Source organism: Maniola jurtina, chromosome 19 (genome assembly GCF_905333055.1).
Source record: "Maniola jurtina chromosome 19, ilManJurt1.1, whole genome shotgun sequence".
Classification (NCBI taxonomy): domain Eukaryota; kingdom Metazoa; phylum Arthropoda; class Insecta; order Lepidoptera; family Nymphalidae; genus Maniola; species Maniola jurtina.
In genome coordinates, this window is record NC_060047.1 from 3,839,291 (window position 1) to 4,078,664 (window position 239,374).

The 239,374-nt window shown below is 36.2% G+C and overlaps 8 protein-coding genes and 1 long non-coding RNA gene across 12 annotated transcripts; 5 read left to right on the plus strand and 4 right to left on the minus strand.

Moving 5' to 3' along the window:
* Window positions 1-276: 276 nt before the first annotated feature.
* On the minus strand, window positions 277-7,971 carry LOC123875051 (dynein axonemal assembly factor 10). Its single transcript, XM_045920703.1, has 6 exons — window positions 7,614-7,971; window positions 7,204-7,331; window positions 6,841-7,058; window positions 6,291-6,413; window positions 5,915-6,027; window positions 277-5,206 (listed from the first exon to the last, which is right to left on the minus strand). Exons 1-6 carry the CDS (start codon window positions 7,898-7,900, stop codon window positions 4,999-5,001), a joined length of 1,077 nt encoding a protein of 358 aa, XP_045776659.1. The 5' UTR covers window positions 7,901-7,971; the 3' UTR covers window positions 277-4,998.
* A 605-nt stretch (window positions 7,972-8,576) lies between these two features.
* Window positions 8,577-15,304, plus strand: LOC123875032 (CXXC-type zinc finger protein 1-like). 4 transcript variants are annotated; one of them, XM_045920677.1, is made up of 11 exons: window positions 8,577-8,734; window positions 8,807-8,928; window positions 9,108-9,271; window positions 9,643-9,772; window positions 10,276-10,383; window positions 10,707-10,893; window positions 12,337-12,534; window positions 13,165-13,266; window positions 13,431-13,535; window positions 14,083-14,330; window positions 14,854-15,304. In XM_045920677.1, exons 1-11 carry the CDS (start codon window positions 8,696-8,698, stop codon window positions 14,954-14,956), a joined length of 1,506 nt encoding a protein of 501 aa, XP_045776633.1. In that variant the 5' UTR covers window positions 8,577-8,695; the 3' UTR covers window positions 14,957-15,304. The 4 variants fall into 4 exon arrangements, with proteins under 4 accessions (XP_045776633.1, XP_045776632.1, XP_045776634.1 ...); XM_045920676.1 differs by lacking the exon at window positions 13,431-13,535 and having other exon boundaries at window positions 13,165-13,371; XM_045920678.1 differs by lacking the exon at window positions 13,431-13,535 and having other exon boundaries at window positions 10,710-10,893; window positions 13,165-13,371.
* Window positions 15,305-19,190: 3,886 nt separating this feature from the next.
* Window positions 19,191-21,955, plus strand: LOC123875075 (protein Fer3-like). The gene is made up of 4 exons (XM_045920734.1): window positions 19,191-19,320; window positions 20,474-20,567; window positions 20,973-21,136; window positions 21,533-21,955. Exons 1-4 carry the CDS (start codon window positions 19,276-19,278, stop codon window positions 21,710-21,712), a joined length of 483 nt encoding a protein of 160 aa, XP_045776690.1. The 5' UTR covers window positions 19,191-19,275; the 3' UTR covers window positions 21,713-21,955.
* A 1,848-nt stretch (window positions 21,956-23,803) lies between these two features.
* Window positions 23,804-27,126, plus strand: LOC123875297. Its single transcript, XM_045921047.1, has 2 exons — window positions 23,804-23,942; window positions 25,891-27,126. Exons 1-2 carry the CDS (start codon window positions 23,922-23,924, stop codon window positions 27,124-27,126), a joined length of 1,257 nt encoding a protein of 418 aa, XP_045777003.1. The 5' UTR covers window positions 23,804-23,921.
* A 1,280-nt stretch (window positions 27,127-28,406) lies between these two features.
* LOC123875040 (CLIP domain-containing serine protease 2-like) lies at window positions 28,407-34,211 on the plus strand. The gene is made up of 7 exons (XM_045920690.1): window positions 28,407-28,642; window positions 29,652-29,803; window positions 30,200-30,470; window positions 31,529-31,722; window positions 32,045-32,150; window positions 32,652-32,829; window positions 33,718-34,211. The coding sequence occupies exons 1-7, from the start codon at window positions 28,567-28,569 to the stop codon at window positions 33,950-33,952; spliced, it is 1,212 nt and encodes a 403-aa protein (XP_045776646.1). The 5' UTR covers window positions 28,407-28,566; the 3' UTR covers window positions 33,953-34,211.
* A 775-nt stretch (window positions 34,212-34,986) lies between these two features.
* Window positions 34,987-39,581, plus strand: LOC123875046 (CLIP domain-containing serine protease 14D-like). Its single transcript, XM_045920698.1, has 7 exons — window positions 34,987-35,237; window positions 35,699-35,850; window positions 36,640-36,859; window positions 37,210-37,403; window positions 37,512-37,620; window positions 38,096-38,273; window positions 38,741-39,581. The coding sequence occupies exons 1-7, from the start codon at window positions 35,168-35,170 to the stop codon at window positions 38,982-38,984; spliced, it is 1,167 nt and encodes a 388-aa protein (XP_045776654.1). The 5' UTR covers window positions 34,987-35,167; the 3' UTR covers window positions 38,985-39,581.
* Window positions 39,582-40,050: 469 nt separating this feature from the next.
* Window positions 40,051-46,278, minus strand: LOC123875049 (CLIP domain-containing serine protease 2-like). Its single transcript, XM_045920702.1, has 7 exons — window positions 46,079-46,278; window positions 44,743-44,873; window positions 44,351-44,519; window positions 43,123-43,304; window positions 42,288-42,396; window positions 41,128-41,305; window positions 40,051-40,570 (listed from the first exon to the last, which is right to left on the minus strand). Exons 1-7 carry the CDS (start codon window positions 46,140-46,142, stop codon window positions 40,327-40,329), a joined length of 1,077 nt encoding a protein of 358 aa, XP_045776658.1. The 5' UTR covers window positions 46,143-46,278; the 3' UTR covers window positions 40,051-40,326.
* On the minus strand, window positions 42,829-43,114 carry LOC123875102. Its single transcript, XR_006798079.1, has 2 exons — window positions 42,945-43,114; window positions 42,829-42,890 (listed from the first exon to the last, which is right to left on the minus strand). It is a non-coding gene; the product is annotated as an uncharacterized LOC123875102 (long non-coding RNA).
* A 1,798-nt stretch (window positions 46,279-48,076) lies between the features above and the next one.
* LOC123875018 (hemicentin-2-like) lies at window positions 48,077-230,879 on the minus strand. Its single transcript, XM_045920651.1, has 14 exons — window positions 230,565-230,879; window positions 62,001-62,208; window positions 60,645-60,771; window positions 59,075-59,271; window positions 55,797-55,907; window positions 55,012-55,212; window positions 53,889-54,052; window positions 53,492-53,645; window positions 52,913-53,043; window positions 52,220-52,379; window positions 51,565-51,903; window positions 51,039-51,314; window positions 50,323-50,499; window positions 48,077-49,861 (listed from the first exon to the last, which is right to left on the minus strand). Exons 2-14 carry the CDS (start codon window positions 62,089-62,091, stop codon window positions 49,692-49,694), a joined length of 2,298 nt encoding a protein of 765 aa, XP_045776607.1. The 5' UTR covers window positions 62,092-62,208; window positions 230,565-230,879; the 3' UTR covers window positions 48,077-49,691.
* Between the last annotated feature and the right edge of the window lie 8,495 nt (window positions 230,880-239,374).

The following is a 239,374-nucleotide window of genomic DNA, read 5'->3' on the forward strand; positions in this document are numbered from 1 at the left end:
CACTTGGGCTTGCCACACGCCGCCGCCCTTATGGTTAAGTAACTAAACCATAATTAGAGTTGTTATTAAGAAAGACGGTGCGGGTGTGCGCTGCACCCTAGAAACCGGTTTAGAAACTCCGCCTTAAGTCAGTGACGGTTTTCAGACATGGTGGTTTTGTACAAAAAACCTAGCCTCCCCTGCACTGATATGTTTTGACTTTTGATTGTGATAAATCATTCTAACACATATATACCGCATACAAGTTCAATGTTGAACAAAATATTGTTATTTTTCGCGCGTTGAAGTAGTGTGATATATGAAACTCGGACTTAGCGACATTTAAAAATCAATGTACGGAATATAATAACAAATGAAATTGATCTTTAGATACTATAGACTTAGGGACTTGAAGCAAGCACCTCGGGCAAGTGGAAGGGGTGAATATATGTCGCTCTATGGAACGAAATACAACAAGCGCCAGCCGCGCGCTTCTTTCGTTCCATAGATCGCTATACATTTTGTCTTCACAGCGTCTCGTCGACGCGCTCCATCAAATCCCTAACCTCCTAAGAGCAAGTTAAAAACGTAACAGCAGAGTTACCTTTTTAACTTTGCTTAATTTGAAAATTTTCACTAAGCAACGCATACTTTGTCTTTGCTCAGACTATACTAATTTATATCGGCGATATAACGTTCGTTGTTCGGTTAACATATACATAAGGTATACATTGTAACAGTGTCTTAAGTCTGAGCAAACTCAAAGTTAGCTCTATAGGTCTCAACCTAAATCCTCAGAGATCGAAGTGTAACTTTTCAACTAAACTATTCATTTAGCTAACTTGAAAAAAAATTAAGGCCTATGCAGTAACTTTTCAAGTAAACTAACGTGACGTCTTGGACGTTCATGCAAATCTTTCATTTATATAACGTGATTTCACAACTCCGATTGCCGATTTTTACGAAACTCCGACGTCACATTTTTTTAACTTGAGCAGTTACATCAAAGCGATGCTCATACTCCTAGATCATCTTGGACTTTTAGTTTAAAATATTCGTCAGCGATCATAAATTATAATACATAATTAATATAATGATGCTAAATCGGTTGTGCGAAATTTCTATACTAACTTGACAGATCTAAAATAGTGTTTGCAGTCTTAACTTAGGTTGCAATTTATAGCATTTGACTTTGCTTATACTTAAGTTTCAGTTAAAACGAGAGAGATATATGCCAGCGATATAACGCTGTCTCGTCTTAATAGTGTCTTAAGTCTGAGCAAAATCAAAGTGCGCTCTATAGATCTCAGCCTAAGACCTGTCAATTTAGTCTACAGATTTTGTACAAACGAATTAACACCATTGAGAAGTTTTTTTCAACTGATATGTTGTCATTATAAAGTAGAATTGAGCATAGAGGTTGTTTCAGCACAATCCATTCGCTTCGGTCTCACTGTAGTTTCATTAATAGTCTTTGATCAATAATATACTAGATTTGCTTTCATATACAATTTAAATTTGTAAAATGTGATTTTTTTGTAGCAGAACTATTTATTAATTGTAAGTGACCAAAAATACATTACCTTTTAACTTTAAACATACTTGTGTTTATTTTGATAACTTTTAATAGCACACTGGCATCGTGAGACGCGTCTAAAACTTTACTTTGGTTTGGTTGGCTGTTTCACTACGACAGATTGTGAGGTAAGGCACGGGTTGCAGCAGTTGACATAAAATCAAGGAATCTCCCACAACCCGCACCTCACCCCACGAGCTAATAACGAAAATAAGTTTTCCATTTTGGCTGACTAATTTTTTTACAGATAGTTTGTTACTGTAAGCATATTTAGTACATTATTGATCGAACATGTAAGCATACTTTGCACGAGCGACTCGCGCGCTCCGAACCTTTCATCGGGTTCGGACGACTTGTATAAATATATGTAAGTTTTATAGACTCTAGTGAATTTAGCTTACGAAAATTGGAGAAATTTAGTTTTTGTACAATTTGAATCCACTAGTTAGTGATTACACGACATTATTGTCTTCGAATCAAGATATTGCAAGATATGTTATTCGACTGTTATTGTAATGGCGCGCGCGTTTAGGCGGGGTGGGTCTATAAGCGTAAAATACTATCTCATAATGTTTCCATACATTTTGGATGGGTTAGAGCAAGATAGCAACATCGTTTGACCATTGCTTTTATCGTGTAATTCAAGACTGTATTTTCTTCACTGACTTATAAGGTTACCAAGTCATTTCTAGCAGAAACTCGTAAGCGATGCCCTGTGCAGGGTCTTACCGTGAACCAACGTCATCTGCAGACTGGTAAATTGCCGCACTTTTTTAAGGTGTTTTACCCAAAAGTGCGTAAATGCGCCAGTATCTATGTAGTAGACGAGCCTAGACCACTGTTAAAATAAGATGCCATTACGCTTATTCGTGTCATACACACAAGCGTACAGTGCCCGGCAAACAACTTGAGCATTGACGCGTTGACGGCGAATGACGGGTGCACGCGATTGGTTAACTAGTCGGCGCGGGTGCACGCGATTGGTCGATACGTCGACTATCGCTTCCCGGATTCACCAACTTTCTCCCACTACACAGCCTCAGGTCCAAGTTTTTGCTGGGCACTTTACGATTTTTCTTCACTTTTTAAATTATTGTATGAGCTATGCCTATATGGAGTTTTATATGTTTGCTGTAAATTCACAATATGATACAAGAGATAAATCAAACTTTAGAACTTCTAAGCGCAATGTAAAGCGTGACGCTTTCGGGTTTCTCCGTGTTTTCTGTGATTTGTTTACCTTTTAGTCAGCTCAGGAAAAATATGTTATAAAAGCACTGCCCCGAGTAAATGTGCGCTTGTTTTAAGAGTTCATATTGATCATCATTGTACGCAGAAATACATTGTTTTAGAATCGAAGAGTTTGAATGGAATTAAAAATAATGATATATAACTTATATATAAAGAAAAATTAAATATAAAAGTTTGACTCAGCCGTTAGCATTTTTATGATATAATAATATATATTTGGATTAAATTAACGTTGCTTGTAAATACTATTGTTTTGTTAATGACCGATATCATAAGCACGTCGCCTCATATTGCGAGTGATTGACGGTTTTGACCGAAATCTTTTATTCTAGAGTGATTTTGATTATAGGCCATAGAATACGTAAGCGATACGCAATATCTAACACCCGTTAAATAGTGGTTGTTAGTTGACACTATAAAACTTAGGGTGCCTCCAGATCGTTAGAATTTGAAGAATCAAACAATTTTGCTTTTGGCTATCGCTTACAAAAATGATGAACTATAATTGGAATCCATTCCACTCTAATCATAAAAAATAGGTTTTTTTCTCTAGTGTTCCTTCATAAAAAAGACAAAATTATGCTTATTTGATCCGATAAAATAGAGAATGCATATAAAATAATGAAAAATAAAAAAGCCATCGTAGCTTAATATCTGTCTATATTTATATGCTTCATTACTGTGTTGTAAATTGCGTTGCGTTGAGTACGTGTTTCGATATAATTAGCATTATTTCATTTAGTATGTGGTTTTTAAAAGTACGTTTTTCGGGGATATATTGCATCAATCGTGATTTTCCATCGATTTTCACGTAAACGAAGCGAGCTAATTTTCTTAAGGTGCAAATAGATCACTGGGAGTCGTGACTCGTGACATCGCAATGCACTTTAGAGTAGCTGTTATCGACCAATCAAAGCGCGCTTTGAGCACTGTGATAGACTGATGTGCACGTCTTCATATAAAATGTATGACAGATGCGTCCACTCCAAGTAGTATTTCTGCGTCATTTTGTCACTTAACATCGACACTACGTATTGTCGTCTCCAGGCTTATCAAAATACAAAATGTTATAAACTTTTTTGTATACATAAATATTGAGATGGGTCCGAAGAGGATATTTAAAAATGTAAGCAAATTACGATGTGGCATGTCCTGAAGCGAGAGAGGCGCTAGAAATCATATATTTTATACAATGAAGACACTAGTCTTTCATGACGCGCTCCGAGTAGTTTAATGCAGTAATTTGTTTATACCTTTAGTAATGTTTTCCCCTTTATTAATCTGTGGTATGATGCAATACAACCGTGGAAAACGTACCAGGAGTGTAGCGGCGTTTAGTCGATGGTCGGAAGCTCAATTCAAACTAAATTCGCAATGAATTTCGACGAAAATGGACTTAGGTATACAAATTCGATCGAATTTAGTTTGGTGAGTGTACGCATCAAATGTTCTAACGTTAGTCTAAATAAGAACTGAATGCTAGCCTTAATTTTATTTATAATAAGTGCTAGGTTAATAAAAATGCTCTTTTGAGTTAGAAAATTGATGGGTTGTTTTATTTCTGACATCGCTAATTCATTATTAAGACGCAGAAAAAGATTTGAATCATACACGTGATGCATAACCGAAGGTGTAGTTACCCTGAACCGGCTTGCAGATGTAACTCTTCCCTTGTAGATTTGTAGGTACATAGTTTTATAATAATAATGTGCAGCAATTTTTATTTGTGGTTTAAGGCTTAGACCGATCCGTTAAGTTTGGCTCGACTTATCTTCTTCCTATCATAATAGGTTAGGTTTAAAGATATTTATTCTCATAAAGTCAAGAAAGTCATTCACATGAGAACTTAATTCTAAAATATACTATTCGCTATTTTATTTCATAAATAGTACTTCAATATTGTTAATTACTTATACCAATTAATAACCAATTAACTATATACCAACATAGTTTGTTGCATAGCATTGGTGCAAATTTTATTATTCTAAATCATGCGCCTAGGAAGTTTATCGGCCATTTTAAATATGGACGGAGTTGCGTGTTATTTAAGAAAATGATCTGGGATATTCAAGTGTCGCTTAAAGAAGTTTTTTTTACTTCATTGTAAATGAAGTTTCTACCTACGGCGTTTGCAAGTCCTTACAAGAGATCGATGTGGACGTCTATCGGTTGGTGATGATGATGGAATTAAGTCATTGCAAGTTAAGTTTAGTGGTGACAAGCACGCGGACGTATTGGTCGTAGGATGTGGCCACGGCCAGGCCGAGGTGATCGCGGTTCCACTCCAGCGCGTTGATGGGCTGAGAGCTGATCACCATTCTCTGCAGTCGGTTCAGCTTGCCCGGTACGCCCACTGCGACACCTTTTGAGTCTACATGGAACCTTTGCTCCGGATACTCGCTAAAATAAAATGGAATTATGTAAAGTAAATGATAAAAGAGCGTTGATTTGACCTGTATCCAGCGATGCGCGGGACTTCAATTACTTTTATACATAGCATAACATTGTACTTATATCTAATCTTCGAAAAGAGCAACCGCCGTGTTTCTTAATGGTTCTTCTCGGTAGGAAAGGCATTCCGAAGCAGTGGCAGATGCATTTGACGATTGAAAAGTAGGCACATGTAGTTTCAATTCAATTAAAATATTGAATTAAAATATTTTGAATTTTAGAAGCCAAACAGGTCTTTTATGCTCAGAATAAAATAGGGGTGGCACTTCCAAAATCAATGCTTTTATATGATTGTTAGTTTTGTTTTTCTTTAGGGAACTAGTTAAAAATAGTTCATAACTATATATATTCAATAGTAAATAGTCATAACTATCTATAAATCCAACTAGTTATTGTATATTTTGTTTTAAATTTTTTTGTCTATTAAAAATATGATTGGCGAGTAGATGGGATGAATGATCAGATCTACACATTGTGGCTAATTTCGATGTACACAATCTCTAAACTAAAATAAATTGACCTAAATTCTAATTAAATTTAGTGCTATCCTTTTCCACGCAGAGCATTATGAAAGAGAAAGCGATATATTTAGATGTGTCATTCTCATTTAGTTTAGAAACTGTATAGTTACAATAAAAGCGACCATATCAAACTTACTATTTCCATAGCGACACATGCCCATTGCCGGCGCATGTAATAAATATGTCTCTATTCTGAGGGAGATGTCGCGCCACCCATATTGTACCACTTTTTGAAGAATTGTCTAGAACCTACAAGTGTAAATTAAAAATTTATAACACCCCCGACAAGTGAAGGTTACAGTAACTAGAAAAGAGCTGATAACTTTCAAACGGCTGAACCGATTTTCTTGGATTATAGCTAAGAACACTCTTGATCAAGCCACCTTTCAAACAAAAAAAAAACTAAATTAAAATCGGCTCATTAGCTTAGGAGCTACAATGCCACAGACAGATACACAGATACACATTAGATTAGAATAAAAATTTCAAAATGTAGAACGTTATTTTACTACCTGAGCAAATCCTTTAGAAGGATTTTGTGTCCTCACATCAAACACATGGAATTTGCCTTCTAGTGTTGTTGCTACCAATTTATTCATTGGAATATCTTTACGATCGAATTCAGCAAAGCAAACCTAGAAACAGAAGGTACTTAGGTAGGTATCTACCTACCTATTATATGATTACCTACTATACTTAATACTTGTAGATTAGTTAAATATAGGCCAACAGGTACCTATCCAATTATAAGTCCCAATTCCGAGCTGAGTCAGTTTGGGGATTTATAATTTCTTATTAAGTCTAATCTGGTAGGCTTTTGGCCGCGGCAAGTTACTTTTCTGCTGATTTCTTCCTTATCACGCGCCAATCTCAATCGCTGTGATTGGCTGAATTTATTGTGTACAGTACATTTAAGCCAATAGCAAAAGAGTGTCAGCCAGTGATGTTTGTATATAATCACACTATAGGCTCTATCAAACTAGAGCAATCAATCCAGAGATCAGAGAGTCAAGTGTAAACTTATAAGCAGGTAAGTATACATTTTGATAAAAATTGAACTACCCCATTTTTCAAATTACACTCCCATCTAAGCGACATAGTTCGTAGATCAAACATTTTCAGATCCCCGTTATCATAGCCAGCCACGACGATTCTCTCCGCATCATTGAACGAGTTACCGAAGCCCACGGCCCAGCAGTCGCGTCGTGTTTCACCTTGCGCTGGTTGCATGTTAGCCACTGGTTTCCCTCTTTGCCGTGGGTCCCAAACTTTTACTGTACCTGTAACATAATATTTTTTGAGGCGAAACTTCATCAAACTTTTGGAAATTGGATGGAGCCAATATTCGCAAGAAGTTGTCTACAAAATCCAAGAAAACATTTAACAAAGAGTTTTGGTTTTATGGTAGTATTTTAATATCCTCACCATCTCTACTCCCAGTGACAATTTCTGGGGCTCCACAATTAACAATGTTCCCACCCATTCCGTCAATTGAGTTAATAATATCAGTATGCTCTTTAGTAATGTACACCTGGCAACTTTTCTCTAAATCCCTGAAAACAAAGTTTCATCAATACTATGGTGATTTGAGGAAAAACTTACCACTTCCCCGTTCCCCTTAAATAAAAAGAGTTCAGCTCAAATTTTCGTAAAACTATCTAGGAATTTCAAAATTGAATATCTCGTAAACTATCATGAATTGCTGAGTTTGGCTTGCACAGGGGTACACCCCCTACCCAACCTCCTTTCCACCGCGCTCCGCCGTGGGCGCAATACTAAACCTGAGCCAAAAAATACCAAATACAAAACATACCAAAAACATACCATATACATACCAAATTTCTAAGGTACCCTTAAAATCGCCCGTTGCAAGACGCCTTTCCACATCGCTGCTTGCCCCGAATGTGCCGCATTTGAACGAAACAGGCCTCTCGATTTCCTTCACTTTCCTAAGTTCCCCGGAAGTAATTTCAAATATTTCCAAAGTGCCGGTCCCTTTGGGCAACGAACCAATAACAACAAACTTTGCCGAGCACGGAACCCATTTGCAATCAAATAAACAGTGGTTTAGGTTGTGCTCTATATGGGTTATTATTTGAGGCGTATCTTCGTTATCCATCATTGTTAAATAAAATAATAACTACTTTTCAGGATACTAAACTTTAGCATTAGCACTAATAAACAAGTTGTTGCTATGGTAACCAGCTAACAGATATGTCAGTGTCAGGATTGTCAGAGTACAGACAAAGCAAAAACTACCACAGATGCAGAAAAACTTATTATTACTCTGAGATGCGCATTTAAAATACCTACCTCAAAAATACGAAAATAATGGTGCTCAAAATGGCTCAAATAGATAAAATCTTTAAAAGATCTAAGGAAACCAGAGCTGAGTAGAAATCTTAAAGAAGGATAAAGATTATTGTTCCTTGTGATGGTGGTTCTTCTTTCTTTTTTTTTCTCTCTCGTCTGGCTTTACACTGATTAGCCAATGTCAAGTTTGTAGCTGTTATTAACAAGTTAGGGAAACTATATGTATAAGTATGGACTTCGTCTGTGCCGGCTCCCGCCAACATACACGCGGCGCCTCTTTAGAGCGCTTCCCAGTCAGTTCACCACCAATAAAAACCAGCATAACACAAAAACCGGCCACTTCTCACAAAAAAACTCTCCAAAAACGCACCGCACGCGCGCCAACAAACGCCACCACAGACGAAGTCCTGGTTCTTCTTTGCATGTTCCTTGCATTTGACAATGACATGACATGTCTCATTTCTAATTCTTCTATGTTTTGTTTATGGTTCGCTTACTGAGAAAATTGTTGTGTTTTCGCAATTCCCAATTTTAATTATTTTAATAAAACAAGCGTATATTCCCTTCAAGAAGCCGAATTATTAAGCTATCTATTCATTAAACAATGTCTTATAAAATGGGAGAGAAGAAATCTAAGCAAAGTGTAAGTAAAATAGAAAAAAGTACTGCTGTTCTTAGGACAACAATGATCAATTAAAATGATTTTATATTGTAGAAAGCAGATATCGCTAAGCAGTTCGACCTGCCTGAGAGGCAGTCGAAGATCACATCGTTGTTGAATCAAGCTGGGCAGGCTTACTGCATTTGCCGTTCATCCGACAGCTCACGGTTTATGATGTAAGTAAAAGGATTCTTTAGAACTCTATATTAGTTATCCATAGGTTTTTGAAACAAAGTACTTATTATCTTGGTCCTACTCCTAAACAAATTCTATTCATGTGAAATTCACTTAAGTATCTCTTTACACTTACTTAAAACATGTCCTTATATAAGTATTTATTGTATTATTCTTTCAGAGCTTGTGATTCATGTGAAGAGTGGTACCATGGGGATTGTATAAATATATCGGAGAGGGAAGCTAAATACATTAAAAACTACTTCTGCGATCGCTGTAGAGAAGAAGATCCTAGCCTTAAGACAAGGTTTAGACCACAGAAGAGAGAAAATGATGTGGACTCAGGTTAATAAATATATTCTATCCTCTTTTTTTTTAGAAAAAAGCACTATCCATCACTAAGGCTGAGAGCATACTTTGACTTTGTTTAGATTTATGTCAAGAGTCATATGTTTCGATCTACAGTAAACAAATTCTTGACTTGTAACTACCCCTACAAAGGCAAGCATGTGAATTATTTGTTTGTCTGCTACCTTTTCAGAGCCCATCTTTTTAACCAATTTTGACAAAATTTGGTACTGAGTTAGACTTTGCTTGCATTGATCAGGTTTTTTTACACATAAAATTGAAGAGTTTCCACAGGATATTTAAAAAACCTGAGTGCACATGGACAAATTTGCTTCTAGTAATAGAAATAAAAATAGGCAGTTATTTGTTTTTAGGAAAAGATGATAGAAAGAAGAAACGTAAGGAAAAGGATCATTCGGAGAATAAATCTTCTAGAAGACCTGCCAAGGATGGCTGTGGGGATTGTGCTGGATGCTTGCAGATTCATGATTGTGGGCAGTAAGTTGTTTCAAATAACACAGTAACCCGATTAAATAATGAAGTTTTTTGAATGAAGAAAATGATGCTGATTTGGCTATTTTTAGGGTTCCTTAACCAAAGTGTGCCACAGAACCCTATTACTAAGCCTCTGCTGTCCATACTACCATCTGTCTGTCTGTCAGGAGGCTGTATCTCGTGAACTGTAATAGGTAGAGAGTTGAAATTTTCACAGAATGTATACATCTATTGCCGCTATAACAACAAATAATAAAAATTTCAAATTGGCTGCCACAAAAATTTTAAAAAGATTATTTCTTGTATGACGGTACAGAACTCTTCATGTGAGAGTTCAACTTGCACTTGACGGATTTTATTGAATTTGTGTCACTAAAACTTATTATATATAGCCTAATCAAATCATGCCACATGGAAAGGTACCAAGAATACTTGTTGCATTTCTATATAAATATAGTGTGCCTGTTAGCATTTAGTGTATTGAGTCATAAAAAAATGTTTTTTAGCTGTGATGCATGTGAAGATATGTTTAAATATGGTGGCAGCAATAAGCTAAAGCAGAGATGTCGTCAGAGATTATGCATCAAGAGCAAGAAGGCATCTAGGATATCCAGGTATAAACCTTTTACAAATATTGTGTACCTACATTTTGGGTAAAAATATTATTAACATTTATTTAAGAAAAAATTAATTTCAATGTTTCTCATTATTTAGTTTGGCCGTTTCGAAACCTTCAGATAAAGTTAAAACAAGCACTTAATAAGACATTCTCGAGAACCCACCTTTGAGAACTAAACTCAAAATCAAGTTCCATCAAGTTTGTTGTACAAAATGTTATTGAAACTCACAAAATTTTTATAAAGTGAGATGAGAAGTGTTGGGTTCAACTTTAATGCATTGTGTTGCTTCTATATAGCTGTTCTATTTCTATTGCCAGTAGCAACCGCATAAAGAAGAAGCACCACGAGCGCGAAGTCTACGAACCGGAGGAGTCCATATCTCACTTGCAAACGGTTGAGCCGCGGCAGTGCTACGGACCGCAGTGCGTCCGCGCGGCGCAGTATGGCTCTAAGTATTGCTCCGCCCAGTGCGGGATGAGGCTGGCCACTGCGAGGATATATCAAGTGATTTTTTTAATCCTAATATAATCCTAATCCTAACCCTAATATCTTAATAATATTATGAATGTGAAAGTGTGGATGTTTGGATGTTTGTTACTCAATCACGCAAAAACAGCTGAACGGATTTGGATGAAAAGAGAATGACCAGCACTCTATGGAGTTTGGGCCACTTACAAATATTTTTGTGTCTCAATGAAAGTTTACATATAATAAAGTTTGATATCCCTACTTTCATATAAAAAAAGAATTTTTAATTTATTCCTCCCAGTTTCTGAGAAAAACAGTTTTATGTAAAAGGTTAGGTTAGGTTTGGTAAGTAGGTTTTATTAGGTAAAGTAAAGTAGGTAGTAGTTTCCACATATCACCAGGACGATTTTAGTGCTGCCTATATGGTGCAAGTACATAGTTATTCCCAATGAATCACTATTTGAAGATGTACAAGGTGCCATTGCATTTACCTATACCTATATTTTTATGATGAAGTTATAGCATATACGGAGCTTAATATGAAGGAAATATAGTTCTCAACTCGACGTACAAGACAACGCGCAACGGTCAACGATATGGGATTAAAATATCTAAATTCGAACCACCCTGAAAACTGCAATCAAAGAGTATGTGAACACTACGACTGCAATTATCGAAATTGACAGAAAGCAAAAACCATAGACCTGCAACTAGCACTTATCGAGTTGATTCGATTCGATCAAGATGGTTTGTAAAAAAAATCGATTTTTTTAAATATTACTATGAAAATAATAGTCTTTAATCGATTATAACTCGACCACCACCGATTTTGATCATCGATGTCGTAAAATAACATCACTATGGTATGTTTACTGATAAAAATGGAGACTGGATTTCTGTATAGTAACAATTGAAGTACTTTTAAAATGAGGAAAAAATCTCGGGATAGTCAGCACTTTATTTTTTATGCCAAACTGAATTATAAAATAAAACATAAATTATGAAAATAATTATCTTCTGACACAAGCTTGGCCCGTGTATGATCATTCTCCTTTGGAATGAAGATGGATTATACCCTGGATTAATCAATATAAAAACCTTTAAAAATTAGGCTACACCTGAAGTTTCACTTCGTGACCTTTGACTCAACTTTATCTGCTCGACCTTGGTTCAGCTATAGATTTCGCTGGGTTGCATTGTTTGCCACCTCCCACCTTCCCTCCACTCGGCATTGTAGGCTCACCCCTAGCTAGAATGTTATGAATCATCATGAAAAAGGGAACTTATCAAATTTTAAAGTTGACGCCATTTTGAAAATGTTCGCTATCAAATTCATCCAAAAGGGGGTCTATATCATAAAAAAGAATGTCAGAGTTAAAAAAAATGTCGGCTGAGTAATGACTATAAATCAAAGAAGTTTCATTCCTTCTGCATATCCGGATCGAACCTACGTAACCATTTATTGTTGTTGTCTCACAGGTCCTCCCTCAAAGGATCCAAGAGTGGTCGCTATCAAGTTGTGTAGCGGAACAACACAATCGCAAGGCTTTGGAGGTGGTCCGCAGCGGCCTGGCTCGTGCACAGGCAGCTTTACGAGCCTTGGACAAGCAACATGTGGATTTAGACAACTTGATCGCGAAAGCCAAACATGCAACTATAGTGCATACTGATGAAAAGGTAAACAAAGGTGTTTGTGTGAAAATATGTTGTAAATAATAAATGTAATATAAAAAAATCCGGTGCGAGATAGCGCGGGTGACGTGCGGGGCGTCCCCCCGCCTCATACTCCGATTGCCATCTCGGCATGTCGCGTATTATACCTACGGTACAGGATTTAGGTATAGAAATCTAATTTCGTCTCTTGAACCTTTTCTTTTTGTGTTATCAAGTTAAAAAAAGTGATTGCATGCATTCTGTATACTTACACTCTACACGTGAAAGAAGTGAAATTTCTTCAGATAACAAATATCAGTCACAGCTTAGTTTAAATATGGGTGACATTTTCGCAATCAGCACTCCAAACCATATTTTAAAAATAAGTGTATGGTTTCAGGTCTGCCATTTGGAACTTTATTTTTTCAAAAAAAAAATGTATATCCATCATCTTATTAAAAAATTGTGTGACTTTTTGTAATCAGCTTTCTGCGAAACCTCAAAAATAGACATCCATATTCTTTTTTTAGATATGTCCACTCTCTTCTTCATTTTTTTACTCTCCACTTATCGCTTGCTGTCGGATGTGACACAAATTACAATTGAGTTGTTGGCGTATAACTTAAGAAGTTTTACTGTATTTTTCCTTTGCAGGAAGCAGATGATGAAACCTCAATGTACTGTATCACTTGTGGCCACGAGATCCACTCGCGCACGGCCGTCAAACATATGGAGAAGTGTTTTGTAAAATACGAGGCCCAGGCGTCCTTCGGCAGTCGACACCGGACGCGCATCGACGGACAGAGCATGTTCTGTGACTACTACAACCCTATCAACGGCACTTATTGCAAGAGGCTGCGGGTAAGTTGACACTCGCGCACGCCGTCAAACATATGGAGAAGTGCTTTGTAAAGTATGAGGCCCAGGCGTCCTTCGGCAGTCGACACCGGACGCGCATCGACGGACAGAGCATGTTCTGTGACTACTACAATCCTATCAACGGCACTTATTGCAAGAGGCTGCGGGTAAGTTGACACAAACATATGGAGAAGTGCATCAACTGTGTGTGTAACTGGTGTGGAAACCTGTCATTTAGATTGGGCGGGAAAGGGACTATTGTATCTACCAGTTACTCGTCGAGAGTCGAGACAAAGCAAAAAGTATAAAACTGGTGGACCTACGTTTAATAGGGTTGAGTATATTCGTTTAAGCGCTAGAATGCTACAGACATAGACCGACAGAGCTTTTACACTGGGATTAGTACTGTTTAGAGGATGATATAGGGGCTCCTTTAGAGGTCGATACGACCTTTATGAAATGCATAAGGATGTGTCATACATGTCGTCTGAATCGTTCACTAAAGAAACCCCTATCTACATAAAATTGATTATATATGTATGTTTGTAATTCTTTATCGGCATGCATTAATTATGCAACTTAATAATATAACAACAACGCAACGTAATATAGGGATATTACGTTGACCGTCGCCGATCTAATTTGTGGGTATGTCCATATTAGAAGCAAGTTTCTTAAATAGCGAGTTCGAAATCTGGATTTTCTTTGCCCTAGGTGATGTGTCCAGAACACTTCAAAGATCCCAAAGTGAGCGATACAGACGTGTGCGGTTGTCCGCTCGTCCGGAACGTGTTCGAGCCTACGGGGGAGTTCTGTCGCGCGCCCAAGAAGGCCTGCCTCAAACACTACCAGTGGGAGAAGCTGAGGCGCGCTGAGATTGATATGGAGCGGGTTCGCCAGTGGCTGAGACTGGACGAGTTGGTTGAGCAGGAGAGAAATATCAGACTTGCTATGGCTTCCAGGTAAAGTGTGTTTTTGTTTTATTTTGTCAAATAAATCTTTGAAAAAATTTAGGCTCGCTGCACTTGCAATTAATTTGTTTGACATTTTTAGAAAAATATGCGATGACTGTTTCGTGACTAATATATACGAAAAGATAATACAACCAAAATGGCTGCCATGCAAATCCATATCCATACTAATATTATGTATTATAAATGCGAAAGTGTGTCTGTCTGTTGGTCTGTCTGTCTGTCTGTCTATCACGGCCCAACCGCTGAACCGATTTTAATGAAATTTGGTACAGACATGGGATACATCCCGGGGAAGGACATAGGCTACTTTTTATCCCGGAAAATCAAATAATTCCTACGGGATTTAAAAAAAACGAAATCCACGCGGGCGAGGTCGCGGGCATCCTCTAGTTAAAAATGAAATAAAAAGTACAAAGTGTTACATCTTGTACCATAGTCGGAACCCTTTGTGTGCGAATCCGACTCGCACTTGACTGGTTTCTAATAATAATCCGCTTTTTGTCTTCTACAGGGCGGGAGTACTGGGTCTGATGTTACACTCCACATACAACCACGAGGTGATGGAGCGCATCACCAAGGCCAACGAGAACGGGAAACTCAAGGAGGGCTCATGACACAGGCACCGACCCAAGCCGACCTTCAAGGCTCCCATACCGAAAAAATAAACACGATTTCCCAACTTAAATCGTACAGATTAATTAAAGTTATAAGAAAATGTATTTAAATTAAAATACATAAATCTAGAAATTAAATGTTTCATAATTCGGGCTACAAAAATTGCAACTTGCTGTAAATCTTGTTAATAGTAGTAGCCATCCCTGCAATAAAGATTTTTCTATTGCTGGGCATTCTTCGATGTTAGAAGTAAGGAATAAAGTTGTCTTCCTGACGATATTATTTTGTAATTGTGTGTAAATAAGTATATTTTTTGTCTGTAATATTGAGATTTGGAATAAATTCACTTATAATAATTTTTTTTCTTTTTTTACCTTCGTTCTACACTTCATCTATGTACCTTATAGTTATAAATAAAGCGGAATTTATATTACGAAATTAGTTTCACGACTTTAATTTCACTATCAATTGCACGTGTAAACGTCTAATTTCGTAAGGCATGCATCACGAAATTAGATGTTTATTAAATGAATTATAAATTAATTAATATGGTGAAACTAATTTCGTGCCACTAATTTTGCAATGGAAATTCCGAGTCTTTTCTATATCCTACTTTGACGGTACTCAGCAGAATTGAACTTTAGAAAGAGATGGTAATCGGCAGCTTCAATTTCGTAGAGCGGCGTTTTTGTCATTGAGACTGATTTGTGCTGATTTCAATGAGCGACACCCACTAATATGTGAGTTACAGAGATGATACTCTACGAAGCCTTACTGTTGATTATCTCTTTCTAAAGCTAAATGAGTAATATTTCCGCCGGGTACTAGCTGTCTTTTTTTGCCTCGTAGTCGGTTAAATAGATCGAAGTCTGCTATTAGCAACGGTGACACAGTTGTTCTGGATATTGGACTATTAAGGGTGTCCATAAGTTAGTGAAAGTCAAAGGGAACCTGTGTACAAAATTTTAGCTTTCTATCTCCAAAGACTTGAGCTAGGCGTTCATGAGCCGCCAGGTAGTGAGAATCAGGTCTTTTACCTATCACTACCCATATAATTAATGCGAAAGTGTGTTTGTTTGTTTGTTGGTTTGTCCTTCAATCACACCGAAAAGGAGTAATGGATTAACGTGCTTTTTGCATGGATATAGGGAGAGGGACATAGGCTATTATTTATCCCGACAAATAAAATAAAAAGAATAAAGAAAGTAAAATATAATATAGAGTTCCCACGGAATTTTTAAAAACCTAAAACCACGCGGACGAAGTCGGGGGCATCAGTAAGTTTTTTTTAATAAATTGATAACTTTTGGTCACCCTAGCCTAAGTCTAAATAGGGTGATTCTGCAAAGCGCATCATACGCATCAGCTTCGGTTCCGTTTAATTAAAATTATATTATCGCGTTAGCTTCGCGAATGCGGAAAATCGCTCGTGAAGCCATAGACAATTTGATGTATGTGCGTACGTGCCTGCGTTGCACCAATTTCTTAGCTTCTTGATTGCATTTGGAAAGAATACGGTGCAATAAGGTACTTAGGTAGGTACGTAGGGAACTTTGGAGGTAGAAAATATTTAGCTATCTATCTATACTAATAACTAAGTATAAAGAGGTAAAGTTTGTAAGTTTGTTTGTAGGAAGTAATCTCTGGAACTACTGCACCGATTTTGAAAATTCTTTCACCAGTAGAAAGCTACATTATTCTGATACTACTTCACTACTATATGAGTGACACAGGCTATATATTTTATTTTCAAAAAAAATTAGAGATTCCTACGAAAATTGTGCGAAGCTGGGGCGGGTCTCTAGTCATCACACTAATATTATAAAGGTGTGTGTGTGTGTGTGTGTGTGTGTGTGTGTGTGTGTATGTTTGTTACTCCTTCACGCAAAAACTACTGGACGGATTGGGCTGAAATTTAAAATGGAGATAGATTATACCCTGGATTAGCACATAGGCTACTTTTTATTCCGGAAAATCAAAGAGTTCCCACGGGAATTTTAAAAAACCTACATCCACGCGAACGAAGTCGCGGGCATCAGCTAGTCAGATATAAAGCTGGTCCTTGGCCAGTCTTCCAGACGTGTCGGTCGGTCTTGGGATAAGCGTGGACTAAACAAAGGTGATGTTCACTTCAATCAATACGCTATCCCGATACCGATGATTGCCGAAAATATTGTTGGCATCGAATTTGTTTCACACGATTACCTTGGACAAATAATTCAGGTAGAAATAATTTCGCCACAGAAGCCAGCAGAAGAATTCAGTTTGGCTAAGCTGCTTTTGGAAAATTGAGAAGTCTTCTTATCGTCAAATGCCTGAAGGCTAAAATTTTTAACACGTGTTTTCCCGCGTTTTCATTCACTTAAGTATTTATTATAACACACACCTTGATTATGGTGAATGATCACACCAGGTGGAAAATAATGACGAGGCCTAATATGGAACGCGAATTTATTTTTTGTCAGAAACTCGAAGCTATTATTTTGTATAAAAATGTAGACACAAAGCATTTCGTGCCTGTATAGGTCTAGATTGGGATATCAACGACATAATTATACTTATCACTGGTAATACTTTAGAATGGATGGATCATGGAGTACCTATCTTCAATTTGTGAACGGTGACCTTCAACATGCCTTCAACGATGTGCCTAGATAGGCAGGTAGGTATTTTCTTTTGTCGAAACAAAACAACCGATTCACACTTGCCGCATTTTTACAATCACTTGTTCCTACGTCCGCCGCATCGTATCTGAAGCCAATTAGAGAACAATAGCATTCTGCGCAGTTAGTTATCATATCAAAACATATTTTGCGCGTCCCTCCTTGACTGCAACACGTGCAGCGCACCCCTACGAACCTCGTCTAATATCAGCCCCATTTGTAATTGAAGCGTGTAATTCCGATGACATGTTTTGCTAAATCTCATAATTTGACACAGATTAAGAACGTTGAGATTAAATTAAATGTTGTTTTATTTTTATTGCCGATATTAAGTTATGATTAGAGATTTTCAATAAAAGTTTTAATAATAATTATACATTTTTAGGATTCCGTACCTCAAAAGAAAAAACGGCGGAACCCTTATAGGATCACTTTGTTGTCCGTCTGTCGTGTCTGTAAAGAAAACCTATAGGGTACTTTCCGTTGACCTAGAATCATGAAATTTGGTAGGTAGGTCTTATAGCACAAGTAAAGGAAAAAATCCGAAAACCGTGAATTTGTGGTTACATCACGAAAAAAATATTAAAAAAAAAGTTCATGAACAAATAATTAGTAGGTATTTTCAATTTTCAAAGCAAGATAACTATACCAAGTGGTGTATGGGCTTTACCTGTACATTCTAAAACCGATTTTTGTATTCGAGCTTATATTTTGGAATCGAGATATTAGTTGGAATCATATTCCCTTCTTGTTAGGGAAACCCTATGCAGCGCGTAACTAATATCGGATTTACTCCATATGCCCTTAATTTGCGACATGAGTGACAAATATCGCTAAAATGTCCAATTTCTTTTGTGCCCCAACTATAATTCTGATTTGGTTGTCCATATCGATCATGACAATGTGACAAACTGAATTTATATTGCGTATACATATACTTAAATTTTATTGACAGCTAATACTTATTGTGCTACTTCCAAAATATGTTTGAAAGTTTTGTAGTAACTATTTTATTTATGTAAGCCGTAGACACGTAGGTCCCATACGTTTCCACGGGATTTTTAATAATCCACGCGGATGACGTCGCGGGCCTCAGTTATTAAAGATGACAGTAAGAAACATGATAATTTCTGACCATACCTAGATTATTACCCACCTACAGCCTAGTATGTTATGTATATCAACGTTTTGAGTCAGATTTCAGGATAATTTCAGGGTATCTTCTGAGATGCAAGGTCGATACTGCCCGCCCCTGCACCTGCTGCAGCCAATCAGAGCTCACACCCCTAAACCACCCTTATTTCAGCAAATCGCAGGCGAGAAATCTGGCGGAACCATATCGAAGGGTGATTTTGCTACGCAGAACATAAAAATGTGCTCAGTGACAGACGAATAGAGTTGTATTTGGTTTGGCAGAAAATATTAATAAAATCCGCATTCATATTTTGGATTAACATGGAACCTTAAAATTTTGATTTAGTACATTTCCGTTCTCAGCCTTGGCTAGAACTTGATAGCATTGAATTAACTAAAGCAGCACAAAAGCTAACGAAAGTGAAGCAGTGAAGTGACAAGCATAAGGTGGCGAGGCAGAAGTGAAGTGCAAATTTTTCTTGGAAGTGTAAACGCCAGGTTTCAAGATTCATTTCCCGCTGATGTCCTACAGTAGCGATACGCCGCATATTTGGAGTAGCTCGTCTGTATGTTGACTCATTTTCAGAGTTCCGTACCTCAAAAGGAAAAATGAACCCTTATATAGGATCACTTTGTTCTCTATTTGTCTGTCGTGTCTGTCAAGAAACCTATAGGGTACTTCCTGTGGACCTAGAATCATGAAATTTAGCAACATACGTAAGAGGACATATTCACAAAAAAAATTAGTATTTTCAACTTTCAAAGTAAGATTAATAATTAATATACAAATATGGAGTATCATACGAAAGGGCTTTACTTGTACATTCTAAAACAGATTTTAATTTATTTTTTGGTTTATCGTGCAAAATGTCGAAAAAATACCTGAGTACAGAACCTTCGGTGCGAGAGTCTGACTCGCACTTGGCCGGTTTTTCTTTCTCGGATAAGAATTTTCCTAATCCGCCTATTCACATCTGCAGCAATGGAATCGCCAATACGTTGCAGCGGGCTCCTCATAGTATTTGAACCACACACCTATGAAAAATTGCCTTGAATTGTAGTTTTTTTAGAAAACAGCAGTTTGAATCTGGTTCCACAATTTTCCAATAAGTCATGATCTGTTGAACTATGCTTTTTATCTTGGAACCGGATTAGGCTATTCTGCCTAATGCCTAGGTACATAATTTCGTCTAAACCTTTTCTGGGTGAAAGTAGGTAGTTACCTACTTAACTACTTAGTTATTATTGCTAGGCTTTCCAACAAAAACAAATAAGTACCTACTTAGCTACATTAGGTTTTCCAAATGCCTCATTTCAAAAACCTAATGTAAGTTTGTAAAACCTATGTACGAATAATTACTTGTGCTTAATCTTAAACCTATAATACTCCTACCTACAATCATTTTTATTGACCTCTATATCCAAGAGAAATTACCGTTTAGTTTGGTTTAATTTAGGTAACGATATTTTCTTATATATTGGTTATGTATTCGGCTTCTGGTGACGAGAATCATTTATTTATATAAACGCCTTTACTGCTTTAACACTTCTTAAAAAATATAACAGGGCGACCATATCATTACAGTGATCTCTTACAAGCAACCCATACTTAATGGCTATGAACTGTGACGGGGAAACGCCATCCCACTATATATAGGACTATAGACTGTATATACATAGAGTACATAAACATTTATAATTTTAAAAGAATTTTAACAGGGTGGAGAGGTATCTCCGTACGGACCTTTGTGGGACGGCCCGCCCGCGCCGGTGCCTTACCCCGACATCCTGGCCTTTCCACCCGCCGATCTGGGTAAGTAAAGTCAAATATGTCTACCTAGTAGAAAACCTAATACCTAAAGCTTAAATAGTAATAGTCTAGTGGTTACGAAGTCGGTCTCCTAATCGAGGAGTCAGGAGCTTGACCCTCGACATGCATCTCTAACTTTTGGAAGTTAAGTAGATATGAGGGTTTTAATCAATTAAATGACTATGGCTTTAATAAATCTGCTAAACCCCTTCCAAGTTTGCCCACTTCCATCTTAGACTGAACCATCACTCTTACCATCAGGTGAGATTGCAGTCAAGGGCGAACTTGTATCTAAACCTAAAAAAAGTATTAGAGCCAAACCATTCTCATTCTGAGAGGAGACCCGTTCTCAATAGTGAGCCGGTGATATGTTGGTGATGGTGATGATTATAAAGTAATTAATTTTAGTGTGGTCGGCTGCGGGATGCGGCCGTTCATCAGCTCGCTCGACGCCGGGGGGTAAGAAGCCGCGACGTCGCGTCGCGTCCGTCGCACAGCGTCGCGCCGCCAACATCCGCGAACGACGACGCATGTTCAACCTCAATGAAGCCTTTGACAAGTTGCGACGAAAGGTGAGATATTATAAATGTAGTGAGGTCGGCACCGAGAGTAAGAAGTTGTGACACCGCGTCGCATTTGTCGCACAACATCGCGCCGCCAACATCCGCGAACGACGACGCATGTTTTTACCCTCAATGAAGCCTTCGACAAGTTGCTGCTACCTGCGTCAAAAATGTACTAACATTTGACGCTTGCCAGCGACGTCGAAGCCTCGAAGTTTTGTTAGAAACTCCCTAACTGTCGTGAACGGTGCCCATAGCCTAATATTTGACATATCGTCGATTCAGGATCCAACAGAGAGTTCCCTCACTCTATTTCACTCTGTCCATAGGAATTTGAACCAGGCACACCCTGCACGCTTCTCATATCATGCCCCTAACTAATTGTTCGTCTCCGTTTCCCCTCAGGTACCAACATTCGCATATGAGAAGCGCCTCTCTCGCATCGAGACGCTGCGGCTGGCGATCACGTACATAAGCTTCATGTGTGAACTGCTGCACGGCTCCCCGCAGCCGCACCACCCCTCCCACCCCGCGCTGCACCCCCCACGGCATGTCTTCGACGCTGAAGTGCCATGGTGTGCTTAAGAAATTAAAACCTAGATACCTAAGTACCTACTTACTAGGTATAAGCCTTTGCATGTTTCATTTTTGAGATCCGCAGATATATTTTAAGTCTTTTCCTAATGTTTTATCTGTTAAATTGAACAATACTATTTAAAAATATGCAAACTAACTTTATTCTAAGCTATTGTTTATTGTTAAGTTGTATTGTACGGTATCGCAGCTCATTTAAGTTACTCGGCGTGGAAAAGCCTTGTGGGCAATGATTCAAGATCCCTAATTGATTTAAGGTGCCCACGCTTTCGAACTGAACTGCAGCTGAACTGCGCGTCGCGTCAGCGCCCCGCGCGATATTCTCTCCAGCCGCGACGCGCGGCAGCTGCAGTTCAGTTCGAGTGCGTGGGCACCTTTATGGCTGCGGCTATTTACGCACGAATTAAGGCTTTTAAAAAATGCTTTACTTTCTCTGATTGGAGGTATGAACCTCCCCGTCTCCCATCCCCGTCGAATGTACCGACGGGGATGTTCTACTTTTTAGAAGATTAACCGTAACAAACAGACACTCATACAGACAGACTGACAGACTGTTAACTTGTGGTTTCGATAGCTTCTAAATTCGAAATCTCAGAGTACTTATATGTAATATTATCTAGACTGGTATCTTAAGATTTTGCATTTTTCTAAGTTTTCTTCCTCTTCTTTTTGACTTCGTTATTTTTGTCTTGGAAATTTATTAATAAGTTAATTTATTTTCTAATAGGAAATTAGATGTCTTTTTAGTACAAAACACACGTTATTTAAAATCAAGTCTTCCATTAGCTATATGTAAGTATTTTATAGGTAAATAAGTATGTAGTATGTACCTAGTATCTAAACAGATTCTTGTAACTCTACAAAGATCCGTAATTTAGTAATAAATAAATAAAAAATTAGTAACCTATGTACCTATTTAAGTATGTATCTAGTCATAATAAAATAAGTTAGTATATTATATTGCGAAATTAACGATTGTTTCACTTTGCCCTAATTCATTTAAGTACCTATAATAAATCTTTTCCTTCCATCAACCAACCTAATCCTAACTTACGAACAATGGATTACTTTCAAGGATTATAGTATTACTAGCTGATACCCGCGACTTCGTTCGCGTGGATGTAGTTTTTTAAAAATCCCGTGGGAACTCTTTGATTTCCGGGATAAAAAGTAGCCTATGTGCTAATCCAGAGTATAACCTATCTCCATTCTAAATTTCAGCCCAATCCGTCCAGTAGTTTTTGCGTGAAGGAGTAACAAACATACACACACACACACACACACACACATACAAACTTTCGGCTTTATAATATTAGTGTGATAGTGTGAAGTGTGATTTTGGCAATTGAAAATGAGCCATACTTATGATAATAGGTGTGGTAACGTTGCACAAAATAAAAAATATTTAGGTAGGTACTACTTACCTAGGTAGATCCCGCGATTATATCCATGTGGATTTACGTTTTTTAAAAAACCTATGGAGTCTCCTTGATTTTTAAAAAGTAGCCTATTTCCTTCCAATTTTAACCAAACGTTAAAATCGGTTAAACGTGCCAAAAGCCGTGCCACTTTCGCAAATGTAATATTTTAGTATGGATGATATGGATCATTTACCTACCTATTTTTAACCCCCGACCCAAAAAGAGGGGTGTCATAAGATTGACGTGTAGTATCTGTGTATCTGTCTGTGGCATCGTAGCTCCTAAACTAATGAACCGATTTTAATTTAGTTTTTTGTTTGAAAGGTGGCTTGATCGAGAGTGTTCTTAGCTATAATCCAAGAAAATCGGTTCAGCCGTTTGAAAGTTATCAGCTCTTTTCTAGTTACTGTAACCTTCACTTGTCGGGGATGTTATAAATTTTTAATTTACACTTGTTAGAATTAATCACCATCTAGTTAAGTACCTAATTAATAAATGAAGGTATACCTACTTACTTAATGCACCTTAATGGATGTATGTACCCAGCACCTAATTGTTCAAGTATCAGTCATTATTAACTTAAATTAAGCTATTCTTGAAATACCTAGCTAACTACTTTAAAGTGGTGATCAACTGTTTCACTTTGGTTTTGACTATTGTTAACTAATTTAGTACCCAGTCTTTATAAGAATATACTTTAATGCATTCCAGTTTATTTAGTCTAATTTAAGTCTTGAGTGCAGAAGTGTCGTGAATAAAATTAAGTATTACAAATTAAGATGCAGTCAAATTTTATTTGGGTAAGTAGGTAAATAATTGTAATTCTCATAACTTAAGCCGGCCTAAGCAATGGCGTGTGGTGTGACCGACAGTATAAATTCGATTCTTCACCAATTTTAAGTGAAGCCACTGCCATTATTTATTTGATAATATACGAGTAAGATACTCGTACCTATATCTACTTCACACTAATATTATAAAGGCGAAAGTTTGTATGTGTGTGTGTGTGTGTGTGTGTGTGTGTGTGTGTGTGTGTGTGTGTGTGTGTGTGTGTTTGTTTCTCCTTCACGCAAAAACTACTGGACGGATTTGGCTGAAATTCGGAATGGAGATAGATAATAGCCTGGATTAGCACATAGGCTACTTTTTATCCCGGAAAACCAAAGAGTTCCCAGGGGATTTCGAAAAACCTAAATCCACGCGGACGAAGTCGCGGGCGTCAGCTATTAGTTTATATCCCGTGAGTAAAGTTTCACGGGATTTAAAAAGTTTTTGAAGAAACCGCGGACGAAGTCGCGGGCATCATTTATAGTATAAAATAAGTACATTTTAAGTTTTGTCTGATAGCCTAGTGGTTATTACGTCCGCCTCGGGAGGTCGGGGGTTCGATCCCGGGCTTGCATCTCTAGCTTTTCGGAGTTGTTATGTGTGTCTTAAGAAAACATTAAATATCACTCGCTTAAACGGTGAAGGAAAACATCGTGAGGAAACCTGCATACCTGAGAGTTCTCCATAATTATTTCAAAGTTGTGTGAAGTCTGCCAATCCGCACTCGGCCAGCATGGTGGGCTATGAGCAAACCCTTCTGATACTGAGAGGACCCCCGTGCTCTGTAGTGAGCCGGCGATGGGTTGATCATATTCATGATGAATTTTTTTCTGTATATTCTAAGCAGACGCAAACCGTTGTGACGTGTGCAATGCAATAATACTCCTCCTTCTTCTTCTTCCAGCCCTTATCCCATGCTACGTGGGGTCGGCACAACATGTCTTCCTCTTCCACTCTCTTCTGTCATCCATCAACTTATCATCTACCCCTTTTATACGCATATCCTCTTTCACGCAATCCATCCACCTTTTCTTTGGTCGTCCTCTTCTCTTTTCTCCATCCACATGCATATTTAACATTCTTCTGGTGATATGACTCTCTTCCCTCCGCATTATATGCCCATACCATGCCAACCTATTACTCCTCATTTTTTCTACCACTGGTGCTACTTTTAAACTTCCCCTTATATATATGCAATGCAATAATAATACTATCTACACAATATTGCAAATAATACCTCCTACCTAGAATTATTAATGTTAAATTATTATTTTTCTTTAGATAAAAGTGACTTTACTGACTCTTAGTACGAATGGGATTTCCTAAAGTCAAAGTTTTATTGAAGAGAGTCAATAAGTTATCACTTATTATTAAATTAATTACGAATTTATGTAGGTATTGTGTTTATCTAACCACCATAATAGCCTATGATAAAATATGTACAAAATAGCTTGTTGTTTAGGCAGAACTGTTCTTGTAGGTACCTATAAAGACTACAAGATATCAGGTTACCCTATTTTCGAAAATTTTTGAGCTCGTGAAACTAGATACAGGTTTTACGGAAATCAGACAAAGCATAAACCACATACACAGATTATTTATTTATTATTTATTGCCACAAGATTTCATTGAGTTTTCGTTTGTATCGGGCGCGTTCGAAGCACACTCCTGAATTCAAATTCAAACTATTTTTATCCAATTAGACTTTTACAAGTAAGTATGTACTTTTGAATCGTCAAGAGTATCTACCACTGGTTCGGAATGCCTTTCCTACCGAGAAGAACGGTTGTTCTTTTCAAAGATTTGATATACAACATTATACCACATTATACTATGTAATAAAACTAATTGAAGTCCCGCGCACTGTTAACTAAAATTGTAGTAGATTCTTTATTAAAATAATGTTATTCTTTTTTTCAGTTATTTATCATCTTCTACTTATTGGCTGTCACGTCTGCAGACCACATAAGGCCTAAACGCGATTTGGCACGAATACAGAAAATTATCAGATGGCTATTAGGCATAAATGAAGGAAAACAGACAGTTCCTTTGATTGAAAACCAGCAGCAGAGAATTTACACCATACCAGCCTATCAAAAACTCCTTGTTAGAACTATACCACGAACAGAAATGAATGGAAACGTGAGGCACCTTCTTACAGACGGGTTATATCCTGAAGAAACATTTAGACCAGTTCAAACCATTCGGAATAATTATCCAATTGTTTATAGCAAATATCCTCCTGCAATGCAAGATTATATAAACGATAGAGCTTATGAGCAATATGGGTATGACAGACCTATGTATCCTTATATCAACCAAGTACCGAGTTGTGATGAATTAGTACCACCTTTATGTCCAGTTCGTGGCACCAAGCTAACAGGTGAATATGAAACTCGACGTGCTATTGTAACCGAATCGAGGCAGCCCATGCCACAACCTCCAATGTACATACAGGATAGATTGCGTGAGGCAATACTAAATCGTCCAATCCCAACAGTTCAGGTTAAAGAAGAAATTGTTGTACCTCCCCCGAGTCAAAGAAAAGTAAATGTATACGAATATTCAGTACTTGATGATAGAATGATAAAAAATAAAGCAACTCCAGCTAAACCCAATTTAACGTTACAACCTGAAACTGAGGTGGAAAGTCAATTCAAAACAAATGACAATGATATCAAGAAAAAAGTATCATTTACCACTCCTGTGCAAACAAAGTTTAGGTACAAAATGATCTATAATAATCGGCCAGATAGAAATACTGTTGTGGAAACTGATAGTAGCCAAACACAAACCACTAAATCTAACGAAGAAACATCTACGGTACCCGTTAGTGAAAGTACAGATCAGAAGAGTAAGCCTCCGCCTATGACGGAATCATTAGACAAAATCCCTGATGACTATGTTTATATTCCACCTGTCAGCACTGAAACGCCTCCACCTGGTATACCAAAGGTTTATTCTAATATGAAACAAGCAAATTCTGATAACTATAGCGCAGATGCAAGCGAAAACAGACCGATAGTTTCAATTGATGAATCACCTGGCACAAATGCTGGTAACAAAGAAAAACCAACCAGAGTAGTAATAAGGCGGCGAAAACTTAAGTCTCGACCAGAAAACAGCCGTGGAGATATTCCAGAACATTCTTCATGATTATTAAAACCATAGTGTAATTTTTTTTAAACGAATGTATGCACATAGCGAGACGTAATATGCGTACAGAGTATATTGTGCACTCTAACTTCTTTCCGTGGATAAATTATAGTAATTTATGACTGTGACAACATCTTCACGTACGACCACTGCCTTTTTGCCGATCTGTATTGCGGTCCGTCTGTAGGTAGGTAAAGATACAGACTGTATGTAGAATGTAAGCACTAGTTTATTAGCAAGGAAGCTTTATTCTAGATTTATTATTTGATTACATTTATACTTATAATTAAATAGTTTTTAAGTAACAATTGTTATATTTTAAGAAAAATAAATTGTGTTTTAATAACAACGTTTATATTATTGAGCCAACGTATCGATAGTTGATAAATACCCATGTTTATTTTATAGTAAGGGTCTCCACTCAGACTGAGAAGTCTACCACCATCACATACTAATCGGATTTAAATTACGGTATAATTAAATGTATGATATTAAACGAATTCCAGGGAGCCGCTAAAAGCCGGCTCAAAACCTGGCGATAGAAAGTTGCCACAAGAAACATGTCCAGCTGTGGGCAACTATTGGTCGATGACGACGATTCTTGAATTCTAGGAGCCTAGTTTGACACAGCCGTCGTGCGTTGTTTCAGCATTTAAGGATGTTCTAGTCTAAAACTGAATCATGAGATCGTATTCAATAAAAAAAACCAAAAGATTTTAATGTGGTTTTCATCAATAGGTAGAGTGATTCAAGAGGAAGGTTATAATTATGTATGTATAGTTAAATATTGTTTGTTGAAATATGACGATAATTGTTCCAGGTCATGTCGGGAGAAATCACGCGGACTGAGACTTTCATAGAAAATTAACTAATATCATAAGAGAAAAGTAGGATAAAACTACTCATCCGATTTTAAAAACTCTTTCCCCTGTAGAAAGCTACATTATCAGCAGTAACATGGGCTATATATTATTTTCAAAAAATTAAGATTATTAACTCAGAGACCTTTTTGATTCGACTCTCAGTGTCTGACAATACATGACGTGATTTCTTCACCATTCCGAAGAATAAAAAATCACACTTTATACTTTGGCGTATGATTTTTTATACCATTTTATCAAGCTACTATGATACAAACTTCATAGTCGCTGATCGTGCCTCCCTGTGTTGGGGACAATACGCAGAGAAATTTTCAGCTTTTATAAAATAACGAAGGTCTGGCACGCGCTGGCTCTTAGTCCATTAGCTTTTTTATCGGAAAGGCTATAAAATAACGACTATAAAATTATCTTCGTCAGTACCCAAACTACATCTCATCCTCGCAAGAGCACTTTCTGGCTTAAATAAAGAATTATAATTGTATTAATTTTATTATATTATACTATAGGTGAAATTTTCACTTAATAAATTACTAAAATATTTAATTTATTTTTTTAAATAATGTTTAATAATATGTTGAAAGTTTTATTTTGTGTGCTAGTGCTATTGGATAGTGGAAATTATTTGACTTTTGCACGTAAGTAATTTTGTTATTTTTCACAATATAGCTTCGTTATTATACTAATAATAATCTTTAAATAGCAGTATACTTGGCTGCGGATTGCGGTTCGAGTTCTGGTTGGTACCTGGGCTCTGGAGTTGTACCTGTGTCTGTGGCATCAAAGCACTCAAGCGGGTGGACCGATTTAAATGCGGTTTCTTTTATTCCAAAGCTTGTTTAATCGAAAAGTACTGTACCTATAGAAGCAAGCGTTAATTTGCAGAAGTCCATGATATGAAAGAATCAAAAGCTTAATTTGCTGTAATCCGCTAAAAAAGGCAAAAGGTAGGTACAACATGCAGTATGCGACATGCACCACCCGCCCGCCTACTACTAAGCATGCAGGAAAAGCCAGCCACCAAGCAAGCCCCAAGTACCCACCACGCAGCACCACACAAAACCACCAGAACACACTCGGCGCACGTTTCGCTCCGGAGCATCCTCAGGAGATGTAGACCTTACAATGCAGAATCGCTTGCGCCTTATTTCCCATATTAGATGGCCGTCTCATAGGATTATGAGAGTGAGGGAATAGAGAATGCATCAGCTGTGTTTGCGCATACATTTGTATCGTCTCCTGTGTAGTTGCCTAGTTAACGTTGTAATTGGAGGCCTGGCTGATATATATTCGGTCATCGTCATCATCACGATCAACTTGTCACTGGCTCACTACAGAGTACGGGTCTCCTCTCAGAATGGGAAGGGTTAGTCTACCACGCTGGCCAACGGCGGATTGGCAGACTTCACAGTTCACACAGCTTTTTGAGAACGTTTTGGAGAACTCTCTACTCTCAGGCATGCAGGTTTCCTCACCATGTTTTCACCGCTAAACCAAGTGGTATATTTTATAAGTTCAGAACACTCATAATTTCGAAACGTTAGAGGCTCGGGGTCGAACCCTTGACTTCCCGAATAGGAGGCGGACTTCATTACCGCTTGAACGATTGATTCGGCTACCATAAAATAATGATTTTTTGTTTTATAGGACTTTGTTTCGACTGCGTCTCAATTACATCGTGTCAGTCAGGGCTACATGTCGCTGCATTAATTGCACAGAATTTACTACCACTTGAAAGCAGACAAACATTTTTTAATGCCATTTGTGGTACCGATGCATATGACCCTAATATACCAAAGGTAGGCAACTCGTTCATTCTTTTAATCTATCGTTATGATAAAGAAACTTTTTTTAGACTGCGGTATCACCTGATGGTAAGTAATGGTGCAGTCTAAGATGGAAGCGGCCACACCTTTGATTTCTATGCGGTATTTCACCAGAACGCTAAATCGCTTGGCGCGGCACGGCTTTGTGGCCAAACGATTTGAATTTGATTTTGATTGAGCAAGAAAATACTAGGACCGGGTGTGGTTGCGCTCTGTAGGCAAGGCCTATGTCCAACAGTGGACGTCCAGTAAGCTGATGAAAATGCAATTTAAAATTAAGTTAATAATTAAATTAAGTTAATAATTAATTAAGGTAATAAAAAATCTAACTAACTTGGTACCTACTTAAAAACTGTTTCAATTACACAGGTGTGCTGCTCTGACTTCCCTAGAGCAGATGCACGTTTCAATTTAAATGACTTGATAGGCATAACCACTGAAATAGCGTCCAAGGAAGAGATCGAAGTAGCAACCAAAATACCGACTGAAGAGTTCGGAATACATCGAAATTTAAGGCTGCTGCCAACGTACGGCGACGGTAACAATGCGTGCGGCGAAATCGACGGCAGCCGCATATTCGGCGGCAAGGTCTCCAAGCTGTATGAGTTCCCATGGATGACGCTCATTGCTTTTAGAGAAAGTATGTGTAGTGTATAGTCTTTTTTTTTCCTCTCTCGTCTGGCTTTACAAAAATTAGCCAATATCAAGTTTGTAGTTATTTGTAAGAAGTTAGAGTATGGACCCCGTCTATGCCGGCGCTCGCCGACATACGCACGGCACCCCCTTAGAGCGCTCCAGTCTGTTTTAACAAAAAAAAAAAAATACACTCCAAAAACGCCCGCCAGCTGACACCAACACAGACGAAGTCCAACGGAACCCTTATAGGATCACTTTGTTATCTGTATGTCATGTTTGTAAACCTATTAGGTACTTCCCGATGACCTAGAATCATGAAATTTGGCAGGTAGGTAGCTCTTATAGCACAAGTAAAGAAATAAATCCGAAAACAGTCAATTTGTGGTTACATCACAAAAAAATTATTAAAATGTGTTTCAGTTTTCAAAGTATGATAACTATACCAAGTGGGGTATGGGCTTTACCTGTACATTCTAAAACAGATTTTTATTTATTTTTATGGATAAAAGTTTTTGATTTATCGTGCAATATGTCGGAAAAAATACCCGAGTACGGAACCCTCGGTGCGCGAGTCTGACTCGCACTTGATCGGTTTTTTATTCATTTTATAGACAAGAAAGATGGATTGCAAACTGTGACTTTGCTCAGACTTACAACAGAGTTAAGACGCGATAGCATTTGCTCGGAAATTAGTGGAGTAAACGAAGCATTTTCGTCGGAAGTCCTCAGAAACAGCTCCGATTTTGATGATTTTTTTTTTAATTCTTGTTTTTTATACATTATTTAAAATCAGAAACGTTTTGAAGCGGGGAAATAATTTTTAGTATTTTTTTTACTCGCCACTTCGCCTCTTCCTTCCAACATTACTAGACCCTAAATTGGTTTATTTCCCGCCTGAACACCTAATGTATTATGAGGAGGATAGGTTGGTTGGGCCTATTCAAGTGCCAGATAAGCATTGGTAGATCTGATGCTGCAGATGTCCGATTTTTCACAAATCAGGTTGTCAGAGTCACATTTGCTCGTTTGCTCACTCGGAATATAAAAAAAAATCTCTTTCAGGGGAAGGGCAGAGGTTCTCTTGCGGAGGGAGTATTATAAACTCTCGATACATTTTAACAGCTGCCCATTGTGTCATCACTGGTGGTGTATTGAAGAATAATATCGGTAACGTGCGCATTGGAGATTTTGATTATAGTACGGCCGTCGACTGCCAAGGAGATTATCAAAATCAGATTTGCGAGACTATGTTTCAGGTAGGTACTTACAATGATTTTAGATCATCTCGTAGTATGAAGTCGAAGTTGAGTTGGCTAACCTATTATCTTTATCAATACAAATACATAGGTAAAAAAAAAATTAAGCTTGTACGGGAGCAGTGATATAAGGCGTAGCCTAATGGACTAATGGACCGTTTCGGTCTAAAACATAGTCTAAATTGCTTTTTGCCATTTGATCTTTCTGAGCCTGAGTCTGAACCTGACTTCCAAGCTTGAACCGAATTCCCCTCTGGTGAAGCCTAGGGCAAGTGACAATATTTATTGATATTTTATTTTACGAGTACCTACTTCTTTCTAGGATGTAGATATAGCTGAAGTTATACCCCATGAGGATTTCACTGGACGTGCACCAATGCAGGCTGATATTGCGCTCCTCCGCCTCAACGAACCTATTAATTTTCGCAGTAAGTTTTGTATATGGTTCCAGAAATCTGTCATTGTATACATAGGGCATGTAATGTTACACTCAAAGAGCGAATATGCTCATTGAGCGAACAAACAGCTTACAACGCGTTTGTATCTCATCTATCATATCTCAGTAGCTCTTATGAAAACGCTCACGACGCGACGCTTAGTGACAATGTAGCAAAGCCACGACTCACGACGCGTTCTGAGCACTAAACCAGAACGAAATCTGAGGAGCCCGATTCCAGACAGTCTTGTGTTTTTATAAAGCGCTAAGCTTCGCGAAGGAGGCCTTGAATGAAGCGAGCCTACTTAAGGCTGAGTGGAGCGCAGGGGTTTGGAAGTAGGTAGGGTTTTGAAAATATTTTTAGAGCCTTCTAAAAAATGTATGTAAAGTTACATAAAACACTTCATATTTTATCAAACAACGACTAGAACTAGATACTTACATTATTGTTCATGTCGGTATTATGTGATTATATGATGGTTGTATTTTTCAGATAACGTCGCTCCAATATGCCTGCCAGTGTACAGCGCGCTCCGTAGCAATGATCTCAGCGGCAAGAACGCGACAGTAGCTGGCTGGGGTGCTACGGAAACTGATAATAAGTCTACTAAATTATTGAAGGTTGACGTCCCGATCCTGACGGACGATGTCTGCGGTTCATATTATAGACGGTAAGATTAAAAAAAACCCAACGACTCGAGCGCCTTTTGGTGGTATATATAAGCGTAGCTCTGAGGTAACCCTCGATTGTCACAATCCTCCCGATAAAATCCGGCTTAAACACGTCCTTAACGACCCCGAAGATTAAATCATGACCGACAATGCACCCTATCTTATAAGACAGGATGCATCGCTGTAAAGAGTTTGAATTTGTGTGTTGCCCTATAGGGAGTATAGGGCACCGACGAGACGAGGCAAAGACGAGGCCCCCGATTGCTAACGTCACCCGGACGTGGATTTACACCACGGCTACAGGGGTGCCTTCAAACTAATCAAGTAAAGCCAATCCATCCATTCCATCGTCATTCCACGCCGTGATCTCAGCCTCACAAGAGGAGCTCTTAGGAGGACGTTGTTCCCCGATCTCTTCAATTATTTCTTTGAGCCCTATGGTTCACTGCCAGATGAAGCTCCTCGGCAATAGGGCCTACATAGCATTAGCAGCGTACTCAATCCGAAACTAAAAAAAAAATGCTCTGTGAATTTTCCTCGCTAATACCGATATTGGTACCTTCGAAAAAAATTGAATAGGCACCTCCTAAGCAGGCGCGCTCTACGACATAGGCTGCATCATCACCTACTGTTTGGTGTGATTGCAGTCAAGCGCATGCCAATATGTATACTTAGTAAAAAAAATATTGGTGTAACTCAACCGTTAAAATTGGTCCAGTATCAGTAAATTATACAACTTTGTACTAAGCTTGTGCGGGGACATAGGACATAATATATCTTCATAAAGATACAGGGAAAATTAATCTAAATGTGAAATTCAACCAACTAGATTTTATATCGATAATTATGTATTTTAAGTAGGTATTATTTATTTGTTATAATTTCAGGTATGATGAAAACATGATAAAAAACTCATTTTGCGCCGGTGAGCTGATGAAGGACTCCTGCGGAGGTGATTCTGGAGGCCCCCTAATGATGGAAAGTGAATTCGGTAAATCAATACGATTGGTTCAATTCGGCATCGTTTCGTTTGGGCCCACTCAATGTGGCTCAAAGTTTCCAGGAGTTTATACTGACGTGAGGAAGTACATGGACTGGATATTAGATAACATACGGGAATAAATTATATCGAAAACGTGAAAACGTGTACGCGATTATTTCTTAATATTAGTAAAATGTATTCGTCAGCTAGAAACTGATATTAAAACTACGTGGCCTAGTAAATAAAATGATGTAAAAATTCTTTAAATATTTGTATACTGTTGTTTGCTTATAATAATTTGTGTATTTGTAGTCGTTTGTAATATGATTGTTATATAATGTTTTAATTATATTCCAATTTTGTGATTTCAACGTTTTATCGTATCAAAATAAAAATTCAAATTAAGAAGTTGCAGATTTTTTTTCCTTTACTTTGGTTCTGGACAAAGGTCCTGAAAATATTACCTAATATTTATTGACAGTTAACAACGTCGCTGTAACTTATCGACTGATTACGGATATAGATTGATTTTATTAAATAAAACCGGCCAAGTGCGAGTCGGACTCGCGCACCGAGGGTTCCGTACTCGGGTATTTTTTTTCGACATTTTGCACGATAAATCCAAAACTATTATGCACAAAAATAAATAAAAATCTGTTTCAGAATGTACAGGTTAAGCCTTTTCATAATTATGTTACCTCACTTGATATAGTTATCTTACTTTAAAAATTTAAACACATTTTAATTTTTTTAAATCATGTAACCACAAATTCACGGTTTTCAGATTTATTCCTTTACTTGTGCTATAAAACTTACCTACCTGCCAAACATGATTCTAGGTCAACGGGAAGTACCCTATAGGTTTTCTTGACAGACGCGACGGACGGACAGACAGACAGACAACAAAGTGATCCTATAAGGATTCCGTTTTTCCTTTTGAGGTACGGAACCCTAATAAGTAGTTGGTCGTTAAAGCGCTGGCTTTGGATGTATAGACGAATTTGAACATTAAAACAAGATCATTAAAATCCACATTACTTTGACGCATTTATACGCAGTAGGTATTTCATCCACGATTTTTATCTAATATATCAATATTTTTGCTCGTGGAGTCGTGTATGATAACCTTAATTGACCTCCGTATTATTCAAATCCAATGAATAAGCCACTCTGTTAATACCTACATGTTTATGCATTGGTCAGAGTAATCTCTTCTGTAACACAAACAGCTTTTGTTTAAGAATATAATACTTAATCATAATTTTAGCATTCATTTAAGTTATATATCTATCAAGTCTAACTGGATTTTTATGTATTTTAAGAATTATAACGCTGATTAAGTAATTAAGTGAATCATGATTATGTTCAAGATATTTTTTTGTGTGATTTTGATCTCTGGTTGTGAGAACAATGCGTTAGCTGCACGTAAGTACCTACAAATTACATAATTTAATAAAAGCATCAATAATATTATAGCACAATCAAGTAACCGTAGCTACTTGATACAAAATGATAAAAATACATAAGTACTCGTGGGTAGTACCTTCTTCAATTAGTTGAAAATCTATAAATCTACGTAAGTACTTAATGGTAAAGCTATTAAATTAGTTGCGTGTTGAAGAATTGATAGGCACAAGACTCCTAGTAAAGGCATAAAGTTACAAATTAAATCTAAGTTATACATATAGTTATACTAAGAAATATTATACAGTTTTGGTGGGGATAACCTTCTAGGCATGCACAGCAAATTTTAATGATATAACTAAAATGCCTAGTTAATAAAAACAATAGTTTAACTTTTTCTTATCTATGGTCACGTAATCTAAGTGCCATAGACATTCCTCCCTTGAAAAAATCGATTTAAAAAATAATATTGATATTTTTAGGACGATGCTTTGACTGCGTTTCAATAAGATCGTGTGAGTCAGCCCTCGATTACGCTGACAGGGTCTTTGGCTCGAAACGCGGCTCGAGTCCAGGTTTCAAAAGGGAGACATTTTTGAAAGCTGTATGTGGTTTTGAGGGACGCGATCCAAAGGTAGACCTAGCGATAGGTACCTATACATTTTTAATATTCTACTTAAATGTAACAATGACAAGAATATTTTAATCTTGAATGTTGACGACTGTAGACAGTTGACCATTGATCGACAATGTGTTAATTATTTTTTCTTATCATACAATTCTTTTTTTTTTCATCTTAACAATTCTTTGTATCTCTTTTACTATCGGTTATACAAAAAAATACAAAATACAAAAATATTTATTTCGGTAAAAAACAAGTTTACATAATATAGAAATTGGGACCGTCCCAGTAAGTGACTAGTATTAAACTAGTACTTGTGGCGGGCGGCCCCGCTCTTCCATAACATATTCTGTTACAATTGAAATAAATAAGTAGTTTCTAATAGTAATTTAAGCAAATAATTATTAAATAAATGAGAGTAAAAAATAAGCAATATTAGGTAATTTTAGAGTTACAGTTAAAAAAAAAAATTGTCTTCATCTTCATGATTGTGTCATCATGATCCAGCCAACACCGGCTCACTACTGCAGATCACAGGTCTCTTCCCAGAGTGAGATGGCCGTAGTCTACCACGCTGATCAAGTTCGGATGGGTAGACTGCACACGCCTATGAGAACTTTACGAAAATGTCTCAGGCATGCAGGTTTCTTCACGATGTCGTCCTTTATCATAATAATATTTAGACATAAATGTCATCTTTTACCTATTAAATCACCGTTTATAAGCTAAGCCTTACCTTATACCTTTTATATTAAGCTATCAGCGTTTATCGGTTATTATTGCAAGGTTTCAAATAATTAGGTGTGCTGCTCAGACTTTCCAAGGAACTCATGGGCTGGGATAACATTATCTGTATCAGCGCCTCTACAAGCGTTGCGTACTGTGGATGCCATCGAATTGCATCAAAATGTAGAACTGCTCCCAGACTCCTGTGGAGACATTGATGGATCACGCATCGTCGGCGGCGGGGTTGCCAAGTTGTACGAGCTTCCGTGGATGACACTCATTGCTTATAACACAAGTAAGCTATATTTTATTAAATCACAAATAATATTATGAAAATTATTTTTAGAGGATTGTATTTTATTCAAATTATCCAAAAAAAAAATGATATCCATTCATATATGCACTTATAAATGTAACCGTGCCTATTCCGACATGAAATATAAGTATAATAACATTGACGCGTTTCATCTCTCGTCGCGATATAGGATCTGATAGGTATATTTTCTGATAATGGAAGTAACTTGCTTTGATGTTTAAAATTCTAAATTTAACTTTATTCTTGTAATTATGTATCAAAATATATACCTTCTATTCATATAATCTTTCAACATTTCAAAACTTGCATTTAATTATTATGTTATTCAGGAGACGGGAGGCAGTTCAATTGTGCAGGAAGCATTATCAACTCGAGATATGTTCTCACAGCTGCCCACTGCGTGATATCTCGCACTGAAGGTCTCAAGAAAATTATTGGTGTGCGTATCGGAGACGTTGACTTAGACAAAGATATTGACTGCCAAGGAGATTATCAGAATATGTTTTGCGAGAGTGCGACTCAGGTATGACCTATGACAATCTTTCTCTTACTGAGTTTCAGTTTAACCATTATAATCTATATTTTTATACATTTTCGTTGTTCCTTACTTCCTTATTATTTTCTATTTTAGAATATAGGCGTAGAAGAAGTTATAGTACATGAAGTTTTCGTCCAAAACTCATCGAAAGATACAGACATTGCACTTCTTCGCCTCAGTGAATCCGTAAATTTCACATACAGTAAGTAAAAGTACCTATTGTACTTATTTCTTCATATATTATTATTCCACTTTGATGTACCATTGATATGGTATTTTCATAGGTATACCCAATACCATTGATATACTAGACAAATTAAGGTTACCATTAAAGTTAATTGTGATTACAAAAGAAAAGCAAATTGGGTTTCACCAGACAATATTTTTATCACCCACGGTAAATTACTTGTCACATATACAAAAATTACTATGGCTGCTAAGATACGAGATAGACCTACCTACAGGATTCTGTTGCGGCTAGACTTACCTCTTGAAGCATCAGGAATTAAAGAGGAGTTTATTCGAAGCACCCTACAGATAAACGTAAAAGTTTTAAGAACATGTCTACAAACTTACATCGAGTTTGATTTGTTAATATTCAAATTAAGAGCCCAACAACGTTTGTATGGAGCGATTGACATGGAATCCCCTATCAAGGTATTATTGTTTACTCCCAGAGAATGCAGGCCCAATATGTCTACCAGTATCAAGCGAGCTTCGGGACACTCGTCTCGCCGGCAAGAATGCAACAGTCGCAGGTTGGGGCGCTACAGAATACGATTCGGACTCTCGTATTCTACTCAAAGTTGAAATACCAATTTGGTCGGATGAAAACTGCCACCCTACGTGCAAGAGGTTTGTGTAATAAACTAATTATGTCCTGTACATTATTTGCCGGAGATACAACAATTTTATAACAAGATTGGTATTTGGTGACCAAACTTTCAAGGTCGTGCTTTGAACATGAAAAACTATATTTGGAATCTTTTCTTCCTTTAACCTTCCCAAAACTTTTTAACTTTAATGAAACTCAAACTCAAAAGGTTCAAACTAATTCTCTAAAAACGGGGTTTTAAATTTCAACTGTCTTATTCTGGAGGAATGGTCCCTATACTTGATGTCATCTTAATACTTGAGGTATTCTTAACTTTCCAGTAGCTATGCCCATATGCCCAGTTTTCATGAAAAATAGCAAAAGGGTATATATTACATTTAGGTTCTGCAGGATATTTATAGGTTCTGCATTAGGGTTAGCATATTGTCTTCATAATGTTACAAATAGAAACAAGCATCTGTTTTCTCAATTGTTATTTTTTTTTTAGGGATGGTGACTGCAAGACAAGAAATTTTAAGACTCTATGCGCCGGGGAATACTTGAAAGACTCTTGCAGCGGCGATTCTGGAGGCCCTCTGATTGTGGAGAGCGAGTACTATGGGGTCCACCGATATGTTCAATATGGTATTGTATCCCACGGACCCAGTAGATGCGGTACACAGGGAGAGCCAGGCGTTTACACCGATGTGTCTAAATATATGCAATGGATATTAGACAAAATTAGGAGGTAGTAAAAATGTAACAAGTTAAATCGCTCTTCTTAACACAGGGTGTAACCAGAACGCTAGCAAAAACTTAGCGATATTATTGTACTACATATAACACAATCCAATGTCAATAACCATTTGCCTTATCTTGTAGTTTTAGTCAGTAAATTTTTCAAGCCCGCGTTGCATAGCGTGCAAAACTCGGGTCAATGCCCCACCTACGAAGCGACATTGACTTCGACCCATTTACGGACCGTTCGTTGACCTCTAGCATCAGTCAATGTTTTATCTGCAATATATTGTGAAATTTTAAAAATACAGGATTTAAAAAAAAAATCGTATTTTTTTATAATATCTTATCAGTACTGCCTGTCTTCGTTTTTGCTAACGTTCTTGCTACACCCCAACTGCTTTCTCCCTATATTATATACAATTATACATATCAATGTATTTTAATCATAGTCCGATAGTTAGCCAACTTTTGAGTTACTTTGGAATTTTTCATTGGCTTAGTTTTTTTTAATAGAAATAAGCTTAACCAAAAGGTACTTATTTTAAAATAATTCAGGACAGAATTATCTGCTAGAACTGACTACCAAAGAACAGTATGCTTATTTTCGATTTGGTGTTTTTATTTTCCGTCTTGTGTTTCCCTTCCAGGCAGTCTTTATGTATCAGCGACGTTATGGGATTGATAAATTGTACTTATTGTAAGCACCTACTCATGGATATATACCTACTAAACGAACACAAAACATTCGTACTAACACATTGTCTCAACTTGACGTAAGTATTATGCTGAGATGCCAGGGTTAGTGGCTTAACGAATGGTGCCAGCATTACGCGGATTTGTATTAACTACGCCTCAGGGTTTAAGGTTGTACAGAACCCATTTGATGAACTTAGTGACATCAGTGTAGAGTCCGGGTTGCATGGAGCTACACTGCCTGGGCCCGTAGGAGACGGTGCCGTATTTAATCCAATGGAACACCCAGTCATACTCGTTCTTGATCATGATCGACCCTTTAGATCAGTGCAAAGGGTTATGTTATTTATGGACATATTATGTTAAGAATTCAAAAACAATTTATTTCGGCTTAAAAATGTAATAATTTTATTTAAAAGTACTCATAAAATTAAAAGCACACACACAAACACGTACAGTACATTATTTGTCACCACATCGCTCAAATTGACGCATTTGCTGGTCTTTACACATGTCATGCCGGTGCTGTTAGCTGAGCCATTTTTCGAGACGTTAGCCAAGCCTAGCAGATCCAGGCAAGTAGAGAAAGACGACTCGCACCCTGGCTTTAGCGGCTTAATGAATGGCGCCAGCATTACGGGGGTTTCTACTAAGTCCACCTCAGGGCTTAAGGTTGTCCAGAATCCATTTGACGAACTTAGTGACATCAGTGTAGACCCCGGGGTACGTGGAACCGCACTGCCTTGGTCCGTAGGAGACGATGCCATACTGGATCAGTCGGAACACCCCATCATACTCGTCCTCGATCATCATCGGGCCGCCAGAGTCGCCGCTGCAGGAGTCCTTCTTGTATTCACCGGCACAGAGGGTTTTGTCAGTCCTATCTGTGCCCGGTCCTGAGTTCCTGAAACAAGAGTATGATAGATTAGAACTTATATCACTTAGCGGGTAGTGGAAAAAGCTATGCTTGGAAAAGTAACATACGTATAGTACGCGACAGGTCGAGATAAGCTTAAAGTTATTAGAAATACATATTTAGCACTAGCGACCCGCCCGGATTCGCCCGGGTAGCTTATACAATTTCTGCAGGATCTCTAATTTTTTTGAAAATAAAATATGGCCTATGTCACTCAGGAATAATGTAGCTTTCTACTGGTGAAAGAATTTGTTCAGTATTCTAGAGATTACTTCTTACAAAATATCTCACAAACTTTACCTCCTTAAAATATTAGTATAGACTAGAAATCCGGGCCGACTTCGCACGGGTAGCTTATACAATTTCTGCAAGGATCTTTAATTTTTTGAAAATAAAATATAGTCTGTCACTCAGGAATAATATACCTTCCTACTGGCGAAAGTATTTTAAAAACCGTTTCAGTAGTTCCAGAGTTTCCTCTTTATAATATTAGCATAGACTAGCATTTCACATTTTCGCTTATAGTCTGAAGATTGATAACATACTTGTTGTAGTATTTCCGGCAAGATTCCCCCGTCCTTATGGGGACGTCAACCTTCAGCAGCAACGATGAGTCGGTGCCTGCTTCAGTAGACCCCCAGCCGGCGACGGTGGCGTTCTTGCCCCCAAGGTCCACATCACGGAGCTTCTTTGGAACTGGCAAACAGATTGGTCCTGCGTTTTCTGCAAAAGAAATATATGTAAATAATTAAGATTAAGATAAGATAAGGAGTAAATAAAGACTTTCAAATTGAAATTGAAATTTTTCAAAGTATAACTAGTACCTAGGTACTGAAAGTATGGATTGCCTAGTGGTTAAAATGTCGGTAACTTGCTGTTCAGGGGGTTGGGGGGCTCCATCCCGGGCTAACTTGTCGGAGCTATGTGCGTTTTAAGCAATTAAACATTGTTGTCAACCGATTGAGCTCCATGGCTGGACATGTCTCTTGTAGAGACCACTAGTCCACTTGCCACGGTCTAGTGCCGCCTGAACGAGCTATGTCGGTTACTTTGGTTCTCCTAGAAATCTCCTTATTTCCGATTTGAACACTTAGAGAAACTCCAAACATATGTAGTGAATCATGCGATGCGCTCGTGTCTGCGCCGGCGACAGGTTTGAATAAAAATGCATCGCCAGTCCGTGAGGCGGCGTAAAACGCGCAAGGCGTATGTCTCGCAATCCGACATTAAATTTATAATATATAATAACTGTGTGTGCATAAATAAAAAGTACAAAGTAAACAGTGGTGTTTCTTATATCGGCGGAGTACCTACTTGCACACCTAAACATAGTTCTCTCCATCGCCCACTGAGTAACTCTGAGCATTCATATGAGGTCCAGAGTTAGCGACCATGTCTTGGATTCATAATTATGTCATTCAGTCATCACTGGCAACACGCACTGTACTCCTTTCTTCTCTCTGGGCTGGTTTCCGCACTTAAACGTTTCCATCAGTTAGTTGTACGTGCATTGCTCCTCCCCGTCGAAGTTTTCACTTCAGCCACCCAAGCTCGCTCCAGAAGCCGAGACCGCCCAGGTTGCCAAAGGCTTCCATGGAGTGAGGTTGGGTATCTCGTTGTTCTAGACCACGGCCGTCTACTCTAGAAGCACGACGCACTGGACTTATTGTACCTACTGTTTACCGTACTGCTTTATCGTACTTACTATATGAGAAATCGATTGGTGTTTGAAGACGAATAAGCGCGATGTCGTATTGCACTGGTGGTTCGCCTATATATTGCGGATGAATAATTACATCATCAATTAATATGTCCTGAAATAAAAACAATTCTAAATTAGTGGCACTGTAACTTCTAAAAGAAGTATTTTAAAACAAATCTTGGAATATTCACAACTTGAAACGGATGGAAATGATGGAAGACGCAAAGCTCATTGATTGAGTGGAGTGACGCTGAAGCGGACTTCTTTTTTATCAACTTAAAATCAGCTTATTTATTTTGGTGTAAGGTTGAAATTGTTATAATAAAAAAAAAAGATTCCGACGAATTGAGAACCTCCTCTTTTTTTGGAAGTCGGTTAAAAATGAAGCCGCCATAGCGGCGACGAGCCAACCTTGATTGATTGAAGGACAAACCAGCGAACAAATACACTTTTGCATTCATAATGGGTAGTGATGCCGTTTCTATACCATAAAAAAGTAGGTACTTTAGTATTTGGCGTTGATACAAAGCGCTTTATGGTCTCACATGTCGTTGTGTCTCGGTTTCACTTTGCTCTGCAGGTGTGCGTTGCACCTTAGGGTACTATCTCACCAGAAAACGTCAAGTGAAAGCACAATCTGTATTGTAACAAAATGTATACAATATCTATGGTGGGTACCTCACCTGGTGTTCGGTTGGTTGCGCAACCAAAACACCAGATGAGACACCTTCGATAGAGCTGTATCTACTAATAGGTACTTTTTATTGGTAGCGCGACCTGGTTGCGTCACCACTTGTGTCCCATTGAGATAGGAGCACTAACAGTAAATAGAAGTTACCTGGAGGTTAGATTCGCAGATAGAATTAAACTGATCCCCCTGGCAGTCGTTCCTGCTAAGGATATCGAATTCTCCGATCCGCACACCCGCGATCTTCTTGGTAGGCACGACGCAGTGTGCGGCCGTCAAAATGTATTTAGAGCTGATCACGCTGCCTCCACATTGGAATTGGAGTCCATCGCCTGTGGATATATTTAAGTTCACGTTAAAGGTTTTTTTTAACCCCCGACCCAAAAACAGGGCTGTTATAAGTTTGACGTGTGTATCTGTCTGTGACGTCGTAGCTCCTAAACTAATGAACTGATAGTTTTTTTGTTTGAAAGGTGGCTTGATCGAGAGTGTTCTTAGCTATAATCCAAGAAAATCGGTTCAGCCGTTTGAAAGTTATCAGCTCTTTTCCAGTTACTGTAACCTTCACGAGTCGGGGGTGTGATAAATTTTTAATTTACACTTGTGTTAGGTATGTTAGGTACTTGTGTAAAGATGGCAGGCTGACCTGACTGTAATACCATCTGATGCTAATAACTATAGAAAGTCCATTAACCTGGAGGGTTTTGAAGAAAGCAAGTGTAATAAGAAAGCTCAAAATCACTCAGTGGGCGATGGAGAGAGTTATGCTTGATTACGCGATTAAATTAGAAATGAGGAGATCCTTAGGAGAACCTTTGTTCTTCTACCGACCGTGTATAGTTCAACGGGTTTCGGGTGGCAACGGGTAGGGTAGGGTACCTAAACGATATACTTTGGGGATCCAAGTTGCTGAAAAGCGACCTCTCACTCGAGCATCAAACGATTCGTAGGAAGCCGCTGAATCCAGGCGGCGTAATACCGTAGAGTCTAGAATTCTCCACAAGAGACCTATATTCAACAGTGGACGTCTATCGATTGACGATGATAATGATGATGAGTTTTAATAAACCTTAACCTTTAGCAAATGATAGTAGCGGATCAGACTACTTATCACACCAATATTATAAAGGTGAATGTTTGTGTGTAAATATGTGTGTAGGTTTATTACTCTTTCACGCAAAAACTACTGGACGGATTTGATTGAAATTTGGAATAGAGATAGGTTATACCCTGGATTAACACATCTACTTTTTGACCCGAAACATCGATGAGTTCCCACGAGATTTTCAAAACTCCACACGAACGAAGTCGCGAGCATCAGCTAGTAATAGATAGGGCAATCACTGTGCCAGAAAGGTTCTCATAAAAAGGTACTTACGTGTGTTGTAAGAGATGAGTGCCATCCAGGGAAACTCGTACAGTTTGGCAACTCTGCCACCGACGATACGGCTGCCGTCGATGTCTCCACAGTCCTTTGGCAAGAGTGGTAAGTTCGGATGGTTTTCGATTTCAGCGTCACTGTCCACGGGGAAATCTGAACAGCATACCTGTTTAACGGAAGCTAAATTAATGGATTGAGCAGTTATTTACAGGCAGCTCAAAGCAGTCGTGAGTAGCGACGGGCATGATTACTAATTTTAAATCATTATTATTTGGTGAAATTATTATTTTTCTTCAGTAACCACGAGTCACGGCCCATCAAAAAGAACCCTGGATGGGTTTGAAACTAGTCGGGCATACTGCGACTAAAACAGGAATTTTCAAAAGTACCTTAGGTTCATTGTTTTCGTATCCACAGAAGGCATTTCTGAATTGTCGTCTGGATTCATCGTTCTTTTTCACGACTGCAAGATCCAGGGCCGCCTGGCACGAACGCAATGGTAGGCAGTCGTTGCATTCTTCTGTGAAATTATTATAGGATTTACCTAATGTTGTATGAATGATGATGATGAATGTAATGGTTTAGGTTGTGTGTAAACTTTTTAGGGTTCCGTAAGTTCCGTAAACAAGGAGGTCCTGAAGCCGTCTCTTCATCTGGCTGTTTATATGTCACTGCCATTTGAAAAAGAAATATGGTACATGCTATACCTACCTACTACATAATTATATCGACTACTGATATTCCAAGTTACTATATAACTTAGTAGTTATGTATTTTGAAGTGTCTTTGATAAGTATAAACAATAAGTTATCACAATACATTACCCAGTTTAGTGAGTAAAATACATCAAAATACCTATGTCTTGTAATTATAATATCTTTTTTTATTGTAGCTTAATATTCGCTACACACGAGAGCCTTAAGGAAAATCTCAGATGAGATAAATGGTCGGATTAACCAAAATGTGATTGAAGACATTAATTTTTACTCATAATATACCAAAGCTGAACTTATGGAGCTGTTTTCCTTGTACAGTCATCGAATAAAAAAATTATAATTGCGAAATAATAAGCGAAACATAGAGCTATGAATCTAACCTGTAATTGACAGCTATAATAACAATGGACTGCTAAGATAAGGAAATCTGAACACAGTTTTACTCTTGATCTATGATCAAGATCTCTGGACCGCCAGACTTACTTATTTTCTGAGAAACAAAATGTGTGGGATAGAGTAGTGGTAGTTACGCATATCTGCTAATTTGTGCCGTGGGCCAATTTACAAAAATTTTAAATTCAAAATTCAAAATATTTTTATTCAATTAGACTTTAGGTATACCACTATAGGTACCTATTACTATAGGTAGGAAATAGGAATATAGGTATTAGCGGTTTCATTGCTCAATCAAACGAGATTGAATGGTTTTAAAAACAAAACCACGCGGAACAAATCGCGGGTCTTTTTTTATACGTAAAGTTCGGCCAGTTAATTTAAACTTTAAACACACAACAACTATCATACAAAAACTGAACCCATAAAATGGAAATAATGTAAGTATTAATATGCTAGTTTTATTAGATTGTAGTTATAATCTGTATGTGGCAAACGGGTTTTGGATCAGACATGCTGATTGTATGTGTAGATGTTTATCAATCGTGCATTTCCTTTGTAAATAATATCTGTAGCCTTAGAAAAATAAATGCATAAAATAAGTTTAAAAACTTACTTGCATGAGCTGCTCCGCAACTATACAACACAAGGACACATATCAAAATATTTGATAGAAACATTATTTCGTAAAGTAATGTTTTATATATCGTGTAGTAAATAATAACATATAATTATTATATAGCAGGTTCTTCTGCCTCGGCGTGTATACACAAACTGACCGGAGATTGTCCTGTGGTCTCGCCTTTAGACCCATGAGGTCACTTTACACGTTTATAAACTATCTTGAGTGGGAAAATCCATGCAAGCATAACAATTTGAATGAATTTAGTTGCATGTCATACATTAATTTGCTTATAATTATATCAACTTGTTTTGTGTAAAGAGCTTAGCAATGGTGTCATCCATACTAATATTATAAAATGCGAAAGTGTATCTGTCTATCTATTTGTCTTAATAGATAGACAGATTAGACTTAGATAGCCATAGGTTACTTTTTATCCCAGAAAATCAAAATTAGGTATAAATCCTAGTAGTACATAACCCGATATCTTTCCCAGGACGTCGAAGATATCCCTCCAGTTAACAAAAAACCGACCAAGTGCGAGACAGACTCGCGCACCGAGGGTTCCGTACTCGGGTAGTTTTTCCTACTACAAACTACTACAAAAGGTATGCATAAAAATAAATAAAAATGAACACACATAAATAAAAATGAATACAGAATGTACCCTTTCATATGATACTCCACTTGGTATAGTTATCTTACCTACTTTGAGAGTTGAAATACTAATTATGATTATTGTTTGTACACATTTAATTTTTTTTTGTGATGTAACCACAAATTCATGGACCTACCTACCTGCCAAATTTCATAATTCTAGGTCAACGGGAAGTACCCTATAGGTTTTCATGTCAAACACGTCAGACGGACAGGACAGACGGACAGACAGACAGACAGACCACAAAATGACCCTATAAGTGTTCAGTTTTTTCATTTGAGGTACGGAACCCTACACAAAAACAAAAAGGTACACTAGGGGTAAAGGTGCACTAAGGATTTTAGGAAATTCCAACGGAAACTTTACAAAACGTAAATCCACAAAGTTTCGGGAATAAGGTACCTACTTAATTTAACAATAAAAAGGAAAATCATCTCTTATTAATTTATTTGGTGTCTCAGTTTAGTGGCTATCAGGTACCTACTGGGTTTCCTCACATAATTTTAAAATATGTCTTATATTATTTTCCTGGTAGGTAGTCAGTAATAATATAATTAATTAAATCATTTTTATTTCTAAATAATTATGAATACAATTTATTACCTAACTTGCTTACTTATTTTTCCCTAATAGTTTTGAAGCCCAAGAAGCTCTTTGCAGCTTTACTGTACATCCTACATCGCGCTAACGAAGTTTTCAAGCACGATGAAAGGAGATGACTATAATCTTATCGTATTAAAGTAAAACAAACAAGTCGAGAACTTATAGGTATTTTTTCTTTTTACATTGGTACCTGTTGAATATAACTAACCAGTTTAGTGAGCTGGGTTTTTATCGAGCAGTTTTTGTAGCAACATTAAAGATTTATCATGTCAAGCTGTAGGTAGGTACCTACTACGAGACGACCAATATATTGGTTTTGATTTATTGCGAGCGTCAAAATATGCGGCGTAAATGGCTGTAAGTAGGTATATTTTTGATTGTGTTGACTTATAGGCTTGATTTTTAGGGTTCCGTACCTCAAAAGGAAAAACGGAACCCATAAAGGATCACTTTGTTGTCTGTCTATCCATCCGTCCGTCCGTCGTGTCTGTCAAGAAAACCCCGTACTTCCCGTCGACCTAGAATCATGAAATTTGGCAGGTAGGTAGGTCTTATAGCACAAGTAAAGCAAAAAATTCGAAAACCGTGATTTTTGACATTCAATAAAGTGCTTTTTTAACTTTACTTTCATTTCAACGAACTTATATTTATAGGAAAATAAATGAAAAAAATAGCGTAGTTCCATAATTTATATTTAACTTATTAAATTACATCGTTTTAAGTATTTTTAAATTTAACATCATATTTCAAAAGTTTTTAATATATACCTACATAAATTATCTTGTTCTGCACAGATAAAAACCTTTCAACATATAATTTTTTAAATTTTTTACTAAAAGGAGGTACAATTTTATGGAGGTCTTCCTAATTATTAATAAATGTTCTCAATTTTAGAGACCAAATATTATTCTATGATGATCATATTTCAAACAGTTTTTTCTTAGGCCAGTTATATAGGTACATAAAGGCAAGTACAGATTGTAGATATAAATTTTTCTATGACCCCTACCTACCTAATAATAAATTTGGCGGAATTGAGGACAGAATTTGGCGTTTTGACAGTTTCTACATTGAAAATCTGTCAAAAATCTGCGATAAATTTTACGCCCAATTCTAAAAGCATAAATTTCTTTACTGGCCTTTGGAGCCTCAGATGAAACTTACCTATAATATTTTTCTATGGCCTCAGATGAAAATTATACTATTTTTTTTATATTCACAACATTATAATGAATTCAACATGACCTATTTCGATGACATTGTAAAATTAACTTATAGTTATTAATGTGATAATCTTCCAAAGATGTAAACTTTTAAATATTAGTATAACTCTTATGGGTAACGTGGCAGTCTCTTATTTATTGTGTCAATTATTCACTTTTAAACGTCCACCGAACTCCAATTATGGTTCTAAAGTCCTTAAGCTTGTAACAATAGCTTAAAATCCAAATACGTACTCAATAAATAAGTATAGGTTGTGTCGACTATACTCACGTATTTGGTCCTTATGAAAAAGGACCCTTGGTGCATTCGAATTTCGAAATTAATCGCACTTACATCAGACTAAATAAGCGGGTATTGCCGTAACAACCTATACTTATAATGGAAATCACTCACGATAGTTTAAAACTCAATAAATAAATATTTTACACATAATTTTATGCTTTTTATGTAATTGACTCTATTTTCGATAGTCACTGCAGTAAAAATATCCTAATTTGATTGGTTAGGGGGGTCCATGACTATCACCTAATCAATGAAATATCCTGGAGTATCAAACTCATTAGGATCATTAGGTCAAAGTAGTCACATTTTCCTTATTCACACTCATTTGTCATTATTATATGTTTTATATCCCTTCAGCAAATATTTCATATTATCTGATCAAACTGTCTGCCAGATCTTCTATCTGCAGTTAGGTAGTCCAAAGCACTATCACACGAGTAGAATGTTTACAGGTTCGTCAGTCGCCTCCATATCTATAGTTCCAAATTTTGTTTAAACACATCGTAAGTGTGATGTTATGCCATGTAGTTCCATCTAGTGATCTTTCTATGAGCATATAGAGAGTTCTAAGACAGTAACGACGATTTCCATAAAGCGTATGGACAGGAATGCTTAGCATTGGTTAGTTGGGTCTCCACATTCACATAATTGAGCAGCCATTCTCACTCAAGTATTTGAACCTAGTGATGCTACAGTCTATAATGGAGAGTGCCGTTGTCTTTAAACCTGAATCAAATGATTCAGTTATCCAAGTCATCCGTAAGTCTAGATAAGAAGTCCTCAAGATCCTCAAGATTTCAGAGAGTCTTCGACACGAGAAGCATCCTTCACCGTTGTAGTTCATACAGCACTTTCTCTGTGTAAAGTGAGAGTCACATCGGGAGGTGGTGGGTCCCATTCCCATAGACGCGGCTTGCGACGTCGGTCGATAGTTGGCGCAGTTTCTCCGGAGCCATCAGAGTAGCCGCTGCTGCATGAGCGCAGGCTGCACGACGCGTGGACTTTATGCTCTGTGAACATAAGGATCAATTTTAAAGCCACCGGTTGCTGATTGAAATTGTACCTTCTCCCAAACTTGCTCTATTAATGCAGTTCTGCACCTTTTACGTTGTGTGGTGTACAAGGTGTATTCATTCCTCAGACACTACACTCGCAGTCAATGCATGCGTTTCCAGGACTGAAAATGCTTGGGTTTTTGAAGATTTTGATGTACATACAGATTTACTAGATTGTATAATACAATCTTTGATAAAAAGGGGTGAATAGAAATGTGTAAAGTCCTACGTTTGACAGCTAATCTTATGGTTATTTCTAGCAAAAAAGTTTCCTTAGTAAATCGACCCCCGATTTGCATCAGGGCAACATCAGGGGTAAAAATATTTAATAAATGGATCTTACTTGGTAAATGCGGAGATGATCCAGTGGTTAAAATGCATGTAATTAGAAGAACACACATGCAGTGCTTACCTACCTCCTATGTTATCAAGATATTCTCGCGCGACTTCGTCAAGCTGCAGCACTTGTATGACGGGCGCAGGTTTGGACCGGACGCGTCGAGCAACTCGTACGACCAGTATTGAGGATAGTATGAACACTGCCAAAAGCACCACTGCCCCGATTGATATGCCCACATCTTTGCCGAGAAGAACTGGAAATAGATAACGTCCAAAACGTAAACTCGACGAGTTACTCCTCTTAAACTATCTTTACGGACAAATTGTGCATATTTTTATACATAAGTATTATCGGAATAAATAAAATGGAAAAATATATCGGAATCTACACAATCTACATTCATATTTTCGTACCCAAACTCAAACTCAATAGGTTTATTTCAACTTATTCTGTTTTCTTGACGAATTTATTGCTTCGCCATATTCGATTCGTCGCATATAATACGACAAGTGATAGGAAATACCTAGATGGAACCCTAGACAAAGATCTCTAATAGGTGTAAGAACTATTCATGCCAGGCCTGTGCCTCATCCAGATATATTTTTAACAGTTCCCCGTCTAAGGTACGGTCCAACCCCATCTTGATGTAACATGAATCTGTGTAATTCACAGTGTGATGCACAATGGTTCAAAATTTGCTGTTTTAGGAGCGATATTTTTGAAAAAAATTGAAGAGAATGGACATTGGATTCTTATGAAAAATCCGTGAGAATTTTATTTGAACACACTTACAATTCCACCAAGGCACAGATGCTGAATTCAACAATAGCTCAGTCGGTCGTAATAGCAATGATCCCGAACAGCCATATCTGTTACATGCAGAAGCACCAACTTCATCCTCTACTCTCAAGTTCCCTAGAGGACCTCTTACGAGCCACGGGACGCCTTCGCCCTGGGCCAAAGCCTGGCTCATCCCATATCCCATGGACCCTCTTCGTTCCAGCATCAATGAAGCGTTGGACGTTGACATTCGCCAAACTGAGACTTCGTAGTATGTTGCGTTTTCAACTGTAAAAGTAGAAACATTGCTATAAGAGATATATAATCTCGATTTTAAGGCTATCATAGTCGGACAAAAGTCGTTGATATCATAGTCTATCTAGTTTAATATGCAACGCGTATACGATATAATTAACATAAGCACAATCAAAGCATCTTCTAGGCAAACGCCCTTCAATCTACATCTCAACGCTTTCCATGTGGTATAGTAGTAGCTAAGAATTGATTTAGTTCAGCAAAAGTACAAAGGGGAATTTACCTGGAATACACCTCATTTGAAATTCTTCGTATTCATACGCCAGATCGCATTGCTGTGGTTGGGGTGGTCTCAGCAACTCAAAACTGAATGTTCTTTTACAGGGTTTCTCTTGAGATGCGATACCATTTCCTGCTTCACAGCTCGCTTCCAGGTTCCTTGAAAGTGATCCCGTAATTTGTGTAAGTGGAAGGATTGCTGATCCAGTGGTAAGATGCTGTACATCTTCGTCCGTTGGTTGGATGTGCCAGAAAAATGTGTCTGGCGCTGGTAGCGCTTTGACGTTGCATTTCAACGTTTCTTTCACTAGTGTTATGCCGTGTTCTATACATTCTGGTGGGTCTGTAAGGACATCAAATGATTAGGCTTAAAACGGGATTGGTTTGTGGATTTACGTTGTAAATGTTTCGAGTTCGTGTTTTGTTAGAGCAGTTTTTGTTACACTCTTAATAAATTTTCTTCTGTACCATAAAGTCTATGATCTCTAACACCAGTCTTTAAAATTTTTGTTGCAAAAACTCTGAAAAATGTGTCAACTAGCGCTGGTCGTAGACAGACTTTAAGCTGCAATGCTTAAAATGTTTGCTACCTATGTAATACTGGACTTTCAGCTAAGATTTTACTGAAACCATAATTTGGCAGGTATAAGTTTACTCACAAAATACACTAATATTGATAGATTCAGCTCTCGTTTCTCCAACGCTGTTTCGAGCTGCGCAGGAGTATCGACCAGCGTGTCTCCGCGTCGCTTCCTCTACCAACAGGGATTGGGAAAACACTTGGCTGCCCCATAAACTGTGCGGCCTTATTTCTATATCCTGTAATAAAATTGTGAAGAACAATATGAAACTAGCTAGCTAGAGCACTTATTTAAGTGAACCACTTTTAAGGCCACTGAACTCACAAGCACCATTGATTTTAAAAGGGCCAGAGCATCGATCATTAATTTGGATAAAAATGATTCTTTTATTTAGAGCACATAGAAAGTTGCCCATTCGGCGGGCCGATAAAATTTTGCAGATGCTAAACCATCTTAGTATTTCTCTCTAGTTCCTGACTTATCTATCGGCAGATATTGGGCAAAACAAAAAAAAAAATATATCTTGGAAAACATATCACTCAAGCGGCCTCAAAAACATATAATGATTGCCATAATGAAATCCATATCGAACATTGGTAGTACGAAAAAGGAGATCGAAGATTTAAAACTAATGTTTTGTGAAGTCGGCAACGCAGTCTTTGGCACTGCAGATGTTCTTGATCGACATTATTTGATAATAAATAATCTTAATAGTTCTTTTGCTTGATATTCAGGTTAAGATAAAATTCTTATAACTAATTTTGTACTTACATTAAAATACCATGTAAAGTTTTCAACTGGCGGGTTGGCTCTCACTTCGCACTCCAGGTGCAAGCTGTCCAGCTCCACCACTTCGTTCAGTCTTCCATCTCCTAATTTGGATAATTCTACTATTGGACTATCTGTAACAATAAAATTAGATATATGAATTAAGACAATTGTTTCAATTTTAACTATTCAATCACTTAAATGTATCGCACCTACGATAGTATCAACGAAGTTCCTGGCACAATGCTGAGCACTGTGATCTTGGATGGGATTCCCAGAAAGGACGATAAGGTAGATTAGCAATATCTAAACACATCTCTGATATAAACACATTCTAAGGTATCCCGTTCCATAGACTGCATCATCACTTATCACGAGGTCAGATCGCAGTTAAGGACTAGCTTGTTATTGAATAAAAAAACCACGAGGGAAGAGCGCCAGTTCACGAACCTATTCGTTAAATCACTTGATGCAAATTGCTGGTCAGTAAATTTTATAGAATAACTTCTTCTTCTACTTTTGTATGGCATTTCCTATTGGAATTCAAAAAATAAATTGGATTTAGTTTCGGGAAAGACTTACAGGTAACATTAAGAATGATGACGTCAGCCTTGGAGTCCCGTCCAGGTTCCATGGCAGTATTAGTTGCGACGCACGCCAGTGTCGCGCCATTGTCGCTCACGGCCGGCGTCAGCTCCAGGAACGACTGCGCTTTGCGGGTGGCATTGTTCCAGCTCTGAAAGGTAGCGTTGTATCTGTATCATTAAATCCTGTATTTTTAAACGTTCACAATATATTGCAAATAAAACATCTGACTGATGCTAGAGGTCGTAGGTGGGGCATTGACCCGAGTTTTGCACTAAATCACTAAAACTACAAAATAAGGCAAATGGTTAATTGGGTTGTGTTAAGTTAGTATAATAATAACGCTAAGTTTTTGCTAGCGTTCTGGTTATACCCTGTATGGGTTGTTCTGTACCTGATTGCTGTGCTGTGTGAGGTGCCGGTGGTCCAGCCACCAGGTCAGCTCGGGTTGCGGGTAGGAGCCGTGCGCGACACACTGCACAATGGCCGGCCGACCAGCGCTCAGTGCATCTTCCACCGTCCCTCGTACCCAGTTGATAGTTACGTTGTAGGCGGATACTGCAAATTTAAATAGCATGGATCGACTCTAGATCATCATGATCTAAGGTAAACATGGAACTAGTGGATTCTCAATAACTGCATTTGGAAATCTAATTCTGGAAGAGGATATCAAATGAAATATTTATTTCATGTAGGATAACTTGTGAGTAATTTGTGCTACTTATTATTGTGGTCAAGACTGTACCAACAGTTCGGAAAGCAGATTCTACTGGAGCTGGCAAGAAACTCAGCAGTTGCTCTTTTTTTCTAACATCAGAGGTAATAAAAGCTATGGGTATATGGCGCATATTAGTGAACCTCGTGATATCTGTATAGTAATCGGCTAAGTCGTTTTAAGATAATTTATAACAAGATATCATCGCATAGGTAAATAAAATTTACTGTGATACAAGATTTCACGTGGGCGAAACCTGCCCACGTAAAATTTATGTAGGATCAAACTTAGCGCAATAGGTAGGTATGTATCACATCCTGTCTAAATTAATATAGCACCTAAGCACCTGTTTATCATCATCATCATCATCATGATGAACCCATCATCAACCCACTACTGAGCACGGGCTTGCGAATGAAAAGGATTAGACCATATTCCATCACGCTGTTAAAGTGCGGATTGGCACACTTCACATACCATTAAGAACAATATGAAGAACAACGGTCGGGCATGCAAGTTTCCTCACGATGTTTTCTTTCAGCATGCAAGTGATGTTTAAAAACGCATAGCTCCAAAAAGTTAGCTGTATGCCCGGAATCGCACCGTCAACTGTGAGGGTACGTAAATAAAATTAACGTGCTTAACGCTTGACTTCAAATTACCTATCTTTACATGGCGCAGCCGGTAGGATAGGTAGGTAGCCCCGAATAAGAGGCAGACGAGGCAAGTGGTCACACTTGGCTTTCACGGCTTTTGTGTGGCTTTAATAATATATAATTACATCATTTTAATTTACACTTACAAAACAGCTCAATTTTCAAAGTAGCAACCACAGGCGGAGTGAGCGGAGTGTTGGAGGCTCTACAAGACAATGATTCAGCGTTGGCGCGAGTGAGAGGTAGATACAGCTCGTTCTCTTTCACGTCGGGGATGTCACTGGCGCCATCTGAAGCGTCAACCAGGTCCTCGCCAGAGTACCAGCTGATTCGAGGTGGAGGTCGACCTGGAAATAGTAACGAATTAATTTATTTCAGACTTAAAGTTTACGATTTTTAACCCCTGACCCAAAAAGAGGGGTGTTATAAGTTTGACGTGTGTATCTTTGTATCTCTGTATCTGTCTGTGGCATCGTAGCTCCTAAAGTGATGAACCGATTTTAATTTAGTTTTTTTGTTTGAAAGGTGGCTTGATCGGGTGTGTTCTTAGATTTATTCCAAGAAAATCAGTTCAGCCGTTTGAAAGTTATCAGCTCTTTTCTAGTTACTGTAACCTTCACTTGTCGGGGGTGTTATAAATTTTTAATTTACACTTGTAATAGTGTTATGTTTTGCAAGCACCGAAAACAACATGGTTTGATTTTGACAAGGCTATGTCCTAATAAAAATCATTGTATTGAAAAACGATCTTAAAGAACATCTACATGCAAAATTTCAAGTTTATAATATACTATCTTTATATTCGTTACTATTTTTATACTCGTACATTAGACATACGTATTACGTCGTATTTTCTCAAGTCTGGACAACGACACAAGTTCTTATTAGTTTATAGGTTTACATAAGTAGTGGTGTATGTATTGTACATTACCTCCAATAACTAAGCAACTAAGGACCAAAGTGTCTCCCTCGTGGTATGGCCCGATTTTTCCTTCAACTTTGTTCCCAACTTCATCCAAAAAGAAAGGTTGGCTTGGCAGAACTGGAATCAAGTACGAAAATGATTAGATAATGAACTTATTTACCCTGACTTCATTCAGAAACTTATTAAAAAAATATTTATTAGATAATATTTCAGTTTTTTTTAAGTCTACTAATGATCCAAATTAAAATTATGTTTCATACCTAGACAGAACCTGGAGTGCCACACATTTTAGTATGCTTAGTTAGCTAGCCCAGAGTGGAAAACCTATATTTGTCTTCAGAATATAATTTATCTCTGTACCAAATTGATGCCCGCGACATTATCCACGTGGATTTAGGCCTTATCCCAGGGATGAAAGCTATCTCTGTGTTAAACGTACATAAAAACCGGTTAAACAGATGGACCGTAAAAAGATAGCAAACAGATAGACAATTTAAAAAATATTCCTATCCTTATTTCTTCCCAAGTTAAGATAAATATTCAGTTATAAAACAGAAAATATAAAACAAATATCCAGAAGCCTGAACCTCCTTTTAAATCATTTTACTATATGTATTTCACATTCAAGTTAGTCAATAAAAATATGTGAACACTCTATTAAAATTCTGATACCATTACTAAGAATGGTAAAATGGTCTATAATTGTTCGAACTGGTATGCAAATATTGAGAACCAGTAAAAGCTTTTGGATAAAAAATCTTTGATATGCAAGATAGAAATAGCATACTGGATGCAATGCGACAATATTTTTACTTTTTGCATAATGCCTGGCAATGCTTCTTTTTAAAAGCTTTTTATTAGTTTGACTTGTTAATAGACACATCTGCCGTACCATCGAAATTAGAAACTGATTTTTCTTCCGATTCTGCGATTAAGCTGAAATTTTGTAGACACGTTTGGTTCGAATAATAGACGATTTTTTTTTAAACGAATATCAGCCATGTTAATTAATCATAACTAATACTCCCCATTTGCCCTCCAATTAAGCGTAAAGCTTGTGCCAGGAGTGGGTACGACAATAATAGTGCAACGGGTGGGGTTTGAACCGCCGACCTTTCGGAATTCAGCCCGCTCCTCAACCGTTGAGCTATTGAGGCTCTACATTTATTGTATCTACCAGAGGAATATGGTACCTACCATCGAGTGTCTAGAGTAGAAGTATAGAGAGTTCTAGAGAGAGAGTTTTGAACCGACCCTGCCGCTATATCGTTATTTCGTCGGTTGGCTAATCACTATAATCGTCCGACTAATCACAAATCCGATAAGAACTAACACTTTTGAAAAGTACCACATACTCGTCTTGGTGTCGCCAGGGCCCACTGGTTGGGCCACTCCACACTGCGCGTTGACAATGGAAGAAAGCAAACTCGATCATCTGATCCATTTCATTTTCCGCCTAGCTCATTCCACTAAACCAGGTGGCAATGGAAGACAAAAATCAGTTTTCTCTGAAACTATTTCTTGGTGGAAGACAAGACTATATTTTACTCCATTCCGTTCATTACCCTTTCGCAGTGAAAGGCGGGTATATTACCCTTAATATTAGGTACACGTAAGCCTACTTAATTTGATTGCCATTTCAACGAAATACGTTTCATGGGAAATGTCTGAGTACTTCAACTTTAATTATAAAACAGCCATGGACTGAAATAATCTAAAATAGTTCAGATAATTACACGTTAGATTGAGTTTGCATTCTGTAATTGCACAATGTTATTGCATTTGAAATGTAAAATGCAAATCGTAGTTTGAATTTTTGAATTTGTACGTAATTTGTAAGTTATTTTACTAAATGTACCTACAATTTTATTAAATTCAATAGGTAAAGAGTATTGGATAAGTTCAGGAAATTATCAATTGAAATGCAAAAGAATAGCGAAATCTTAGCTTCAGTGCTTTCTTTTCAATGAAATTCACAATATAAGGCTTTTAAGTACAAGCTCTTTCGAATGTCTTTTCATACTAGTGAAGTCCCTTAACGTGAAATAGTCAAAGGACTTACAAGTTTACTGATTATATTGTTTGTGTCTATCAGGCTATTAATATCATCAGGTTATTATTTTTCTACTGTTGGACAAAAGGTTTCAAAAAAAGTGGACAAAGGTAAAGGTATCCCTACCTCAAAGAAAAGAGAGATTTATGGTCTACGAAGTTTAGTATCCTAAATTTTTTCTCAAGATAAGTTTTTCACGGTTATTTTACAGTAAATAGGTAATGTGATAGGTATTCGCATCGTGGAATACATAAGTACCTACCAAAGTTTTCGAACAATGCGTGCCATACTCATTACGGATACGAGACATGGTTTCTAACTAAGGTCTCATAAGCTCAGAGATATTCAGCGGGCGATTGGAGAGAGCTATGCTCCAAGTTTTTCTACGTGATCAAATCACTAACGAGGGAATCCGTATTAGAACCAAAGTAACCGATATACCTCAAAGGGTTGTGAAGCTGAAGTGGTAATGAGCGGAGCATATAAGTCGAAGTACCTATAGTAGAGCACATAGTTCGAGTTACCTATAGTACGCGACAGGTTGAATTGGCGATCGGGGTATGAGGCGGGAGGACGCCCCGCACGCCCGCACGTCAACCGCGCTCACCCGCAGCGGGTTAGAGTGGGGTTTGCGCGGGTGTGCAGGGTGTCCCCACCCAGGTAGCCATCTCAACCTATATTACCAAGGTGTTGGAACTTGGAATGATGATGAGTCGTGGAGCTAGATGGATAGACGACATGAAACGAGTCACAGGGCGCCCGTTGGATTCAGACCGCAAAAATGCGTGGCGTATGAAAGTCTATACTAAAGACCTATGTACAGCAGTGGATCGGTTGTTGACGATAATGACCACGAAAAACGTTAAGTTGCTTACCAAAGAAGTATGTAAGTTTCACTTTAAAAGACAGGAAGAGAGTAATACCACTAAAGTGCAAGACATAACTTGAGACAATCAAAAAGTTAAAATGGCGGTGGACAGGACATAATATAACAAGGGAGAGCAACGAAAAACGGACACAGAAAATAACTGAATGGCTGTTCAATATGGACAAAGAAAAGAAGCAAACAATACAGGCAATGGGAAGACGACATAAGAAAAGTAGGAGGAGCAACACGGAAAAGGATAGCGCGTGACAGGCAAAGGTGGAAGTTGCTGGAAGAGTCGACAGGACACGCTGATAGTTGAAAATATTCAACTATCTGCAATAAAGGCTATAATAATAAGCTTACCAATAACAGTCAAATTGACTCCAACATTCCTGGTAGGTGCGAGAAGATAGTCCACCCGACAGTGGTACAAGGCTTGGTCGTCACCCCTCAGGTTTGTGATGATGACAAGAGTCGGTTGTCTCCGCAGATCTGCTAGCAGTCTGCCACTTGTGTTGAAGGACAGGCTCGACCACTCGCTGGCTATCCGGGCGTCGTAACTGAAAAATTTAGGGCTTCAGTTTAGAGTTTATTATTTATGTACCAAAAATTGTAAATAAGTATCTACATAGTAGTAAACAGATAAAGTGGACATTGGAACAGCTTATCACTACCTGTGTTATAAAGGCGAAAGTGTGTTGGTTTGTTTGTTTGTTGGTTTGTCTTTAATCGCGTCACAAGTCACAACGAAGCAACGGATCGTAATTTTTTATATGGGTATAGTCAAAGACCTGGAGAGTGACATAGGCTACTTTTTATACCGGAAAATCAAAGAAATCCCACGGGATTTTTGAAAACCTAAATCCATGCGTACGAAGTCGTGGGCATCAGCTTGTTTCTAATAAAGATTTCTTCCAGTTCTCCAAGATTGTGAGTAAGCTGTGGTTACAAGCGGTGTTCGATAGGTGGACTTATAAACAAATACTATAAATGAGTTTACACAAAGATCAAAAACGGAGGAAGGATAAGAACCAAGACCGAACTAAAAAGTAACAGTCAAAGAAATAAAAAGCGAGAACGATAAAAAGGAAAATAGAGTCACACGGAGCGCAATTTCACCCCAACACATCCTTTTCAAAATTTTTGCATATTTTGTTGATTACAAAAAAAGCGGCGAGAAAGCATTGATTGTGTTTCGCCTGCTGGTTTTTAGCCCCCGACCCAAAAAGAGGGGCCTTATAAGTTTGACGTGTGTATCTGTGTATCTGTCTGTGGCATCGTAGCTCCTAAACTAATGAACCGATTTTAATTTAGTTTTTTCTGTTTGAAAGGTGGCTTGATCGAGAGTGTTTTTAGCTATAATCCAAGAAAACACGTTCAGCCGTTTGAATGTTATCAGCTCTTTTCTAGTTACTGTAACCTTCACTTGTCGGGGGTGTTATAAATTTTTAATTTACACTTGTTGGTATACACTACGCGATGTTAGTTCTTTCAGATAATTTTATAATCACTCAAAAGGTAAAGGCTTTCAAAAATAAGTTCCTTCTAAGTATCTTCTTTCTTCTTGAACTCAAATCGGCTCTTGTATATGTTTTGGTGATCAGATAAGAGAGTACCGATATAACGTCTTTGCAAGGGGCAGCTTAAGGGATCAGATAAAATGCATACAGCATCCATTACTTATCGTTTATTTTTAGAAACTCGATTTTTATTTGATTTTATTAAAAGGTAAGCAAAACAGGTTTCAACTAAAAAGCAGTAAACGTATCTCAAACATCAGAACATGATCAAAGTAACAACCCCTACTGTGTGTATTATTACAATACAATATGCATTATTCTTTATAAAATGTTACACTTTTCGCTAATCAGTAACTTGGAGTAAAGTCAATAATATTATGGGGTTATTAGATTTTTAAAAATCATTGACTCACCTATAAATTGGTACATCGTCTTTGTACCAGACTAGGAGCATCAGCTCATCGTTGAGAATGTCCGTAGAGGAATCACAGTACAGAGTAGCATTTCCGCCCTCCAAAGCGTCCTGTGCTATAACTGGCCCTGAAAATTTCACCATCCGTTATTTCACACAACTGGGATGAATGAGGAATGTGTGGCCTAGTTTCGCCGAGTTTCTTGCTGGTTCTTCTCGGTGGGAACGGCATTCCGAACCAGTGGTAATTTATTTGACGATTCATAAGTACTTGTAAAAGTTTATATGAATAAAATCTATTCATTCTATTCTGAGATAACACACATCAACCGATTGCGATTGTTAAACAACGTTGACCTAGGTTGGTAACTGGATGGATTTGGAGATCCAAATTAGGCTTTTTCGTTTCCTCCGTCCCTCGGAGAGCACGTTTTGAGTCATCGAACCCGGTTATTAACAGGGCTCTCTCCGTCACTCGTTTCATACAATCGTAGTTCCAATTTCATTTGAATATTAATCAACCAAAGTCCATGAAATTTTGCAGACATATTCTAGAAACTAATATCTGTGTCTGTGGTGTTTTAAATTTTTCTAAAAATATGTAGATTTGAAATTAAAGGGGCTCAAATATTTGTATGTGAATTTTTATAACCGAGTAACTTTGAAACCGAATATTTTAACAGAAATCTGGAAAACCATAGGGATAGATATTAGTTTCTAAAATATGTCTGCAATATTTAATGGACTTTGGTTGCTTAATATTCAAATGAAATTGGAACTACGTTTGTATGGAGCGAGTGACGGAGAGACCCCTCTTAATATCTGTTAATAACTGTAAAAACCTCAGAGTCAAAAGTCGTGGCCGATTTAGGGACATAAAACTCCTACCGTTATGTGATTAATGAAAAGAGGCCTCGACTCGCAGCAATGAGGTAGGTATACGACGCAGAGACAGAGAGATTTCATGAACTAATCTTAGTTCTGTTTCATTAAATTGTGCTGGAAGCTGGAACTCTATATTTAAAAAAAATGCCTTGATTTTATAATTATTTTTTTAATTAAAAGTTTGTACCTCATGATCCCATCAAAACGTTATAATAAACCCAAGATATTGCAGTAAGGCCTATTCTACTGCCTAAAAGAGGAATACAGAGCTATATAATTTTTACGTGAATTTTTGCTGAATTTCGTGACCAACAATGATTATAATATCATGCCTGTTAATTTAAAATATAATAATATAAATTCTTCATTAAATAAATGAAGATTAAATGCAGTTGAGAAATTAAAAAAAAATCTAGTCAACTTGAGAACCTCTCCCTTTTTGGAAATCGTTGTAAAAACTAGGTCCACTTACCATCCGCTCCAGGTATAAAAGCGTAGATAGGTGATGAAATGACCATGAAATAATATATAAGCGCCGCGATGACGCGCATTCTATGGTCCATCCATGCTCCTGCGCAGGTCTCTCAATGGCCAAAGAAATCTTTCATTTGGACTAATGAGACATCCCTTTTTGTCTTACAACTATCACATGTTGAGGCTGTCTTCCTTTATATGGATTTCTGAAACAAAGAGAAAAAAGGTATTTTAAATGGAGATGCTATATGGGAAATATATCCCTATGTATAATGCTATATCGAGACAGTACGAGAGGCTGGATGGAACAAGTGAAAGAAGTATTAACTCTGGCATCTATTGTGCTTAGCACACAGTGAAGAACTAGTTGCGTTGGAAGAACATCATATAAGGTGGATATTATTGGAAAGGAACCACGATCCTCGGTTATGAGAGAGCGAAGATAAGACACCATTATTTCTTCGAGCAGTCGTTTTCAACCATTTGAGCAGTTAATAGTTCAACTGCTTAGTTAGTTAGTTAGTTAGTTTAACTTAGTTTAAATGATTTAACATAGTTGAGCATGATAGAAAAACCAATGTATTTATTATAGTTATTAAGTTTATGTTAAATCGCTAGTAAACCTTTAAATAAAAATAAAAATAAAATAAAATAAAACTGCGGTTGCGTAGAGGGGGACTCCAGAGAAGTGGACTGCTCGGGAAGTCGAGTGCAGTCTGTGTAGTATGTCTTCAAACTGTTCGACCGCGCGACGGAATTTAGTCACGCTATTTTGAAGCTGTTAGGTATTTCAAACTACTCGTATATGGCGGCACTAAGTTGTAAGACAAGTATTCAAATCGATGCCCATAGAGGTCAGCAAAATTATTGAGAAACAAAAAGTATTAAAGTCTACAAGATGAACTCATATTTGAATGTAACTTTTTATACCTAAAATTAATGGCATCCTTCTCAAATATTAATCTCAAGAGGAATCTAGGTTTTTTTGGCAAATTCGTAACTGTCAGTTACCAAATAGACTGTGATCATTATTTACAGCTATAAAACCGGCTAGCTAAATTCGGTTTAGTCATCGGTTGAATGCTAGGTGTCGGTAAATGACCTTCTCCACTTATAGATGGATACTAAAAAAAATCTACGTGCCCATATTATGTTAAAACTTTTGGAGAGCTTTTAACCTACGACTATTATTTTAATTCGTCGTCATCGTATGTATCGCTACATAATATCCCAATGGGTGATGTTCCTTAGTTGATCGATAATTGTAAGTGTCGTATCACACTGACACAAAGTCGAAGCGAATCGAAGTGGTAGAGAGGGGATGAAATTTTGTACGAAAATCCGTCATTTTTCAAGTTGTATCCAGAAAATTTATGTTTCAGGATTTTCGAGGATTCCAAACTCAAAGGATTTTCAAAAATTCACCCGATAGCAGAGGCGGCTAGCTAGTGTATAATCACACTTCACATTATCACACTTCACACTAATATAATAAAGGAGAAAGTTTGTGTATATGTATGTGTATAAATGTGTAGGTATGTGTGTGTGTGTGTGTGTGTGTGTATGTTTGTTACTCTTTCACGCAAAAACTACTAGACCGTTTTGGCTGAAATTTAGAGTGTAGATAGACTATACCCTGTATCAACACATAGGCTACTTTTTATCCCGTAAAAATTCCTGGTTCCCGCGGGATTTCAAAAACCTATATCCACGCGAACCAAGTCGCGGGCATCAGCTATTCAGCTATTTATTTATAAAATAGCCATTGAGATTTAAAATAGCCCTAGTGAAGGTTGTTTATTGCTTTCTCTTGACAGTCGAGCGAACCCAAGTGACCCTAGTGGTCACAAATCAATTTAAAGATCGCAATTCGGATTGCGAAACGCGAAATTATCCCGACCCAGTCACGATTTCCCATTGTTTGTAAAACATTACTTAAACCATAGTCATCGATCTGATGATCTCAAACCATCTTTGTACAAAAGAAGCTTTTTAATCGCGTTTACAACAATACGGTAGCTATCTGATGAAACGAGATATGTAGGACATCGTACTTTGACAAATTGCTTTTTAGAAACTATGTTTTGACGAGGATGTTAACGAGGAATATTATGTTTATCAAATTATGTCTTTTTATCTGTACTAATATTATAAATGCGAAAGTGTGTCTTTCTGTCTGCTAGCTTTTCACTGTTCATTCGTTCAATTGATTTGAGGAAACATACAGAGATTTGCTAGGTAGGCAAATACCTACCTTACAGGTAAATTCCATCTCTCTCTATCTATATATTATGCTTTTAGTTGTGTGTATTCTTATGTTGTTAATTGTGTGTATTCTGCTAAAAGGAGAACCTACCTTATGATGTATTATCAACATACCTACAGCTTAAACTTCTAGGTCTGGAAACGATAAGCATGATCTATACCTAGACTCTACAAATTACTGAAAATTCCACTCAAGCGAATCGTCAGCCCCTCAATTGTGTAAGAAAAACGCATTTATCGTAATCGATAGCAAATACTGCCCCTTGATTGGTTGAATTCGCTGTTCACATTTTCACTACAGATTACGATTACGATGATTATGATTACGATGGTTTTTCTTACACAATCGGGAGGCAGTGCCACAGCTAGTTGTATGGTGTGTAAACCATCTAAATATTGTTTTATGAGGAAACGATCAAACGGTTTGGCACGTAGACACTTCGACAGTTTGGTTAACATCAAGGTTAACCACTTTGAACTATTCCAACAAAAACACATTTCAAAATATTATATTCTCGTCTAGCTTTCATTAATAACACCTGTTGAATGATGCAAATAATATTATAAGCAGATATACATAATGTATAGGTAAAATATACACATGGTAGTTATATTATACATAATACTCAATCATATACCCGTGACTTCGTCCGCGTGGGTTTAGGTTTTTCAAAATCCCATGGAAACTCTTTGATTTACCGGAATAAAAAGTAGCCTATGTCGCTCTATAGGTCTTCTACATATCTACTTATGGTCTTCAACAATACCCATGAGAAAAATCGGTTGCTCCGTTGCGACGTGATTGAAGGAAGAACCAACAAACATAACATTAGTAACAAGAAAGTTTACCCAAACTTTGACTTAATACTTCTTATCGGTGGTTTGGGGTTTAAACTTCCTTAATGAGAGAGTCAATCACGTTTTTGTCTATTAGTAGATACTCAGTTCACAAAGTAGGTGTGTCTAGGGTGGTAATTCACTGCGACCGCTCATCAATCACTTGTCACGAAAATGGAACGTAAACTATTTGTTAATTAAGTGGTCTGTTGAACCAGTAATCGTAAACCATTTATGGGCAGGTATAAAGTTAATTTTATGGTAATAGACCAACGATCGTTTAATACAAATTGTATGCGTTAAATCCAATTAAGTTATGGTTAAGACAATTTTCATAAATCTAAGAAAACTTGTATGAAACTGGTTGTGACACATACATAAGCAAAAGTAGTTACCTAAGTATAGTCCGTTTTTCCTTAGTTTTCTTAAGTTACAAAAATCGTAGAAACCTCGGAAAAACGCGTAATCGAAGCGTTTTGCCCGGTGGCGATTCAGACCTTCTGGAGTAGGTTTTTCACTCGTATCAAAAATCATTGAAAATCTCTATAATTTTAAGGAAGCTTACACATTACATCCGTCACTTCAGATGAATAGATACAGATTTCATATTTGAATGTCTTTTTAAAACATTACTAACACTAGGTAGGTACCTACCATAATTTATCTTAGACAAGCTTTAGTGAGACTAAGTTGAAGCGAATTCTGCTGCTGGAATAACATCAGACTGCGAGTATTATTTAGATTAAGTATTATGCTAACTCATTCAGTCAAATTAACTATTAAAGCCACAGCAGACACGATATCTTTAGCATCAGCGATCAGCGATTTTGCAAGTGCATCGCGTTTTGACAGCTTTCTGCATTCGTTTAGAGCATTCGGACGCGGCATCGAGCTTCCAAAAATCGACTTGATCGCTGCGATTGGAGATTCATTGTATGTGTGCGGAGTGTGGGTAATTCATCATTTTACTTTCTTTTAAAATTCTATAAGAGGTACGTGCATACTTTACGGACCTCCTTCCAAAAATAAGAAAATACTCTAACATAGTGTTTCCCAAAAGCAAAACTAAATCATCGATCGCCGATGCTGAAAGCATTGTGTGATGTGTCTATTAATAGACCTTAACCAATCTACCATTATATTATTTACACAATGTAATAATACATATAATGTGCTAATCATTGTTTAAAATTGCTAAACTATCATGTGCGTGCTAACAATGCTTTTATAATATAAAACATTACAATAATTACGTGTGGCTTTATTTTAAAACCTCACAAATATGGGCAATTTTTCACATGATTGTATTGATTAGTATTTAGCATACCAATACTAACAAGTGTTTTCTTAATTAATTTTAAATGTTGCCAATGTAAAATGTAAAGTTTAAATGTCTATAATAATTATTATTAGTTAAATTCTCTAAGGAATTATCTAGTTTTTAGACGATAATTTGTTAGGGAATCAACATTTTCATTGAATAGAATAGAATATATTTTTATTCAAATAACCTTTTACAAGTGCTTTTGAATCGTCAAAACAATTTACCACTGGTTTGGAATGCCGTTCATACGAGAAGAACCAGCAAGAAACTCGGTGGTTGCTCTTTTCAACTGTTCAATTTACATAATATGCTTTTTCCAGGATTTTTGAAACTTTTGTAAAAATATTTTGTCATATCTAAGGTGAGAAGCGGTGATAGTTTAGAGGTAGTAGTTGGAGACCCCCACTTTTTTTCATGTAACATCCGTTATGTCAATTTTTTTCGTATAAAATGTAGCCTAGTCACCCGGACCTTTACAACAAATCGATTGATACCTCATTCATCAAAATCGGCCCAGTATTTTAGGCGTTACGGTGGAACACACAGAATCTGGATACAAACACACACATTACACACACATACATACACTCATATCTACATACATAGACTGCTAAAATCATAACCCTTCTTTTTGGCTTTGCCGCAGTCAGGTAAAAAGAAAAACATGAATTGTAAAAGTATGAAGTAAATATTTATTTTATATTATATAACTATAAATCTAGATGTTCTTAGTTCTTCCTAGTGTTTGACCTATTTTCTTGCCATTTTACTATCAGAGCGCGAGGCATCGAATCGTACAGATCTGCACCCCTAAGATAGATAGTCGAAATTCCATGCAATAAGTGCATGGAATTTCTAATATCGCTGAGATTCAAGTCCTCACTTCTAATACCTACGCACTCCCAGAATATGAAATACCTTTCGGAAGACGGAATTCATATTAATTAATTGTTACATACTTCAAAGTCCGAATAACCATAAAATTATGTATGCTAGACCGATTCACCTCGATCTACTCAAGTAAATTAGTAAATTCAAGTACTTCTGGGTAGTTATAAGCCCTCGAATAAAACACTCATAAATTGCTATTTATATGAACGTTTATTCCACCATCAAAATTAATAGAATAGAAAGTTAAAAATATTTCCAGCTAATCATATCGCCGATAATAAAATGCAAGAGAGCAGTTCGAACTTCTGAAGCAGGTGCTAATTGTGAATGCATTTAAAATGCAAATAAAGCCTTGTTTACCGTTCCGCTTATAAACGAGAACTTTTTACAGGTCAATTAGTCACACAGAATTCTAAATAAACTAGGTACTTAATAGAAATAGTACCCATTAGTTCTTTAGCAGATAGACCTACTATTTTTAATAATACTCAGGGACAGGTGTCGCCAATTTTCAGCAATTTATACAAGAAACTTCATCCGCGTGGACCCCACAAATTTCAAACCCCTATTTTACCCTCGTAGGGGTATAATTATCAAAAATCCTTTCTTAGCGGTTGGCTATGTTATAAAAGCTATCTGCATGCCAAATTTCAGCCCGATCCGTCCAGTGGCTTGAGCTGTGTGTTGATAGATCAGTCAGTCAGTCACCTTTTCCTTTTATAGGTATATCGAGACGCACGGAGTGCGTCAGGCAGTTCCGGCCTAAGCGCGCAGTAAGTATATTTACACGAAACATTTCGCGCTGTTTTGACCCCCCTCATAACTCTGGTTCGCGTGATGATAATCTTACGAAATTTGAAATATAAGCTAAGCTCGTGGATTTAACGATAAATTGTAAGTTTCAAATTTTTACGTTTAACCATTTCTTAGATACAGAGGTCTGAAAATTGCAAAAATTAAGACCTAGACCTACTCACTGACTGACCAAAATTATGACGCACTTCCCGTGTACGTAGAAAGTTGAAATTTGATACAATCATGAGTCTTAGTATGTAAACAAAGGAAAAAATCGAAAAATGTCGAAAAGTTGGATAAAACACCGACCAATTCAAAGATATGTGAAAATTTGTCTGTGCCTACATAACACAAATTATACGTAACAGATTCTAATTTTGTCTTAAAAATCGTATTTCACTTTATTTGAAACTGTATTTAGTTTTTGTTACATCGAAATCGGTGCACTATTTAGGAAGATAGGCGTTTTAAGATTTCTCGTAAGGGGTCAATCTTAACTGGTCTTTGGTTCTAATAAAATTAAAGTAGGTAAGTAATAATACGCCTATGGTCCTAGATAGAGGTAGGCGCTATTACATATTAACATTATTTATTGTTAGGCTTCTAAGCAGAGGTGTCAAACTTCATAAGCGTGTGTGTGTGTTTGTATGTTTGTCTATGAATTTCTCCGAAACTGTGCATCGAATTGCAATAATCTATACTAATAAATAAAATTGGAGTGTCTGTCTGTAATTTCGAAATAACTACCTCAGATTAAGCTCATATGGTTATTTGAACGATACCAACACTGAATCACACGTTTTTAAAATTTTTGTCTGTCTGTCTGTCTGTCTGTCTGTCTGTCTGTCTGTCTGTTTGAAAAGGCTAATCTTTGGAACGGCTGAACCGATTTTGACGGGATTTTCACAGACAAGTAGAGGATTGATCAGGGTGTAAAATAGGCTACTTTTTTAACCGACTTTCAAAAAGGTAGTTGTGTTTTTCTACCTATGTACACCGAAAACTCCGAGATTTCTAAACCGATTTGCGTCGTTTCTTTTTTAATCGATAGAGGAACTTTGCGACATTGTTTTATAAAAAATTTGGATTCCAACTCCTCAATCCTGATGCTGCAGGGGATCTGACCAATCCACGCGGGCGAAGCTGCGGGCATCAGCTAGTTCTTTAATAATAATTGTATTAAGTATCTTTCAACTTATGGAACTGTGAAAGTATCATCAAAACCGTATCAGTAGTATAAGAGATATGGACCAAAATAGTCAGTTTAAATTGTAAGTTTTAGATCAATTTGTTACACTATGTAGGTACATACTAGCTTATCCCGCGACTTCATCCAATTTTCAAAAACTTTCTCTGTGGATGTAGCTATTTTTATTATTTATAGATAAGCAACCTTGACCCAACTCAGAAAATGGATGGGTGGCCGAGTTTGGAGGTTTCAATCAACCTTGCTAATCTCGGTCAAATATAGTTTGGACTAGCTGTGCCCGCGACTTCGTTCGCGTGGAATAGTGACTTTTCGCGCTTTATATAGCCACGGACGCTCAGGCGCGAGGCGCCGTGATTCTTTAAATTGACATAACTTTTTTATTTATGAACCGATTGACATGAAATAAACACTAAATCCTAAGTGAAGCTTACTACAATATATTAGTGAAAACCGTATCTAAATCGAATAAGCCGTTTCTGAGATTAGCGTGCACAAACACACAGACAAACAGACAAACAGACAAACAGACAAACAGACAAAAAAAAATTAATTACAATTTCGGGTTCGGCATCGATATAATAACAACCCCTGCTACTTTTTTTTATATATTTCCATTGTACGGACACCACTTTTCTACAATTTTATTATATGTATAGATTATTCAAAATTGTAACAAATTTACAAAAGTTAGTTCTATTATGTATCACTAGATGGCGTTAAGAACGATTGAGGACGCGATAAAATTTGTTGCAATTTGTATTACATATAATACGTTCATGCCTATAACACGGTCTTATGACGTCATTGAACACAACCCATCGCCGGCCTACTACTGAACACAGGTCTCCTCTCAGAATGAGAAGGGTTTAGGCCGTAGTCTGCCACGCTGGCCCAGTGCGGATTATACTTATTGCATTAATTGAAAATCAATACTTAGAAAAAAGAAGTGAGATCCCAAACAAAAACATTTCATGTGAAAAATAAGAGTCAGTTCCTATCAAAAAGTTTCGGCCATTAAAAGTAGTGATATCAAAAATTATGGCCAGTTCTTTGCTAGGCTCGGTAAATGGAACCATACAGTTTTATATGGTGTGTCTTCTTCGACCACCTTCAAGCTGTCATCGCATTCATAGGGATCCTGTTAAAATGTGTTTAAATAATTTATATCTTAATATTAATACCACAATTTGAAGCTCATTTGGAACTGGCAATGGTTTTCTTGGCAAAATTGAAAGGAGTACAAAAATGTTGTCAAGCTGAAAACAAGAAGACCATTGCCAATCCAAATGAGCTTCAATTTGTGGTATTAATATTAAGACATAAATTATTTAAACACATTTTAACAGGATCCCTATGAATGCGATGACAGCTTGAAGGTGGTCGAAGAAGACACACCATATAAAACTGTATGGTTCCATTTACCGAGCCTAGCAAAGAACTGGCCATAATTTTTGATATCACTACTTTTAATGGCCGAAACTTTTTGATAGGAACTGACTCTTATTTTTCACATGAAATGTTTTTGTTTGGGATTTAGATAACTTGCAAGATCACAAACCTTTAGCAACCAAAGCAAAGCGACGTAAATTTACGCTTGCAAAATAAATAGGCCGGTTTTAACATGGTAAAAAATCCATACTTAATTTTATAAATGTGAAAATCTCATATTATAAAATATGTATGTGTAAGTGTGTGTGTCTGTCTGTTAGCTTTTTTACGGCCCATCTGTTTAACCGATTTTGATGTGGTACAGACGTGGTGGGATAACTTGCATCCCGGCGAAGGACATAGATTACTTTTTATCCCTGAAAGTCAACGAGTTCCAACGGATTTTTTTAGAATCTAAATTCCGTAAATCTAAGTCGTGGAGATTTGAATTCAGTGATCACACATTTTTCCGTAATAAAAGATTTTATGCCCGATAAAATGCATATAATATTTATGCTAATCTTACAGCTACTTGTAAAATTGATTTTTTCAATGTTTTCAATTATTTCCCCTCACCAAATAACGATAAATTCTGAAAACATAATACAAAATAACTTACCACGGGCGGTCTGTGTATTCACTTCTAAATTCTAAACTTCTAAATGGATTTCAATGCGGTTTTTACCATCATTTAGAATATTTCGACACCTCCTACGTAAGTTGTTGTAAGCCACAAAATTGCCATTTTGCGTTTTTTACATAACAATGTCTATTTTTATGTATTTTATATGTTCAATTAAAAAAAATCCTAAAAATGTTGTTTTTTAAAGTACTTATGAGGCGTATAATGTTGTATGTTTCAAACGAGGACGACGTAAAATATCATATTGACCTTTACAACGTTTTATGTGGGGTGAAGTCGCACGTTTGCGCCTCGTATGTAACAGATACAACAGATCACGCCGGACTTCAGATGAAATGTTTGTAACTCAAGACACTGATATGTCACGGTTGTGTTTACATTTTTTTATTTCATTATCGTATTTTAGTAATTTAATAGTGATGCCAAGCAAAACTATTGTATAGATTACATACAACAATTTACGTCGTTGAGGACACCCAAAAACAGTATTGTATGATGACATACAACCGTTTACGTTGCAGAATTATAATAAATTTTGTGTTAAGTGATACATACAACATTTTACTTCGGCATTTATTTCTCAAAATTTTGTTGTATGATTACATGCTATATTTTACGTGGCTATGACATTGTTTTTTTTCTTACATACGACATTGTATACAATAAAACTATGTTAAAATTTAGTTTGATGGCGACGTAAACTCATGATAGTCAATAAAATAACTAATCGGCTCATCATACCACTAGGTTACCATATAATTAACAAAAAAATCACTACTACAATATATAATTTCAAAGCCTACCTTTCCAATAAATAGGTTGGTAGAACCTGCCAGGTGGTGGAGTCTAATTTCTTTATGGCCTATCGTCCAAAAATAACAAATATTTTTTATGATTTTAAAGCTCATGGCCAGAAAAAGGCCAGAAATGATACTGTAGTCTTCAGCAGATGCACCTTCCTACTGGCAGATCTCTATTGTACAAACACGTGACTTATGGATCTTTAATTTCGTTTTAAAGATACCATAGAGCGGAAGAGGAACTCAAAAATATTCACGAAAGATCTGTCTGCTAAACAGGGCATGCTGATACGACAAAAAACTGACAACACCTCATTTCAGCTAAACTTGAGCTCTTGAAATAAGTGGAGAAGTTCTATGGACAGTTATACACCACAATACAAAGACTTGTTGAAGATTTGGCTAAAGATCCCAGAGCTAAATTGACGGGACACTATACCCAAGATATCCCAGATGCCAGTTTATACGAGATAAGTATGGCTCTCAAACAACTCAAGGATAAAAATTCGCTCGGTGATATCAGAATCACAGTAGAATTCCTGAAAGTGGGTGGCAAACCAGTACTTAAGGTCTTTCAGCGATTTTCCAATCTTTTTCCAAGGGATTTTCAATCCCGTCATGGCGATAACGCCGTAATAAATAATAAGTAATGGTTTATTTGTTGCAATGTGGGCACAAAAGGTTAGTGAATCTTATATTCAAAGTAATCTAGTTCATTGCATAACGAAATTACAAAGTTACAAACATTACTCAAGAAGAGTCATAGACTCATTTCGCTGCTAAGCCATGTCTATAAGCTGTTGTTATCGTAAGTCATTATGAATCGTCACAATAATAAGTTCGATAACTTTCAGCATCCCTAACAAGCTTGATTCTGAAAAAGCTTAAGCACTATAGGTCACATTCATAAGCTGCAACATGTTATGCATAATATAACTGAAGGCTATTATAATAATCTGCCACTTTGCTAAGCGTTTGTAAACTATGAGAAAGTTTTTGATTTGGTGGAAACTGGGGCTGTATTAAGGTCGCTATTGAGATGCTGAAACAACTGCCTGTTCATACAAATGCTGAAATAGAATCCTGTACGAAAATACCATGTCAGTCGACATATAGGACCAGACTAGGCCAGTCCAATTGCAGTGACAGAGTGCACATTGAGACGTAATTCTCTAAAACTCTTTACCACTGCTTTGGAAGACGCCCTTATGTTTAAGCTTGGATTGGAATGAACTTGACATATACATCAAAAGAAATTCACCTTCGATTTGTCGATGACATAGTCACTATCGCAGAAACTCTGGGAAACCTCATTAGGTTTCCCAGTTTCTACATTTACAGCTCAATGACCTTTGCAAAGTTTCACAACAGATGGGCCTGAAAATGAACATGAGTAAGACGAAAATTGTGTCTAATTCTTATGTCTCGGCCCACCCAGTAATCGTTGAGGGCTCTGCACTCGAAATTATAGAAAAGTGTGGGCCTGGAACAGGTACCTGGACCAGGTAGGTAAGTGCAATTTCAAGAAACAGGTCAGCCAACGAATCCGACTCGGCGGCAGCGTACGGAAACTAAATTAGTCTTCGAACAGTGCGTTTTACCAGTGATGACATATTATGGATCCGAGATAATATGGTCACATATTATAATGGAATTCATAAGAAAGTTCAGAGTCACTAAGCGGGCAATCAGAGAGCTATATTTGAAGTTTCTCTACGTGATCGAATCTGGAATGTGGGTATCGGTAGGAAAATCAGAGTAACCGGCATAAATGGGTTGCGAAGCTGAAGTGTAAATGGCCGGGGCACATAATTCGAAGGACCCATAGACGTTGAGGTCCCAAGGTGCTGGAACCTCGCACTGTAAGGCGCAGCGTTGACAGACTCCCACTAGGTGCACAGACGACATCAAACGAGTCACAAGGAGCCACTGGATTCAGGTGGTGCAAGACCGTGGCATATAGAAGTCCCTACAAGAGACCTATGTCCAGTAGTGGACTTCCATTGGTTGGAAATGATGAATCGGACTACACATACTACATTTTTTTTTAATTTTAAACGACGTACACTGTTGTATTTAACACATACGATGACACTCAACCCGTTTTTTCCAGCGTAATTTGTTGTAAGTATCTTATACAACATTTTACAAAGATGAAACACGCCGTAAAATGTTGTATGAACAAAATCTCAGAAATGTGAAGTATTTCTATGAATTATCTTTCAGAATATGTTAAAGTACTGTAAACTATAACTAAATACCGAATTTCACAAAAATATATTGAAAAATGGAGCTTTAATTTCAATTTATATCTTTAAAACGCTCTACTGAAAAGTTGTAGTTTTGGGGATACGACAACTTACGTGGGAGGTGTCGATTTCACGAGCAAAGTTTACTTACAAAGCAATGTTATTCACGTATATTGTTGAACGAAGTTACGGGTATATAACTGCTAGGCTAAGTATTATAACGAGTTAAGAACGTTTTTTGGTAAAACCTTTTGTTTCTTTCAAAATCTCTTATATTTCATTATTACTATATTTTTATTAAATACGGCATGTGGGAAAGAAGGTGAGGGAGTAAAACATATTTTTTTCTAAGACCATTTAAGGTGGAAAGCAAGTAATGAATACCACATAATATGTTGAATGCGACACGTTCTAGGAAAATGTAAAGAAATCCGTCTGTATAGAGTTTTCTTCAAAAGGTGGGACTTATTTATACGGTCTAGAACTTTTTCAGGCTTAGCTAGGTACTTTTATGTATTAAATGAAGTCTGGGTTTCCACTTGTCGCGTCCATGTAGCTTTAAAGTATGTTTACTTAGAAATTTCAAGTAAATATAGATAGCACATGAGATACTGTCATTCGCTCTACGGAGAGAGCCAGCGCATGCCAGACCTTCTTTATTTTATAAAAGCTGAAAGTTTCTCTGCGTATTGTCCCCAACACAGGGAGGAACGATCAGCTACTATGAAGTTTGGATCATGTTGGCTTTGGGAGATAACAGGTAATAAAGGCGTAAAAAGTCTGAAGTCAAAGTCTAAAGTCATTTTTTTAATATTTTCTTCGGAATAGTATCAAAAATCACCCGCAGCCGCACACCCGCACGTTACCCGCACTCTCTCGCATCGGGTTAGCGCGGGGGCTTTGCGGGTGTGCGGGGCGTTCGTTCCCCGATTACCATTTCAATCTGTGGGGTACTTATAGGTAAGTAGGAAAATGGGGATGAAATATGCAAACCTTAAATCCTTAGACTTGTTTGGGAATTTCTAAGTGAACAAACAGTAACCACATATTTTGCTAAGTCACACTCACTCCACATTCCGTGAAAGCTCTATTTTATTAGAGTTAATAGTGACCCCTGAGAGTATTACTGTATCAGGTCATTGGGTCGTCGGTATATCTACTCTAAGGACACTTCCCAGTTTAACCTGAATAACGATAATAGTTTCTAGTTTTGTATTTCAGCTTTGTAAGGCTGGTTTAAACATCATCCAAACCTGCGCGACCTATACACATGCACGGATAGATTCGCGTACAGGCTGCTCCCGCATCACATCCCGCATCCGTTCAAGACGCGCAGATGTGGCCGTAGCTTTAGTCAGGTCAGGTCAGACTCGAGTGAGCCGTGAGAGTTGAGACTCAAAACCGGAGTTCATAGAAAAAATATTGCTGCCTAAAATCAAATTGCATATCGAAACCGCTATACCAACATAAATGTTGGCATTTTCAATGGCATTCTATATTCTATAGACTAAATTCCATCTCAATTTCTAACACTCACAAATTAATGGCTGCATACGTAATTGTATTTTTATTAGAATATAAAAATAGTGAACGAATTAGCAAGCGGGTCACCTGATGTTAAGTGATAATCGCCGCCCATGAACATTTGCGGCACCAGAGGAACCGCAAATTCGTTGCCGGCTTTTCAAGAATTTGACGAATATTTGACGAATGATGAGATAAGGTGACCCAATGGCCAAAGGTATTACACCATTTTCGGGGGAAATGGGAAGGGGGCACTGACTCTCCAGCTCGCAGCCAGAACTTTGCAGCTGGTTACAACTGGAGTAGCCCGCTAGCCAGGCGGATTCGGGATTGAATCGTACCACGAAGCAGATATGGGCATACTTTTGAGATTATGGCGTGCTGCGGCATTAAACGTGCGGTATTTTATTTCAGCTTTCATACGAGTATGAGTTGAAATAGTTCCAAATAGCCGAAACTTAAATTTGATATGAATTTAAATCACAAAACTTTCGAAAGCGCTATCATTTTGCCCGTACGTTGCTCTAACAGCATGTTCGCATGTCTGCAATAACCTCACATGACCTAACCAAATAAAGGAAACTGGAAAGGTCTTCGAAGCATGGTTGTTAAATGTTAGTGTATTGCACAAAAGTCTTTTGGATATTTGGACTACACATTATACAGACTCGATATTTGGGTATGTTAACTTTTATTGTGGACTGAATTTTAATGTTACGACATTTTTTTGTTTCATCACTAGCCAACTAGATGGCTAGACACAAGCTTTTGTCTCAGGCTGTTTAGGCACTGCATCCGATCCGAATCCGAGAATTCTTGATTTTGTTTACCGAAACCGTAAACCGGAACTCGGATCGAGTACTCTCGAACCCCGCATACATATAGTATAAGAGCTACTTTGGATAGGCTGCAGAAAATTCCTGGATTCGGATCGGATGTAGATCGGATGCAGTGAGTAAAGAGCCGGTTTCAAAATTAGTCTTCGGAAAAATATAGCAAAAATGATAAGATTTTTGTAGGAGTTTAGAGGATAAGAGTATGGCTTCGAATTGGTGGCAGACATTTTTTTATTGGTGGCAGGTATTAAGAGGGCTCTCTCCGTCACTCGTTTCATACAATCGTAGTTCCAATTTCATTTGAATATTAAGCAACCAAAGTCCATGAGATTTTGCAGACATATTCTAGAAACTAATTTTTTTTTTTTTTTTTAAACCGAATATCTATGTCTGTGGTTTTCCAGATTTCTGTTAAAATATTCGGTTTTCAAAGTTACGCGGTCTTAAAAAATTTCATACAATTCTTTGAGCCCCTGTAATTTTAAAACTACATATTTTTAGAAAAATCTAAAACACCACAGACACAGACATTAGTTTCTAGAATATGTCTGCAAAATTTCATGGACTTTGGTTGCTTAATATTCAAATGAAATTGGAACTACGATTGTATGAAACGAGTGACGGAGAGAGCCCTGTTAAGATACCTAATTAGTAATTATAAGTACTTTACAGTAAAATCGTTTTATGAAGTTGTAGCTCGATTTCCTTTGAAACATTATATAGAAGTAAAGTAATTATTCTCTATTATCTAATTTCATCTTTTGAAGTACCTCATCCCAGAATTTTGTGTTAGATGTTTTATCTATGTATTTAGCCAAGACAATGCTTTTGTTCTTATACTACAAACGTTCAATAGAAGGGGAGGGAACAATATAAATGTTATGATACAATTACGGAGAAATAACATAATTAAACTTCTTGCTTGTTCTAATACTAATATTTGTACAGTAAATTAGATGGTAGGCACAGAATTATGCTATAAGTTTATTACAAAATACGAAATACAACTACGGTTGAATATAAAATTAGGTGGATCGGTAGTTATAGGTATTTATAGAAGGAAAGAAATATCTTTATTCGAGGCATTAAGTACATGCACTGAAAGAATCAGTCTAGGTATACAAAAGCAATGAGGACATCTCTAGCGACCTTTATGGCGAATATCTGATATACCCTGTGGATATACCAGAATACCCCAACGCTGATTTTCAGTGGCCGCCCTGTATTTGCAAACTAACTAGCATAGGAATATAGGATAAGAATAAGGATAAGTTTATTGCATGAACTGTGTACATGTTTAGGTGTTGTAAATTGATATATGTTGTGGATATATTAAATTGGCGAGTTAAATATTTAAATAAATAAAACAAACAGTCTTTTAGGTCAATAAAAGAAGAAATAGATATTAATTATCAAGTCTAACAGAGATCCAAAATCCAAATTTCTTTAAATTTGTCTATTTTTCTATTATTTGTCTATTATTGTCTATTTTTCTTAGTTTTGGTCCTAGGAGAAATGCTCCTAGCATAATATTATTGGGCATTGATTCGCAGCAGTTCAATACTATGGTTATGATTAATTTAGTCTTGTAATTTTATGTTATTACCTTGGTTATTACTTAAAAACTTAGAAAATATCTAAGAGTTTTCAAGTTTTGAACTTTCTCGGCGTTTTCTTAGCAAAGCAAATTATGCTAAGTTTTAACTATTTCAACTTTCTTTATAATTTTATTTTAATAGGCATTGTTTTTTTCTATTAAAGCTATTAAAACTTTTTTACACCGCATATAACTGTACATTTTGTGACATTATTTTTTACGATTATCATCATCATCATCATTCAAAAGCACTTGTAAAAGTTTATTTGAATAAAAATCTACTCTATTCTATTCTATTCTATTCTATTCATCTCAATCGGAGTTGAAAACCAGCACTGCTGTATGCTTTTGTGTAATGTGCGAGGCGTACAGCATCATGCTGAGTTAGGACCTTTTTTTCGGGTTTTGCGACAACTATCATACATGGCAGTTTATTCCAGTGCTTCTTCTGCTTGATACCTTTTGGCACCGGAATAAACAAACCTTTGGTTAGGTATAACTGGTGATGTGTAGCAGATTTGTTAAAAAATAAAGGTTTTACTTTCTTTCTGACTTTCTTAAATCCATTGTTGGCTCACTACTGAGCAAGGGTCAAACAAGTAAACTATATTATTTACTAGCTGATGCCCGCGACTTCGTTCGCGTGAATGTAGGTTTTTTAAAGTTCCCGTGGGAATTCTTTGATTTTCCGGGATAAAAAGTAGCCTATGTGATAATCCAGGGTATAATCTATCTCCATTCTAAATATCAGCCCAATCCGTCCAGTGGGTTTTGCGTGAAGGAGTAACAAACATACACATACACACACACACACACGCATACAAACTTTCTCCTTTATAATATTAGTGTGATACAACTCTCAGGCTTGCAAGTTTCCTTACAATGTTTCATCACGATGTTTTAACGGTAAACGTATTTTTTAACCCCCGACCCAAAAAGAGGGGTGTTATAAGTTTGACGTGTGTATCTGTGTATCTGTCTGTGGCATCGTAGCTCCTAAACGAATGAACCGATTTTAATTTAGTTTCTTTTGTTTGAAAGGTTGCTTGATCGAGCTATAATCCAAGAAAATCGGTTCAGCCGTTTGAAAGTCATCAGCTCTTTTCTAGTTACTGTAACCTTCACATGTCGGGGGAGTTATAAATTTTTAATTTACACTTGTGTTCAAAAATGTAGACGTTCATCATGCATAGTTGTTCAAAAATAGATGTGCAATACGCGGAGGAAGAACCTGGGTCCCGATATGGTATTAAAAATGCTTTAGTATAAACACAAACATGTCGACCACCATGCTTGTTTATGAACCGTCAGTGGTACGGACTATAGTCGGATTTAGAGCGCTAACACACTGTGACGCCATGGCGACGTGGTCGGCTACATATCCAAACAATTCGTATTGAATGTAATAGTTAACTTACGTTCTGACGACGTCGCCACTTTGGAAGCGTAGCCCCCTACATGGAGACTGGATACTCTGGCTGCCTGGCGACGCGTAGCCAAGGCACCAGTATTTTGTACTTACTTGTAAGTTACGCCTCCCTCACTCAGTGCCCAACTGATGGCCAGGACGGATGCCCGCGTGTTTATGTTCCCTACTGTTCTGTTGTTGTGCTATTTACTTGGCAACCTCATTTGGGTACGGTAGCCAGAGGTAGCCATGACGCCATGGCGATCCAGACTCCCAGTGTGTTAGGGCTCTAAGGATAAGCAAATATAAACCAAGATGTTAACATAGCCCACAATGAAGACGTTTGAGAGTGCATTAGCAAAGAATTTGTTTATTAAATAATGTGTCTAGCTTTATTTATAACTTTACCTTTCGTATTTAAAGAACACGTGGTAAAAGAACATTATTGTTTATCTGGCACTGTATGTCTTTAGTCAAACTTTTTATAGAGCAGTTTAATTTTACTACAATCATATTGTATCATGGGTTTTTATTGCCAGATAGAAGCAATGATGAAATCTAGGTTGGGGCGCGCTTGCGCAGAAGATGCCATATTCACATTAATTTGCTTTGAAAGCAAGCACCCAATTTATAAAGATAAGCATGTAAGATGGAAAGTAATTTCATTCCTTGACGATTCGTATAAAAGCGTGGACGAATATAAATTGATTGATTTAACTTTTATAAATGACTAGCAGTTGCCCGCGACTTCGTTCGCGTATAAATGCCATTTTCACGTCTTCATCTTCTAACTTCAAAACCATAAGATTTTAAAATAACCTTCCAACCCCCATTTCCCCTCTTAGGGGGGATTTTCTCAAAACAATTTTGTTCCTGAGATTTCGTGATTAAGACAGTCATTTGAAGTTTTTGAAGTTAGAAGAAGAATAGATAGATATAGTCGTACCTTCGATAACATTTTAGATTTAAGTTACATTGCTTTTTGATATTCAGACTTGTGAGGTTATTGTACCGGATCAGCGATATATTTTCAATTTTATTCGACAGATGTGAGACAGAAAACAAATATTGTATTCGAATTTTGTGGATTTGGTATTTTTGTACATTATTTCGAGCGCTGGAATTCTGTTGATATTTACATTGGTTTTATTATTTCTTTTCAAGCAAGACCACATCAGATTGTAAATAATGATCTTACTGTCATCAACATATTTTATAACTTAAAATTTAAAAAACCCCCGACACAAAAACCTGTATAAGAAAACTACAAAAGTGCTGATAACTTTTAAAAGCTGAACCGATTTTCTTCGATTATAGCTAAGAACACTCTCGATCAAGCCACTTTTCAAACAAAGAAAACTAAATTAAAATCGGTCCATTCGTTTAGGAGCTACGATGCCACAGACAGATACACAGATACACACGTCAAACTTATAACACCCCTCTTTTTGGGTCGGGGGTTAAAAACCAGGATAAAGAGTAAAAATAAAAGAGTAATACTTTCTTAATCCTTTTAATTCGCAAATCTCAAACTTGTATTTACCTTTTCGGAGAGAGAAAATTCGTTTAAGTTATCACTTGCAGAATAAATCTTTCACAAGTTTAATGATCACTAAACTTAAGGGCATGTTAAAGTAAAATATCCAGGATTATAAATTTTATGACGGTAAAGTATGCAATAGATGACCTTTTTTTTTTTTTTTTTTTTTTTTTTTTTTTTTTTTTTTTTTTTTATACACAGGAAATGCCTAACGCATACCCTTCCGTCAGGGGAAACGGAGGGGTTATGTGGGGCTTGCACCCACTAAAACCTGTGTTTGTTCCTCAACGGACTGGCGGTTGCGCGGGTATCACTAATGTAGTATTCACCGCACTCCCGCCAGGACTTGACCCACCGCCAAGCGGACGGGTCCCATCGCTAGGCTGGCTGCTACCAGCTCCGTCTCGGAAGCGCACCCGGAACACGGCGCGCTACCTCCTGACCTGGTTATGTATCGGCTGACGAACGCCCCTTACGCCCGTCAACCGCAGGTCGGCAACTCATGGAGGCCGGAGGTCATTATTTGCCCTTCGGCGCCCGCTGCGTCTCCTGCGAGAGGGATCCACCATCGAGATTTCCCTCTCACGTTCCGCCGCCTCTTTTGCAGACATCACCTCCTCGCAAAAGGAGGCAGCGGCACTCCACGCTGTTTCGCTCCGAACCATCGCTTGCACGATGTTTGGGAGCGAGAGACCACCACCACCAACTGCCGCATCGAGTGTACGGCGCTGTTCTGCCCAAGCTTGGCACTCCTCCAGGGTGTGCTGCGCCGTGTCCTCAAGGCGGTCCTCACAGTGGTGGCAATTGGGCGATTGCTCCCGACCTATGCGATGCAGATACCTACCGAAACAACCATGTCCGGTAAGTATCTGCGTCAGCCGGAAGGTTAGGACGCCATGTTGGCGCCCCAGCCAATCCTCCATGACAGGCCTTACCGCCGCTATCGTGGCATGCCCTGCGCTGGGATTATCCAACCGCTCCCTCCATTCCACTAATAAGACCCCTCGGAGCTGGGAGCGATGCCGCGCATATTCTTGGGGCATCGGTAACTCACCCCGCCCGCGCACTTCCTTATTCCACTGGTACAAGGAGGCGAGAGATTTTGCCTCAAGATCCCAGGGTGGACATCCGGCAAGGAGGCTCGCCGCCTCGAAGGAGATCGTGCGGTACCCCCTTATTACCCTGACGGCCATCGATCTTTGCGGTCTCCGCAATATTGCGACGTTGCGGTCCGTCAGAGCTTCCGCCCACACAGGAGCCCCATAAAGGGCCATTGAACGCACGATCCCAGTGTAGAGCTTCCGACAGGAGGCGTCTGGACCACCGAGATTGGGCAGCAACCGAGCAAGCGCTCCCGCAGCTCCCATCAATTTGGGTAGAAGGTGCCTGAAATGTGGCCCAAAATTCCACCGGCCGTCGAGGATGAGTCCCAGATACTTCATTGTTGACTCGACGTCGATGCGAACGCCACCCACGATGATGTGGGATCCCGAAGGTGGCGCGCGTCGAGGCCCATGAAAGAACATCGCCTCCGACTTGTTAAGCGCCACCTCGAGACCCAGGCGCCGGATCCTCCCTACGACCTGTGCAACCCCAGCGGTTGCCAGCAATGTCGCCTGCCGGTGTGTCTCGCCACACGCCGTAACCAGCGTGTCGTCAGCGTAGCAAGTGACACCGACGCCGGGCAGGAGTGCTCCGCGCAGCACCCAGTCGTAACCAATGTTCCACAGGAGTGGTCCCAAGACAGACCCCTGCGGAACACCGCACAAGCACTCTCGCCGACCCCAGCCATTCCGACCCGGGTACATGACCGCCCTATCCGCCAGATAAGCCCCAACCACAAGACGGAGGTTGTTTGGCACGCGATGGTAAACAAGCGCCTCCCTGATACAGCTCCAGGGTAAGGTGTTGAAGGCGTTCGCGATGTCGAGAGAAACCGCCAACACCACCTCGCCCCGGAAAACTGCTTCCTCCGCCAAGGCTCTCACGCGCATGATTGCGTCCACTGTGGAGCGCCCCTGGCGAAAACCAAACTGATTGTCCGCCAGGTCCGGCCCCACACTCCCCAAGTGTTGGACGAGGCGATCCGCTACAATTCTCTCGAAGAGTTTTGCCATCTCGTTCAACAGCACAATGGGCCGATATGCAGACGGAGTATCTGCCGGGCGCCCCTTTTTCTTCAGCAAGACCAGCTTTCCGACCTTCCAACTAAGTGGAAACTGGCCCCGCTCCAAGCACGCGCTGAAGAGACTTAACAATCGGGGCTCAAGAGCCTTTGAGGCCAGGACCAGGGCACGGCCAGGTATGCCATCGAGTCCTGGGGCGGTGTTTTTGGCCTGAAGTCTCCGCAACACTGCTCTCAATTCTTCCGGGGTCACTTCGTGCACGTCATCGTCGTTGCCCGCGTCAGGCAATGCAAAAGGCGGAGCCATCGGTGGCGGGTTGTGTTCCTCTCTAGATGGAAACAGGGAGCAGACCACGTCCTCCAGGAGCTGCGGATCAAGACTCTGGGTCAGCGGAGGCGCCGAAGGGCGAAGTTTGCCTCTTACCATGAGGTAAGGGCGCCCCCATGGATTTGTGTCCAGAGTCTCCAGCATCTCCTCACGGGCCTTGATTTTGGCTGATTTAATAGCTGCCTGAAGGGCCCGTTTTGCCATTTTATATGCTTCATATAGCTCCGCCTCTATAGCCGGCCCAAACTGAGTTTGGCGACGCCTCCTGCGGTGCCTTTGGTACCGGCGCCTTGCTTCAACGCATGCGGCACGCAAGTTCGCGATATCTTGCGACCACCAGTATACCTGACGTCTGGCAGGAATGTGCTTGATACGCGGCATCGCCGCATCGCAAATCTGTGACAGCGCCTCTCGGAACCACTCTGCCTCCTCGTCAACGCTGACTGGCCTAACTGGTGCAGAGACCCATGCCTGTACGATAGAGGCTTCCAGGAGTACTTCTTTATTTAGGCGTTTCAATGCCCAACGCGGGCCGCCCCCTCCCGAGGCGGTGCGTACATGAACGTCCAAAGCCGAAGGGGAGATATCGAATCGAATGTATCTATGGTCCGATAGTGTCTCCACCTCCTCCATGACACGCCAACCCTGCACACGACTTGCTACAGCAGGGCTAGCAAACGAAATATCCACTATAGACCCGCCCCGCTGTCTCACGCACGTGTGAGCAGAACCTCGGTTCAGGAGAAGCAGGCCTTGCTCAACAGCCCACTCCTCTAGTACTCTTCCCCGCGCATTTGTCGTTGAGGAACCCCAAGCCGCAGATTTGGCATTGAAGTCTCCAAGAACAAGCACAGGACTAGGACGGCTTTGACCAACGACGATGCCCAAATTCCCAAGTAAGTCCTCAAAGTCGGCGAGAGTGCTGTTGGGTGAAAAGTATACTCCTGCGACCACAACTCCACCTATCTTCGCCACTACGAAGCCCCGATCCCGAACGACACTTTCAAAGGACGGAGATTCAATGGTAGTCCGCAAAATCAAGGCCACTGTGCCCGACAAATCCTCCACCCAGTCATCCCTCTGAGGGACAAAATACGGTTCAGCAACCGCCGCGATATTGATTGACCACTGCGCCATGCTCTGGAGGAGCAAGTCCTGAGCTCTGGCACAGTGGTTGATATTCGCTTGGAGATAGATGACCTGCAGCGTGCGTTAAAGCCTACTTTGAGCATCCATGTTCGTATCCAATAACCACACATTTATTGGTTAGGCTGTAAAATTTAACAAGACTTGAGTGTTATTTCGCTTTAACTTGTTAGAAACACTAAATGCTAGTATGGGAATATTTAGTTATCCCCAGACTAGCATAGTAGAAAACATTTTTTACACAAACAACTAAAGACATTTGAAATATCATGAAAGTAAAGCGTGACATGAAGTTGTTAATTTTTCAATTAGCTAGGTATTTTTATACTTTATTTACGCTTGGAATTGCCTCAAAACTTTAAGATGAATAAGATTTTACTACTTATTATTATAATAATAAAATTAGAAATAAATCGATACATGACTTAGGTATACATAGATCTAGAACAACAAAGAATAGAATTATTTTTTTTAAAGAATATTAGCCATTTTAATCATGACTAACATTCCCCTTTCCCCTCCAACTAAGCGTAAAGCTTGTGCTAGGAGTGGGTACGACAATAGTGCAACGGCTGGGGTATGAACCGCCGACCTTTCGGAATTCAGTCCACTCCTATAACCGTTGAGCTATTGAGGTCTTATGCGTAATACGTTTGTATGGAGAAGCACGCAAGCAGTGTACACTTAAGTTACTCATCTTTGAAATTTCATAGAAACGAGTTACAAACAAGACCGCTAAAGTTCTGTGAAAGTCAAACAAATATGCCTGAAGTCAAGAACAAATTGAATAAGTAGGTACTTGGAAGTTTTAACTATCTAATTTGTAAGTTTCTATTAAACTGTAACATTTCATTTTGATCTTGCAGAAATTGCCATGTTCTTTTTCGTTCATGTAACTTTCGTCTTTAAATACTGGCAGCTTTTGCCTGCAACTTCATCTGCGGTACATAAGTAAGTAATTTATAACCTCATGTTAAATGTAGTATAGAAGCAGGCGTTGTTTTGTGGAAGCCAGCCACCACGCGCGAAACGTGCGTCGAGTGGTGTTGGGATTTGTGTGGTGCTGCGTGGCTACGTGTGGCTTGCTTGGTGGCTGGCTTTTCCTGCATGTTTATCAGTGGGAGGGCGGGTCGTGCATGTCGCATGCTGCATGTTGCACCATACAGATTTCTTTAGTTTGGCGGATTATAGCAAATTAAGCTTTTGGTTCCTTGAACCTCATGTTACTTCTGGATATAGTAGCTAAAATTTCTAATGGTTTATTAAGGAATTAATAACATCGGTCGGTAGTTTCAGAGTTACAAGTTCAACTACAAACAAACAAATCTTTCTTCTACATAATATCAAGCATTTATACCTGCCTATGATGGTGATAGTAGTGATGGTAGATAGTAGTTAGTGGATAGTTCAACCCAACGCCGGCTCATTACAGAGCACGGGTCTCCTCTCAGAATGAGAAGGGGTTGGCCCTAGTCCACTACGCTGACCATGTGCGGATTAACAGATTTCATAGACCCTTGAGAACATTATGGGGAACTGTCAGTTATGAAGGACGATGTTTTCCTTCACCGTTAAAGCAAGTGATGTTTAATATCTTAAAACGCCCATAACCTCTACCTCTCGCACCTACCAAGGGTCTCTGGTAGAGATCTCTTATACAGATAAGTGCTTCCCTGTCCACTTTTTCTTTATTTTTATTTTTATTGTGACATATTTCTGGTACAAATAAATAAATTACTTGAAAAGTTAGACGTGCGTGCCCGGGATTGAACCCCCGACCTTCCGTATCGGAGGCGGACATCTTAGCCACGGCTTATCACGGCTTATTGGACGATCAGTAATGGCAAAGACGAAAAATATTCGGACCAAGTTACACGTCAAACTGCTAGGTCTAAAAAACAGAAGCATGTACGTTTCCTTTATGACGTAGACTCACACTGATAAAGAATTTCAGAATTTACACCCAAGCGAAACCGGGGCGTATCGGCTAGTTTCAAATGATTAAAGTATCACCCTACTGACCCATCTCAAAATGATGCTCTTGGCAGCTTACATGATGTCGTTTTGAGATGGGTCATTTCAATGTCATAAATTCATAGCGACACGACATTTGTTATGTTTGACTTCGCGAGTTTTATTTTCCCCATTTTTCCTAAGCCTCGGGGGGCTACCTACAGGCTACAGGTACAGCTACAAAAATATATTAAACTAGAGGATGCCCGCGACTTCGTCCGTGTGGATGTAGGTTTTTGAAGATCCCGTGGGAGCTACTTGGTTTTCCGGGATAAAAAGTTGCCTATGCCAATTACAGGGACGCAAGCTACCTCGGTACCAAATTTCATACAAATCGGTTGAGCGGATGGGTCTTTAGGATACCGTGGGAAATGTTTGATTTTCCGGGATAAAAAGTAGCCTATGTCCGTCCTCGGGATATAAGCTAACTCTGTACCAAATTTCGTCAGAATCGGTTAAACTGCTGGGCCCTTGAAAAGGTAGCAGACAGACAGACACATTTTAGCATTTATAATATTAGTATATGGATTGTAACTCGATAGATCGAGCCGTTGCATGCTTGGTGCTCTGCAAGCTGGTGGTCAGGTCAACTAATGTTCAATATGAGACCTTAACGTCTCCACTTTCCACTACCTCCGTGCTATAAAGAACACATACAATGTAACTTGATAACGGTCTTTTGCAGTGCTAATGGACCATGCAAAATACAAAGCAAAAGTGCTCGAGACAGGGATGCCTTTCGAGTATTATATTACCGGTATAATATTTGCTACGGACGGTTATTGTCTTGAGACAAAATTCTCCATGACAGGTAAAGTGGCCTTTTATTATAGCCATGTTATATGACGCACCAGTTAATTGGTCGTTTACCATCTAGTACGGTCTAAATAGCCTCAGTAGCTCAAGTTCAGAGAGTCGAATAAAATTCATGAAGCCCACGTTCAAAGTCAAATTTCATTTCGGCTAACTATGTGTTTATAATACGTCAAGACCTTCCCTCCGAAGGCTACCACCGCAACCTATTCTTTTGAGAGATTCTACTAAAAGAACTAGCAAGAAACTCAATGGAATTTTATTACTCTTGTTACGATATTTATTACTTATAATATAACTGTAATTGGATGATGTATGTAAGTACATTAATACCCGTTTGTCAAATTTGTTAAAAAAAATGATATTTCTTTTTACAAGATTATAATATCAACTTGGTTTTATGATGGAAGACGGAACTCTTCAACGGGTAACATCAAATCAATTGTGATCAATGTAATGAAAGCAGACTTTTAAGCAAATACTTAGGTACATAAGTAACATACCTAATATTATATTACATTCTGTATATTGGTCTTTTCTCTATTACTAACAGGTACTTACGATTTAAGTTTAAAAAGAATTGGTACCGAAATTTCTCAGTGCAATTCATTACGCATTTCATTGACTTTATGAAACTGATTCAAAAAGATCTAATTCTAACTACTGTTAGAATTAGATCTTTTTGACCCAACAACAATAAAATCAACAAACCCTTGTGGAACGAACAAGAAATTTTACATCTTGGTATACAAAGCTGCGTAGAAACCAAGGGGCCAAGTACTAATGCACTGGCCTCCATGGCACAATTACGTTCAAAAATATTCACAAACGTGACTTTTTTGACCTACAATTTCCTGCCATCTTGACCTTTACAATTCCCATTAAGCTACCATTGATTTCAAAACATTATACTTATAGGTTAAGGTATGTCCACTTAAAGATTGACACAGACAAATCGGACAGATTATTTTGTGATTGTTCGATTCATTTAATCATATCAATGTAACTACTGCCTAATACTAACTCTCGCCCACGACTTCGGCGGCATGACCTATTAATACTATTAAAAGTCTACAAGTTTGGCATAAATTGTTTTCATTGAAATATAGGTATTTTTTTAATTATATAAACATTTTCCTATAATATAACGATTTCAGCATCAATGAACGAATTTAAAGAATCGGATAATTAGTTCCGGAGACTACGCTGTACCTATATCCAAACTTAAGGTGCCCACGCACTTGAACTGAACTGTACCGCGTAGCGCGTCGCTGCCGCGCGTCGCGGCTGGAGAGAATATCGTGCGGGGCGCTGCCGCGACGCGCAGTTCAGCTGCAGTTCAGTTCGAGTGCGTTAGTGCGAGTTAGTGTTAGAAACTAATTGATGTACGCGACTTCGTTCGCAAATATACAAAAGCAACTAAATCTTAGATCGATCTAAAAACAAATTTTGAAAATAAGACAAATAAAAGCCTTTTTTTTCATTTAACCTTAACTATTCTTAGACACGAAATTATTATGAACATACTTTATAAAAATTTCCTAACTGACACAGCCAAGAATCCAACCCAGGACCTCCACTTTAAAACTAAACCACTCACATAATGCGCTATGGAGGCCAAAGAGGTATTTTAATTGTAGAGTAAACAGGACCAACCTGTTTGTCTTGGGATTTTCCTGTGCAAACTTTTTATGTCAAAGATGACCTCGGTGATCATATAATTTAAAGCTTAGGCAAATTATTTTAATAAGGCAGGTCTTAGAGTTATAAACCTTGTAAGCAAATAACCGTAGTTTTCCATGGAAATTGTCAGCTACGGTTAGATGGTGGGGAACATAATTTTATCATTCCATGCATCGTGTTGATCCGTTTCTCCGTTGCGGTGTGATTGAAGGACAAAAGAACAATAATAGACTTTCGCATATTTTATAAAAAAACCGCCCAAGTGCGAGTCGGACTCGCGCACTGAGGATTCATTTTGCACGATATACTTAATCAAAAACTATTAAGCATAAAAATAAATAAAAATCTGTTTTAGAATGTACAGGTAAAGCCCTTTCATATGATACCCCACTTGGTATAGTTATCTTACTTTGAAAATTCAAACACTTTTTAATTTTATTTTAATGATGTAACCACAAATACGCGGTTTTTGAGATTTATTCCGTAATTGTGCAATAAGACCTACCTACCTGCTAAATTCAAATTCTAGGTCAACGGGAAGTACCCTATAGGTTTTCTTGACGGACGCGACGGACGGATGGACAGACAGACAGACAACAAAGTGATCCTATAAGAATTTTTAAAAAGTACCTACCTAATTACTTTAACTAAGTACCTTTTACTTTTACCAACTTATGAACCAATAGAGCATTAACAAAGATCGTAATCTTCATCATGATAAAGCCCAACTCATCAAACCATGCTCTAAATGGGTCGTTAACTTTTGATCAATATGTAAGTATTTCATACTACGCAGTGGTGTCACGACGATTTTGTCAGTAAATGTTGCGGTCACTGAAGCTAAAAGGAGGTTGCCCACGTTGTAATATCCGCAAAGCCGGCACTTCATTTGCGCGATTTGCGGCCGTGTCTTTATCCTTGTTCAGAGGAGACGAATTTGTCGTAATTCGTTTCGCAAACATTATACCTACGTATGTACGTTCCGTACCGAAGGAGCATACGCTATTATTTGCGGACATTATGTGAAACGTTTGTCCGACTTTGAAAAAGGTACGAGTAAGTCTCGCTTTTGAGGGATTGATGAGAGGTTGCATGAAAAGGATTGGATTTTCGCAAGGTAGTGTCTAGTGAAATAGTTACATTGCTTAGTAATTGTACGAATATATCTACAATCTACATATTGCAGCATTTTGCTTTTTGTAAAGAGCATTCGCTGATTTTCTTGTCGGTTTTTTGCAGTCTAATCTACTTTTAGAACCGATGGTACAGTCCTGACATATTATAAGGCTTTTTCATAAGGTCATGTTAAAGTTATATTCCATTATGATCTACATATTACAACATTTTGCTTTTTGAAAAGATACTGCACGTTTTCTAGACGAATTTTTTCAGTAGAATCTGCTTTTCAAACCGGTGATAGAGTCTGGACATATCAGAAGTGACTAATTGACATGAAATAAATATTCCATTTTAATTTTTTGAGCAAAATGTCCAACTAATGTGGCGCGGAGTTCGGCTTTTGTATTTGATGCCCTCTGTCTTTTGCGGCTCTTGTCGTAACTATGCGATCACCATTAGATATGTGTTTAGTGGCATGTTTAGTGGAAGCATGTCCCGATCGTAGAGATAGTTCTGATAAGCCGATTGATTAGCTTAACACAATATTATTATGCCTGCAATCTTCTTATTAATAACATCATTAGAGTAAGCTTATGTTGTATTACTAAGGTTTCTTTGTAGGTCAATAAATATGTTATTAATCATATTATATCTTTTATTTGAAGAATGCTTAATATTATTATGTTTATAATCATATTATTACTATAATACCGTTAGTAGATAAGATTATTATAAGTATTTTGTTTCGCTAAGGTTTCTATGGAGGCTGTTTTAGGTAAAATTGGGGCTTTTTAGCGCTACAAAGAAATCACTCGTACTTATTTATAACGTTACTGTTTTCCTGTATCTCTTTTGGATTTGAAATTCCAATTTGACAAAAATAAAATATACTTTTGCAAATAATTCGCAACTACCTATCACCTATACCTTCAACACAGGATGTAGGTAAGCCAGCGTGTAATGTGGTAGATCGAATCTTTGTCTGCAGAGCTATAGTCAATTAGACACCGATGAACAGGAAAGGCAGGTCGAACGACAACGGAATTGGTTTTTTTGCTCCAGACCATTCAATTACTTGAACCTTGAGGCTATCCGGCTGGTATTTTCCTTAACTGCATCTGGTTTAAAGTTAACCTAAGTTATTTTTAGGGTTTCGTACCTACCTCAAAAGAAAAAAGGAACCCTTATAGGATCACATTTTTATCTGTCTGTCCATCTGTCGGTCTGTCCGTCTGTCAAGAAAACCTATAGGGTAGGTACTTCCCGTTGACTTAGAATCATAAAATTTGGCAGGAAGGTAGAGGTAGAGGAAGGTAAGCACAAGTAAAAAAAAATATTATAGGTTTTCTTGTCAGACACGACGGACAAAAGGACGAACAGACAGATGGACAGACAGACACCAGAGTGACATTAATAGGGCTCCGTTTTTACCCTTTGCGTATGGAACCCTTAAAAATTATAAAAAGATAAACTACATACGTTGAAATGATTTTAGAAATCCTAAAAAAATAAAATCATTGGTTAGGATTTAGAAGACCAACTTGGAAAATTTTAAATTTATCTATTTTAGAGACTATAAATTGTACCTACCACAAAAACTAATCAAGCGTTGAATGAACGCGTGTTTATGGCGTTTTTATTTTAAACCTGACAGATTTCCTATACAAAAACTGTCGAAACGTCAATTTATTCTTCAATTAAACTAGAATTAAACTTATTTTATTTTTTGTTTAGGAATATGTATTTGAAAAAAAAGATGCCCGTAACTTCGGCCACTGGATAGAAAAATTTTAAATCTCGTCTGAAATTTTTGATTTTTCGAGATAAAAAGTAGCTTATCTTATAGGTACCTATCAATCTCCGCGATGTAACCTGTATCTGTACTAAACGTCTAAATTAGTTAAATAGACGGGCCGTAACAGACACACTTTCGCATTTATAACTAATAAATAATATTAGTATGGGTTTATTTAGATTTTTTTTGCACACACATAGGTACAACAAAAGACACACGACAAACAGACAATAAAAGATACAGAAGACACTATACAAATGGATGCAAAGGTGGTCTTATTGCAGCTATCCCCTACATTCCGTGAAAGGCTTCAGCTAACCAGAGCTAACTACTTATCATTGGCTCCGACGTAGCTGATAGCTAGATATCAATTAAAATACTTTTACGAGCACGATACAACAGGCTATCCAGATCAAAGGATGCCCGTTAGCAATTTAGCATGGTATCTATAGTTAGTTGAATCTTTTTTTGCCCAGCTATTGCCAATTTAGACATAGATGAGTGAACAGGAAATGCTTGTCAAATGACACCATAATTAGTTTTTTGTTGGATCATCATTAAACCACTTAAGTACCAACGCCTTGAGAGTTGAGAGGATATCTAAAATCAGTCTTTATTCTGTGACTATACGGTACACCGATATGAGTATCTATAGTCCGCGACAGGTTGAGATGGCAACCGGGACGGGGACGCCCCATAAACGTGACGTACGGGTGTGCGGGGCGTCCCCCCGCCTCATACCCCGATTGCCATCTCAACCCGTCGCGTGTTATACAGCATTTGTACCAGTGCTTCAAGAGTGGCCTGGAAAATAAAAGCAAAAAAGAGCGATGTTATTTTGTACATGATGTTTTGACTTTTGAACTCCTAAGCACAATAGTAGATATCATGAGCCTTAAGTAGGAAAGTAAATATAATTATTTAGGTGCCTAGGTAGTTTCGTTCGATAAGTTTTTCCTATGACTGCGATATTAGAAACAGTCTAAAATGAACGTAGGTAGACTCTGGATAGACCAGATGACGGAAGCATTTCACTCTGGCATGTACCTACTGTGCTTATGAATAATGCTTATGAAGAACATCATAATAAAAAGTGTAGTACCGGAAAGGAGCTACTGAGGATCGTAGCTCCTTTCCGTAATTAATGAGGGAGCGACGCGAGGGGGAGAAAATGGTATATACTTAAATTATCATAGAGGTTTCACCAAAAGGTAAAAGCTGAATGTACATACAAAAATATAATAACTATTCTCTTGTCGGAATTTGCCCAAAAATTAATACTTTATATGATGTGGTTTTGACTTACTTACATAGGCTTTTGTAGACAAAAGGTGCAAAAGAATTAATATTCAGAGCGTCTAACTTGGAGGCTTTGTAGAAAAGCGGATTAATTAATATACCTACCAAAAACATAAAGCCTTTTCTTACTAACAAACGTGTCATGAGCCTATTAATGCGCCAGTATATTTAGACTCTCATTATCATCATCTTCATGAACAACCCGTCGCGTCGCCATAATCCATACTTAATATTATAAATACGAAAGTGTGTCTATCTGTCTGTCTGTCTGTCTGTCTGTCTGTCTGTCTGTCTGTCTGTCTGTCTGTCTGCTACGTTTTCACGGCCCAACCGCTGAACCGATTTTGACGAAATTTGGTACAGACATGGGCTACATCCCGGGGAAGGACATAGGCTACTTTTTATCCCGGAAAATCAAAGTGTTCCGGATTTAAAAAACCGAAATCCAGGCGGGCGAAGCCGCGGGCATCCTCTAGTAATTATACACTTACGACTCCTGTGCCTTTTTAGTATTTGGATTTCTGTGACTGCTGCGTTCATTCGTTGCGTGTTTGCACTGCGTTCATACGCAATACGCATCAAGGATGAAAACTTAATAAATAAATAATTAAATTAAACTAAAAAATATACTTTACGGACGGACCCGCAAAAATAAAATACGACCGAAAAAATTTGATTAAAAAAAACAAACAATAATAAAATTATCTTGTACTCACTACAGAGCACGGGTCTCCTCTCAGTATGGGAATAGTTGGGTCGTCATAATCCTGGCACGCTGACCACTGATTGACTGACTGACTGACTGATTGGCAGACTTCACACACCTTTGAGAACAATATAGAGAACTCTCAGGCATGCAGGTTTCCTCACGATGTTTTCCTTCACTGTTAAAGCGAGTGATATTTAATTTCTTAAAACGCAGATAACTCCGAAAAGTAGAGGTGCGAGCCCGGGATCGAACCCCTGACCTTCCGAATAAGAGGCAGACAACCTAACCACTAGGCTATCACGGCTCGTTTTATTTATATCCTACGACTATATTATTCGCTTTGTTTATACTACTTAGTATCGCGAAGCCGTATAACCAGTTATTAATTTCTAATCACATGTTCTATAAATTAATCTTTTATATCGATTTAAGGCTGTTTTACGCGCGACCTTGTTTAGCGTGTTTTATACGAGTAAGTGTGAGGCAGTGGCATTAATAAGGAACTTTAAAGAATGTCATTCATTTAGATAAATCTAAGGTCATTGATTTTTAGAGCACTCGAAACACTCATAGAAATTAGGTACTGCTTTGTATGTAAGTATATTTCCATTACTAAGTACCTATATCGTTTGATCTTTTTTCTTGTACTTATCTTATGTCTTCAGAAACGTTGTCAGATATGTTCTCGTCCTTATCCATACTAATATTATAAATGCGAAAGTGTGTCTGTCTGTCAGCTAGCTTTTCACGGCCGAACAGTATACCCGTTTTTGAGGGGTACAGAGTTAGCTTACATCCTGGGGACGGACATAGGCTACTTTTTATCCCGGAAAATCGAAGAGTTCCTACGGGGTTCTCAAAGACCCATCCGTTTAACCGTTTATATGAATTTTGGCACAGACGTACTTAGCTTGCGTTCCGGAAATTGACATAGGCAACTTCTTATCCCAGAAAGTAGAGTTCCCACGGGTTCAAAAAGCCAAAATTGGCCAAGTCCGGATTGGCAGACTTCAATGGAGATTATGGAGAATTCTCAGGCATGCAGGTTTCCTTGCGATGTTTTTCTTCAACGTAAAAACGAACTTCAGCGAATGGTTTAAATATTAATATCCGCTAAAATGCAGATAGTCACAGATAGGTATTTCCTAGTAGGTACTGAAGTAACACCTCAAGCTCCATTAGGATGCAATGTTGATATTGTACAGTCACGTACAGAATTCGATATATCGGATACGCTTAAATCGAATTTCATATATTACAGAGCACGATGTGATGAATACTTGGATGAATAAATACTCAGGATGGTATGCTCCGAAAAGTCAAATGAAGCAGGGCTAACTGTCAATTGATGAGTATGTGTGCGTTATGGAATGATACCATTCACATATGAAAATTTGCCTATTTTCCTATTTTTCCCTATTTTTCCCTTTCACGATGATTTTTATTAATAAATGAGATCTCATTAGATTAGTCTTTATTATGATAGTTACAAATCAATGGATGTTCGATGCTAAAAATAATAATAATAATAGATTGCAACGTATTAAAATTTACCTACTCTGTTTTTACATAACTTTGAATTTTACAGTATAGGGCCTCTGGCCCTATTGAAAATCTCTGCTTAACAGGGTGCCCATCACCATATATACTATATAATCGTATCCTGACAGTTAACAATAAAAAAGTTAAAAAGTCAAATATAAAAACACAATATATTCCCTAAAAATATTTAATAATAATCCAAGTATGTACCAGTTGGCGATTTTGTTTAGCGTAGCTCGCAGGGTTAGTAGACTATTCACTACTTTTGGTGTTATACACCGGGTAAGTTTACATCCTTATATCGTAGATCTCTTACCAAATTACACAAAGCGGCTCTTGGGTAGCGGTTTTTTTTCTCTAAGCCAAATTCAAAGTTATTTATTCAAAATGGGTTCATATTTTATCTGTCTTGTGTTTTCTGACATTTATGACCTTAAATAAATATCTAAATAAAGATAAAATAGTCTAGCTATCCGTATAGCGTCCCATCTTTGACCACATCACGCGTGACGAGTCCTCCGTTCATCGCTAAGGTTGTTTTGGTGGGTGCCTACTACCTATCATGGACTCACTATAACTAAATAATATTATTAATGTAGTAAGATTTTGATTACCTATTTATTTATTTCTTTATTGCACACACAAACATATACATTTACAAAAAAATTGGTTGTCTGTAAAGTCGGTTTACTGACGATAGTTGAACGTGACAACAAAGGCCGATTGTGCTTCTTTGTCGCTCGTTCCGCGCTCTCGCTTGCACTTCAAGCCTTACATGGAACGCCTCAGAGCGAGGTAACGCCGCATGAGTCATGTTTTTTCGTACGTGCAGCCGGCTCTATCGAATTATAAGACGTTGTCACGTCAAAAACATAGAAGACAACATGGTAGGTACGTGTAGGTACATACGTTTTTATCTGTCTAATTACGTAGGTACTTAGGTACTTCATGATAAATTTGGCATGCAGCTATTATGACGGAGACGGAGATATTAAATGTACTACAATTTAGTAATAAGTTTTGTTTTAATTAAATTTCAATATCAATTTAAAATCTTTTAATTAACAAAACAGCCCTTTTCGCTTAATTATATTATGATTGTCATCTATACATATAATAAAATTGTAGAAAAGTGATGTCTGTACAATGGAAATATATAAAAAAAGTAGTAGGGGTTGTTGTTATATCGATGCCGTACCCGAAATTGTAATTAATTTTTTTTTGTCTGTTTGTCTGTGTGTTTGTGCACGCTAATATTAGAAACGGCGTATTCGATTTAGATACGGTTTTCACTAATATATTGTAGTAAGCTTCACTTAACATTTAGTGTTTATTTCATGTCAATCGGTTCATAAATAAAAAAGTTATGTCAATTTAAAGAATCACGCTGCCCAAAAAGTCACTATTCCACGCGAACGAAGTCGCGGGCACAGCTAGTCAAAAATAAAATATAAATTTGACTAAATATAATGAAAAAAAATTGCTCGTTTTTAGGCAAAATTACCCCATTTATTTTCTGACAACCCTAGACTTCAATTTGAAGTTTTGTAATTTGCACAGCACGATTACGATACGATTTAAAATTAAATTATTTCATTGAAGTGTCAAACAAAAAAATATAATCACTACGTTGTGTCAAATGCGTGTCGGAAGGTGATAAGTGGCCAATTTCGTAGAATTTATGTTGAGTATGTGTGCGTGACGTGTAATTACAGAGATTTGGTCGATAGTTGTGCTTCCTTCGTTTGTACGGCGGGGTCACCGGTTGGATGAATATAGATAAAAATATTAACTCAACAAAACATTGAGACAAAAGAATTTTATTATTATGCCAGTCAAATTATAATGTTTGAGTTTAAAGATAACTATCAATGAGTGATTAGAATTTTAAAAAGGTAGGCTGTATATTTTTTAAGCAACTTCATAATAAAATGGCGAAAATCGTATTGAAAACTACTATACAAATAATTTCGGAAATTAAAGTGCCTTGGTGCACAGTATACGCTACAATATAATACGATATTTATGACTTCTGTGTTTCATACGCAATACGCATCAAGGATGAAAACTTAATAAATAAATAACTAAGTAATTATAGTAAACTGAATAACTCTACCTTATGAACGGTAAGAAACAACTATAATAAAACACGACTAATTTTTTTAAAATTAAAAACAGACAAACAATAATAAAAATTAAATTAAAAATTTAAAAAACCCCCGACACATAAACCTCTAAAAAGTAAAAAAATAATAGGTAAGTATGTATGGGCCCTTTAAGAATAGTATAAATAGTAAAGTTTTTATCCAAGCGTTCGTTGCGCCAGGGGACCGCTACCTATCGTAAACTATGAAAGTCATCTGTTGTAGACAGAATAGTCTTTAGCGGTCCCCCGACGCAACGAACGCTTGGATAAAAACTTTACTATTTATACTATTCTTAAAGGGCCCATACATACTTACCTATTATTTTTTTACTTTTTAGAGGTTTATGTGTCGGGGGTTTTTTAAATTTTTAATTTAATTTTTATTTCACGCTTTTTAAACTTTTATTCATAAATTACCGTTTATTTGTGCCATTCTAAAACCCAATTTCTATAATAATATAAATCCAATAAGGCAGCTAATATCTCTTCAAAAGTAACATCAATGTTATGTTAATTATACGTTCCATGAAATATTTTTGACCGAACTTCACTAAATCAAGAATTATCTGAATGACTCACATAGTTTAACACGACCAAAACGAAATATCTGTTTCTAACATGTCGTTGCTTTAAAAATGTACCCATTTTACGTAGTCGTATAATAGTTCGCTTTTCAAGATATACCTACGATTAAATTGAAATCGACTTTCATCCGATGAAATAAAGAATAAAGTGGCTTGTATTTCATTTTGTTTGTTATTGCATGTCAAAATTTTATTTGACATAACTTTCAAAAACCGGTCAAGTGCGAGTCTGCCTCACACATGAAGAGTTCCGTACAAGTTTTTTTTTATGTAATGACAATTCAGTTGTCGGATTTCACTTTACTTGGGCCACAGGAGTAGAGTGCTTGGGCTATAAGATATTGCTACCTGCCTTTCATGATTCTACGTAAACGGGAAGTACCCAATTTATAAGTTTTGATTCTCTTGAAAGATGACACACAGACAGACAATGAAGTGGTGAAGGAAAACACCGTCAGGAAACCTGCATGCTTAAGAGTTGGCCATAATGCTCCCTCAAAGGTGCGCGAGGTGTGCTAATACGTGCTTGGCCAGTGTGGTAGCTTCTCATTCTGAGAGGAGACTTGTGCTCAGTAGTGAGCCGGCGATGGGTTGATCCTGATGATGATGAATTCTAAACGTATTTTGTCAAAGTAAATAAGCTGAGTTCAAGCAGATAAAATATAAAGAAGGTGCGCCTAATGCATCATCCAAACCTGCGCGACAAAGCGACTACGATGCGGGAACCTCAGCCGCGCGGAGGGTCATCGCCTCCTACGATATTTAATGGTGCCATGCACACCTACGCGACTACATCTTTTTTTTCTACAGATACCTACTGAACCCTAAAAATTGTTTGACTATGGTTTGGGTTTGGGAAGGGTTTGGGTTGATTGTTCGTGGCCTTTGGTTGACTGTTGGATATTATAAATGAATTGATGTTTTCTCGCTTTAACTGTGATTATAATATTTTATAAATTAGAAACTCCGCGCCTACGATCCAAAGTATCGGAGTTTTCCAAAACATTATTTTCAAATAAATAATTATGTATCTAGGCAACGTCCATCTTGACGGCTTGACATTTGCCAATTGACATAATATTATGAACCTCTGTTACAATAGTGAAAGATCCCAGGGCCACCAGCCGTCACGTATTTTCTGACGAACGAAATGTGGACGATTGAGTAGTGTTAGTATGTACAAAGAACGCATGCCTACGGACCTGCTAGCTTAGACGGCCAATTTTCAGGTATCAGGTAATCTAGGTACATAAAAACATTACTTACCTCACGTAAATTCTCCATTTTTTTTAATTTTTAGCTGATTTTTTTTAATATTAATAATCAATTGACATAAGTAAACTATAAGAGAGTGAGAGAGAAGTCAATATATATCCTAATATATGTCTTACTCAGTCTCATGCGCGTAGATAATGATGCCCTCGCGCTCAAACCCACAGAGGCATTAAAATTGAATTTAGGGGATGATTGGCCCTCTGGATCGGTCTGTCTTCTTGTAAAAGGTTTTAAAATAGTTGTCTGGTGGACATATATAAAAATGGAGCATCAGAATTTACGTGCAGTTAAGTAATTACTTATGTTGGGAGCTTTAAAGCGTCTGCAAAGCAATACGGCCGACGCGGGAAGTGTCTGGGAGTATTGGCGACATATTTTTAAGGATGTTGCCTAAAATATACGTAAAAAACAGTTTGGAGAATTTACGTGAGGTAAGTAATGGTTTTATGTACCTTGATTATCAGATAACTGAAAATTGGCCGTCTAAGCAAGCTAGCACGTAGGCTAGGCATGCTTTCTTAGTACTTACTAACACTACTCAATCGTACATATTTCCTGTGTCAGAAAATACGTAACCTCTGGTGGTCCTGGGATAAAAGTAATAAGAAAACCAGAAAAGAGCTGATAACTTCCAAACGGCTGAACCGATTTTCTTGGATTATAGCTAAGAACACTCTCGATCAAGCCACCTTTCAAACAAAAAAAACTAAATTAAAATCGGTTCATTCGTTTAGGCGCTACGAGGCCACAGACAGATACACAGATACACAGATACACAGATACACAGATACACACGTCAAACTTATAACACCCCTCTTTTTGGGTCGGGGGTTAATAAAATTAAAATTATCTTGTAAATGCTTGTAAGACAGTCCTATGCAATAGGCGGTCCCTGCAATCAAAGTTGTCAAACTAGTAGAATCAGCGATGTATAAGTATGTGTATAAATTCATGTCTTTGAGTAGAACACACACAATAAATCTGTTCAGAAATAAATAATAGGTACTTACCTATGTATGTAACGTCTACTTTAATAAATAACTAGATAGTACAAATTACTATACAAAATGTGGGAACAGTGTTGCAAAACTCGCAATACAATAAAACTGTAGTAAATAAAATACAAACGGTTGTTGTTGTTAACAGGGCTCTCTCCGTCATTTATTCCATACAATCGTAGTTCCAAATTCATTTGAATATTAAGCAACCAAAGTCCATGAAATTTTGCAGACATATTCTAGAAACTAATATCTGTGCCTGTGGTGTTTTAGATTTCTCTAAAGATATGTAGTTTTACAATTACAGGGGCTCAAAGATTTGTATGTGAATTTTTAAGACCGCGTAACTTTGAAACCGAATATTTTAACAGAAATCTGGAAAACCACAGACATAGATATTAGTTTCTAGAATATGTCTGCAAAATTTCATGGACTCTGGTTGCTTAATATTCAAATGAAATTGGAACTACGTTTGTATGGAGCGAGTGACGGAGAGACCCCTCTTAATTGTAATGTCATGTACCTACCTAGTTACACCTGTTGTCAGTATATTATTAGGTACTTGGAGGTTGTAGTGATTACAAATAAGCAGACGTAATTTGCAGTAGGTAGGTATACGGTACTAACAGTTTTTTATATCCTTGTACTGTATACAGGGTTATTTTGGTTTCTCCCGTAAAATGGGCACGTTAAATGAAAGAGGCAATTTCATATAACATATAAAAATTAATAAATAAATCCATACTAATATTATAAATGCGAAAGTGTGTCTGTCTGTCTGCTACGTTTTCACGGCCCAACCGCTGAACCAATTTTAATGTTTCGTACAAACTTGGAATACATCCCGGGGAAGGACAAGGCTACTTTTATCCCGGAAAATCAATGAGTTCCTACGGGATTAAAAGACCGAAATCCACGCGGGCGAAGCCGCGGGCATCCTCTAGTTAGTTTATTAACTAACTAGCTAGAGGATGCCCGCGGCTTCGCCCGCGTGGATTTCGGTCACCAAATTGAGAGCTTGCGTTCTGAAGAAAAAGGTAATTTTTTACGTCGGAAAAATTACTTTGTTACCCATGGGGGTTAAATGAAATTTGACACGGGGGACGCGACGCGCGACGTTGCGAATTGCTTCTTAGTATAGGTCCTTATAGAATTCTTCGTTGAATAACACATTTATAATATTATTAGAATTACTATAAATGCAATGATCGTTTATAATAGAATTCGACAAAGATGGATAGCTTGTGTGCTGAAGAAAAAGGCAACTTTTTACGTCAAGAAAATTACTTTGCCCCATGGGATACCTAGAAGAAATTTAACACGGACGACGCGACGCGTGACGTTGCGAATTACTTCTCCTACGAAGAATACCTACCTTATTAAATAGATCGCACATTTACAAATATGACTAACTAATGCCCGCGACTTCGTCCGCGTGGACTGCTCAAATTTCATACTCCTATCTTACCCCCTTAGATGTTGAAATTCTTTCTTAGCGAGTGTCTACGTCATAATAGCTATTCTATATGCCAAATAGCCCGATCCGTACAGTAGTTTGAGCTGTGCGTTGATAGATCAGTCAGTCAATCAGACAGTCGGCCAGTCATTTATCTCTCCGTCACTCGCTTCATACAAACGTAGTTCCAATTTCATTTGAATATTAAGCAACCAAAGCCCATGAAATTTTGCAGACATATTCTAGAAACTAATATCTATGTCTGTGGTTTTTCAGATTTCTGTTAAAATATTCGGTTTCAAAGTTACGCAGTCTTAAAAATTTACATACAAATCTTTGAGCCCCTGTAATTTTAAAACTACATATTTTTAGAAAATTATAAAACACCACAGACACAGATATCAGTTTCTAGAATATGTCTGCAGAATTTCATGGACTTTGGTTGCTTAATATTCAAATGAAATTGGAACTACGATTGTATGAAGTGAGTGACGGAGATAGCCCTGTTAAGTATGTCATGATTTTTACAATTTTATATTCTATAGCACAGCATTCGCAATATTTTTTGTATAATCTGTGAGTTTTATAGTGGCAACATTAACTAGGATCTGATTGGCCAAGTTAAAATAATCCAGTTTGCCACGCAAATTCTTTGGCCAATCAGAACGTAGAACTCTCTTGGACGAAAATATTGTGAGCAAAAGTGGGGAGAGTGAGAAATTTGAGAGGGGAAAAGGAAAACGGAGCATTGAGCATTCATTCTAGTTCGTCGATCAGTAGAGAGAGCTTGTGTGTTAACTTGTACTAGTGATATAAATAATATGGTGATCTATGTATTTAATTTAAGTTAATAAAAGTGATAAACTGAAGTCTCTGGGTTTTGTATTTATCAAAACTCAGAAGTGGTACGAGATCTGCAGTCCCACATATTAAGGTGTGTATTAACATTTCTGGATATACTAAACTACATAATTTTGTGACTACCCATAACCCTCAAATAGTAAAATAACGAAATCGAATAGAATTTGATATGCGGATAAATTAGATTTACATTTGGTCTGGCTACTCCATGACAATGTTTATCTGATTAATTGCGGGTAGCATTTGGTCAGGGCTACTCCCTGATAATGTTACTTAGCGATTATTTCTGCATTCCTTTGATATTCGAATTCTCAAATATTTAATCCCAAGTAGTTAGATATGCAGATAAATTGGATTTACATTTGGTCTGGCTACTCCATGACAATGTTTATCTGATTAATTGCGGGTAGCATTTGGTCAGGGCTACTCCCTGATAATGTTACTTAGCAATTATTTCTGCATTCCTTTGATATTCGAATTCTCAAATATTTAATCCCAAGTAGTTAGATATGCAGATAAATTGGATTTACATTTGGTCTGGCTACTCCATGACAATGTTTATCTGATTAATAATGCGGGTAGCATTTGGTCAGGGCTACTCCTTGATAATGTTACTTAGCGATTATTTCTGCATACCCTTGCTTTCCGAATTCTCCAAATATAGGTAGTCCTAGGAATAGTAATTCCTACAAAAAATTTACTATTTGGGTGTTATTATTATCTCTTGCTTGACTGTTCAGGTAGTTTTAAATTAATTTAAGTTTTTATTCAAATATGGCAGTCGCCGATGATTTAAAGTGTACGAAGTTATTAATTTTGGTTTAATTTCATTTTATTGATATAATGATCAAGCAATTATTGTTGACACACATAACAGACTTGCCTACGCAATCCAATCCAAATTCAAAACAATGAAATTAAGTCCCTACAAAAGAAAATAAGTAGTTTTAAAGAGAGTGCTATCTAAAGTATGGTTATGTGTGCCGTAAAGTATGGTTATGTGTGCCGTAAAGTATGGTTATGTGTGCCGTAAAGTATGGTTATGTGTGCCGTAAAGTGCGGTTATGTGTGCCGCAAGCGCAGTTATGTACTGCAGGAGCGGTTATGTAAGCCGCGAGCGCAGTTATGTGTGCTGCATGTTATAAGATACTAACTAATCGTGATAAATACTGGCTATTCTATACTATTTTAATATTTGAATTTAGTATTATAGATATTACTAGTGTTTTGCTCGGTGCGCGAGCTGCTAAAGCAGCTCGCGTGACGTGGTTATGTTAATTTTTTTGTAATAAACCGAATTTATTTATTGAGATAGACAATCCACCCCGAAAAACCCATGAAACGACACCCATGTCAATTTATTCTTAAAAAGTGCATGTCCACCATCTTGGATCTAAAAATGAATGTCATTATCAAAATCAGCACCCTAGAAAACCCTGAAAACGACCTTCACATTATTATTTTTAAAAACAGAGTAGTTGAGGACAATAATTTAATAGGGTGCGTGGGTGCGCGGACCACTAAAGTGGTCCGCGAGCATGCAGAGATTGTTTCACAATTAGACCTTCAGATCCTGAACATCTTTTGCCAAGAAACCACTCTTCCATCTTTTATAGCCTCCGAGATAGACACCGACGAAATTTGTACGGCGGCCATCTTGTTTTTCCAAAATTTTCCACTTTTTTTATTAATCGTTTACTACATTCTTCAAAGATTGCGAGTTTCAACGAAATCGGTTGGAAAACAAAAGAGTTGCAAAAATCATATGGGCCGCCATCTTGTCTTTCTGAAATGTCATAATTTTCCCCTACTCATATTGCATCCAAACATATCTCCCATACATCAATGTATCGTTTTCTGTCTCTTTTCAGGAGAATGAGACATTCAATATTCGCCATACAAAATGTATGGAAAAATGAATTCCGCCATTTTGAATTTTTTTTTTTGTTCATCGAGTAGACCTTTGGATCCTGATCCTCTTTTGCCAAGAAACCACACTTCCATCTTTTATACCCTCCGAGCTGGACACCGGCGAAATTTGTATGGCGGCCATCTTTTCTTCGACATTTTGAATTTTTTTTCAGCTTTTTGGCAATTGGATGACGTCGTGAATGACATTTGCTCGAGCACCCTCCACCTATCTTCAATACCTTAAGCGGGTTTTACAGGAGTTTCTTAGTTGAAAATCTCGAAAATCTCCCCAAAAGTGGCAACACCGGTTGCATATCTCCATACTGCCAGCTGAGATACACAGTCGATTCATACATATTGACTTTCCAAAATGTTGCCAAGTGCCTCAAAAACGTGATCAAAATTTCGAAAAATTAAAAAAAATACAAAATGGCCGCCAACTCGTTTTGCAGAAATAAATTACATCGTTGTACAACTTTTCCAATAACTACAGGATATACCGCTCCCGATGACGTTGCAATCTCTCCTCTCACTTGCACCCACGCGAAACGATCGCCCCTGAAAAAACACCACGTCGAAAATCACTTTTTCTTCGATAAATTCCAGTGTTGCCAGTCTTCGGCGACAAAAATACCCAAATGTCATTTGTACGAGGAAAACACGTAATAGCTCATACTCGGATTTTGTAAAAAGTCCGTATTTCGATTTTTTTTAATTTCCCGAAAATCTTGAAATTTCCCCAAAACATGGGGTTATTTTTTCCTCCAATCTATATCTCGAGCCTATACGTACAATCGCTTCATAGAAGCCGAATCGCTCCGATGTTGCCAACTTTGGGATATTTAACTTTTAAAATTGCGTTTTTTCGTACCTCTAACATAACGGCCGCCATGACAGCCGCCATCTTGAATTTTTAAAAACCACTCCCGTTCTGTCAAAATACAGGATAATCGTGGGCGAAACCAGAAAAAATAATTATCCTCGATTACCCCGTCTCGGATCTGTGGCGCTGCGGTTAGGGGTCGAAAAATGAAAATTTTGAAAACGCTCCAGCTCGGCCGCCATTTTGTTTTTCCAATTTTTTCTCCTTTTTTTATTAATCTTTATCCACTTTCTTTAAACAATGCAAAATTTAACGAAGTCGGTTGGAATAAAAAAGAGCTGCAAAAATCACGTCAGCCGCCATCTTGTTTTTCCGAAATGTCATAATTTTTCCCCAGTCGAATCCCCCACCCGAACACATTTTCCCTACATCATTATATCAATTTCCGTTTCTTTCTAGGAGAACAATTATGTCAATGAGTCAGTGAGTGAGTGAGTGGTAATCGAGCTATATATAGTATAATAAATGTTTCCTGACTTATTGACGTCAAAAATATATACATAATATATATATATAAAAAAAAAAATATTAATAAAAAAATAAAAAAAAATATATAAAAAAATATATATAAAAAAAAAAAAACAAAAAATAAAAAAAAAAAAAAAAAAAAAAAAAAAAAAAAAAAAAAAAAAAATAAAAAAAAAAAAAAAAAAAAATAAAAAAAATATAAAAAAAAAATAATAAAAAAAAAAATATGAAAAAAATAATTAAAAAAAAATATGAAAAAAATAATAAAAAAAAAATATGAAAAAAAAAAATTAAAAAATAATAATAAAAAAATAATAAAAAAAAAATATATATATATATAAAAAAAAAAAAAAAAAAAAACGGATTCTAACAACACGTGTTTCGATTAGTTGAAACTGCAAGGACAGTTCCGCGTGTCTGGTTATGTGTGTCACAAGAGCTGTGTATATTTATTGATTTACAGTTAGTTGAGAGACAGTTCATAGAATTCCATAATATATTATCAATACATTAAAATAATTCGGTTAATAATAGCGGTCGAATTATTTTACTACCCCTTTTTTTTTTGTTGAAAGCAAAATTCATTAATAGTCATTAGTATCACCATGAATTAAAGGAACACTTTACTAACGTTGCTTATTTTTCTGTCGAGTACATGGAACGAGCCAGTCGGGGACACAAACGGCGTGGGGGCTAGCGCTTGAGAAAGCGATCTCCATCGCCGCCTGAGAGGCGTGTCCGCAAGGCACGCAGGTGCGTCTCTCCATCATGGACGATAGAGGAGATTGAGACCAGTGCCCTGGGGCATGCGTCAGAGGTTCTCATACCTCCAGCATTGCCCACCTCGTCGTCACAAGCAGCCTGAGCAGCAACCAATGGCGCCAGCAACAAGCTTCACAACAGACGAGGAGAACAATTATGTCAATGAGTCAGTGAGTGGTAATCGAGCTATATATAGTATAATATAATGCAACCTAAGACTGACAAGAGCAAAATTTTGTACAGCAATCATGTTAATGTGATTCCGGAATTTGACCCGTCTAGCATAACGCAAACTATAGATAGTTGGATAAGAAAAGTTAAAGAATGTGCTAGTATTTATGAATGGGACCAAAAGCAAACCGTACATTTTGCGTTACAAAAACTTGTGGGCCTTGCAAAAAAATGGTTCGAGGCTTTGCCTTCCGTCAATTACACATGGGACGAATGGCGAGAAAAACTTCGAAAGGCATTTCCGAACGAACAAAATTACGGTCGGCGTTTGGAGGAAATGCTTGCACGCACTTCACGAAGTAACGAAAGTTTAAAAGAATACTTTTATGACAAATTAACACTGATAAATCGCTGCGAAATCACGGGTAAAAAAAGCAGTAGACTGTGTTGTTTATGGTATTTACGATAAATCGGTTCGGAATGGCGCGCAAGCATTGAATTGTAGTGAACCTGAGGATCTATTGTTCTTTTTGAATTCTCAGCGACCTACTAGTGATAACCTTGTTAAAAAGCGTGTTGATGGAAACCAATCTAATCCTGTTGCTCAAGAACTGAACTTGCCAAAATTTGTCTATGACCTACCGGGAATTAAGGGCTTCGGTAATTCTTCCGTTCCCCCTTTGTATAGAAGTCCAGTTTCGTTACAACTCGACGATGTTGCAGCTTGAATTGAAGTACTTGTAGTTAACGATAATTTCTTGCGTACTCCTCTACTAATTGGCCAAGACTTCACGGAGTTACCATGCGTAACAGTTTTAAAAGACTCTAATAAGTTGATTTTCTTTAACAATAGACATTTTTCAACAAGATAGTCAACCATTTAAATTAAAAACTGTGGGTTCTACAGAAGTACAAAGAATTGGGTTAGTTAAAGTGTGTACTGAAGATCCTAGTTACAGTGGTGATGTTTATATAGAAGGGTATAGTTGCGCAGAACCAGGAAGAGAGTACCATATGCACCAGGGAGCTTACCGAATTAACAAGGGCAAGGGGCATTTATTAGTATCAAATTCAAAATCTGACGCGTTGCGTATAGTCCCACAAACTCTGGTGGCTAGGGTCACGCCTTTGGTAGAAAAAGCTATTTGTAATGTGAATAGAACCACTAAACCGCGCGGAAATAAGAGTTGGAAAGGACGTTAATGCAGACACTTTGGATAGATTGTATAATTTGTTGCAGTCATATCGTGACTGTTTTGCGATGAATCTTAGCGAGATTGGACTAACAAAAGATACTGAGATGACTATTGACGTGACGGACAACAGACCTGTAGTATACCGCCCTTACCGGCTCTCACACCCGGAAAGACAACAAGTACCTGAAATTGTAGAGGATCTTTTACAAAATGAAATCTTGAACAGGGATTCCAAAGACTGGAAGAGGTTCTTCAACTATTTCGAAATTATGGGTTAACTCTAAAATTGTCCAAATGTAGATTCTTTGATAGCTCGATAAACTACCTGGGTTACGAAATTTTAATTAATGGAATAAGACCCGATGTTACTAAAATCCAGGCCGTGAAGGATTTTCCGGTGCCTCAAACAGTGCATGAGGTTCGACAATTTCTTGGTTTAGCAGGTTTTTTCCGAAAATTTGTTAAGGGGTTCGGTGAAATTGCACGACCCCTAACAAATTTGTTAAAAAAGATACTCCTTTTAAATGGTCCGAAGTAGAAGCGGGGTCGTTTAATTCTCTCAAGGATAGGCTTATAGAACGCCCCATATTATCTCTCTACAATCCCAAGTTAGACACTGAACTTCATACAGATGCCAGTGCATTAGGAATAGGCGGAATACTGTTACAATGGCAAGAAAACCCGCGAGTCCTAAAACCAGTGGCGTATTTCAGCAGACAAACTACTGCTGAAGAACGACATATGAGTTAGAAACTCTGGCTATAGTGTGCTCTCTAAAAAAATTTTGGGTGTATTTAATGGGAATCAAGTTTAAAGTAGTTACAGACTGTCACGCTTTACGTACAACATTAACCAAGCGTGATCTCGTCCCAAGAATTGCTAGGTGGTGGCTCCAAATAAGCGAATTTAACTTTGAGATCGAATATAGACCAGGGGTACAGATGGCTCACGTCGATGCATGAAGCCGAAACTCTAAGTTGCCCGGGGTAGATGAGGAACCCTCTTTAACGGTATATAATATCAGTACGGAGAATTGGCTCTTAACCATGCAGATGTCAGACCCAGAAATTAACCGTATCATAAAAATCTTGAAACCTGAGAACGACGAGGAATCAAAAGACATTAGAAAGAACTTTGTTGTCAAAGATCATAAATTGCACAGGAGAGTCAAAGATAAGTTATGTCTTGTGGTTCCTCGTGGTGCCCGGTTTCAAGTGTGCAAAGCTAACCATGATGATATCGGACACTTAGGTGAGGCTAAGACTGTTGACAAAATTCAGGCTTTATATTGGTTTCCTAAATTACGCAAATTCGTAAAAAAAATATGTTCGATCATGTGATGTATGATGTATGTAACAAAAACTCTTTGTATATTTTTTAATGTCAATAATAATAAATAAATAAATAAAAAATGTATTCACTGTGCATACCATAAGGATAGTACTGTTAAGCAAACGGCTGGTTACTTGTTTCCAATTCAAAAGGCAGACATCCCCTTTCATACGATTCATATCGACCACCTCGGTCCATTTGTGATACGATATAACTAATATCTTCAGGTATTGTAAATTCTCTCTCTTTGCTGATGATTTAAAAATTTATATGGAAATTCGGTCACTGGAGGATTCTTCTAAGCTTCAAACGGATCTTTATGCCTTAGTGAAATGGTGTCAAGATAATAATATGCTCTTAAATGCCTCCAAATGCCTACACATCAAGTTTACCAGGAATAAGCATATCATTCGGTCTTTCTACTCCCTCGGCCAGAATATAACTTTAAAAGAGGTAAATCTTATAAAAGATCTCGGTGTTCTAATTGACTCAAAACTCAGCTTTAGGGAGCATGTGGATAGCATAGTTAAAAAATCATCCAAGACATGCGGCTTTATTAAACGACAATGCAGTACTTTTAATAATATTAGCACTATGAAATTACTTTTCAACACTTTGGTACGTAGCCAGCTCGAGTACGCGTCTTCAATATGGAACCCTATGTATAAAGTTCACGTCGCAAGAATCGAGAAAGTACAGCGAAATTTTACAAAATTTTTAGCCTACCGAGATCGCACCTGTCCTTATCGTTCTGGATATGAAGCTAGGCTTGAGCACTTCCACATGCTCTCTCTCAGTGATCGTCGCTGTATTGCCGACATGTCCTTCTTGCATAAACTTGTAAATGGTATAGTAGATGCTCCCGACCTACTACAAATTCTTTACTTCATTATTCCAAAGAAGTCTAAAAGAACACCTTCTAGGAAAACTTTTAGGATTAGCGTGTATAAAACTAACTTGGGTAGCAACTCGGCCTTAAATCGCTTAAGCCGTATCTACAATGAGCTTACCTGCGCTCAAGAGGAAGTCGACATTTTTTCGGCAGGGTTTGATTACTTTTAAAAAACGTATTGCGGCGGCTGTCTCTGTTCTGAGAAATTAATCGGCCAGTTATTAATGTTATTAATTTTATTAATTTTGTAGTTATTTCAATCACATTTATTTGCGTAGTTAATAATTAAAAACTGATAATAAATATTTAGAAATAAGTAAATTCAGTCATTATTTTTAGGAAATATTTGTTAATATTATCTTGTTTTTGTTTTATTATCCTTCGGAGCTATATAATTTTTCCAAATTTATTATATACTAATATTATGCGATCGGTCATGTATATTACATTGTGTTACCCGCATAAGTTGTGTGTGCCCGTAAGTGGTGTGTCACACTGAATAAGACTATACTATTGTATTTTTTAAGTGTTTTGTGAACATGCTGTGGGCGTACCTCATAATAAATAAATAAATAAATAAATAAAATTTGTGAAAAGCAGGAAAGGGAATGCCTACATTTTGACGATAGTTGACGGGTTCACCAAGTATGTTTTTGTAAAACCTGTTAAAGATACTAAAAACAAAAGTACTGTAAGGGTACTTGAAAGCATATTTTATGATTTCGGGCTACCCACTCGAATTATTTCAAATAGGGGTACTTCTTTTACCTCAAGAGATTTTAAAAAGTTTTGTGAACTTCAGGGTATCAGGCACGTACTAAATGCAGTTGCATGTCCACGATCCAATGGTCAAGCCGAACGCTTCAATCAGACCATATTAAATGCATTAGCTAAGAGCAATTCGTGTAAAGATGATCGTGATTGGGACACGCAGCTGGGTCAGATACAATGGGGTATTAACAACACCATAAATGCTTCCACTCGCAAAACGGCATCAGAAGTTTTGTTTGGATGTAGACTTCAAGACAGTTTGTCAAATAAGCTTGATGTTAGTTCGAACATATTACCGACTGATATCAAATCATTAAGAAACCGAATGTCATGATTTTTATTATTTTTCCTGATGTGTGATTTGCTTGTATGTATAGTTATTGTATGCTTACAAAAATTGAACTATAAATGTTGGTGTTTAACATTATAAGTTAAATTATTATTTAGGAATTATTATTTGATATTTTTTTTTGTGAGATTTTCCGATTTGTGATTTGCTGTATGAATAATTTTCTTGTCTTTACAAAAATGTAACTATAGGTGTTGATGTTTAAAATTATAAGTTAATTAATTGTTAGGAACTATTTAATCAATTTTGTTCCTATACCGATAACCGAGTATTGATGTAATAAAGCTAGGTTTCATAAATATATTATTGTACACCGGGAGGTTGCACAAAAGCGGATGGCCGAATGTCATGATTTTTACAATTTTATATTCTATAGCACAGCATTCGCAATATTTTTTGTATAATCTGTGAGTTTTATAGTGGCAACATTAACTAGGATCTGATTGGCCAAGTTAAAATAATCCAGTTTGCCACGCAAATTCTTTGGCCAATCAGAACGTAGAACTCTCTTGGACGAAAATATTGTGAGCAAAAGTGGGGAGAGTGAGAAATTTGAGAGGGGAAAAGGAAAACGGAGCATTGAGCATTCATTCTAGTTCGTCGATCAGTAGAGAGAGCTTGTGTGTTAACTTGTACTAGTGATATAAATAATATGGTGATCTATGTATTTAATTTAAGTTAATAAAAGTGATAAACTGAAGTCTCTGGGTTTTGTATTTATCAAAAGTATATCCATATAGATTAGGATTACGATAAATGCGATGTTCATTTATATTAGAATTCGCCACGCATAGAGTTTGTGTTCTGAAGACGAGGCTATTTTTTATGTCGGGAAAATTACTTCGTCCCATGGGATAAAAGAAATTGACACGGACGATGTCGCGAATTACTTCTTAGCACCTAAATAAATAGAATTCTCCGTTGATCTTCAATTCAACGCGACATTGGATAAGTAAGTAAATTGCGCCCAATAGGCGAAGTGAGTAATTTTAATCAATTTCCAAATTGAATTGTTTTAGCTAGCTCAAGTACACACTTCGTTCGCTTGTTCGCCCCGTACTTATGTGTGTGTAAGTACCTAATAATATCACTCGAAAATTCCTTGACATAATAATATTATTTTGTTCAATTTACATTAGAATAGCAAATCAAAAATATATAACGTCCCCGACAAGTGAAGGTTACAGTAACTAGAAAAGAGCTGATAACTTTCAAAAGGCTGAACCGATTTTCTTGGATTATAGCTAAGAACACTCTCCATCAAGCCACCCTTCAAACAAAAATAACTGAATTAAAATCGGTTCATTAGTTTAGGACCTACGATGCCACAGACAGATACACAGATACACACGTCAAACTTATAACACGCCTCTTTTTGGGTCGAGGGTTAAAAACAGTCAGTGACTAAATGATTCATTCAAAACGTTGATATAAATTAATAGCTTCACTCTTGGAAGATAGGGTAACCGATAAACATACAAATATTATCTACAAACTACAAACATAACTGAGTGAGTAAGACATTTTTTACGAAAATAAATAACAATAAATGAAGCCATAACGTTTTAAATAACACTCGTATACATTTGGTTGAACTGTTATGTCTATTATATCACCACAGAGCGCGTTGCGGCGAGATTAAAGCGCCAAGTTCAATAGAAGCCCTTCAAGAAATAAAACATCTTCCGAATTTCTAATTAATTCATCGCTCGGAATGGCTTGTATTGAATAAACACTATCGTTTCTTGTCTTGACCGACGTGATCGTTCTATTAAACTGGACCATCCTTACAGCAAGAGCCGATTCTGCTCTGCAAGTTGATCAAGTGATCAAATCGAATAGCTCTTCAAGAAATAAAGCGTCTTCCGAATTTCTAATTAATTCATCGCTCGGAATGGCTCGTATTGAATAAACACTATCGTTTCTTGCCTTGACCGACGTGATTGTTCTATTAAACTGGACCAGCCTTACAGCAAGAGCCGATTCTGCTCTGCAAATTGATCAAGTGATCAAATCGAATAGCTCTTCAAGAAATAAAACATCTTCCGAATTTCTAATTAATTCATCGCTCGGAATGGCTCGTATTGAATAAACACTATCGTTTCTTGCCTTGACCGACGTGATTGTTCTATTAAACTGGACCAGCCTTACAGCAAGAGCCGATTCTGCTCTGCAAATTGATCAAGTGATCAAATCGAATAGCTCTTCAAGAAATAAAACATCTTCCGAATTTCTAATTAATTCATCGCTCGGAATGGCTCGTATTGAATAAACACAATCGTTTCTTGCCTTGACCGACGTGATTGTTCTATTAAACTGGACCAGCCTTACAGCAAGAGCCGATTCTGCTCTGCGAATTGATCAAGTGATCAAATCGAATAGCTCTTCAAGAAATAAAACATCATCCGAATTTATAATTAATTCATGCTCGAAATTGATTGTATTGAGTAATCAGTATCGTTTCTTGACAAGACCGACGCAACAGTTCTATTGAACGGAACCAATCTTTCAGCAAGAGCTGATTCTGCTCTACAAATTGATCAAGTGATCAAATCGAATATCTTTTCAAATAAAACTTATAACGATTTTCTAATAAAGCGCAATGACGCGTCCAAGAGGTTAAGTCGCCGTGTTAGTAGTTGAAGGTTTCGTGCGTTTCATGTCTTTCGACATCTCTATTTTGGGGAAAGAGATGTGAAACAACTTTCGATGTTATGTACAATTATGGTTACAATAAAGGTTTATCGGGCAACTTTCTTTTTTATTTTTATTAATTAAAATACAAGTAAATTAACATACAAACTTTAAAGTTAAACATAATAAGCCGTATCAAAGAAACCTTTATTAGGTATACCTAGGGCAACTTTCTTTTTTATTTATAATAAAAAATACAAGTTACTAACACATAAAAACTTTAAAGTAAAACATAATACTTAAACTATTTTAATGAACCTGTTATAGGACAACTTCAATTTGTTTTAATTAACAAGAAAATGTATTTGAGAGAAAAGGGCAATGTAGGCTGAAAGTAGCAGACAGCTGAGCTGAAAACAGATATTGCGATCTAGGTATGTCTGTGTAGACACACTATTTATAATAGAACTGATGTCCGCGACTTCGTCCGCGTGGAAATAGGTTTTAAATATCCCGTGGGAACGTTTTGATATTTGGGGATAAAAATTAGCCTATATCACTCTCCAGCCGGGCGATTCAGAACACTCGATTCGGCAAGTTATCGTTCGATAAGACGTATTTTTCAATGAAGAGTACGTCTTATCGAACGGTAACTTACCAAATCGAGTGTTCTGAATCGCCCGGCAGGTCTTTGACTATACCCATGCAAGATATTACGTCGATCCGTTGCTCTGTTGCGATCTGATTGAAGGACAAACGAACACAATTTCGGATTTATAATAAGCTCAGTGAATATCTATGGGAAAAAGTCTAATTAATTAAGTCTAAATAAATTTTTTAGCTTAAAAGAATTCGGGTTTAATACAAATAAATTATTTGTATTTATTTGTATTAAACCCGAATCCTTTTAAGCTAAAAAATTAAAAACAAGACTGCTCTGCCATATTGAGTTTTTTGCAAAATAATTATTTATAGCCAGTATCACTCGGGATGTTGTAAGGATTCTAATACCCCATATTATATCCAAATCTGTTGAGGCATTTGGAAGTTATGGTAACATACATACTTAGGTAAATGAACCCTTAACTCCTTTTATTGGGCATTCGTGTAATTAAGAGGGCTCTCTCCGTCACTCGTTTCACACCATTTCATACAATCGTAGTTCCAATTCCATTTGAATACTAAGCAACCAAAGTCCATGAAATTTTGCAGACATATTCTAGAAACTAATATCTATGTCTGTGGTTTTCCAGATTTCTGTTAAAATATTCGGTTTCAAAGTTACGCGGTCTTAAAATTTTCATACAAATCTTTGAGCCCCTGTAATTTTAAAACTACATATTTTTAGAAAAATCTAAAACACCACAGGCACAGATATTAGTTTCTAAAATATGTCTGCAAAATTTCATGGACTTTGGTTGCTTAGTATTCAAATGAAATTGGAACTACGATTGTATGAAATGGTATGAAACGAGTGACGGAGAGAGCCCTGTTAATGATAAAGATCAAGAGCCACAATTCCAAGAAATAAGAAATGCGATGCAAAACAAGAAACGCTTCTCCATATGAGGCAGGAGCCCTATAATCATTTCTTCTGTGGGACATAACTAATAATAAAAATTTATTTTACAAAATTACTTATCTAATTTAAATTCTAAGATAAAAAAAATTAAACCACTTACAACAATTTTCCTAAGTCAAAAAAATCTCCAACAAGTTCAATTTTTGCCAAAAAAACAACACAGAAATTCATCAACAATCAAAACACTACAACTCTATATAACAGGTCAACATTCAAAACACCATATTTACAAAAAAGTCAACAATCAAACATTATAACTCAAAGTCTCACTGAAACAAAAAACTACGAACACGAATAACAAGTTCATAAATTGTAGCAACGTATTTGTAATACAACGCGTGCGATTCTGAGACGAGCTGTTTTTGAACTGTGCCTTATTTGCCCGACTGTAGCAGGCTGCCTGACATTCGAGCCTACGATCCATGTCCGGTTTTTGAGATGAATATTGAATATTTCAACAAAGAACTCTTATAAGTTGAGGCAATCCTTAAGAGCTTTGTGGTTTTGATTGCCGAAATCAAATTAAATTACGCAATCCCCATACAGGAGACTTGTAAAATCCAAATTAAATCTTTTCTTTTTGTATGGCTAATTTTCTTCAAGATATAATGTTATTATGGTTTCTTCAATATGTTTTCCATGGGTTTCTTTTACTGAAAAGTGGGTGATGAATTTTTTATTCAAATAATATAAAGTAAGATAAATAAGAAATTAAAACAAAAGTTTTAAAGCAAAATATACTTAAGTGTAAATTAAAAATTTCTAACAGCCCCGACAAATGAAGGTTACAGTAATAACTAGAAAAGAGCTGATAACTTTCAAACGGCTGAACCAATTTTTTTGGATTATAGCTAAGAACACTCTCGATCAAGTCACCTTTCAAACAAAAAAAACTAAATTAAAATCGGTTCATCGGTTTAGGAGCTACGATGCCACAGACAGATACACAGATACACACTTCAAACTTATAACACCCCTTTTTTTTCGGTTGGGGTTAAAAATAAAAGGAAAGGGTGACTGACTGACTTATCTATCAAGGCACAGCTCAAACTGATGGACGAATAATACCTATGCTGTCTGAAATAATTACTGCCATCCCTTCATAGACTTCGAGGATTTTCATTTAAAATGTTCAGCAATTCAGAAGCAAATTTTTTTGTTAAAATATAATATAAAATTATAAATTATATTCAGAGGTTTAAAATTCAGAATATTCAGAACTTTCATTAAAAATCAGAGTTTAATTAATATTCAGAAAATACTTATGTTAAAAATTTTAACAGGAATTTTGTTGGATCAAGGTTGGTATTTCGATTATGCTATCAATTAATTTCTCTAATGATAAAGATTCATGGAGGACTTCGTCTGTGTTGGTGTTAGGTGGCGGGCGTGCTCTGCCTTTTTGAGAGTGTTTTTTTTTGTTAAAACTGACTGGAAAACGCTCTAAGGGGGTGCCGTGCGTATGTCGGCGAGCGCCGGCACAGACGGGGTCCATACTTGTATAGTTTAACTAACTTGTTACAAATAACTACAAACTTGACATTGGCTTTGTAAAGCCAGACGAGAGAGAAAAAAAAAGATTCATGGAAGCTAACGCCTTAGCATTCAGATTTCAACTGTCCATGAGGTTGAATATCGATATTGTTACAAACAACACAGTTCCTAATTATTTATTGTAAACGTTGCTTTTTTGCGAGGAAGTAAGTGCCTATTGAGAAGTAGGTAGTTACAATATTTTTTTAGTAATATGAACTTCATACTAATATTATAAATACGTCTCTCTGTTTGTCTGCGTGCAATCTTTTCACAATCCATCTGTTTAACCGTTCTCGACCTTTAGTACAGTGATAGCCTTGCATCCCAGGAATGATATAGTCACACTTTTTTCCCGAATAATTAAAGAGTTCCCACGGAACTCCTATAAAACCTAAATCCACGTGGACGAAGTCATGGGTATCATCTATTTGGTGCAAAGCTTGCATCCCAGAGAGGGATAAGGCTAATTTTTATCCCGGCAATTCAAAATATTCCCGTGGGGTTTAAAAAACCCAAAACTTACGCGGTCAAAGTCGCGGGCATCGTCTACGAGTTTAAAAATATCCATAAATATTTTCTCATCATTTAGCGAACAGGATATTGAAAAAAGGTGTGTCATCAAATCACATCGTGTATCAAAATAATATATGATGTGGTTATGTACAAAAAAACTTCGTTAAGTTATTCATGAGGGATTAGAGTTCCTTAGTTTAAAATAAAACCGGTCAAGTGCGAGTCGGGCTTGCACAGGAAGGGTTCCGACTTCTGTATCGTACAAGAAATAGATGACACTTTTTAATGTTTTTTAATTTGCAGGGCGGCCAATTTGAAACTATTATATTATTTGTTTCTATAGTGGTAATAGAAATATACACTCTGTGAAAATTTCAGCTCTCTACCTATTTTGGTTCATGAGATACAGCCCGCTAACAAACAGACTGACGGACTGACAGATGGATGGACATTTATTAGGTTATTATTGAACATAGTTCATTGCCAATTATTAAGGATTTAGGTTTTTCAAAATCCCGTGGTAACTCTTTGATTATCCGGGGAACAGCCTATGTCACTCTCCAGGTCTTTAACTAATCCTTCCAAAATATCACATCAAGCCGTTGTTTAGTTGCGGCGTGATTGAAGAACAAACCAACAAACAATCACACTTCCGCATTTATAATATTGGGTAGTGATGGATAAGTGAAAAAAAAAAAAAATATAGTCTTGTAGGCAGGAATTCCGTTGTATAATAAAATGTATTAATAAAAATTCCAGCGTGTCATAGAACGTGGCTTAGCCAACAATAGTTGGGCCCGCAGCGAGCCGAGCTTCCTTTATGCAAATTTTTATTAAATATATTACATACACGATAGAATTTCATGTATGTATTTAAGCGGTAACGCAGACAGCTGCTTTTTATTAGTGACAGATTTTTACTATCGGTGTCCGATTTTAATTTAATTATTAGGTATTGATACTTAATTAATAATTATTTTTTATGACAATGTAATTATTTATTTAATGATTAATTATTTTTCGGTAACTAGGTCTTACGCTACTCATAGATTTACTTTATTTTTTTGTTTACACATTTACCATACCAACCTGACAGCCTGAATGATTAATTTAAAATATAAAAATTTTCATTTAAATGATACTAGCTGATGCCCGCGACTTCGTTCGCGTGGATGTGGGTTTTTTAAAATTCCCGTGGGAACTCTTTGATTTTCCACGATAAAAAGTAGCCTATGTGCTAATCCAGGGTATAATCTATCTCCATTCTAAATTTCAGCCCAATCCGTCCAGTAGTTTTTGCGTGAAGGAGTAACAAACATACACACACACACACACACACACACACACACACACACACACACACATACAAACTTTCGCCTTTATAATATTAGTGTGATTATAGTGTGTCCGGTTGTTTGATGTGTATAAATTTGCTGAGTAGCATGATTAATATTGCGTTTAACGGTGAAAGAAAAACATTATGATGATACACCAACATGCGCGAGAGTCTCTACAATGTTCTCAAAGTTGTGTGAAGTCCACCGATACACACTTAACTAGTGTAGTGCACTGTGACCTGTGACTGTGACTGAAACCCTTCCCATTAACCCCCGACCCAAAAAGAGGGGTGTTATAAGTTTGAAGTGTGTCTGTGTATCTGTCTGTGGCATCGTAGCTCCTAAACTAATCAACCGATTTTTATTTAGTTTTTTTTGTTTGAAAGGTGGCTTAATCGAGAGTGTTCTTAGCTATAATTCAAGAAAATCGGTTCAGCCGTTTAAAAGTTATCAGCTCTTTTCTAGGTACTGTAACCTTCACTTGTTGGGGGTGTTATAAATTTTTAATTTACACTTGTTTTCAGAGAAAACCCGTGCCACACGCTCAGTGGTGGACCAGCAATACGTTGACACGATAATGATGCGTATTCACACACGAATATGTTACAGTATATTATGTTGCGTTCATTTGCACCACGTAACCTCTAATGCGTGTTTTACTGCGACCATTTTTTTGTTGGGCGGTAAAGTAGTAATTTGTTTTATATTATCACTGACTGAAATCGGTCATTTGCGGTAGCTCTTATGGTAAATGGTTAGTGAGCTTTGAAGTGGCGTTGATTAATTTCTGGTTTTATTTATTTTACGGCGTATTTTTTGTTAGAAACCTTCACAACTTAATGCGAAATGTACAAATTGGGTTTTTCTGCAGTACATAGTTAGAAAAATATGATTGATTATTTTTTTATATCGATGACAGCAGACCTCTAGTAGGGTCAGTGTGATGTCAGAATATGGCTAGGTTAATTATCCTTAACTGGTAGGTAATACAGCACTAATAAGCTTTTTTTAGAACAAGTTTCACTAATAGTTAAAGAGTATAATCATTTTTATCATGAAATAAGAGATAAATATAAAAGAACTGACATGCACATCAACGTACAGCTTAAACTTTTGGGTCTAGAAAGTAAAGATTTTGGATGTAGGTGTCACGTAAAAAAATTGCAAGAAATTGCAACGGGCGTCTTCAAAAAAACTTATATTCACGCTGACAAAGTCGCGGGAAAAGCTAATTCAAAAAAAGAACAGAGCACAAAAACCCGCATTGGCAAAACCTCAGAATAAGCAGTGGCTCTCTGCTAAAATCAATGGGCAAAACTATAATAATATGAATGTAGATCATAAAGATCTTTACTATGAACACTTTTGTGATTCTAGAATAGACCTACGCCTACGGTAGAATGTAGGTATATTTTGCACTTGCTTATGCCCGTAACTTCGTCCGCGTGGACTATACAAATATCGAACCTCTATTTTAACCCCTTAGGGATTGAATTTCCAAAAATATTTTCTTAGCTGATGTCTACGTCATATACCTAAGTAGCTGTGTCCGTCCTAAGCGTCCAGTAGTTTGAGCTGTGCGTTGATATATTAGTCAGTAACTCAGTCAGTTTTTGCTTTTATATCCTACAACCTAACTGATGTCCGCGATTTCGTCCGCGTGAATTTAGGTTTTTCAAAATCCCGAGGGAACTCTTTGCTATTCCGGGATAAAAAGTTGCCTATGTCAATTTGCGAGGCGCAAGCTACCCCTTCACATGTAAATCGGTTAAACTGATAGACCTTTGAGAATCCCGTGGTAACGCTTCGATTTTCCGGGATAAAAAGTAGCTTATGTCCGTCGCCGGGATGTAAGCTAACTCTGTTGGGTCTCTGTTAAGCTGTTGGGCCGGGCAAAGCTAGCAGACAGACAGACAGACCGACAGACGGACACACTTTCGCATTTAGAACAATTAGTAGGATAGATGTTTATTCTTCGTGGTTGGTGACAATTTTTCGTGTGAATTCCGATGGTAGGTTTAATAAACTCATTCTTATTTCACTTTCAAACAAAGCGATGTCGACTTGTCAGAACAATTGGGGAAAACTTGGAAAACATAAGGGGTGAAATTTCGAAAGTGCCTATTCGTGCGTAAGTTTTGCGTGCGTGATAGGGACGCGTTAACCTTGCCACTTCTACAGATACTTAAGTGTCAACATTGTTTGGTAACTAGTGCCTGCTAGTTGATTGTTCATCCGAGATTCATCAGTATTTTTGAAGTGAAACTTCTTCACCGGCTTTGGCCTAATATATATTACTAGAGGATGCCCGCGACTTGGTTCACGTGGATTTAGGTTTTGAAGATCCCGTGGGAACTGTTTGGTTTTCCGGGATAAAAAGTAGCCTTTGTCCGTCCCCAGGATATAAGCTAACTCTATACCTTTCGTCAGAATCGGTTAAACTGTTGGGTCGTGAAAAAGTAGCAGACAGACAGACAGACAGATAGACAGACAGACACACTTTCGCATTTATAATATTAGTATGGATACATAAAGGATGTACCTAACCAGAACGCTAGCAAAAACAAAGACAGATGGGTAGTATTATAATAACGCTAAGTTTTTGCTTGAGTTCTGGTTACACCCTGTATAATCACTGAGAGAGGTTTAGCACGCTCCCTACTGCCTCCATACAAACGTAGTTTAACTTTGATTTGTGCCAGATTTCCTATTATTTAGATACGGGCTCAAGGATTTGTATTTAATTGAATCTGTGTATCTGTGTGAAGTTTACTAATTTCTAGAAGGTGTCTACAGAATTTCATTGAGTTAGTTATTATTCAAATTAGAACCAAATCACGTTTGTTTGGAGCGTGCTACGACTAAACTCCTCTCAATTACTCGAAGGTTGTTATGAAAAATGCTTAACAATCGGTTGATTGAGACAGTGGTTGATGGTGCAGATTGCGGTAGGATAACATGGTCGTTGAACCCCTTGAATTTTACGTTTAAAGAGGGCCCTTCTGCCATGGTAGGTATACGAACACATTTAAGTATAGACGTACATAGGAAACTCGTCTGAAACTGAAGTAATTGAAACGGAAGCGACGTCACAAAACTTTTCTTCCTTGTGAAAGAATTGTTTGAAATTACTTCCGCTCAGACTAATTTTATCGATTTTAATATCCTTTTTTTACTTTTAATACCCCCGACCCAAAAAGAGGCGTGTTATGAGTTTGACGTGTGTATCTGTGTATTCTGTCTGTGGCATCGTAGCTCCTAAACTAATAAGCAGATTTTAATTTAGTTTTTTTTTTGTTTGAAAGGTGGCTTGATCAAGAAAGTTCTTAGCTATAATCCAAGAAAATCGGTTCAGCCGTTCGAAAGTTATCAGCTCATTTCTAGTTACTGTAACCTTCACTTGTCGGGGGTGTTATAAATTAATTTACACTTGTTACTAGACCATCTTGTCTGGTGTAACGAAGAAATGTCAACGCTATCATTATTTAGGAATCGTGTTTGGAATATTACTGAACTTTTTTCGGAGTCAAAAAATTTACCTTTGTAAGAGTTATTTTTCCATCAGACACAACAGTATCTTTTGTGAATTTTAGTGTAAAGTTATAACTTAAAGTGGTGTTTGACCCAATTAATCAATTTATTTTTTCTAATTGTTGGTGATCTTTAATTCGGAGAATTACATTTTATGGTTCACCTGATTAGCTTTTAACGAAGCATAAAATTAATAAGTGTAACTTTCATAACGAGTTGGAATTTCTCAATAATCTCTTGTTATCAATGCCTTTTCCTATAATTCAAAATTTCTAGCTTTTATTAAGGAATATTATAAAACTCCAAATAGGCAAAGCTTATGCAATTATAATTTTAAAAAGTGAAGACAACTTCATACATTTGTGTTTGTGACACATATGCGTAGCGATACAAACTACATACCTACATAGATATTGGCTCGGGTTTTACTCACCTTTTCACACTTACGAGCATTCTAAAAAAAACTGGCCAAGTGCGAGTCAGACTCGCGCACTGAGGGTTCCGTACTCGGAACATAGTAGTGTAGTAGTTTGTTACATTAAATAAATTCAATAAATTTTGCACGCCATGCTTGGCAGAATATGAGATTCCACATAATATTTAAGACCAATGTACTCGTATATTATACCATATTCTAGCAAATAAACACTTCTTATTCTTATTCTTATTTGGGTATTAACATTTTGCACGATAAATCAAAAACTATTATACATAAAAATAAATAAAAATCTGTTTTAGAATGTACAGGTAAAGCCCTTTCATATGATACCCCACTTGGTATAGTTATCTTACTTTGAAAATTAAAACACATTTTAATTTTTTTTAATGATGTAACCACAAATTCGGGGTTTTCAGATTTATTCCTGTACTTGTGCTATAAGACCTACCTACTTGCCTAATTTCATGATTCTAGGTCAACGGGAAGTACCCTATAGGTTTCTTGACAGACAGACAACAAAGTGATCCTAAAAGGGTTCCGTTTTTCCTTTTGAGGTAGGGAACCCTAAAAATACATGCCCGTAACTAGGGTTGTTTTTGATATCCTTAGGCTTTTTCAGCAAGGTGAAAAACCTTCTATTCAATTACCTAAAATCTAAATGAATGAATATAGTGGAGTAAATAAAGCCGTAAAATAGCCAATCTTAGGAAGTCCTCAGAAACAGCTCCGATTTTGATGATTTTTTTTTTAAATTCTTGTTTTTTACACATTATTTAAAATCAGAAACGTTTTGAAGCGGGGAAATAATTTTTAGTATTTTTTTATCCATATGTGCGATATTTATCCACGAAGTCCAGAAAAACGCTACCTTCTCTTTCAGAAGTTGTAGAGGAAGTCAAATGCTACAAATGACCTCTAAACACTTATGGGCAAAAACCGCCCGCTTTTGAGTTATTGATCGTTTTCAGAAAAATACGTATTTGTTTCTTTTAAAATTCATTAAAAAAAAAAGTGAGGCAGGTTTCCGACTTTTTATTTAATTTCTAAGTACTAGACATCTCAATTAATAATTGTGAATACTAAAATAAAAATAATCTTTGTAGGTTCCCCGGTTAGGGATCCAAGACTGTACCAGTTTCATAATTTCTATTGGGTTACTTTGCCAAAAATACTATTTTTTTTTAAAGTTACAGAAATTTTTGGCCTGCAAATTATTTGCAAAGCTTTTACACATTCTCAGCTATCTAATGATGTACAAAACTTTAAAATAAGTTGAAAATTAGCTAAAAAAACGATAAAACAATAGCACAGGGAAGAAATTTCTTAACGCTTAAATTTTAAACAAATCATTTTTTCTTTGTTTAGAGGGAGTCTCTACTTAGAAAGAGGTAACAGTTTACTGTGAATATGTGATCTGGTCAAGTCTGATCATAAAATTGGCCACGGGATAGCTCAATTGATCGATAGGAACGATTTATTTAAGATTTAAGCGTTAAGGAATTTCTCCCTTGTGCTATTATTTTATCATTTTTTTAGCTAATTTTCAACTTATTTTAAAGTTTTGTACATCATTAGATAGCTGAGAATGTGCAAAAGCTTTGCAAATAATTTGCAGGCCAAAAATTTCTGTAACTTTAAAAAAAAAATAGTATTTTTGGCAAAGTAACCCAATAGAAATTATGAAACTGGTACAGTCTTGGATCCCTAACCGGCGAACCTACAAAGATTATTTTTATTTTAGTATTCACAATTATTAATTGAGATGTCTAGTACTTAGAAATTAAATAAAAAGTCGGCAATATGCCTTACTTTTTTTTTTAAAGAAACAAATACGTATTTTTCTGAAAATGATCAATAACTCAAAAACGGGCGGTTTTCGCCCATAAGTGGTTAAAGGTCATTTATAGCATTTGACCTCCTCTACAACTTCTCATAGAGAAAGTAGCGTTTTTCTGGACTTCGTGTATAAATATCGCACATATGGATAAAAAAATACTAAAAATTATTTCCCCGCTTCAAAACGTTTCTGATTTTAAATAATGTATTAAAAACAAGAATTTAAAAAAAAAATCATCAAAATCGGAGCTGTTTCTGAGGACTTCCGACGAAAATGCTTCGTTTACTCCACTAATAGCCCGTTATTTAATTAAAATACAGAGAAAACATTAATGATTATGGTTAAGCAGTCCCTGTCTTCGAATAAACAGTACGTTTAATTGTATTAGTATTGAAACGGTCGGTTTAATTGTATTATGTTAAAACAGCTCCCTACATCATTAACGAGTGAGAATTCTTTAGCAATTAAATCAATATTCTCGATCGATATTGATTGGACGGTATTGACTGCTTTCTTTTGTCCACATTATTACTTAATGATACATAATAATACCTTCGCTTGACCTATTATAGCGTCGAATAAAGAAAGTTATGAGTCGTACCTATAGATCCACATAATATTATTATAACACACAAAGGTAGTAGGTATCTACTTTTTATTTGTTCTTTTTAAAATCAATAAATCTTTCTCTACTATAATATAAATCAAAATTAAACAAAGCAGCCGACATAGAGATTTCTATTCAAACAGATAGAGCTGGAAATGTAATTATAGAGAAGCTCATGGCTTTTTAATCATAAGGTTTCCAAATCGAATCTGTGGGAACTCCATGACATGGGAACAGATCTTTTTAGTTTTGCCATTTGTAGTTAATAGGAACATTCGATTTATAATATTATTAAAACGATTCCCTCTTCTCAGACTAGACATACCTACCAAGATAGGTAAGTACATCTTTATATATACGTTACGAACCGCTCTGGTTTCTGGAAAGCTCAGAATATTTTGTGAGCAAATTAGTAAATCGGACAAGTTATTAGTTTATTTTAATTAAATTAGTTTATTTTATTTGATGTGAAGTTTCGCTAGTTTAAACAACAATTAATCAGTAAATTAATTAGTAAATTAATTAGAGTTTCTACAACGCGAGATAAAATTATCTTTTGCTACTCGTATATATTCTTACGAGTCGTTTTATCGTTTTAAAGGTCATATTTAATGTTATATTTTCATTTAGTAAAAAAATGTAATAATTTTAATGAAAAGACTTTCACCGTTATACTTGCGTCATATTCGCTTGTGCGCCAATAAATATTCCGCAGGCCAAACATAAATAACGTATATCTTGATATTCCCCGATATTCCTCTCCCGTCAGCTAAAGTTTACGTAGAGTAATTTATTTAAATCATTGCCCTCTCAAGTTTTGACCCAGGTGGGTCGTTCCTCGCCCGAAGATTAACGACAGTTGTTTAATGGCACTTATCTACTAACGTCTCGAGACACTTGACCTGAGGGTCCCTCTTGATAAGAGGTGTGAACTGCATAATATGTTACCTATTGTAACTTTTTAGCTTTTTTCAAAACCTTGTTAATTTTTAACTGTACCTCCCGGGAAGTGTGGTGGGAACTATTTGGATTTACGCGGGAGATCCCGGGTTCATTCCTGGCAGAGGAAATTTAGATAATCTTCTACACATATAAATAGTCTTGTCCTGACTGGCTGACTGATCTATAATAATCCGCTGGAGTCAGTAACTTAAAATTCGGCTACAAGTTCTTTTTGCGACGTAGACTCGCTACGAAATATATATTTTTTTGAAAATTCCATCAACAAGATATAGGGGATGAAAGTTTATATAAAATGCGTCATTTTTCAAGCTACGGGTATATCCATATTTGGGCTTTCTGTTAAAAACTAAGACATCCATGTTCCGGGATTAACAGAAATTCTACCCCCTCACCGATTTTCAGAAATAATCCACTTAAGCGAAGCCCGGCGGATCCGCTAGTTTAATCTAAATAGTCTCTAGTACGTACCAGGTAGGGTAGGTTACTAACCCTACCGGAAAACGTGTCGCCTAGTGATTTAGGGTTCCGGTACGAGGGCGCGTAGAGACCGATAAAGGGTTTAGGTGTTGTTAACTTCCTAGCTACGCACTGCTAATGAGAATTTCTTCAGCAAGTTTTTTGACAGAAAACCGCAATCACATTTTTGTCCCGTCTGACACTCGAACCCAGAATCACGTTATACTTCGCTCTCAAATAAGCTACTAGACTTCTACTAGACCAACGCAACGGTGGCAGTTAATTTTATAAATCTAAGTATTATAAATCTAGGTCAATGAAGCCTACTTTATAAACCCCAGAAATTTTGAAATGCATTTAGGTTGGTACTAAAAGTCATCATCACAATCTTAATTCTTTACCATAGATTTTCCTATCTATCTATAATCTTAATCCATCGCTGGCCCACTACTGAGCACTGATCCCACTCAGAATGAAAAGAGCTAAAGTTCCAATGTAATGCAGCGATAATAAAGTCTTTTTGTGAAAAAGACAAAAACCGCGTTTGACCTTAATCAAGTTAACGTTTTTATTCAACTCAACAGTTTCTTTTTCAGTTTCCAATAAAAAGACTCGAGCAAAAACCTAGTCCGAAGAGAATCGATAACCCAAAAGTTTATGTAAGACTGTTATTCTGTCGCGGTGATTTACGATGGTTGAGAACGAATGGATTGCCCTGGAGACACGCCCACTATTGCAAGTCATGACTGCTGTAGTGAAAATTGATTGACTTACTCGTTCGCACCTGATGAGGTTTGATTGGTATACCTGCAATTAGAGGAAGTTATTAGAATTAATATAGGAAATAGGCAAAAAAGACAATAATATGCCGACCTTCCTGGCGCAGTGGTCTTATTGGTGGGAGGTCCCGGGTTCGAGTCCCGGCAGAGTTTGGAATTTTATAATTCCTATACCACCTGGTCTGGTCCGGTAGGAGGCTTCGGCTATGGCTAGTTACCATCCTACCGGTAAAGCCGAGCCGCTAAGCGATTTAGCTTTCCGGTATTATGCCGTGTAGAAACTAAAGGGGTACGAGTATGTATGGGTTTAATAGAAACTGCCATATTCCTTCCAGGTTAGCCTGCTTCCAAAGGGCTAGCTTGTATCTGAATAAAAAAAATAGGATGCATCTCTAGAACCATTAGATACCTATGTATATCTCGAAAGCTCCCACGTAATTTGTTGTACCCTCAAAACTGCAATTTTTCTATAAAGCTTTCTAAAAAGTCGAAACGATGTTTTAAACTTTACCTACTGATCAAATTTAACTCAGCCGATAAGTATCAAAATAGGCCAAAATTGAAACTATTATAGTTGAATTATTATGACGATGATTTGAAAGAAAATAAACCACTTTGGCATTTCTTAGAGAGGGCGTGGAAAAGTTTTTCAGGATGTAGGCAGCAGGTATTAATTTTTTTCGGTTCGGTTTTCGGTTTTTTCCTTTTAGGTGTGGTATATGACCTTCCTACCCAAGATTATAGGTCAACGGGAAGTATCCTAAAGGTTCCTAGTTAGATACGACAGACAGACAGACAGACAACAAAGTGATCCTGTAAGGTTCCCTTTTTCTTTTGAGTCACGGAACCCTAAAAAGACATTTTCTAGCTTAAAATAATTCTGTTATCAGAGCTCCGGGATAATTCCACACGCGATCTATATTACGAGATCCCCTTCGGATCAATGCGTCAATGAGGATTGATGTAGGATGCTGGATCTTCCGAATTCGCGCCTGATGCCTTACGCATGGCTAGTTCCGCACATGTAGGACGGAAGCCTGATTAAACTCGTAGTCTGACCTTTCTAATCTTATCACAGGATATTTCTAAGAAAATGATAAATGAAGAAGTTGATGAACAACTAAACTATTTTAAAAGACTTGTGACGCGTTACTTCTGTATACCTACTATACATACATAAATACGAACTCTGTAAATAGTCCTCCCGATCAAACTTTTTCATCTGCGCCGGAAATATTATAGTTCATAAGTGTGTGCGCAAATACAGGTGTACAGTCTATTTCCTTATTCTCACAGTCCAATGGGACGGAAATCCAACACGACCGGAGAGATATAAGGCGTGCGACGCGGCGGCTTTACATATTCTCTGAAGCAAAATGCCTTGGTACAGATCTAATGGTGGTAGCTACAATCTTGGAGATGGACAATATTGTAAATACAGCTTTTCCAAATTATAAGATACTATCCGTCGCTTTAATTCATTTATGTCATTTATGTACATTGTTTTCATCGTGTAAAAATATCTTTGCATTTATTCTTAACATCCATTGCTTTATGCTTTTTCGCAAGAGTAAGAAGCTATTATAAATCAAATATAGCTACTAGGCTCTACGCCAGAATTTCATGAACTGAATCCCCTGTTGTTTATTTCCTGTCAAGATAAAGAACCTAAAATATTATTTTTCTCCAGTCTTATATACTAAACTCATTTATTTGTAAACTTTATTTTTAAATAAAGATCATTGAAACCTTACAATATAATATTTTTTATCTAAGAAAATTAGTTCCCACGGAATTTTCATACAACAAAGTAAATCCAGGCATATCTATGAATTAAGTATGAAGTTGATGATTTATTTAGCTCGTTTTAATAAACTCACCGACTGGGCATAGAACCTTGAGATTTTCATATAAATATTTTCTATACTGGGGTTCCTCACGGAGAAGGAATCCTCAGAATTTTTGCCTCGCAAAACCGTGGTGGCTCTTATTTATAGTCATATTCCTTATTACTGAGGATTGTGACTCCTTTCTATCAATCACACAATGGTAGGAGTTCTCTTGGGATAATAATGCAGTGGGTTCCCAGATCTGGGGTACAGTCACTTCTTAAATCATTGTTCACCAGAAAGCCGATAAATTAGGATAAGAGCTTTTATACATATAAGAGTACTAGGGGATGCCCGCGGCTTCGCCCGCGTGGAATTCGATTTTTTTGAATCCCGTAGGAACTCTTTGATTTTCCGGGATAAAAAGTAGCCTATGTCCTTCCCCGGGATGTATACCAAGTCTGTACCAAATTTCATCAAAATTGGTTCAGCGGTTGGGTCGTGAAAATGTAGCAGACAGACAGACACACTTTCACATTTATAATATTAGTATGGAAGTATGGTTTTATACATCCATGGATAAGAGGTGATAAACACGGTAGGTCTTCAACATTGTTAGCTTCATTGCTGCATCGAATCGAAAATAGACTCTTGTTATGTCACTAGGTCGATGTGCTGATGATTGATTGATTGATTGATGTGCGCAGGGCGTTGACCTCCGTCATTTAGACTCACTAGTAAACTACGCAGCAGTCCATTATCTATTCTAAATTATTTTTTTTGATCGTACCAAAAAAAATAACGATCTAAATGTGCATAGTTTTAGTGGTTTGTCAATAAATACGATTTAAAGTGGCATTATATTTAAATTGACCTTTATATTTTTTTATTTATATAACCTAATAGCGGGTCAAGGATATTGGAGACTTAATAATTATTGATATGCTTACTTAACATTTACTACATCGCCCAACATCAGCCATCCGAATTGTGTCCATTATATGACAAGTAATTCATACCTACGGTCTACACTCATCATGATGCTAAACATTCGGAAATTAGACTGCTATAATAATAAAACCTCAAAAACAAATCTGCTACATACTTAGGTACTAGTATAATAAAATTAATTTGAATAGGATATTCAGTTTGGTCGTATATATAACCTATTCAATAAAATCTATCAAGGTACAATACGTCCATATCAATAACAAAACGACGATCTATTAAATATGAATAATTTTAAACTTGCCGATATGATATTATTTAAATTAAACTTTCGTCATAAATAGTTTATTAGTATCTCGTATTAATAACCGTAAACGCTTTAGTTTTTTGTTTATTGATGCTCTTGCTAGATGCTAAAAGATTCTAATGTCGATAAAAGCCACGAAGGTAATTCTAGATAAGGTTTGGCTCCAGAATTCAGAATACGTATAGAAGTGGTAAGGAGCGTTAGCTTGTCAGTGCGCAAATGTCTACATGATGATGTGTGGAACATCGTAATGCGCGTTATTCTATACAAGTTGTTAGATAATTTATTGTCCGTAGCTTTGCGGTAAGTTGATAATAAGCCTAGTAGCACAGAATAATATAATAGTACTATACGCTCGTAGCGTGATACCTGTGGGAGATATGAGGACTTAAAGGATTTGTTTAAAACTCCAGTGTAACAACACTGCAAACAGACGATGAATTGAATGAAATGAACTGAAATCGTAAAAAACTTCTGCGAACTCGAAGGACCGTTTAAACGATTGTCAAGTGCAGAGACAACGAAAGTCTCGGTGGAATTAACTATTTGAAGAAAGAAAGAAACTACAACTACACGTTACTTTGAATGTTACATCATATGTGATTTCGAATTATTTCTCACTAGAGAATGCCCGCGACTTCCTCCGCGTGGGTTTAGGTTTTGAAGGATCCCGTGCGAACTCTTTGATTTTCCGAGATAAAAAGTAGCCTATTTCCGTCCCAGGGATATAAGCTAACTCTATACCAAATTTCGTCAGAATCGGTTAAACTGTTGGGCTGTGAAAAGGTAGCAGACAGACAGACAGACGGACAGACAGACAGACACACTTTCGCATTTATAATATTAAGCATGGATGATTGAGTTGCTAAAAATCGATTGTCCGGGTTAAAACAGATACCATTTCTAATAACCTCTTTTACAATTCTGTGGATTTGCCAACTTTTAAAGCGATAATTTGCAGATAAAACTTTACGAATACACTTAGAACAGTTTGACGAAATATGTGTAGGTTTTATGTTGTGGCAAAACAATAACTTCTTTTATCTGACGCCCACCAAGAAATTAGGTACAGTTTTGTGGAAAGTGACCATAGATACCCGGTATGGCAATGATGAAACACGCTAATATTATTGTGATGGTAAAGTAAGCCGTATGGGGAGGTGTGTGCAAGCGGCCACCTTAATTTTGAGTTTAAAAAACCTATCGAATGATTTCCAAAAGAATTTTATACTGCTGGGAAAGGAATAACTTATTAAAATGATATGTGATCGCTTAGCGATAACCTATATTATATGATCAAACGAACTTGCAAAGTGAAGTTCGATCGATATTATATGAGTACGCTTCATTCGAAGATATAACTAACAAAATGGTAGTACCTTTACCTTGCAGGCAACACTTCGCACTTTTAGAAAAGAGAAAGTCAATTTATTTTATCTCTTGTGGGTAGGCTCTGTGACGGTTCGTCATTTCTTTAGAGTAAGTAAATAACTACCAGGAACAAAATTTTCCTGATAAGGGTTTGGGTTCGGGAGGGTGTATATATCTTCGAATGAAGCGTACTCATATAATATCGATCGAACTTCACTTTGCAAGTTCGTTTGATCATATATTATATTTCGTCGCTTCATTCTTCAGATATAACTAACAAAATGGTAGATGTTTAGAGAGGAAAATTTTGCATACTTAAAAGTGAAAAATAATTAATAAACAGCCAAACAGTAAACAGTGTTTAGCCAAACAAATCACATTTTATATTAGGTAACAAAATAAATCTTACACATTTATTTGATAGGTATACAAAGAAAGGTAAGTTTTTAAACCAACTAGGTAAATAAGTCATTACTTATTAGATATTCTATATTGTAGTCAATACCTGTCACTAGGAAAACCTAATCACGTTTCCCTAGGTAATAAAATAGACTTGGCCAAGATACCGTCATCTAATACTCTGCGATGGTAAAATTTGGCAAAGGACAGTGAACTGCTTGTCCAACTGACAGTTTTCCTAATGGTATCCACCGAAATACCGGAGGCGCGCGGCGCGGATGTGGCAGCGTGGCGCATGCTGTACGCGCTGACCACCGACACAAACACGCCACTTTCGTCCAACACTTGTTTAATCCACCTGCTGATGGTTTGGGCGGTCGCGGGCCTGAACGGTCGTTCCAGGTTATTCGAAGTTACTGATCTAATCTTCTTGGTGAGGAATAAATAGTCCTCTATGACGGTAGCGGGACAAATGACCTATTCTCATTAAAATAAGGTAAAAACAATACCGGCTGCTCACGTCCAGCTGCGGAAGTTTTAATTACGTCTGATATCCCGATTACGATTAATTACGATTAACGCCCGTGAGACCTAAGTACTTATCAATATATTATCCAATTTTATTAGCGAAAGAGTTTGTCCTCGATGTGCTGTGCACAGAGCAAATATCAATTTTTCGGTGATTTTCTCTAACGAAAGATTGGGTATCCAATTGGCGATATTTAATACTAACTGTGGGTCTCAAGTGGATGAATACTTCGATGTGGCTGGTCTTAACTTATAGGCACCTTTAAGTAATCGTTTCCCCGTCGCTGGTAGTTAAATCATTAGGTACCTAAAGTAAAGACCGTGCGGAACGGTGGGTGCAGGGAGCAGTATGCGGCGCCTTTATTAAATTGTTCAGTTAAAAATATCATTATAGACGAAAGTGAACACTTGTAGGGGTCGAGTTTATTACCGAGACAGAACTGCCACCATAATTTATAGGTCCCGCTGTATTGATCTAAAGTATTTTTAGATAAGGATGCCATGATTAAGTCAAGTGCCTGTTTTCGCAATAAGCTCCCCAGCCTGCCCCGGATGCGTCTCTGAAAATTTCCAAGTCAAAATTAGGACTCATAAGTGTATTTGATGTGGTAGGAATGTTATTCGACCGCCACATCAAATCTGGCAAGATATCCACGTTGGATTTTAAATCTTACATCGTAACTTTTGTGCTTATTAAGAACCAGGCATTTCAGTCTTTCTAATTTGTTCATCTATAACCAGCCATATCTTGCAGCTGGGCAGACTGAGGTGAGAACACCTATTAGGTGAGCGAAATCCCTAATAGTACCATTCGGTAGGTATAAAATTTGTTAAGGTCCAGCTTGCACTTTAACAAACATCCCATACAAACTAAACAAACAAAAGCATTTCGTGGCTATTTATTGTAATATAAAGTGATGTTTATTATTATGTGTTTTTTTTTTTTTTTTTTTTTTTTTAATCAAATAAATGGATTTTTACGAAAACTGTACAAATAGATTTGTTATAGAACCTAGTTTATTTTCACAAAAAAAATTTGATTGAACTTATGCTTTATTCAATAAAACAAATCGTGTTATTAATATGATTCATAAAACTAGGCGCGGGAGATTGATCACTACAAAATAAACAAAATAGTTTATGTAAACATGATACATTAAATGTTGAGACGAAAGATTGATTTATTTTAAACATGTATTCAATTACGTGAAAGTCTTTTCTATGATGGTAAATTTGTAGTTTGAAATCTTAGATTTCTTGGTTTTAGTGGAAGCTTACCCTTAACTAGGTAATAGGTTCAGAATATTGTTTCGCTTATCTGAGGGGAGCGATATTGATCTATCAACTGTGTTGTACATAAACCCTAAAACCCTGTTGAGGGTGTAAATTACTTTTATCGTAATTAATTACGAAACCTAAACAATTTAGTAACCTTACAGTTTAGTTTACGTTTCTAAGACATTTGTCAAAGCTGTCCACGATGCACAAAATGTCGTCTAAATACACGACTGATTGAAATGCGATATATCCGCATACCTTAGATAACTATAACTACCTCCTTCATTATTAATTTTGTAAACGTCCGTCGGGCGGAACATAGACCATAAGGCCGTTTTTCCCACTAGACACGGCACCACATTTTTCCGATCTGCTTGTGTCAGTGTCAATGTCATTTTTGTTCTCGTTTGTCGTGTGGTGCGGTGTCGTTCAGTGGGTAAACGGTAGAATGAATGAATAGCACTGTATGGCATAGAAATGTATGGCACTCGGAGTCGTCACAGTATTATGTCGTGCCGTGCGGTGTGCACTGTGCAGTGGACAAACGGCGTAAGGCATCACATTTAACTCGTAAGTTAGGTATTATTTGTGCATTTCCGTTTTCGAATTGAAATCGTAAATATTTATGTTGGGCACACGTTACTGGGACCAGTAAGTAGGACTCTTTAAGATCTATGGTGGCCATGAAGCAGTTTTTTGGTATCATTCTTGATGCCGTTCTATGATCTTCCATCTTAAAATGAGAATAGGAAACGTATTAATTTAACTGTCAAAGATTGAGAATAAACCTATGGCCGCCGTTAGATTTCTGAAGCTAAAAAGGTGTTAGAAATAAACTGATCTTTTTGAGGTTTACACTTTCTAATAGCTCCTAATTCTAATAATTTCATAATGGCCAATGCCATTTCCCGTTTTTCTCCAATTGAGAAGGTATTATGAGGGATATTATATTGCACTACTTTATGAGTGAATGGTAGGTAGGTATACCGTAACCGTTGCGAACCCAATCTAAAACTACAGAATTTTTTAGTAATCCTAAGCCCACAATTATTGTAATGCTGCAGTTTGCCAGCGTGTACCTGTGTTAGCGCCGCGTTGGGGCGCGCCTGTTGGTGACGTTCGTCGCGCTTGGAGACAAAGATGAGTTCCGCGTCGACGGTGGCGGCGGCGTCATCGGCCGTGCGCGGCGGTACTGGGTTCGGACTTCGATGTCGAAGTTTTCCCTTTTTTTGATTTGGAGTCCCTGTTTCTCAATGGCCTTTGAGGCTTTTATTTTTTCCCGGTACTTAAGTGTATTTCCGAAAGGAGTTACAGATATTGGTCCTGAATTACAGATAAAAAGGATTTATCTAGTCCCGGGGTGATCAGCTTCGATCTTACTTGTGTCTCAGTAAAGTGAAGATCGGTAAGTATTCGGCAGCTATCCGATAAAAATTTTAAACGCTTGTACCTTGTCACCATCGGTCAATAACAAGGTCATCGCTTTATTTATGGCCGTTATACCTAGGCCCAGCTGATCCTGCCTCGACTGAAGCTTTCTGTCTCGTGCCCTTACAATATCCGCGACAGCGGCAGATATATCTGAATTTAAATTCGGAGCTTTTAACAGTTTACCATTTTTTGGAGTCACGTACTTTAAAATTGGGAGCCATCGCTGCGCCAATTTACCATGAATGTTGGGACTATAAGCCGGTATATCGTCCGCTGCGTCCCCCAAAGCATGTTATAATTCCGGCTCGAGTTCCGGCACCGACCGGCTCGCTGCATGCGTCTTGTGACGACGACGGAACAATTTCATCCACAGCTACGCAAGCTGACGGAGGCGGAGCCTTTGGCTGTTGTGGTGACAGCGGCGATGGCGTTGGCGAACGAGATAACAGGGGCAGTGCGTTATTGTTTTTATTTGACCCTTGTGATCCGTTTTTTAAAACGAGAAAACGGTGTTAAAAGTTTAAATTTTGACGGTAGTTTGAAATAATATTTTAGCAATAAATCTACCGAATTAAACATTCAGGAACGAAAACGAGAAAACGGTGTTAAAAGTTAAGGGTAGTTTGAAATAATATTTTAGCAATGAATCTACCGAATTAAACATTCGGGAACAAAGGGTGTTATTGGCATCCGCTGAACCATCGTGTTAACCCGCAGTTAACCGCCAGGCCAGCCTACAGATACCTTCACTTGTCCGGTTAAGTCGACCGGCGCTAAACCCTTGGGTTGATTTTTAGTGTCATGCTTGTCCTTCGTGTTAACCCTCAGTTAACCGCCAGGAAAGCCTGCCTGACACTTTACGCACGCCATGGAATTACACACTGTAACGCGTTGTTAAAGTACTTACATATATTGTCCTCGGAATCCGACGATGAGTACACAAATAATCGCCTTTGAGTACACAATTAATCGCCTATGTTTTCTCTCACTTTTCCTCTTAATTTTTTCACTATGAGTAGTGTTGAATTGGGGATCCTGTATCAAAATCCATGGGGATTTTGGATCACTCTCGCTAACGCTCGTTCGCTACGCTCACCGTGATACAAAATCCCCATGAATTTTGATACAGGATCCCCAATGTAGGCTACTGTCCACAACAACACATTAAATAAATGGAGTATTCCTAAATCCAAGCAACAATTAATCACTATCAACAGTGAGACAAAATCCTCAATGACTAGTTATTGCGGATCCTATATCATACGCCCGCACCGCACAGTGGATGATATAATACGATGAGTTCGACGAGACTGCGGCATTCATAAGAAATGCGAACGAGCCCATATGCATGATAATTTTACGTCTAAAAGTTTGCTCTCGCATAGTTAACCATTTGATTTGTTGCGCTCAAATTATTTTTGTATATTGATCGTGTTTCTGCTTGATCCGGCATTGCTGTATTCATTAGTATGAATTTCGATCGATTGATTCGAGGCTTGCGCATACTTATAATAGGTTGGATAAAGGTAGACTCTTTAAATGTTTATAGCTCATCAGAAATATATTCGTATTACATTAACGATTGCTTTTCCACATATCGGACATAACATTTTATCCAACGATAAAGCACATTTAGTACACGTTATAGCATGACCACATGGTATATAACACGCAGCTACTTCTTCTACAAGACAAATTTTGCAGCAAAGTGTTTCTTTAATATTTTCAACACATAATATGTTTCTGTCTGCAAAAGAACTTATTATATTGTTATTTACAAATTGTTCAGATACTTTTGATGCACCACAAACATCTTTGCTATCACTTTGTAGGTATGTTTCACCCTTCACAAGTAAAACATAGGGACAGGACGGAAACCAGCGTGCGTGCTCCGACCATGGATGATCTTCGATGCCCCAGTCTTTGAGCCTGCCATCACAAAAGTAACAAATCACGCGATCACTATCTCCTGTATAAAAAAAACCAGCATCAGCCATTTCTTGAGGTTTTTGATTTAAATCTTGAGGCCAGGTATCAAAACTTCGCAATCTTGCGATTTGAGTTGCATAGCGAGGATATTTAGGATATATTAACTCCATTCTGATCTACAAACAATGAATTTTGGATAAAGATTTATTAGTAAAAATATATTATAGCAGATTTCTAGTAAGGTGTGCAAGCTTATCATACATTATTATTTATCGAAAATTAATTCTTTAATGATGAATTTAGACACATTTCCCGCTATTTAAATATATTTCGATTGTTATAAATACTTTGATAAATAGAGATTAATGGACGAAAAAAATACGTACAATGCGTACTAATATAATAAATTCACTGATGCCCCCACGACTTCATCTGCATGGATTTAGGTTTTTAAATCCTGCGGGAACTCTATGATTTTCCGAGATAAAAAGTTGTCTATATCTCTCCAGTTCTTTTACTATACCCACGAAAAATCATGTCGATTCGTTGCTCCGTTGCGACGTGATTGAAGGACGAACCAATAAACAAACAAACAGACACACTTTAGCATTTATAATAAGTATGATTAGTGATGCAAAAAGGCGTCTGTCTAAACTAAAGACTAACGGCTGAATCTTGCCGAAATTTGATACACAGACAATTCACATCTTGGAGACGGATCCAGGATATTTTTTGACGTCGAAAATTAAAGGATTTCCACTCAAGTTTTAAATCAAATTCGCAAGGAAGAAGATTGAAGCATCAAATAGGAGCAAATATTATTAGACCTTTCACAAATTTTATACCTACCTATGGAAAGTAGTAAAATGTATAACCTTTTAACATTTTAACTATCGCGAGTCCGACGCATACCATTCCTTTTACGGTTAGATCTCAATTCACTGCGTAACTATAAACAACAGCGTCTTCCATGCTTCAAAATCGAACACCTATAGCTGATGCGGCAATAATTTATACGTAAGACAGTGTTCATACGAATGTATAAATCTAGTCTGATTACTTTCGCAAATATAAGTTTTATGTTGTGATGATTTAGTGTTTAAAGTTACATGCGCAAATGTTTAAATCTAATTTATTTCAATCCATTTCGTTTATTATGAAAGAGGTTTTAGAATTCGAGCGTATAAATAGGTCGATCCTAAGCGTCACCATTCCTTTCTTTCCGAGTTTTGGATACGACGACAACAACAGTCGAAATAAAGTATGTAAGTATTTTTATTTTATATGTTTATTTTTGAATTAAGCAACTAGGTACCTATTGAATTTTTATTTGGAGTTTTCATGTTGATAGTTACTTAAATTGTTTTTCAGGGCCTCTTCATCTTTCATCAATCCATTTGACGAAGACGAAGACCCCATCGCTTTGGTGCAGCCCCCATCAACATCGAAGTCTCTTAAGAAGAAACGTGAGGTGAAGCGGAAGAAGACGATCAAGAAAAAGGAGGTGACTTCTTCTGCTCCGAAGAATCCGTTCGAATCGAGCGGATCGGAATCTGAACCCGAAACGTCTCCAAATACACCTACGAGTCCATCTGTTAAGCGGAGGAGGTTTATTACCGAATCTGAGGTGAGTTGTCTTATTTATATTTTATTGGATTAAAGCTTTTAAAAGACTTCCCAATAAGAATGTTGTTAGGCAATTGGTCTGTATATAAATTTATGAATATAGTTTGTTAAAGTTATTATTTTGTTAGGGATCATATCCGAAGGGTACCAGTGGGATCCTATTACTAAGCTACCGCTGTCCGCCCGGACGTCTGTCTGTCAGCGGGCTTTATCTCATGAACCATAATAGGTAGAGAGTTGAAATTATCGCAGATGATACTAAATTGAATATTTTTCAATTTCAGGATGAATCTACTAGCAAGCCAGTGCGCGCTGCGAAATTGAGAAGTTTTCTCAGTCGGCGCGTTGCGTCGGGGTATACATCCCAATCAGACCCATCGAAGAAAGGCAGCTACTACTTCGAGCTGCGCGTCTACAACTCTGAAGAAGTGGAGAAACTCGCGAACAATGAGCGTTGGAAGCATGCCATCTGCACACTAAAACTTGCAACTGATTTAAATTCGGTGGTATGGAAGTCCCTCACCAAATTAATTGATGATAGTAAGGCTGAACTAAAAAATATTCAGCCCATTTTATACCCTGCAAATGAAAATAATTTCTAAGATAAATTTTGTAAATTAAATTTTGTAAATCTTAGAAATTATTTTCATAAATAAATTCAAAAAATATTTCATCTGCAACATATTGTATATAATAAGTATGACAATTAAATTACTATCTTTATGTTTGTGCCTGTAAATATTTTTTAACGTGTTTTTTTTACAGAAATTACAAAGCCTAAACCATACAAAGCCTAGACCATACAAAGCCTAGATCATACAAAGCCTAGACCATACAAAACCTAGACCATACAAAGCCTAGACCATATGAAACTAGAAATATAAAAACTAGAACCATATGAAACTAGAACCATATAAAATTAAATTAACGTGTTTTTTTTACAGAAATTACAAAGCCTAAACCATACAAAGCCTAGACCATACAAAGCCTAGATCATACAAAGCCTAGACCATACAAAGCCTAGACCATATGAAACTAGAAACATAAAAACTAGAACCATATGAAACTAGAACCATATAAAATTAAATAAAAATGTCTAAATGTTCATATCGAAAGATTTGAAGTTGGGATATTAATAACGTGATACTTACAGCCCTTATACTCTTACTAAGTCTGCACATTGTCTGAAAATAACTAGATTACTTTATTTTAATACAGTCATCTCATAACTATCCAAAATTTAAAATCTAGAACTGAGAAACTAGAACCATACAAACTAGATACTTGACATGTTTGAATGTTGATATCGAAACATCGCATTACTTCCATTCTATTAATAACTGTTTACTGTTTATTAGCCAATAGCTTGATTTATTATTTAGCTGTATTTCCTTACCGATTTTTTATACGCAGAATATTAAAACCAGAACTGAGAAACTAGATACTAAATAGATAAACAAGATAAGCAATTCTATGAAATTGAAAATGTTTTTCTGCAAAGAGTGTAACCTTTATGTTAAAACATCTATATCGTCACATAACAGAACAAATACTCATAAATCTAATAGTTTATTTCAATCTAGATATGAGAATGTGCAAATTATAAAAACGGCTTTTAGAAACAGAATAATCAGTTACAAAGTAAATCCGACCTCTACAACTTTAGTTCCAGAGAGTTTTTTTTCACAAATATTTAAAACCACACGCGAGATCATAAATATATCTCTAAAGAAACACACTGCCATTAAAGTAAATTTCGAGTTATTTGTTTCGTATATTTTACCAAAAAATTTTGAAAAGTCTATTAAATCTTTCAGTACTAAATATGGTATTATAGTCCAAAGTACTGATATTGATAATTTTTTATTACAATGTGCTCAAAAGTTAACTTGCAAATGCGCAGAATTCGAACAGTCAGAATCTGGTTGGACAATTGATTCTATCAATCATTTGGAGATAAATATTAATAAATATAATCCTCTGAAAGGTGGATCATATTTGGCATTACCATCACATATAAGAAATACAAAATCATGTCTAAATATTCATAATTTCGATGATTGTTGCTTTTTATGGTGCATTGCTGCTAAAATGTATCCTACAAAACTTAATTCCAATAGAGTTTCATCATATCCTCATTATTCATTGCTTTTTGACATAAGAAATATGACATTTCCTCCGGGAATTGAAGATATTAAAACCTTTGAGAAGAACAATCCAACTATTAGTGTAAATGTTTATGGGTTAGAAGCCAATAATACAGTTACAGGTCCTTTGTATGTGACTTTAGCTCGAAAACTTACCCATGTTAATTTATTATATATTACTAAAAATGACAAAGCCCATTACTGTTTGATTAAAGACTTTGGCCGACTTGTGCGAAGGCAATTAACAAAACACAAGTCTAAAATATTTTTATGTGATGAATGTTTTTTATATTTCGCAAATGAACAAAAACTACACAATCACGATTGTGCTAAAAGACAAACTGTACTTCCAGAAGATGGTAGTAAGTTGCATTTTTCAAACTATGAGAGAACTCAAAGAATTCCTATCGTGATATATGGCGATTTTGAGAGCTTGCTTTGTAAATATTCAAACGAAAATAAATCTCTTTATACTGAAGATATACAAACACATGAACCATCTTGTTTCGCTTATTACATATGTTGCCATTCTAAACCTGAGCTTAATGACTTTGTAAGCTATCGCGGACCAAACTGTGGTAAAAAATTTGTTGAAAGCATTACGCGAGATGTAAAAAGATTGCACGGTATTTTAAATACAAATAATCCAATGTTTCCTCTTACTACCGAAGAGTTGACTTCATATAATGAAGCAAAAATTTGCTGCATCTGTAAAACAATGTTTAAAAAATATGATATAATAGTAAAGGATCATGACCATTTTACAGGTAAATACCGAGGCCCTGCTCACAACACTTGTAACATAAATGCAAAAAAATGTACGTTTATACCGATCATTTTTCATAACTTGAGTGGTTATGATTGCCACTTATTTATTAAAGAATTATCAGAAATTACCGGAAAAACGAGCTTGATACCAAAATCTAAAGAAAAATATATATCATTCACAAAATTTTTACCTATTGATAAAACAAATGCTGCTCAACTGAAGTTTATCGATTCATTTAATTTTTTGAGTTCGGGTTTGGATAAACTGGCAAAGAGTCTTCATCCGAATGATTTTCAGCATATGCGTGTATTTATTAAGGATGAACACTTATTAAATTTGGCCTGTAAAAAGGGTGTCTATTGTTATGATTATATGGATGCATGGGAGAAATATAATGAAACAAAGTTACCAAAACATTCGATTTTTTTTAATAAACTCACAGGTGAAAATATTTCCATTGAGGATTACGAACACGCTTTAAAAATATGGAAAACTTTTGGTATAAAAAACTTAGGAGAGTATACAGATTTATACTTACAATGCGATGTCTTATTACTATGCGACGTTTTTGAAAAGTTCAGAAATATGAGTTTAGACTATTATAATTTAGACCCCTGCTATTATGTATCATCTCCATCTTTAAGTTGGGACGCAATGTTGTTATATACTAAAGTTGAGCTTGATTTGATTTCTGATGTGGATATGTATCAGATGTTAGAAAAAGGTATTCGAGGTGGTTTAGCCCAGTGTTCATTGAGATATGCTGAAGCAAACAATAAATATTTACCATCCTACAATAAAAATGAGTCAAGTACGTACTTAATTTATTTAGACTGTGTCAACCTTTACGGTTTTGCTATGATGCAAAAAATGCCAATGCGTGACTTTAAATTTTTAAATGAAAATGAAATTAAAAATTTTGATGTAAGGAACATTTCTAAAAAAAGTCAGTGTGGATATATTCTCGAGGTAGATTTATGTTATCCGGATAATATTCATGATGCTCATTCAGACCTACCATTTGCTGCGGAAAAATATTCTCCTGCTCAAAATCAAAGCAAAAAATTGGTGGCAAATTTATATAATAAACATCGTTTTGTTATTCATTATATGCACTTGCAAGAATGCTTAAAGAATGGTTTATTGCTTTTAAAAATATACAGAGTGCTATCTTTTTATCAGGACAACTTTTTAGAGCCTTATATTTTTTTAAACACAAGTCTCAGACAAAATGCCAAGTCTGATTTTGAGAAAGACTTTTTTAAAAAGCAGAATAATTCTATTTTTGGAAAAACGATAGAAAACAAAAGGAAGCAGGTTGACGTAAAACTAGTAAACGTTTGGAGAGATACTACAAATAATACTAATAAATTGAATGGAGCGGAAAAATATATTAGTGCACCACATTTTCACAGTTTATCAATTTTTTCTGAAAACTTAGTAGCTATTCAATTGAAAAAAACAAAAATTGTCTTAGATCGACCAATATATATTGGATTCACGATTCTTGAACTGTCGAAAACGCATTTGTATCATTTTCATTATTCGGTCATAAAAAGAATCTATGGAAATAATGTTCAGTTATGTTATACGGATACTGATAGTTTACTATATCTTGTAAAAACTGATGATTTTTATGAAGATATGAAAGATAACATTCATTATTTTGATACTAGCAATTTTGAAGATGATAATATTTTTAATATGCCGAAAGCTAATATGAAAATACCTGGATATTTTAAAGACGAAATGGGAGGAGAAATCATTTCTAAATTTGTTGGTTTACGCGCAAAATTATATTGTTTACTTTCTGAGAAAAAAACTATCAGTAAAGCAAAGGGTATCACGAAGCCTGTGACAAAAAAATTAAACTTTGAGAAATATAAGAAAGCCTTATTTTGCAATGAAAATATAAGAGATGATATGTTTGTCATACGATCAAAAAATCATCAGGTTTTTACTCAGAAAATTAATAAATTAGTATTAAATAGTGATGATAATAAAAGGCAAATAATGGAAAATGATTTTAAAACTTTGCCTTGGGGGCATTACAGCACGATTCTTTAGTAAAAATATTATGCTAAGTACCTATGTATTTTACAAATTTTTATGTGTCTAATTTTAATATTAGTTTTAATGGTAATTTAGCATTTAATAAATTTGATTAAGTTTACCACAGTGTTTTATTTCAAATAAAATCACAACATATTTTATATTCCCTTTATTAATTCAACCAATTATTTACATTACTTCATAAACTTAGTACTTAACATAAGATTAACGTATTATAAAAACTTACTACTTAATGGAAAATATTCGGACTACAACTTACTTGCATGATATGAAAATATAAAATATACTTTATACTTTAATTAGAACTCATTTATGCTTTTTATTTTTACAATCGCAAAATAACAATAAAATAATATTAAATTTAACTATTCAGGCACACTTAGCTTTTGTATAATCCTATTAATTAAATCTTCTGTAGCATCCATCATATTGTCATAATTATCACTCACTATGTACTGTACACTCAAATTAGTCTTTGCACTGTTCTCCTGTTCTTTACTATCAATTTCAAGTATTTCAATTTTTATAATGTGGCTTCCCTTTGCTTTATTTTTCCGTATAACAAAAGATGAATCTGGAGCTGGTGAAATCACATGATCTATTTTTGGAAGCTTCTTTTTTAAAGACAATTTATTTTTCTTTTTTATGGTTTTCAAACTGGTGTTATTTTCAAGTGTTTCATTATTTTTTTGCTCACGTAAAGCTTTCAATCTATTCTCTTCTTCTCTTTCTAAAATAGCATCCAAGTCTTGAGCTCCATAAAATGGATTATTCATACTTGTGTTTCTTTCGTCATCCGTGAAATAAAAGTCCGACATGATGCTGTAACAAAATACAAAATTTTATAAATATAACAATAAAACAACATTTATAAAAATATCAATAAACAAATTCTAAAATAGAAAAGAATACAGTCAAAATATTATATAAGTAATTTTTTTCACTAACCAGAAGCGAGTGAGTTCCTTGCGTGAGAAGATCTGGGAATGAAAATTGTTTAGTAACAAATCTATGGAGTCAAGTTTTCAAAACAATTGTATATACTTGTATGACATTCGTCCGCATTATGCAATCTCTAGCGACATGTTAGAACCTGTTTAGTATTAAGTTCTTACGAATTTCAATTTCATACTATTATCACAAGGTTTAAATTAAAATGTATACCTACATTTTAATATAATCATCGACAAATAATAGTGCGCTAGACAAGTGCGAAGTGAAACACGAATGTGATACCTACAAGCAATACCTTAAAATTTAAATCAACTAGCAATAATATGAAGTTATTTAATAAGTTGCATTTTTAAAATTATCATCAATCAGTAATATGAAGTTGATAAAACAGGCTGAATCATTAAAAATAAATTATATAGATGTTGAAACATCACCACTATGCTTTAGCCGACATAGTAAACTTCTACCAAACATAATTCGATGCATAATTTGCGGACCCTCCAACTGTGGGAAAACAAATATTATGATAAACTTATTATTGCACGAAAATGGACTTAAATTCCAAAATGTTTATATTTACTCAAAGTCCACTTTTCAATCTAAATATTGTTTCCTACAAAAAGTTTTTCAAAATACTCCAGATGTTAAATTTATTATGTTCAAAAATAGTGAAGAAGTTATTTCGCCAACTGAAGCCTTAAGAAATTCTATTTTCATTTTTGACGACGTGACTTGTGAAAATCAAGTTAATATTCGAAATTATTTTTCGATGGGCAGACACAAACAAATTGATTGCTTTTACTTGACCCAAACATATTCAAAAATTCCTAAGCAATTAATACGTGACAATGTTAACTTTTTAATTATTTTCAAGCAAGATGATATAAACTTAAAACATATATATAAGGAACATGTTAATTCTGATATGAGCTGGCATGTCTTTAAACAATTGTGTGCAAGTATTTGGAAAGATCCGTTTATGTTTTTATCAATCAACAAAGATTGCGAACTAAATAACGGTCGGTACAGAAAAACATTTGACATATTCGTGAAATTCGACTAACAATTTTACAATTATATACCACATACGAGACACAAATTTAGTCAGTCAAATGAGAGCACTGGTAAGAATACCTACCCATATTTAATTTAAAAATGGAAGCCGTTGTAAAGAAACAATTAATTAAATCAATTGAAACCATCAAAAAGAAAGCAAAACAAATGCGTGAAGAAGAAGATGATTTAGAACTAAAAAGGCGCAAACTTTTTAAATCCATAACGGATCCATTAGAATCCATAGTATTGCAAAAAAAAGAAAATAAAAACAATAGTCACCATGATTTACCAGATACATGTTCACCTTCAACTTCTGATAAAATTAAAAACATAGAAAATGATGATAAAAATTATGTAACACCAAAACCAATAACTTCTACCCAAAATTTTGAAGAAATCGAAGAATTCTATACTCCATCTCCAACGCCTGAAAAAAGCAATGAAATCTATAATTTGAATGTACCTTTTGGTGTACGTAATGAAAATAGTAATTTAATGATTGGAAATACAAAAGTAACATTTTCAGATGGTGATGCTCATAGCAAAAATATGATGGCTAAAATAGGAAATAGATCCTATGAAGTAACCCCAGGTTTGGCAGAATTATTATTTCAGAGTAAACCAGATGTAAAGATTGTATCTGATCAAGATAAATTAGTATATAAAGATATTTTATGCAATACTAGTGCACATAGGAGAGATTATAACCCTACGAATCAGATTAAAGGCGATAAAGGGACAAAATATACTAAAATTGTGAAACCTCTCTTTACTGATAGTGAATTAAAAGAAAAAAAACAAGGTGGTTTTATGCCAACTCTTAAAACTTTGAAAAAAAATACAGATTTCATATACTGGGATGATCCGAATGAGTTAGTAGATAGATTGAAAATTTTAATTGCTTCAAAAGATGCTGGCAACACTAGTCATGACAATGAGATTATATCAATAATTGAAGAACTTAAAGAAGCTGGTATAATAAAATAAGTATATAAAAATAAAACCTGGTTACATTTTTGCTTAGTTCTATAAACACTGTTGAACATGAATGTCAACAAGTTTGGTCATCATGTACACAAGAAACTGAAAATGGATAGCTCTGCCTTAGAAAATATCTTTGATGCTCAACATAAAATCATCAAACATGTTGGTACACCCATTGACCCAAACGACTGTGCTACTAAACTATATGTTGACAAATTCTTAGATGGGCTCTATATACGATTAAAAACAGTAGAGGAAACATTGTTGCAGTTAAAATCAGAAATAAATAGTCTAAAAAGGAATATAGAAGGTGTAAGTCGTAAATTCAAAAAATGAGCAAAGATAGTGTAGTAAATGAAATACATAAAAATGTTAGGAAAAATTTTCCTCGAAGACATGTTATACTTAAAGACATTGATGATGTATGGCAGGCCGATTTAGTTGATATGCAATCATTCTCAAAAGATAATTCACAATATAAATATATTTTAACAGTCATCGATGCTTTTTCAAAGTATGCATGGGCATATCCGCTTAAACTTAAAAATAAAGAAACTGTGACTGAAGCATTTAGTAAGTTACTAGAAAAAGGTCGTGTTCCCAAAAATCTACAAACTGATTTAGGAACAGAATTTTATAATAGTTGTTTCAAAAAATTATTACAAAAATACGGTATAAATCATTATTCCACTTATTCCACTAAAAAGGCGTCAATAGTAGAAAGATTTATAAGAACGTTGAAAACTAAAATGTACAAGCAATTTAGCTTGCAAGGGAATTACAAATGGAATGATGGAACCCTCGAGCACATCATGAAAAAATATAACTCCACATTTCACAGAACAATTGGTACAGCTCCAGATAAAGTTAATGAAAAGAATAAACAAAATATACTAAAAAGATACAGACTACTACAATTATCAGCACCATCGCAGAAACGTTCAAAATTCAAAATTGGAGATTATGTAAGAATAAGCAAATACAAAGGAACTTTTGACAAAGGATATACTCCCAACTGGTCAACTGAAATTTTTAATATAGCTCAAGTTCAAAACACTCATCCAATTACTTACCTTCTAAAAGATGCAAGACAGCGACCTATTTTAGGATCATTCTATACTGAAGAATTACAAAAAACAAAACATCCTGATATATATCTTATTGAAAAGGTTTTAAAAACAAAAGGAAATAAATTATATGTCAAATGGTTAGGTCTGCCGCCTAGTGAAAACAGTTGGATAGATAAACTAAATCTTTTATAAACACATTTTATGTTAACAACTTTCAGTCTCTTATTATCTACGATACTGAGCAGAGTTCTCTTTTATTAAAAATGGAGAAACAACCATCCAAGCGTAAAATGACTTTGAGAAGAAAATCTAACAATTTGAAAACAAGTAATTCTGGTGCTGGTTTTAAGAAAAGCTTTAAGGATATTGTATCTCGCGCGAAAAAACATATCCATAAATTGAAACCTAAATGCAAAAAAGCTGCAATCGAATTAGCTCTTGCTGCTGCTAAGGAATTAGCAGCGACATCTTCAGTTAATGTACCGCGTATAATACCCATACCAAAGACAGGTGGGGTTTTGCCACTAGTCCCCATATTTGCAGGATTGTCTGCCGCGGGCAGCTTAGCGGGTGGTACTGCTAGTATAGTGAAAGCAGTCAATGCTATTAATTTAATGAAAAAAAAATTTCAAGAACTAAAGAGACATAACGAGAAGATGGAAACATTGTGTATCGGAAAAGGATTATTTATAAAGCCCTATGGTAATGGTTTGGGAATATACACAGCAAAGGAAAAAAACTGATTCGGCGGCTACCTAATCGTGCTCTAAGTAACTTGGATATTCTAAAAATTTCAAAAAATATTCCTTATTTCAGAGGTGTATTTATGAGAAATGAACTTCCAAAATATCCTTTTAAAAAAGAGTGTGGTATCATCAACTTAGATAGCTCTCAAAATCCTGGAACTCATTGGGTAGCCTATGCAAAAATAAATAATTACATTGAATACTTTGATAGTTATGGTAATTTGAAACCGCCTAAAGAATTTGTAAAATATGTGGGAGCGAATATTAATTATAATTATGACAATTATCAAGGATCTAATTCTTATAACTGTGGCCATCTATGTATCAAATTTCTTATTAATTTTTGGAATAAAAATTGAAAATAAATAGATGATACAAAAATATGTAAGCTCATTTAACCATCATGTCTATTACACTCACGATCGTGGGTGAAAAATCTATTCTAGAATCATTTTACGCCCCTCCTCTTATTTTGGAAGACGAATATGAGTGTGGCTTAGTATATTTTTCTGCATTTAATTCAATTCCAAATGTAGACTATAATAATAATGTGTTTGAATATGGAGAAGAGAAAAAAAGAATTCTTATTCAACCAGGTGCTTACGATTTACAAGATTTGTATGAATACCTAAAAGAAAGAGTTGAAAATTGTGAATTACAAATAAAATCTAACATCAATACAATGACATGCTCTTTGTACTGTACTGAAACTATAAACTTTAATTCAGAAAATAGTATTGGACCTATGCTAGGTTTTTCTAACGAAAAACTAAAAGCAAATAAATGGCATGAATCTACAGAATCCGTTAACATTCTACCACTGTCTGTCATAAGGATCGAATGTGATCTTGTACAGAGTTCGTACACTAACGGTTCTCCTTCACATATTATTTATGAGTTTGTGCCAAACATTCCTCCAGGTCATAGATTTATAGAATCTCCAAGTAATGTGATATATTTTCCGGTCAAAAGAAAGATAATTTCATCAATAACAATAAAAATTTTGGATTTGGAAGGCAATAATATAAATTTTAAGGGCGAAACTATTGTTTTGTGTCTTCATTTGAAAAAGTCAAAATGATCGTATTTAACAAAAGTAATTATTATAAAGAGTATAACCCAACTATTAAGAAAGTTATTACCAAGGAAAGTGTAAAACAAAGAAGACGTGTTAGAGTATATAAAAAAATTCATCAGAGTAATAAACAATTTCTTAAAGCCCTCGGCTTCAAAGTATGAGCCTCCTTCAGATCAACGAATTACCTGAATTCGATAACTCTATCGAGAGTTATGAGGTTCATACATATAATCCATACAATAACAGTTTCAATGAAAATGATGAAATTCGGATACCTATTCACCAGCAAGATATTTACGTGTTACCATCAGCCAGTTCCATTTACATTGAAGGAAAAGTTTCGGTGACTCATAAAGATCAAGCTGGCAAAGTTCAAAAGAAAAGTGTTGACTTCAGTAATAATGCAATTGCATTTCTTTTTCAAGATATCCGATACGAAATGAATGGTGTTGAAATCGATCGTATTAGAAATGCTGGAATAACTACAACCATAAAATCTTTCATTTCAATGAATAGCGGTGACAGTAAAGCGGCTGCTGCTTGGGGTTGGAATATAGACGGATTTAAAAATCAAAATGGAAATTTTAATGCTTTGATACCCTTAAATAAGATTTTAGGTTTTGCTGAAGACTACAATAAAATAATAATAAACTGTAAACATGAACTCATACTTAACAGAGGTAGTACTAACATAAATAGTGTTGTCATGGGTAGCGATGATATTGTAGACATTGATATACAGAGAATCCAATGGCGAGTACCACATATTAAAGTATCAGATCAGCAAAGATTAATACTTTTAAGGAAATTAGAAAAAGATAATCCCGTACAAATAGCATTTAGAAATTGGGATTTGTATGAATATCCATTATTGCCAAAAACTACCAAACATTCATGGGCGTTAAAGACTGCTTCTCAATTAGAAAAACCTCGATATGTTATATTTGGTTTGCAAACTAATAGAAAAAATGTTAAAAACAGAGACAGCACAATATTCGATCATTGTACATTAACCAATGTCACATTATTCCTGAATTCCCACTATTATCCGTATGATGCTTTAAATCTCAAGTTTGAGGAAAATAAATACAGTATATTATACGACATGTACACCAAGTTTCGTCAGTCGTTTTACAACCTTCCTATTGATCCACTGCTTGATCTTCATACATTTAAAGAAATAGCGCCTTTATTTGTCATAGATTGTTCCAGACAAAATGAAAATTTAAAAACTGGTCCAGTTGATGTTCGTCTGGAAATAGAAACGTCTCAGGAAATTCCAAGCAATACCAGCGCTTACTGTTTAATCATAAACGATCGTCTTGTGGAGTATAGGCCGCTGAGTAACATTGTTCGAAAACTATCATGAAAATTATTGTGGACGTTCAAGGTTTTAAAAATGATCAAAATTACTTTCTGCCTAAAGAGATTGCTATAGTGTATAGTGATCGAGTTCAAGTTTTGTTAATAAAACCACCATATCCCTATGAATGGCTAACAGACACAGAAAAGAAACAAGTTAAATGGATTGAAAAGAATAGAAAAATATTATGGAGCGAGGGAATCGTGCCTTACGAGACCTATAAATACCATCTAATAGATATTTTAAAAAATAATGATATTTATTGTAAAGGCCTTGAAAAGCAGTTATGGTTAAAAGATATATTAAGTAATCCTAACGTACATAATTTAGAAGATAAAGGATGTCCTCGTTTATTAACATTGTATGAGTTGTATAATTCACATTCTGACATATATAGTTGTGTTTATCATCCGACCATCTGTGCGCTGAAAAATGTAACTTGTTTAAAAAAGTGGTGTATGAATAATAAAGTTTTAGATGATTAAATATGCTTGTTTAATTTCCATATACCTGCTTCTTTTATTTAATTTACTGATTATACTCGTATTGAAAACACAATATTTGGTGTAGGTTGTTATAGCCAAATAGTTGTTTTTCATGTTGTAAAAATATTACATTTGAAGAGTAATTTTAAAATTCAAGGTTTCTTAGTACCTATCTAGTTTTATCAACATATTTGCTCGTGCAAATAGAATGAATATTTCGTTCTTAAACCATGTGAATAGTTTGTTCAAAATACGGATAGTTGATTAATTTTTGCTTGGATTTAGCTACACTCCATTTATTTAATGTGTTGTTGAGGACAGTAGTTTAGAATTGGGGAATTCTGTATCAAAATTGGTGGCGATTTTGGATCACGGCGAGCGAAGCGAGCGAGCGTAGCGAGAGTGATCCAAAATCCCCACCAATTTTGATACAGAATCCCCAATTCAACACTACTACTATGATATTTAATTTATTCTACGTTTTTTTCACTATGATATTTAATTAATTCTTTTAATTTGAAGCGTGCGCTTGTTGCCTCGCACGGAAAAAGAATGACGAACCGTCACAGAGCCTACCCACAAGAGATAAAATAAATTGACTTTCTCTTTTCTAAAAGTGCGAAGTGTTGCCTGCAAGGTAAAGGTACTACCATTTTGTTAGTTATATCTGAAGAATGAAGCGACGAAATATAATTCCTAGTAGAGACATACTAATTACTTATAATGATTATAGCATAAATTAAACTTACACCTACGAATATTAATTCAAAGGTCGTAACTCGTACAAATTTAATATTGGATATATTATACGTATAATATAAATTATAGCTAATACTGTAATTAATGTGAAATTGTATCTGTCTGTTTGTATGTCACATCTCATCAAGGTCCATATTCTGTTTGACCAATTTTGTCAAAATTGGCACGAAGTTGGAGGTAGCTTGCATTTCGAAGTCGGGCATACCTAGGCTAATTTTTATCCCAGAAAAGCAAAGAGTTTCCACGGGATTCTTAAAAAATCTAGATCCACGCGGACAAAGTCGCAGGCTTAACCTAGTTGGTATAGGTGAAGGCATCAGAATGACGTAATCGAAGCAAGACGTAATCTTATTCTATATTCGTAAATCATGTTTTTGGGTGAGTAACGATCAAATTATGCGATATCTTTCACATATTTTTCCTAATTTGCGTCGTTTTAAGTGAAAACATTAAATTTTATGCTGTGCCTAATTGGCCTTTTAACGAAGCATGTAATGATTTAATTAATTTTGTAATACGATAAATTACAAGATAAAGAACTCCAGCTGTTTTTTATTTAAATCTTTCATAACGCCCGTTTTGTATACTGTACTTAATGCTTTTACCTAGGTTATTGCGTTATTAGGTTATATTTAATCTTTGCGATGCTAAGCTTGATCTCAAGGCCATGAGCAAGGATGGGTGGTTTAGGGTTTCAACACCTCCTCCTCTGCCCAAAATTCTTTTAAAATGTGTATTATTGAATTTTTTCCATTTTTTGTAAAAAAAAACCAAATAATTTCACGCTCGCTTCACTCACGTATTTATTTAGATTTTTGTATCAGTATCTATGTTTTTTTCATTTGAAAGATGCTTTCAAAACATAAAATTTTATCTGGATATCACACTGCATTCTTACCTGGTGTGGTACTTACGAGTAAGTGTCTATGCAGTCTAAGATGAAGCGGGTTAACTTGGTTATGACAGCAGTACCTAACTAGCCACGGCCGAAGCTACCCACCAAACCAGACTGGGTATATTTGCACCTACCAGGAATCGAACCCCATGTCTTCCATTTAGACCAGATCTCAGCGCACACCACTGGGCAAGTGATACTTGTAATAAAAAAAGATATCAACATAGAAAAGATATCAATATCAATTGATAAAAGTTGGGCGCGTGAAAATAAAGCGCTGGGTGGTCGCTAATTGAATTAAAGAGAGATAAATTACTTAGCGTTTATCGTTTTGGTTAAGGAAATGGCCTATCCTCGTGCTTCGTCGACGAGTCACGAGCGTAATATTTAGATTCCGAGCGAGTGATGGATGACCTAACAGGCTAACGTGTTATCTACAACGCGCGCGACGACTCATGATAATCAAAATATTTTCATTTTAGTCTTTATTACGGTTTCAGACTTGGTCTTTCACGGAACATTATAAGTTCGCCAATAATGATGAAACGTAACATTCAAATTGCCATTTTACATGCCATTGAAATTTTTATTTGCCACATATCTAAATAGATGATTGTGATCCCAAAACTTACTTATGTATCAGAGGAATTTATTTAATTTTTTTTCTTTATTTTTTTATTATTAAAATAAATTATTTGATATTTCTTGACCTTTATTGTAAGAATTAAATATGAATGAGCAAAGAGATTCGAGGTCTTGGCGCCATCCTGTCGTTCTTGGTATTCATTTAAATATTAAATAATAGGTAGAAATACGTGACGACTAAATACGTCAGTATAACTGGTACATTCTATACTTAAAATTTAAAGAATCTAAGAAGAAAACTAATAAAATTAAAAAAGTTAGACTAAAAATAAAAAGTTAAACCAGCTTAATGTGTTGAAATTTTGTAATCATAATTCATTCATCTTTTGTAACACACGTTATGCAAATAAATAATGTCAATTCAATTCTATTCTATTCTAGAATGTCCGGCTTCACTTGGTGAAATTCCTTAGAAAACTCTACCAACGCTGCACTTTCTGGTGCAAGGTCACACCTAGGGACCCCAATTCCTCTCGGTATATGGGAAGGTTCTTTAGGCAATATTTTATAGTCCCATATTTTATTATGTTTTCAAAGATGTAGCTCCAAAAAAATAACTTGATAAAGCTATAAATATTTAATGATGCGGATTGTATTCAGCTCAACATTGTATTGTTGTACCTTTCGACGACATAAGCTTATAATACGACGTTTCAGAGAGGTGCGATTAACTAGAGGTATAATAGCGCCGTTTCTGTTGTCTCTAAAATAAATTTAGAGTATCTGCATCCTCTTCCTTTTAATACTGCTAAAAAAGGACGAAACATGAATTTTATATTTAGATACTCTAAATTTTAGTGCACGCTACAAATTTAAACAATAGGCTAGCGACTGGCAGCTAAAGTCACGAGGTTTGACAGCTCTATATTAAATTTGAAACTGTCAAACTGTGTCTGTCCTTTTCACATTACATTAGTAAGAAGAGGATGCGAAAACTCTATTTAGTTGTGTTCAGAATCAGTACCAGTGATTATTGTCCCGCAAAACATCCGCAAACTGATTGGTAAACAAGAGCTATACTCTATCCACGGAAAGAAGTTAGTATATGGCTCTCTCTCTCAAATCTCAACCTAATTTTAGTCTAGCCTGGATTTTAAGATCCTGTAGGAACTCTTTAATTTTCCGAATAAAAAGTACCTAATATCACTATCTAGGTTTTTAACTATATCCATGCTATAGATCCATTGCTCCGGCTACGGCGTGACTGAAGGACAAACAAACACACTTTTGCATTTATAATATTAGTAGTGTTGAATTGGGGATCCTGTATCAAAATCCATGGGGATTTTGGATCACTCTCGCTAACGCTCGTTCGCTACGCTCACCGTGATACAAAATCCCCATGAATTTTGATACAGGATCCCCAATGTAGGCTACTGTCCACAACAACACATTAAATAAATGGAGTATTCCTAAATCCAAGCAACAATTAATCACTATCAACAGTGAGACAAAATCCTCAATGACTAGTTATTGCGGATCCTATATCATACGCCCGCACCGCACAGTGGATGATATAATACGATGAGTTCGACGAGACTGCGGCATTCATAAGAAATGCGAACGAGCCCATATGCATGATAATTTTACGTCTAAAAGTTTGCTCTCGCATAGTTAACCATTTGATTTGTTGCGCTCAAATTATTTTTGTATATTGATCGTGTTTCTGCTTGATCCGGCATTGCTGTATTCATTAGTATGAATTTCGATCGATTGATTCGAGGCTTGCGCATACTTATAATAGGTTGGATAAAGGTAGACTCTTTAAATGTTTATAGCTCATCAGAAATATATTCGTATTACATTAACGATTGCTTTTCCACATATCGGACATAACATTTTATCCAACGATAAAGCACATTTAGTACACGTTATAGCATGACCACATGGTATATAACACGCAGCTACTTCTTCTACAAGACAAATTTTGCAGCAAAGTGTTTCTTTAATATTTTCAACACATAATATGTTTCTGTCTGCAAAAGAACTTATTATATTGTTATTTACAAATTGTTCAGATACTTTTGATGCACCACAAACATCTTTGCTATCACTTTGTAGGTATGTTTCACCCTTCACAAGTAAAACATAGGGACAGGACGGAAACCAGCGTGCGTGCTCCGACCATGGATGATCTTCGATGCCCCAGTCTTTGAGCCTGCCATCACAAAAGTAACAAATCACGCGATCACTATCTCCTGTATAAAAAAAACCAGCATCAGCCATTTCTTGAGGTTTTTGATTTAAATCTTGAGGCCAGGTATCAAAACTTCGCAATCTTGCGATTTGAGTTGCATAGCGAGGATATTTAGGATATATTAACTCCATTCTGATCTACAAACAATGAATTTTGGATAAAGATTTATTAGTAAAAATATATTATAGCAGATTTCTAGTAAGGTGTGCAAGCTTATCATACATTATTATTTATCGAAAATTAATTCTTTAATGATGAATTTAGACACATTTCCCGCTATTTAAATATATTTCGATTGTTATAAATACTTTGATAAATAGAGATTAATGGACGAAAAAAATACGTACAATGCGTACTAATATAATAAATTCACTGATGCCCCCACGACTTCATCTGCATGGATTTAGGTTTTTAAATCCTGCGGGAACTCTATGATTTTCCGAGATAAAAAGTTGTCTATATCTCTCCAGTTCTTTTACTATACCCACGAAAAATCATGTCGATTCGTTGCTCCGTTGCGACGTGATTGAAGGACGAACCAATAAACAAACAAACAGACACACTTTAGCATTTATAATAAGTATGATTAGTGATGCAAAAAGGCGTCTGTCTAAACTAAAGACTAACGGCTGAATCTTGCCGAAATTTGATACACAGACAATTCACATCTTGGAGACGGATCCAGGATATTTTTTGACGTCGAAAATTAAAGGATTTCCACTCAAGTTTTAAATCAAATTCGCAAGGAAGAAGATTGAAGCATCAAATAGGAGCAAATATTATTAGACCTTTCACAAATTTTATACCTACCTATGGAAAGTAGTAAAATGTATAACCTTTTAACATTTTAACTATCGCGAGTCCGACGCATACCATTCCTTTTACGGTTAGATCTCAATTCACTGCGTAACTATAAACAACAGCGTCTTCCATGCTTCAAAATCGAACACCTATAGCTGATGCGGCAATAATTTATACGTAAGACAGTGTTCATACGAATGTATAAATCTAGTCTGATTACTTTCGCAAATATAAGTTTTATGTTGTGATGATTTAGTGTTTAAAGTTACATGCGCAAATGTTTAAATCTAATTTATTTCAATCCATTTCGTTTATTATGAAAGAGGTTTTAGAATTCGAGCGTATAAATAGGTCGATCCTAAGCGTCACCATTCCTTTCTTTCCGAGTTTTGGATACGACGACAACAACAGTCGAAATAAAGTATGTAAGTATTTTTATTTTATATGTTTATTTTTGAATTAAGCAACTAGGTACCTATTGAATTTTTATTTGGAGTTTTCATGTTGATAGTTACTTAAATTGTTTTTCAGGGCCTCTTCATCTTTCATCAATCCATTTGACGAAGACGAAGACCCCATCGCTTTGGTGCAGCCCCCATCAACATCGAAGTCTCTTAAGAAGAAACGTGAGGTGAAGCGGAAGAAGACGATCAAGAAAAAGGAGGTGACTTCTTCTGCTCCGAAGAATCCGTTCGAATCGAGCGGATCGGAATCTGAACCCGAAACGTCTCCAAATACACCTACGAGTCCATCTGTTAAGCGGAGGAGGTTTATTACCGAATCTGAGGTGAGTTGTCTTATTTATATTTTATTGGATTAAAGCTTTTAAAAGACTTCCCAATAAGAATGTTGTTAGGCAATTGGTCTGTATATAAATTTATGAATATAGTTTGTTAAAGTTATTATTTTGTTAGGGATCATATCCGAAGGGTACCAGTGGGATCCTATTACTAAGCTACCGCTGTCCGCCCGGACGTCTGTCTGTCAGCGGGCTTTATCTCATGAACCATAATAGGTAGAGAGTTGAAATTATCGCAGATGATACTAAATTGAATATTTTTCAATTTCAGGATGAATCTACTAGCAAGCCAGTGCGCGCTGCGAAATTGAGAAGTTTTCTCAGTCGGCGCGTTGCGTCGGGGTATACATCCCAATCAGACCCATCGAAGAAAGGCAGCTACTACTTCGAGCTGCGCGTCTACAACTCTGAAGAAGTGGAGAAACTCGCGAACAATGAGCGTTGGAAGCATGCCATCTGCACACTAAAACTTGCAACTGATTTAAATTCGGTGGTATGGAAGTCCCTCACCAAATTAATTGATGATAGTAAGGCTGAACTAAAAAATATTCAGCCCATTTTATACCCTGCAAATGAAAATAATTTCTAAGATAAATTTTGTAAATTAAATTTTGTAAATCTTAGAAATTATTTTCATAAATAAATTCAAAAAATATTTCATCTGCAACATATTGTATATAATAAGTATGACAATTAAATTACTATCTTTATGTTTGTGCCTGTAAATATTTTTTAACGTGTTTTTTTTACAGAAATTACAAAGCCTAAACCATACAAAGCCTAGACCATACAAAGCCTAGATCATACAAAGCCTAGACCATACAAAACCTAGACCATACAAAGCCTAGACCATATGAAACTAGAAATATAAAAACTAGAACCATATGAAACTAGAACCATATAAAATTAAATTAACGTGTTTTTTTTACAGAAATTACAAAGCCTAAACCATACAAAGCCTAGACCATACAAAGCCTAGATCATACAAAGCCTAGACCATACAAAACCTAGACCATACAAAGCCTAGACCATATGAAACTAGAAACATAAAAACTAGAACCATATGAAACTAGAACCATATAAAATTAAATAAAAATGTCTAAATGTTCATATCGAAAGATTTGAAGTTGGGATATTAATAACGTGATACTTACAGCCCTTATACTCTTACTAAGTCTGCACATTGTCTGAAAATAACTAGATTACTTTATTTTAATACAGTCATCTCATAACTATCCAAAATTTAAAATCTAGAACTGAGAAACTAGAACCATACAAACTAGATACTTGACATGTTTGAATGTTGATATCGAAACATCGCATTACTTCCATTCTATTAATAACTGTTTACTGTTTATTAGCCAATAGCTTGATTTATTATTTAGCTGTATTTCCTTACCGATTTTTTATACGCAGAATATTAAAACCAGAACTGAGAAACTAGATACTAAATAGATAAACAAGATAAGCAATTCTATGAAATTGAAAATGTTTTTCTGCAAAGAGTGTAACCTTTATGTTAAAACATCTATATCGTCACATAACAGAACAAATACTCATAAATCTAATAGTTTATTTCAATCTAGATATGAGAATGTGCAAATTATAAAAACGGCTTTTAGAAACAGAATAATCAGTTACAAAGTAAATCCGACCTCTACAACTTTAGTTCCAGAGAGTTTTTTTTCACAAATATTTAAAACCACACGCGAGATCATAAATATATCTCTAAAGAAACACACTGCCATTAAAGTAAATTTCGAGTTATTTGTTTCGTATATTTTACCAAAAAATTTTGAAAAGTCTATTAAATCTTTCAGTACTAAATATGGTATTATAGTCCAAAGTACTGATATTGATAATTTTTTATTACAATGTGCTCAAAAGTTAACTTGCAAATGCGCAGAATTCGAACAGTCAGAATCTGGTTGGACAATTGATTCTATCAGTCATTTGGAGATAAATATTAATAAATATAATCCTCTGAAAGGTGGATCATATTTGGCATTACCATCACATATAAGAAATACAAAATCATGTCTAAATATTCATAATTTCGATGATTGTTGCTTTTTATGGTGCATTGCTGCTAAAATGTATCCTACAAAACTTAATTCCAATAGAGTTTCATCATATCCTCATTATTCATTGCTTTTTGACATAAGAAATATGACATTTCCTCCGGGAATTGAAGATATTAAAACCTTTGAGAAGAACAATCCAACTATTAGTGTAAATGTTTATGGGTTAGAAGCCAATAATACAGTTACAGGTCCTTTGTATGTGACTTTAGCTCGAAAACTTACCCATGTTAATTTATTATATATTACTAAAAATGACAAAGCCCATTACTGTTTGATTAAAGACTTTGGCCGACTTGTGCGAAGGCAATTAACAAAACACAAGTCTAAAATATTTTTATGTGATGAATGTTTTTTATATTTCGCAAATGAACAAAAACTACACAATCACGATTGTGCTAAAAGACAAACTGTACTTCCAGAAGATGGTAGTAAGTTGCATTTTTCAAACTATGAGAGAACTCAAAGAATTCCTATCGTGATATATGGCGATTTTGAGAGCTTGCTTTGTAAATATTCAAACGAAAATAAATCTCTTTATACTGAAGATATACAAACACATGAACCATCTTGTTTCGCTTATTACATATGTTGCCATTCTAAACCTGAGCTTAATGACTTTGTAAGCTATCGCGGACCAAACTGTGGTAAAAAATTTGTTGAAAGCATTACGCGAGATGTAAAAAGATTGCACGGTATTTTAAATACAAATAATCCAATGTTTCCTCTTACTACCGAAGAGTTGACTTCATATAATGAAGCAAAAATTTGCTGCATCTGTAAAACAATGTTTAAAAAATATGATATAATAGTAAAGGATCATGACCATTTTACAGGTAAATACCGAGGCCCTGCTCACAACACTTGTAACATAAATGCAAAAAAATGTACGTTTATACCGATCATTTTTCATAACTTGAGTGGTTATGATTGCCACTTATTTATTAAAGAATTATCAGAAATTACCGGAAAAACGAGCTTGATACCAAAATCTAAAGAAAAATATATATCATTCACAAAATTTTTACCTATTGATAAAACAAATGCTGCTCAACTGAAGTTTATCGATTCATTTAATTTTTTGAGTTCGGGTTTGGATAAACTGGCAAAGAGTCTTCATCCGAATGATTTTCAGCATATGCGTGTATTTATTAAGGATGAACACTTATTAAATTTGGCCTGTAAAAAGGGTGTCTATTGTTATGATTATATGGATGCATGGGAGAAATATAATGAAACAAAGTTACCAAAACATTCGATTTTTTTTAATAAACTCACAGGTGAAAATATTTCCATTGAGGATTACGAACACGCTTTAAAAATATGGAAAACTTTTGGTATAAAAAACTTAGGAGAGTATACAGATTTATACTTACAATGCGATGTCTTATTACTATGCGACGTTTTTGAAAAGTTCAGAAATATGAGTTTAGACTATTATAATTTAGACCCCTGCTATTATGTATCATCTCCATCTTTAAGTTGGGACGCAATGTTGTTATATACTAAAGTTGAGCTTGATTTGATTTCTGATGTGGATATGTATCAGATGTTAGAAAAAGGTATTCGAGGTGGTTTAGCCCAGTGTTCATTGAGATATGCTGAAGCAAACAATAAATATTTACCATCCTACAATAAAAATGAGTCAAGTACGTACTTAATTTATTTAGACTGTGTCAACCTTTACGGTTTTGCTATGATGCAAAAAATGCCAATGCGTGACTTTAAATTTTTAAATGAAAATGAAATTAAAAATTTTGATGTAAGGAACATTTCTAAAAAAAGTCAGTGTGGATATATTCTCGAGGTAGATTTATGTTATCCGGATAATATTCATGATGCTCATTCAGACCTACCATTTGCTGCGGAAAAATATTCTCCTGCTCAAAATCAAAGCAAAAAATTGGTGGCAAATTTATATAATAAACATCGTTTTGTTATTCATTATATGCACTTGCAAGAATGCTTAAAGAATGGTTTATTGCTTTTAAAAATATACAGAGTGCTATCTTTTTATCAGGACAACTTTTTAGAGCCTTATATTTTTTTAAACACAAGTCTCAGACAAAATGCCAAGTCTGATTTTGAGAAAGACTTTTTTAAAAAGCAGAATAATTCTATTTTTGGAAAAACGATAGAAAACAAAAGGAAGCAGGTTGACGTAAAACTAGTAAACGTTTGGAGAGATACTACAAATAATACTAATAAATTGAATGGAGCGGAAAAATATATTAGTGCACCACATTTTCACAGTTTATCAATTTTTTCTGAAAACTTAGTAGCTATTCAATTGAAAAAAACAAAAATTGTCTTAGATCGACCAATATATATTGGATTCACGATTCTTGAACTGTCGAAAACGCATTTGTATCATTTTCATTATTCGGTCATAAAAAGAATCTATGGAAATAATGTTCAGTTATGTTATACGGATACTGATAGTTTACTATATCTTGTAAAAACTGATGATTTTTATGAAGATATGAAAGATAACATTCATTATTTTGATACTAGCAATTTTGAAGATGATAATATTTTTAATATGCCGAAAGCTAATATGAAAATACCTGGATATTTTAAAGACGAAATGGGAGGAGAAATCATTTCTAAATTTGTTGGTTTACGCGCAAAATTATATTGTTTACTTTCTGAGAAAAAAACTATCAGTAAAGCAAAGGGTATCACGAAGCCTGTGACAAAAAAATTAAACTTTGAGAAATATAAGAAAGCCTTATTTTGCAATGAAAATATAAGAGATGATATGTTTGTCATACGATCAAAAAATCATCAGGTTTTTACTCAGAAAATTAATAAATTAGTATTAAATAGTGATGATAATAAAAGGCAAATAATGGAAAATGATTTTAAAACTTTGCCTTGGGGGCATTACAGCACGATTCTTTAGTAAAAATATTATGCTAAGTACCTATGTATTTTACAAATTTTTATGTGTCTAATTTTAATATTAGTTTTAATGGTAATTTAGCATTTAATAAATTTGATTAAGTTTACCACAGTGTTTTATTTCAAATAAAATCACAACATATTTTATATTCCCTTTATTAATTCAACCAATTATTTACATTACTTCATAAACTTAGTACTTAACATAAGATTAACGTATTATAAAAACTTACTACTTAATGGAAAATATTCGGACTACAACTTACTTGCATGATATGAAAATATAAAATATACTTTATACTTTAATTAGAACTCATTTATGCTTTTTATTTTTACAATCGCAAAATAACAATAAAATAATATTAAATTTAACTATTCAGGCACACTTAGCTTTTGTATAATCCTATTAATTAAATCTTCTGTAGCATCCATCATATTGTCATAATTATCACTCACTATGTACTGTACACTCAAATTAGTCTTTGCACTGTTCTCCTGTTCTTTACTATCAATTTCAAGTATTTCAATTTTTATAATGTGGCTTCCCTTTGCTTTATTTTTCCGTATAACAAAAGATGAATCTGGAGCTGGTGAAATCACATGATCTATTTTTGGAAGCTTCTTTTTTAAAGACAATTTATTTTTCTTTTTTATGGTTTTCAAACTGGTGTTATTTTCAAGTGTTTCATTATTTTTTTGCTCACGTAAAGCTTTCAATCTATTCTCTTCTTCTCTTTCTAAAATAGCATCCAAGTCTTGAGCTCCATAAAATGGATTATTCATACTTGTGTTTCTTTCGTCATCCGTGAAATAAAAGTCCGACATGATGCTGTAACAAAATACAAAATTTTATAAATATAACAATAAAACAACATTTATAAAAATATCAATAAACAAATTCTAAAATAGAAAAGAATACAGTCAAAATATTATATAAGTAATTTTTTTCACTAACCAGAAGCGAGTGAGTTCCTTGCGTGAGAAGATCTGGGAATGAAAATTGTTTAGTAACAAATCTATGGAGTCAAGTTTTCAAAACAATTGTATATACTTGTATGACATTCGTCCGCATTATGCAATCTCTAGCGACATGTTAGAACCTGTTTAGTATTAAGTTCTTACGAATTTCAATTTCATACTATTATCACAAGGTTTAAATTAAAATGTATACCTACATTTTAATATAATCATCGACAAATAATAGTGCGCTAGACAAGTGCGAAGTGAAACACGAATGTGATACCTACAAGCAATACCTTAAAATTTAAATCAACTAGCAATAATATGAAGTTATTTAATAAGTTGCATTTTTAAAATTATCATCAATCAGTAATATGAAGTTGATAAAACAGGCTGAATCATTAAAAATAAATTATATAGATGTTGAAACACCACCACCATGCTTTAGCCGACATAGTAAACTTCTACCAAACATAATTCGATGCATAATTTGCGGACCCTCCAACTGTGGGAAAACAAATATTATGATAAACTTATTATTGCACGAAAATGGACTTAAATTCCAAAATGTTTATATTTACTCAAAGTCCACTTTTCAATCTAAATATTGTTTCCTACAAAAAGTTTTTCAAAATACTCCAGATGTTAAATTTATTATGTTCAAAAATAGTGAAGAAGTTATTTCGCCAACTGAAGCCTTAAGAAATTCTATTTTCATTTTTGACGACGTGACTTGTGAAAATCAAGTTAATATTCGAAATTATTTTTCGATGGGCAGACACAAACAAATTGATTGCTTTTACTTGACCCAAACATATTCAAAAATTCCTAAGCAATTAATACGTGACAATGTTAACTTTTTAATTATTTTCAAGCAAGATGATATAAACTTAAAACATATATATAAGGAACATGTTAATTCTGATATGAGCTGGCATGTCTTTAAACAATTGTGTGCAAGTATTTGGAAAGATCCGTTTATGTTTTTATCAATCAACAAAGATTGCGAACTAAATAACGGTCGGTACAGAAAAACATTTGACATATTCGTGAAATTCGACTAACAATTTTACAATTATATACCACATACGAGACACAAATTTAGTCAGTCAAATGAGAGCACTGGTAAGAATACCTACCCATATTTAATTTAAAAATGGAAGCCGTTGTAAAGAAACAATTAATTAAATCAATTGAAACCATCAAAAAGAAAGCAAAACAAATGCGTGAAGAAGAAGATGATTTAGAACTAAAAAGGCGCAAACTTTTTAAATCCATAACGGATCCATTAGAATCCATAGTATTGCAAAAAAAAGAAAATAAAAACAATAGTCACCATGATTTACCAGATACATGTTCACCTTCAACTTCTGATAAAATTAAAAACATAGAAAATGATGATAAAAATTATGTAACACCAAAACCAATAACTTCTACCCAAAATTTTGAAGAAATCGAAGAATTCTATACTCCATCTCCAACGCCTGAAAAAAGCAATGAAATCTATAATTTGAATGTACCTTTTGGTGTACGTAATGAAAATAGTAATTTAATGATTGGAAATACAAAAGTAACATTTTCAGATGGTGATGCTCATAGCAAAAATATGATGGCTAAAATAGGAAATAGATCCTATGAAGTAACCCCAGGTTTGGCAGAATTATTATTTCAGAGTAAACCAGATGTAAAGATTGTATCTGATCAAGATAAATTAGTATATAAAGATATTTTATGCAATACTAGTGCACATAGGAGAGATTATAACCCTACGAATCAGATTAAAGGCGATAAAGGGACAAAATATACTAAAATTGTGAAACCTCTCTTTACTGATAGTGAATTAAAAGAAAAAAAACAAGGTGGTTTTATGCCAACTCTTAAAACTTTGAAAAAAAATACAGATTTCATATACTGGGATGATCCGAATGAGTTAGTAGATAGATTGAAAATTTTAATTGCTTCAAAAGATGCTGGCAACACTAGTCATGACAATGAGATTATATCAATAATTGAAGAACTTAAAGAAGCTGGTATAATAAAATAAGTATATAAAAATAAAACCTGGTTACATTTTTGCTTAGTTCTATAAACACTGTTGAACATGAATGTCAACAAGTTTGGTCATCATGTACACAAGAAACTGAAAATGGATAGCTCTGCCTTAGAAAATATCTTTGATGCTCAACATAAAATCATCAAACATGTTGGTACACCCATTGACCCAAACGACTGTGCTACTAAACTATATGTTGACAAATTCTTAGATGGGCTCTATATACGATTAAAAACAGTAGAGGAAACATTGTTGCAGTTAAAATCAGAAATAAATAGTCTAAAAAGGAATATAGAAGGTGTAAGTCGTAAATTCAAAAAATGAGCAAAGATAGTGTAGTAAATGAAATACATAAAAATGTTAGGAAAAATTTTCCTCGAAGACATGTTATACTTAAAGACATTGATGATGTATGGCAGGCCGATTTAGTTGATATGCAATCATTCTCAAAAGATAATTCACAATATAAATATATTTTAACAGTCATCGATGCTTTTTCAAAGTATGCATGGGCATATCCGCTTAAACTTAAAAATAAAGAAACTGTGACTGAAGCATTTAGTAAGTTACTAGAAAAAGGTCGTGTTCCCAAAAATCTACAAACTGATTTAGGAACAGAATTTTATAATAGTTGTTTCAAAAAATTATTACAAAAATACGGTATAAATCATTATTCCACTTATTCCACTAAAAAGGCGTCAATAGTAGAAAGATTTATAAGAACGTTGAAAACTAAAATGTACAAGCAATTTAGCTTGCAAGGGAATTACAAATGGAATGATGGAACCCTCGAGCACATCATGAAAAAATATAACTCCACATTTCACAGAACAATTGGTACAGCTCCAGATAAAGTTAATGAAAAGAATAAACAAAATATACTAAAAAGATACAGACTACTACAATTATCAGCACCATCGCAGAAACGTTCAAAATTCAAAATTGGAGATTATGTAAGAATAAGCAAATACAAAGGAACTTTTGACAAAGGATATACTCCCAACTGGTCAACTGAAATTTTTAATATAGCTCAAGTTCAAAACACTCATCCAATTACTTACCTTCTAAAAGATGCAAGACAGCGACCTATTTTAGGATCATTCTATACTGAAGAATTACAAAAAACAAAACATCCTGATATATATCTTATTGAAAAGGTTTTAAAAACAAAAGGAAATAAATTATATGTCAAATGGTTAGGTCTGCCGCCTAGTGAAAACAGTTGGATAGATAAACTAAATCTTTTATAAACACATTTTATGTTAACAACTTTCAGTCTCTTATTATCTACGATACTGAGCAGAGTTCTCTTTTATTAAAAATGGAGAAACAACCATCCAAGCGTAAAATGACTTTGAGAAGAAAATCTAACAATTTGAAAACAAGTAATTCTGGTGCTGGTTTTAAGAAAAGCTTTAAGGATATTGTATCTCGCGCGAAAAAACATATCCATAAATTGAAACCTAAATGCAAAAAAGCTGCAATCGAATTAGCTCTTGCTGCTGCTAAGGAATTAGCAGCGACATCTTCAGTTAATGTACCGCGTATAATACCCATACCAAAGACAGGTGGGGTTTTGCCACTAGTCCCCATATTTGCAGGATTGTCTGCCGCGGGCAGCTTAGCGGGTGGTACTGCTAGTATAGTGAAAGCAGTCAATGCTATTAATTTAATGAAAAAAAAATTTCAAGAACTAAAGAGACATAACGAGAAGATGGAAACATTGTGTATCGGAAAAGGATTATTTATAAAGCCCTATGGTAATGGTTTGGGAATATACACAGCAAAGGAAAAAAACTGATTCGGCGGCTACCTAATCGTGCTCTAAGTAACTTGGATATTCTAAAAATTTCAAAAAATATTCCTTATTTCAGAGGTGTATTTATGAGAAATGAACTTCCAAAATATCCTTTTAAAAAAGAGTGTGGTATCATCAACTTAGATAGCTCTCAAAATCCTGGAACTCATTGGGTAGCCTATGCAAAAATAAATAATTACATTGAATACTTTGATAGTTATGGTAATTTGAAACCGCCTAAAGAATTTGTAAAATATGTGGGAGCGAATATTAATTATAATTATGACAATTATCAAGGATCTAATTCTTATAACTGTGGCCATCTATGTATCAAATTTCTTATTAATTTTTGGAATAAAAATTGAAAATAAATAGATGATACAAAAATATGTAAGCTCATTTAACCATCATGTCTATTACACTCACGATCGTGGGTGAAAAATCTATTCTAGAATCATTTTACGCCCCTCCTCTTATTTTGGAAGACGAATATGAGTGTGGCTTAGTATATTTTTCTGCATTTAATTCAATTCCAAATGTAGACTATAATAATAATGTGTTTGAATATGGAGAAGAGAAAAAAAGAATTCTTATTCAACCAGGTGCTTACGATTTACAAGATTTGTATGAATACCTAAAAGAAAGAGTTGAAAATTGTGAATTACAAATAAAATCTAACATCAATACAATGACATGCTCTTTGTACTGTACTGAAACTATAAACTTTAATTCAGAAAATAGTATTGGACCTATGCTAGGTTTTTCTAACGAAAAACTAAAAGCAAATAAATGGCATGAATCTACAGAATCCGTTAACATTCTACCACTGTCTGTCATAAGGATCGAATGTGATCTTGTACAGAGTTCGTACACTAACGGTTCTCCTTCACATATTATTTATGAGTTTGTGCCAAACATTCCTCCAGGTCATAGATTTATAGAATCTCCAAGTAATGTGATATATTTTCCGGTCAAAAGAAAGATAATTTCATCAATAACAATAAAAATTTTGGATTTGGAAGGCAATAATATAAATTTTAAGGGCGAAACTATTGTTTTGTGTCTTCATTTGAAAAAGTCAAAATGATCGTATTTAACAAAAGTAATTATTATAAAGAGTATAACCCAACTATTAAGAAAGTTATTACCAAGGAAAGTGTAAAACAAAGAAGACGTGTTAGAGTATATAAAAAAATTCATCAGAGTAATAAACAATTTCTTAAAGCCCTCGGCTTCAAAGTATGAGCCTCCTTCAGATCAACGAATTACCTGAATTCGATAACTCTATCGAGAGTTATGAGGTTCATACATATAATCCATACAATAACAGTTTCAATGAAAATGATGAAATTCGGATACCTATTCACCAGCAAGATATTTACGTGTTACCATCAGCCAGTTCCATTTACATTGAAGGAAAAGTTTCGGTGACTCATAAAGATCAAGCTGGCAAAGTTCAAAAGAAAAGTGTTGACTTCAGTAATAATGCAATTGCATTTCTTTTTCAAGATATCCGATACGAAATGAATGGTGTTGAAATCGATCGTATTAGAAATGCTGGAATAACTACAACCATAAAATCTTTCATTTCAATGAATAGCGGTGACAGTAAAGCGGCTGCTGCTTGGGGTTGGAATATAGACGGATTTAAAAATCAAAATGGAAATTTTAATGCTTTGATACCCTTAAATAAGATTTTAGGTTTTGCTGAAGACTACAATAAAATAATAATAAACTGTAAACATGAACTCATACTTAACAGAGGTAGTACTAACATAAATAGTGTTGTCATGGGTAGCGATGATATTGTAGACATTGATATACAGAGAATCCAATGGCGAGTACCACATATTAAAGTATCAGATCAGCAAAGATTAATACTTTTAAGGAAATTAGAAAAAGATAATCCCGTACAAATAGCATTTAGAAATTGGGATTTGTATGAATATCCATTATTGCCAAAAACTACCAAACATTCATGGGCGTTAAAGACTGCTTCTCAATTAGAAAAACCTCGATATGTTATATTTGGTTTGCAAACTAATAGAAAAAATGTTAAAAACAGAGACAGCACAATATTCGATCATTGTACATTAACCAATGTCACATTATTCCTGAATTCCCACTATTATCCGTATGATGCTTTAAATCTCAAGTTTGAGGAAAATAAATACAGTATATTATACGACATGTACACCAAGTTTCGTCAGTCGTTTTACAACCTTCCTATTGATCCACTGCTTGATCTTCATACATTTAAAGAAATAGCGCCTTTATTTGTCATAGATTGTTCCAGACAAAATGAAAATTTAAAAACTGGTCCAGTTGATGTTCGTCTGGAAATAGAAACGTCTCAGGAAATTCCAAGCAATACCAGCGCTTACTGTTTAATCATAAACGATCGTCTTGTGGAGTATAGGCCGCTGAGTAACATTGTTCGAAAACTATCATGAAAATTATTGTGGACGTTCAAGGTTTTAAAAATGATCAAAATTACTTTCTGCCTAAAGAGATTGCTATAGTGTATAGTGATCGAGTTCAAGTTTTGTTAATAAAACCACCATATCCCTATGAATGGCTAACAGACACAGAAAAGAAACAAGTTAAATGGATTGAAAAGAATAGAAAAATATTATGGAGCGAGGGAATCGTGCCTTACGAGACCTATAAATACCATCTAATAGATATTTTAAAAAATAATGATATTTATTGTAAAGGCCTTGAAAAGCAGTTATGGTTAAAAGATATATTAAGTAATCCTAACGTACATAATTTAGAAGATAAAGGATGTCCTCGTTTATTAACATTGTATGAGTTGTATAATTCACATTCTGACATATATAGTTGTGTTTATCATCCGACCATCTGTGCGCTGAAAAATGTAACTTGTTTAAAAAAGTGGTGTATGAATAATAAAGTTTTAGATGATTAAATATGCTTGTTTAATTTCCATATACCTGCTTCTTTTATTTAATTTACTGATTATACTCGTATTGAAAACACAATATTTGGTGTAGGTTGTTATAGCCAAATAGTTGTTTTTCATGTTGTAAAAATATTACATTTGAAGAGTAATTTTAAAATTCAAGGTTTCTTAGTACCTATCTAGTTTTATCAACATATTTGCTCGTGCAAATAGAATGAATATTTCGTTCTTAAACCATGTGAATAGTTTGTTCAAAATACGGATAGTTGATTAATTTTTGCTTGGATTTAGCTACACTCCATTTATTTAATGTGTTGTTGAGGACAGTAGTTTAGAATTGGGGAATTCTGTATCAAAATTGGTGGCGATTTTGGATCACGGCGAGCGAAGCGAGCGAGCGTAGCGAGAGTGATCCAAAATCCCCACCAATTTTGATACAGAATCCCCAATTCAACACTACTAATATTATTTTAGTAAAACCATCGATGTGTAAAACTAATAATAATTTGGTAGTTTAATAGCATGACTATTTCGACTCCTGATTTTAGGTTGCTTTCCTCTATGTACTACAACTCAATGCGATGTTGTATTACTTATTGCGTTACCTATTAATTTCCGATGAGCTATAAGGCTTAAGCGAGCATTAAATTGAAATGTTACTCAATGTAAAGGCTTGCCTTGAGCGGGTTCGTTTTACTTTTGGTTTTATGAGCTTTTAATATCTGTATTTTAGAACTTACGTACGGATTTATGTATTCTTTTGGACAATGCCGACTACAAAAACAGCGATGAAATACAGCCACTTATCTAAGCTATCAGCTTTTTCCTATGCCATCTTGAAATCCATACTAATATTATAAATGCGAAAGTGTGTCTGTCTGTCTGTCTGCTACCTTTTCACGGCCCAACAGTTTAACCGATTCTGACGAAAGGTACACGGTTAGCTTATATCCCGGAGACGGACATAGGTTACTTTATCCCGGAAAATCGAAGAGTTCCTACGGGATTCATAAAAACCAAGCGATTTGTATGAAATTTGGTGCCGAGGTAGCTTGCGTCCCTGCAATTGACATAGGCAACTTTTTATCCCGGAAAATCAAACAGTTCCCACGGGATCTTTAAAAACCCAAATCCACGCGGACGAAATCACGGGCATCCTCTAGTAATTCATACAAATACTTTGGTACAGTACTTGTTAAACCTTGAAATCTGAAAATACCAATTTTGGACGCATTTAAGTAATTGTTTTTATTAAGTTTCTAGTATGTTGTCTGGCATCAACAGAGCCAATAAATACTTAGGCACTACATGTACCTACCTTTTATTTTCTCTGTGTGGTAAGTGAGTCCCGGGCAATTTAACATCATCAACCACTACACTCGAAACGTAAAACGCTTCCACCATTGAGCGTCCGTTGTTTAACTAGCGTTTAATATGACAGTGCAAACAGTGAAAGCCAATACTCCACGTGTGTTAGGAATGCACTTGAAATATGGCTGCTTAAATATTAACTAAAAGTACAAGGGGGTTTTCTGGCAAGTAAGGTTTTACGTAACTAAAACAGAAGCTGTATTTCCGTATATTGAAAGGATTTGGTAACTGATCTAAATATCTAAAAGAACAAGTGTAAATTAAAAATTTATAACACCCCCGACAAGTGAAGGTTACAGTAACTAGAAAAGAGCTGATAACTTTCAAACGGCTGAACCGATTTTCTTGAATTATAGCTAAGAACACTCTCGATCAAGCCACCTTTCAAACAAAAAAAACTAAATTAAAATCGGTTCATTAGTTTAGGAGCTACGATGCCACAGACAGATACACAGATACACACGTCAAACTTATAACACCCCGCTTTTTGGGTCGGGGGTTAAAAAGAAAAAGGTGACTGACTGATCAATCAACGCAAAGCTCAAACTATTGGACAGATCGGGCTGTTTGGCACAGATTCCCGCTAAGGAAGGATTTTTGAAAATTTAATTTTTTTAATTTTTGTAGTCCACGCGGATGAAGTTGCGGGCAAAAGCTAGTGTAGAAAAAGCTACCTGATCTTCGCTAGTAAGTAGTTTAAAATTTTGCTTGTTCGTCTAACTATACATCCAAACTCTACTTATCTGAAAATATGACGTTTCCCGTAGGTACAATGAAAAGTTTTTAAACTGAAAATGTTAGCTACTTTTAGTACGACTCCACACACCCTCACGTTATGTGCAGATGTGTGGGTCGATTGCCATCTCGGCCTGTCGCATACTATACATTGGAAAGAGCGACTACAATTTTGAAAAGTTCCAGTGCTGTCGTACCTATTAATAGGTAAGTAGGTACTATCCAGTTATAGTACCTAGTATAATTTTTATTATGATAAAGTTAATAAAGCGACTAGTAGGTACACGAGTTTAATATAATTTTATCTCTCTTACTTATCAGGTAGCTAAGCGTACAGCGTTTATTTTCCGTAAAGCCTTTTATGAGGTGATCCTCGGGCCAACGCGCTGAATACCTTGTTATTTTCAAATTAGCTTTCGATTATTTTTCTCTCCACCTTAATTCAAATTATCATAGAGAACACCAGCTTTTTTCTAAAGACTTCACCCGCGTGGATATAGGATTTTTAACCCCCAACCCAAAAAGAGGGGTGTTATAAGTTTGACATGTGTATCTGTGTATCTATCTGTGGCATCGTAGCTCCTAAACTAATGAACCGATTTTAATTTAGTTTTTTTTTTGTTTGAAAGGTGGCTTGATCGCGAGTGTTCTTAGCTATAATCCAAGAAAATCGGTTCAGCCGTTTGAAAGTTATCAACCCTTTTCTAGTTACTACTGTAACGACTGTAACCTTCACTTGTCGGGGGTATTATAATTTTTTAATTTACACTTGTATAAACATTCCATTTGAATTTTCTTGAATGCCTTTGAAAATAACCCACATGTAAAATATCAAGTTTCTAGATACGTTACTAATATTAGTCAGTCAGTCCGTCAGTCAGTTAATAATATTATGTATATAGAGAAACACTAAATAATAAACATGGAGGGTTCCTGTTTTTTGACAAATCCAATCATATTACCAATCCATGCTATAATATTGTAAATGCGAAAGTGCGTCTGTCTGCCAGCTTTTCACGGCCCATTGGTATAGAGATAGTTTACATCTTGCCGATGGACATCATACATATTATAGAATAACAAGTGTAAATTAGCCGACAAGTGAAGGTTACAGTAACTAGAAAAGAGCTGATAACTTTCAAACGGCTGAACCGATTTTCTTGGATTATAGCTTCGATCAAGCCACCTTTCCAACAAAAAAAAACTAAATTAAAATCGGTTCATTAGTTTAGGAGCTACGATGCCACAGACAGATACACAGATACACACGTCAAACTTATAACACCCCTATTTTTGGGTCGGAGTTTAAAAAGAAACAAAAATAAAAAGAATAGACCAAAACTAAAAGAAAAGAATTCCTAGATAGGTGCCACAAATACTGTCTTCAGGTTAGCGTGTTCCATAAGTGATAAAAACATTGTAAACGACGTATAATTACATAAATAACAGTTTTTTTACAGACACGAATGAATAGAAATAGCCCTACGATTTCGTCTCAGATCGGGGCGTACATTTAAGCCAGATCCGCAGATAAAGCAAACGAAATGTAATTTATTTAAATCATTGGTCTCCCCAAGTTTTGACCCAGGAGGGTCATTTCTTCACTTCAAGATTAATGGGAGTGATTATGTGGATTCATTCCGATGGTGTTTCAAAGCAGTGATCTACGGGGTTTGTGCTTAAATATTTAATGATCCTTATCCATATTACCTATTAGGTACATACAACTGACGCACGCGACTTCACTTTGATTTAGGTTTTAAAAATCTCGTGGGAACTCTTTGATATTTCGGGATAAAAAGTAACCTATGTCATCTTCAGTTAAACGGCTGAACCAATTTTTTCGGATTATAGCTAAGAACACTCTCGATCAAGCCACTTTTCTAACAAAAAACTAAGTTAAAATCGATTCATTCGTTTAGGCGCTACGATGCCACAGATAGATACACAGATACACACGTCAAACTTATAACACCCCTTAAAAATCACGTCGATCACTTGCTTCTTTGTGATATGGTTGAAGGATAGGTACTTACCAACAAACAAACAAACTTTCACATTTTTATTATGGTAAGTGATTCCATTGGATTTTTATTATTACATATTTAGAGTACCAAAGTACTTATTTACTAAATTTATGATATGAATATCGAGCAAACGTGCAGATCACCTGCCCATGAACATTGCAGAACCAGAAAAACCGCAGTTGCGTTGGATTTTCTTATTCCGTTTCGTCCGTCTCTTGAAAATTCCATAACAAAGTTTGGTGGGCACACCGCCCGAAGGGAGTTGGTTCCACAAATTGAATGTACGTGGAAGGAATCTGATATAATACCTACCTCCTGCAATGTCGGTTTATATCGTGACTAGTTCCAATTTTATTTAACTACTAAGAACTTTCTACTATAATAATACACCAATTTAAGCAGAAGAGCGTTTATGGTCTATGCCGAAATCTACATATATGCTGAAAAGCTGACTGACTGACTGATCTATCAACACTCAGCTCAAACTACTGGACGGATTGGGCTAAAATTGGGCATTCAGATTGCAATTATGATGTAGATGTCCGCTAAGAAGGATTTTTGAAAATTGAACCGGGCGGGGGCGGGGAGGGCTACACAGCCCCCGCGCTAACTCGGTGCGGGATAGCGCGGGTTACGTGCGGGTGTGCCTGGCGTCCCTCTGCCTCATATCCCGATTGCTGTCTCAACCTGTCGCGAACTAATACTTGCTTCATTGCTTGCTTTTTCTGTCATTTTAATAGCAAGAGGGCACTGGCTGCATGTTGTAGGTATCATACAGATTTGGCCAGATTCATACAGAATCCGCTAAAACTAGCAGAATCCATATAGTTAATTATTTATTCTTGTTGTCCCTTAATTAATAAAATATATCAATATATTATATGATTGCCTTAATTCTTCTCATTCTGCGCATCCTCAATCCCACCGTCAAAGCATCATAGCACACGTGTGAACCGGCCATCATTAAAAAAATTAATTGCCGAACCTGCGACTGTCATCTGCATAATACATAAAGATAAGAATGTACCGATTAAATCTGAACGAACATTTTTGTAAGCCCGCTTGCGTGTTTTTAGGCCCTTCAATTTAATTACCAATTACATCCATTTTACGCCACTTTAACATCAGCCGCATGAGAAATTTTTATCAGTATCAGCTAATTCCGATCTTTTACTTATTTCCACTAGCCGGTTCAAGTTTGTTTTGAAACTTCATAGTTCGTACATAGCTTCCTTTCGTTTGTGCTTCATTCATACTACAGAGAGAAGACGAGCCTTGATTGATGCAGCCCAAGCACAATTAGTGCGACAATCGTTTTGTCACGGCTTTTGCAACACTTTTTCAGTTGTACTGATTACGCTAGGGCTACGAAACGGCAGACGAAACAATTTTATGAGACACTGCACTTTGTCGAAAAATTAAAGAAAGAAAGAAAAACGTTTATTTTGTAAGTTTTGCCCACACATGATATATTATACCTAGGGGTTGGTTGTCTCGGCGCTTCTACCACTTGAACATTAAAATAAACCAAAATGCCTCCAGCAGAAGAAGCGCCGTAATAAACTATGTCATGTGTGGCACAACTCGAAAACAAGTGTAAATTAAAAATTTATAACACCTGCACCCCCGACATGTGAAGGTTACAGTAACTAGAATAGAGCTGATAACTTTCAAAAAGCTGAACCGATTTTCTTGGATTATAGCTAAAAACACTCTCGATCAAGCCAAGCCACCTTTCAAACAAAAAAACTAAATTAAAATCGGTTCATTAGTTTAGGAGCTACGACGCCACAGACAGATACACAGATCCACAGATACACAGATACACACGTCAAACTTATACCCTCGTTTTGGGTCGTGGGTTAAAAAGGTTCCAGCGTCTACGAGTATGTCCAGTAGACATCTATCATTGACAACAACGATGATCCTTTCAAAGCTAGCCCGCTGCATCGTCACCAGGTAAGATTCCAATACAAAATAAACCTTTTATCGAGCTGGGTGGCCAATTACCTACGTAGGTAGGTACCTATTACTATTTTCTACTAATAAAACAGCTAATTGTGTCGATATTTCAGGTTTTACTAACACGTTATAACTAGTTTCTCATTAATAACTCTACTAATCATCGTAGGTACCCGTTATCGGACATATTCATCTTCGAGATGGTAACTATTAGTGTATTGATAAGGAGTTAATGAAAAAGAGAGTCAAAATAATTTATTGAGATAACTGATAAAGTATCGACAAGAGGACATATTATGTTTGGAAAAAATAGTTTTGTTAGGGACCTTGTTTAGTTAATTTTTTTACTAAACAATGCCCCCGGTTTTATCAGGATTCAGGTTTAAATCCCGTAGGGAACTCTTTGATTTTCGTTCACAAAAGAATATTATTATAGAATATTGTCACTTACTATCAGGTGGAAACGTCGGTCATTGAACAAAATAATAAAAAGATAAGTCCTAATCGCTGAGTGAATCATCAACTCCCAGCCCAAACATTTGGCAAAAATAAAAGAAAGCTAGCACAAAGGTTCCCAGATTTTTGGAATTCCCATAGGAACGAAGCCGCGAACGGTAGCTAGTCAAAGAATAATACTATCGCAAATTATTTAATTCAATCTAAATTCTAAACTCATTTATACAATTTTTATCGAATTTATTAAAATCTAGAACAATCATTTTGAATAATCAGATACAATCTGCGTAGAATTCAAGATTGAATTCGAGAAATTATGCAAGAATATTATAACTAGATTTTAATTTCCAAGAATAGGGATCAGTGATTCATGGTCCCGTATAGTAAGACAAGGAACCTTCATAGTTTCGTCCAGCCCATTTGTCCGTCCGTCAGTCCCGTATGTCTGTGTGTCCGAGCCATTTTGAAAGGAGCTGTAAGGTGAAAGTTGACTATACTTAGGTATATTTTTATAATTGTTATGATAGTGTTTTATACCTATACATAAAGGATACCGTGGCTTAGCGTTCAGAGCGTCGCGTCGGGCGCGAACACAGAAGGCTCGAATGCTGCCGGTTTCGCAATTTTTGATAAGTATTTAAAAAACATTCTAAGGTTTTTAGAAAGTTTTTGCAAGATAAATACGACCGCCATAATTTTTAGCAACTATTCTACGGAACTATTATAACTTATCTACGGAACCCTACCTTTTTATACCCTTCTCTACATTTTATATTTATTAATTGCTTGTACTTTCAAATTAACAAAATGGCTGGAACGACTTTGAATTGACTTAAATCTTTTGTTCGAAAATAATTATTCTGAAGCTTTTTGTAAAATAAAAACACAATGGGTAGGTAGTGGTACCAACCTACTAACTACAACAAAGATTACAATTTGAATTTACTTAATTGAATTCCAATCTACCTAGATACTTACAATATTATCTACCACGGATTTAGTACAAGTTTTTATGTTTCGAAAAGTGACTTGCCAGAGTTGAATTCAGCAAGTTTTATTGCTATTGGACACTTAACTTTAAGCTCATTCTATATCTACTGAAATATCATACTTAATATTCATCGCAACGTGTAGTCTTAAGCTGAAGAGTTCACAGCAAAAGCCTACGCTTTGTTTGTTGAGATGCAGGGGATGTATTGAATTTTGTAATGCTGTCACTTTTTGATAAGCTTGTTCCAGGATTGACAAGAAAAGGACAGGTATAACTTATCGAATTGAAACACATTTAAAAGGTTGGTGCACGTTGACTTAAGTAAGTAAGGGAGCCGCTGGATTCAGGCGGAGCCAGCCAGTGGTCTGTGAAAGTCTACAAGAGACCTATAGTGGATGTCTATCGGTTGATAATGATGCTGATGATGAATGTTGTCACTTTCTGTCAAGTTTATACCAGGATTGACCAGAAAAGGACAGGGATAGAAAACTTAATTTAATCACATTAAAAAGGTTGATGCACGTGGACCCAAAGTATAATATTGACCTGTATTAATAATGAAGAGAAGTCGCAATAAGTAGGCCTCGAGGAGCAATATGACATTATAATAATATCAGTGAAGTGTGGAGACAGCCTTGACACGGTCGTTTCAAGCGAGCTCTACAAATAACATTATTTTATTTGACTTCTCGAGTATTCTCATTAGAGGCCTGAACACTTATTTAAATACTTTTATTTGGCTATAATGTTATTTTGGCCGTGGTTCGGTCCGCATATTAATGTGGCTATTAGGTTATACTTTATTAGACTTAATTTTCGAAAAATTCCCAACGAGTCACTCTGTTTCTCGTTTTGGTGTGATTCGTTGGGAACCCATCTTACTGGAGGGATGGTGCTGCCCGCGACTTCACCCGCATGGATTCAGGTCTTTAAAAAATCCCATGGGAACTCTTTGATTATCCGGGATAAAAAGTAACCTATGTCACTCTCGAGGTCTTTAATTATAAACATGCAAAAAATCTCGTCAATTTGTTGCACCATTGCGACATGATTGAAGGACAAACCGACAAACTAATAAACTAAAAAGGCGACAAACCAAGAAACACACTTTCGCATTTATAATATTATTATGGGTTGATGAGTTATGACTTGTGAGCTCTATTTTATTAGTTCAACTTGTTCGTTGTTCTCATTCCGTCCAAATGGTACCTACTTGACTGATTTTTCGGCTATGGATGACAATAGATAATTATGGTGCCATTAAGCGTCTCTGATGATGGATATTGGAACTCTCTGATAGCTTATGGATGTTGAATTTGGACTCATTAATATGTTTATGAGTAGGTAAGTACCTACTTTTTAGGGTTTGTACCTGAAAAGGAAAAACGGAATCCTTATAGGATCTGTCTATCTGTCCGTCCGTCGTACATCCTTAAACAGATTTTTACTTATTTTTATGTACAAAGATTTTGATGTATCGTGCAAAATGTTGAAAAAAAAAATACCAGAGGTCGGAACCCTCAGTGCGCGAGTCTGACTCGCACTTGGCCGGTTTTTTATAAATATATTGACAAGAACCTAATGATGGAGATGGAACGTGGGCACTGGACTTCAGTATTTACAGTTTATTATAAGTATAGATATGCTCATCAGTGCAAATTCTTGGGTATATTTTTATGGTTAACCCACTTCCGAAGTTCCCAACACTCCTCCTCACTATAATTAGAGTTCACGTCAAGCAATCGACGGAAATACCTGCGATCGGTAACTACTGAACCATATTGGTATTAAATGAATTTAAGGCTTGAGCAGACTACGCGTTTAAACTGCGATCCTACAGAGGGGTCCGTACGCTGTCGTCGCAATTAGTTTCTGCAATGCTGCCCGCATATTATACAATACAAAAAGTGTTAGACAAAATGTCGCATGCCGGCTAGGATTTGGATTATTGAGTCGATTCGCGCGATGCTGATATGTGGACATATTATCCACACCATATTATTCTATAGCGCGTTGGCAATTATATAAACACGTTTATACGCGTGTGCTTTGTGTGTGTAGTTGTTCAGGCCTGTACTAATAGGGATTCTAGTGATTCTACTACAGTATACTACAGCGAGTAGGTATTCTATGAATTTAATGGAAATTAATCCGCACACGAGCGCGCATTAATACCTCCCAGCTTTGAACTAGAAACCCAATTACCTAAGGATTGAACTTGGATTGAATGCTTGGGTACTTACTAAAATGAATCATCGAGGCCATAAACTTGCAATAATATTCGTCAGGTGTTATCAGTATCCATATCTTTTTTCTAATTTTTCTAATATTATAAATGCGAAAGTGAATCTGTCTGTGTGCTAGCTTTTCATGGCTTATTCGTTAAACGAATTGTGATGTTGTTTGGTAAAAAGATAACTTACATCCCGGGGAAGGACATATACCACTTTTGGTGACGAAAAAATCAAAGATATTTAAAAACCTTAATCCACATGGACGAAGTAGCGAGCCTCATCTTCTTGGTACAGAGATGGTGAGTATGCTGCTTAGCTCGCACGCCTGGACGGCTTACGGATCAAACGGCTTGCGGTATCTAGACGGATTGCGGTATCTAGTCGGCTTGCGGTATCTAGATGGCTTGCGGTATCTAAACGGGTTGTGGTACCTAGATGGTTGCTACTCTAGACGACTTGCGATATCCAGACGGATTGCGGGTATCTAGACAGCTTGTGGTATCTAGACGGCTTGCGGTATCTAGGCGGCTTGCGGTTTGTAGACCGCTTGCGGTATCTTGATGGCTTGCGGTATCTAGCTGTTCCAAGTCCGTGTGAAACATCTCTTTTATTTTCAAGGTAATATTATGCTGAAGACTTTACCATAGTAGCGGCTTAGTGAAAACGCAATCCGATTATCTGACTGTACGTACTGCGGCGGTGGAACAAAGTGTCCTGTTTATTAGATTAGTCACAATGCGGTTCACCCTAATTTTGTTCAGTGCAAAGCGGTCGTCCGCTGAAAATTTTATTTCGTCTTGAACTATGAATATTTCAGTAAATGGCTCGAAAATTACGGCTATGAAAATATCAAACCTTCAACCATAAATAATAATTCCTACATGATTCGTATATACTATAGAAGGTATAGGCAAATAGGTCTTAGGAATAATAGGATACTGTATTGCTTGAAATAATATTCCTGTAAATATCATTTTATGTACGACAGTAAATCACACTAGCAATTTGTCCCAAGTGATTGTGTATGTATTTTGTATAAAATATTATGCTGACATTTGTAAAATCGTTACCATGGATGCTTCGTAGAAAGTGAGCATAAAGGCATAAAATGGAAGAGGAACGGACGCTCCAACGCAGGGCCACCTGAGTTGGAGCGAGGAAGTTGGGGAGGCGTGTTTATGACCAACAAATCATTTTGCATGTGCGTGAACAAGAGTTAGGGCTTGTGCACACGTAGATCTCCACCAAGTTCCACCAGGCCGGGCTCACTTGGTCACGTGATACAAGATTTTATATCCAATGTTTTTTTAACTCGGATAGTATGGGGAAATCCAAAACCATAGAGATACAGAGAAACTGTCTTAGAAACAATTAATTAGTTCTTTCTTTTGTGAAAACAATTTTGGCAAAGGCAATTTTTATAAATAATAATTTACAAATAATTTTTTTAATTTTGTTGTAGCAGTCAATCAATCAATCATCTCAGGCCATCGGCAGCGCACTATCGAGCCCGGCTATATTCTCTCAAAACAAGAAGTGTTTAAGTCATAGTCGGTAGACTATGACCTAACCCTTCTGCACTTGCACACACAAACTTCTACAAATCTGCACTTGCCGAGTGCAGATTGGTACATTTTACACCTTTGAAAATAATATGAAGAACTGGATGATGCCCGCGACTTCATCCGCGTGGATTTAGGTTTTTAAAAATCCTATAGAAACTCTTTGATTTTCCGGGGTAAAAAGTAGCCTTTGTCCTTCCCCGGGATGCAAGCTATCTTGGTATCGAATTTTGTTTAAATCAGTTAAGCAGATGGGCCTGAAAAGCTAGCAAATAGACAGACAGATTGACAGACAGATAAAATCTTTCGCATTTATAATATTAGTATAGTATGGGGTACGGATAATGGATATGGACTATTTTTGATTAAATAATTTTGAACTTTATCTTGCTAACGTCAGATGTACGAGTATGAAGTATGCTCCTCTTGGTATATTTAACTCAATGTCGGTAAGGTTCTATTCCGAAGGGGTTTATTGTCCTATGAGCTAGTGTAACGATGTTAAACTGTTTGCACTCCGTAACTGTTGGGACGAAGTTTAGCTGTATAACTTAAACGCGTTATTTCAACTTGTAACATTGTAGAAATACAACAGCTTAACATCAATAGATATTTGTCATGTTTAAGCCAACATATTATAAGTAACAGATTTTTTTGGAAGATAGAAAAGTATAAGTTTTTTTTAATTATAGACTATAGTGCTTGGCTGCAATCAGCAGTCTAAGATGGAGCCTAGACTAAACTTGCCTAGAAGATGCATATTCACTCTTGACTTGATGATACCGCCAATGTTAGCCTTTTGAGTACTTTAGTTAATGTGCCTACCTTAGTTAATTTACCTTTAACATATCGCAGGTGCAGACTTGTTCTGGAATGGATACCACTATACGAGGACTATAATTGGTGGAACCTATGGAAAGAACGAAATGAATGGATGAAGGAATGGAAATTATAAATTTCCAAATTATCGCTGCCGGGATACGCACCAAGGACTTCTTGCAAGACCTCAACACTGTGCCAAGAAGGTGGATCAGGGAGCTTCTAGTGTGATTTAATCATTAGATTAGATTCTAATGATATCCATAATTATAATTAAAGAACCAAACAGCAAGCAAGTGTTGTCGATAGAGAGTTTCGTTGATCTAATCTCGGTAGAAACGGTATTCCGAACGAGTTGCAGTGGTAGGTATATTATTTTGGTATATTATTGGCGGTAGCTAGGACATTATTATGGCACCTAGAATTGCGTTTGATTATAATCAATGGTTATATTTATAACCACACATCAGTTCAATACTGTTCTCATAATATATTACATTTTATGGCTCACCTAATATGGCAAATGTCCAAACTTGTGTCGGCTATATATTGGTTTCATTACTATTGTATATTACTAGAGACGGGCCATTTCACAGGTAGCATGTGACAAATAACGTGAAAAGTCTTTTCATATGTAGTACTTGCTACTTTACTTAAAGCATAGTATAAAGAGAGACAGTAGTCTGTAAAGAGGCCTGTGGTCTCGTGGTAAATGTTGACCACGACGAATGACGACCCTTCAACATAGGGCCTTAACTATGTTCGGGTCGCTCCTTCGTCTCGCACTTACCGCATAATTGCTTAATTTAATTCCTCTTTATTCTCGCGCGCAAAGTCATCGGCCTGAGCTAAGAGCGAGCGAGCGAGAACACTCACATCGCTGCGTATTAAAAAGCATCTGGTTAAATTTTATTAATGTGGCAAACAATCGTTTGTTACGTTATTTACACGGAAAGCGAATTTCCGCACTTACAATCACAAGTGAGAAAATTCCCTTTCTGTGAAAACCTCCCCTGGAAAAAATATTTTGACCTAGATCATTAGTTAAATTAATTTAGCAAAGTGTGAGAGTTGAAAAATCACTTTCCATGAAAAATAGCTTGTGAAATCCCTGTGAAGAAAAACATTAATTTCACCAAATGAAAATGATTTCAAAGTAACAATAATGCCCATCTCTGCATATTACAGTATAATAGTTATAAACATGTGAATTCAACACAGTAAATTAAACTGTCCAATTATTTCGGACCACTACGGTTGTTTAATTAATTTAGTTTTCCTACTCGTAAATTACAAACTTTTGAAATAAATATTAAGGGGCCCTAACCCTTCTCTAGCCTGTTGAAATGTAGTCTAGATTATGCGGTCCGTTTTCATCACGTATTCCATTCCAATACAATACTGTCACTATCTAAAAATTTCGCAAAATTGACTTTTTTAACACCATCAGTTCATAACATGGAAGTCTTCTCCAGATCAATCTCCAAATCTTTAACTTCTTCCTTACAAATAAAATTGACGTTTTATCGAACCAACTACTTACTACTTAGATCTTAAATATCTGGCGTTTGGTTAGGAAGGAATTCCAAATTCAAAATTTAAAATGTGTGAGGCCTATACCCAATGAGGGATCCTTATCGATAAAATAAATGTATATACACTAATAACACTAACATATTATACTAACATTAATTAGGTTAAGAAACTAAATTGTAATAGTTAAGATTAGACATAAGGAAAAAATTTGTAAAATAAGGAATAAATAAAGGCTTAATAATAATTTGTGTGTTGAATTTAGTAATTCATTAGAGATTTTCACAAAAAATAGTTGAGGTCTTACACGTAATTATGCACAAATGGAGGGCCTTATAACTTATATAACTTAGACATGGGCCCTCATCGCACTTTGCTTCTCAAGCCTTTTGCCGTCACATAATATCGGGGTCACGTATTGAAATCTCGAGAGAAACGTCTGAAAAGGTCAAAATGCCTGACAAAATTAGGAAAAATTGCCACCTTATCCATAACTACCTTTTTATCTCATAGATTTTAATTTTCAGGTTGGAATTTAAATTTTTTAAAGTTTTGAGTATCTGATTTTGAGAGATAAATGTCATTAAAATTAAAATGTTATATTTCAAGACCCAGATTGGGCTGTACTTTGATAGATATATTATTTGTAAATGTATGTTAAATGTTTCTCCTTTTCCTTTATTACTTACATAAAATATAAAATAAAAAAAAATTGCAAGGACATTAATTTACCTAAAAGTCCATAAGTACCTACCTACCCAATCGTGATAAAGAATTGTTTCCGTTTTTATGAATAGATATATGCCTGGCATATAACAAAGGTATTTTTTGTAGAACTTGTGCCTGAAATAAGAAAAATTAGTAATTGCAATTATTTTGGGAAATGGGATGTACGAATGTATTGTGGAACTCTCAAATTGGTGCTTCAATAAGTACCTACTCGTAGTAGTACAATCGGCTTTCAATCACCATGGATTAAGCGTATTTAGGCTGGTTGCACACTGGCTTAGCTTTACTATCACCTGAGCGTATAGCGTCTCTAGCAGCCAGTCATCTGCTTCTTTACCGTAGTTACCAAATGTTTAATTTATGCTTCCGTTTGGACTCCCGAGCTATCCCGAGCGTTTAATTGAAAGCCTGAACCGTTAAAAATCGGACAGTTTGTATTTTTTATTCATTATAGGCAAGCGCTTGACCACAATCACACCTGATGGAAAATGATGATGTGTCTTTAGGGACGCGTTTACCTAGAAGATGCATATTCACCCGGATTGTAATTGGTAGGAAGACAGATCGCGCAAGAGTATTCCAATAGCCATGCGTATGAGGAATGATGTTGCAAAACGTTTCGTGCGTGTAGGTGGAATTTCGATTACAGTTGCTGAAAAGAAGGAATCACTCAGTAGAGATGCTAAGAAGAGGGAGTAGAGCTTCAAAGTACAGGTACAAAAAATACCGAGGATCAAAATACTGACAAGTAATTTGATCTCTAAGCGTTGTGTGACGAGTATCGCACCAGTGCTAAGTAGGCACATGCAACACAGCTGCGCGAATCGGGTCGACCCGATTCGGATCTGATCATCAGGGTTCATAAATACCAAATCCACCTCTCCACGTATTTTTTATGAATCAGGTATTCATACTGTGAAGTTCTCTTGCCTGGTGTAAATACATGGCTGAGTAATTTAACCTACGCTTCACTCCTAATAGCTCAGGCTGTAAATATGCGTCCAGCCTTAGGGCACATGAGTAAATAGTGCTCATCTTTTAAAAAATTTACTGATTTGATGAATACATCTCCGCTCCGCTCTGCTTCAGTGTACCGGTACCCTTAAAGCTCATAAATTTCCATTTGACTGCAGGTTTAGCAATGATTTGGCATTACGAACTGAATAGTTAAGTGGTACGGCTCACAGAATGACAGCAACTGATTTTGACATCTTAATCCGACTTATCGATTATAGTTGCTTTGCTTTTGGCGCCGAAAATCACCGAACAAAGAGATACAAGGATTAAGGCGAAAATCAATTCGAAAGTTGAAGATTTGTGTTTAGTTCCGGCTGGAAATTTTTATGATGACAATAATTATTTTGAATGCGATCTCATCTGATGATAGAGCGCTTACACACTGGAACGCCATGGCGATGTGATGAACGAGCTCCAGCAATGCGCGGGACTTCAATTGCTTTTACATGGCATAATATTGTATATCAAATCTTTGAAAAGAGCAACCTCCGAGTTTCTTGCTAGTTCTTCTCGGTAGGAAAAGCATTCCGAACCAGTGGTAGATGCTTTTGACAATTCAAAAGAACTTGTAAAAGTCTAATTGAATACAAGTGTAAATTAAAAATTTATAACAACGCCGACAAGTGAAGGTTACAGTAACTAGAAAAGAGCTGATAACTTTCAAACGGCTGAACCGTTTTTCTTAGATTATAGCTAAGAACACTGTGGATCGAGCGACCTTTCAAGCAAAAAAAGTAAATTAAAATCGGTTCATTATTTTAGGAGCTACGATGCCACAGACAGATACATAGATACACACGTCAAACTTATAAACCCCTGTTTTTGGTTCGGGGTTTAAAAAATATTTTGAATTTCCGCAGTAGTCTACGATCCTTAAATGTGACAGTCTGAAGACTCGTTTCTATGTACTGTGAACTTTATATAACGAAGGAGATGATCTGACTGTAGTACCGCTTAACCTTATTGACAATGCCAAATTACTCAACAATTTACGATTTAAATCTTCTCTATTAATATGTAGGACGTATTTAGGCTTAACAGGGCTCTCTCCGTCACTTACTCCATACAATCGTAGTTCCAATTTCATTTGAATATTAAGCAACCAAAGTCCATAAAATTTTGCAGACATATTCTAGAAACTAATACCTGTGCCTGTGGTGTTTTAGATTTTTCTAAAAATATGTAGTTTTAAAAATACAGGGGCTCAAAGATTTGTATGAAAATTTTAAGACCGCGTAACTTTGAAACCGAATATTTTAACAGAAATCTGGAAAACCACAGACATAGATATTAGTTTCTAGAATATGTCTGCAAAATTTCATGGACTTTGGTTGCTTAGTATTCAAATGGAATTGGAACTACGATTGTATGAAATGGTGTGAAACGAGTGACGGAGAGAGCCCTCTTAAGTACGCCCTACGGATTGACGGCAAAACATGATTGTCTTTAATCCGACATAATGATTTATTGTGTTGCTGTTTTGATTGTTGCGAAACATAAAAAATCTTAATGATGACATAATAATAATAGTGTGCTTGTAATACAAATTGGTATGCAAAAAGGTATTAAGTATTTACATTTGTTATCAGGGACGCAACCATCTAGTATGTCTTCCTGTCACGGACATCGGTTTTTAACCCTCAAAAAAGAGGGGTGTTATAAGTTTGACGTGTGTATCTGTGTATCTGTCTGTGGCATCGTAGCTCCTAAACTAATGAATCGATTTTAATTTTGTTTTCTTTTGTTTGAAAGGTGACTTGATCGAGAGTGTTCTCGAGAGAAAATCGGTTCAGCCGTTTGAAAGTTATCAGCTCTTTTCTAGTTACTGTAACCATCACTTGTCGGGGGTGTTATAAAATTTTAATTTACACTTGTGACAAAACAATGTTTTCACTCCTAACGTTTTGTCGTCATTTTGGACACATTTTGTCAATAATACACATCTGCCCTTGCACCTGGGCAGTCTGGAGGCTGGACAACCCGCCAACCACCCATGGCCCCACCAACCTCGCGGTTATATGGGCAGAAACGCGGGAGGGCGCCCGTTCGGTACTTGTCTTTCCCGGGGCGCCTTCTTGACTCCCTACAAACAGTTAGAGGAAGGCACTTTTTATTACTATTTCTTTGTGTAAGTAGGTAGTAGGTACATCAGTCAGATCGAGGCCCACTATTTTGCCGGACATTACTGCTTCTAGTATATGTCAACTCTCTAACATTAGCTTGTTGTAGTTTATTACACCCATAACTATTAAATTAACATGACAGGTAGCGCTATTATCGCCTGGTCTAGGCAATTACCGGCGCCGAGCTACTTCTAGTATTTAAATACATTATATTTTAAAAATAATTTGCATAGCAGAGTGTTTGTTGGTCTTCATTTCATTTTATTACAATTTTTCCATTAAATTATGTGGTCATAAGAAATTTAATGAATTTAATCTGGTGATTTATTTGTTATCGTTAATAACTGGCCAAGTGCGTCTCTGAATACGCATACCTATAGAGCTCCGTAATCATGCTAGTTGCTTATAACTAGACGGTCATTATTTTTTCGTAATGAATGAATTTTTTTCCCAAATACTGTCTATGAAATCTCATAATCATTTAAAATACCTATATCTTCAACTAGGTATGACTCGAGACGTAAGTATACCAGATTTTTTTTTCCGGCTCTTTCAGCTTCTCTTTTAAATATGGTCAAGAGTTACTTGTAAGATATAAAATATAAATCATTTTTTTCCAAAATTTAAATATAGGTAGGTACCTCCGTGTAGATTGGGTTTCTATAACTATGCTAATCAACTTTATGGCTCTTAAAGTTTTGTTGTTGAAATGATTCTGGGTTCCTTGTTTTACTGTGGAACCCTAAAACCACTTCAGGGCTTGCATCAAATCATATTCATATAGTACCCATTCATTAATAGATTAGCTGTCAAGTGCCGTTCCTTAAGTGATTAATAATAATATCGAATCGAATTAATCGACCAATTAATCATTAGTCAAAATGTCAATTCACACGTTTTGTGCGTAGATTTTGTATGTCCGTGTCAGTTTTTTTTTGCCCGTGTTTCGCGTAACAAAACAACTCGTAAGGCTGCCGTCCCACCAGAGCTGATGTACTATGTTACTAAGCTATGGATGTGTGTCAAACCCACATATATATCGCTTGATTTTTATAGCATAGCTTAGATTAGCTTTGATGGGAATGAGTTCAATTAAGCTAAGATTTTTACATACCTACCTACTAGTTGAAGCGAGGGGTGCAAGCTAAGTAGGTATGTGAGCTAAGAATGCAAGCTAGGAGTGCGTGAATGGTGTAGCTCTATTGCAAGTAAGGAACAGCCAATGTCTAAACGTAATTTAGCTCGCGTCATGCATCTTCCTTCCACATGTACCTTGTGCAAAGCGAATCTTTATAGCACCTCTCAACTGCTTGATGGAAATAGACACATTGTTCCGTGGCTTAGCTTAAGACCTGGTTTCCACCTGAGCCAAGCTGGGAGGAGATGTAGTTAGTCGATCCGCAGCGGTCTCCGTTTTCGTCGATACTAAAGTTTACTAAAATGGAATTAAGTTAGGAACGCATGGATCGAAAAATTTGAAATTAATATATAATATTTTTCATTATATCCCCTTGGATTTGGTCCGATTAAAACATGATTGGACAAACTTTCCTCGATAGAAAAAAAATCAGAAGTTTGGTCTAAAACCTTAGACTTTTGGGTTTTTCTCTTTAATGACAAAGCTCTTAAAGACGTAACTTTCACCATAGGTGTAAAACAATCAAATAAATAATTCGGTCCGATCATTTCACAGTAAGTGCTATATTTCAAATTATATTCTAAATTATTTGATTTCACGCTTCCTCGCTTATTCTCTTCAAATCGCGTACAGAGCGAGTACAAAGAATTTTCGACCCTATTGTTGAGTCTTATGGGCCGTAATTAAGTTATCTTGTCAGTCATACCCGTCGCCTCAGCGCGGCAGGACCTGTTTCGGGTTTCATAAGCATTTTGTCATACTGTAATTGTACAGAATGCCATAGAGTAGTAAATTCAGTACTATGTTATAAAGTATTTTTATTTAGGATTTTTCTAGATTTTAAGATAAGTTTATATTGTGCATTTATTACATTTAAAAAAGTAATTATTTTAAAAAGAATGCAGTAAACAGTACATTGCAGTGTAGTGAAGCTAATATTAGGTCATTATAGACCAGGACTTATAATTTGAAAATAAAAATTAATTAATCTGAGTGCTCTATCCCGGTAGCTCAAAGATCAAAAACCAAACTTGTAAAATGCATAAGTATTAGAAGATAAGATGGAAAAAAAACTTTATTGATATCAATTTAAAGGTTTTTAGGGGAAAGTACTAATTATTATGAAAATAGGATGAGAGGAGACCGCGTATAAGCAAGCGTAGTGTAGGACGTCCTCCAGCACGATGGACTGATGATATAAAGCGGCTGGCGCTCTTTAGGGAAGGCCCATGTCCAACAGTGGACATCCACGGGCTCATAATGATGATGATGATGATCATGATTATTATGAAAATGACATCCACTTTCAAGTCCGAGATGTTTATCCAAGGTGTTATAATTTTTAGTTTCTTCACTTGCTATGCAATGATATCATTTATTAGGGTTCCGTACCTCAAAAAGAAAAGCGGAACGCTTATAGGATCAATTTGCTGTCTGTTTGTCTGTCTATCTAACTGTATGTCTGTCTATCTGTCCGCCTGTCAGTCTGTTTTGTCCGTGTGTGTTGTGTATGTCAGGAAAACCTATAGGGTACTTCCCGTTGACCTAGAATCATGAAATTTGGCAAAAACCATGAATTTATGGGTTCATTAAAAAACAATGTGTTTCAATTTTCAAAGTAAGATAACTATACCAAGTGGGGTATCATATAAAAGGGTTTTACCTGAACATTCTAAAACTGATTTTAATTTATTTTTAAGCATAATAGTTTTTGATTTATCTTGCAAAATGTCGGAAAAATACCTGAGTACGGATACGGAAACTTGGTGCGCGAGTCTCACTCGCACTTGGCTGGTTTTTTTATGTATATACGTCACTAAGTAGTCAATAATAAAAATTGCAGTGTCATAAATGTTTTATAGATCAAAAAAATAATCATACTATTAAATATTCCTTCAACTTAGACCTTATTGTCACAGCTTAAAAGTTGAAAATGTGCAAAACAAAATTTCATACGTACTTAATACTTTTTCTCATAAAACTAGTTCAATTTACAAGAAATGAAAGATCCTATTGTGTTTGCCTTTGTCAATACAAAGGATCTTTGTGGCTTTTGTGTTCTCACTCACGTATACTAACATTAAAATATCGATGTTAAAATATTCGTTGTAAAACTTACCTTATGCAGTTATTCTTAAAGTATACATTAAATTGTTATTAGGACGAGAGTTGCTTCGTTTTGGAATGCCAAATCAGTGTATCAATTTTTCTTGTTTTGAATCGAAAGGTAAGAACAGTAATAAAATGTAACTACTGAAATCGTTTGTTTGTAGCTTTTATAGGTTCGTGAGAAGTAGTATTGTTGTATGATAATTTGGTCAATTTACAGATCAAATTTCTCAAAATACTGTCTTAGTGCGGGTCTACGTTATATAGAGAACCAACTGCACCTTTTCAAACTTCAAAATCTTATCAGGACCAGTCCTGGCACAATTGTTAGTTAGTGGTAGTACCTTTTCACCCCCACTTTTTTTCATATTACATCCGTTAGGTCAATTTTTTTCGTATAAAATGTAGCCTATGTTACCCGGATTTACACCTCATTCATCAAAATCAGCCCAGTAGTTTCGGCGCTACGGTGGAACACACAGAATCTGGATAAAAACACACACACATACATATACAGACTGCTAAAATCATAACTCTTCCTTTAGGCTTTGCCGCAATGGGGTAAAAAAACAGGCTGAATTGAGAACCACCTTCTTTTTGGAAGTTGGTTAAAAATTAAAAAAGGAGCAAGCAACAGACCATTTAGACTATTTACTTTTCCAGACGTTTTAGATACTATCTCATTCAGCGTTTATGTCATCCAACTATGTAATTTGACGTCTGGCTAATGAGGTGTTCTAATCATACAGACTATTCACAATTCCAGACGTTTTGCTACTTGTGCATTCTGTTTTTATGGCGTACAGCTAAGTTGACTCTCTGCTGACTAGGTAATCTGCTTTGATGTCATCTAGCTGAATTGTATATTGGCTTACTAGGCACTTTGCTTTCATGTCAGTCAACGTAAAATTGTCTTTTAGCGAAAAGGTAATGACCTCTTTTTCTGGATGCCTAATGATAGGCATCCAGAAAAAGAGCTCAGCTTCTGAATTAGAGAAAATAATTACTACAAATTTAAAATTTGAATCAATGGCCCGAATCTGAATATAACAAAAAAGCTATAAAATATTTTAATCTCTGTCTTGACTTTGTTCAGTATCATATAAAAACATTTCTCCAGCGCTTTGACTTTGAACCTTAACGTAAACAGTTAAGTTAGCGTATTGAATGTGTACATACCTACTTATGCTCTTTTGGAATATTTCACCTAATTAGTTAACTTTTATGGCTATTAGCTCCGAGCGGGCCGGTTTGACTGTAACCATATTGAATAAACAAAATTAAGGATTATAAACAAAACAGCTTTTTATACAACACGAAATATATTATAATGTTATCCTGTTATGGCTGCAGGTGCATATAATCTCTTTCAGGTGTTTTTGCACGCCTAGCGCGTGTGATATTTTTTTACTGTAAACGTTTTGATAATATGAAAAAATAGGATTTTACGATCTCGGTAATTAGTGAAATGCAATAAATAGTTACTTGTGTAATGTCCGTGCTAACTATATTTTCATTGAATTTCAGTTGAGTGTAATTTCTATAATCTCAGCATCTATAATAGCAATAAGATATAGAAAATATAAGATTTACTTATAAATGTAAGTAATTAGGAATGACAGTATTATCATTATCAATAAGTGAAAATTTCAGAAACTTGGACTTGTCCATGCTATAATCTTTTATCCATGTGAAGTATCTTCTTTCAAGGCCAAATGTAATGGTCACCACAGTAATGACCAAAACTGGCAGATAGGGGTTTATAATGAGAACGTTAACGTAAAATAGACCTTAACCGCCTTGTTTTATAGCTCAAATTAATCCATTCATGTATAGCCAGTCAGACAGAACCAGAAATTAAAATCGGTGTAATTGAATTTAGGACCTTAAGTCAAGGTTATTTAGGCCCATTTTAATTTAATGTTACTGTGTGTGTGTGATCTCATTCTATGAAAGTTGGTGAAATGTTAAATCTCCTACTATAATAAGCATACAGGTTGAAAAAGACACCTATTAGCATGATTGTAAATAGATCTCATTCATTATTTCTCGTTGTTGACAAAACAATAAAAGTACATTATAATATTGTTGTTTTTTTTTATCAGTGACTGTTTACTAACTAATGATAGTAACTTGGCAACAGTGTGCATTAAATATTATAAATGCGAAAGTGTGTCTGTCTGTCTGCTACGTTTTCACGGCCCAACCACTGAACCGATTTTAATGAAATTTGGTACAGACTTGGGATACATCCCGGAGAAGGACATAGGCTACTTTTTATCCCGGAAAAATGAAGAGTTCCTACGGGATTCAAAAAAACCGAAATCAACGCAGGCGAAGCCGCAGGGATCCTCTAGTAGTATATAAAACAATATTTAACTTGTACACATATTTTTTATAGATACGCAATGTTATATATTACAATAAAGTAACCCAGCGAAGTCGAATGTAATCGATTCTGATGATACCTACAGATTAATTTTTTTAAATAAATTTTTAATTATTTCATAATAAATATTTTTTATCACTATAACTTTGAATTTTAAACTTATACATAACTTGACTTTTTACTCCATCGTAAACACTGAAGTGGGGTGACGTAATGATTAAATGCAGGAGCGATGTGAAAATAATAATCTACACTGTGGCGATGCGCAACCGGTTCAGGGGCGTCTAAGAGAGATGCCGATACAATGTGTATCGCCATCTCTAGATTTGAAATTATACCTGGAATATACCGTCCCCTTAATGAAGGACGTAAAAAATTATCACGTCATCTTTTAAAAATCTGATTGTTTGTCTGAACAGATCTCCTCTCCGCTCCACTTAGGTGAAAACCGTGTCTCTTCGCTTACCGCTAAGCTACATCACACACCTCTGGTGGAAAGGCAGCCTAAACTAGCATATTCTACAGAGTTAAATGACCGGCTGAGTGGTACAAGTACGCCACAAGCTGTTATATACCGCTATCTCAAAGTTAAGACTTTTAGTTCCGAATGTGCAGCTTTTCAAAAGAATGGAATGTTTGACGTGACTAATATTCCACTGCGTGGCTAAATTGAAAATTTAGTAACTAAAACAAAGCTTTTTAACAGGAACTAATGCCGAATTAAAAAATAATGGTGCCATATTTTAAAGTAATAGTGATGTGATATGGTTCAGTTGTGTCATTGTGAATGAGCACAAACAATCCTTAATAATAGTACTTTTAAATAAAATAAGTAAATTATTGGAATGGTCATTGGTGTCTTAAATTTTTGTCAACTATTTGTCTCAAGGGACGCAATTCCAGGATAGTGCGTTCACTAACATAGTGTCGGTACACCTGCAGGCGCTCTTATTATTTTGCTTTTATTTTATTAATTTCTACTCTTTGATTTCATTTAAATTTAATTTGATAAATATTTAACAGTAATTTAACTTTTAACAGTTAAATTTATAGTAAATTTTAACAGTACTTAAAACATAAAATAAAAAATACATTACATTTCATTGTGCTGGGGTAGGTACTACTTTATCTTATGGTTAATGTAATAAATAAATAAATCATAAACATAAGTTAGGTAGCAAAGAGAATTTAAATGAAAAATATGAGTAGGTAGATGCCAAATTCTCTTGCGGGTGTACATGGCGAGCTTGGCAGTCGCGGTGGCGCCTTTGCAAGGCAGTACAATACAACTGCGACCATATCTAAGCGAACAGACTTTAATTTGCTTGGGCCGACGCGACGCTGCCAATAACTATATCCATTTTTTTCTAAAAATCAATAGAGCTTTGTAACAATAATTTGCTTCAATAAAACATGCATAAATAATAGGCAAATGAAGTGCTTTATCCATCAATCGTTTTGTTAGAACAAATAAAACCTTGAAAGAAACGACGACTGTTTCTTAAGTAAAGTAAAATAAGTAGGCATACCTGCCTACTCGTTAACATGACATTACTTTTGTAAGTACCATTTTGTTTTGTCAATATAAAACTTTTACGAATTATTGGTACGGTACTACGAGTAGATTCTAAAGTTTAATAGTATAGTCTCCAAAACATTTTTGTATGGAACTTTTTTAACACTTTGCAAGGGCATAAAACTCATAAGTTTTTTTCAGGAAAAATATGAACCATCATGAAGGTGGAAAATTTACTAGATATTTATTTATTTTGTAATGATTCAATGATAGATACATCAATGCTACCTACCTATAGATGTTAAAAGTTAGCATGAAATAAAATGAATAAAAGATCTGGGAGCTTACAACATTATTAGCAGAAACCCCCTCATCATAGTCACCGTCCCTGAGCATGGATCTCTTCTCAGAATGAGAAGAATTTGCCGTTTGGCCATAGTCTACTACGCTGGCCAAGCGTGGATTGGCAGACTTCACACCGGAAAAATTATGGAGAACTCTCAGGCATAAAAGTTTTTTAACGATGTTTTCCTCCACCGATAAAGCATGTGATACTTAACTGCTTAAAACGCACATAACTCCAAAAAATTAAAGTGGGACGAAACCGGAGGACACCCAACGAGGAGGCTTTCATTTTTTTAGGGTTCCGTATTTAGTAATTGTGAGATAGGTTTGCGCTTGACGACAATCATGTCTGAGAATGATGAGGTCTATAGGTTCTAGCGCGCTTGCCTAGAAGATGCCTATTCACTCTTGCCTTGAAGGTATTCAAGTTATACTTATTTTAATGATCAAATCCTTCTTTGAAATATGTTTTTTAAACTGATGTGGAAAAAAGGAGAAGCAATTAGTATTTTTTTGTAATAGAAACAGAATACTTGACATGTCGCGTATTGCGTAGGTAACCTATAATAATAAAATCATTATTGAAAGAATTCAAATTATATAGCTGAGATATGAATAAATAATAAATGCTATTTGATATGTTAATGGTATCCGAGGTGGTCTAGTAAAAAACATTAAAGAGTTTATATGCTACCGCCTCTTTTGGTATAAGCGCATTAATAATTTTTTTTTGATTCAGCAAAAGCTTTTGTAGCTTTCAAGGTACAAAGTAAGCTTATATGCCGGGGATAGGCATAGGTTACTTTTTGTCTCAGAAAATCAAAGAGTTTCCACGGGATTTTTAATAAACCTAAATTCACGTGGATGAACTTAGCGGGAATCATCTAGGTATTCGGTACAGAGACAGCTTTCATCCTGGAAATAGGCACAGGCTACTTTATAAAAATACCGGAAAATTAATAAAAATAAAATAAAAATCTATTTCTCTTTAGTCTAGTATCTAAAGGTTCTTAACTCTTAGTAAAACACACAACAACCCCATTTTATTATAATATGCAGATTTATACTGTATACTTTAATTATTTCGCGCTTTGTTTACTCTAGTTGGGCTGACCCACTTTCATTAACTTTTGTCAAGGCTGCATTAAAGCAATTAACTGGTCGATGTGAGAAAAACGTCAAGTCATTTACTCAAGGGCTTCAGAAGGCTTAGTAAGATTTTTCATCTTACCAACCTGGGTAGTATTCGAATTTCGAAAAGCTTTAATGTTAAAGAAAAAATCTGATTTTAAAAGCGTTGTTTTAAAGCTCAAGTTTGCCCATACAGTAAGCACTCCAAGCGGAAACTTTGCAAAGTTAAAATTATTTATACTGACTGAATCTTCGACTTTAAGGACCTTTAAGTCCATTTTACTTTGTCGATATTGTGTTTCGACGCTCGCTATCAACCATGGTGAGATATAAAATCTCATACTAAGCACACAGGAAGGGGTAATCTGTGCAAAAAGTGGTCCAAGTTCCAACTCCGACTGAAGAAACGCGAGATTATTAATTAGTATGACATTACAACATTACGTACTTCCATTATAAATAAGATATATAAAATACTATAGATAATGCCCGCGACTTCGTCATTTATCTTAGAAAAATAAACGCAGCTAGTCAGTAATTGTATAGGTACTATTGAGGCATAAATTTGACGTATTGACAGATTTCCCATACAAAAACTGTCAAACCCTAAACAAATAAATAATTTACTTTACCAATCCTTGGGTTTCAGGCGTGAAAATTCCTAGCAATTACCGAATCCCTGGCAAGTACAAATGGGCTACTATACGAGTATAATTACCTACTATGACAGCCTGTGTTATAAAATTATAAACTCCGAGAACCAGTGGCACAGTTCGCGACAGTTAGGGAACTTGTAACAAAGTCGTCGAGGCCTAGGCGTCACTGCCAGGCGTCAAAAATGCCTACATTTGACGCTAGGTAGGCTATGAAACGACTATTTTTCTTTAATTTTCGGCACCCATAAGCCTAATAATTGACAAATCTTCGATTAAGGATCAAACCGACAGTTAGCGGGCTTACTTGCGTACAGGTTTCACAAAAGAACCAACTTACAACCATACATTACTTTAACTTTTTATCGAGCACCTTCTCAAAAATTTCCACAGGCTCTCGGGCTATTACGGTGGGAGGAGTTTTTAATTAAACACTATGAAATAATATTGTGGCCACGAAATAGTGTGTAATTGTGTATTTTAACACAAAACAAATAGATATTCCATATGATGCTCTAATTAAATTGTTAATTGGTTTGTCTGGCAAACGCAATAAAGCGAAGCGTGAATAATTGTAAAAGCTAGCAATTGATTTATATTATTATAGTTGTAAAATGGTTCGAAAGACGGTGACGATATTTTCGTAAAATAAGTTACCATAAAATAATATAATATGTAAAATATGCTAAGCTCACGTGAAACTTTATAGGTACCTATGAGTTGTATAAAAGTTACTTTCCTTTGCGTCTTAGCACTCCATTACACAGAAATAAAGGAAATTTTTAACTCTAAGGTGTATCAAATTTTAACATTTTTGTTACAACAAAATGAACAATTTTGTTTGAATTTAAATAAAATATCTTTTTTTAGAGAAATTTTAATTAAAAAAAAAAAAACTTTGAATACATTTAAAAAAATCGGAAAGCGGGCGAACTTAAAAGAAGTACTTATAATATAGCATTTTTTATAAAACCCACACCGCTATTAAAATATGGCCTTAGTACTAAGAAGCCTTAATAATTACGTTAACATGCTGAAAGTAGCCACCCTACTAAACGCACATTGCAAGACGTCGAGACCCACGCACGAATGTGCATTGAGCTTTAAAATTAGGTCATTTATTGTACATGAAAGTAATATAATTATATTACATATTAAGTAAAATATGTCAGTCAGCTGTGGACATTCTGTTGGTTCTAACGATAATAGTCTTAGTTATACTTATTCTGAGATAATCATTAATTTGTCGAAGAGGCGTAAAAGCACTTCTAGGTTGAAATAGCTCAACGGTCATTTTTAGTCATGACAGTCACTACAAAGGTAACCTAACTAACTAATGCCTACTATAGCTTTGAACCTGGTTATTTTTAGGGTTCCGAACTAAAAAGGTTCCAAAAAAGGTGCCAATCACAAAGCCTCCGCTGTCCATCCATCTGTCTATCCATCCGTCTATCTGACAGTGGGCTGTATCTCATGAACCGTAATACGTAGAGAATTGATATTTTCACAGACTGTGTATTTTTACTGTCGCTATAATAAATAATAAAAATGGCCGTCATGTTATTTAAAAATAAATAAAATATATACATAATTTTTTACGATGGTACGGAACCCTGCGTGGGCGAGTCCGACTCCCACTTGACCGATTTTCAATCATAACAGTCACTAAATAGGTAACCTAGCTATCTATGCCTAACCTAGCTTCGAACTCTATGCACGCCATTGGATAATAAAGAAACTATCGTAAGTGATTTCAGAACTGCCTTGGTACTGTATCGTTTATTAGCGTTCTATAGCAATAATTCTATGACAGTACTAGCGACCCGCCCCGGCTTCACACGGGTGGACATTTATTTTTTCTATTTTCCGGGATAAAATATAGCCTATACGGATTCGGAAGAATCCCTCTAAGTAATGGTAAAAGAAATTTTGAAATCGGTCCAGTAGTTTTTGAGCCTATTTAATACAAACATACAAAAATACAAAGGTTTCTTCTTTATAATATTAGTATAGATTAATAACCGAAAATAATAAATAATAATCAGGACAAGCGTAGGTTGCTTTCAACACGATACCAACGATTTATATTAATCAGTGCACGATTGTATTAAATCAAAGTATCGACCTACCTAAAATATTAATTATTAAATATATCGTAGGTGCAAATACCCTACCTGAGTCGTCACCATCTTTCATATCTGCAGGTTGAGCACAATTAAAGTACAACACATCTCTATCCAAGCAATGATAGCCTAGTGGCCTTCTATTTGGGACGTCCCAAATAATTATTTATTTATCGTTTGGGTTAGTGTTCAATCCCGGGAATTTCTAACTTTTCGGAGTTATGTGGTTTTAAGCAATTAATTAGGTATTTGCTTTAAAGGCAAAGGAAAACATCGTGAGGAAACCGTTAGTAGCAAGAATTATACCTAGTAGTCCAACAAAGCAGTTTTTATATTAAAATCAGTCAGTTTTATCAAACCCATACCCCTAGTCACTCAAATGCACACTCACACACATATACGCACACACGCGTATTTTTAATTTTTACTCTTATTTATTAATTAGTACACACTACACGGCAATGTACAGGACCGCTAAATAGCTTGGCGGCACTCCTTTGCCGGTAAGGTGGTAACTAGCCATAGCCGAAGCCTCCCACCAGACCAGACCAGAGTCAATTTAGAAATTAGAAATTCCCAAATTGCCCCTGCCCGGAATCGAACCTGGATCATTTCACTTACAAAGACCACAACGCACAGCAATGAGCCAGGGAGCTATAGTCTCGCAGTCGAAAACTATCACACTAATATTATAAAGGCGAAAGTTTGTGTGTATGTATGTGTGTGTGTGTGTATGTTTGTTACTCCTTCACGCAAAAACTACTGGACGGATTGTGCTGTGGAATGGAGATAGATATCATGGATTAGCACATAGGCTACTTTTTATCCCGGAAAATCAAACAGTTCCCAGGGGATTTCGAAAAACCTAAATCCACGCGGGCGAAGTCGCGGGTATCGGCTAGTAAACAATAAAATAAAGGTTATAGAATATATAAATGATTTATTGATACCTCATTATAACTGTAACAATAACTCAATGATATGGCTCAGTATAATAACAATAGTATATTACCATAGACAAAACACGCGTAGGCAACCATTGAGTGCAATATGTCGTGCGAAAGATTTATATGATTTGCATACAATTCCAATGATGCACGATTCAAATGATTTAGCAAAAACCATAATAAAATCCGAACTAATTTTATTAATGCGAAAGTGTGTCTGTCTATCTGTCCGTCTGTCTGTTTGTTTTCGTCTTCTGTTTTATCTATTTATTAGGTACTTTTCGCAGCGTATCCGCACAAAATAAGAATACATTTTGTGCTATCCGCTTATCCGATTAAGATTAAAATTTTGTTGTTTATTAATGTTGTTAATATGTAAATACTAAAATACCTACACACAAATATTTTTAGATTGTTTATCAATTAAATGGGTGCATAAATTATAGATTGGATGCAAAGATATTAAATGTAATCTTCCTAATTGTATATTAATAGTCAACTCTCTTACATATTAAGACAGCAAATAAAACTAGTAATTTTGTAACTTATCTAATGTGGGATTATTATCAAAGACAGGTCTTTGTTAAATATCCGAAAAATGTTCTCTCTCCCGAACATAAATTTTGAAGTAAAACATTTTATTGTTTGCGTGTTACATGTCGGATTACATAGGATTCAATCTCATTCCATGAATTTTAATTTTTGTTGGTATCGCATCACAACCACCAAAAAAAGAATGATAAATTAACTAAGCACTTATTTTATTATTCATTTTATTTTTACCATGTATTTTTATGAGTATTTAACGCACTATGCATGTTTTTTTGGACAATGAGACCAAAGCCTAGATTCAGTTTCATGGTGGGATCTGCACGGATTTTATTCCTATTTATCGTTCACATAAGTAAATGTTTTCTCGTATACTGCTAGGAAATCTCCATATGTCTAGACATTTCCTGATGGTTTTCAATTTTTCTTACACTTTCCGCGCATTTATCGCGACTGTCTAATGTACCTATATATAACATTTTTATCTAGGTATAGGTTCAGCGTGTTAATTTATGCTAGTCTGAACTAACTGCAATGAAAGTCTGAGCTGACTACAATGAATGTTTGAAGACATAGAAGTGTGGTATGGAAACTTTTTATTTTCCAACTAGGCAAGTTTAAGTATAGAATTGCTATAATTGCAAACTTTATAAACCAGGTTTTTCTAGTTCATCAACGTTTATACTCCAGAGCATAGGAAATATAAAAGTTTCGTGAGTATTTGAAAATTTGAACGAAAACTTCCATCATCGTTAGTTCCCGGAATAATAGGTGTCCCGCAAGGACTCTTGACGCGACGGCTGAATTTTTTCGCAAACGGTTCAAAACTGTCCTGGTTTTTCCAGAGTTGAACACCGACTGTTGAACCGCTTTAAAAAAGATAGTTCTCAGTTCCTGTCAGTGTTTTTTTTTATTTTTTATCTACCTATCTAAACTGATTGCTATTTATGGACCTCATAAGAAAGCTAGGACTCAATCAGCGAAGAAAGCTATGTTCGGAGTTTCTCTAGAAGACTTCTCAGATGATTTCATCCATCTATCACTGTACCAAATTTCGTTAAAATCGGTTCATCGAAAAGCTAGCAGACAGACAGGCATACCTTCGCATTTATGATATTTAGAATGGATTGCATCCATAGTTTAACAATGTAAAGGAATATTAAATTTTTAACAGTTTTGATAGTTCTAATAAGTTAAGTGATTTTGTGAAGTGGTGATAGTAAAAGAATACCCGGCTGAGTTTGTTGTGCGCTCGTCTCAGACCTGGGCGCATTAGGAACCCTCGTAGGTTTAGTTTTAAGTTTACGAAATTAATTATCACCACTAACTATATCATCTTAAAAATCTAAGAGTACTGACTTTCAAAACTTTGAATAAATGATTTGAGTTCGTGCCTGGATGCTGCTGGTCCCTTTTGGATGCGTCCGAGGGGAAGAGCAGTGTTCGGGCCGGTGCGCCCCGGAAACATGGCTAATAATTTCTCTTCGGAGATATTGTTGGCTATGGCTAATGACCTGGCAGGGGGGGAGGTTTCTCCGCGTGTCCCTCTGACTAGCAGAGGGCACAGTGGACGAAGCGTAGGACGGGACACGGGCGACGTGCGCGTCCCAGGGTTGGGGGACGCACTTTGTTGGTGTGTCCCGGAAGTACGGTGGTGGGGACCGAGCAGGTCCCCAGTGGAGGGTCTGCCTCGGCAGACGTCGCTGGCTGGGTTGCGGTTGTTTGCTTCGGCCGTTCCCGTGACCCAGTCGCCAGGCGACGCGCAGTCGCGCCGCTGGGGTTTAGTGGGTATTCCGGTCGCCTCTCGGCCGGCGAGTCCCACATACCCTCCCTCCGGGGGGGATGCGTAAATGCATTCCCCAGCGTCAACAAAAAAAAAAAAAAAAGAGTACGTTTGGCACGTATAATGAAATGAAATAGAAAAATATTTTTTGTATGTGCATGTGCTGTTATGTCAGGAACCGACTATCTTGCGATTTGCAGACTTGGCATGGCTTGGCATTGGCATGTGCGGGTTTTCCGGAAGTCAGCGTGTGCTGCGTGCTGCGCGCAATGTGCGATCAGCATTGATTGTAAATCATTATCACACTAATATCACACTTCACACTAATATTATAAAGGCGAAAGTTTGTATGTGTGTGTGTGTGTGTGTGTGTGTGTGTGTGTGTGTGTGTGTATGTTTGTTACTCCTTCACGCAAAAACTACTGAACGGATTTGGCTGAAATTCAGAATGGAGATAGATAATATCCTGGATTAGCACATCCCGGAAAATCAAAGAGTTCTCACGGGATTTCGAAAAACCTAAATCCACGCGGACGAAGTCGCGGGCATCGGCTAGTTCATTATAAGCGTCACAAATCAACAATGTAGGCAATGTCGGTCGGTAGAGTTCTGGGAAGAATTAATTCACATTTAGTATCGTGACGTCGCAATATATCAGAGTTGGCCGCGTCGTGATTAAATGTGTTGTTAATTAAACGAAATATGGCTTTTATATTAATAAAGTGTGTTATGGGAATTTAGGAAATAGTGTCACTGTACCGCGAGAGTAAACTGTAAAGTGTTGCAACCGTGGTTTTTACCCACCCGACTGCGGCAAAGCCATGGAAGGAAGGGTTATGATTTTAGCAGTCTATGTATGTATGTATGTATGTTTGTATCCAGATTCGTTGTGTTCTACTGTAGCGCCTAAACTACTGGGCCGATTTTGATGAATGAGGTGTCAATTGATTTTTTGCTATTGTATCGAGTGGGATGTCAAATGAAAGAGGAGAAAATTCTGAGTGTAGAATATAAATCTACTACAGCTTTAAAATACTTACTTACTACTTAAATACTTACTTTTTTTTTAAATCACTTAAGTGAAAAGATCCCATCAAAAAGATTGGAATGATAGATATGGATGATTGATAAAAAAATCATTTGGTTATCAAATAGGTGAAGGGTTCAAGATTTTAGAGTATCACAAAATGTTATTTATTAACTACGTTATACATATAAATCTGGATAGAATATTATCAACTGTTTATTGAACTCTATAAATTGCGAAAGTAGTAAATCCCTAAAAAGGACTCTCTACGGGAATATTCGTGTTGAGAATGTATTCCTTTTGAATACTCTTCGTTCTTTCTTTCACGTAAGTTCCCTTTCACGTATCCCATTAATGTGAGTCTACGTGTACAATGGTATGGGTACAACAAAACATCTTGCCTGGAGGTCTGTGAAAGAAGCTCTCGGCGAGACGGCTCACCTGTCCATATAATTAAAAAAGGCATTTTACGATGAAAAGGCTCGTTAACCCGCGCACCCAGCCCTTTATCGACATGGTTTATCGTAACGAGGATGGATACACACACACTAACACAGACATCAATGTATCGTGTTTGTGTTTATGTGATATCATTATTATACGTCTCTCTGCATCGTATTCCTGGTAGACCGCTGCGATTTTGTACTGGTACTTACAGGTTTTAACGTTGGGTTAGCTAATAGCTAGTTTGTCAGGTAACTTCATCGTGTGCCTTAGTGTTGCGGGTAACAGCAGCGCTTGGGCCGGTGTAACCTGGTAATATGGTTAACAATTTCTCTTCTTATGATATTGTTAGCCATGGCTAATTGACCTGACAAGGAGGGGGTGTTGCCCGCGCGCCCCTCTGAGTGTCCCGAGCAGAGGGCGCAGAAGACATACCCATGAGGAATAGCCCCAGGAGCGGAGGGTGCGGCTGTGCTGGGTAGTTGGTGATGAGTGTTTCATCACCCATCCAATCACTAGCTACTCTACCGGCATCCCGCTTGTCCAGTTTGGTGACGGGCGAGGGAATGTTGAGGATGGGGATTGTGGAGAGGGCATTGCCCTCCCCGACAACTCTAGCCCTCGGAAGGACCTGTGGATGAAAGAGACGTAAATATGCCAAAGTTGCTTACCACCACAATAGACTGATTTGCTCATTGGCAGTTGCCACACTCTCCTTAAGTATAGGTAGTTTATTATACGACTTGGTACAGTACATATTCTCACATACTTGAACACATTTCGCTATACTTTAGGTCCCTTAACTTACCAAGGAACTCATAAATTACTTTAGCGTTCGGCGAAACTTAAAATAGAATCCAACAAGCACAGGCGCCAAGTTAGTCAATTTCACGGTCTGGCGGCACGCAAGCTCGCGGATTTCGTTTTGTTGCGTAGGTAGGTAATAGAGACGGTGATGAATTGTCTCGTGAATAGGACAGACTAGACAGTTTACAAGAGTATTACAAGGAAATGGTTAGGCTGAGATTTGTAGAGCATACTTGACTGCGCAGACTTTCCTTAGGCTGAGATCTTTATGTAGAACGCACTTTGACTTTGCTCAGACTTAAGACACTTTTAAAACCAGACAGCGTTTATACTGCTGGTATAAATCTGAATTTTAACTGAAACTTAAGTCTAAGAAAAGTCAAAGTACGCTCAATAGATCTCAGCCTTAGACATTTGGTTGAGGTTGAGATTTGAGATCTATATTTGACTTTGCTCAGACTGAAGTTTTAGTCAAAACGAGACTGATATAATACCTAGGCCAGCGATTAAACGCTGTCTCGTTTTAACAGTGTCCTAAAACTAAGCAAAGCCAAAATACGAGTTAATACGAGCGATCTTCATCATTAACTTTCATTATGTCAGAGACATAAACCTGAAAAACAAAAATCGAAATCGACATGAGTAAAACATATTTTGCATTTAAATTAGAACAGACACACTTTTATATATGTTCCATAATCCGATAATCCGACTAATTGAAACCGTGTCACGTGTCTACAATATAAAATGTTGTAGGTACAGGAAAATTTTAAAAATTATCAGGAAAAATGTTTCAATTTCATTTAGCGAAAAATATTCCATACCTACCTACTAAAAAGTGGGCCAATTTATTGTTGTCCTAAATAAATAAAATGGGAACTCTCGATGGAACGGAATGCCACGTTTATTTTGCGAATTTCAAACAAGTTGCCGAGCAGAAGCGGTTTATTTACTAAATACCGAACGTGTTTCAATTAATGCCAATAAGTCAAATACACGGTATGAAGTGGAGTTTTGGATGTTTGCTTAAAAACATGAAATATTTACTGAAAGCTGGATTACCATCAAATTGCAAAAAAATGATTCGATATTGGTTTCGATAACATACATAAAATCAAAATTTTTTTTTTATACAACGGCGTCAAATTTTGTTTTTATAGCATTTTATTAAAACGCGTCGCATTTTATTTAGGTCGATCCCGGGCAGGAACTTCTACTTTTCGGAGGGTATGTGCATTTTAAGCCTTGGCCAACGTATGACCTAAGCCCATTTTTATTCTTAAACCAACCAGCCTTTGTATTCTGGCGAGCTTTGTATAGCCGGCATATTATTATCTAACCTGCAATCCTGCAATTAAATTAATGTACGGATGGCTGCATTATAGATACTTTGAGTGGTTGCAGATACATCTAGGTGACATCATTAAAATATTTCAACTCAAGACGCCCTACTTTCATGTTCCAAATTACGTATCCGCAAGCTTTATATGAAGTACCTTCCAGTATATAATCAATAACCATTGAATCATATGAAAATAATAAGGATGTCTACTATCTCTTATTAGGTTATTAGATCTACCTCTAGGATATAAGATAAACTCTTAGCATACTGATATCATTTCTACAATTTAGAATACCTATACCTACTTTAGATAACGGGTACATACCACGATTAATTTTCAGGTAAGCCGGTTTCGTCACGATGTTTTCTTTTACCAACTTAAAAGTCTTAACTAATAGATAGTTTATCGCCGCTCTATGACCATTGGTATTATGTATTCTGAGCCGTTGGTGAGATTTCAATGCTCATAGCAACTCTTTAGAAGCGTTAAAGTGCCGGCCACATTAATGCCCAACAACGCGATGTTTAACGGCGTTTCCCGATAAACGCAGATGTAGCCACGATCAACGTACAACGGTATTCACAATGCCGTTTGGCGTTATTGGCATTAGACGTCCGTTCAAGTGTGGTCCGTCAGTTTAACGCATTGATTATCGCGATAATTGTGACGTTGTTGGACATTGACGTTAACCTTAACATGTGCAAGAACATTTCATGGCTAGAAAATCTGCCGTTTAGCAGCGTCGATATATTTTCGTTCTATAGCGAAGTGCTTTTAGGGGTAACGTTCTTATACATATTTAGTATACTTAAGGCTTTTAGGTTTCAGTAGCCTTACGTAAATCTAATTAATTACCTGTTCAAAGCCGAGTTCGGATAATTATTTTGGGCATGGAATGTATAAATTACCATACATAATACATTAAGGAAACAAACTTAGAGCACTATAGGTAACTTTTTGAACTTCAAGGTCCGAGTATTGATTAGCCTGCTGAAATCTTATCGTTCTAACATGTTCGCAGGGTGTCAATTATTCTAAATCGCAACATGTTTTTATATGGGACGACTACCCCTATTAATTTAATCTCCGCAGCCGTAATAGATACCTAAGAAGAATTCGCTAATTCACGCGTTTTATAGGTAGAGGAACTTGGATTAAAAAACGTTTATTCTTTACACTTATTTATTTATAGATTTAGGAGTGAAAAGTATCAAAATATATTATCAATTATAATTAATAAAAATCGTGCCATCATGGATGGCGCTGCAGTAGAAAATCTGTAACCTACTAGGTATCAATATAGACTGTAAAACACTTTAGATAGGTAGGTATCTTTTGCTTCATCTTAGCCGGGCATTAAAAACACGATTGATTATGTACATTCAGGAGGATACAAAAGTCTTAATTTACTAACTGATCGATCTGTCTCATACACAGGGTTCGTTTGGACATTTCGAGATAACATTCAAAACATAGACGGACGTAGATTGAACGGTAGGCAACCGTGGAAATAGGATTTTGAGAAAATCTCGCAGGTTCGGAAAATATCGGAAAAATACCTTAAGCTTTGCATGGAACAAACGCGGGAAAAAGGTTTTTAATACTATAGCTTATTCGCCCCCGCTTAGGCACTCGTCCCACCACCGACGAGGAAGCGACTTTTCTATTTATTTATTTATAGACTAACGCTTGGCTGCAATCACACGGTAGCAAGTGATGTAGGGGTACAACTGATGTATGATTCCGTATTTATAAAAGTAATAAATATGTGTATTCATTGACTGTGTATTCATTTTTGGCGAGAACTCTCTCCCCACTAGTTTGTCGCATCGACAAGAAATATCAAAGAAAAAATCTCGCTCAGCGACGCTCTAACTAGCCAGGAATTGAACGTATGTCTCCGCCATCTATTCAAGCCAACGATACATGCCCATCAAACTCGTATGCTCCCTTATAGCCTAGCGACAAAATTATCCTAAATAGGTACATTCTCGCTTCTCTCGCTCGCGAACTTGGTTCTCGTTTCTCGCTAATCGTAGGTGGTAGGACAAGCGCTTTAATACGGTATGAAGTACATGTTATTTTCGATATACACTTTATCATCTTCTAAGCACGTAATTCTGTGCAGCCGTCACGTCGATCCCACGCCTGATCTCTTTCCGGCTGTGTCGAATTGCCATCCCATCTGACTTTTAGGTAAATAACGTTTTATTTAGTAGTTTAATAAATTATTCTTAGTACCTACTAACCTACCTGGTATAAGTTAGCTTAGAGTACACTGTCGCATTAGGACTCCCTGTAAGGACAGAGTACATTATGAAAAGCCTTTTAAAGGACCTGAATTATTATTATTTATGTTTCTAAAGCTACCTTTCGAGCATTCAATATTCTATAAGAAGACAGAAATTACCTATTCTATAGAACAAAGGACCTCGAACCAGTGGCGGACTAAGGTCGGGACAGAGGGGGCTGTCTGTCGTGGGCCCCGGATGTATAGGGACTCCAAGCCTTGAGAAGATGTGCTTTGTCTATTATTCTTTCATGATTTCCTATGGGCTCTCATTAAATATATAAGTACCTTATTATCGCTTCTGCAAAATTGAATAAAAATATACCTATTCTACAAAGCTTTTTAAGAAATACCCGCTCTGCTTGCTGATTTTCTGCCCACTTATGAGATTAAAAAATTAAAAAAAAGTTCTCAGTTCACTCGCGTTTATATTTTGTTAACTTAATTATTATTTCCTTTTCCTATATGTTCCATTCCGTATTACCAAAAAAAGCCGTAACAGAGAAGAGGGGCCTCATTTACACTGGAATTCAAAGTCAAGGTAGCGGCTTCTTTAAGGGGTCATTCAGATGACATGTGTCATATACAACCTTTATGCAATGTATTAAGGTGGAATATGTCACAAAATGTCTGAATGTCCTTAATGATGCCACCCGGGACTTCCGAAGAACTTAGTCCGCCCCTGCCACGAATCAATCAAGTCGATAAATAAGCAAACAATTTGTACTCCGAATTCGAAAGTCAATAGGCGTTAACGCGTTATCATTACCATAATAGCCTTATAACATTATCATAACAAATGTATTGATTTACCTATGTATATTTTCCTCTCGATCCTTTTATTTACTTTAATTTTGGTATAATTATGCTTTCAGAGGAACTGATAAAGTCAGTAGACTCCGTATTTACAAACTACAAACAAAAGGTAATAGACAAATAAATTTACCTCAAGTACCTAATATTTTTTGCACTACTTTTTGGTAGGTACCTACTTGACTATTCAGAAGAGCCTGAAGCGGGCAATGAAAGACTGTGTAGAAATCTAGGCTCTAAAACAAGTTCCTTAAAATATATATTTTGTTTTTTGAAGGTAGGCTCAAACTGAAAACTTATGAAACCCAAACAGTTCTTGGCGGTTTATAAAACGAAAATAATTTCCCGAACAATTTTTATTAATTTATTACCAACGAACTGCTTAAAACCTTTGTCGGGTCAAAACTCAAAAAGGCTTGTTAAGCCTCATTTCAATAAAGAACAATAATTAGCATAACTTTACATAAGCGTATACCGTAATAAAATTTGAAATAATTAAAAAAAATTGTATCCACAAGATTATACGGCCGGTTTTTACAAGACTCATAACTTTTAGGGATTTAGACGAGGTTTATGTTGGAGAGGCGAAAGCGGAACATGGGGCGGACGTGGTGCAGACGTGATCTCTTCCATAGACCTCATTGTATGGGGTCGGTTATATGATACGACGCTGAAAAAGTTGGGGGGGTACTTCATTCGTCAACATCGTGCGGAGACCTTCATGCCTGAGGCAATGATTCCATAATGTTCTCAAAGGTGTGTGAAGTCCACCATTTGATTAGCGGGGTGGACTATGGTCTAAAGCTGAGGATCCAAACCCTTCTCATTCTGAAAAGAGTACCGTCCTCAGTAGTGAGCCGGCAGTGAGTTGTGGTGATGATCATGAGGTGGGTAAAAATACGTCAGGTGCCACGTCCGCGCCACGTCTCCGTCCTTGCCAGTTCTATACAGGGTGTAACCAGAACGCTAGCAAAAACTAAGTGTTATATACTACCTAAACACAATCCAATGCCAATAACCATTTACCTTATTTTGTAGTTTTAGTGATTTAGTATTTTTCAAGCCCGCAATGTATAGCGTGCAAGATTCGAGTCAACGCCCCACCTACGACAAGGCATTGACTCCGGGTAGGCTATTTACGCAACGGTCGTTGACCTCAAGCCTCAATCAGATGTTTTTTGCAATTTATTGTAAACTTTAAAAAAAATTTTTTTTTCACGTTTTTTTTGTGGTATCTTATCAGTAATCATCAGTACTATCACCTGTCTTCGTCTTTGCTGGACTTCTGACTACAACCTGTATAAACCTTGCCTTGTATCCGAATCGCCCCTCATTTGCCTAATGCGGCGCGAATAACAATCACCATTGCTCCCAACTGCCTACATAATTTCACTGCTTACCGGGGCAATGCTCAATAAAGTAAGGGTTTTATAATATTTCCTCAATAAAAAAAACCTTTATTTGCTATACCTAACATCAACTTACTGTTTCGTTCGTTTAGAACACGTTAAGCCGTTTAGCTTAATCTCTCCAGAGTCCAGGCACGTCGGATTGCCATCCCATCGGACTATGAGAATGAGGGAATAGAGATTGCGCCTGTGTTTGAGAACTTTTTCTTCTATTAAATAAGGAAAAGCTGACTGACTGATCTATCAGCACACAGCTCAAACTACTGAATGCATCGGGCTAAACTTTGGCATGCAGATAGCTATTATGACGTAAACAGCCGCTAAGAAAGATTTTTTGAAAATTCAACCCCAGAGGGGTGAAATAGGGGTTTGAAGTTTGCGTGTTCATGCAGATGAAGTCGAGGGTATAAGCTAGTGTGTTCTATTAGCCTAATGCTTCATTGGCAAGTATTGGTAATTTGGCATTGGTGGTGTCATGGCGGTCAGGAGAATATTATGAATATTAATATTAGGAGGAACGAATAACATGAATGATTTGTACTGTACTTTACTAGTAGTAACCCCTTATCGATGGAGCGTTTGCTTCTTATCAACGACTGGGCGTCTTTTTTTAGGGTTCCGTAAGTACCTCAAAAGGAAAAATGGAACCCTTAAAGGATCACTTTGTTGTCTGTCTGGCTGTCTGCCCGTCGTGTCTGTCAAGAAACTTATAGGGTACTTCCCGTTGACCTAGAATCATGAAATTTGATACGTAGGTAGGTCTTGTAGCACAAGTACAGGAATAAATCTGAAAACCGCGAATTTTTGGTTACATCATTTAACAAGTGTAAATTAAAAATTTTCAACACCCCCGACAAATCATTTTCAAATAAATAATTATGTATATCTAGGCAACGTCCATCTTGACAGCTTGACATTTGGCAATTGACACTTGAATATTATGAACCTAACGGTTATCTAACCTTCTTTTCTACAAGAAAACTAGAAAATAGCTGATAACTTTTAAACGGCTGAACCTATTTTTTTGGATTATAGCTAAGAACACTCTCGATCAAGCCACCTTTCAAACAAAAAAAACTAAATTAAAATCGGTTCATTCGTTTAGGCAGATGCCACAGACAGATACACAGATACACAGACACACAGATACACACGTCAAACTTATAACACACCTCTTTTTGGGTCGGGGGTTAAAAAAAATTAAAATATGTTTCAATTTTCAAAATAAAATAACTATATACCAAGTGGGGTATCATATGAAAGCGCTTTACCTGTACATCCTAAAACAGATTTTTATTTATTGTTATGTATAATAGTTTTTGATTATCGTGCAAAATGTTGGAAAAATACCCGAGTACGGAACCCTCAGCGCGCGAGTCTGACTCGCACTTGGCCGGTTTATTTATTCTTCCATTGTGAATTTGAGAAGCTCGGGAGCGGCTTCGTCTGATATAATGAGTATTATATAGCTGCCTTGACTTGCAATCTGCGTCTAAAGAAAAAGCTCAAGCCTCTATCTTTAGACGCTATGATTGCTAGGCAAGCTAGACGCTCAGGCGACGTTAGTGACACCTTGTGGGCAGCTAAAAACTGTTTGCGTATTAGTTAGCTCTAAAATTAAGACGCGTGGCATAAGCACGAGTGAATTTATCACTCGACAGCCATCAACATCTTCTCATCAATGTAAGAAAAGAGTAAATAGTAATAGTGAGAAAAAGGAGAGAGAAAAGAGGGCGGAAAGCTTAGTTGACGAAAATGCTCCCAGAAGCGTTGCCATACTTGGAAGAAACGGGGAGATTGCTTTAGTCCCTGAAAATCGGACATGCACTGCCAGTCGGCAGTAGTCCTGTGAGGATTTTTTCATTCTTCTCCAATGAAGAAAAATAAATGTAAAGAAAGACATGACTAATACAATAATAATATATGCCAATATAATATTTACATACCATGTTGACAGAGAATCTATTATAGTCCTTACAAACTTAAAAAATTTGGAGACCTTGCCTTAGAATCTATAATAAACTTTACTTTCAGCTCCAAAAGACAAACAACTTCGTAGCCTTGGCAGTAATTAGGAAGTTCCAAAGTAAACAAATGCCAATGTTATACATCTCACAAGAATGCCTAACATTTGTTTATACAAATCCCTTATGCGAAGTTTGTTTCCTTGATCCATGTATACTCTTCACGCCCTCCATACCCGGGTCACAGCTGAAAATGTACATTTGTATATTTTATTTTTATCTGTGACACCAACAACAAATAAATGCATTTTTTTTCTTTCTTTCATACGAAGCTAGTGTGATTCTCATTTGAATACTAATACAATCAAACTCAATGAAAGTTTGTAGATATACATTCTAGAATTCTAGAAACAAATATCTGCAGCCATGGTTATTCCGTAAATAACCATGGCTACGTGTAACGTGTGTATTCTCAAAGTCACACGGACTTGAAGTTTGTATGTAAATCCTGTAGCCTGAGTCACTTCGAAACTACAATTTTTTTACAGAAATCTGGAAACCACAGACACAGATAATAATTTATAGAACAAGTCTACCTATTCAAAAGAGAATATAAGAGTACGTATCTACATCTACTACTACGTACTTGTTTTATGTTAACATTTTGTTTGTAACATTGATGTAGAAACCACCCCTTTGAAACCCATTGCAAATAAACTCCTCATAACAGGGCTCTCTCCGTCACTTACTCCATACAGGCATAGATATTAGTTTCTAGAATATGTCTGCTAAATTTCATGGACTTTGGTTGCTTAATATTCAAATGAAATTGGAACTACGTTTGTATGGAGCGAGTGAAAGAGAGACCCCTCTTAATAAAAATTTAAAATTAGGGCATGTAATTCAGAACGCGACTTTCATTTTCCTTTAGCGGCAATTTTCCTGACTACAAACATAATCGGTGACACAGAAATATAGTTGCAATAGTAGACTAGGTTCCACGTTTAAAAGCAGATCCCAAGTTATTTCAGTCGCCAGATGAGTCGACCGAAACTTTGAAAGCTTTTTATTAATTTCCAAGGGTCGCCCCCACGCAGCTAAGCGCCCGACCTTCAGTTGGTTTCATTTTTCATTATTATAATAATTGGAAGTATTTTCTTAAAAACTTCCAACCTACAATCACATCTAAATTGAGATAATAATATTATGAACAAACTGATTATGGTAAAATGCCATGTCGCATCGCAATAGAAATTTCCTGGATATTTTCTTGTCATTTTTTTGCGATGATAGATCTCAAGTTAAGGGTATGAATGTTTTCTTAGAAAACACATCCTCTTTTTGCCAATTTTTGGTATTAAGTACCTACTGAGTTGTTTACAAAATTTTGAATGTGTCTAAACTCTAACGTGCTCTCTAGATCATACGAGTTGTAATGGAAGAAACTGTACGCCCGTACTTATACCATCGATATTCATATTAATATTTTAAATGCGAAAGTCTGTGTCTGTCTGTTTGCTAGCTTTTCCGGCCCACCTGTTTAACGTATTGGAGAGATCTAATTGCATTAAGAATACTTTGTAACTTAAACTCATGTTAATTAACTATAAACATGACTGACGTCTGAAGGGAGTTGAAGACAAGTGTAAATTAAAAATTTATAACACCCCCGACAAGTGAAGTTACAGTAACTAGAAAAGACCGAAAATACCTGATAACTTTCAAACGGCTGAACCGATTTTCTTGGACTATTCCGCGCCTACGATCCAAAGTATCAGAGTTTTCCAAAACATCATTTTCAATAAATAATTATGTATCAAGACAACGTCCATCTTGACAGCTTGACACTTGTCAATTGACATAATATTATGAACCTAAAGGTTATGTAACCTTCTTTTCTACAAGAAAACTAGAAAAGAGCTGATAACTCTTAAACGGCTGCACCAATTTTTTTGGATTATAGCTAAGAACACTCTCGATCAAGCCACCTTTCAAACAAAAAAAACTAAATTAAAATCGGTTCATTCGTTTAGGCGCTACGATGCCACAGACAGATACACAGATACACAGATACACAGATACACAGATACACAGATACACAGATACACAGATACACAGACACACAGATACACAGATACACACGTCAAACTTATAACACCCCTCTTTTTGGGTCGGGGGTTAAAAATGGAGACTATATTGAATATAAGTTTATAGCAAAACTAGCACTGAAGTGCGAAAACATTATTTTACCTGCATCTTAAACCTAAAAGCGATATAAAATATTAAAATAACGTGCCATTAAAACGATCGTAAATATACCTGAGAAGTAATGGTGTTGCTTTAGAAATTAATTAGCAATAAGGCGCGTACTTTGCCTATTTCGATTAGGTTTTATCATCGATGTGGTTTTATGAGAATAGCCTAAAGGTGACGACTAACCTAAAATTATATCGTAACGTAATAGAACGAGCGTGTTTATGTTACAGATCAAAATTAAACGGCCGGAACTACGACTCTGCTATACTCTATCCACGGAAATCATACTAGTATTATAAAGGAGAAAGTTTGTGTGTGTGTGTGTGTGTGTGTATGTTTGTTACTCCTTCACGCAAAAACTACTGGACGGATTGGGCTGAAATTTAGAATGGAGATAGATTATATCCTGGATTAGCACATAGGCTACTTTTTATCTCGGAAAATCAAAGAGTTCCCACGGGATTTTGACAAACCTAAATCCACGCGGACGAAGTCGCGGGCGTCAGCTAGTAAGTTAATATAGCGCTCTCTCTGTTACGTAATCCAATACAAATGACAGAGACAAAAAACTCAGTGGGCGTTAATCATTTTTAGTCACCAACCGATTATAATAATAATAATTATACCTGTGCAAAATATCACATCAATCCGTTGATGCATTGCAGCGGGATTAGGTCAAGGACAAATACAAAACAAACACAACTTTACATTTATAATATTAGTAGGTATTGATTAGGATTTAAGAGCAATTAGATAGATTGGTAGGTATTATTATAGACTAGCCGATGCCCGCGACTTCGACCGCGTGGATTTAGGTTTCTCGAAATGCCGTGGAAACTCTTTGATTTTCCGGGATAAAAAGTAGCCTATGTGCTAATCCAGGGTATTATCTATCTTCATTTCAAATTTTAGCCAAATCCGTCAAGTAGTTTTTTGTGAAGGAGTAACAAACATACACACACACACGCACACACACACGCACACACACACACACACACATGCACACAAACTTTATAATATTAGTGTGAACTGTGAAGTGTGATATTAGTGTGATAGAGTGATTAGTGCAATATTATCAATATTATTATATAGTGCAATATTATAGTGATATTATCACAGAAATGGCTGTTCTAACATCAATGGCTATCATAACACCATAAGTTTGTACATTGAAATGACACAAAAATAGTGTCTGCAACTTTTCTGCAAAGAATAGGTATTATGGCAATCGAAGTTTCGAAAATCAGAATGAATTATCTAAACGGAATCATCAAAACTTATCGTCTGTAATTTTACAAGTCATCGAACGCCAATAAGCACCGCAGTCACTACTATTTGAACAGTCAAATTGATTTTCACCAATTTGCATAACTGAATATTTTAACATCACAAAATGAGCCGAGAAAATTTTCGGTGAAAATGAACAAATATTTTGATTAAGTACACCAAATGATTTCGTACCTAGTCTTATTACCTTACTAGCCGATGCCCGCGACTTCGCCCGCGTGGATTTAGCTTTTTGAAATCCCGTGGGAACTCTTTGATTTTCCGGGATAAAAAGTAGCCTATGTGCTAATCCAGGATATTACCTATCTTCATTCCAAATTTCAGCCAAATCCGTCCAGTAGTTTTTGCGTGAAGGAGTAACAAACATACACACACACACACACACACACACACACACACACACACATACAAACTTTCGCCTTTATAATATTAGTGTGATGAACGTAAGAAGGTATTTAGTTTCAACATTGGTCTTTTGAATATTCTGCTGAGTTTCTTGCTGGATATTCTTATTTAGAACTAGATGATCCCCGCGACTTCGTCCGCTTGGATTTAGGTTTTTCCCGAACCTGCATGCCTGAGAGTTCTCCATGTTCTCAAAGGTGTGTGAAGTCTGCCAATCCGCATTGGGCCAGCGTGGCAGACTATGACCTAAACCGTTCTCATTCTGAGAGGAGACCCGTACTCAGTAGTGGGGCGGAAATGGGTTGATCATGAATGAATACTTAAAGTCATTAAAACAACATTTTTGATCAGTCGTTATTTCGAGAAGTCATCACGGATCCAAGCTGCATCCTGTATCATCGGAAAATACGCCATCTTTAATAACAGCACGTAGTTTATTTGCAATTTGGCTATGAGTCATGTCTGACTAATTTAGATATAACGGATTAAGGTACCATAATCCGAAGTTAATGCTTTAATTACTTACCTACGTATGTTTTTTTTGCTACTAAATTGTTAGCGTGGGTGGTAAATGTTATGGTGTTATTTTAATAGCTCAATTATTATTATTACAAGGTCTTAGGACTGCGTTACTTACCGTTAGGGTTGACTGTTTAGTTACCCAATTCAGTGCCTTTTCAGAGAAAAATCAACAGTTACTATGACATCTATGAGAACGTGACTATTAAACTATTTATAAACTTACTTCGTGATATACTTACCGAATGATAAAAACCGGCCAAGTGCGAGTCAGACTCGCGCACCGAGGGTTCCGTACTCGGGTAATTTTTCCGACAATTTGCACGATAAATCAAAAACTACTATGCATAAAAATAAATAAAATCGGTTTTTTTAGAATATACAGACCGACAGACAGACAACAAAGTGATCCTATAAGGGTGACGTTTTTCCTTTTGAGGTACGGAACCCTAAAAATGTGCAAGTTTCCGAAGATGCTTGGATGTTTGTTGCCAGTCATACATACACGGCTTGCATGCACTAGAATGCATTAGAATGAAATTTGGCACAATGGTAGACCACGTCCTGGATTATCATATAGAATAGAAAGACATCCTCCGGCCACTTTCGGGCTGAATTTAAACCACTCCAATCTTAGCGGAGATTAGACAAGTAGGTACGCAGTACAGTGTCTGTCTGTCCGTCTGCTAGCTTTTCACGGCTCAACAGTTTAACCGATTTTGATGAAACGTACAGAGTTAGCTTACATCCCGGGGACGGACAAAGGCTTTTAATGCCGGAAAATCAAGATGTTCCCGCGGTATTCATAAAGGTCCGTCCGTTTAACCGATTTATATAAAATTCGATACAGAGGTAACTTGCGTCCCAGAAAATCAAAGCGTTCCCCCGGGATTTTTAAAAATCTAAATCCACACGGACGAAGTCGCGGGCATCATCTAGGAGATTATAATTATTGTACCTTTCTGTTCTCTCACAGGATAGAGATCAGGCGCATTACGGCAGGTCAGATAAACAAGGAATTTCTACGGGATTTTTCCAATTTCAACGGAGACTAGCCAACTACAGTAATTATAGTGTACAAGTGTGTTCGCAAACACATGCCTACACTCTCTGTTCCTTCACTCACTGGGTAGAGATGTGCAGGACGGCATGTCAGATAAACAAGGAGCTCCCACGGGATTTTTAAAAGCCTTAATCCACGGGGGCAAGTCGTAGGCAAAAGGTAGTATTACATAATATTGCACAATGCACCCTTAACATCTTGGGGCAGCGCGGGTTCCTCCAATTACACCGTACATCGTTCCAGATTGTGTCCATTGTTTAACAGAGCTCTCTCCGTCACTTACTCCATACAATCGTAGTTCCCATTTCATTTGAATATTAAGCAACCAAAGTCCATGAAATTTTGCAGACATAGTCTAGAAACTAATATCTGTGTCTGTGGTGTTTTAGATTTTTCTAAAAATATGTAGTTTTAAAATTACAGGGGCTCAAAGATTTGTATTTTTCTTTAAAAAAAGGCCCAACTTTGTGCTCGTTTTTCTAGACAACGAAGCAATTTAATGAAATTTGGAAAAACCACAGACCTAGAAAATTTAATGAATATTATGTAGTAAAAAAATTATCGTTATATATTTTATATTGTTATAATTATGTGGGAACTACGAAAACCAGAAATTACACCCAGAAATCTTGAAAATTTCGTGCTGTCTCGATTTGTGCAAGCGGGGTGGTGAAGTGCGGGGGACGACACGTGAAACTGACAGAAACTGACAGTCTAAACATACGGGCCACATTTAGACTGCACCCGACTCCAAACTTGTCGATAGGTCTAACTAAATACACTGGTACATTTCAACTTGCGTTAGACGTATGCGTTACCTGCTCAGACGTTGCCTGTAGATAAAAATATGTCTCATGTTTGCTGGCAATAGCGCATGCATCAAACCCTGCAAGTTGCAACTCTCTTGCAACCTATTCCTTACGTAATACGCACAGCTTTAATATTATAATTTTTGACAATGTATACTATATGTAATGCCATATCACAGGTCACTCTCTGATTTATTGCTAACAATTTACTTCCAAATGCAAAGAAATCTAAGTGTGTTGAATTCACACTGCCCAATACCAGGACCTTAAATGACATAAATTCATTGATAAATAATCATATGTTGAAAATAAAGGAGAACCCCGTGTTTCTCGGTATAATGTTAGATGCAAAGCTTCCATGGAACACCCACATATCAACACTTGATGGTAAACTCAGCTCTGCTGCTTACACTGTTAGAAAAATTCGACAGGTACTGACGTGGAAACTGCAAAAATTGTATATTTTGCCTATTTTCACTGTATTATGTCTTATGGACTCTTGCTATGAGATAATGCGGTAGATATTGAGAAAAAAATGAATTACAGAAAAGGACAGGACGTGCAATTTATAATTTAAAACCGCGCGCTGCCATACAATAAAAATATAAGGAAATAAGTACCTTATCTATTATCTTATAGTAGCTTCTAAATATATTTACAACTAGCTAATGCCCGCAGCTTCGCTCGCGTGGATTTAGGTTTTTAAAAATCCCGAGCCTTTCATTTCCCAGAACAAAAGTTGCCTCTCCGTAATAGCCCGTCCCCGGGATGCAACTTGTTTCTGTATCACGTAAGAATATTTAAACGGATGATCCTTTTCAAATCCCGAGGGATCACCAGGATTTAGGAATGCAATTTCTTACAGCATCAGGGTTGAGGTCAACGACAAAGTGTTTACTTGGTATAGATACCTTCAATATCAATTAATAATCGACACTTTTTAAATCCCATTAGCTTTAGTAGTCAGGTCCCCTGCAACATCAGGATTGAGGAGTTGGAATCCAAATTTTTTATTGAACAATGTCGCAAACTTTCTCGATCGATTAAAAAAACTACCCAAAATTACGCAGTTAGGTTACCTGCCAAATTTCATGGTTTTGAGTCAACGGGAAGTACCCTAGAGGTTTTCTTGACACACACGACAGACAGACAGATAGACAACAAAGTGATCCTATAAGAGTTCCGTTTTTCATTTTGAGGTACGAAACCCTAGAAAACGTAGGAACGGCATTCCGAACCAGTGGTAAATTTTTCTGACCATCCAAAAACACTTTGAAGTTTACCTAAAAGTTTACAGGAATAAAAATTTATCATTGTATTCCATTCCATTTCATTCTATTCCATTCTGTTCAAAGATAAATAGATAATAAAAATATTTGTCACCGAAACAATAATTTACGATACATCGACCAATATCAATTTTACTGATGACAATCTGACTATTACCAAAGTGAACGACTACTATAATATCTATTATATACGACTAACATAATATGTATTATAAATTGTGTGCCGTTTGCATTCTCACTAGGTTCTCATTAAGTTTGTTTTATTTGGTTAAACTTTCTGGCATTTATATTGTTATGACGTTTAATTGGCAAACAGTCTGTTTATTGGCTGAAACTCAAAAATTCAGCCAATCACAACAAAGAAAATATTGTAATAATGATTGATGCAGCTTTCTGTAATTGAAAACAAAATATTTGACATTAACTTGAATGTGACAGTTTTTTCCGAATAGGGTTGCCAGAGGCCCCGTATTTTACTGGTTACCCCGTATTTCAGGATACAGAAACCTGTAATTATGAAAATAAAATACGGGGCAAATAAAACTAAATATTTTTAGGGTTCCGTAACTCAAAAGCAAAAAAGAACTCTTATAGGATCTTATAGCGAAATAAATTTACTCAACAAAATCGACGAAAAATTTGACGACATCCAAAGTAAACTACAAAATCTAGAGGTCACAGTTAGTTCACAAGAACAACGACTAGACCTTCTCGAAAAACAAGCCAGGGAGAGAAATATCGTTATTTTTGGTGTCGAGGAAAAAGAACAGAATTACGAAGATTTACATAATAATATTCTCAAGATATTCAGTGGTATTATGAAGATAGATTGTACTAGTTTTGAAATACAAGGTATAAAAAGAATTGGTAAAAAATGCGATAAACCTAGACCCGTTATTGTTACACTTTCGACATACAGGAGAAAAATTGAAATTTTACGCAACAAAAAATCACTCGAACATTTAAATTACTACATAAAAGAAGACTACCCACCAAAAATTTTACAGAAAAGAAAACAACTTCAAGAAATGGCGAAGGAAGAACGGGAAAAAGGCAAAAAAGTTATAATCATATATGATAAGTTAATTATCGTTCCAGAAAAAGAGAGAAGTGAAAACACAAAACGAGGAAATAAACGCAATCTCTCTGAAACTCCTCCCGACAAGCATGGTAAAAATACAAGGAAACCCAAAAAGACGACTCAACCTCATAAAAACAACAACCTGACATCTTACTGGACCAACAAAGACATCCCAAATGCATGAATACATGAATCCAGACGCTGCAGCAACACCTTAACATAGGTACAAACAGTTAGGCTTAGTTAATGTAATACTTACTTACAATATAAGGTGCCACCCTCCTCCTCCTCCAAGACGGCCGGTCACCGTGGAGGAGTAAGACCACAACCCCCCCGGTTCGAAAATAGATATCAATCACCACCATTTAAAATACCATGCATATAATATAATAATAATAATTTTATGATAAATGCATATAGGATAGAAACAGGATTTATTTACATAATTGAACAAAACGGAATGTACTTATGAAAGGAAAATTTTGGAATACCTACTGATTACTAACGCGAGGAATCAAAGGAAAAAATAATATGAAAAAAAAAAATTACCTAATGAATATAATTATTACGGATTTTTCAAGATTTTGCATTGAGGAAAAATACAAAAAACTAAGAGAACCGGAGGGAGGCCTTATACCCAAATATGGGATCCTTATCTATATTGTATAGTGATTACCTACCTACTCAATTAATAAATAATAAAATTAGACAAAATTAGAAATTAGCAATAGATATAGATATAGATGTAGGTACATAAATATAAATTTGTAAACTAACAATAAATAATAATTTAAGCTTGAAACATTTGTAAACTAACAATTTTATTAACCAACACTGTACATAACACAACATATAAACCACATATACACATACAAAATATACACATAATAATAAACCTACTTACTAATAAAACTAACATAAAGATAAGGTAAAAATTGTAAAATAAAATAACTAGATAGTTGTAGGAAAAACTTTTATACTTATGTAAAGATAAGGAGTAAATAAAGGCTTAATAATAATAATAATAATAATAATAATAGGATCACTTCGTTGTCTGTCAGTCTGTCAGTCTTTCCGTCTGTCCGTCTGTCCATCTGTCCTTCTATCCGTCTGTCATGTGTTCATGAACAAATATTAGTATTTTCAATTTTCAAAGTAAGATAACTACATATATCAAGTGGGTTATCATATGAAAGGGCTTTACCTGTTCATTCTAAAACAGATTTTTATTTATTTTTATGCATATTTTTTTAATGCATAACAGTTTTTGATTTCTCGAGTAAAATGTCGGAAAAAATACCCGAATACGGAACCCTCGGTGCGTGGGTCTGACTCGCACTTGGCCGGTTTTTTACAAATTTACAACTGGCTGGCGAAATCAAACACTGACGTTATGTCCAGTAGAAAGAATATTTTCCTTTTGCGGCAATGCGTAGCCGAAACCCACTCGATATTGATCATGGTCGTAGCCAAGGCGGCGGGGCTTGGTTTGAGGATGTAAGCCTTTTTTTATACAAGTTAGCCCGTGACTTTAATCTTTTCTAGTGGTAAGTGAAGATGCAGTCTAATTTCTTGGCCGTTAGGGCCATACTAACCATATAACTAGCCATGACCGAAACCTCCCACCAGACCAGAAATTTAGAAATGGCGATTGCGCCTGGCAAGCCGTCAAAAACCTAAGCCTAAAATAATACTTACACTATTTCTTGCATTTGCTTACCAATTTTTTTTTTGGAAATATATCAAACATTTCGCGCTCACTTCACTCGCGCTTTGAATTTCTATTACTTGGTGTAAACCCCGCAATTTCGTTTGCATGAATTTATATTTTTTTAAATTCCGTGGGGGATTTTCCGGGCTAAAAAGCTGCCTAAAAAAAAATGTCTGGGATGCAAGTTACCTCTGAATAGTAAGTACCAAAATTTTGGTAAAGAAGATGGGCCGTGAAAGGGTAACAAATAGATAGGCAAATAGATATACTGTCGTATTCGTAATAATAGTATGGATAGGAAGCTTTAAAAATAAAATGTTGCTTTGGCTAAACTCGTCTCCCTTTCACTTTAATTTTTTCTGTATTGAACCAAAAAAGAGCGCTCGCGCTTTTTTATTGTTGTATTTTATCTCACTGTCAAATTGAAAGGCGAAATTCCACTAACCAGGTAATTAGCCCATAAAGTTGAGCGAATGTTTTTTTCCTCATGACAGGATTCAGTTCCGGCCCTGATAAAACCTCTCCCGCAATCGATTCCTGGCTACGGCCATAGTATTGATACTGTGAAGGTGGAATTACAAATTAAATGTAATTTTAAGTTAAAATGAAAAGATTGTATGCATGAAATGTATAACATTTTGCTTTACAAAACTAAGAGTTTCTAAAAGCTATTTAAATAAATAAATCTTTTATTTAAAACCACATTGCAAACACAGTTCACCAATCAAGACACGGCAACATACAGAGAAAAAATACAAAACTTACAAATAAACTGAAATATCTAAATAGGCTTTCCATGCATTTCAGAGAGAACCACCGCCTATTTCTTCAAATACTTCAAATTTTCAAATTTCTTCAAATCTAAACCCCGTATTTTTGATGGTGGTAGCCTGTAAATCAAAAAGAGGCAGGTGGCAACCCTACTTACTTCCTAGACAGAATGAAAAATTGTTTTCATTACTCGGTATGCCTACTGCCATAGTGTGACAGAAAGTGTGACGGTAGTTGTGACCTCTGATTGGCCGACTCTCTTTCACTATTTGCTAAAATTGATGATTGCAACAACAATTTTTTCTTTTTTGTAATCGAAAACAGAACACGGACGTCAAACAGGTTGACTAATTGCAATCATTTCTGACCGGCTAACATTGTTCCGCTAGTGGCTCAAACTCACTGTCGCAGCAAGAACATGGTAAATTCAGCCAATCACAGCAATTTGAATTGGTTATCACAAATGTACCGATCTAGGAACCGAGAATGCACGAACCAGGGCAGATAGAGATAAGAACAATAATATCATACGTAGGAAATCGACGGGGGATCGTTGACAAAGATAGCCTTAAGATAAACTGGGTCGGGAAAGTGCATAATATTTTTTCGTATTTTTATTATGCCTGTCGCAGAATGCCGAAAACGGTCTGTCCAACACTAGATAATATTGTACTTTTTACACTAACTGATTGTAGTGAAGGTATATAAAAGTCGATATAGGCCTCAATAACTTAATGTTTAACAACGGGCGGTCAAAGTGCACCAGACGCTTAGGTGGTGAAGGTGATACAAGATAGCCCTTGACTGCGATCTCACTTGGTGGTAAATGTGGTGGTGGTGGTAGTCTTAGATGAAAGTGAGCTATCTTGGAAGTTGTATGACAGTTTTTAATAAACTCATATCCCATATCATATATTATGGTTTCTACCCGGCCTCGTACCGAAACGCTAAATTACTTGGCGACACATCTTAGCCGGTTGGGTGGTAACTAGCCACGGCCGAGACTCCCACCCAACCAGACCAGAGACAATTTAGAAATTGCAAAGTCTCCAATTGCTCCTGCCGGGAATCAAACTCGGGACCTCCCACTTATAAAACCGCAGTGCTCACCACTACTGCACCGGAGAGTTCATCCAAGGAACCAAAAGCTTAATTTGCTATAATCCACTAAACCAGACAAATCTGTATGGTGCAACATGCAGCATGAGATTTGTACCGCCCGCCCTCCCACTGATAAACATGCAGGAAAAGCCAGCCACCGAGCACCACCACAAATCCCTAAACCACTCGACGCACGTTCTGGGAGGTCATCGTCGAACGTCGAGATAGCCGAAGTCGGAAAAATTGATCTCAGACTGAAAAACGGTCGTTTGTGTTAGGCCTTACGCTGTGCAATTGTGCTGTAGTGCGACTCTGATGGAATTGAAAGGTAAAGGTTCAATCTCATCAGTCTTATTGAGGCTGACGAAAAAGTTTTTGAGTACAATACTATGAGAGTGGATTGAAAATTCAGAGCAAGTACTTACTGTTGGCACGATCTGTATCAGACGGATTCTATGGGATGAACTCACAATTAATCGCTTTAAATCGCATGCATATTCCTGTAAAAGTAGGTCATTTTGTATACAGGATTTCTCGTCATTTTTTCAAAAGTAGATTTAAAATCCAACTGAAGATCAAATCAAGTATATAGCTCTAAATTGAGATTTCACTAGGTACCCATAGAGACAGATTTGCTATGTTTTAAGGGTTCCGTACCTCAAAAAGAAAAAAGGAGACAGACAGACAGACAACAAAGTGATCCTATAATCACTTTGTTGTCTGTCTGTCTGTCTGCATGTCTGCAGTCTGTTTATCCGTCAGTCGTGATGTCAAGAAAACCTACAGGGTACTTCCCATTGACCTAGAATCATGAAATTTGGTAGGAATTGGTTAAGGAAAAATCTGAAAACCGTGAACGTAAAAGTGAATAAAAATCTATTTTAGAATGTACAGGCTAAAACCCTGTCTTATGCTACCCGACTTGGTATCTTACTTTGAAAATTGAAAATATTAATTTATTTGTTCATAAACACATTTTTTTTTGTGATGTACCTAACCACAAATTTACGGTTTCCGGAATTTTCCCTTTACTTGTGCTAAGTATTATAAGACATTGCTACCTGTTTTTCATGATTCTAGGACAACGGGACAATTTCCTAGAGATACGGAATTAAAAAAAAGTTACACTAAAAGTCCTTCAAAGCTTTGTTATGTATGATTCTGTTATCATAATTGTACTACGTGACAGTATTAACTTTTGGTGCCGAAAATTTGTAGGAATCTCTTAGGAGTTATTGCCCCTTACTTATTATTTATTCGTAGATCGTAAGACACGTAGAGTTGCGGGTTAATTGCGGGAACCAGTCGCAGTCACAATCGCCATCAAAATAGTAGAGAATTAATAAAAATTATGAATGGTTTCATTTCATAGCGAATTAGTTTTTAACCCCCAACCCAAAAAGAGGGGTGTTATAAGTTTGACGTGTGTATCTGTGTATCTGTCTGTAGCATCGTAGCTCCTTAACTAATGAACCGATTTTAATTTAGTTTTTTGTTTGAAAGGTGGCTTGATCGAGAATGTTCTTAGCTATAATCGAAGAAAATCGGTTCAGCCGTTTGAAAGTTATCAGCTCTTTTACCTTCACTTGTCGGGGGTGTTATAAATTTTTAATTTACACTTGTTATCTTTAATTTGAAGACTAGCGCACGGCTACAATCAGACCTGCTGGCATCCCAGTATACACGTATATAGGCTTCTTCTTCTTCTTCTCTCTGGGCTGGTTTCCGCACTTAAACGTTTCCGTCTGTTGTGCGTGCGTTGCCCCTCCCCGCCGAAGACGTATATAGGCTATGCTGCTAGCAAGTCCGACTGATGATGCAACCTAAGAAGGAGCACGCTTGCTTAGATGCCCATTCACTCTTGACTTATTCCATTAGATTCCTGATACATGTTTCAAAATTATAAAAATTAGAAATAAAGATTGCGAATGAGTTGCGCAATGATCCTCAGATGAAAAAATAAATCTTGTAGGCCTATCCCGCCCCATAAGACAAATCTCATCAGAAATTACGGTGGCAAGGTAGGTAACTTCTCACGTATGACATTGGAAGTTACGACAAACTGTTTGGTCACGCAATAAAATAATGACGTTATTTTCTAACGGATCATTATTTCGAATTAAAAAGGCTGTAGTATTTTTAACCCCCGACTCAAAAAGAGGGGTGTCATAAGTTTGACATGTGTATCTGTGTGTCTGTGGCATCGTAGCTCCTAAACTAATGAACCGATTTTAATTTAGTTTTTTTTTTGTTTGAAAGGTGACTTGATAAAGAGTGTTGTTAGCTATAATCCAAGAAAATCGGTTCAGCCGTTTGAAAGTTATCAGCTCTTTTCTAGTTACTGTAACTTTTACTTGGTGTTATAAATTTTTAATTTACACTTGTTTATTCTATCATTTACAAAAAAAACTTGGAAGGGGATTGGCTTTAGGACTTATTGAAGCTAAGTCAAACCACACAATCTAAGTTAAACCGCCAAATATACCTACTTTCGCATTTTTAATATGGATAGTGACTCCTTAAAAATGACTTATTTATTTACTTAATCTTTATTTAAGTCTATTAAAGAGGGTTAGGTAGAAAATAGTAACTTAATTACTGATCATAGGTAGGTATTACATTCGTAGGTTAAATCCGCACTAAGCCCTTATTCACGAGATATCAAGTTACATTAATGAATTCTAGAATAATCTCTCCATGTCGGTACAGAGCCATCAAATTAGACGTCTATGAATAATGTAAACTTTAATACAACAGGTACAATTTGTTTACTAACAAAGGTGTACAACAATGTAAGAAGCATCGAGTTACAAAATAACATGTACAGGCAGACAGACAGAGAGGTTTATAAACCTTTTAGTTTAACGTAAGATTTTATACACCCTTTTTACCTGTTATTTTCCAAAGCCACCGTGATTCAAACTTCATATTATGGTCGTTCTTCCCTGTGTTGGAGACAATACGCAAAGATACTTTTAGCAGTTATAAAATAACAAAGGTCTGGCCCTCGCGGGCTCTTAGACCATAATCTATCGTCCCAAAATAAAACTCATTACAGAATTGATCAAAAAGCTCTCGATTGTACAGGATCTCTTTTAAAACCCGAAGATCTCAGACTTATTATGCAATGAATTTGAGTTTGATACTTTATTGCAGGGCCAAAGGAAAGTTAAATTAAACTTGAGCCTTAACAAAGCTTCTTTTTACGCAGATTGAAAATAATTTAACTTTTTAAGACGACTTGGTTCTAAATCTGAAGTAATCAATATTTTAGACAAAGCCCCTAATATTTCAAACTAAAATCATTAAGAGTTGTTTTTGGTTTTTCACAAAAATCAATACTAGCTGATTCGGCCCGTCTTCGCTCGAATAGGATTTCTGAGACACCTATCTACGCAGGGGTCGACAACTCTACACTAACACAAATAAAACCTCCGTGCAAAATCTTCATGATTCTAGACGTAGCTGTGGCACTCGGTCTAGATCACTCTGGTAGTAATTTGAACTGTATCTAAGCTACGTTGATAATAATTAACTCATACGCATATATTGTAGACTTCAAAATTGACAAAGACCTATTAATAATAGATTCATACCTATATTAGGTACACTGGTAATAAAAAATCTTTGTTATAATTAAAATTATATATTATATGTATAGAGATAGGTATGCCCCAGATGTTAGACAAATTGAATTAAAACAGAAATAACTGGGACTTAAATCCAAATCGTTAAAAAGTCACAAAAGAAAGAAGTGGTCCGATGGAACAGTCTTTAATTGCTATAAAAATTCTTCAGTTGAATTTAATACATCCTCAATTTGAAAGTTAGGTAGGTAAGACTCCAGTAAAACTCCCGCAAAACATTTTTCCTCAACTTAGTCTCGTTATTAAAGTCAAAGACTTACTTGGCTTTTAATGAAAAGTACTTAAATGCGGGCAAGGTTCGTTCTAATTAATACATAAAAAGTTTAAAGTTTTGAGGACTTTCGGCATCTTAACATTTTCATTGAAATATGACAAGTCATTAAAAAGGTTCCATATTTTCTTGAAGGATTGCCCAAACATAATGTAAGAGGTCGAACTATTTTTTTAAGCACTCAATTAGAAATAAAATTTCCGCGTAAGCACGAACATATTTTCAAACTCTTGCTGAAAAAAATCCAATCATGAAATCCCTCAATAACATATCCAAGAAGACAATGAAAAAATTACGATAGGTACCTACCGAAAAATTTTCATGAGCTTGATTAATTTGAACAATAAAAATAAAATTGTCATATACACTGTTCACTAGAAGTGCACTCTAAATTCACAATGCAAAAAATATTTTTGTACAGATACTTACATAGGTAAGGATCTACATACATTGTACCAGTTTTACATTTAAAATATAAAATTGTCATGTAAAACCTACGAACTTTATAAACTTTTAGCATAAATACTACTTCAAGAATAATCCTCTTTCCCGTCTCAACAACTATTATTTTCCACTACAAATGGTCTAGAAACTAAATGGAAATGACACAAATAAAAATATTTCATACTTACTTACTGAAGGATACGCCTGAACTTTTACAGTTTCAGAAACACTTTTTATTTGAAAGTTTTCTCTCACACAAAACCAAAAGTTTTATAGAGTTGCAGCGAAAAAATAAAACAAACAGAACTCAAGTAGTAAAATAAAACTGGTTCCCACTTAATATTTACCTACAATACAAGGTTTTTTTACAAAACAATCACGAAAGTCCTTAACCAAAAGGGGCAAATCCTGAATAACACTGAACAAAAAATCCGAATGGAAACGCGAGCTTTTTGCGCCCGAAAGCTCGAATACTACGGACCTCTTTACGTCAATAATACGTGTACTTCGAACAACAGTCGGATTCCGACTACGGTCTGCACTACACACTTGCTCTACGGCTTTGCTTTGCTCTATTGCGTTATGCTCGAACGTTATCTTCAATATCCTGAACAATAGTTTCAATTAGGGACTAAAGCTTCACTACCTTATAGTTATACGCTGAAAGGTTTCATGAGTAGTTATATTCGTAAGTTCTAATGGTTCTAATGGATATTTGGAGATAATTTGTTTGTTTACAGTTCCAAATCTAACGTGTAGGGCTGACAGTTTTGTTATTCCATCACAAGTTAGCTCTTGACTGCAATCTCACCTGGTGGTAAGTGATGATGCAGTCTAAGATGGAAGCGAGCTAACCTGGAAGGGCTATGTCAGTTTTCATTAAACCCATACACCCTTTGGTTTCTACACGGCATCGTATCGGAACGCTAAATCGCTCGGCGGCACGGCTTTTCTGGTAGGGTGGTAACTAGCCATGGCCGAAGCCTCCCACCAGACCAGAAATTCAGAAAATATAAAATTCTAAATCCTGCCGGGAATCGAACCCGGGACCTCCCGCACAGCGCTTACCAGTGCGCCACTGAGGCCGTCATAATACATAATTATACTATAGGTACCTAAACAAATTGTATATATAGGATTGTGTGTGGATCACCGTCCGCTTTTAGGTATTTCGTTAGAAATTCATAGAAACGTTTGCATGTCCTGAGGAAATAGGACCGTTGGCAATTCCATCTCCTGGGTGACCTGTTTTTAGGAAAATAACCACTATTATACCTAGGTATGAATATTCCTAGAGGTAAACGAATTTCTAGATCTCTAGTTGTATGTGGCCTAGTTGTAAGGCCGCATTATCAAGGTTGCCGTGATAGCCTAGTGATTAGGACGTCACGGAGCTCGCGGGTTCGATCCCGGGCACGCACCTATAACTTTTCGGAGTTACGTGCGTCTTATGAAATTAAATATCGTGAGAAAACCTACATGCCAGAGAGTTCTACATAATGTTCTCAAAGTTGTGTGAAGTCTACCAATCCGCACTTGGCCAGCGTGGTAACCTTTCTCATATTGAAAGGAGACCCGTGTTCTGTAGTAACCCAGTTATCGGTAATGCGTTGATCATGATGATTTAATCAAGGGAAAAGGAAAATATCGGAGGAAACCTGCATGCCTGAGAGTTCTCCATTATGTTCTCAAAGGTGTATGAAGTCTGTCAATCTGATGGTAAGCGTGGTTAACTGAGGTATACACTTCTCATTATGAAAGGTACCACGCTGAGTAATGGGTTGATGATAAATAAAAAAATAAAGTAAAGCCTTTATTCTCTCATTAAATTAACAGTTCATACAGTGTACTACAAGAATTACAATTAAACTACTATTATGGCAATTAGAAGTTAAAGAAAATATATAAGTACGTAATTTAACATTAGTAATTATGTAGATAGGTACGATTAAACAAGTTTTGTAACAGTTTTTGGTAATAATGATAGTAAAAAATTAAAATTAAAAATGTTGATGATAGATAACATAGAGTTTAATATTATGATAGACGTATGAGTCGAACAAGTAAACAACAGAATTGGGAGTAATTCGTGGTTATTATTGACTCGCGGCCCGCCCTTCACTGACACCTTTTCTATTCCGGCAATAACCGCTAACGCGATTTGCTACGGCCATTCCGACGATAATTGGATAAATGTTGTTTACGCCGCGACGATTTCCGAATTTACTATTAATCTTTGACCTTTTTTGAGATAATTGTATAATTGAATTAAATTGTAATACTTACTTTATATGGCACAATTACAGAATCAAAATTTATATAAAAGGAACTGACTGATCTATGACACAACTCAAACTACTGAACGGATCGGGCTGAATTTTGTCCTGCAGTTAGCCATTGTTAACTCTGCTAACAATTTTTCTGTTACAATTCAATTCTTTAGGGGGTAAAATAGGGGTTTGGGAATTGTGTAGTCCAAGCGGAAGAAGTCGCAGGAATAAGCTAAATACAGCAATTAAAAAGGCATCTGCAGTCATCAACACTGCAGTCATTGTTTTAAAAAAATTATTAAGTTTGTTAATTCGCATTTGGCCAGCGTAGTGGACTATAGCCCAAACCTTTTTTTCTGAAAGAAGACTCGTACTCTGGCACAATGTGTGAAACTATAAAGAAATAGCAAAAAAAAGATTCCAACTTATTGAGAACCTCCTCCTTTTTGAAGTCGGTTAAAAACCGTGAGGTGTGATGTGGCATATAAGTGCTAGAACAAAGATAGATATACTCGTATGATATGGCATTATTGATTCCGAATAAAATCTGGCAGCCTGTCAAACATGCATTTAGAACAATAAACGGACCCCACTTAAATATTGAGAACATGCTAAGATGAAGTTTATTATAATCGATTCGAATATTTATTGGGTAAAGGACGTCCGGTCCTTTTGTTTCAAAGGCAGGCCGAATTTGGTTTGATAACAAGACACGACAACAAAAAGGAATAATAGATCAAAGGACCAACGAGACAGGTAATTATTCAAAACCGGTTTAAAATAATACTACAACCAAGAAGGTACACTTTGTTTTAATTAATTGGTATATACTCGGTATTTTATGTATTGGTATAATTTGTTTTCTGAACAAGGGTCAAAACCACAGTCAATACTAACAATTGTAATATACATAAGGACTTTTGAAATATTGGTTCCAAATAATTATGACACACCCAGAACAGAACTTAGTTCTGGACATAAATTTTAGGGAGAGGTTTTAAAATAGTGTACTTAATTTTTAATTTATAGAATACTTAGCGCTGAGCTGCAATCAGACTTGCTAGCAAATGATGATGCAGCCTAAGATGGAGCGTGCTTGCAAATAAGCCATAGATTATTTTGTTATACAAGAAAAACTGTTTACCATACCTTTAAAAATTATTGAAATAGCTGCAGCCTCACTATCAACTCGCCGCCCTGACCAAATGCTCGCTCTCTAAGCACTCGTTTTTAATTTGAGCCAGCCAAGTTCGCGCGAATTATTGATTTTAGCTTAATACACCCAGCTTAAATCTCGCGTTTGTCAAGGATAACAAGTAACAAGTGTAAATTAAAAATTTATAAAACCCCCGACAAGTGAAGGTTACAGTAACCCGAAAAGAGCTGATAACTTTCAAACGGCTAAACCGATTTTCTTGGATTATAGCTAAGAACACTCTCGATCGAGCCACCTTTCCAACAAAAAAAAAACTAAATTAAAATCGGTTCATTAGTTTAGGAGCTACGTTGCCACAGAAAGATATACAGATACATACGTCAAACTTATAACATCCCTCTTTTTGGGTCGGGGGTTAATAAAGGACAAAATTACGAAAATAAAATTAAACAAGGACATGGGTGGCAAATGAAGGCGAAGAAGTAAATGTGTCACATTTACGGCATCATTAATTTATTGAATGGGACGAAAATAGGCTCCCCGCTGATGAGATCCATTGTAGCCGTCATTACGGGGCGTCGTTGTCGCAGGGTGATGAAAATTATTTACTAATTGACCGAATTTCTTACCAGTCACCTTATAAGAAAGTAAAAATAACAGCCCTAACTAAACTTTGTTCTCGGCTTCATACGCATCATTAACCCGCGACCCAAAAGAGAGGTGTTATAAGTTTGACGTGTGTATCTGTGTGGCTGTGTATCTGTGGGTTTATGTATCTGTCTGTGGCATCGTAGCTCCTAAACGAATGAACCGATTTTAATTTAGTTTTTTTAATTTGAAAGTTGACTTGATCGAGAGTGTTCTTAGCTATATGGGGATGATGCCTATGTCAAAAATAAATTATTTCTTGGTTAAAAGGAGTATCTTCCAAAATTCGTAAAATCCACATTCGATGTTAGTTTTAAGTTTGCTAACCATTTTAAATTATCGATTTAAACAAAAAAAGTAGGTCAAATTACGTCAAATGTTATGACGTCACATCTGTGAATTTCATACAAGCTCCCTTACTAAGCGAGTGTTTTGACGTTTGATAAAAAGTTGCTGATTTGACCTACTAGTCAACATGCCTATTTTATAGCTATAATATTAGCTATAATCATAGTTTGAAGATTATCAGTTCTTTTCTACTTTTCTTATTAGACGGGTCATTACTATCCGACCAATACATATTAGTCTAGTAGTTAATCTATCCAGCCAAATTCTAATATGGTCACTGGCATGAGTGGCATGGTCGTGCGTAATGTGTAGGTATATAATATTACACAAACTATTTCAAGATAAAATGTTTAAAAATCATTAAAAATAAGGCCGAGGCAAAAATTAATTAAATTTTTTATTCAATCTGTATCGATCTGGCTAAAATTGCAATACAGAGTAACAGAGAGAGAGTCAGCGCGTGCCAGACCTTCGTTATTTTATAAAAGGAATAAAACTTCAAATACTAGGTAGGTAGGTATACTTGAAAAAATTATTTAAGTTTCAATAAAATGGGTATTTTTCCGTTTTTTGAAAATAATTAGTTATTTATCATACTAACAATAGAATACGCTAAAGAAACCATTTGGTAAATGAATATTGATTATTCAAACTAATTTCGTCTTCTTTAGTAAGCATCTGGATTAATTAGAAATACCTAAGCTAGATTCTGATTTTAACATTTAACAGGGCTCTCTCCGTCACTCGCTTCATACAATCGTAGTTCCAATTTCATTTGAATATTAAGCAACCAAAGTCCATGAAATTTTGCAGACATATTCTATAAACTAATATCTGTGTCTGTGGTGTTTTAGATTTTTCTAAAAATATGTAGTTTTAAAATTACAGGGGCTCAAAGATTTTGTATGAAAATTTGTAAGACCGCGTAACTTTGAAACCGAATATTTTAACAGAAATCTGGAAAACCACAGACATAGATATTAGTTTCTAGAATATGTCTGCAAAATTTCATGGACTTTGGTTGCTTAATATTCAAATGAAATTGGAACTACGATTGTATGAAGCGAGTGACGGAGAGAGCCCTCTTAAGCTCTTTACTAAATTGGTTTGCGTCACTTGGAGCATTTCTCGCAATAAATATTTTAGAGAACGAAAATAGGCAATTCTCTGAAAGCTTAATAGGTGTCCCAAATAAAGATCTAAAATGTGGATAAACCTATGAAATAATTCTAAATACGTAAAAGGAAGTACTGACTGACTGACTGACTGACAAACCTATGAAATAATCTATACTAATAAATAAAATTGGAGTGTCTGTCTGTAATTTCGAAATAACTACCACATATTAAGGTCATATGGTTATTTGAACGATACCATAACTGAATCACACGTTTTTAAAATTTTTGTCTGTCTGTCTGTCTGTCTGTCTGTTTGAAAAGGCTAATCTTCGGAACGGCTGAACCGATTTTAACGGGATTTTCACATACAAGTAGAGGATTGACCAGGGTGTAACATAGGCTACTTTTTTAACCGACTTTCAAGAAGGGAGTTGTGTTTTTCTACCTATGTACACCGAAATCTCCGAGATTTCTGAACCGATTTGCGTGATTTCTTTTTTAATCGATAGAGGAACTTTGCGACATTGTTTCATAAAAAATTTGGATTCCAACTCCTCAATCCTGATGCTGCAGGGGATCTGACCAATCCACGCGGGCGAAGCTGCGGGCATCAGCTAGTTCTAAATATGTAAAAGGAAATACTGACTGACTGATGACTGACTGATCTATCAAAGCACAGCTCCAACTATATTGGACGCATTGGGATGAAGACTTTTGAAAATTCAATCCCTAAGGGGTAAAATAGACTTTGTAATTTGTGTAGTCCACGCAAACGACGTCGCGGGCATAAGCTAGTAAGATTTGAAGCTTGTTTAAAAAATAAAAGTAAGGTAAGTACCTACTTAGTTAGGTACTTTATATGTTAGTGTGTTAATAACAATATTTCTTTAAAATAAATGTTAATAAAACTCAAAATTAAAAAAACAACTATAAGCGAACTAGAAAAGAGCTGATAACTTTCAAACGGCTAAACCGATTTTCTTCAATTATAGCTAAGAACACTCTCGATTAAAACACCTTTCAAACTAAAAAAACTAAATTAAAATCGGTTCATTCGTTTAGGAGCTACGATGGATGAGACAGATACACACGTCAAACTTATAAAACCCCCCTTTTGGGTCGGGGGTTAAAAAAGTAGCCTACAAACGAATTATTTCAAATTGTTGTAATACCTACTTATTTGGTTTTTTCATTAAAAAAACTCCTGTGAGACATTAAATAAAAGATCTAAAACATTTAAAAAAAAATGGATGCATGCGATAATATTTAAATATTCATTATGGGTGCCCCGAAAAAAAAAACAATTATAATGAAAAGCAAAAACCATGGGTTTTTTTTAATTCATCGGATAAAAGAAATGCACTGAAGCGACACAAATCGATGCGATGACCGAGAAACACTCTGAAAGCCTAGAATTTTATATTTCAATAAAACAAAAGGAAAAGTATACATTTTTTCCTAGACATGTTTTTAATAATAATTGGTTTTTCAGTGAAAAAGTGAAGTGTAAGAAAAGTGTAGGTACAAGTTTAAATTAAAAATTGATAACACCCACGACAAGTGAAGGTTCCAGTAACTAGAAAAGAGCTGATAACTTTCAAACGGCTGAACCGATTTTCTTGGAGTAGGTATAGCTATGAACACTCTCGATCAAGTCACCTTTCAAACAAAAAAAAACTAAATTAAAATTGGTTCATAAGTTTAGGAGTTACGATGCCACAGACAGATACACAGATACACACGTCAAATTTATAACACCCCTCTTTTTGGGTAGGGGGTTAAAATCCGATCAAGTGAGAGTCGGACTCGTACAGGAAGGTTTCCGTACCATCGTACAAAAATAACAATTTTTACTTTTTTTCGTGCTGTAAGCACAAATTCACGGTTTTCGGATTTTTCCCTTCATTTGTCCTTAGATAAGACCTACTTATCTATCTGCCAATTTTCATGATTTAAGCTAGGTCAACGGGAAGTACTTAGTACCCATTTAGTACCCTATAGGTTTCTTGACAGACACGACAGATAGACCCACAGTAAAGTGATCCTATAAGGGTTCCTTTTTCCCTTATGAGTTACGGAACCTTAATATTTATAAATCCTCGGTACCTTCCCACGAAGGAAATGAATTTATAGTAAAACAAAGGCAATGGTTTTTTGATAGTGTATTTTCAATTAAAACGCTTGACGAAAACTTGGTATGTCACTGCGGCTGATGGAAACAGGGAAAATTGAAAAAAGCACCGCACAAAAGTGTCGCAGCCAGAGAGTTGGCATATTACTAGAGCAGCAATGTCCTGGAATTGGTCTCAACTTCAAATTCACCAGACATATTTTATACATTTATATTTTATAACATCTGTTCATTATTAAATATCCATAGTCCATACTTACTAATATTATTATAGTACATGCAAAAGAGTCTGTCCGTCTGCTAGCTTATCACTATGCTTTTAACCGATTTCGATAAAGGTAGATACAGAGTTAGCTTGTATCTCGGAGATTAACATTATAGGCTACTTGTTATCCCAGAAAATCAAAGAGTTCCATCTAAATAAAATCATGCGCTTAACCTGTTTTTAACCCCCGACCCAAAAAGAGGGGTGTTATAAGTTTGACGTGTGTATCTGTGTATCTGTCTGTGGCATCGTAACTCCTAAACTAATGTACCGATTTTAATTTAGTTTTTTTTTGTTCGAAAGGTGGTTTAATCGAGAGTGTTCTTAGCTATAATCCAAGAAAATCGGTTCAGCCGTTTGAAAGTTATCAGCTCTTTTCTAGTTATTGTAACATTCACTTATCGGGAGTGTTATAAATTAATTTACGTTACGTGTGTTGTTTTGGCGTTTAATGCAAGAGGTTTGCTACTCCATCTTCTCACTCAATGGCATCAGCAACGAAACAAGGAGAGAAAGGAACTGGCAATAAATAACACACCACTTGCCTGACCCGAAAACGTAGCCTAGCAGTTCCACATGGAATGGGATTTTTCATGAAATTTTGAGCTCTCACGAATTGCCTTCGGGTGTGTAACCCATTTTCTAAACAGCGTCCTACCCGCATTCGTACACGTTTGTCAGCGACATTTTGTGTCTTGTTCTAGTTTTTTTTAACTAAGGACCAAGACCTCATGGTCACCAAATACGCCTGATTTGTTGGGTCTTACCTAATATAAAGAATTATGGCAATGTTTTATTACACTTGTGCTTTTCACACTAATATTATAAAGGCAAAAGTTTGTGTGTGTGTGTGTGTGTGTGTGTGTGTGTGTGTGTGTGTGTGTGTGTGTGTGTATGTTTGTTACTCTTTCACGCAAATACTACTGAACGGATTGTGCTGAAATTTAGAATGGAGATAGATTATACACTGGATTAGCACATAGGCTACTTTTTATCCCGGAAAATCAAAAAGTTCCCACGGAATTTTAAAAATCTATATCCACGCGAATGAAGTCGCGGGCATCAG

What these genes read in the sequence shown, in the direction of transcription:
- LOC123875049 (XM_045920702.1), bottom strand. Translation starts at nt 46,142, where the DNA reads ATGTTTCTATCAAATATTTTGATATGTGTCCTTGTGTTGTATAGTTGC. An exon ending in TTGCGGAGCAGCTCATGCAA is followed by an intron (nt 44,874 to 46,078) that starts GTAAGTTTTTAA and finishes ATAATTTCACAG; the next exon opens with AAGAATGCAACGACTGCCTA. An exon ending in ACCAATCGATTTCTCATATA is followed by an intron (nt 41,306 to 42,287) that starts GTAAGTACGATA and finishes TTTCTTTTGCAG; the next exon opens with AAAACGCAGGACCAATCTGT.
- LOC123875032 (XM_045920676.1), top strand. Translation starts at nt 8,696, where the DNA reads ATGTCTTATAAAATGGGAGAGAAGAAATCTAAGCAAAGT. An exon ending in AAGGCATCTAGGATATCCAG is followed by an intron (nt 10,384 to 10,706) that starts GTATAAACCTTT and finishes TTCTATTGCCAG; the next exon opens with TAGCAACCGCATAAAGAAGA. An exon ending in AGACTTGCTATGGCTTCCAG is followed by an intron (nt 14,331 to 14,853) that starts GTAAAGTGTGTT and finishes TGTCTTCTACAG; the next exon opens with GGCGGGAGTACTGGGTCTGA.
- LOC123875075 (XM_045920734.1), top strand. Translation starts at nt 19,276, where the DNA reads ATGTCCTACAGTAGCGATACGCCGCATATTTGGAGTAGCTCGTCT. An exon ending in ATATTTGGAGTAGCTCGTCT is followed by an intron (nt 19,321 to 20,473) that starts GTATGTTGACTC and finishes GAATTTTAACAG; the next exon opens with GGTGGAGAGGTATCTCCGTA. An exon ending in CTTTCCACCCGCCGATCTGG is followed by an intron (nt 20,568 to 20,972) that starts GTAAGTAAAGTC and finishes AATTAATTTTAG; the next exon opens with TGTGGTCGGCTGCGGGATGC.
- LOC123875040 (XM_045920690.1), top strand. Translation starts at nt 28,567, where the DNA reads ATGTTTAATAATATGTTGAAAGTTTTATTTTGTGTGCTAGTGCTATTG. An exon ending in AAATTATTTGACTTTTGCAC is followed by an intron (nt 28,643 to 29,651) that starts GTAAGTAATTTT and finishes TTTGTTTTATAG; the next exon opens with GACTTTGTTTCGACTGCGTC. An exon ending in CGAACCTATTAATTTTCGCA is followed by an intron (nt 32,151 to 32,651) that starts GTAAGTTTTGTA and finishes TGTATTTTTCAG; the next exon opens with ATAACGTCGCTCCAATATGC.
- LOC123875046 (XM_045920698.1), top strand. Translation starts at nt 35,168, where the DNA reads ATGATTATGTTCAAGATATTTTTTTGTGTGATTTTGATCTCTGGTTGT. An exon ending in GAACAATGCGTTAGCTGCAC is followed by an intron (nt 35,238 to 35,698) that starts GTAAGTACCTAC and finishes TGATATTTTTAG; the next exon opens with GACGATGCTTTGACTGCGTT. An exon ending in TTGAGGGACGCGATCCAAAG is followed by an intron (nt 35,851 to 36,639) that starts GTAGACCTAGCG and finishes TCAAATAATTAG; the next exon opens with GTGTGCTGCTCAGACTTTCC.
- LOC123875051 (XM_045920703.1), bottom strand. Translation starts at nt 7,900, where the DNA reads ATGATGGATAACGAAGATACGCCTCAAATAATAACCCATATAGAGCAC. An exon ending in TGTCACTGGGAGTAGAGATG is followed by an intron (nt 7,059 to 7,203) that starts GTGAGGATATTA and finishes ATTATGTTACAG; the next exon opens with GTACAGTAAAAGTTTGGGAC. An exon ending in CATGTGTCGCTATGGAAATA is followed by an intron (nt 5,207 to 5,914) that starts GTAAGTTTGATA and finishes ATTTTATTTTAG; the next exon opens with CGAGTATCCGGAGCAAAGGT.
- LOC123875297 (XM_045921047.1), top strand. Translation starts at nt 23,922, where the DNA reads ATGCAGTCAAATTTTATTTGG. An exon ending in TGCAGTCAAATTTTATTTGG is followed by an intron (nt 23,943 to 25,890) that starts GTAAGTAGGTAA and finishes TCTTTTTTTCAG; the next exon opens with TTATTTATCATCTTCTACTT.
- LOC123875018 (XM_045920651.1), bottom strand. Translation starts at nt 62,091, where the DNA reads ATGGACCATAGAATGCGCGTCATCGCGGCGCTTATATATTATTTCATG. An exon ending in TATCAATATTAGTGTATTTT is followed by an intron (nt 51,904 to 52,219) that starts GTGAGTAAACTT and finishes ATGTCCTTACAG; the next exon opens with ACCCACCAGAATGTATAGAA. An exon ending in TCAAATGAGGTGTATTCCAG is followed by an intron (nt 51,315 to 51,564) that starts GTAAATTCCCCT and finishes CTACTTTTACAG; the next exon opens with TTGAAAACGCAACATACTAC.